The sequence below is a fragment of the Notolepis coatsorum genome (assembly GCF_963971535.1).
Source record: "Notolepis coatsorum genome assembly, chromosome: 1".
NCBI classification, from domain to species: domain Eukaryota; kingdom Metazoa; phylum Chordata; class Actinopteri; order Aulopiformes; family Paralepididae; genus Notolepis; species Notolepis coatsorum.
The window spans coordinates 79,518,399-79,764,855 of NC_140165.1; the positions used below are offsets into that span (position 1 = coordinate 79,518,399).

Here is a 246,457-nt window from a genome sequence, read left to right on the forward strand (position 1 = left end):
GCCTGGAATTCCTTAAACAGCCAATTTATTTGGGGTGTTTAGTTGCTCTTTAGAGGAATAGTTCACTTTGTTTAAGGAGCCTTTCTGATTTGTCTCAAACTGGGAGTCATTCCAGTCCGTCCCAGAAGCCCTGGACCTGAAGTAGGAAGTCATGTTCCGTCACTTGCCTGATCCACTGTGAGAAATCATACCTTGTGAATGTGTTAACATTAAAGGGGCTGTAAGCGATATCAGCATTTTGGCTAACTTCCTGTCAAGCTAGGCGTTTCAGATCAAATATGAATTAAGATCTAGCAATTACATAATCTTGCCTACGTTTTTTTTTTTTTTTTTTTTTTATTAACCATTTGGGTGGACAGAGTTTGAGCACAAGCCGCCACCATGTTTTTCCTATTACCCACGCACCACTTTGTGGCATTCTCTCTCCTGATGGAATGAAGTGGGAACGGCTTTACTGCAGAGCGGAGGGACTGGGAGACCTGTGTTACTCACCAAACACTATCAGTAGTGGCTGTCGAGCTACTTAACACTTAGGGGGGGGGGGGGGGGAAGGGGAAAAAACTGCAGCACCTTTAAATACATATATAGTATTTATCTTTTCTCAACATACGCCCCAGGTCCAATCATGCAACACTCCATTCATAGTATTCCGCTACATCGTCAAAGCGGACATCTTGGTAGGCAAATGACCGTGGCTACTGTCGACATGTCCCACATCGGGGGGAAATCCTGGACACAGGAGAACACGGAGAGAAACCGTCCGGATGCTGCTGGTGCTCATAGTTCCACCTGCAGGATTTAGTTCCTATAATAATAATAATAATAATAATAATAAATAATAACTTTGTTTTATATAGCGCCTTTCAGAAGACCCAAGGTCGCTTTACATAGGGGGGGGAAATAACAAAAGTAACAAACATGGTGGACAGACACAACATATAAAGTGAGAAATTAGGGGTTAACGGCCAAGTTGAAGAGGTCTGCAGGGAGGGAGTTCCAGAGGGTGGGAGCTGCCACACTGAAAGCTCTGTCCCCGAAGGTCTGCAGTCTGGTTCGGGGGATGGAGAGCTGACCAGTGTCCGTGGATCGCAGGGACCGTGACTGAGTGTAGGGGTGGAGGAGGTCTGTGAGGTACTGAGGTGCCAGAGCGTGGAGGGATTTGTAGGTGATGCAGGATTTGATGGGGAGCCGGTGGATTGAGGGTGGGGGTGATGTGCTGCCAGGGTTTGGTATCATATACTACTGAAGATACGAGGCTGTGTGCATGTCTTCATGATGGTGACTGTAACCAGGTAGTAGATTTATAATAAATATGTGTTAGGAAAATACAGATGGTAGGCTTTAACTTTTGTTTTCTCAGTGTTGACTTAATATTGTTGTGTAGATTAGATTCTAGTGTCTGGTGGTGTACTTCAGTCAGAAAGTAGGCCTGTGTGTACTTTAGTCAGACCTACATTAGAACGGTCTACTTTAGTCCAACTACAGTAGGCCTGTGTGTACTTTAGTCAGACCTACATTAGAACAGTCTTGTCTACTTTAGTCCAACTACAGTAGGCCTGTGTGTACTTTAGTCAGACCTACATTAGAACAGTCTTGTCTACTTTAGTCCAACTACAGTAGGCCTGTGTGTACTTTAGTCAGACCTACATTAGAACAGTCTTGTCTACTTTAGTCCAACTACAGTAGGCCTGTGTGTACTTTAGTCAGACCTACATTAGAACGGTCTACTTTAGTCCAACTACAGTAGGCCTGTGTGTACTTTAGTCAGACCTACATTAGAACAGTCTTGTCTACTTTAGTCCAACTACAGTAGGCCTGTGTGTACTTTAGTCAGACCTACATTAGAACGGTCTACTTTAGTCCAACTACAGTAGGCCTGTGTGTACTTTAGTCAGACCTACATTAGAACAGTACTTTAGTCCAACTACAGTAGGCCTGTGTGTACTTTAGTCAGACCTACATTAGAACAGTCTACTTTAGTCCAACTACAGTAGGCATGTGTGTACTTTAGTCAGACCTACATTAGAACGGTCTACTTTAGTCCAACTACAGTAGGCCTGTGTGTACTTTAGTCAGACCTACATTAGAACAGTCTTGTCTACTTTAGTCCAACTACAGTAGGCCTGTGTGTACTTTAGTCAGACCTACATTAGAACAGTCTTGTCTACTTTAGTCCAACTACAGTAGGCCTGTGTGTACTTTAGTCAGACCTACATTAGAACAGTCTTGTCTACTTTAGTCCAACTACAGTAGGCCTGTGTGTACTTTAGTCAGACCTACATTAGAACAGTCTTGTCTACTTTAGTCCAACTACAGTAGGCCTGTGTGTACTTTAGTCAGACCTACATTAGAACAGTTGTCTACTTTAGTCCAACTACAGTAGGCCTGTGTGTACTTTAGTCAGACCTACATTAGAACAGTACTTTAGTCCAACTACAGTAGGCCTGTGTGTACTTTAGTCAGACCTACATTAGAACAGTCTACTTTAGTCCAACTACAGTAGGCCTGTGTGTACTTTACAGACATTAGAGAACTGTGTACTTTCAGACCTACATTAGAACTAGGCCTACTTTGCATTCAGACAGTAGGCCTGTGTACTTTACAGTCGGACTACAGTAGAACTGTGTAGTGTACAGGTTCAGAAAGGCACACCTTAACCCTTTCACTGCCAAATGGTTAACCCTTTCACTGCGACAATACAGAATGTTAACCCTTTCACTGCCACACGACAAAGTGTTAACCCTTTCACAACCACACTGTGGTAGTGAAAGGTTAACCTTCTGTAGTGGTTGTGAAAGGGTTAATGGTAGGGGAGCTCCTGTAGCTCACCGCATATCTCGGGGCTATTTCTGCGTCGGGGAAAACCGTGCTCGTCACGGATCTGGGGTACACGAGTTCGATTCCCGGACCTGCCGTATTTTCTCAGAAGGTCTTCCCCTGCTCTTCATCCCGTTTCAACCTGTTTCTGTCGGTCATGCTTGACCAGAAAAGCGATAAACGCTAAAAAAGAAAGTTTAAAAAAAAGAAAGGGTTAATGGTGACGGCTGTAACACGTCTGAATGTGTGAATCCAGTCTTGTTCTTCCATACAAATAAATCACTGCTCTTTGGTTTCTGTTCTCATCTCTACCAGTGAGCTGTGACCGAGCAGGTTTAGATCAGAGTGACAGTCAGTCAGATGACCATCCTCTAGTCTAGTCTACACCATGTGCAGTGGCAGCAGTTATTCCCAGAGCTGTACCGTTTGTTTTTGCCAGTAGAGTTCATTGTTGCGATGAACACAGTTGTACTTTTTCACAGGCTCTGTGACTCGTTTCAGTTTTTTTTTGACAAAACAATGGGAGTTCTGACTTCTGAATGAGCTATACTCTGGTGTTGGCTACTGGCAAGATGGACCAGACTTGTGTGGGGGAAACAGGAGCTTGTCTCCTCCCTCTGGTCACATAACAGACTTGTCTTCTCATAAGGATGTGTCTTTATCCCCTCCCTTGGGAAGTGATTATGTTATGTTCAGTGATTGTTGTTTTTGGTGTCTTATAATCCCGTAAGGGATGGGTCGTCGGACATGACACGGAAATACTATTTCATTCATTCATTCATTGCAAGCAGAAGAAATGTGTTGGTTGGTTTTGGGTCTTTTACATAATAGGCTGTTGACAAAGAAAATAAATAGAATTACACCGGCCTCATCCTTTAATATGCTTAGGAAATAAACACATTTTCTCAAAATCAATCCAGATATAATTTAAAATGCATCAAAATGGACCAAACAGAATATCACTGTTTGCAACCCTTGCGTTGTGGCCTGTCCCGTGGGCCGTACCTCTGGCAGCCCTGCCTTAGACCAGAGATTTCAGACAAATCATAATTTTCCAGGTGGAACATCAAAGTATTCCAACAGTGTTTGTTGTGAAGGATTAAAAGTTTGACGATGGCAGAGCTGCTCATCTCTAGAAAGAGGTAGAGACGCTGCGGTGGTCCTGAGAAGTGAAGTTTATTATGATCTGAGCCGTTATCATTCATTACATAACACCCCAATCACTCGTTATAATATCAAACAGCTGGTATTCAAGGCCATGATTCACCCAGTTTCTTACTTGTCATGGTGTGTGTGTGTGTCTTTATTCAGGGCCTGGAGTTGTCCAGCGCTATGATGACAAGTCTTCTTCCCAACAATTACTCAACCAGTCGGTCTAGTTTTTCTGTCTGTCGTGGGTTAGCCAGTCAGTCTACTTTTTCCACGGTTCACAGGGCTGACCTTCGAATTCTTTTTTGGAATTCGAAGCTTCGGGGCCGAGATTCGATTTTAATTCGAAATTATATCGAAAAATTATATATATATATTTTTTTAATGTTGTGGGACTTGTACAGCACTTTGTTCACTTTGCTTTCATGAAATATTGTAAGCAGTCATTTGAGGCTTTATAAAAGCAGCACAATGAACACAAATCTGTCCGTGCAGAGTCTGACCTCATCTTAAATAACAAACAGCATTGCTTGTTGTAATTAACAAAGAGGCAGAGTTGATTTTGCACAACAAAAAAATATAGATATATACATATTTCTTTTATATATTCGAATTTTATTTTCATATTCAAATCATATGCCCATCGAACGAAGCTTCGAAGTATTTAAGACAGCCCTGAGACATTGCAAAATGAAATGCAAGGACTTTCAAGTACTTTTCCAAGCACTTTCATTTTAAAAGGGCCATATAAAAGGATTACAATTAACTTTAAAATTATGTGTTATTAAAAAATAAAAATAAGTGTTGCACTTTAAATAAAAAATATTCTATTTCTTGATTCAGAAAAATGGTATCATGGATGAACAAAACTTTCAATGCGAATGGTTGATTTGAATTTCAAGGAATTTTTTTTTTAATCTACTTTTTCTCCCATTTTCTATTTTTCTCCCATCCCAATTTCGTATCGTCCAATTCTACCCTCCCCTGTCTCGAACGCTGTTTCATGCCTCCCACAAGCCGGCTGTAATGTGGACGAAGCCATACATTGCACGAGTCCCCTCCGGTACTCGAGGTAGCAGCCGTCGCATCTTTTCACCTGCACAGCGCGATCTTTCAGCGTCGGGGGTCTGCGCTTTGGAGGGACCCCCGTCGCTTCCTGATTCTACTGCGCAGGCGCACCAACCGACCTGTAGGAGTCGCTGTCCACAACGTCCGATCCCCACCCATCAGCTTCCCACCCCCTAATACTGCCAAATGTATTAGTATGAACGACCAGCAAAGCTGAATGCAATGCGGAGAGCTGGGCTCGAACCCAGCATCTCCTGCATTGGTAGTGAGCGCCTTGCCCACTGCACCACCTAGCCGCCCTAATTTCAATGACTTTTTAAGCACATTGTTAAAAAAAAATTCAAGGAATTCCAGGCATTGGACTTTAAAAAAAATATCAAGCACTTTAAGTACTTCAAGGACCTTGTGCGAACCCTGTTTTTCTGTCGGTCGTGGGTTAGCCAGTCAGTGTACTTTGTCTGTCTGTCGTGGGTTAGCCAGTCAGTCTAGCTTGTCTGTCTGTCGTGGGTTAGCCAGTCAGTCTAGCTTGTCTGTCTGTCGTGGGTTAGCCAGTCAGTCTAGCTTGTCTGTCTGTCGTGGGTTAGCCAGTCAGTCATCCAGGACATCTGGTTAGTCAGCACCATCAGGGCGCAACCAGAAGACCATTGCACCATTGGAATCAAATTCAATATTACAGCACCACACAAAGCTTCCTTAATAGAACATCAGAATGATGACCAGGATGCGTCTATTCGAATCCCAACCGGTTCATGCTTCCGTGTTCGCGTTTTGCGCTCTGATTGGCCACTGACCTACGCTAGTTTTGCCCCCCCCCCCACCCGGTATGAGCGTAGAAATAATGCGTGGACACTTTGAAATGGGTATCACAGTAGTAAGTCCTACTGTAGAACATATTAGCATGACATCTGAATGCGTGGACACTTTGAAATGGGTATCACAGTAGTAAGTCCTACTGTAGAACATGACATATTAGCATGACATCTGATTTATTAATGCCAATACTAAAGATTAGGGACAAACGCAATTGGCACAAGTGTAAATCATGGATTAGTCACTCAGTTTAAACATCAGACTTAGCTCACCTCGTTTGTCTGCTGCCTGTGGATCCTATGGTCACAAGTTCAAATCACTCTTGGTTCAAGTTTAAATTCTTTTTACGTTTAATTAATTTATCCACTCTGGTTGGATGGTGTGTATGTATTGTGCTGTATAATGACAATACATTTTAATCGAATCTCATTTTGAAATCGCTACCTGTTGAGTGGATCACCATGGTGCAATGCAATCACCTCCGAAGCTGGCTGCCACTGTCGTGTCCATAGGCAGCGTAGCGATTTCAAAATGAGATTCGATTAAAATGAATTGTCATTATACAGCACAGTACATACATATACATACACACCATCCAACCAGAGTGGATAAATTAATTAAACGTGAAAAAAAAACTTGAACCAAGAGTGATTTGAACTTTTGACCATAGGATCCACAGGCAGCAGACAAACGAGGTGAGCTAAGTCTGATGTTTAAACTTGGGGGGGGGGGGGGGCAAAACTAGCGTAAGTCAGTGGCCAATCAGAGCGCAAAACGTGAATGCGGAAGCATGAACCGGTTGGGATTCGAATAGACGCGACCAGGATGGGCTCAGCACCATCACAGAACCCTTCTAATGGCTTCCTCTTTACCTGGGAGACAAATCACAGAAGAAGTGTCGTCTCCTAGCTGCTTCTGTGAGATTGTTGGGGTTGTGTCCCATCCTGGTCATCATTCTAGTTTAGAATGTTGGGGTTGTGTTCCATCCTGGTCATATCATTCTAGTTTAGAATGTTGTGTTCCATCCTGGTCATATCATTCTAGTTTAGAATGTTGGGGTTGTGTTCCATCCTGGTCATATCATTCTAGTTTAGAATGTTGGGGTTGTGTTCCATCCTGGTCACATGTATATTTTCCCCAACGGAGTTTCACTTCCGTGTTCGGTTTGCGCGATCTGATTGGCCACTGACGTTTCTCTCAGTGCCAATCGCGTTACTCCTAACAAACTGGTTAAGCTTGGCGACTCTTTCGAAGTTGCTCTCTTTCGAAGTTGGTTAAGGTTAGGGTTAGTTGGTTAAGGTTAAGGTTAGGGTTAGTTGGTTAAGGTTAGGGTTAGTTGGTTAAGGTTAGGGTAACAGCCTGCTGGCGCGATTGTTAAGAGTAACGCGATTGGCGCTGAAAAAAACGTCAGTGGCCAATCAGATCGCGCAAACCGAACGTGGAAGTGAAACTCCGTTGGGGAAAATATACACGCATCCTGGTCATATCATTCTAGTTTAGAATGTTGTGGTTGTGTTCCATCCTGGTCATATCCATCTAGTTTAGAATGTTGTGTTCCATCCTGGTCATATCATTCTAGTTTAGAATGTTCTGTTCCATCCTGGTCATATCCTTCTAGTTTAGAATGTTCATGTTCTGTTCCATCCTGGTCATATCCTTCTAGTTTAGAATGTTCATGTTCTGTTCCATCCTGGTCATATCCTTCTAGTTTAGAATGTTCATGTTCTGTTCCACCCCGGTCATATCATTCTAGTTTAGAATGTTCATGTTCTGTTCCATCCCGGTCATATCATTCTAGTTTAGAATGTTGGGTTCCATCCTGGTCACATCATCCTATACAGAGCGCTCAGAGGAGCTCCTGAAGGTCAAACACGAGTTGCTACAGACTTCAGAATATTCCAGAGACTCAACAGCACAACTCTAGATCCAAAGCTTTGGGATATAAACAAGAGAGCCAAGCAGATAGAAACACGGCATATAGAGCAAACACACACCTCCCTGATGGCACGACAAAATAAGCAGTTCAGCTCTATTGGTTATATTTCTGTATTGAGCAGTGGAGAATGTAGAGTGCTGTGTAGCGCTGTGTTAACACAGCCTTCAACAAGTCCCTGCACATTATGGATATAGACATACATCAAGTAGAACAGACGTCCCTCTGTAGCAGCAAGTGTATTTGTGATTATGGTTATGTCATTACATAATGTTGGCGTTTATCACGTTTTAAAACATTGCTGAACATCGAATGTGGTCCAGTATGTACGGGCTGTTAAATGATGTCACGAGCTGTGTTGAACACTTCACAACCCTACTGGATGTTGAACGCAGCCTGATATGTAGAGTATAGAACATGACGAAGAGTGTTGCAGGTTGCTGAATGCAGCTCCAGGCATGGAGTTAAGATGAGTTACAGAATGAGTGAATCTTTCTTAATGTTCGTGGGCCATTGAATGCAGCGCTGCGCCGTAGCAAGAAGTTGTGATTGGCCCAGACAGGAAGTCCAGTCTAGTCGTCCAGGAAGAAGTAGTTGCCACTCTTCTTCTGCTCCGTGTCCTGCAAGAGAGCAGAGGTCAAAGGTCTACTCAGTGTGTGTGTGTATTTGTATTTTTGTATGAGTGTATGAGTGTGTGTATTGGTGTGTATTTGTATTGTGGAGGAATCCCTTTTGGTTGCCCCAACAATAGCTTAAACGGGTTGGGTACCAGACTTTTAATGGTACCGACCGAATTACGTCGGTACTACAGAGTACCGATTCACGTTAGATCAATCTGTGCCACCTTTCGGTAGCTTAACCCTTTGGGTGCCGTTCACGAGAATCTTCGTTTCTGTGGCCCAGCGGTTGAGTGCCGGAAACAAAGATTCTAGTTTGGTGTCTTTTCCTTTTTTTCGATATTAATATCCTATTCCATGTCACGGAGCTGTATTTTGCCTGGAAAAGGCATATTGGGACTCCGAAGGTGCAGTACCGGCCAGATCCTGGTAGTGGCGCTGTCTCAAGAATGCAGTAACCGCTGTTGCAGGCCTGGTGTCACACTGAAAACGCTCCGGGCAGACTTTTCTGTTAGCCTGAAGCGAGGGCTTCACCAGATCGCATGGAATACTTTTTGGGACGCCGGATTCATTATGCTGTATAGGGTTATGGCGTGTGCCAAATGGAGTTATGATCTACCAGATGGCGATCAAATAATTGGAAAATTCTTTTTAGAATCCAACCGGCCAAAGGTAAGAGCAATTTTACGTCAATTTCAGCTTGATCGTGCAAGGATTTCATAGCCATACACCAGATCAGTGTATGTTGTGGTAATAACGAATGCCGTTATTGGCAATCAATTAATCACAAACGACCCCCCCCCACCCCCCCTTTCACACATTCATGATGGAACATAATACCGATCATATACATTTGTATTTTTAACTGTAGCGTGTGTAGAGACAAAACACCAATGGATTTAACGTTATTAGCGTTGCGCCTTATAAATAGCCTCATAGGAATGATCCCAGATCATAAACGGGAACATATCGATGAGAAATTTGTTTCTTTATGGCATATTGAACGGTTCATACTGTCAATTGACAATGATATTGGATCCATAGCTATAATATAAAATATAGGTTTAGCTCTACAAACAATGTGACGCACAGTGAACGTTTTTTTTTTTGGATCCACTTTTTCTCCCATTTTCAATTTTTCTCCCATCCCAATTTCGTATCCAATTCAACCCTCCCCTGTCTCGAACGCTGTTTCTTGCCTCCCACAAGCCGGCTGCAATGTGGACTAAGTCATACATAGCACGAGTCCCCTCCGATACTCGAGGTAACAGCAGTCGCATCTCTTCACCTGCGCGGCGCGATCTTTCAGCGTCAGGGGTCTGCGCTTTGATTCTACTGCGCAGGCGCACCAACCGACCTGTAGGAGTCGCTGTCCACAACGCCCGATCCCCACCCATCAGTTTCCCACCCCCTAATACTGCCAATGTGTATTAGTACGGACGACCAGCTAAACTGAAAGCAACGTGGAGCGCTGGGCTCGAACAGGCGAACCCAGCGTCTCCAGTATTCGTGGTGAGCCACAGTGAACGTTTGTAATGGAAAGCAGGCCTGACAACAGTGGGCCCTGGATGTGTTAAGACCTGCCCAGTTAGAAAATAATCAGAATTCCAATGACGCGCAATTGTCATTTCATAATAGACCTGTTTGCCGTATACGCCAGACTCAGTGTGCGCGTGCATCACCGGGGCAGAAAGGAGCGTAATCCTGGTCAGAACAACGGGGCAGACTACAATATATTTGCGTTTGTTAGCCATGCTAGCGATCTAAACAATCAATCCATGCCAAAGCTAGATATTTAATAGGTGAAAGACTCACACTCACAGCCATGCTGATTTGGCAAAATTACATCCAGCCGTTTTAGTTTGAAACTACTTTTAGTCAGGGGAGTGTCATGGTTTCTCCATAGAGCCCTGTTGTACTTCTTTTGACGCAGCAGCTCGCGCAGGTAGGGGTAACTTATAGGGGTGGGGGAAAAAATCGATACGTAGTAGTATCACGATACTTTGTGTGGCGATACTGTATCGATATTTAATTATTCATTATTATTATTATTTTTGTATAAGGAAGTTGCATTGTTCATTTCAATACCTGTAATAGTACAGTAGTCCACACACACATGTGCATTCAGTTAAGTTGGAATATGACTGTAATACAAACAGTTCAGTTTGTCAGGTACATGCAACACAGATTACAGTGTTGACATCTGTCTGCTTGAGAAAATACCATGTTCTGCAATAAAAATGATTGAAGTGAGATGACAGACTGAACTTTATTTTATTAGATAAAACATGTTGACAAAGTTTTACTTTGCAGTTGAATAAAAGGTAATAAATCAAACTTGATAAAAAAAAAAAATTTGTATCGTGACGCAAGTATCGCGATACTATCGTATCGTGAGGTCTCTGGCGATTCCCACCCCTAGTAATTTATGCCTCTTTTCCACTGCATGGTACCTACTCGACTACTCAATGGCACTTAGTTCGTTTTCCACTGCAGATAGTACCCCCCCCCCCCCCCCCCGTCAGTGTAGCTGGTCGTCATAGGGAGGGCGCCGTGACGTCATCTTCAACGCGACACACACAGACAATAGAGGATTTCGAAGCTAGCTATTAGCTAATAAGGCACTGGTATCATAGAATAGAATAGACACAGCCCTGCATTCAACAGCCCTGCGACAACTCCTCTCGCGAGTCGCGCTGTTTCTATGTGCAGTGAAAACTCTCAACTCAAAAATTATTTGAAGTTGCCAAACGTTACACTATAAAAACTAACTAAATTGTTGATAATAAACATTTAACTTCATTAGCTGAAATATTCTAAAATCATTAAGTCTGCTATAAGCCATTCTCCATAGGAACGGGTTGGGAGAGGGATGTAGGGAGGGGTTTTAGTTTGTGTGGTGTGGTAACAATGTTGAAATTGAGAAGTTCAGACTTTAGTTTAGTTTTACAACTGAAATAAAACGTTTGTTATTATGAAAGTACCGAAAAAGCTACCGTCAGGTATCGATTCCAAGGTACTTGTTAAAATGTGAACGGTACCCAACCCTAGCTTAAACCCCCTCTGCTTTTAAGCACAGTGTCCCCATCTCTCCCTCAGTGTTCTCCAGGTGGCCAGGATGAGAGCACTCCTCCCAGCCAAGCTCATTTAACCTACATGTACTTCGTATCACTTCGTTTCACTATTAAACCTATATTGATCATGAAGATCCATCTACGATCATAATTGATGAGGTTGGTTCCACCACAGTATGTATGTATGTGTGTGTGTGTATGCGTGTGTGTATATGTGCGAGCGTGTGTGTGTATATGTGTGTATGTATGCGTGTGTGTATATGTGCACGTGTGTGTGTGTGTGTATATGTGTGTGTGTATGCGTCTGTGTGTGTATGTGTGCGTGTCGTGTGTGTGTATATATGTGTGTATATGTGCGTGTGTGTGTATATGTGTGTGTGCGCACCTTGATAGAGTTGAGTTTGTTGATTCGGGGTCTGAAGTTGTTGGGGTCTCGTCTGAATGTGATCCCCAACAGAGCAAGGAACCGGTTCATACCGGCTAAGAGACTCTGAGGACTAGAGAGAGAGAGATAATTAATCACATCACTATAGACCTTTTATAAATTGACAAGATAAACATTGTAAGGCTACATTGATCCGTCACTGAATGGATATTACTGTATTGGTTTATTTTTAACTGAAGCTGGAGACTTCTGGTGACCTGAGCTGCAATGCTAAGCTAGTTTTGGCTAGCATTATTATTATAATAATAATAATAATAATAAAGACCATGTCAAGGTAAAGAGCCTGTATGAAGCACAGATGAAGCTAGTTTAATAAAGACCTTGTTCAAGGTAAAGAGCCTGTATGAACCAAAGATGTAGCTAGTTTAACTCAATGGGGGCCATTCACGTAATATTACGTGATTTCCCGACAACCGTTGGGTGCCAGACCACGTAATATTACGTGTTTGGTTCATTTTTCTTTTTTTCCGATTTTAATATCCTATTTAATGCCAGGGACCCGTATGTTGCCGTTAGAAGCCCTACTGCGATGCCGAGGGTGCAGTACCAGCCAGATTCGACCATGTGGCGGTATCGAGCTGCAGTAAACCTTGTTCCAGACCCTTGTGTTACACTGTAAGGTCTCCGGGTGCAGATTTTTACTACACAGCAAGGCTATAGGTTCAATCGGTCGCATCCAAACGTCTACGGGACATCCGATGCATATGCTGTGATTGATTATGCTGTGGCCCTAATCGACATTGGATGTACCAGATTGCGATCAAACAATTGGAATATTATTTTTGGAATACTCCCGGCCACAGGTAAGGACTATCTGACGTAAATTCTGGCTTGATTGTGCAATGTTTTCATACCGATCCAGCTGATTAGCGTTTTTAGCATTCAATACTAATTCAGTTACTTTACTAGTTACTTCATTTAATTTCTTTGTTGACGTTCACAGAGCTATACAACAAACACTGTCCTATTAGAAAGAGCTGGGTGAAGGATAAATATAAAGGAAAGCCATGGATGACTAAAGCTATGCAAAGGGCGTGCAAAAAGAAAAACTTACTTTACAAGAAATATTTACAACTGAGAACCAGTTGAATAAGCTGTATAAGAACAAACTGACTTCCATTATGAGAGTACAGAAGAAGGAATACTACAATAAAATATTAGAGGACAGTGCAAATAATATACAAAAGACCTGGAAAATAATCAATCATATTATTCGGAATAGAGGTTATAAATCTGAATATCAAAGTTATTTTCTAAATAGCTCAGATGCTAAAGTGGACAATGTAAAAGCATTAGGGATGTCCGATATTATCGGCCGATATCGGCAGTAAAATGTGATATCGGAAAATATCGGTATCGAAAAAAAAAAAAAAAAAAAACAATAACAATTTTTTATTATTTTTTTTTTTTTTTTTAACATTTATTTAACCTTTATTTACCCAGGCAAGCAAGTAAGAACCAATTCTTATTTTATTTATTGTCAAAAGTATGCATGTTGGTTTAAAATGTTCATTTTTACTTTTTTAATGATCATATTTTGCACAGATAATGCTTACATTTAGAAAGCCTTTTGAATGCATCCAGTGAAATTATTAGTTACCTGAAATTATTCCGTTTTTTGGGGGGGAAACCCTGCATATATCGGTATCGGTTGATATCGGTATCGGTATCGGAAATTGGAGTTGGACAATATCGGAATATCGGTATCGGTAAAAAAGCCAATATCGAGCATCCCTAAAAAGCATCGTTGAAGATTTCAATGACTACTTTGTGGGTGTTGGAACTACTTTGGCGGGCAAAATTGTTGTGCCTGAGGATACAAAATATATGTTTAATAATCTTATTAATGGTAATATCAGTTCTATGTTCCTTTGTGGGGTAAATGAACTTGATATAATTGAAATTGTAAGTAAATTCAAAAACAAAACATCAACTGATATAAACTCCATTGACATGGTAATTATTAAAGAAGTAATTGAGTCTATTGTAAAACCTTTGACCTATATTTGCAATCTGTCTTTTCAAAGAGGTGTTTTTCCTAATAATATGAAATCAGCAAAGGTAATACCAATATTTAAAAATGGAGATACACATCAAACGGACAATTATAGACCAGTGTCTCTACTTCCTCAACTTTCAAAAATATTAGAGAAATTATTTGTGAAACAACTGGATCTTTTCATTGGCAAATACAAAATACTGAGTGAACACCAGTATGGGTTTAGGGGAAATAGAACTACTACATATGCAGTGATGGAGATGGTAGAAGAAATAACTAAAGCAGGCGACAATGACAAGTGTTCTATTGGTATTTATATTGACCTACAGAAGGCTTTTGATACAATAGATCACAGCATATTAGTGAGAAAACTGGAGAAATATGGGATACGAGGTATAGCTAAGTCTTGGCTGAAGAGCTACTTGGAAAACAGACAGCAATGTGTGCAAATTAATTACACTGTGTCAGGATTTAGGAAGGACACCTGTGGAGTACCCCAGGGATCTGTGATAGGTCCAAAAATTGTTATACTTTATATTAGTTTCAAGTTTCAAGTTTCTTTATTAGTTGTCATACAGAAGTACAGAATACTTTTATACAAAATGCTTCTTTCTGTTACGCTCCAGAGACTGTGCTAGACAAAAAAGATAAGTATAAAATAAAATAAGTATAGCAAGTAAAAATAGAAGTCACGTACGTAGACACAAGTGTTCAGTATGTACAATGTTCAATGCAGAGTAGAAGTAACTGAGTTACCATACAATATACTATACAATATACTAATATACAATCTACTATATAGTGCAAAGCAGAAATGGGATGAGGTACAATTTAGGTACAATTTACAGTAAGGTGTACTGAGGTATGGGTTGTAGTGCAAATTCTTTGCCAATAAATATAAAGTGTGTTTAGGTGTTCTAAAGTGTGGAGAGTGGGTGCTGCAGTGAGTTGTTTGTTTAAAGTGAGTGTGTGCGTGTGGATAAGCAATAAATCGATTAATTGCAGCGATAATTAAAATGAATGCAATGATTTTGACGGGCGCGATTAATTGCTATTTGCGCGTTTGTTTTAATGAGGCGGACCCAGTGCCCCTTGTCAGTCACTGTCCGTGTTGGGAGGCGGGCCGCCTTTTGCTTTTTCCAAATCCAACAGTGCAAAAATGCTTCCGCATTCGTCACCGGAGGTACCGTAGTGGCGTGCGGTAATGCGCCTTTCATTTTCCTTCACGCAGCGCCCAGCGGCGGCGTGCTCGCTCAGGTGCGTGCGTGCGCCGGCGTGCTCGCGAGGTGCTCGCGCATGCGCATGAGATCCCGCCTTAACAATATATATAAGTCACCGCCCCAAATTCAGTATCCAGAAATAGCTCAATTGGCAAGACGCCATGGCTGTGGATCCTACAGCTAGTTGCTGGTGAGTTCGAATCCCGTCAAATATATTTTTTTTAACGTGATTTTTTTTTAACGTGTATTCTTTCGCCGGTTAAGGTTAGGCATGGTTAAGGTTAAGGTTAAGGTTAGGCATTGTTTCGGAGTTGGTTAAGGTTAGAACGGTTAAGTTTAGGCGCTGTTAAGGAGCTGGTTAAGGTTAGAGTTTGTCAAAGAGAATGGCAATATTCTTTCTATGGTTAAGGTTAGGCATGGTTAAGGTTAAGGTTAAGGTTAGGCATTGTTTCGGAGTTGGTTAAGGTTAGAACGGTTAAGTTTAGGCGCTGTTAAGGAGCTGGTTAAGGTTAGAGTTTGTCAAAGAGAATGGCAATAGACAGCCTATTTCCGCGCGACAGCTCCCAAAGCGGGCCTGAAAAGAAAGGCGCTTTACCGTAGTGGCGTGCGGTGACGAATGCTTCCGCATTTTTGCACTGTTGGATTGGGAAAAAGCCACACGCAGGCGGGCCGCTGGCTTTACTACAGAGCACAGCACAGGAGCTCCGTGGGGCTAACGTTACCCCTCATTGTGTCTATTCTACTAGCAACGTTACTCATACAAACAGAGTAAACACAGTTTTCAATCAATCAATCAATAACAACATTAACGAGACCCTCGTTGTGTCTATTCTGCTAACGCTAACGTTACCTCTCATTGTGTCTATTCTACAAGCGTTAACGTTAGCTAGGCTGTCTATGCTAACGTTAACATTAGGCTAACAAGCTGTAACGTTACCAGTCGCGTCTATTTGCTAACGTTAGCATTAGGTAATAACCGGTTTAAAATGGATGGTGATTACCTCACGTTGTGTCTATTCTACTAGCATTAACGTTACTCATACAAACAATCAATAGCAAGTTATATTGATCACGCTATGTACGATAGCCATGCTAAAACGCTAGCACAACATTAGCACCTAACCTAACAACAAGCCTTAACAAGTCAGCGATCTTTTTGCGAGACTAAACTCTCCGCTCGGTGGCAAATTGTGTTGATGTCGGTTTTGTTTAATCAATAAATGAGGCAGAATACACAGTGACTGTATCCTTTGTTTATTGCACTTGTGCCTGCTGCAAACATAATGATTATGAAATCCTAGAGACTCGTCTCTATTCTGACCAATCAGTGGTCTGCAGTGTTTCACGTGACTTTTCTGGTACCCAAAGTACCTGATAATCACAACAATACTTCCGGTCCGGTCGGTGGGCTTCAAAATAAAAGTCTAAAACACAGGAAAAGACGGAGCGGTGGGCTTCAAAATAAAAGTTTTGGGAAATAAATTTCTCCAAAAAAAAAATTCTCTAACCGGTCGCAATAATATCGCTTATCGCGATATTTTCGGGGGCAATTAATCGCCCAGCAAAATGTGTTATCGTGGCAGGCCTAGCTGTGAGTGAATTTGATGGTTGTTGCATAGTGTTATTGTTCGTTGAGCAGCCTGATGGCCTGGGGATAGAAGCTTCTTCTGAGTCTTTCTGTGCTTGCCATGAGACTCCGGTATCGCTTGCCTGACCGCAGCAGTTAATGATATGTGCAATGTTGCTGAACTGTTAAAGTTTGTTATTTTTGCAGATGATACAAATTTATATTGCTCAGGAAGTAATTTAAAGGAACTTTTGTTTGATATTGAAAGAGAGCTTGAAATTCTCAAAACTTGGTTTGATGTTAATAAATTGTCTCTCAATATTAAGAAAACTAAATGTATGGTTTTTGGTAATCGAAAATAAATAGAGGGGGATATCGAGTTAAAAATATGTGATGTAAAAATAGAAAGACTTTGAGATAAAATTTCTAGGGGTAGTTATTGACCAGAAATTAACATGGAAACAACATGTTAAAGGGGAACTATCTTATAAATGACCTTTTCCTGTGTTTAGGGTTATTTTCTAGCTATGTGGACTTATAGTAATAGAATCTATGTCTCTAATTCTCGATTTGGCGCATTCTTCCAATTCTCCCCTCACAATAATGTCCCTCCCTCAAGTGAGTCATCTGAAAATTTGCCTATATGGGACGTCATATGGTGCATTTGCATAATAACACCCGCCCCCTCTAGCTGCCCGCCGAGCGAGAGAAGCAGAGAACTGTAAACGCTCTGCGTCTCCCTCTCCCTCTCGAGGAAGTCCACCACCGCGCTGCGCCACAGACAGCTCATGCTCCCGAACCGAGAGAGAGAGAACTGTAAACACTCTGCGTGTCCTCCCGGCTCAAGTCCACCACCGCGCTGCGCCACAGACAGCTCATGCTCCCGAACCGAGAGAGAGAGAACTGTAAACACTCTGCGTGTCCTCCCGGCTCCCTCTCCCGGGAGGACACGCAGAGTGTTTACACTTTTCTCTCTCTCTCTCTCTCTCTCTCTCTCTCTCTCTCTCTCTCTCTCTCTCTCTCTCTCTCTCTCTCTCTCTCTCTCTCTCTCTCTCTCTCTCTCTCTCTCTCTCTCTCTCTCTCTCTCTCTCTCTCTCATAGCAGCAGCAAACTAACACAACGTATAGACATAGGGTGTCTGTCTGTCTGTCTACACCCCCTCTCTCTCTCTCTCGACTGACTGTCACTCAAAGTGCTTATGGGCGGAGCCAGGCCATAACAGCCTGATTTCTTGTGGCTGAAAAATGATGGGTTTGAGTACTTGATTAGAAATATAAACCAATGCATTTTTTTTTTTTAAACGTACAGATGTCTTCAATAGACTGACAGGAATTGTTTAAAGTTGCCCAAATAGTGCTAGGAATAGTAAAATAGTTCCCCTTTAACTATATTCAAGGAAAAATATCTAAGTCAGTAGCAATATTGTATAAATGTAAGGATATATTAAACTACAAAGCCTTGCACATCATTTACTGCTCACTTATACTTCCTTACATATCTTACTGTGTGGAAGTATGGGGGTCGACATTTAAAAATACAGTAAATCCAATAGTCTTACTGCAAAAGCGGGCCATTCGGAACCTTTTCAAGGCTGGTTACTATGAACACACAATCCATTGTTTATAAAGTCTCATATTATGAAATTGAATGATTTGGTTTATTATAAAACTATGCAAATAATGTACAGAGCTAAAGCAAAGTTACTCCCAGATGGGGTGCAAAGGTTTTTTTCAATACATGAAAGAAAATATGATTTGAGAGATATTTGTAAATTTACTGTTCAAAAAGCTAAGAAAGGGATTAAAAGGAGGTGTATTTCTATTATTGGGGTTAACTTGTGGAACAATGCTGATATACAGTTAAGAATGAGTAATTCGCTTTTGGTTTTTAAGAAAATGGTTTGTAAAGCTATTTTTGAAAACTACAAGGGTGAATAATACTGTTTTTTTTGCTATTTTCTTTTAGAATACTGTTTGAGTCTTAATTTTTGTAATTTTTGTTAAGAATATAGGACAGGCATATATAAGCATTATGCTTCAGTCTGTACCTTTTCAGTCACTGTAAAATCAAATATTGTTAAATGATGGTGTATATTGTATTGTGTGAGATGATGACTGAATAAACTACTACTACTAGTTACTTCATTTAAAAAGTAACTCAGTTACTTTACTAGTTACTTACACCCAAAAGTAATGCGTTACTGTGAAAAGTAACTATTTAGTTACTTTAAAATAAATAAAAAGATTGCTCTCATTAATGCCCTTACAGATACTCAAAATCTGTTGATCAACTTGACAGTTTCCATTTACATCACTGAACTCTGCTAAGCAATGTGGTCTATACAAACACAAATTTGACACAAACACAATGTTGTCCCGAGTCCCGACATAATAAGAAATGCGCCGTGCCTAATTGTATCGCCGCTTAGGTTGAAGCCTTGATGTCGCCGGAGCATTTCATTATAACCGATTTGCAACGTTGTTTAAGATATCAATCGTGCATTGCAACGTTAGAATAGTTACGATATCAATAATTGTGCATGAAAGGACTATATTTATATTGTTTGATTAGTATTGATGAGATTCCCTTGCAGATTCTTACAGTCAAAATCTGTTGATCAACTTTGCATTCACATCACTGAACTCACCAAAGTCTGCCGTGGTCGAAATGTAACGTTAGTCCAGCCCCTCAAACATTTTCTTTATCTCATTTGATTTCCATTTAGTATATTCTCTCTCCAAGTAGTTGGAAAAAGTGTTCCGTCCCATTTACCGTGTGCCGCCTGGTGATGCTAACTAGATGCCCGAAAGCGAGTGGCTTCGGATGAGTCCTGTTAACGTTAGACTCAGCTACTAGCTTCGTTGAAGCATGGGCAGTAGATAAGATCTTTGAGCCAAAACACAAATGACATTTAACTAAAACGTTATTTTCTTTGTGCTCGACAAAACAGAAATAGTGAGAATATCCATGTGTACAAACGCAAGTAGTAGGCGCCGACATGACAGTCAAGTCTATAGTAAACAAAACACGCCCACAGCACAGCGTGTCCCCGCAGGTGAGTGACACAGACAGGAGTCAGGAGGACTGCGCTGGATCACTACAGCTCGCTACCAATCTACATAAAAATAACTCAGTAACAAACCATTCAGTAACGGTAACTGCGTTACTGAATTTAAAAAAGTAATGCGTTAGAGTACTAGTTACCGCCAAAAGTAACAGCGTTACTCTAACATTAGTCCCAACACATTAGCATTAGCATTAGTCCCAACACTGGTAATCAATAATCAGAAACGACTTCCCCTGCCCCCCTTTCATGCATTCATGATGGAACATGATACAGATCAAATGCATTTGGATTTTTAACTCTAGCTTGTGTAGGGCCGAAACGCCAATCGATTTAACGTTATTAGCTTAGCGCCTTGCAGGAATGATCCCAGACCATTCCAATATAACGCTCATATTCATCACGGTATAAAACGGGAACGTATTGATGAAAAAAATATTTCTTTATGGCATATTGAAGGGAAGGTTCATACTGTCAATTGACAATGACATTGGACACATAGCTATAAAATATAGATTTAGCTCTACAAACAAGGTGACACACTCCTATCTTTTAAAGCGTGGCCTAGCTAGGACAGGATGAGGCCAATAGCTGGCACTGATTGAGTTAATAAAGACCCTGTGTTGAAAGGTATATTACGTGTTAGCTGCTGTGTTATTGAAAGGTATATTACGTGTTAACTGCTGTGTTATTGAAAGGTATATTACGTGTTAGCTGCTGTGTTGAGAACTAGAGACTCACATCATCGTACTGACTATCTTGTATTTTGCACTAGAGACTAGTATCACTGGACTCTCATCACTGGACTATCTTGTGTTTGTACTTTTTATATTATTATATTGTATTTGTATCTATACTTTAAGTGTATCTATATATAGATACTGGACTGTATAGGACTGTGAAGCTATGCATCCCCCACCCTGTACCCCCCCCCCCATGCTGCTTTGACACCCGAATTTCCCCAAGGGGATCAATAAAGGATCATCTTATCTTATCTTATATTACTGTTAGCTGCTGTGTTATTGAAAGGTATATTACGTGTTAGCTGCTGTGTTATTGAGAGGTATATTACGTGTTAGCAGCTGTGTTATTGAGAGGTATATTACGTGTTAGCTGCTGTTATTGAAAGGTATATTACGTGTTAGCTTAGAGTAGACGACAGAGTACAGCAACTTGCAATGGGCCTGGTCTACAAGATACACTACACGACCAAGGTACCCATGTACATGTCAAAATACTTCCCAAAGGTCAGTGAATACCACGATCACAACACCAGAGGGAGCTCCACAAATCATGTTAAACCCAGATTCGGCTCAAATAAGGGACTAAACATGTTTCGCAATTATGCCACATCAATGTGGAACGCCCTACCCAAAGCTGTAAAGGAATGTGGATCACTACCCACTTTCAAAACCTCTCTCAAGGGACACCTACGGGAGACTGCAATTCAAAACTGGCCCCTGTAAATATCCTAACCCAACCCCCTCCAATGTACAGTAATTTACCTAGTATGGTTGTTAATAGTCCAATGTACAATTTTGCTTGTTTGTACAGTGTCTCCCCCCCCCCCCTCAATTGTACAGTTTTGCTTGTTTATACAGTGTTTCCCCCCCCCCCCCCCCCAACCACCTCCAATGTAAATTACCCAGTATGGTTGTCAATATCCCAATGTACCCCACCCCCCCCCCACCCAACCTCCTCCAATGTACAGTTTCTACGTCAAATGTATATACTCCCTTTTCTTGACTCCTTCTGTATCACAAACAGTACTGTATTTGCAAATCTGGTATGTCATAAATGTATAGATGTAGCAGTACTGACTATCTGTATGTCAAGTATGTCATATATGTCCTGATGAATTGAAAATGGGGGACCCTGATGTAAACAAGACAAAAGTCTTTCTCTGGTCTGCATCCCCTTAACAATTGTGTGTATTGAGCTGTACTGTATTGTACCCATTCTGCAATCTGTTAATAAAGTTTTCAATCAATCAATCAATCAGCTGCTGTGTTATTGAAAGGTATATTACGTGTTAGCTGCTGTTATTGAAAGGTATATTACGTGTTAGCTGCTGTTATTGAAAGGTATATTACGTGTTAGCTGTTGTGTTATTGAAAGGTATATTACGTGTTAGCAGCTGTGTTATTGAGAGGTATATTACGTGTTAGCTGCTGTGTTATTGAAAGGTATATTACATGTTAGCTGTTGTGTTATTGAACGGTATATTACGTGTTAGCTGCTGTTATTGAAAGGTATATTACGTGTTAGCTGCTGTGTTATTGAAAGGTATATTACGTGTTAGCCACTGTGTTATTGAAAGGTATATTACGTGTTAGCTGCTGTAACAGGTCCACGGAGGACGCCATAGCCCATGTGCTGCACACAGCAGCATCACACCTGGACAAGAGGCAGGGGAACTATGTGAGAATGCTGTTCGACTACAGCTCAGCATTCAATACCATAGTCCCCTCCAAACTCATAGCCAAGCTCAGGGACCTGGGCTTGCACTATGACCTTTGCCAGTGGGTCTTGGACTTCCTGACGGGTAGACCCCAGGTGGTGAGAGCAGGCAACTGCACCTCCTCATCCATCACGCTAAACATAGGGGCCCCCCAGGGCTGTGTTCTGAGTCCCCTCCTCTACTCCCTGTACACACATGACTGTGTGGCACAGCGGAACAACAACACAATCATCAAATTTTCTGATGACACAGTAGTGGTGGGCCTGATCTCTGTCAACGATGAGAGGGCCTACCTGGAAGAGGTAGAGAATCTGTCGCAGTGGTGTCAGAACTGCCTCTCCCTGAACGTCAGCAAAACAAAAGAGATGATTGTGGACTTCAGGAGGTCGGGGGTCAACTACAGCCCCCTCAGCATCGACGGGGCACCGGTTGAGAGAGTGAACAGTTTCAAGTACCTCGGAGTCCACATATCCGAGGACTTGACATGGACCACACACATTGACAGTGTTGTGAAGAAGGCACGGCAACGCCTCTACTTCCTCAGGCGCCTAAGGAAGTTCCAAGTCAGTCAGAAGATCCTTAAAGGCCCACTTGCAGGTTAAACCCTACTCTTCAATTATGGGTAGTTTACATCATTGGTATCTATTTATTATTTATTTTTTCCATTTGACGCCGGAAATTCCACTCAGAAAGGGTTAGAAAGGGGGAGCAAATGAATGAATGTGGATGAGAGCCGTGATGTAAGTGGTTGCAGCTACGGCTGTGGGGGCGCTAGAGACATGATCGAATAGACTTTTATGCCTGAGTTTCCTGAACACGGCGCAACCCATTCCTAATCGATCAGAAGTAAATCGGCCGAGATCAAGTCCCTTTTCCAGCACCTACTCCCCATACACATGCGCAGATTGTCAACGGAGTCTGGACGACGCGAGATGACGCACGAATGAATGAGGACTGTTCCATCAGAGGCGGGAGCTTCGGTGGCCAGTGTCCTTTCAGCCGAACAGGATAATGAAAAAATTATCCCACTAAATGGCCAGACGTGTCTTATGGCAACATCTACAATTACCTCATTGAGTCTCCAGGTAGACTAATGTTTATATTTAAGTGCAGTGGTCTGTAGCCACTCACACTACCACCGAAGCTCCCCCCTCTGATGGAACAGTCCACATTCATTCGTGCGTCATCTCACGTCGTCCAGACTCCGTTGACAATCTGCGCATGTGTATGGGGAGTAGGTGCTGGACTTGATCTCGGCCGATTTAGTTATGATCGATTAGGAATGGGTTGCGCCGTGTTCAGGAGACTCAGGCACATACAAGTCTATTTGTTAATGTCTCTAGCGCCCCCCACAGCCGTATCTGCAACCACTTACATCACGGCTCTCATCCACATTCATTCATATGCTCCCCCCGCTATCTCCTCCGCGATTTCAGAATCCCGGAAGTGTTGCGGTGGTCTATTGGTCTGGTTAGGCTGTCGCCTTATGCCTGATCCCCGTCCGGGTCATAGTACCAAGCTGGCTATATGACTCTGGCTAACGTTAACGGTACCCCGCTAACGTTAGCATTATGTCTACTGTCGTGAACCATTTTAAATCGGGGCATGTAAAAGAGTTTGGGGAACGAGTAAAATGTGCAGGTCCTCTTCTCAGACCTGTGGGGCAAAGCACTGCACACGCATCATGCCGGCTAGCAAGCTACATGTCACGGCATGTTGATACGATAGTAGCCCCTCGGATAGCACTCGGTGCATCACAGTCACGGAAGGGGCTACCACGATAGCTAACTAACGTTAACATTACAAGCTCAAACACCTTATAACTACTACTACTGTCGTGTCCATAAGTTCCCTGGCAGAATACTTTGTTTGTGAGGACAAAGGTATACAAAGAGGAGAGAACCATTTTAAATCTGGGCATGTTAGGAGTTTCGAGAATGCTGGCTAGCAAGCTAACGTTAGCTAACTTAGCTACTAATGTTATATACACAATATGTACAACGACACAATGATTTACATGAGTATTTACAAATATGGTAACGTGGTTGTGGCTTTTACAAATAGTAGTTAGCTTTAGAGATAAATGGCTATGATCACGGAGCAATAGTGTTAGGTGAAACAGATACTAGCTCCTCGGCTAGCCTAGTAGTAACAACAGCTTCTGCCACTACCTGCGTGTGATTCTCAGCGCCCCCTGCTGCCCTGTACCTTGTGTGACGTCATCATTAAGATGACACGCGCACATTATGAACCATGGATTAAAATATCCACGCGCGTGGTGGTTGTGGTTGGGCGGACAAAATGTTTGATAAAAACGCTAAAACTGGGTCAATTTCGATAAATTTTTTCCCCCTCTTCATGAAAGTCACCGTTGGCCTAGTCACATTGTTTATTGAACAAAAATACAACATGCAAGTGGGCCTTTAAGAACTTCTACTCATGCACAATAGAGAGCATCCTAACTGGCAATATCACCTCCTGGTTTGGGAATAGCACCGCACAAGACCGTAGCAGACTACAGAGAGTGGCCCGTTCAGCCGAATGCACAATTGGAGGGGGGCTTCCCACTCTCCAGGACATTTACAACAAGCGGTGCATGGGTAAGACTAAGAGAATTATCAAAGACTCCAGCCACCCAAACAACTGCCTCTTTGAACTGCTGCGGTCAGGCAAACGATACCGAAGAAGAAGAAGCTTCTATCCTCAGGCCATCAGAATGCTAAATGACAATAACACTATGTAACAACCATCAAATGCACACACAGCACACACATCCACACACTCACTTTAAACAAACAACTCACTGCAGCACCCACTTTACACACTTTAGAACACCTAAACACACTTTATATTTATTGGTAAAGAATTTGCACTACAACCCATACCTCATTACACCTTACTGTAAATTGTACCTAAATTGTACCTCATCCCATTTCTGCTTTGCACTGTATAGTATATTGTATTGTAACTCAGTTACTTCTACTCTGCATTGTACATTGTATATATGTATATACTGAACACTTTTGTCCACGTACTTGACTTCTATTTTATACTTGCCTAGACAAAAATGCACAGTCTCTGGAGCGTAACAGAAAGAAGCATTTTGTATAAAAGTATTCTGTACTTCTGTATGACAACTAATAAAGAAACTTGAACTTGAAACTTGTTATTGAAAGGTATATTACATGTTAGCTGCTGTTATTTAAAGGTATATTACGTGTTAGCTGCTGTGTTATTGAAGGGTATATTACGTGTTAGCTGCTGTGTTATTGAAAGGTATATTACGCGTTAGCTGCCGTGTCCCTGGACGGGATTCCGTCAAAGACGATGACTCTGTCAGCCAGGTAAGTTGCCATGATGAAGTCGTGCTCCACCACGAATGCCGTCTTCTTCGCATGGAGGATGTACCTACACACACACAGATAATTTCACACACATATATGGGAAAACACAAGCATGCACACACATACACAAAAACAAGACAGGCAACACACACACACATAAACAGACAGGCAACACACACACAGAAACAGACACGTAGCACACACACAAATTGTCAGAAAGACCTGCTAAACTTAGCGGCTGATCAGAAGAACATAGAGCTACCATGTTTTTAAAGATCACAGTAGATCTGCCTCACAGAGAGAGGGAGGATGCGGGCAAGGGTTGTGTGTGTGTGTGTGTGTGTACCTACCTCTTAATGACCCTAGCAACAGTCAGACGCTGTTCAGAGTCGAGGTAGGCAGAGGGTTCGTCTATCAGGTAGACGTCAGCTGGTTTACCCAAACACAGAGTCATGGCCACTCTCTGAAGCTCTCCTCCAGACAGGTTCTGGACCTGAGAGAGAGAGAGAGAGCGAGATGAAGTGTGTCTGTAGTTCACTAGAGCAGTGAACTGTATACACAGGGGAGAGCAAACCTCTAGTGAAATACAGACACAGAGGAGAGCAGACCTCTAGTGAACTACAGACACAGAGGAGAGCAGACCTCTAGTGAACTACAGACACAGAGGAGAGCAGACCTCTAGTGAACTACTGACACAGAGGAGAGCAGACCTCTAGTAAACTACAGACACAGAGGAGAGCAGACCTCTAGTGAACTACTGACACAGAGGAGAGCAAACCTCTAGTGAAATACAGACACAGAGGAGAGCAGACCTCTAGTGAACTACAGACACAGAGGAGAGCAGACCTCTAGTGAACTACAGACACAGAGGAGAGCAGACCTCTAGTGAACTACAGACACAGAGGAGAGCAGACCTCTAGTGAACTACAGACACAGAGGAGAGCAGACCTCTAGTGAACTACTGACACAGAATAGAGCAAACCTCTAGTGAACTACAGACACAGAGCAGACCTCTAGTGAACTACAGACAGAGGAGAGCAGACCTCTAGTGAACTACTGACACAGAAGAGAGCAAACCTCTAGTGAACTACAGACACAGAGCAGACCTCTAGTGAACTACAGACACAGAGGAGAGCAGACCTCTAGTGAACTACAGACACAGAGGAGAGCAGACCTCTAGTGAACTACAGACAGAGGAGAGCAGACCTCTAGTGAACTACAGACACAGAGAGCAGACCTCTAGTGAACATCAGACACAGAGGAGAGCAGACCTCTAGTGAACATCAGACAGAGGAGAGCAGACCTCTAGTGAACTACAGACACAGAGGAGAGCAGACCTCTAGTGAACATCAGACACAGAGGAGAGCAGACCTCTAGTGAACTACAGACACAGAGGAGAGCAGACATCTAGTGAACTACAGACACAAAGGAGAGCAGACCTCTAGTGAACTACAGACACAGAGGAGAGCAGACATCTAGTGAACTACAGACAGAGAGGAGAGCAGACCTCTAGTGAACTACAGACACAGAGCAGACCTCTAGTGAACATCAGACACAGAGGAGAGCAGACCTCTAGTGAACTACAGACACAGAGGAGAGCAGACCTCTAGTGAACTACTGACACAGAGGAGAGCAGACCTCTAGTGAACTACAGACACAGAAGAGAGCAGACCTCTAGTGAACTACAGACACAGAAGAGAGAAGACCTCTAGTGAACTACAGACACAGAGGAGAGCAGACCTCTAGTGAACTACAGACACAGAGGAGAGCAGACCTCTAGTGAACTACAGACACAGAGGAGAGCAGACCTCTAGTGAACTACTGACACAGAGGAGAGCAGACCTCTAGTGAACATCAGATACAGAGGAGAGCAGACCTCTAGTGAACTACAGACACAGAGGAGAGCAGACCTCTAGTGAACTACAGACACAGAGGAGAGCAGACCTCTAGTGAACTACTGACACAGAGGAGAGCAGACATCTAGTGAACTACAGACACAGAGGAGAGCAGACCTCTAGTGAACTACAGACACAGAGGAGAGCAGACCTCTAGTGAACTACAGACACAGAAGAGAGCAGACCTCTAGTGAACTACAGACACAGAAGAGAGCAGACCTCTAGTGAACTACAGACACAGAGGAGAGCAGACCTCTAGTGAACTACAGACACAGAGGAGAGCAGACCTCTAGTGAACTACAGACACAGAGGAGAGCAGACCTCTAGTGAACTACTGACACAGAGGAGAGCAGACCTCTAGTGAACTACAGACACAGAGGAGAGCAGACCTCTAGTGAACTACAGACACAGAGGAGAGCAGACCTCTAGTGAACTACAGGCAGAGAGGAGAGCAGACCTCTAGTGAACTACAGACACAGAGGAGAGCAGACATCTAGTGAACATCAGACACAGAGGAGAGCAGACCTCTAGTGAACTACAGACACAGAGGAGAGCAGACCTCGACCTCTAATGAACTACAGACACAGAGAAGAGCAGACCTTTAGTGAACTACAGACACAGAGAAGAGCAGACCTCTAGTGAACTACAGACACAGAGGAGAGCAGACCTGGTGGAACGTTGAAGAAATAGTTGAGGAAATAGTGTCCGATATGATGCAATGTACAATAATACTGTATATACCGAGTGTGTATATATATTAGTGCTGTCAATCGATTAAAATATTAAACTCAATTAATCGCATGATTGTCCATAGTTAACTCACGATTAATCGCAAATTAATCGATTTTTTTTTCTACCTTAAACGGATCTTTTTCAAGTTCCAAGTTTTAATACTCTTATCAACATGCAAGTCAACAAATGCTTGCTTTATGCAGCCATTTAACACAAAAGGATGACCCTCATGCATTGCAAATTTGCATCAAATTCAAAACAAAGTGATGCACAAAATAACTTAAAAGAAAATAATAATTTTATATATATATTTTTTTTATCTACTTTTTCCTCCCATTTTCAATTTTTCTCCCATCCCAATTTCGTATCGTCCAATTCTACCCTCCCCTGTCTCGAACGCTGTTAGGCCATGCCTCCCACAAGCCGGCTGCAATGTGGACGAAGCCTTACATCACGTGTCCCCTCCGGTACTCGAGGAAGCAGCCGTCGCATCTTTTCACCTGCACAGCGCAATCTCTCAGCGGCGGGGGTCTGCGTGGGAGGGACACGCCGCCCCCGTCGCTTCCTGATTCTGCTGCGCAGGCGCACCAACCGACCTGTAGGAGTCGCTGTCCACAACGTCCAATCCCCACCCATCAGCTTTCCCACCCCTAACACTGCCAATTGTGTTAGTATGAACGACCAGCCAAGCTGATAGCAATGCGGAGAGCTGGGCTCGAACCCAGCATCTCCTGCATTGGTGGCGAGCGCCTTGCCCACTACACCACCTAGCCGCCGATAATAATTCCTCATCTCTCTCACCCCCCTCTCTCTCTCTATATCTCACATGCGTGATATTTTTCCGTAGCCGCATTTCTGGCAGACGCTCTCTGATTGGCCGACGTCAGTTTCTACACTGGTTAAGTTTAGGCAATCTTCGAAGTTGGTTAAGGTTAGGCAAGTTCTTTCGACGGTTAAGCTTAGGCACTCTTTCGAAGTTGGTTAAGGTTAGTTTGTCTTAGAGCATGGCGATAGAACGCCAGGCAGTTTGCAGGCTGTTTGACGTGGAAATGGGCAAAGACACAGCTCGTCACGCTATTGGGCGCACATGTCACATGACCAGAAACGTCTGCCAGAAATGCGGCTACGGAAAGTATAGACGCATCTCACTCACACACACACACACACACACACACACACACACACACACACACACACACACACACACACACACACACACACACTTCAGAAACAAACATAGTATCAATGAGAGCATCAATAATACACCTAGTCAAGTAAAAAGTCAAGTAAAAATAAAAAAATAAAAAAAAAGTTATTTCTTTTCTTTTCTTAACACTTTCAGTGCCCATGACGTCATATCTAGTTTTATCAGCCCAATGCCTGAATGCCCACGACGTTTATTAGCGTTTAATCTTTTTATTAGCGATCTGAATTCATATTTCATCAACCGAGTCTCCCGTTGGTACAGCAGCCCCTGTAGCTCAGATGTGAAAAAACCGCCCTCTATCGTCTCCCAGATGGTAATGCACCCTTTTGGAATGGACTCAATGAAAATGGATGAGAAAATAAAAATCCGGAATCCACATTTTACTTCTCGGGCATGTAACCCGAGCCGATCGGATTCATTGTGGACCCTCAGAACAGTGTGGAATACATTATGTAGCGTTGGATCAATAAAAGCGATCGATATTTGGAATGGCGATCAGGAATTGGAATAATCTTTTTGGATAACATCTGATCTCAGGTAAGGAATCTATTTTACCAGTCTTAGGATAATCAGACCTGTTTTCACGGAGATATAAGCTTTTCCCCTATGTGTGTGTGTGGCTGTGTGGCTGTGCGAGCGATCAGGAAATAAGAGAATCGATTTTTCAGATCGCCTATATAGCGTGCATACGTACACATATACTATCGATAATCTAGCGTTTATTTGAAAAGATTCATAAATAGGCCGAAAAATGACAACGTTTTTGTGTATTCTAGAATATTCCAGTAAAGGGCGATTATCATGGAATCTTTATATTTTCCTTGAAAACGAGGATTTTTTTTTTTTTTTTTTTTGCGTTTTATCGCTTTATTTCTACTGGGCAGTCCAGTAGGGAGAGACAGAGGAGGAATGGGAGACAGAGTGGGGGGAAGACATTCGGCAAATAACGACGGGTTCGGGAGTCGAACCCGGGTCGGCCGTGTCGCGGCTGAGCGCGCTATGTGGTTCGCCACTGGGGCGCCCCGAAAACGAGGGCTTTTCAAAATGCTATAAAACGAAAATGAACCGATAAAAAAACAATCCGTTTCGACAATGTTGACTGCAAACAAGTCATTGATAAGCGACGGGCAGATTAGACACATAGCCATAATTGAAAACATAGATTAGGCGTTTTAACGCTATCATTGAAGTGGGTGGTGGCACTCAAGCACTAAATCGTGCGCCCCCTGCTGGCACTGAAAGTGTTAAAAGTTAATCGTGAGTTAAAAAAAATTGTGGCGTTAATAGAATCGGGCGATAACGCGTTAATACCGCGTTAACTTTGACAGCCTTAATATATATATAGTATATATATCCCTTACCTACTCTTACTAGTTATACCACTGGTGAGTATGGCTTACTACCATAGTGTATTTATATGTGTATCACTCACTGTACATAATAATACTGTAACACTGTACATACATCAGATTAGCATTATTATTCAGTAGTACTCATTTATACATATTCCAGTTTAATCAACTGTATATTGTATATTGCGAGAGAGAGAGAGAGAGAGAGAGAGAGAGTGTGTGTGTGTGTGTGTGTGTGTGTGTGTGTGTGTGTGTGCGTGCGTGCGTGTGTCATGGCTGGCACGCACTGCTCACATACACCTGTTGTAACTGCCATCGTTATTGCAGTTGGGACATAAGATGCACTGGACGCTCTTGGTAAACACGTGCCTCGTTACCATACTAAGCCACTGTGGAGAAGGAGGTGCTATGTGTACCCTTAAGTGTTCAGTGCTGCTTGGCCCGATACATTTGATTCCCTGTTTATGTAATATAATTTGTGGAACCAAGTGTGTGTGTGTGTGTGTGTGTGTGTGTGTGTGTGTGTGTGTGTGTGTGTGTGTGTGTGTGTGTGTGTGTGTGTGTGTGTGTGTGTGTGTGTGTGTGTGTGTGTGTGTGTGTGTGTGTGTGTGTGTGTGTGTGTACACGTACGTCTTGGTCGATGATGCTCTCTATCTGCATGGGCTTCATGACGTCCGTGATGAACTGAGGGTGTGTGTAGGCGTCTCTGATCTTGTCGTGGAGCAAAGCTCTCACACTGCCCTGGGGATAGGAACACACAACTTTAAACAACACCTTCTGGGGTTTGAACCCAGGACATCCTTGCTGTGAGGCAACAGTGCTAAACCAATCAGATCGTGCAAACCGAAACCAACGGATTTCCAGTTCCGGGTTCACGTTCTGCAATCTGATTGGCCACTGACGTACGCTAGTTCTGCCCCCCGGTAAGTTATCTATGCCAGTGCCAACTCCGCGGTAAACAGCTGTTTCCGTGTTTCCGCCTATGAATTTACCTGCGCTAAAGTGCGGTAAGTTTAAAGTGCTTAGAAATGCCGGTTCATTCATGCTTTGAGGCACAATTCCTGACATGATTTTATAATATTGTATTTTATAATATTGTAGCTTGACAATTTTAAGAAACGACGCTCTCAGCTGAGTCAAGAAACGACGCTCTCAGCTGAGTCGGTCAGTAGTGTGAAGCACCTCTGTATTCATTAGAGATGTTCCGATACCATTTTTCCCTTTCCGATCCGATTCCGATACCTAAGCTTTGGGTATCGGCCGATACCGATATGTATCCGATACCAGTGCATTAAAAAAAATTAAAAAAATTATATAAATTATAATTTTTTTTTTTTTTTTTAACAGATACTGTTATACTGTTTTTTAGTAATAACTAGAAAGTAATGGTATTTATTCAACAACAGGTGATTGTATAGATTTGTATTAGTATCATTAATCAATGAGTATGGGCTGCAGCACTGCAGATATACCCTACTCCAATTATCCACACGGACATTAAACGGTGTTGCACTCGGTACTCAGTGGCTCTGCAGATATACCCTATTCAGTCTGTAAGCTAGTGGCAGATAGAACGTTCATGTTGTGATTTTTGATGCACAATAAATATTCAACATTCTCTTTTGAAACTCCGCCTCAGACTCTTATCCTTTGGCACTTGCTGTACTTTGCTTGCAGGTCTGCAGCCATTATTGCTGGATTATAAATAGCACCAACTTTAGACACGGTAACGTTATCAAGCTAAGCTAACTGACCTAGCTCGTCTTCCCGCATTGACATTTGATAACGTTAGTAATAGTCAGCTAACGCTAGTCAGTAGCTACTTAACTTAAATACAATTCACCGTGGGTGCATTATTGTTGATAGACGGTCACGGACAGTGTTAGGTCCTGGAGAAAGGACAGGCGATCATCTGATTTGATGTAACGTTAAAGCGGATGTTGTTCCAACTAGCTATCTTTCCAGCTAATGCTATCATAACACCAGCAAAACACATCCCGTCCGAGCTCCCCGTCACACCGCACTGTCGGGGACAATGGAATTTAAGAAAGTGTATCTGCTGTTAAAATGACACAGCATCACACTTTAAAACATGTTCATTTTATAATCCTCACTCTCCGCAGGACTCGGCAGGAGATAAATTACATCATGGGATCGGAGGCTAGAATTTACGTGTACTCGCCGATACCGATACCAGCATTTTAGGCAGTATCGGCGGCATTTCCGATACTGGTATCGGTATCGGAACAACTCTAGTATTCATGGGTTTCATCTGTAGGCCTAGTCTAAGTGGCATTTCACATACAGTTAAAGAATGACATAGGAGTATAGCCATGCATAAGACTCCCATGGCCAATGCGGTTGTTGTGTTTGTTGATGATTGTCTGTTCTTTCATGTTCTGCATGTATGTTTTTTAAATAAATGCCCAGTCACGTGCTTTGTCGCCACCTGTCAATCTGTTCTGTTATTAGCCTACACCAAGGTCCTTGATGGAAATAAGTTGATATAGACTTTATTCTGTCAACCTTGACAATGTATAGTTAATGCTATTGATGTAGACTAATCAAAGTATTTTTAAATGCTTTATGTCTAATAAACTAGACTAAATAAATATAGCCTATAGCACAGATTTTTACAGCCTAATCTAAAACAGATTTTTTACACATTGGTTCAAACATGATCACGGAAGCGTGACAACCCTAACATGTCATGTTGTGCCACAACATAATGAGTAGGTGAGTGTTAGGCCTACAGAAAGTGTAATCTATTGATTGACTTGCATGACCTAGTCAATTCGGTAGAAGAGTCTGGTGGGCGAGATTATGCATGACCAGCCTGTGATCTAAAGAGCATATTACCTACAAATAGAATGCTCATGCGGTTTTTAGGCTATTCTTATGCCATGCTCACTCCGGCGTTAGAAGGTAGCCTAATAACTGGCATGTTTCAACACCAGTCGTCTGTCGTCTGATGTGGCTGCCGTTCGCGCAATAATGAGGTCGTGTTTTGAACATTTGAGCAGGCTGCATGCTGTTAGTAGAGTTGTGTGGAATCACGTTAATATAGAGAGATGAAAACAATACGTTATTTCGATTGATATGAATTGGATAATGCAGGCGCGAGCAGGCAGCGTCTATTCTTTTACCAACGGATTTATTAGCGCACATAAAGTCATAGGCGGAAACACGGAAACAGCTGTTTACCGCGGAGTTGGCACTGGCGTAGATAACTTACCGGGGGGCAGAACTAGCGTACGTCAGTGGCCAATCAGATCGCAGAACGCGAACCCGGAACTGGAAATCCGTTGGTAAAAGAATAGACGCGACCAGGACATCAGCTACAGATGATGGTCGTAACACAGACCTTGAATTTGGGGCTGATCTTCTGGGGCTTATAGCTGACGTTCAACACAGGAATGTCTCCTGAAACACAGACAAAGAGAGAGGATGAGAGAGAGGAGGGAGGATGAGAGAGAGGAGGGAGGATGAGAGACAGAGATATGATGAGAGGATGAAAGGGAGACAGAGACGATGAGAGAGCGAGAAGACAGAGGGAGAGAAGAGGATGAGACCGAAGAGAGGATGAGAGAGAAGAGCGAGAGGATGAGGGAGAAGAGAGAGAGGATGAGGGAGAAGAGAGGATGAGCATTAACTATATTCAAATTAACTATATTAAAATTGTACTTAATATTTTATTGATGGGGCGGCTACGTGGCGTAGTGGGCAAGGCGCTCGCCACGAAATCTGGAGATGCTGGGCTTGCCTGTTCGAGCCCAGCGCTCCACATTTGCTTTCAGTTTAGCTGGTCGTCCGTACTAATACACATTGGCCGTATTAGGGGGTGGGAAACTGATGGGTGGGGATCGGGCGTTGTGGACAGCGACTCCTACAGGTCGGTTGGTGCGCCTGCGCAGTAGAATCAGGAAGTGTCGGGGGCAGCGTGAGCCTCCCACGCGTTACTCCTCGCCACTGAGAGATCGAGCTGCGCAGGTGAAAAGATGCGACTGCTGTTACCTCAAGTACCGGAGGGGACTTGTGCTATGTATGACTTAGTCCACATTGCAGCCGGCTTGTGGGAGGCAAGAAACAGCGTTCGTGACAGGGGAGGGTTGAATTGGATGATATGAAATTGGGATGGGAGAAAATATAGAAAATGGGAGAAAAAGTGGATAAAAAAAATAAAAAATTATTGATGGGTGTGCGTTACCTCCACCGTCAGGTTTGAGTCCCCCAGCCAACATTCTGATGAATGTGGTCTTCCCTGTACCTGGAGGAGATAGATAGTACACACTACTTAATACAACTGACACATAGATAATGCACACTACTTAGTACAGCTGACAGAGATGGTGCATACTACTTCATCATCACCATTACCTACCTCACTGGTTCCTACCTATTTCATCATTATTTGTATTGTTACCTACCTCACTAGTTCCTAGCTACTTCCTCATTGTTATTATTGTTACCTACCGCACTAGTTCCTAGCTACTTCCTCATTGTTATTATTGTTACCTACCGCACTAGTTCCTAGCTACTTCCTCATTGTTATTATTGTTACCTACCTCACTAGTTCCTAGCTACTTCCTCATTGTTATTATTGTTACCTACCGCACTAGTTCCTAGCTACTTCCTCATTGTTATTATTGTCACCTACCTCACTAGTTCCTACTTCCTAGCAGTTTCATCATTATTATTGTTACATACCTCACCAGTGCCTAGCTACTTCCGCATTATTGCTACCTACCTCACTAATTCCTAGCTACTTCATCATTATTATTGTTACCTACCATTCTCTCCCAGCATGACCATGATTTCTGAATCGCTGAAATCTCCTTCGTGGATCTCCAGGGAGAAATCTCCCATGGTCTTCTTCATGCTTGGGTACTGAAACACAAAGTTTCATATTATCTATATAAACTGAACTCTCCCATGAAACACAAAGCAAGTGCTAAGTAGGTGAGTGCTTAGACATCTACACTACCCAGCCACTCCTAGTGCTTAGACCTCTACACTACCCATCCACCCCTAGTGCTTAACCTTTGAACTACCCAGTCACCCCTAGTGCTTAACCTCTAAACTACAGAGTCAGTCACCCTTAGTGCTTAGACCTCTAAACTACCCAGACACCCCTAGTGCTTAGACCTCTACACTACCCAGCCACGCCTAGTGCTTGGACCTCTACACTACCCAGCTACACCTAGTGCTTAGACCTCTACACTACCCAGCCACACCTAGTGCTTAGACCTCTACACTACCCAGCCACACCTAGTGCTTAGACCTCTACACTACCCAGCCACACCTAGTGCTTACTTAGACCTCTACACTACCCAGCCACGCCTAGTGCTTGGACCTCTACACTACCCAGCCACCCCTAGTGCTTAGACCTCTACACTACCCAGCCACGCCTAGTGCTTGGACCTCTACACTACCCAGTCACCGCTAGTGCTTAGACCTCTTAAGCACTAGCCATATTTTCAGAAAATTCACCTAAAAGTACATACCCAAGTAAATGGAAGATTGCTCCACTTCTACAAGGTCCATTTGCATGTCCCTGGTATCTAGGGACATCTATGTGTCTGTTACTAGGCTTGAGTAAATTGTAATGAACCAAAAGGAGAATATCAATTATTATTATTTGCATTTCTTTTTTCATCTTTGACGGTGAATAACACCATGCTAACATTGACCAGATGTGAAACATTTTGCTCACTGAGCTCATTCAGCACCTTCTTGAGATCAAGTGTACAAAAAAATCTAAGCAAATGAATAAAGGGCAGATGATTTACAGGGTTTTTTCTAGATACAGTACTGAATTTTGCCATCCGGACACATGCTATTTTAAATATGAATATAGAATATCAGGCCTATAAATTACCTTATTATTGCCAAGTCATACATCTATGGATCGGGCAGAGTTCAATCTGGATTTAGTACCATCAGGCGCACGTAACAGGGCAGCAAAGACCGTGAATGAAATCTACTGTAAGTAGTTACTTTTTTGTAAGGAAACATTTTCTGCCATTTTTCATCTAATTGAGACACGGTTTTTTCCTAGACGTTCACAGAAAGGTAAAGAAACAAACTACGTTCTATTTTATGGCAACAACATTCAGGTTTGTTCGACCCGTGAGACGTAATTATGAAAATGAGCTGGGTAGTGTAGTTTTATGAAATGTACTGTCTGTACCTGGTAGTGTCTGAGTCTCTTAACCTCCTCCTCATTGGCCGTCTCTGCCACCTTGAATACCAATGATGTCTCTCTGAACCTCAAGTTCTCAGTGGGAACATAGCCATCCAGGAAGATATTGATACCTAGAGAGAGGGTTAAGAAAGACAAGAGAGGGAGGGAGAGAGAGAGAGATGAGGAGAGAAAAGGAGGTGAAGAAAACACACAGTTGAGAACTTGGCCCATAGTGACCTACTGCACAGTCTCCATAGTGACCTACTGTCTCCATAGTGACCTACTGTCTCCATAGTGACCTACTCTCTACTGTCTCCATAGTGACCTACTGTCTCCATAGTGACTTACTCTCTACTGTCTCCATAGTGACCTACTGTCTCCATAGCGACCTACCTTCTCGGACGCTGAAAGGCATAGTGACCACTCCGTAGGCACTGGGAACTCCGTACAGACAGCAGATGAAGTCAGAGAGGTAGTCCAACACACTCAGGTCATGTTCTACCACGATGATATACCTGGTGAGAGCAGAACAAGCTAGAGGTTAAATACCACAACCACAGCTTAAAAGGAACATGCCAACATTATGGGAAATGTCTTTACCGGGAGAGTTCTTTTAGGCCAACAGCTAAGCTAGCTGGTCCGTACCCGCTTTCATTAATTGGTGCTAAGCTAGCTGGTCCGTACCCGCTTTCATTAATTGGTGCTAAGCTAGCGTGCAGCCGGATAGCTTTCTACTGAGCGCACAGATAGGCCTTTCACACGGGCCGGGCTCCGGTTCCTGAACGTAATCTTGCACCGGCCAGCGCGTTCACACCGGGATTAATTGGTTCAGAACATGACAAATCGGTGCTCAGCTGGCACAGAAATTAGGGATGTTCGATATTGGCTTTTTTACCAATACCGATATACCGATATTGTCCAACTCTTAATTTCCGATACCGATATCAACCGATACCGATATATGCAGGGTTTCCCGCCCCAAAAAACGGAATAATTTCAGGTAATTAACATTACATATATCTTGTCATGGAATTAACACATTATGCATACTTTTGACAATAAATAAAATCAGAATTTGTTCTTACTTGCTTGCCTGGGTAAATAAAGGTTAAATAAATGTAAAAAAATAAATTGAAAACCGATACCGATCATTTCCGATATCACATTTTAATGCCAATATCGGCCGATAATATCTGACATCCCTACACTCAATCGATCCATTCAACAGGAAGCGATTTGCGACTGATCTCAAAACGAGATTCAAATGTATTGTTATGATACAGCAGAAGTACAATACACCATCCAACCAGAGTGGATAAAGAAATGCTCCAGAAATGAATATGCGTAGGGAAAGGCTTAGCGAGTCAGCGCGCGAGCCCACACACAAACACATACACGCACACACACGCTGTATACGTTTGAAATTAATCGTTCCAGCAAAGTAGGCTTCTATTATTCGAATTACTTGTTTTAATGGGTATCATAGTAGTAAGTCCTACTGTAGAACATGACATATTAGCATGACATCTGATTTATTAATGCCAATACTGGACGACAAGCGCAATTGCCTCTTGACAAGTGTAAATTATGGATTAGTCGGTCACAGTTAACGTCGACCCTTATCTCAACTGGTTAGTGCCGCTGCCTCTGGAGCCAATGGTCCCCGGTTCAAACCTCTTGGTTACACAACTCTTTTATTTTATTTAACGTTAATTAATTTATCCACTCTGGTTGGATGGTGTATTGTGCTGTATAATGACAATACACGACAGTGGAGAAATGTGCCCTATATAAAACAGCTTTGGAGGTAGGCATTGCACCATGCTGATCCACTCAACAGGTAGCGATCTCAAGCCGAGATCCAATTAAAATGTATTGTCATTATACAGCACAAGTACAATACACCATCCAACCAGAGTGGATAAATGAATTAACGTTACAAAAAAATAAAAATTGTAACCGAGAGATTTGATCTCTTTACAGATAAACTTAACGTCGCCCTTCGTAGCACGCTCAACATTGTCGCTCCCCCTTAAGCCTAAAATTAAACGTGCTCAGCAAAAACAAACTCCCTGGTTTACGGAGGAAACTCGCTCCTTTAAAAAGGCATGTTGCAAACTTGAACATAAATGGCGTTCGACCAAACTCGAAGTCTTCCGCCTTGCCTGGAATGATAGTTTACGTAACTACAAAAAGGCACTCTCACTTGCCAAAACCACGCTCATTTTTCCAGGCTCATTAACACTTTGATTGCCAGCATGGGGTGGGCAATTTATCGCTTGAGTGCCAGCGCTGAAGTCAATGAGAGGGCGAGCACATTTGTGAACGCATAAACTATATATATATTTTTTTTTATCCACTTTTCTCCCCATTTTCTATTTTTCTCCCATCCCAATTTCGTATGATCCAATTATTTCCTCCCCTGTCTTGAACGTTGCTAGACTATGCCTCCCACTGGTCGGCTGTAGTGAGGATAGAAGCCTTGCATCACGTGTCCCCTCCGGTACACGAGGAGGCAGCCTGTCGCATCTTTTCACCACAGCAGCTTGAACTCTGTGGTGAGGAGTAACGCGTGGGAGGCTCACGCTGCCCCCGATACTTCCTGTTTCCGCCGCACCGGCGTCACCCAACCGACCTGTAGGAGTCGCTGTCCACAACGTCCAATCCCCACCCACCGGCTTTCCCACCCTCTAACACTGCCAATTGTGTTAGTATGACAGCCGGCCAAGCCGGTAGCAACGCAGAGAGCTGGGCTCGATACCAGCGTCTCCTGCGTTAGTGGCGAGCGCCTTGCCCACTGCGCCACTCAGCCGCCCGCATAAACTATATCTTAAATTATGGCTATGTGTCTAATACGCCCGTCGCTTATCAATGACTTGCTTGCAGTCAACATGTACGAAACGGATTGTTTTTTCATCGGTACATTTCCGTTTTATACCGTTTTGAATACGAGTATAGTTTGGAAAATTTCCGCAGGAATCACCCTTTACTGGAATACACACAACACTAGGGCTGACCTTAGATTTTTTTTGGAATTCGAAGCTTCGGGGCCGAGATTTGATTTTAATTGAAGCTTCGAAATTTTTAAAGAATTAAAAAAAAAGTATTATTATTATTTTTTGGGGGGGGGGCTTGTACAGCACTTTGTTCAACTTTGTCAGTGCTGTAAAGTTTAAACCTTTTTAAATCTTAGACAAATGAAACACTTTGCTTTCATGAAATATTGTAAGCCGTCATTTGAGGCTTTATAAAAGCAGCACAATGAACACAAGTCAGTGCCGAGTCCGACCTCATCTTAAATAACAAACAGCATTGCTTGTTGTAATTAACAAAGAGAGGCAGAGTTGATTTTGCACAAAAAAAAAAAAAAAAAATAATTCACCCTCTAATCTTGAAATATTACAGACCAATCTCCAATCTTCCGTTCCTATCCAAAATATTAGAACGGATTGTCGCAATGCAATTTACTGACCATCTATCAAATAATAATCTTAATGAATCTTTTCAATCTGGCTTTAGAGCCTTACACTCCACCGAAACGGCGGTTACCAAAGTCACAAATGACTTACTGCTCTCTCTTGACTCAAACCTAACTTCTGTGCTCTTATTGCTTGATCTCAGTGCAGCCTTTGACACTATCGATCATTCGATTCTTCTAGGTCGGCTTGAGAATCATGTTGGCATCCGGGGTCACGCACTTGCTTGGTTTAATCTTATTTAACTGATAGAACACACTGCATGGTCTATAATGATTTACCATCTGAGACCCTCCCAGTGCAATGCGGTGTCCCACAAAGCTCTGTTCTGGGCCCTTTACTATTTTCGATTTACATGCTACCCCTCGTCAATATCATATGCAAATTTGGCATAAACTTTCATTTTTATGCTGATGACACCCAATTATATATACCTATTAAGCCAAATTATTCCTCCCAATTACAGAATCTTGAGGCTTGCCTGCTTGCCGTCAAAAAGTGGATGTCGCAAAACTTTCTACTCCTTAATGCAGATAAAACTGAGATGTTAATTGTTGGCCCCCCAAACCACAGAGGCCTGTTTGAGGACATCTCCCTCAACTTTGATACTTGTCATGTATCCCAGAGCTCCACCATAAAAAACCTCAGTTATTTTTTATTCCTCCCTCTCATTTAATGCACATATAAAAAAAATCAACAAAATCGCCCCATTTTAACTCTGGCTGATGCTGAAACCCTAATTCATGCTTTTGTCTAATCACGTCTAGACTACTGTAATGCACTTTTTTCAGGCCTACCTAATTCAAGCATCAAAAATCTTCAACTCGTGCAAAATGCGGCTGCACGGATACTAACTAAAACTAGAAAATTTGATCACATCACACCAGTTTTGTCCGCTTCCTATTCAAGCCCGATCTGACTTTAAAGTACTACTCCTCACCTACAAAATTTTATCCTATCCGCGGTGAGCAGGCGCCCCGACCGAACTGTAGGAGTCGCTGTTTACAACGACCCACCCCGCCAGCTTTCCCACCCTCTAATACAGCCAATTGTATTAGTGTGAACGGCCAGCCAAGCTGGTGACAACGCCGGAGCTGTGAGCTGGATTCGAACAGGCGAATCCAGCGTCTCCGGTGTTGGTGACGAACGCAATCTCCACTACGCCACCTGACCGCCCACTCTGTTGAAGCTTTTAAATCCCTGCTTAAGACCCATCTTTTCTCCATCTCCTTCAACCTACCCTGATCTCACCTGGTCGGGGACTGACCCTTAGATTAATCTGTCTAGTTTAGTTAGGATGTCTATTTCCTCCCATGTCTGCTTTTCTGCAGACATGGGAGAACCTTTTTAACCTCTGTCTCTGTCTCAACCGGTCCCATGGAACAGCATCATATCGCCTTCTGTCTGGCCTGCAGTGCTGAACCTTCTGAGTGGCTTCTCCTGCCCCCCGGGGGATACGGCCCTGAGCTATTGTCTTGTATTTTTCCATATGCTTGTAGTAGTTCTATCTATTACTCAATTTCACAATTTTCTTATATACTATGATTCTACTGTCACCATGTATGCATATGCTCACTACATGTATTTATTGCTCCATATCCGCCCACTACAAACATGGGAACTCTCTACCCCCCCCCCATCTCTCTGAGTTGTTGTCTCGTAGTGCTGACCAAGGTGGTGGATGTCTCGGGGTCTCGGCCAAGATTGCAGTGACTGTTCTACGTGCACCACCGAGGCCATGGATCAGCTTCTTACCGTCTTCTGTCCATGGTCTGTCAACGTGGTTTAGACGTGGAGTTCATTGCTGGGTTAAGTACTTTTTTTCTATTCACATATATGCTTACCACTTGTATCTATCACAATCACGCAAACTGTCTAACGCCTGTCCCGTCTCCCTGTGAGTGGCTGTCTCGGAGTGATGACCGGAGTGTTGGACGTCCCGTGATGAAGACCGGGAGGATGCGACCCTCTCTGCGCCGCCCCTTTGCCTCAAATAGATCTGCTATCAGATCTATCTTTAATCTCTCAAAATGTTCAGTTGCTATCGCATACACTTATCTGTGTTTCACTACATATATGTGAGTGCATGCTTACCAACTGTTCGCCTGTTTTACTGCAACACTACTATCACCGACATCTAAGAAGGGAGATCCCCCCTTGAATGGCCCTTCTAAGGTTTCTCTCCTCCACATTGCCTGTGGTGCATTTTTTCCTATTGCTAGGTTTTAGTGAGTTTTTCCTTACCTTCGCGTGGGGTATGTCTGGGAGTGTTGCATTTATTTTTCATTTATTTTAAATTTTTTGGACTTTATGGTGTTCTTGTTTTGTTCTTGACTTATTGTGATGTTTCTTCTTGACTTGTTTAAAGAAGACGTGTCCAGCACATGGGGACATTAACGTGTGTTGTCGGGCCTTACAAATAAATTAGATTTGATTTGATTTGATTTGAACCTGGGACAATAGGATTCACAGGCATCCGCACTAACCCGTTGAGCTAAACGTTATGTTATCATATCACTCTATATCGATAATTATCGAAATTGTTATAAGTAAAAAAAATGTAAATAAAAAAATATATATAATTTTTTTTTTTAGACAACAGATGTATGTTTATTTTGCAGCAATTCTTTGTCGTTGCCGCCATCTTTAGTGTTACATCCCCTCACACTCCAGTTCTCAGGCTGCAGCTGGTTTAAAAGCGAAAGTAAACCGGCTTCTCTGCTGGCTGTAGCTCCAGGGGAGTTGAACAGTTCTGGCTCTGCTAGTTTCTTTTCTATCTTTTGGTGCTTTTTTGGTGGACAAACCACCGCACATGTGCACCGTGACTCGTGACTGGAGTCTAGCTCTGCTAGCACACATAGCCTACTGTGTACAGACGGTTTCAAACTGTATTTTAAATTAGAAAGCAAACAAAATAAATGGACAAGAGAAAAAGAAATCTCAATTTGGTCAGTATTGTCATTTGGACAAGCAAAGCCATTACTTTAAGTTGCAGGCAAGAAAGACAAGTCTGTCCACTGTCTGTTTTAAAACTGCCCTGTTGCAGGTAAAAAAAGAGAACCTATATATATTTTTTTCCGATTTTTCCCCCCCGATATCGATTATTAAAATATATCGCAATATTTATCGTTATCATTATATCGCCCAGCCCTACTTGTCGTCCAGTATTGGCATTAATAAAACAGATGGCATGCTAATATGTCATGTGCTACAGTAGGACTTACTACTATGATACCCATTAAAACAAGTAATTTGAATAATAGAAGCCTACTTTGCTGGAACGATTCATTTCAAACATATACAGTGTGTGCGCTCGCTCGCTAAGCCTTTCTCCATGCATTATGTTTACCTCCGCCTGAGTAACGCCCCCCGTTGATGCCGGAGACGGTGGAACATTGGTTCTGCTTAAATAGGTGTAAACGGGGGCTGGTTCGACAGAGAGCACCAAGGTTCAGAGGCTCCAGTACGGAGCTGGAGCTAGAACCGGAGCCCTGGCGGTGTGAAAGGGCCCAGAGAGGAAACTAGTATCTATCCATCTTCTCGTCTGCCTCTGGAGAAGACGGTAAGCGCATTTCCCGTAATGTTGGCGTGTTACTTTAAGATGAGCATGAAAAGCATCCGCAAACTAACATAATACATACAGGCCAGGTAGCGTTATAGACGGCTCTGAATAGATGAGTCTTACCTGTCGGGAGTGATCAGGGATCGGATGGTGATGGCAGCCTTCAATCTTTGCTTGACATCCAGGTAACTAGAGGGCTCATCAAACATAAAACTATAGCAGAGAGAAAGAGAGAAACATACACACACACATAAAGAGACATAAATGGAGAGAGACAGAGACAGAAAGACAGAGAAAGGGGGGAGCGAGAGAGATACAGATAGAGAAAGAGAGAAACACAGACCGAGAGAGAGAGACACAGATAGAGAACATTTAATTAATTAATTTAGAATTTAGCATTGGATTAGAGCACGCCTTTCAGAACAGAATAACAGTCTATCTTGGGGTATGTCTGGGAGTGTTGCATTTATTTATTTTACATTTTATTTTGGATTTCATGGTGTTTTTGTTTTGTTCTTGATTTATTGTGATGTTTCTTCTTGACTTGTTTAACACATTGAGTGCCACGCCCCTTCCGGGAAGTGCATCTGGCCTTGCCGCCCATTAACCCCATGTAAACGCTCACCTTGTTTGTAGAGCTAAACCTATATTTTATATTATAGCTATGGGTCTAATAACACCGTCGATTGTCAGTGAGTTGCTTCCAGTCAACGTGCAAAAAAACTGATTATTTTTTCATCCGTACATTTCCGTTTTATACCGTTTCGAATATGAATATAGTTTGGGTGCTTCTGAGTAATTCCAGGAAAAAGTCGCAAAAATAGCGTTTTAGTGGAATCCACTTATCACGTTGTAATTTTTCGCCTGATTATCGAATCTTCCTGAAATCAACGCTTTATCATTATTATTATTATTTTTTTTTTTAAACTTTATTTTTTAGCGTTTATCGCTTTTCTGGTCAAGCATGTGGAACCTTTGTGATGTCATCCTATGATGTCATATAGAACGTTCCGGAACATCTTGGTTTCCTATAAAAACAGCTAGCTCTCCGCCTCGACCTCCGAACCAGCAACATCGCCCAGACGGACCGGACTAACCAACCGACTAAAGCCGCAAGTCTCAACCAGCATCCCGGAGCAGTCCAGACCACCCATCACTAAGTGTGCCTAGCTGGATCGATACCCGATGGCGAGCCAACCCCGGAACATTTGATATACCTCCAGAATGCCAACTATTGCTCAACTAACAGTCCGGTAGGATTGAACTGAACGAGACTACAAGGACTTCCAAGGGAGTCGATCCCGTTCATCTTGTGTTATTTTGATATTGTATTTTGTATTTGATTTGATATAACTTAAGAATAAGAATTAGAGGGTAAATGCTACCACTGTATGATGTTATAATAGAACCTTCTAGAACAGTGATTCCCAACCTGGGGTCCGCGGACCCCTGGGGGTCCGCCAGGGGGCGCAGGGGGTCCGCCAGACCACAGATGATTTGAGGTCCTTTTTTTTTTTTTTTTTATCATCAGAAGCATGAATAGTCTCTCCACTACAATACAAAAATAAAGATAAATAAATAAACATCTAGACATGATTTTTGAATGTTAACAGTAGGCTACCGGGTAGCCGCTAAAACGCGAATCAGTTGACTGTATCACTTTCTGTAGCTAGCCTAGCACGCTAGTTAACTTTCTCGGCTCGTCTGCAGTCAGCCGCCAGAGGCGAAAATGTGTGACAAACGAAAAGGAGATGATGGCAGCTCATCTGCAAAAAAAGTTAGGACCTACAGCAATCGCGAAAATTACATCACCATGGGCTTCACTGAGGGACCAGACAAACGACCTGAGTGTGTGATTTGTGGAGAAAAGTTGGCAAACTCGAGCCTGAAGCCCAGCAAGCTGAAGAGACATCAGGCGTCTAAGCACCCAGAAACCGTTGGGAAGGATCCAGACTTTTTTCGGAGGAAAGAACAGTCTCTCAAGGCGAACAAGCCTGTTGATGTTAGAGTAGCGTGGAGCAGGGGTGGCAGTGATTTACAGAAGGCTACCGAAGCCTCCTTTGAGTGTTCGCTTTTAATTGCAAAAGCAAAGAAACCGCACAATATTGGCGAGCAGCTCATCAAACCAGCCTGCATCAAAATGGTTTAGAAACTGTGCAGCCCACAGGTGGCGGATAAACTAAAATCAGTACCACTCTCGAACAATGTAGTGAAATACCGAATTGATAAGATGTCAAGTGATTGCGAGCAGCAGCTGTCAGAAAAGCTTAGAAAGGGTCCATTTGCCATACAACTTGATGAAACTACAACTGTCGCAGACGAGGCTGTGCTCATCGTTTATGTGCAATATATTGAAAATGAGGATCTGAAGCAGGACATTCTCATGTCAGTCAACCTTACTACCACCACTCGAGGTGAGGATATTTTTACTGCAGTGGATTCTTACTTCATTCAACATAAATGCAAACCGTTCACCATTAGGGCCTGATTTGAGAGGATGAATACAGGATTTGAATATTGGCCAAAATTTTGAAATACATAAGGTGCAAGATTAGATTTGTTGATTGAAGGCACAAGTCAAAGAAGCATAGTGGGTCTAATTATGATGCATATGCCTGTGTATAAGCAGTTTGTTATTAAAATGACAAAAAAAAGGTATTAAACCCAGCTAGGACAGATTCTCTCTGCTACTGATTGGAATTTCCTGTCTCATATTTAGTTTAATTTGTTGCATTGATTTGTTCCATAAATGCAAACCGTTCACCATTAGGGACTGATTTGAGAGGATGAATACAGGATTTGAATATTGGCCAAACATTTTGAAATGCATATGGTGCAAGATGAGATTTGTTGATTGAAGGCACAAGTTAAAGAAGCATAGTGGGTCTAATTGTGATGCATATGCCTGTGTATAAGCAGTTTGTTATTAAAATGACAAAACAAGGTATTAAACCCAGCTAGGACAGATTCTCTCTGCTACTGATTGGAATTTCCTGTCTCATATTTAGTTTAATTTGTTGCATTGATTTGTTCCATAAATGCAAACCGTTCACCATTAGGGCCTGATTTGAGAGGATGAATACAGCATTTGAATATTGGCCAAACATTTTGAAATGCATATGGTGCAAGATGAGATTTGTTGATTGAAGGCACAAGTCAAAGAAGCATAGTGGGTCTAATTGTGATGCATATGCCTGTGTATAAGCAGTTTGTTATTAAAATGAAAAAAAAAATATTTTATGGTATCTTATTAGGAGGGGGTCCGCGAATTTCATCAGAGATGTTTGGGGGTCCCTGGGGGGAAAAAGGTTGGGAACCACTGTTCTAGAACATAGAACCTTCTACACCGTTTGTGGTGATGTCATAATAGAACATTCTAGATGACATATCGATTATAGCCGAATCACTTCCTGGTTGTGGTGATGTCATAATAGAACATTCTAGATGACATATCGATTATAGCCGAATCACTTCCTGTAAAGAAAAAGGGTTTAAAGGGCCAATTCACCTAATAAGGTATTTGCATTCCCTGATAAACTAATATAGAGTTACCGATGATAACCTCAGAGACGTCTGAACGAACCCCAATCTGTTGATCCAATCGACCTAGGCCTTGATATCGACCTAACCCTCCCGCAAGGAGAGGTTACTGACCTAATCTAAAAGGGATACTTCAAAGCATAACTTGTACTTTACGTATGTATGTATTATTACTCTTTATCTAGCGCGCTTTTAATTAAAACACCGGTTATTGTTATAACTCTGCCTCTGGTCTACTATTCTTTTAATTGTGCATATTACTCCTCGTCGCATTCGAACCTAGAACTGTGCCCGTGGCAAACAGCTGTTACTGTTATTAACACAAGTAAATTCACATAAATGCACGCATTCAGAATGGACCCCCCACCGGGTCCGGGGCCTGCAACACAAGCAAGCCCCTCACCCGGGCCAAGCCGAGCGGAGCCAGTACCCGAGCTCCGCTGGCCCCCAGCAGAAGTGCGCCCGCAAGAGAATGCACAACCTGTTCTGACACAAGCTGATGTCAACCCACCTGGGCTGCAAAGGATAATTGTGGAGCACCTAATGAGAAACGAAGACGCTCAGTCAAGCATCCCTGAGGCTCCGACCCTTCTCTGGGCGAAGCCCTCAGCCCGACAGAGAAGTAGACTACGAGACATGGCGTAACAATGCGGTCCTTCTCCTCAACAACCCAAGAGTGCCTGATGTAAACAAATCCCGGAGACTCCTGGATAGCCTCATGGTACCCGCCAGTGGCATCGTAAGACACCTGGAACCTGACTGTCCTCCAGGGAGGTACCTGGAGAGCCTCGACGCCGCCTTTGGAGCCATTGAAGATGGAGCTGATCTTTTTGCAAAGTACCTGAGTACAGTGCAATCCGTTGGAGAGAAATCATCAGTTTACCTTCCGCGACTACAGGAGATCCTGACTACCACCTATAGGAGGGGGGGGCATAGCGGCCACCGCCCTCGATCAGCAACTGCTAAGCCAATTCATCAGAGGCTGCAGGGACACCGCCATGCTAACCGAGCTGCAGCTAGCACAGAGAAAGAACAACCCACCTACCTTTACCGAATTCCTCCTGTTAATCCGCACCGTAGAAGACCAGCGCTCTTCCAAAGAATACCGCATGAGACAGAGCCTGAACGTTTCGAGGCCAAGGGTATCGAGTAACGCCCAGGGCAGCTGGACCCAAAGGGAAGAGGAATACGCTCCAAAGTCGATTCCGGACACCAGCTCCAACTTCCAACGGTTAGAGGGCCTAATTGCAGACCTACAGACACAGATCCTGGGAATGAGGGACAACCAGAACAGACAAGCGAGGCCAGCTTCCAAGCAAGAAGCCAAGGCATCAGTTAAACCGACGACTAACCGAGGTACTCCCAAGGCCCAAAAGTCAGAGACTCAAAACCCAAAGACCTACACAAGCCATAGACCCAGACCCTGGTATTGTTTCAGCTGTGGAGAAGATGGACACATGAGACACCACTGCGAGAGCGAGCCGAACCCCTCTCTGGTGGTCTTGAAACATAAGTTACTAGCTGAAAAACAGCAGGACTGGGACCTGAATTTAAACTAAAGACAGTTGCTGCAGAGGGACGAGCAGGAACTGGGGTACGAGAGAGATGTCCCAGACGGCAGTGGCGCGCCTCAGCCACTTATGCCAAATTGGCAGCCATACCTAAAGGACTGGTTGGAGCTAAATGCACTGCACAAGTAATCCTGGAAGGTAAAGAATGCAGCTGCTTACTCGATACAGGCTCCCAAGTAACAACAATCCCGAATTCCTTCTATCAAGAGAACATGTCCCACCTACCCCTTAACTCCTTATACGACCTGCTTGAAGTGGAAGGAGCCAATGGGCAGGAGATCCCCTACCTCGGCTACGTCGAAACTACAATCACGTTTCCACGGAGCATGTTCGGCGTAGACATCGACATCGCCACCCTGGCGCTGATTGTGCCTGATATGAGCGCTTCCCTGTCAACAGTGCTGGTAGGCACAAACGCCCTAGATAGCCTGTACCAGCAGTGCGCAGATACCACATCTAAGAACTACCAATCCCGGCCCTACGGCTACCAGGTAGTCTTGAGAACCCTTGAAGCCAGACATAAACAGTCTGCGGAGTCCAGCCTGGGCGAAGTGAAACTACATAGCAAAGACCCTGAAACTATCGCTCCAGGTCAGACCAAAGTCCTCAAGGGATTAGTGAGTTACAGAGCAACCAACGCAGGAAGATGGGTGATGATAGAGTCCCCAAGGTCAACGGCCTTGCCAGGGGGAATCCTGGTATCAGATGGCTTAGCAGAGCTACCACGAAAACTGCCACATTGTATACCAGTCCTCCTTAAGAACGAGTCCGACCACGATATCACCCTGTCCCCGAAGGTTGTGATAGCCGAGATACATGCAGTCATGAGTGTCCGGCCGCTCAAGACACTTGACGCAGAACTATCGACAGACCCTAACCAAACATCAAAGCTCAAGTTTGACTTTGGAGACTCTCCAGTACCTCAAGAGTGGAAAGAGAAGATAACGGAAAGGCTGAACTCCATGCAAGAAGTTTTCGCCCACCACGATCTCGACTTCGGATGCACTGACAAGATAAAGCATCACATAAAGCTCAATGACAAGACACCATTCAAACAACGGGCGAGACCTATACACCCTCAAGATATAGAAGCTGTGCGCGCCCACATTCAACAGCTCCTCGACACTGGAGTCATCCGAGAATCTGAATCACCATTCTCGTCGCCAATTGTGGTCGTCAGGAAGAAGAACGACGATGTCAGGCTATGCATAGACTACAGGAAACTGAACCTCCAAACAGTAAAGGACTCATACGCCCTGCCCAACCTGGAGGATTCCTTTTCAGCACTGACTGGGTCCAAATGGTTCTCAGTGCTAGATCTCAAATCGGGTTATTACCAGATCGAAATGGAAGAAAAGGACAAGCACAAGACAGCATTTGTCTGCCCGCTGGGATTCTTTGAGTTCAATAGAATGCCTCAAGGAATAACAAATGCGCCAGGCACGTTCCAGCGGCTTATGGAGCGGTGCGTGGGAGAGTTGAACTTGAAGCAAACCCTCGTCTTCCTGGACGATCTGATCGTTTTCTCTTCAACGCTAGAGGAACACGAGGCGCGACTCATGCGAGTCCTGAGCAAGCTGAAAGAGTATGGGCTAAAACTATCACCCGAAAAGTGCAAATTCTTCCAGACCTCCGTAAGGTATCTAGGCCACATAGTGTCTGAGAAAGGAGTCGAAACGGACCCAGAAAAGACAACCGCACTCACCACCTGGCCAAAGCCAACCAAGCTGAAAGAACTGAGAGCATTTCTAGGATTCTGCGGGTACTACCGTAAATTCGTCAAAGACTATTCCAAGATAGTGAAACCCCTCAACGCACTTACTGCCGGATACCCTCCAATGAAGAAGCATGGAAAAGCTACAGTGACCACCGAGAAGTATTACGACCCTAAAGCTCCCTTCAATGACAGATGGACCCCCGCTTGCCAGACAGCTTTCGACGCTATCATAGAAAAGCTGACAACTACCCCTGTTCTCGGTTTCGCCGACCCCGAAAAGCCCTACATATTGCACACAGATGCAAGCGCACTAGGTCTCGGCGCCGCCCTTTACCAGGAGCAGCAAGGACAGAAGCGTGTCATCGCGTATGCAAGCCGCGGATTGTCAAGATGTGAAACCAGATATCCTGCCCATAAATTGGAGTTCCTTGCCTTAAAATGGTCGGTAACTGAAGTTCCAGGATTACCTCTACGGACGACCATTTCTTGCTGTCACTGATAGCAACCCACTGACGTATGTCCTTACCACGGCTAAGCTTGATGCCGCAAGCTACAGATGGTTATCCGATCTATCTACCTTCGACTTCCAGCTGCAATACAGAGCTGGGAACCAGAATCAAGACGCTGATGGGCTGTCCCGGCGACCACACAGCAGACCAGCGGATGACGCAAAATCGATAAAAGAGATGGAAAGAATACAACAGTTTGCGAAAAGACACCTCCCGGAACCAGAGCACACAAACATGAGTGAAGACATCATTATAGCCATCTGCGACACACTTAGTTCGCGAAGTGATCGACAACGGCTCTACAGAGACACCATCGAGCCGTGCATCGGTGGTATCACTTGCCCTCCACCCAAGTGCAATCCCAGACAGCTTCCAAGGAGAAGATCAGCTGGGTGGCCTACCCGTCGTTCCGCTGATAACTCCTGCCGAAATGAGAGAAAAGCAAAGAGCCGACACCTGTATCAGTCAAGTACTACAGCTAGTGGAGGCAGGGGAGAAACCTCCTCCACCGACACTCAGAAAGGAAATCCCCGAACTTTACCTTCTACTAAGAGAGTGGAATCGGTTAGAAGTATTGGACGGAGTCCTGTACAGGACGAGGCAAGAAGGCGCACAGACCCACCATCAACTTGTGCTGCCGGAAGACCTGAGACCTATGGTCTTAAAAAGCCTTCACGATGACATGGGCCACATGGGCGTGGACCGAACCCTAGACCTCATCCGAAAGCGATTCTATTGGCCCAGAATGTCAGCTGAAGTAGAGACAAAGATCAGGACCTGCAACCGATGTGTACGGCGTAAGGTTCCACAAGAGAGAGCTGCCCCGTTGGTGAACATCACAGCCACACGACCACTAGAGTTGCTGTGCATGGACTTTCTCAGCCTGGAACCAGACTCCAGTAACACAAAGGACATCTTGGTCATTACGGACCACTTTACGAAATACGCAGTAGCGATCCCTACCGCAAATCAAAAAGCGCGGACAGTCGCTAAATGCCTGTGGGACAACTTCATTGTCCACTATGGTATCCCGGAGAAGCTCCACAGCGACCAAGGTGCGGATTTCCAATCCCGCACAATTAGAGAGCTGTGTGAGCTAGCCGGCATCAAAAAGATACGAACTACCCCGTACCATCCAAGGGGAAACCCAGTAGAACGCTTCAACAGGACCCTGCTTAATATGCTGGGCACCCTGGAGAATCAGAAGAAGAGCCATTGGCGAGACTACGTCAAACCCCTAGTACACGCCTACAACTGTACTAAGAACGACACTACTGGATGAACTGATGTTCGGGCGACAGCCAAGATTGCCTGTGGACATAGCCTTCAACTTACCTGTCAACTACAAGCCAGGCTCACACTCGCAGTACGTCCGCAGTCTGAGATCGCACCTTGAAGCAAGTTACAGAGTAGCTACAGAAAATGCACAGAAGACGACGGACCGCAACAAAGCCAGATTCGACAAACGAGTTGTTGAGTCTACCCTGCAGGAAGGTGACAGGGTTCTCGTCAAGAACGTCCGCCTCAGAGGAAAGCACAAGCTAGCAGACCGGTGGGAAGCAGATATCTATATTGTAGTGAAACACACTGGAAATGTCCCAGTCTATGTAGTGCGACCTGAAACCAGAGATGGTCCACTACGAACGCTCCACCGAGACCTACTGCTACCTTGCAGCTTCCTTCCTACTACCCCTGTGGAAGATGGACCTACTGTAAAGGACAAAGCTAAGCGACCAAGAACTCGACAGAGCCCAAGAGAAGAAAGCTTGAATGAATCGGAGGGAGAAGACCCAGATGATGACTATCTTGATCTCCCTTATCACTATGACCAGGGAGGTCTAGTGGTGGAAACACGACTCTTTCCAGTGTCCACTGTCGAGCAAGACCCCTCAGACGGAGTCATTATTCCGGAGGGAGCTCCAGATACAGCGGATCTGGAAAATCACTTACCTGACATGGATCCGGAAGAGGACAACCTACCCGACAAGACCTTACCAGTTATGAGTTCAGAGGAGAACAATACTAACATGAATGAACTGGAGACCGAACCCGATGGACCGGAGAATGTCCACAACGATGTGGAAAGAGAAACCGAAAGAGAGGTCATAGATGAACAGCCAAGAAGGTCGACAAGACATAGGGAACCTCCAAAAACCCTGACTTATCACCGACTAGGAAACCCACTAGTGACGATATTCAATATTACAGAGTCTAAGCTCAGTAATCGCAGACTCGTTAGGTGACTCTGACTCCCCAGAACCCCATAGGATTGTGATAATGTAGTCCTGGGATAATATGCACAGGGACGTGCATTAGGATAGAAGGGGAGAATGTAACCCAGGGTCCAGATTCATAACTAGCATAGGAACATAAATAGTTAATGTTAGTAGGTAAGAACTTTCTAGAAAGTAAAACATTCTAGGACCAGACTCCCCAGAACCCCATAGGATTGTGATAATGTAGTCCTGGGATAATATGCACAGGGACGTGCATTAGGATAGAAGGGGAGAATGTAACCCAGGGTTCAGATTCATAATTATCAAAGGAACATAAATAGTTCCTGGTTATCTGTGAGCTACCACTTCCTGTTTTACCATGAGATCCCACTTCCTGTATATAGAATGTAAACCAGCGTATGATGTCATGATAGAAGGTTCTGGAACCTTTGTGATGTCATCCTATGATGAACCAGCAACATCGACCAGACGGACCGGACTAACCAACTAAAGCCGCAAGTCTCAAGCAGCATCCCGGAGCAGTCCAGACCACCCATCACTAAGTGTGCCTAGCTGGATCGATACCCGATGGCGAGCCAACCCCGGAACATTTGATATACCTCCAGACTAATGCCAACTATTGCTCAACTAACAGTCCGGTAGGATTGAACTGAACGAAACTACAAGGACTTCCAAGGGAGTCGATCCCGTTCATCTTGTGTTATTTTGATATTGTATTTTGTATTTGATTTGATATAACTTAAGAATAAGAATTAGAGGGTAAATGCTACCACTGTATGATGTTATAATAGAACCTTCTAGAACATAGAACCTTCTACACCGTTTGTGGTGATGTCATAATAGAACATTCTAGATGACATATCGATTATAGCCGAATCACTTCCTGGTTGTGGTGATGTCATAATAGAACATTCTAGATGACATATCGATTATAGCCGAATCACTTCCTGTAAAGAAAAAGGGTTTAAAGGGCCAATTCACCTAATAAGGTATTTGCATTCCCTGATAAACTAATATAGAGTTACCAATGATAACCTCAGAGACGTCTGAACGAACCCCAATGTGTTGATCCAATCGACCTAGGCCTTGATATCGACCTAACCCTCCCGCAAGGAGAGGTTACTGACCTAATCTAAAAGGGATACTTCAAAGCATAACTTGTACTTTACGTATGTATGTATTATTACTGTTTATCTAGCGCGCTTTTAATTAAAACACCGGTTATTGTTATAACTCTGCCTCTGGTCTACTATTCTTTTAATTGTGCATATTACTCCTCGTCGCATTCGAACCTAGAACTGTGCCCGTGGCAAACAGCTGTTACTGTTATTAACACAAGTGCTACACATGACCGACAGAAACAGGTTGAAATGGGATGTAGAGCAGGGGAAGACATTCTGAGAAATGACGGCGGGTCCGGGAATCGAACTCGTGTCCCCCAGATCCGTGACAAGCACGGTTTTCCCCGACGCAGAAATAGCGCCGAGATATGCGGTGAGCTACGGGAGCTCCCCACGCTTTATCATTATTATGTCTCCTCGTGCATACATGAAATGGGCCCTGGAGCGTGCACCCAACGGTAAACAGCCACACACAGACAGCTTCAATCACGGGAGAAAGAAATATCAGATCAACGCAAGATTGGATATATAGAGTCCTTACCTGGTCTCTGATGTAATGCAAAAAAAATAATCCAATTATCTGATCGCCATTCCAGTTATCCACAGCGTTCCTGTCTCCGACGTTATTGGGCATTGCACATGAACGGGCGGGCGGGGTCAGTTGTCCAAGCCATCCCTACAGGCGCATGTTTTGCCGGAGTGTTTAGGACCCGCCCCCACGCCGCAGCTCGGTAGAGAAAATAAACTACATCGTTTCTAATGGAGTGCAATAGCGGCCGAAGGCGTTGGAGGGCGGTATAATACCGTCTGCCAGCTCAGACACATTCAGTACAGCATGCACAAGGTGCCCCGCTGAATTATGAATGGCAATAGCGAATAAAATAAATACCGTGAGAAAAACATAGATCTACGTTTCCGGCATTCAACCGTCGGGCGACAGAAACGTAGTTCTACGTTAACGGCACCCAGAGGGTTAAAGAAGACGTGGGGACATTAACTAATTCGGGGCCAAACCCGAGATAAGTCGGGTTAACTCGCCATGCGCTGGGCACCAGACCCGAGATTTCTCAGGTTTTGGTCGTTATTTTTTTTTTCGATATTTCCCTTCATAATTCATCCATCCAGCCTGATGTTATCATTGGGAATGGATCTGAGATCGCAAACGTCCAATACCGCCGCCTTGCGGCCGCTATTGCACTCCATTTGAAACTATGTGGCTTGTTGTTTGATTGATTGATTGATAACTTTTTTTTGATCAAATTTGATTGATTGAAAACTTTATTAACAGATTGCAGAATGGGTACAATACAGTACAGCTCAATACACAAAATTGTTAAGGGGATGCAGACCAGAGAAAGACTTTCGTCTTGTTTACATCAGGGTCCCCCATTTTCAATTCATCAGGACATATATGACATACATGACATACAGATACAGTACTGCTACATCTATACATTTATGACATACCAGATTTTCAAATACAGTACTGTTTGTGATACAAAAAGAGTCCAGAAAAGGGAGTATATACATTTGACGTAAAAACTGTACATTGGAGGAGGTTGGGTGGGGTTGGGTGGGGGGGGGGGGGGGGGGGGGGTTGGGTGTCTGGGCCAAGCTGCGGCGTGCAGGATTTAAATACTCCGGCAAGACAAGCGGTTATAACTGATGTTCAATGCTGGATTACGTTGGAAACACGATCGCGATCAGTATTTGGAATGGCGATCAGATAATTAGATTATTCTTTTTGCAGTACATCATAGACAAGGTAAGGACTATATGTTATCAATCTTGCGTTGATCCGATCATTCTTTCCCTGCGATCGGAGCGTGTGTCTGTAATGTACTGTGTAGCGTATTCTGTTGGTGGCGATCGAAGCATAGAAAAACGACCTCCCCCCCACCCTTTCATGCATGCATGATGAAACATAATACCGATAATCTAGCGTTGATTTCAGATTGATTATTGATCCAGGCGAGGAATGGCACGATTTATAATGAAATGCAGTAAAACGCTGTTTGACGGCGTTTCCTGGGATTACACAGAATCACTCTAAAACTATACTCATATTCACCACGGTATAAAACGGAAATGTATGGATGAAAAAATTATCTGTTTTTTGCATCTTGACCAGAAGAAACTCAATGACAATCGACTATGTTATTAGATCCATAGCTATAATATTTAATATAATTTTAGCACTGCAAACACCGGCATTTATCCCCATTGTACAAAGCGCTGGCACACACGGCCATACGCCCACAGCGACCTCTGGTGTCCAACAGTGCATGTGAGCGGCGCGGCGCGTGAGCGGCGCAGGGAGCGGGCGGTTTTGACGTGAGCGAGGAGTGGGTTTTAAAATGGGTCGGCGCGACGTCCGGAGCGAGAGTTCTCCTCCGCTTCAATCCACTCCGGGCCGCTCACAGTGGTTTAACACTGATGTAATATACATGTAGTACAATGCCAAAGCAACAGATGGCGATGTACAAACATGAAGGCCATTTTCAACCAATGAGAAGGGTGAACCGTCACTCCCATCCTGTTAGAAAAAGTATATGACGCCATTGTTGTTGTTGTCGTTAGCTTACATGCTAACGTTAATGGCAGCGACATTGTGGCTAGGCTAGCTATCATCGCTTAGTAGAGCTAGTGAATGGATAAACAACGTTATTTAACATTGCAGAATGGGTACAATTACAATACGGCTCAATACAAACAATTGTTAAGGGGCCCAGGGGGTGTAGACTGTTGTAGTTTGAGCTCATTTACACCATGCTCCAAAAAAAAAAAAAAAACTGCCGAGCGATGTGGAGCGGGGAGCGCTCGATTCAAGGTGAGCGGTGAGCTAGCGGTGAGCGAGCGGTGAGCGAGCGGAGAGCGACTTGGGGGCGGGCTCAACATGAGCGATTAGCGGAGCGGAACAAGCCGTCTAGAGCGAAGAGCGGATTTCACGCCTGCACCGATCCGCTCACATGGCCTGGTGTCCAATGAGTTAATGTGTGTTGTCGGGCCTTACAAATAAATTTGAAATGTAATTTGACTTACATGTCTGCTCTCTGTATGCAGACCACAGCAATGGCGAACCTCTGCAGCTCCCCTCCTGATAGGTCCTCTACGTTCCTGTCCTGCAGGTGGGTCAGATCTGCCCGGCAACACAAACACACCTTAAATCTTTATCACGTTCACTTCAAGTAAACATGGTAAATAATAACTATACAACCTAACGTAGATGCTTGTAAATGTTTGATGACTTGGGGACTCTCTAAAAACATAGTATGTAGGGCTGCAACGATTAGGCGACATAATCGCAGACGTCGATCATAAAAAAATCGTCAACGGGGAATTTTTGCGTCGATGCGTTGTATAAAACAATCAGAGACGCAAATGTTCATTTTTAACTGCAATGCACTACAGGAAGTGCTGGGGGCAGTATCGTTTCCATTGTCTGACTGCATTCTGTAGTAACGGCCCGGGTAAGAAGAAGAAAGAATGCACCCGGAGTAAGTTTTAGATAGTTGGCCATAGTATTGTATTTTTTATGTTAGCTTACATGTTGGAAAACAGAACGTCTCATGGATATGGATAATCGGATCTATCGACCCCTAGGGTTAAAAAGAAATCCGCCGGCCACAGAGCCTTTGTCTACCGCGCTCCCTACCTGTGGAACAAATTACCTGCCGTCATCAGGGGCGCCTGCTCTGTCGAAGCTTTTAAATCCCTGCTTAAGACTCATCTTTTCTCTCTCTCCTTCAACCTACCCTGATCTCACCTGGTCGGGGACTGACCTTTAGATTAATCTGTGTAGTTTAGTTATGGTACAGGGTACTACATGGTACCACTGGGTAGTTTACTACAGGGTAGTTTAGTTAGGGTACAGGGTACTACATGGTACCACGGAGTACTACATGGTACTACATGGCACTACAGGGTACTACATGGCTCTACATGGCACTACATGGAACTACATGGCACTACATGGCACTACAGGGTACTACATGGTACCACAGGGCACTACAGGGTACTACATGGCACTACAGGGTACTACAGGGTACTACGGGGTACTACATGGCACTACAGGGTACTATAGGGTACTACATGGCACTACGGGGTACTACATGGTACTACAGGGTACTACATGTCTGCTCCTTTGCAGCACCACAAACATGGGAACTCTCTAACTCTTCCCCCCCCCCCTCCCCCCCCCCCCCCCCCCCTCCCCCTTCTCTCTGAGTGCCCGTCTCCTGGCGCTGACTAAGGTGATGGATGCCTCGGGGTCTTGGCCAAGATTGTAGTGACTGCTCTACATGCACCTCCGAGGCCTTGGATCAGTTATTCACCGTCTGTCCGTGGTCCTGTCAACTGATTAACAGTATTAACAGACTGTTAACAGATTAACAGTCAACGCGGTTTCATTGCTGGGTTAAGTACTTCTATTCTATTCACATAATACGCTTACTTCATATATCTACTCCATTCACATATATGCCTACCACTTGTATCTATTGCTATGTCCGCCTACTACAATCTCATGAGCTGTCTAACGCCTGTCCCGTCTCCCTGTCCCCCTATGACTTGCTGTCCTGGAGTGTTGACCGGAGTGTTGGATGTCCCGTGATGAAGGCCGGGAGGTTGCGACCCCCTCTGCGTGCCCCCCTGTCTCCGGAGGTCTCGTAGTGGTGACCGGAGTGCCGGATGTCCCGCGATGGTGTCGGGGAGTTCGCGACCCTCTCTGCGCCGCCCCCTATCTCCCTGTCTCCGGCTGTCCCTGAGCAATGACCGGAGTGTTGAATGTCCTGTGACTAAGACGGGGAGGACGTGACCCTCTTTGCGTCGCCCCTGTGCCTCAAATAGATCCGCTATCAACTCTATCTTTAATCTTTCAAAATGTTCAGTTGCTATCGCTATTAGCTCTATCTTTAATCTTTCAAAATGTACAGTTGCTATTGCATGCACTCATCTGTGTTTCACTACACACATGAGTGCATGCTTACCAACTGTCCGTCTGCAACACTACTATCACCAACATCTAAGAAGGGAGATCCCCCCTTGAATGGCCCTTCTAAGGTTTCTCTCCTCCACACTGCCTGTGGAGCTTTTTTCCCTATTGTTAGGTTTTAGTGAGTTTTTCCTTACCTTCGCGTGGGGTATGTCTGGGAGTGCTTGCATTCTTTCATTTATTTGCATTCATCTAAAAATGTTTGGACCTTATGGTGTTCTTGTTCTGTTCTTGACTTATTGTTATGTTTTCTTCTTGACTTGTTTAAAGAAGACCTGTACGGCCCATGGGGACATTAACGTGTGTTGTCGGGCCCTATAAATAAATTTGATTTGATTTGATTTGGATAATGCTTGCTAAGCAAACTCTATTGCTGGGGCTTATAGAGGCTGCGGTATGTTGTATGTTGTATGTAACGTTAAACAGCGCCAACCAAGCTTACAGCGTTGCTGCACGCTATTTCAGTTATGCCGAGGCTGCGGTGGTATGTTGTATGTAACGTAACGTTAGCTAAACAACAGCGCCAAGCTTACAGCGTTGCTGCTTTTATATACACATATACTCAATGTGGCAGTGTGTGTCACAATCTTACTTAGCTAGTCAGTCTGCAAAAACACGACACTCTGTGCTAACGTGAGCTGTCTGTAGCCTAGCCAGCCAAGTTCCAACTGGATTTCCCATGGTTTAACGTTAATGGCATTATGCAGTACATCATCTAAAATAAAGTTTCACACATACACACACTCCTCTCACACACAGCAAACAAAAGACCTAGAAGTCTGGCTGATCTGTCATCCTCCTCTCCTCTCCCCCTACAGCTGTTCCAAGTCACCCTCCTGGACCAAGTTACAGCCCCATCAGCCGCGGTGCTGGGGGCAGATGCTGCTACTTATTTTCTTTCTTTGTTTACATTTAAACACTTGCACTTTAATTTGTATTATTTAATTTATTTATTTTGTTATGATTGATTGTTGTATTGTATTTACGTTATTCAAATACATTTTGATTTAAGCAAGTTGCTTAAGATCCAAATTCAAATGTTTCATGAGTCATTATTTTAATTTGCTATGGGATCATGTTATGTTAAGTTAACCATTAAGGCAGAGGGACTGGACAACAGGGTGACATTCACAGGTGTGCAGACTTGAGCATGTGAGGTAAAACATGCACTGGAGCCAGGAAAAGGAGCCGCGCCCACAGGAAACAGAGATGGAGGGTGTGACAAAAATAATCGTTAGATTAGTCGACTAATCGAAAAAATAAATCGACAGATTAGTCGACTACCAACATAATCGTTAGTTGCAGCCCTAATGGTATGTATAACCCACACGCGCCCCACCTTAACCTCATTGGCCCTCACGCCCCACCTTAACCTCATTGGTCCTCACGCCCCACCTTAACCTCATTGGCCCGGCTCACGCCCCACCTTAACCTCATTGGCCCTCACGCCCCACCTTAACCTCATTGGTCCTCACGCCCCACCTTAACCTCATTGGTCCTCACGCCCCACCTCACCTTAACCTCATTGGTCCTCACGCCCCACCTTAACCTCATTGGCCCTCACGCCCCACCTTAACCTCATTGGTCCTCACGCCCCACCTTAACCTCATTGGCCCTCACGCCCCACCTTAACCTCATTGGCCCGGCTCACGCCGCACCTTAACCTCATTGGTCCTCACGCCCCACCTTAACCTCATTGGCCCTCACGCCCCACCTTAACCTCATTGGCCCTCACGCCCCACCTTAACCTCATTGGTCCTCACGCCCCACCTTAACCTCATTGGTCCTCACGCCCCACCTTAACCTCATTGGTCCTCACGCCCCACCTTAACCTCATTGGTCCTCACGCCCCACCTTAACCTCATTGGCCCTCACGCCCCACCTTAACCTCATTGGTCCTCACGCCCCACCTTAACCTCATTGGCCCTCACGCCCCACCTTAACCTCATTGGCCCTCACGCCCCACCTTAACCTCATTGGTCCTCACGCCCCACCTTAACCTCATTGGCCCCTCACGCCCCACCTTAACCTCATTGGCCCTCACGCCCCACCTTAACCTCATTGGTCCTCACGCCCCACCTTAACCTCATTGGTCCTCACGCCCCACCTTAACCTCATTGGTCCTCACGCCCCACCTTAACCTCATTGGCCCTCACGCCCCACCTTAACCTCATTGGTCCTCACGCCCCACCTTAACCTCATTGGTCCTCACGCCCCACCTTAACCTCATTGGCCCTCACGCCCCACCTTAACCTCATTGGCCCTCACGCCCCACCTTAACCTCATTGGTCCTCACGCCCCACCTTAACCTCATTGGCCCTCACGCCCCACCTTAACCTCATTGGTCCTCACGCCCCACCTTAACCTCATTGGCCCTCACGCCCCACCTTAACCTCATTGGTCCTCACGCCCCACCTTAACCTCATTGGTCCTCACGCCCCACCTTAACCTCATTGGCCCTCACGCCCCACCTTAACCTCATTGGCCCTCACGCCCCACCTTAACCTCATTGGCCCTCACGCCCCACCTTAACCTCATTGGCCCTCACGCCCCACCTTAACCTCATTGGCCCATTGGACGCAGTCCATGTAGAGGAGATACCAATATTTAAGTGAGGCCCAATAACTTCAGCTGCAATTGTGAGCCTGTAATTGGAACAATACAAACAGGCAGTAAATGTGTTATTAATGTGAATGTAAGTGTTTGAGTGAGTGTGTGTGTGTGTATGTGTGTGTGTGTGTGTCTCCAGTTACCTAGCTGAGCACAGACGATTCTTGCCGTGTCTGTGTCGTCCTTCCGGCCAAGAATTTGCCCTACTGACCCCTGGTGGTGGAGACAGGGAATTACAGACACTATGACATGACACCATCAGATAACTGGTGAGAACCATAAACACAAAATATTACATTAAAATGCAATGACCTCTAACCTTTATGACTGTGACCCCACAATGACCTCTAACCTTTATGACTGTGACCCCACAATGACCTCTAACCTTTATGACTGACCACCACAATGACCTCTAACCTTTATGACTGACCACCACAATGACCTCTAACCTGTATGTCTGTGGTCCCTACAATGACCTCTAACCTTCATGTCTGTGGTCCCCACAATGACCTCTAACCTTTATGACTGTGGTCCCTACAATGACCTCTAACCTTTATGTCTGTGGTCCCTACAATGACCTCTAACCTTTATGTCTGTGGTCCCTACAATGACCTCTAACCTTTATGTCTGTGGTCCCTACAATGACCTCTAACCTTTATGTCTGTGGTCCCTACAATGACCTCTAACCTTCATGTCTGTGGTCCCCACAATGACCTCTAACCTTTATGACTGTGGTCCCTACAATGACCTCTAACCTTTATGTCTGTGGTCCCTACAATGACCTCTAACCTTTATGTCTGTGGTCCCTACAATGACCTCTAACCTTTATGTCTGTGGTCCCTACAATGACCTCTAACCTTTATGACTGTGGTCCCTACAATGACCTCTAACCTTTATGACTGTGACCCTACAATGACCCCTAACCTTTATGACTGACCCCCACAATGACCTCTAACCTTTATGACTGTGACCCCACAATGACCTCTAACCTTTATGACTGTAGTCCCTACAATGACCTCTAACCTTTATGACTGTGGTCCCTACAATGACCTCTAACCTTTATGTCTGTGGTCCCTACAATGACCTCTAACCTTTATGACTGTGGTCCCTACAATGACCTCTAACCTTTATGTCTGTGGTCCCTACAATGACCTCTAACCTTTATGACTGTGGTCCCTACAATGACCTCTAACCTTTATGACTGTGACCCCACAATGACCTCTAACCTTTATGACTGTGGTCCCTACAATGACCTCTAACCTTTATGACTGTGGTCCCTACAATGACCTCTAACCTTTATGACTGTGGTCCCTACAATGACCTCTAACCTTTATGACTGACCACCACAATGACCTCTAACCTTTATGACTGTGGTCCCTACAATGACCTCTAACCTTTATGACTGACCACCACAATGACCTCTAACCTTTATGTCTGACCACCACAATGACCTCTAACCTTTATGACTGTGGTCCCTACAATGACCTCTAACCTTTATGACTGACCACCACAATGACCTCTAACCTTTATGACTGTGGTCCCTACAATGACCCCTAACCTTTATGACTGACCACCACAATGACCTCTAACCTTTATGTCTGACCACCACAATGACCTCTAACCTTTATGACTGTGGTCCCTACAATGACCTCTAACCTTTATGACTGACCACCACAATGACCTCTAACCTTTATGTCTGACCACCACAATGACCTCTAACCTTTATGACTGTGGTCCCTACAATGACCTCTAACCTTTATGACTGACCACCACAATGACCTCTAACCTTTATGACTGTGGTCCCTACAATGACCTCTAACCTTTATGACTGACCACCACAATGACCTCTAACCTTTATGACTGTGGTCCCTACAATGACCCCTAACCTTTATGACTGACCACCACAATGACCTCTAACCTTTATGACTGTGACCCCACAATGACCTCTAACCTTTATGACTGTGACCCCACAATGACCTCTAACCTTTATGTCTGTGGTCCCTACAATGACCTCTAACCTTTATGAATGTGACCCCACAATGACCTCTAACCTTTATGACTGTGGTCCCTACAATGACCTCTAACCTTTATGAATGTGACCCCACAATGACCTCTAACCTTTATGACAATGACCTCTAACCTTTATGACTGTGACCCCACAATGACCTCTAACATTTATGACAATGACCTCTAACCTTTATGACTGTGGTCCCTACAATGACCTCTAACCTTTATGACTGTGGTCCCTACAATGACCTCTAACCTTTATGACTGTGGTCCCTACAATGACCTCTAACCTTTATGACTGACCACCACAATGACCTCTAACCTTTATGACTGTGACCCTACAATGACCTCTAACCTTTATGACTGTGACCCCACAATGACCTCTAACCTTTATGACAATGACCTCTAACCTTTATGACTGTGGTCCCTACAATGACCTCTAACCTTTATGACAATGACCTCTAACCTTTATGTCTGTGGTCCCTACAATGACCTCTAACCTTTATAATAATAATGGATTGGATTTATATAGCGCTCTTCATGACACCCCAGTGACCCCAGAGCGCGTACAGAGTCCATTATTCGTTCATACACAGTCATCCCGGTGGTGGTAAGCTACAATTGCAGCCAGAGCTGCCCTGAGGCAGACTCACGGAAGCGTGGCGAATAATCATCGCCTACGGCCCCTCCGACCACCACCAACATTCATTCACATGCATACACATTCATACGAGGCAAGTAGGTTAAGTGTATACTTGCCTCGTATGAATGTGTATGCATGTGTCTGCCTCAGGGCAGCTCTGGCTGCAATTGTAGCTTACCACCACCGGGATGACTGTGTATGAACGAATAATGGACTCTGTACGCGCTCTGGGGTCACTGGGGTGTCATGAAGAGCGCTATATAAATCCAATCCATTATTATTATTATTAGGTTAAGTGTCTTGCCCAAGGACACAAAGGCAGTGGGATGGACATGGGCTTGAGCGGGATTCGAACCACCAACCCTTCGATCATTGGACGACCCGCTCTACCCCTGAGCCACGCCTAGGGATGGGAATTGATAGGATTTTATCGATACGATTCCATTATCGATTCTGCTTATCGATTCGATTCTTTATCGATACCCTTATCGATACCTGATCACTTTATAGTTTACATAAATAAATTGGAAATGCAACAGAACTACATTTACATTTACATTTAGCTGACGCTTTTATCCAAAGCGACTTACAAGTTCTGTACGACAAGCCATCAGGAAGGGCACAACTCTATCAGCTGAGCAACAATGTTCATCAAAGTGTTGAGTGCTACAGTGTAGGTTAGTTTATTAGGACAAGTGCATGACAGTACGGTTAGTTAGGGTTAGATATATTTTTTTTTATTCAGATAATGGTTGAAGAAGTGCGTCTTTAGTCGACGGCGAAAGATTGGACGTGATTCGGCTGTCCTAACTGGGGTGGGTAGTTCATTCCACCATTGTGGGGCAAGGACTGAGAATAGGCGACTTCTCTTTGATGACCCTCCCGGAGCTTGGATAGGAGTAGGTCTGAGGCGGCCAGAAGATGCAGAGCGTAGGGGTCTAAGCTGGTTAGAATAACAACATGCAACTTGACATTTCTGATTGTCATTTATTGTTGAGCCCCCATGTCAGAAAAATACAAAAACTGTAAAAAATAAAACATTAACTATAGCCTACACTTAAATAAAATAATGTATTTGAGATTCTCTTAAAATGTATTTATTTTTTTATTCTTAAACTAATTTAATCTATTGAATAACAGGTCGTTATTCCTCCGACTTCTATCTCACACACACACACACACACACACACACACACACACACACACACACACACACACACACACACACACACACACACACACACACACACACACACACACACACACACACACACACACACACACACACACACACACACACACACACACACACACACACACACACACACACACACACACACACACACACACACACACACACACGGACACACGGACACGGACACGGACACGGACAGAGACAGAGCTCCCTCCCCGGGCCCCTGTCCTATAAGGTATTGGCTTGTGTTGCTACACGGACACATTTGTATGTTGCACCACCATGGTACTTCCTGGCTTACAGTGTAAACTTGTAAACAAACACTCCAGCTCTTATTATATGTGAACTAAAGAGTACAAGGTTTACACAACAGCCCCCACCTGCTGTTTTATTGTATTTGTACCTGTACTATCCGCTGTCAGCTGTTTATCTCTCTTTGTGAGCTTGATTAAATAGCGTTAGCTCACGTTAGATAGCGTTAGCGCCGCGGCTAATTTTAGCTCACCCTGACCTAAATCAATGACTAGGTTCTAAAGCATTCAAGTAGTTTTCACTGCACATAGAAGTAGCCAAACAGCGGGAGCATTTCAGGAGCATATTACCAAAACCCAGGCAATTTCGAGCCCTTAAGGAATCAAATAAGTCTGCCATGGCTACATGCTAACGCTAACGTTGTTTTGAAAACCTGGCAGCGATAAGGGAATCGAAAGTCACGGGAGGCACACGGTTCCAGGCATCGGCCAATTAGGAACCGGTTCCCAACGGGAACCGGTTTTCGATTCCCATCCCTAGCCACGCCGCCCCACAAACTGTGACTGTGGCCCCTACAATGACATCTAAACCCAAAGGGATAGTTCTGATGTTTGGAAGCCTAGTCCTACTTCCTACTTACCAATGATGTTGTGGGTAGAGTCCTTTCTCAGCACAATTTCTATTGTACTATATTCTATTCTGCTATATTTAATTTATATCCCATTTAATATTATTCAACCTCTTTATTTACAGTTGTACAGCCCTAGCCTATATTTTATTCCCTAATTCTATTCTATTCTATTGTGCTTAACTTAGTTCATATTTCATTTTATCTTACTCCACCTCTTTATTGTATTATCTGTCTGTTAATGTCGAAAACGACCAAAGCAAATTCCTTGTATGTGAAAACTACTTTGCAATAAAGACCTTTCTGATTCCGATTCTGATGCTGTTCCTCACATGATTAGTTCTCCACAAGCCGAGCCGACTGAAGAACTACTGTGTGTTCACTGCAGTTTAGCATCAGTGAGCCACAGTCTGTACAGACAGGAGTTTGACCCCATTGACTTTGCATTGGTTTGTAGCAAACTACACGGAGCTAGTATGAGGAACAGCATGGACTGTGCTGAGAAATAACTCTACTGATTGGCAAGTAGGAAATAGGGCTAGGGTTCTATTGAACCTGGACCTCTAGGTGACCTGTAACCCTTGACCTTTACCTTGACGGTCTTGGGGATCTGGTCGACGTATTGTGGCTTGACGATGGCTCGGAGGTCGTCCTCCAGAATCTTAGTGAAATAGTTCTGAAGCTCTGAACCTCTGAAGTAGGTCAGGATCTCCTGCCAATCTGGAGGGTTCTGGATACATAGACAGGCAGAGAGACAGACAGACAGACAGAGAGACAGACAGATAGACAGGCAGACAGGCAGACAGACAGATAGATAAGACAGGCAGAGAGACAGGCAGACAGACAGATAGACAGACAGATAGATAGACAGGCAGAGATACAGACAGACAGACAGACAGGCAGACAGACAGATCGATAGACAGGCAGACAGACAGGCAGACAGACAGATATGCAGACAGATAGACAGACATTTGGTAGTGAGTATTTCTTTTATTTTTATTTTTTGTTCTCACTTTTTCTGTATTTTTGCTCCCATCCCAATTTAGTCGTTATGCCAATTCCCTTCCTGGTCGTTGCGCGCATTGCCCCACTGTCGGCCTAGGGAGGGTGTAGAACTACCACATGCCTCCTCCGATACATGTGGAGTCAGCCAGCCGATTCTTTTCACCTGACAGCGAGGACTCTCACTGGGGGAATGTAACGCATGCAGAGGTTCACGCTATTTCCCCCCGATCCCCTCCCTGCTGAACAGGCGCCCCGACCGACCAGTAGGAACCGCAGTTTACAATGACCAGGACACATACCCCGCCGGCTTCCCACCCGCTAACACTGCCAATTGTGTTAGTAGGGACGACTGACCATGCCGGAGGTACCGCTGACAGCTGGATTCGATCCCAGAGTCTCTGCGGTGGTAGGCGAGTGCATTCTCCACTGCGCTACCCAGCCACCCGGGATGTGAGTATTTCAGTGATTATTTGATGGCGAGTATTTAATATTGAACTTGTCATCTGCTCATTAACATGCGTTAATCTAAGTCAATAAAACATTGCCTGTCTGGGCTGCTCACTCACATCGAATTTGCCCAGGTTGGGTTTCTGTTTGCCAGCCAGGATCTTCAGAGCCGTGGACTTCCCAATACCATTGGTCCCCACCAGACCTAGGACCTCCCCTGGCCGAGGGATGGGGAGGCTGGAGACACACACACACAATGATCAGAGTGTCACACAAATTAGGATATAAGCCAAATCTGCCATTTATTTGGTGTTTTGAAGGGAAGGCTGAGGATGACGACACCTTCTCATATTAAATCAGAAGCTTTTTCTGACAGTGGCTTCATCTTTGAGGAATTCACAACAGCCTCCGGTTAGCAGGGCTAGTGCAAGTCAATGGGGCTAGTGCAAGTCAATGGGGCAGTTCACCAAAAATTGTAATAAAAATAAAAATAGCATATTTTCAGTGTTGGTGTGATTCGCCTAGTTTTGGAGATACCTGCTGTATGTCTGCAGATGTCTGAATGATTTGATTTGATTTTATTAGGGATCCCCATTAGCTGGTGCGATAGCAACCAGCTACCGTACTTTTCGGACTATAAGCCGCGGCTTTTTTCCCCATTTTTCGACCCTGCGGCTTATATAACGGTGCGGCTTATATGTGACTCGACGTGACCAAACTCGAAAATGTAAACATCTAAATATTGCTTTTTTGACTGCATTGAAATTTTATTTATCTGTTCCCTTATTTGCTAAACTTAATACAACTTGTAAATGAGTTAATGCTTGTTATTTGTCCGACAGTATTGTGTCCCAATGCTAATTACATATGGTAATTAAACATTAAAACACCTGCGGCTTATAGTCCAGTGCGGCTTATATATGTACACATCATTCAATTTAGCTGCTGCGGCTTATAGTCAGGTGCGGCTTATAGTGCGAAAAGTACGGTAGTCTTCCTGGGGTCCACTGTCCACACACAAAAAACAATCACTATTGCAAAAAACAAAATTATTAAAAGTCAGTACACACAATGCATAATGAACCTACTGAATGAATGAATGAATGAATGAATGAATGAATGAAAACTTTATTTAACAGATTGCAGAATGGGTACAATACAGTATGGCTCAATACATACAATTGTTAAGGGGACGCAGACCTGAGAAAGACGTTTGTCTTGTTTCCATCAGGGTCCCCCATTTTCAATTCATATGTCTGCCGTCACTCCAGTACAATGAAGCTGAATGGCACTCAACGCACTAAAAATAAATATAGAACATAAAATAAAATGTATCTATTGAGTTAATAAAATAATCCACAGATCTTGTTGTGAGCAGTTTTCTGTAGGAACTATTTTCTAGTGAACTACACCCAGTCATAATGAATGGCAGGTGTACCTTGGTAGTAAGTAGTTCCTACATGAAACTGTTGACAAAAAGGTCTGTGGATCATCTTGAGTAACCGGATCATGATTTCTGGAAATAATTATTGCCATTGAGCTTTTAAAATGTATTTAGTTTGAAATGTATTTTGAGCGCAATAAGCAGAGTGCCATTCAGCTCCATTGTACTGGAGTGACGGCAGACATCTCTAAAGGCAGACATCTCTCTCAGGCAGACATCTCTCTCAGGCAGACATATCTAAGGCAGACATCTCTCTCAGGCAGACATCTCTAAGGCAGACATCTCTCTCAGGCAGACATCTCTAAAGGCAGACATCTCTAAGGCAGATCTCTAAAGGCAGACATCTCTAAGGCAGACATCTCTTTTTTTTTTATCCACTTTTTCTCCCATTTTCTATATTTTCTCCCATCCCAATTTCGTATCATCCAATTCAACCCTCCCCTGTCACGGACGCTGTTTCTTGCCTCCCACAAGCCGGCTGCAATGTGGACTAAGTCATACATAGCACAAGTCCCCTCCGGTACTTGAGGTAACAGCAGTCGCATCTTTTCACCTGCGCAGCTCGATCTATCAGTGGCGAGGAGCTGCCCCCGACACTTCCTGATTCCACTGCGCAGGCGCACCAACCGACCTGTAGGAGTCGCTGTCCACAATGCCCGATCCCCACCCTTCAGTTTCCCTCCCCGTAATACGGCCAATGTGTATTACTGTAGACGACCAGCTAAACTGAAAGCAAATGTGGAGCGCTGGGCTCGAACTGACGAGCCCAGCGTCTCCAGCATTTCGTGGCGAGTGCCTTGCCCACTACGCCACGTAGCCGCCCTTAAGGCAGACATCTCTAAGGCAGATCTTTCTCAGGCAGACATCTCTAAAGGCAGACATCTCTAAAGGCAGACATCTCTAAGGCAGACATCTCTAAAGGCAGACAGACATCTCTAAGGCAGACATCTCTAAGGCAGATCTTTCTCAGGCAGACATCTCTAAAGGCAGACATCTCTAAAGGCAGACATCTCTAAGGCAGACATCTCTAAAGGCAGACATCTCTAAGGCAGACATATCTAAAGGCAGACAGATCTCTCTAAGGCAGACATCTCTATGGCAGACATCTCTAAAGGCAGACATCTCTAAGGCAGACATCTCTAAAGGCAGACAGACATCTCTAAGGCAGACATCTCTAAGGCAGATCTCTCTAAGGCAGATCTCTCTAAAGGCAGACATCTCTAAGGCAGACATCTCTAAGGCAGACATCTCAGGCAGACATCTCTAAAGGTAGACATCTCTAAAGGCAGACATCTCTAAAGGCAGACATCTCTAAAGGCAGACATCTCTCAGGCAGACATCTCTAAAGGCAGACATCTCTAAAGGCAGACATCTCTAAAGGCAGACATCTCTAAGGCAGACATCTCTAAGGCAGACATCTCTAAAGGCAGACATCTCTCAGGCAGACATCTCTAAGGCAGACATCTCTAAATGCAGACATCTCTAAAGGCAGACATCTCTAAGGCAGACATCTCTAAAGGCAGACATCTCTAAAGGCAGACATCTCTAAAGGCAGACATCTCTAAAGGCAGATCTTTCTCAGGCAGACATCTCTAAGGCAGATCTTTCTCAGGCAGACATCTCTAAGGCAGACATCTCTAAGGCAGACATCTCTAAGGCAGATCTTTCTCAGGCAGACATCTCTAAAGGCAGACATCTCTAAGGCAGACATCTCTAAAGGCAGACATCTCTAAAGGCAGACATCTCTAAGGCAGACATCTCTAAGGCAGATCTCTCTAAATGCAGACATCTCTAAAGGCAGACATCTCTCAGGCAGACATCTCTAAAGGCAGACATCTCTAAAGGCAGACATCTCTAAGGCAGACATCTCTAAAGGCAGACATCTCTAAAGGCAGACAGACATCTCTAAGGCAGACATCTCTAAAGGCAGACATCTCTAAAGGCAGACAGACATCTCTAAGGCAGACATCTCTAAAGGCAGACAGACATATCTAAGGCAGACAGACATCTCTAAAGGCAGACAGACATCTCTAAGGCAGACATCTCTAAAGGCAGACATCTCTCAGGCAGACATCTCTAAAGGCAGACATCTCTAAAGGCAGACATCTCTAAAGGCAGACAGACATATCTAAGGCAGACATCTCTAAAGGCAGACATCTCTAAAGGCAGACAGACATCTCTAAGGCAGACATCTCTAAAGGCAGACAGACATCTCTAAGGCAGACATCTCTAAAGGCAGACATCTCTAAAGGCAGACAGACATCTCTAAGGCAGACATCTCTAAAGGCAGACATCTCTAAAGGCAGACAGACATCTCTAAGGCAGACATCTCTAAAGGCAGACAGACATCTCTAAGGCAGACAGACATCTCTAAAGGCAGACAGACATCTCTAAGGCAGACATCTCTAAAGGCAGACATCTCTAAGGCAGATCTCTCTAAGGCAGATCTCTCTATAAAGCAGATTTGATTTGAAATCTTTATTTCGAACATATACAAATACAAACAATATAAAACAAAAACAAATTGTTGAAAAGAAAGAAAAAGATAACATAACTCAATTTACATTATCTCTCTAAGGCAGACATCTCTAAGGCAGACATCTCTAAAGGCTGACATCTCCAAGGCATCCATCTCTAAGGCAGACATGTATACGGCTGATATCTCTACAGCTGATATCTCTAAGGTGGATATCTCTAAGGTGTCTCCAAAACTAGGTGAATCACACCTCAGCGATCTGGGTGGATAGACAGCACTCCAGGTAAGGGGGAACATTTTATAAAAATGTTGGGGTGAACTGCCACTTTAACAATGCTACTGCAAGTCAATGGGTTATGAAACCATATTGTATATTGTATGGTAACTCAGTTACTTCTATTCTGCATCGAACATTGTACATATGTATATACTGAACACTGTGTCTACGTACGTGACTTCTATTTTTACTTCTATTTTTACATGCTATACTATTTTATTTTATTCCATACTTATCTTTTGTCTAGCACAGTCTCTGGAGTGTAACAGAAAGAAGCATTTTGTATAAAAGTATTCTGTACTTCTGTATGACAACTATTAAAGAAACTTGAAACTTGAAACATTTGTTAACTATGCTAATGCTAGTGCAAATCAATGGGATATGAAACCTTTCTCTCTCAAAATCACATGAAAGTCATTTAAAATAGTTAAATGACTTATTAGTTTATGGAAGTAAATGGAATGACCAGCATACAATTTTGAGAGTAACAGTTAAATATCCCATTGACTTGCACTAGCATTGCTAACAAATGCCAATTTCTTAGCAACAGAAAAACAAGTGGGACACCTTTTTGAACATCCTCAAGGGCTTTATGGGCTCGGTTAGTGATCACTGGGACATAGGGATGGGAATTGATAAGATTTTATCGACACAATTCCATTATCGATTCTGCTTATCGATCCGATTCTTTATCGATTCCCTTATCGATCCCTGATACATTTATAATTTAAATAAATAAATTGGAAATGCAACAGAACTAAGCTGGTTAGAATAACAACATGCAACTTGACATTTCTGATCGTCATTTATTGTTGAGCCCCCATGTCAGAAAAATACAAAAACTGTAAACAAAAAAAATTAACTATAGCCTACACTTAAATAAAATAATGTATTTGAGATTCTCTTAAAAAATTCAAAAAAATAGAATTTTTATTCTTCTTAAACTAATTTAATCTATTGAATAACGACCTGTTGAATGTAACTACAGTTCAATGTCTTAAACTAATTTAATCTATTGAACCACCCACCCACCCACACACACACACACACACACACACACACACACACACACACACACACACACACACACACACGGACACACACACACACACACACACACACACACACACACACACACACACACACACACACACACACACACACACACACACACACACACACACACACACACACACACACACACACACACACACACACACACACACACACACACACACACACACACACACACACACACACACACACACACACACACACAGAGAGAGAGCTCCCTCCCCGGCTACACGGACATGTTTGTATGTTGCACGGTACTTCCTGATTTACCTACTAGTAAACAGTCAACCCTCTGTCTCTTATTATATGTGAACTAAAGAGTACAAGGTTTACACAACAGCCCCCACCCCTTTTTTTGTATTTGTACCTGTACTGCCTGCTGTCAGCTGTTATCTCTCTCTGTGTGTCTGTATGAGCTTGATTAGCTAGCGTTAGCTCCGTGGCTGTTAAGTTGCCCCGAATTAAATGAATGTCTCGGTTCTAAAGCATTCGAGTAGTTTTCAATCACTGCACTTAGAAACAGTCAAACAGCGGGAGCATTTCGGGAGCATATGACCAAAACCCAGGCAATTTCGAGAATCGGACAGGAATCGGACAATTAGGAACCGGCTCCCAACGGGAACCAGTTTTCGATTCCCATCCCTACTGGGACGGGCTCCTCAACTAAATATATTACATATAATTGCATATGTTTTGGATACAGCAGTCTGTGTGTAAAAAGGTGCTAGTCGTTACCGGTGTAGTTTGAAGGAGTTGGCACAGTATCTGTGAGTGGTCTCCTTCACCAGGTTGCTGGGCAGGTTGACGATGGACAACGCCCCAAACGGACATTTCTACACAAACACAAACATCACACAGTCAAATAGCAACTCACACCTGAGGGAGAAGTCACTCAGCCTCGTCAGGCATCACAGTCTCATATGAGAACTAAACATTCTGATGATGAGAACTAAACATTCTGATGAGAACTAAACATTCTGATGATGAGAACGAAGGTTATCCTATAACCCTAGTTCTGTATCGTATAGCTCTCGCTCGGCGTCACTCTCTGCACTGTCCTCGCACACGTGCACGCGCACTGAATAAAGACCACAATGTACCTTTAATCCCAATATTTGTCTGACCACACCCCTATCAGCTTACCCATATAAGCAGGGGTGGGGCCACCCACTCGCCTCCTTCTCGCTTTCACCACAAGGAAGTGCCTCGGTAGATCCCCACTTGAAGTGATGTGATGGTAGGAGAAGAGTTGGAAAACAAGGATACGTTGACATCATATCTTTATTTTCTCTCTCACTATTTTCGAGAAAATACGGCGATATTGTCTTCGTACTGGAGTGTCTGGAAGATGATGATCATTCTAAAAATCCTCCACCGGTTTTCGTATTGGGAGTTCGCGCCGCTACATGCCTTTCCAACTGCAGTCCTTGCTGTGTGCTGGTTGCGGTAAAGACACAACTGGGCTGTAGGACGCGCCGCTGTTGTGAGAAGCGGTGGGTTCCAGGTTTGGTGAGTTATGTTTTGCTGGCAAGCTCCACTTATCTGTTAGTGCTATGGGGGCTAGTTGACAATGTTTATGAAAACCGGCCCCAGACTAGGGTCCTTTGTTCAGCCTCTTAGGCGACAGAAGCCCTTGGTCTGAAGCCCATTATAGTTTAACTAGTGGGCCACGACCATTAACACTGGTGATCCCTGTGTTTTCTGGACGAGTGGATGTCTCTCTGTCACCGTGTTAGGCCCCATCTTTCATATCCAAATGAGAGTATTCCCTCACGAGGAGATATGGGCATAGATGTTCATTAGCGGAAGATCTGTGTTCAAAGTCAGCTACACAGGCCAGTTGGGTATTGTGCTGGCTCCGTCGGGTGTTGGTAAAATCACCGTTGTAAAACTGTGTTGACATCTTGTTTCTCTTTTCTCTTAAAAAGTGAGGAGGGTTTCAGAACGGCGGCCTGTCTGGGTGAGTGTTATATCATTGTGTACAAGTTCAGGTGATAGCTGCTTAGCTTACGTGCTAGTGGTGGCCTACTGTTAGCCAGTCAGCTGTTAGCTGCGGCGCTAGCCTGCTGTGATCACTGGGTGGCCTACCTGGGTTAGGCTAGGAAACGTTAGCTTGCTGCTATCGCTGCTTAGCTTACGTGCTAGTGGTGGCCTACTGTTAGCCAGTCAGCTGTTAGCTGCGGCGCTGGCCTACTGTGATCACTAGGTGGCCTACCTAGGTTAGGCTAGGAAACGTTAGCTTGCTGCTATCGGCCGAGGCCCAGCGCGGGGTGGCTCCGGCCCCTTGCGTGCCGCCGCGGTTCCCAACTCCCCTCTCCCTCACGGGGAGAGGCGGGGGGGGATTCGAAGCTCCCCTCTGGTCGCGTGCGCCGTTCGCTCGGCGTCTCGCGGGCAGGGGCGGTAGCGACCGATGGTTGGAGCGGCCGTTAGTTTAATGCTACTCTGTTGAACGTGCTTTGATTATAACATGTTTTAAACACTCTTGACTACGACATCATCTTTGACAGAGGATGTTCGTCGAACCTGCCCTGGGCCAGGACGGCAAGCACTGCGTCAACAAGAGGGACCGTAGCGACGGGGTGGAGCGGCGACGCTGCCCAGATCGACAACACGGAACGGCTGTGTTTACTACGGTGCCTTGAGACTGCACTTCGCTTGATCTACGCTCCGGGTAGGCAAGGTTTGGCCAGACCTTGTACACTTCTTCTGGCTTTCCCTTCTAAATGTTTTGTAAATAACGATGTTTTCCAAAACGAGTGTTGCTGCACTACATTTAGGATACGACGCGAGTTGTGTGTGAATTGTCTTGTCACTGGTATTTAGCTTCTCCATGCAAATCGGGTTGTTGTTACAGATGTGAAAATGATCTGGTTTGTTGTGTTGAGAAACATCATGTGTGTTTATATGTACCGTGTACTCACAACTAAGGGGGTTAACTAACCTATAAAGCTATGCTTAGTGACAAATGAGTAAAGAATGATTATTTTCTCAGCCTGTAATGACAATGAACAGTGTGTTCACATATTAACAGGTTTTCCTGTTTTAACTGGCCGTATTAAGGGTAAAGTAGGAGGATTGTGTTTCCCCCCGGTTCCCTGGGGACTTCTTCATCCTCCTCTCAGACATGTTGTTGCACTACATTGTGTCACTGTGTGGTAGGGATACGATGTAACCCTTAGCTTGATTGCTGAGGTTGTGCTAAAATAGCTGGAGAAACTTTATTTTCCTAAAAGAAAAGATTGTTTGGTCGCTTTCGTGTGTGCTTAGCAAGGCCTGTGGCCAATACTAATCGAGAATTATGTATTCTCTCATTATGAAAAACGGCGTTCCTCTGTAGAGTGTTTTTGCCATTTTTTGTAGGTGATGATGGGTTGTGTGTGTCATGTGACCTACAACTGGGTTGGACTGGCCACAGAAGCACATGTGTAAGTTTGGTACCGGGGCTCTTGGAGAGCCCTCTCTATTCTGTGTTTTTTCCTTAGTAAAAAGCTGTCAGACGCTTCATAGAGCTGACTATGACTGTGTCATACTCTCTTTTTGTCATTACATCGTATCATGGGTGTGGGGTCGTAAAGGGGTGAACTGGTAACCTTTCCTTCCCCTTTTTTCTGTTGGTCAGGGTTAAACCCACCTGTCCTTCAAGGTTCCTGTCACGTTGCGGTTCGGCACGTTACAGGGTGAGGGGGGGGGGGAGTTTCCTGGTCCCACGGCCTGGAATATTGGGCGTGTGCACCGCAGAAATTCCCCCGCCATAGAGTACGTCACCGTGCGCGTCTCTGTTGGTAGGACTTCCGTGTGCTGTTCAGGTCCATGTGATGGATCTGTTTCGGGGGGTGGTCAGGGCTCCTCCTCACCAAGCTCCTATTCGGGCCTTCTGTGAGTTGGGACTCCTCCTTCCATGTGAGGGAGCCTCCTTCAGAGTACAGAGCCTCCTCCTCAGATTGTCAAGGTGAGTGGACCCTCAAGAAGGAGTCCTACTCTATTGTGTATGTATTCGATTCAATTCGATTATTGAGTGTGTATGGGTTCAGTGCCTCCTCCCCGGAGAGCCCTAAAACCAATTTTTTACATGGCTCAAGGTGCAATATATTCTTTTCAATCTGGACAGCTCGCGTGGGAAGTCTCTCTGGGGATTCCCATCTCCTTCCCATGGGAGGGTGGTGGGATGTAAAAATGTGAAATTTTTTTACCCCCGGCTGTGTAGACTGGGATACATACTGTTGGTGCTTCCTGCTTTTCTATTAAAAATAGTTGGAGTTAGGAAGTGTCACACCCCTCTTGTCGTTCCCCTGGGCGCCTTGGGGATTCAATGACAGGTCTAAATAGCCTGTTCATTGATGTGGGTGTGTCCCAACGCACGTATAGTGCTAGCTCGGGGTGTTCTGTAAACAGGCGACTGACTGGCACGCCTTGGTTGCTTGAGGTTAAAACGGCGTTTTTATAAAGCAACTGGGATGGAGGTTTTTCCTCTTCCGACGACCAAATCCGACAACCTGGTTTGGTTATCGACGGATTCTCGTTCATATCTGGGGGATGATGACGGAATGGATCTGAACATATGTAGAGGGGTCTCACGCCCTGGTGGTGGGCCACCGGGCGCGGTTCGCCCGAACGTCTGGGTGGCGCCTTCTTTTCATGTTTAAGATCAACACGCATATCTGCCCCTTCTCCTGGAGTAGGCATGTCGGCGTGGTTAGGGCACGGGACTGGTTCTGGTCACGCTGATCCGGATCAGTTGAACCCGTTGTCCGCCGGGGATGCAGATCTGCTGTTCTGGTACCCTGAGGGACTTGGGCTTTTTTCAGGGGGAAAAATGCCAGGTCGGTCCAGGTGTCACAGGGTTAAGCGCTATGGAGACCCTGGTTGGGTAAATTTTTTACTCAGCACTGTCGTAATGGCTTACGGCCATGCCAACCTGTACACGCTCGATCTCGTCGGATCTCGGCCGCTACACAGGTTGGTCCTGGTTAGTACTTGGTTGGGAGACCGCCTGGGAATACCAAGTACGGTGTGCTTGGGGCTGGGTCTCCATTCTTTTTCGCTCCTCTCTCACGCATGGCGAAGAGGGGCCTGTTGGGGTGGTCTTTGACCTCCTCTGGTGACCCTGTGCTTCCCGTATCGCCGGGCCCGGTCCGAAGTCATGTTTCGTCGACCCGTAGGCCTGGGTTAACCCTTTTTTGAAAACTGAAACACTTGTACTGCGGTATAGCCGGTGTATACCCGCAGGTGTGTTTTGGAGTTTTTTCTTGAGGGGTTATAGGAACAACCACCGCATTGGGTAACACCAAGGTGGTTGATTCCCTGGTGTGTTGGAGCAGTGTCAACTCCCGGGTTACCCGGTTGAGGGTGCCCCTGCACGTTCATGACGTCTGCCAATCGTGTCAGCCTTCTCTGCCTCAACCCCTCTGGGTGGGTTTTTTTAAATGGAGGCTTGGTCATGCAACAACGCCAGCATACGCCCCTTCCGCCGGGGCGGCTGTGTTCAGCTGTCCCCTCTGGCGCCTGTCTCGTCCGCAGTCTCCAGGCTAGGGTTAACAGCCTGTTGCCTGGTTTTTCCCCGGTGCGCTGCCTGCTTCCGTTGGTTAACCTTTTTTGTGTGCTTACGGCCATGCTGACTACCTGTTCTGCAGGGTCAGTGTGCCAGGTGGTGTACTATTGGGGGGACAGGGCCCGCTCGGCTGAGGGGCCTTTGTCCGAATACGCTGGCGATGTGGGGGGCGGGGTGACTAAGTGCCCACCTGGTGGGGTCTTGATGCTGGCATCATGGACTTCTCCGGGCCCCCGTTCCAGGGGGTCCAGTCCCTTTGGTGGGTCTGGGTCTTCCTTCGCGCTCCGCTGCTACGGCCTTGCCACGGGGTTGGGTTTGCCCTTGACCCCGTGATTCTGGGGGCAGTAACGAGGTTGTTCCCTCCGTTCGTTCCCGGGTGGCATGCGGGTTGTGCGTGTGTGTAGTCGTGGGGTCAAGCCACGGTCTGCTCACCCTGTGCGTTGAGTTGCTTGAGTGCCTCTTCGCACGGTCGGGTCCGTCGCCCTCCCGTGAAGCCCCAATAGGGGGGGTGCCCTCCATTAGGGTGGGTTGGGGGGGCTCGGCCCTCCCTGTTCTGATGGTTGTGGGGGGCTTTCAGCGGGGTGTATTTGTCGGCCGATGGCTCTCGCTCGGCCTCCCTTGTGCAGAGAGTGACGCCGAGCGAGAGCTATACGATACAGAACGTTAGGTTATGACTATAACCAAGTTCTGTTAGTATAGTGACGCTCGGCGTCCGACGCCGCTGCAGCCCTTGATCTCGCCTTGTGGTGAAAGCTTGGGAAGGAGGCGAGTGGGTGGCCCCACCCTTGCTTATATGGGTAAGCTGATAGGGGTGTGGTCAGACAAATATTGGGATTAAAGGTACATTGTGGTCTTTATTCAGTGCGCGTGCACGTGTGCGAGGACAGTGCAGAGAGTGACGCCGAGCGTCACTATACTAACAGAACTTGGTTATAGTCATAACCTAACGTTATATGATTGGCGTAGCTTTTCTGCTTCGCCTATGGTATGGGTCAGCAACCTTTACTATCAAAAGAGCCACTTTTCCCCCCTCCCACAAAATAAAATGCTCAGGTAGCCGCACAACCTATTTACCCTTAAAATGAAGATAACAGTGTATAACGTTTTATATATCCCCAAGCATATCCCACATTTAGCATAAAACGCCTGACAATTGCATACCCAAAGTAATTTGCGATTTATTATACTTTATACTTATAGCACACAGTTTGTTGCATTAATTGAATTATAAAGCAACAAAAAGAAACATTTCGACTTTTTATTGCTGTTTTTACCTGTTATAACAAAGGAAAACCTCAAACTATTATAAAGAGGAGAAAAAAGACTGGCTGTGTAGACCTATTTATAAATAAAACACAGAAGAGGAGACAAAACACTGGTGTCTGTAGACCTACTTTGAAATAAAACCCTGAACTATGCAGCTCTATTTGAGTCCTTCCCTTATTTGTGGAAAATCTATAAAATAAAAAGTAAATTTTTCGTTGTTCGCAAATTTCGCACCACATATCAGGCATACAGGTAAGCCTGCATCATTAGTCGTGAAAGCAAATTAATCTGTCCATGCTGAATTAAATTTTCCTCAGACTTTCCTTTTTTTGGATTTATCCATGGTTAGCTTACTGGGGGGTCGGAAACTCAAGATTAGCCACTTGCAGACGGCAGGGAGTGGCGCGGGGTGTGACTTACTGTATATTTTAGTTGATGAAATATTTTTTCATTTCAGTGTCACAGTATGACATCGATATCCAAAATAAGAGAAAAAAAGAAAAAGAAAAAAAAACATTTATTTTGGGCCAGGGAGCTGCAGCTGATTGGCTAAAGAGCCAAAGAGCCGGAGCTGCAGCCGCATTGGCTAAAGGTGTGCAGTCTACTTCTTCCTTCCGAGACTGAATTTCAGCTAAACCCAGCCAAGGGTCCTCAGGGCTGCGATTAAAGCAGAAAAGCTACGCCAATCATATAACTAGGGTTATAGGATAACCTTCATTATATTTCATTGGCTACGCTTTTCTGCTTCGCCTATGCGACAACGGGCGAAGCATGGCGCGTAGCCCCGACAAATGCACCCCCTGAGGTCCCTTCACGACCATCAGAAAAACATGGGGTGGGGTCCGACCCCCTCGTGCCCCCTAACGAGGAGCGGAGAGAAGGACACCAATCATACGCAGTAGGGCGCAGTTACCCCAAAACGCACAAGGTGAGTAGATCATGCGAAAAACCGCTGTCTACCCCACCATGCACCCGCCAGCCGCCCCCGGCAGCGGGATGCAGAAGGGGTTCCAGCTCTAAGAGCCGCACTCCTCCTTTACAGAGGCGGGGCCCCCGGCCATGGTCGCGAGACAGAACCCCCCCGAAGGTTCCGATGAGGACCAAAAGTCCTCACCCGGATTCATGACAGCCCCCCCCCTCCCCCCCAGGGCCACCGTGCTCCCCATCGAGCCGAGCGCCGAGAGCGGGAGTGCGCACGTTCTTGACCGATGAGCCACAGAGGGTTGACGGCCCGCCCCACCCATTCCCACACAGGAAGCTCCGAGCCAGGCCTGCCGAGGCAGCCGCCAGTGAGCCTCCCGGAATGCTGGGGCCTACAGGTGACCAGTACAGCAGAGCATGGCTGACACCTGGCGGACACTAGGATAAGACCGACCCCGCCCGGCGCGGCCAAGGCGAGTCCTGTGTCCCCTAACGCAGCTGCTCCCGTAAAACAGACAGGGGGTGTGCGTCCTGGCCGTAAGTCACAGAGGCGCTAGAGGGACTGACCGCCAGAGAGCAGCATTCCACTGGCCCACCACAGGTGGGCCCCCCCCCCCTGTGACCACAGGCCTGCCCCGTCACCCTCTCTTGGGGGTCTCTGGCTGCGTCTAACCAGACGAGCCCTCTCACCGAGCCCCCCAGGGGTTACAGGGACCTACAGGCTGACCAATACCTTAGTACTGTCAGCCCGGACGAGGGAAACCTACATAAAAAACCCTCCTCCCCATCTGTACACATAGAAAACGCCGTTTCTATGCTGTTCCAACAGATCCGGGGGCGTGCCCGGTTCCTAACGGCAGTGTTGAAAAACACCCGGAACCCGGGAGCACTGACCTCTAATTACCAATATGTTAGGCCATAAGGAGGCAGAATAGGCCCACTACCTCCCCACCGTATTGGGCCGGCACCCCACGTTAGAGGGAGTCTGCGAAGTCCGCCACGTGAGATGTGACACAGCCCAGTGGCCGAGGTCCCACATCAATGATTGGCCAACCAAAATCCCAAAATCAACCGATCGGGAGACATGCGTGGCATGGGTCTGAATCACTCCCCCCGTTCTCACAGAAAACAGGGGCAGACCCTTCAACCAGTCCCCATTACTGGGACCGGAAAATCAACCTATTTCGCCAACAAAATTCAGAATGAAACCGATTTTGTCTGGCCATCATGGCTGTGACACCTGCTGTATCACAGCAGAGCCAGAAACAGAGCAAGACGAAAAAGGAACCTTGAATAAACAACCCGAACTGGGGAGGTGCGCACGCAACTCCCCTGGTTGCTAACGCCAGAGCCAGTAAGGGTCCCCATATATCCGCCGACGGATAGCGGGGAACCCCTTCTATGCAAAGGACAGATATGTAAATACAGATATGTAAATACCATACGTCACCGCTTACCTTCTCCCAGTGGGAGCGGCAACGCGGCGTGTTGTCCGCGCTCATGGTTGACCAGAGGAGCTGGATGTAAGATATTTATTGAACAAATATAGTATCTCCCGAAGGATAAGACCGAAACGTTATATACACATAAGAATAGATTGTAAAGGACCCCCTTCAGGCATAACGCCGGTCCCAATTTGAAACAACGGGACCAGACACCGCCCGCCTGCCTCCGGGCTGAGTGCCACCGGATACAGTGGCTTCAACATTATTACAAACAACACAGACTGCAGGGTCACTGAAAAATCTAGTATCAGACACAGTCAGAAATCATACCAGGTATATTCTTATGGGGGATAAGACTAAAACGTATATCCAACACACACGATCAAGCACAATGTCCCCACCGAGTGTAACGCCAGTTCCCATTCTTCAAATAAAAAGAGCACCGCTCGCAATTCTCCAGGCTAAACGCCAGGAGGCAGCGGGGTCAAATCATATTACAATAATAATAGAATCGGTGGGGCACTTGACCAAAACCAGTATACCAGACAGTAATTTTACATTACTGAAAAAGGACCTGCTGACGGAAAAGGCATGAGACACGCCACCATTTCACCTCCCCGAGGAGGTAAAATGGCATATTCCATGGGTGATATGACTAAAACGTCATATCACAACACACATGATTAGGTTCAAAGGCCCCCGCCAAGCGTAATGCCAGTTCAAGTTTTCAATAGAAAAGATGGAACCTCAAGCACCGCTCGCAGCTCCCCGGGCTAAACGCCAGGGGGCAGCGGGTTCAAAGCACATTACAATAATAATAGGATGGAGGGCCACTGACCAAATCCAACACATCAGACAGTCACTTTTCTCTACTGAAAAAGGACCTGCCGACAGAAAAGGCCACATCAGACATGGTAACGGAGGAATAATTGCACGTCTGTTGAACAGAACGCACCGGTTTCACTCTGGCTTTTTTATTACAAAAAACCAACGTAAACAACAACAAACATCGTATGTACAGTGCAAAGAATAGAGGAATTATGTACAATGTGGGCGAGAGGGGGGAACGCTTTCCAGCGTCCCACTACCACAACAACAACAACACAACAATACGTACAGAAAACCACCCAGGGCAACGGGGAAACCCGTTACCTCCTTCTATTCACCTCCTTCGTGTCGTGGCCCGTCCACGGTTCCCCCGAAGGGCGAACCTGTAGTCCCGGTCTTCCGGGGGACAACAATTGTATCGACAGATTGCAGAATGGGTACAATGCTGTACGCCTCAATACACACAATTGTTAGGTGGATGTAGCCCAGGGCGAGACATTCCTCTGGGCACCCCATTTTCAATTTACCATATATATATATATATATTAGGGCTGTCTTAAATACTTCGAAGCTTCAAAGCTTCGTTCGATGGCACAAGCTTCGAGTTAAAAAAAGTTAAAAAGTTCGAAAAAAAGTTAAGAAAGTTAAAAAAAAAGTTTTTAAAGTTTTTAAAAAAAAAAGAAAAAAATTACTTCGATTTGTGTGTGTGTGTGTGTGTGTGTGTGTGTGTGTGCGTGCGTGTGTGTGCATGCGTGCATGGGGCCATTGGGTGGGGCCGGGGGACAAATACACTGGAGGAAAGTAACCCAGCTCAGCACTGCCCAAATTATATCATCACTATTGCCTGTTTGAAGGATATCATCCTCAAACACATACACCTACATGCCTTGTAGAATTCCACACATAAGAAAGAAAGATACTGGGTGAATAAACAAAATAGGAAATAAAATGTAGAAATGCATGCAATACATAAATAAATATGAATCTCCATATATGAAATAGAACATTTAGATAAGGTGCTACTGAGATGTTTTGGTGAGTTCTTTGTTTTTTTGTGGAAGTAGCCCTTCTTAAAAATGCATGAACATTCACTGATAATTGGTCTGTAGTGGAGTCTACAAGGTCTACATTGCCGGACCATGTAGAATCCGGACCTTGTAGACTGACATAATTCTGTGCATAGTTTAGTCTACACAGGCCATATTTCAAATAATCTAAATCTTACTTCATTCATCTTAAACATTCTTGATTTGGGGGATTGGTAGTTCCCATGAAATCTGAAGTTGTTCAAACGACAACAGCGATCCACCTTGAATTAAATCACACAGCCGAGTGAAACCTTGTTGGCTGCGTCACAGTCACGATAGGGGCTACTTAATTAATTAATCCAATCCACTTTATTTATAGAGCACATTTAAAAACAACAAAGTTTACCAAAGTGCTGTACAAGTCCCACAACATAAGATAAAAAAAAATAAAAAAAAATAATTATTAAAGATTTTTAATATGTTTTATTTAAAAAAAAATCTCGAAGCTTCGAATTAAAATCGAAGCTCGGCCCGAAGCTTCGATTGCCAAAAAAAGCTTTGAAGGTCAGCCCTAATATATATACATATATATTAGGGCTGTCAGTTTATCGCGTTAATTATATTAATTAATTACACAGCAAATTATTGCGTTATGAAAATTAACTCAAAATTAATTACAAAAAAGTACCTTTTTTTCCCCCATAAGAACGTAGAATGCACATTTACAGACTTTTTTTTTATATGGTCCATTTGCATGTTCTTGGTATCTGATTCTAGGGACATCTATGGATCTCAGGGAATGTATTCCTAGTGTCAGAAATACTGTGTCTGTTACTAGGCTTGAGTAAATTGTAATGAACCAAATGAGAATATCAATTAATTTTCTTTTTATCTTTGACTGTGAATAACACTATGCTCAAATTGACCAGACCTGAAAAATCTAAGCAAATTAATAGATGGAAGATGATTAAACAGAAGGTTTTGTAGATACAGTACTGAATTCTGCCATCCGGACACATGCAATTTGAAATATGATTATAGAATATAGAATAGCAGGCATAAAATGGTTATGCGATTAAAATGCGATTAATTAGATTAATTAATTACAAATCCTGTAATTAATAGGATACATTTTTTTTATCGCCTGACAGCACCAATATATATATACACACACATATATGTCCAAAACCACTACTCCCCATCGTCGTGCTATTACATAACACGAGTGAGGAGTGTGGACATACCGTATGGCCCCGCACGGCACTTCACTCTGTTAAAAACAGGTGATACACGGCGCGAGCCAGCATGACATATAGATTGACATAATACTGATTGAAAATCATATCAACAGATTGCAGAATGGGTACAAAGCAGCACGCCTCAATACAAACAATTGTTAGGGGGATGCAGACCAAGGAAAATACATTAAAGTCTTATTTACCCCAGTGTACCTCATTCATAACATACCATATACATATATACATATATACATCCAAAAACACAATTCCCCGTTGTCGTGCTACGTGGACATACGAGACACATTTCAATATGTATATGTGACAGTGACGGTATATGCCCTAAACGGCCCCTCATACCATTCCCCGTCCTCCTGACAAAACACGAGTGGGGAATGCCACACTGTATGGCGCAGCGCGAGCCAGCATGACATATAGATTGACATAATATCGATTGGAAATCGTATCAAGAAATTGCAGAATGGGTACAATGTAGTACGCCTCAATACACACAATTGTTAGGTGGCTGTAGCCCAGGGCAAGACATAGGGCTAGATCCACAAAGAATGGATTGCACGGAGCAAGTTGCACCCTTACTTACAATTCATTATGAATTGAAAATGGGGGACCCTGATGTAAACAAGACGGAAGTCTTTCTCTGGTCTGCATCCCCTTAAAGGGGAACTATCTTATAAATGGCCTTTTTGAGTGTTTAGCATTGTTTCCTAGCTATGTGAACTTATATTAATATGATCTATGTCTCAAAATTCTCATATTGGCGCATTCTTCCAATTCTCCTCTCACAATATTCACCCTCACTGAACTGAGTCGTTTGAAAATGTGCCTATATGTGATGTCATATAGTCACCGCTGCATGTTAATGTTCAGGCGAACATGACGCGGCGCAGTGGTTTAGGAGCCCAGGCTCAAAACAGCTCGAGATCTTGAGGTAGAAAAATGCTGTTTTTGAGGACTTGATTAGAAATACAAAACAATGAATAAAAAAAATATATATATTACAGAGGTGTTCCATAGACTCACAGGAATTGTGTAAAAGTGCCCAAATAGTGAAAGAAATAGTAAAATAGTTCCCCTTTAACAATTGTGTGTATTGAGCCGTACTGTATTGTACCCATTCTGCAATCTGTTAATAAAATGTTCATTCAATCAATCACTGTGCAGAACACAATTCCCCGTCGTCGTGCTATTACATAACACGAGTGAGGAGTGTGGACATACGAGACACATTTCAATATGTATATGTGACAGTGATGGTATATGGCCTAAACGGCCCCTCATACCATTCCCGTCCTCCTGACAAAACACGAGTGGGGAATGCCACACTGTACGGCGAGGCGCCTCACCTTGTTCAAAAACAGATGATATAATGCGTGAGCCAGCCTGATACATAGATTGAAAACGAGACATAATACCGATTGAAAATCGTATTAACAGATTGCAGAATGGGTACAAAGTAGCACGCCTCAATACCATAATTGGTAGAGGGATGTAGACCAGGGGAAGACATAGTCTTATGTCGCCCAGTGTACCTCATTCACAATACACCATATACATATATATATCTATATATATACATATATAAAAATATGTCTAAACATACAATTCCCCGTTGACGTGATACATAACACGAGGGGAAAAAGCCCAGGCTGTCGCCACTTCTTAGGAAGCGCGGTCACAAGGAAAAAACACACAGCACCAAGCCAGTGAAATATAATGGCTGAGAATACACAGCAGGAAATGACGGGGGGGTCCTATGCACTCGAAAGACAAAGGACACACACCACAAGGTCAAAACAAGCACAGCATGCACCTGTTGATGTACACCTGCCGCTGGTCACGTGCCTCTTTTTCCTTGAATGAAGGCGCAGCTCCCCTGGACGGTTCACAAAACACATCCAAACCGCCAATGTTTACACGCAGAGATGCCCGTCAGACAGACACTGTTTCTGCTATGCCGCATGCTGCTCCCCCGTACCTGGCGAGGGCTGGGGAACCCTCCCGTTTGTCGGGGATCCCCTCTGACGCGCCTCCCCCGGAGACGCGCCTCGCCACGTCAAGCCTGCAATTAACCCTCCGTGCGGAGGTAAAAAGCATGGAAGGCAGCACGCCATGGCTCGAAGCCTTCCACCGACAGCGCCACAGCAGACCAGCAGTCCTCCGACGAGAACTGCCGGTCTGCTAGGAAAACTCCATAACAAGCAGCGGTCCCAAGCACTCCCTTTTCCGAACGCGCCGGGGAAGTCCTGAAAAAGGACATCGGTGGAATAGCCTTACATCTCTCACCTAACTAACTAACCAATTTTCGTTTCAACTGCCAAAGGCATGTGAGCCATTTGTTTAGCTGAAAACAATGAGGAAGGAAGAAGTAGACTGCACACCTGGGCTTTGAGTGGCTGGAGGTGGGCGTGGTCAGGCAAATGGGAGGTACATGCGAGAATTTTTCATTGGACGCGCACATGCGCTGAGTGTATCCCATAGGCGAAGCAGAAAAGCATAGCCAATGAAATATAACTAAACATTCTAATGATGATAACTAAACATTCTAATGATGAGAACTAAACATTCTGATGAGAACTAAACATTCTAATGATGAGAACTAAACATTCTGATGAGAACTAAACATTCTGATGATAAGAACTAAACATTCTAATGATGAGAACTACACATTCTGATGAGAACTAAACATTCTAATGATGATAACTAAACATTCTAATGATGAGAACTAAACATTCTAATGATGAGAACTAAACATTCTGATGATGAGAACTAAACATTCTGATGCTGAGAACTAAACATTCTGATGATGAGAACTAAACATTCTAATGATGATGTCAGCAGTCGTTGACAGCTATAGAGTTCCATATGTTCAATATGTTTCAATTTGGAGATAATGTTAAAAAATATGTACACCTCGAAGGGTCAAAATGGATTAGAATGTAAAAAATTTAAAAAAAATATATATATATATATAAATAATAATACTAAAATAATTATTACCTTGATGCAGATTCCACAGCCTATACAAAGAGACTCTGAGATCCACACTATCTTACTCTGTGCGGTCACTTCAATGCACAGCTTACCTAGAGGGACAAACACACACAGTTAGAAAGAAACAAACAGTGTAAAGGCTGTTATGTGTTGCTGTATCAAACAAGGGTTAACATGCTTCTCATCTCCTGTACCATGTGACTAGTAGGGATGGGACGATATGCAAGATTCAAGAGGTTTATTCATCACATACATACACAAGACATATAGTGAAATGAAGGTCGGTGGCCATGCCCGGTTCGATTGTACAAATACAAATAATAGAATAAAATAGAATAGATAATAAAATAGACAACGTCTCTCATGATACCATTCAATACATGATATGGGGTTCACCATTCAATACAACCATGATATGATTCAATACATGACATGGGGTTCAAATAGGGCTGCAATTAACGATTATTCTGTCGATTATTTGATCGATTAGTCGATTAATCTAAACGATTAATTTACAAGAAAAAACAATTGATTCAATTTGCAATTGAACATTTCAAAATGACTTGTTTTTCCAAGTGCAGTACTACTATCCTCGGGTCACATTGCCTCTCTGACTCCACCTACTGAATACCCAGAGTAGGAGATGAGCCATGACGTTTATTATTTATGTCTGTAAATGCTGTGTAATGTGGATGCTACCTGTACATGAGTAGGGCGAGTAAGCTACTGTCATTACCGCTTTCTATCTATTGACTCATTATAGCTCCTTTACTATCTAATATAACAGCCACCAGTTACTATGACATTGTTGATCATTACATACAATTTATCTATGCCTGTAGCTTAATGTAGAAAAACAGGGAACAAAATTAACCGTTTGGCTTTAGATTTATTTTCTTTAACTACCAGTCAGAGAGATTTTTTTATAAATGGCCTTTTAGTATATCTCCATGTGTTATGTATTTTCTCTCCACTGCACGCTGCGGTAGTGCTTGTGCCAGCACAGGAGATACGATTATAAAAAATATATATATATATATATATATATATATATATATATATATATATATATATATATATATATATACACACACACACATGTAAATCAATATCTTCCTTTTGAATAAAATAGGCTCAGGGATCAGGATTGTTAAAGCTATAATTAGCCTAGTCCATGTAAAAAAGTAGCATATAGTACATTTACACACACGAGAGGGAGAATCGCTTATAGCAGACTTAATGATTTTATTTAATGATATATTTCTGCTAGTGGTTTAAGAAGTTATTTATATTTTGAACGTGATTCATTCATTCATTGCGCACTAGTTAGATGACATGTTGCGCACGTTATGACTTTAAATGTCTGGCATTTCCACAAATCAACATTTTATGGTCGACGTCATCAACGACATCTACTCATCGTTGCAGCCCTAGGTTCACCATTCAGTACAACCACAATATAATTCAATACATGACATGGGGTTCGCCATTCAATACAACCACGGTACCAAGAAAATGTATTGCATACAAAATGGTGATTATGCCCTCTGCTATACAAACTGTGTAACTGGCTACAGAGAGGTTGTAAAAGTGATCGGTAAGTTATACTATTTGTGATTACTACTACGGCAGAAGAAAATGTAGCTGATATTAGGATATGTTATTCTGCCGCGTTGCGTTTTTTCTTAGGGATGGGCGTGCCACATGAGTAATCGATTACTCAAGTGTTCGCCGTTTCAAAAAAAGTTTTAATCCTCTTTTTCTCTGCCTGATTTTTCTATTTTTCTCCCCGTCCCAATTTAGTCGTTATGCCAATTCCCCCCCTCCCCTACCTGGTTGTTGTGCGCATGTTCCTCCTACTGGTCGGTACAAGGGAACCCTGAAGTCTACCACACGCTTCCTCCGACACATGTGGAGACAGCCAGTGGCTCTCTTCTCACCTGGCAGCGAGGACTCTCATTGGTGAAGCGTAACGTGTGGGAGGTCACGCTGCCTTCACAATTTCCTGCCTTTCGCTGAGCAGGCGCCCAGACCTGACCTGTAGGTGTGACACAGTGTGACACTGTCCACAACGCCAGATTACCACCCTCGACTTCCCTCCCGCTAACTCAGCCAAACGCGTTAGTATGACGATTGGCCCAAGCCGCAGGCAATGCTGACTCCGGGAGTCGAGACCGCAGCCTCTTGCATTGGTGACGAGCGCAATCTCCGCTACACCATCCGACCGCCGATTTCAACTGGTTTTTGAGGATGATTTTTATTTACTTCTTTTTACTTGGTTACCACCAAATACGTCCACCAAGAATGCTTCCCCTTGTGAATCAAAATCTTATTGAATCTGGTTAATCGGTGCAGATACCCTGTCCTATAAAACATACACACGCAGAAACACATTACACACACAAAAAAACACACACAAAATGAACACACACATACACAGAAAACACACACACAAAATGAACACACACATACACAGAAAACACACACACAAATAAATACACACACAAAGAAGAAAACACACAGACGTAGAAAGATACACAACCACAGATGGAAAGCTGTACCCACCCATGATACACACACAACCAGACAGAAAGCTGTACCCACCCATGATACACACACAACCAGACGGAAAGCTATAGTGTACCCACCCATGATACACACACACAACCACAGACGGAAAGCTGTACCCACCCATGATACACACAACCACAGATGGAAAGCTGTACCCACCCATGATACACAGTGACACACACAACCAGACGGAAAGCTATAGTGTACCCACCCATGATACACACAACCAGACGGAAAGCTATAGTGTACCCACCCATGATACACACAACCACAGATGAAAAGCTGTACCCACCCATGATACACACAACCACAGATGGAAAGCTGTACCCACCCATGATACATTACACACACACAACCACAGACAGAAAGCTGTACCCACCCATGATACATTACACACACACAACCACAGACAGAAAGCTGTACCCACCCATGATACACACACACAACCACAGACAGAAAGCTGTACCCACCACACACACACAACCACAGACAGAAAGCTGTACCCACCACACACACACAACCACAGACAGAAAGCTGTACCCACCACACACACACAACCACAGACAGAAAGCTGTACCCACCACACACACACAACCACAGACAGAAAGCTGTACCCACCCCTGCGGACGACAGGACAGCTCTTCTTGCACTCCTGACGGCACTTCTTGGGTTTACACTTGTCATGACTGACGATGGCTATCCTGGTGTTTTTATCAGCCATGATGATGTCTGGACCTGGACTGATACACCACTAGACCTCAGGAGCTGGAGAGAGAGACATGTATGTTCACTGAACCTGAGTGAATATAGGTACCATGCAGGGTGAATATAGGTACCATGCAGGGTGAACAGTCCAGTACCATGCAGGGTGAATATAGGTACCATGCAGGCAGGGTGAATATAGGTACCATGCAGGCAGGGTGAATATAGGTACCATGCAGGCAGGGTTAATATAGGTACCATGAGGGTGAATATAGGCTTATACAATGGCATGCACATTTCTTGATTCTGATTGGCTGAAACAGTGAAGTTGCCACTCCACGTGACTCCAGATCCCTCCCACAACCGAATTACTTAATTTTTTCTGTCTGAATCAATCCGCCATAGATAGAAAATGGAAGTATGAATAGCTTTTGAACGAATCCTCCAAAAATGATAGTCAACTGGAATATGTTAGTTTGTTACATACACATGGATTATGTAATAAATTTGTCATGACTCATTGTAGTCAAGTTAGACCGCGCTCACATCTCACAAGTTCTAACACTGGGTGCTGTAATCCCATAAAGTTCAGTATATCAAAAAGCAGGGTAGCCGGACCAGCACTCTCAGGTTCAATGTTTTTAATGGCAGCCTGAATAGATAGCAGACATGTTTCATGACTCATTGTGAAACAAAAGAAAAATCACGAACATTAAAAAAAAAAAAAAAAATGGCCGACGTTTTTTTTTTTTTTTATTGATTGAAAATGTTATTACCAGATTGTAGAATGGGTACAATACAGTACGGCTCAATACACACAATTGTTAAGGGGATGCAGACCAGAGAAAGACTTTCGTCTTGTTTACATCAGGGTCCCCCATTTTCTATACCAAATGTCAAAAATAAACGAAATCCTCAAATAAACGATTATCGATAGTATATGTGTACTTATGCATGCTATAGAAGCGGGCTGAAAAATCGATTATCTTATTTCCTGATCAGCACGCACACACTCACAGCTACACACATATGGGACACGTTGATATATAGGTGAAAACAGCTCTGATTATCCCAAGACTGGTAAAATAGATTCCTTACCTCAGATCAGATGTTCTCCAAAAAGATTATTCCAATTCCTGATCGCCATTCCAAATATCGATCGTGTTTATTGATCCAACGCTGGGTGGTCGAAAGACATATTCCACGCTGTTCTGATGGTGGGCGATGATGACTGCAATAGGCTCGGATTACATGCCTGACAAGTAAAATGTGGAATCCGGACTTTTTTCCCCCATCCATTTCATTAAGTCCAATCCAATGGGGTGCAATACCATCCGGGGAGACGATAGGGGGCGGTATTTTCCCTGTTTGAGCTCAGACAGATCCCCACCCGTAACGTGAGGCTAGATTGATGAAAGATTTATGGAAATCGATAATAAAAAAATAACGATTAAAAGCGAGATTTCTCTTTTTTTTTGGGTATGACAATTGTTTTATGTTTTTTCACTTTATTATTTATGTCTGTGGAATTTTTGCTTAAGTCAGTATTTTTTTGTTTTTGTTTTGGGGTATTAAAATGTTTTCTTTATTGTTTAGGTCTGTTTAACGATGTTGTACATTATGTCTTTGTATTATGTACCTGGAAGACCGACTGATATGTAAATAATATTCAAGGATGATGTTGTTTGTATGCTTGTAAAACAAAAATGCAAATAGAAATTGAGTTTAAAAAAAAAAAAAAAGATCTCGTCGGTTGGCACTCAACGGTTGGCATGAACTAACGAGAATTCTCGTCGCTGGCACTCAAAGTGTTAAGAAGCACAGTGAAGTTACCTAGTAAAATTTTCAATCAATCAAACCGGTTGTTATTTGATTGATTGATTGACACATGACACATGCAATTTGAAATATGATTATAGAATATAAAATATCAGGCCTAAAATGGTTATGCGATTAAAATGCGATTAATTAGATTAATTAATTACAAATCCTGTAATTAATTAGATACAAAAAATGTATCGCCTGACAGCACTAAATATAACTCATCAGTTTCATCAACATAAATAATCGAATAAGGGCACGGTTGGTACAAAAGTGATGGTGACGTCTTGATGGAGCGCCGAATGCCAAGCGGATGCAAATAGGCTACATCATTTATGATAAATGTTTTATTTGAATTTTTATGCCGAGTCATATACTATAATAGTATAATACTATAATATTAGTGTAGCCTAATCTTTATCTGCAACTGTGAAGAAAAACCCCATTAGTTTAAACAGAATGAAAAAAAGATATATTAAAAAAATAAAGAAATTAAAAAGGAAATTGTATTACAAATTAAAAATTCGAATGTTGATTTAGAATTTGAATGTCAACATTATGAACGAAGCTTCGAACTATTCGTTACAGCCCTACCAACAACAGTAAGTTTGCGCAATGCACTAAATAAGGCTGCAGCAACATTGATAAGTCATTGATCCGTCATTGATCCATCATTGACGGAAGGTATTAGTCCATTGGTTTATTTTTAAATTAAAACATGTCAACTCCGTCTGTCCAACAAATGGATACTAGTCATTGAAAATGAATTAACATACATAGATGGATAGAGAGATAGATAGATAGATAGATAGATAGATAGATAGATAGATAGATAGATAGATAGATAGATAGATAGATAGATAGATAGATAGATAGATAGATAGATAGATAGATAGAGATCTTTATTGATAATGAACTATGAACAATATACATAGAGGCCCACCATTATCAAAAGGATAAAAACGCAAGAAATCGTACAGCTTATTTCCATTGCAGTCCTTCAGATGTCTGTGAGTAATATGCACTGGTGGTGGGTGTATGCCTGGATGTGTGTAGGTGTATGAGAGAGTATGAGTCATATGTTGAGTATGTTTAGGAAAACATAGGGAGATAAAATACAGTAAAACATTTTATAAAAGACAATTTTAAATACAATTTAAAAATGCACCCCTCAAAACCTTATAAAATACCTTAAAAATTATGCATTGTGTGTTGAGTACTGACTTTTAATAATTTTGTTTTGCAATAATAATAAAAAAAAAAAAAAAATCAAATCAACTCCGATAAATAAAATAGATTTTTTTTTTTATCCATATTTTCTCCCATCCCAATTTCGTATCATCCAATTCAACCCTCCCCTGTCACGAACGCTGTTTCTTGCCTCCCACAAGCCGGCTGCAATGTGAACTAAGTCATACATAGCACAAGTCCCCTCCGGTACTTGAGGTAACAGCAGTTGCATCTTTTCACCTGCGCAGCTCGATCTCTCAGTGGCGAGGAGTAACGCGTGGGAGGCTCACGCTGCCCCAGACACTTCCTGATTCTACTGCACAGGCGCACCAACCGACCTGTAGGAGTCGCTGTCCACAACGCCCGATCCCCACCCATCAGTTTCCCACCCCCTAATACGGCCAATGTGTATTAGTATGAACGACCAGCTAAACTGAAAGCAATGTGGAGCGCTGGGCTCGAACAGGCGAGCCCAGCGTCTCCGCATTCGTGGCGAGCGCCTTGCCCACTACGTAGCCGCCCGTAAATAAAATAGAATTAAACCCAGGCTTCTGCTTCTCCTGATCCAGCTCTTGACTTTGACTTTAAAATACTGGTGCCATTGGGAGTGGAAATATTCCCCACCATAAGACAAACGGTGAAGCACAATTACACAAAAATCCAAAACAAAATCAAAGACGACCTTGATAGGTGGGCAAAACTTAAAAACTCAGTACAGGCACGGATATCAATAGTTAAGATGGACGTACTACCTAGAATCAACTTCTTCAGCTCAATGCTACCGTTACCCCCTCCAGAGGGTTACTGGAAAAAATTACACTCCTCCACATACAAATTTATTTGGAATAACAAACCACCACGTATAAAAAGATCCACCGCACAGAGAAATAAAGCAGACGGTGGCATGGCATTTCCAGATTTTTTCTACTATTTTAAGGCGTACACTTTAAGACCATTGACAACATGGTTTGATCCCCAAGCATTAGTATCCTGGAGAAAATTAGAAGAAAACATAGTAGCCCCACATAGACTGAAGGACATAGCATACACTAAACTATCAATTAAGCATTGCGAACGGATATTTGGCCCCATAATTACTCATGCGATCCGGATATGGCGTGAAACACAAAAAAAATATCCTAACCCACATAAATGGCACAATCATACTCCCTTATTCAATAACAATGCACTCTTGATTGGAAAACGAACTATAAGATTCCCTATATGGGAAAAGCAAGGCATACACTCATTAGGGGATGTTTTTAACAAACAGGGTTTTTGTAGTTATGAAGAAATACGCAAAAAATTTTATCTCACCAAGTCCACACATCTTTTTTACATACAGTTATTGTTATGTTTGAAGACTCAAGGTGTTCCATTAAAGAAACCAATTGAACACCACAGATACCACAAATTCTTCTATGAAAGAGAGACATCGAGAGGTTTTGTTTCAGATTTTTGTCATCAATTACTAACGTCCTCGTATGAAACCCTCCACCTAGACTCCGTCTGGAGGAGGGATATACCAGACCTGGAAAGTGATTTTGATTGGCAAGAAGCCTGGGCAAATGTTCGACTCACATCAAGGAACCCGGACCATCAACAAATCAATCTTAACTATATTCACAGGACATACTTGACTCCTATAAGACTGAAAAAATGGGTCTTATACAAGACTCCAAATGCTCCTTATGTACAAATGGGGACGAGGGGACATTTATATGTACTGGGACTGCCCACCAGTTAAGATATTCTGGAAAGAGGTGACCCAGCAATTATCAAATCTCTTAACTTGGAATATACCTGTACACCCCTCTGTATTACTGCTGAATGATGTTTTTGAGTGTGCAGTACATCCACAGCTAAAGAGATTGGTTTTATCGGGTATCACAGTGGCTAAAAAGCTGATAGCATCACGATGGTTCCAACCGGAAAAAATTTGCCGAAAGGTCTGGATTATTACATATCTCGATGTGATCTATCAAGAAATATCTACAGCAAGAATTTTGGGTCTCAATGAATCCAAAATGACATTGTGGTTAGAAGTGGTGGAGAAAATAAAAGCTAGCATATAATGGTAATGTCTGGTTAGGAGCGAGGGAAAATGGATGGATTATCCAATGGGGGGTCCGGGAGGGGGGGGGTACGAGCTAGAGCATATGTGTGTAGGTTTTTAGATAACAGGTATTAAGGGTATATCCTATATAAGACAATTAACTAAAATGTGATTTCATTGGATGTGCACTGTCAACTAATGCTTGTATATCTTATCGTGTGTTGTCATGTTTGTTTATGTGTTTGTTTAAAAAAAAAAATACAAAAAAAAAATACAAAAATACTGGTGCCATTAATACCGGTACCGCCACGTAGCCTTGCCGCCACGTAGCCGCCCGTAAATAAAATAGAATTAAACCCAGGCTTCTGCTTCTCCTGATCCAGCTCTTGACTTTAAAATACTGGTGCCATTAATACCGGTACCGATGCAGGACAGGTTTAGAAAGGAAGGAACTCCAGGGAGGGAGGGAGGGAGGGAGGGAGGGAGGGAGGGAGGGAGGGAGGGAGGGAGGGAGGGAGGGAGGGAGGGAGGGAAGGAGGAGGCACATCAGCAGAGATAAGAGACAGTATTCTCGGACACACCCGTCAAACCTAGAGACCATCTGACTCACAGCTCAAATAGAGGCTTTGTGAGGGCATAAAATAGTAGTGGTAGTATTCAGAGTATGTTGAGGCTGAAACTACTGGGGCCGTATAGCAGTGTGGTTCAATAATAATAATAGATAATAGATTTATTTTATATAGCGCCTAACATAAAGTATCTCAAAGCGCTTTACATACATTACATTATGGTATATGGACAAACACAGTACATGGACTTTCACAATGACAACATGGTGGGGATACTACAGAGAAAGGGAGACAGCTTAGATAGCCTACTTTAGCTAAATACACACAACTCCAGGACACTCCTAATTATTATTCTCTTACTGTCTTCTACTATTATGTACTATGCTACTATAACTATACTATCTACTATACTAGTATATTATGTGTACTATGCAACTTGACTATACTACTATCTCTACTATGACTATACTACTATGTTACTATGACTATACTACTATTCTACAATGTCTATACTACCATAGTACCATCTACTATGCTACTATGATGACTATACCACTATATCTATACAACTATGACTATACTACTATGTTACTATGATACTACTATTCTACTCAGTCGTAAAAAAGGCGAAGCAGCGCCTCTACCACCTAAGACAGTTAAGGAAGTTCAGAGTATCTGGGAAGATACTCCAGTCCTTCTACTCCGGAGCTGTAGAGAGCATCTTGACTGGAAACATCACTGCCTGGTATGGCAACAGCACGGCACAGGACAAGAAGGCCCTACAGAGAGTGGTGCGCTCAGCCGAGCGTACCACGGGTATTGCACTACCACCCCTGCAGGTTCTATACAACAAGAGGTGCAAATCCAGAGCCTGCAGAATAATGAAAGACCCACACCACCCCAACAACAGCCTGTTCATGCTGCTGAGGTCAGGCAGACGCCTGCGAACCCCAGCTACTAGGACAGAGAGGCTTCGGCTCAGCTTCTTCCCCCAGGCCATCAGAGCCTTGAACACTGAACTCTCCACACACAAGCACACACACGACACACACACTGTACACGCTCACACACTAGCAGCCACTTTAACATGAGCAAGCACACACTCATGCTGCACACGCCCACACTTATGGCCACTAAGGAAAGGTCACTTTAAAAATAGTATAGTATAACTTGAGATTGTATAAAATAGCAATGTACAGAAAGACCCAGTGCCTCATCCGCAGCTAACAGTGTATGCACTACCACATGACCTAGCATGTCCTCCATGCTCTGTAAATAACTTATGTACAAATACCGATATGCCCTACTATGTTACTTGTTTATTGCACAATGTTGTTTTATTGGATTCTATTATATGTTGTTACTACTGTATTGCACATCGTTCCGGGCAAGACCACCCGGGTCATTCTCATGAAATCAATGATTTACAATGGCCGTGATCTTTTCTAAATAAAGGTTAGCATTTATTCAAGTAAACAAAACATAATATTAAAGATAAAAATGTGCTCTTTCTTGTACAATGAGTTGTTTACTCATAACAATTTATTATTTTAATATTTTAGTACATTTTGTGCTTAAATTCTCATTAGCGCAATACGTCCACATTGATTTCTATGGACCATTGACTTAATTTTATATTTAATAAACTCAAAATATTTCTCTAAAACTTTATTAATATTGTTTATTTATTTGTGTCATCAAGGAAATTCTGATGAATTATACAATTAAATTTACAAATTAATGATTTTTTTGTGGAAAACATAATGTCCATGGATGCAGTTCTCATTATCCACAAGTTTTCACCTTCCTGTTAAGACTACAGTATTTTTTAAATAAAGTTTTATTCTCCCATGATGCATCACAAAGAAGACAAGCTAGAAGATGGCTACAAGGTAAGTTAAGTCACCTCAATGGTTAACACTTAAAAGTTCTAACTTCCCGCGTCAGCCCTTGTACACGACAAAATTGATTCTCATTACTGAAACATGAAGTATTACTTGTTTGAAAAAAGTTTTGATCATCAATATTTGATCAATACAAAGGTTAATACATTCCTAACATGTGCCATGACATTTTTTTGCAGATGTCATCATGGCTTCTCCATTGTTAGCTAAAAATGCTAACTCCTCTCATCCTCTGCAACACACTTCTCATATACCGCAACATTTTAATGGGTGTTTCGGTAATGAGAACTTCTCTTTCGGCAATGACAATTTGGTAACACATCACATAACTTTGTCATTAAATAGTAATAATTGGTAACACTTCAACATTAAGTGTTCATAAGGTTGTAATTACATAGTAATAATAAAATGTGTATCATCAACAGTTCATTTTGATGTAATTTACTAATTTTCCTGTTTCATTGCAGACAGTCAGCCACTGAGAAGAAGAAAGCGTTAGCAAAGGCTAGGCTAGCAAAATTCAGAGAAAAGGTTTACAACAACCCTGACCTGCTAGACGAGTACAGAAGGAAGGAGAGAGAGGTTGGGGGGGGTTGGAAATGGTACAGTCATTAGCAAACATGCTAGTTTATAGGAAGCCTCATACAAGCCATTTAGTTGATAGGATGTCCAGCTTTCTGGCCCTTACTAGAGGATGTGTACACACTCGCACTTTGTAAGCCATTCAGTCCCTACTGTAGGACACACACACACACACACACACACACACACACACACACACACACACACACACACACACACACACAGGGAGAACCCTAGGACACACATATGCACACACACTAGTGTAGGGTCTGTCCATATATGTTTTTCCTAATTTTATGGTATGCTTCCTTTCCATTTCTAGATATCAAAAACGAAAGGAAAATGTTAAGATCAAGAAAATGGAAGATCTTACCTCCAAACAATATGAAAGGAAACAAAAACAATGGAGATAAAATTCGAACAGGCATTATGCTAAAAAGAAAACACTGAATGCCATCTTGGATTTGACCCCTCTCTCCATCAATGAGCCAGATGCCACACAGGTACCGGAGCAAGATGGAGGCCTACCGGTACCACCAAGCCCCCCAGAACTGCCATCAAACTGCCCAACACCAGAGCAGACGTCCACCCCCAAAGCAAGAAGAAAAAGGAAGATGCAGGATGTCCAGGTAGTACCAAGCCCTCCTGAGCCACCTTTGAACTGCCCAACACCAGAGCACACCTCCACCCCCAAAGCAGGAAGATTGGGTTGGCTTTATATGGTCATTTAGGGAGTCGAATGGAATGGGCTTTTGAGGGGGTAGAGGCGCTGCGGCCTTGGACACAAACGCTATCGGCCTGCTCTGAATTTAATGAATGGATATACTGTTTTAACAGTTTTTGAGAGAAGGATAAACATGACTTAACGATCAACCCTGTTGTGGGGCCCCAGAGGATTAAGAATGTGAAATTACACTTCACAAGCCTTACTGAGAAAGAGGTGGCCGTCCACATTGATTACAGTGAGGTGACCACCCACACTATTGTAATCTATACTATTTATTTTTATTTATTTATTATTTATTCCGCCAATTTTTGTCCACTAACTCCTGCCAGAGCTTTCACACCACAAACAAGTGTAAGGTATCAAAACGACCGGCTTGAGGGCGGCTAAGTGGCGCAGTGGGCAAGGCGCTCGCCACTAACGCAGGAGATGCTGGGTTCGAGCCCAGCTCTCTGCGTTGCTTCCAGCTTGGCTGGTCGTTCATACTAATACAATTGGCAGTATTAGGGGGTGGGAAAGCCGGTGGGGATCGGATGTTGTGGACAGCGACTCCTACAGGTCGGTTGGTGCGCCTGTACAGCAGAATCAGGAAGTAACGGGGGCAGCGTGAGCCTCCCACGCGTTACCCCTCGCCACTGAGAGATTGCGCTGTACAGGTGAAAAGATGCGACGGCTGCCTCCTCGTGTACCGGAGGGGACACGTGATGCAAGGCGTCGTCATCACTGCAGCCGACCAGTGGGAGGCATGGTCTGGCAACGTTCGAGACAGGGGAGGGGAGAATTGAAGGGAGAATTGGCGAGGCGAAATTGGGATGGGAGAAAAATAGAAAAGAAATGGGAGAAAAAGTGGATAAAAAACTAAAAACGACCGGCTTGGTCCAACTCGAGTTGCTATTACTTTTTGGAAAGTTTCACCGCACCGTTTGGCTACAAATCGACTTTAAACGGGAAATGTTGGTCATAAGGAATGAATGGCAGAACATTCTAGAACATTTGTGATGTTACAGTATGTCATAATAGAACATTCTAAAACATTTGTGATGTTACAGTATGATGTCATAATAGAACATTAGACCATTTGTGATGTCACAGTATGATGTCATAATAGTTCATTCTAGAACATTTGTGATGTCACAGTATGATGTCATAATATAATTCTAGAACATTTGTGATGTCACAGTATGATGTCATAATATAATTCTAGAACATTTGTGATGTCACAGTATGTCATATTATATAATTCTAGAACATCTGTGATGTCACAGTATGATGTCATAATAGAACATTCTAGAACATTTGTGGTGTCACAGTATGATGTCATAATAGAACATTCTAGAACATTTGTGATGTCACAGTATGATGTCACAATAGAACATTCTAAAACATTTGTGATGTCACAGTATGATGTCATAATTAGGGATGGGTATCGTTAGGATTTTATCGATACTACTACTCTTATCGATACTGCTTAACGGTTCGGTACTTTATCGATACTCTTATCGGTTCTTTTTGGTTCTTTTTTTGCAAGAAAAAAAGACAATTAATTAAGAACAGAATCAACATTGCTTTATTATTTATAAATACAACTTTATAAATAAGTATTATAAATAAATATAATTTCTTCAGCAACAGCAGCAGCAATGTTCTTTTATATAACTTTATAAATAAATATAATAAATTAATATAATTTCTTCAGCAACAGCAGCAACAATGTTTTAAATGTGTCTGACTATGAATTATAGACTTTTTATAATAAACAACAAATGCAAAAGGCTAACAGAACTGTGACACTGGTTCACCCTATCCTCTGTCATCCTTCCTCTAGCTGCTAGGGATAAAGGACTTTGGGTGGTGGAGGGAGGTAGAGGGAGGATGTTGGGCTCACTGGCCTGGGACATAGTGGCTGACGCCTCAGCTTGACGATCTATAAAAAGTTTAGATTGTAGTATTTGTAGCTAAACAATTGTTTTGTTTATTAGCCTATTTGTAATAATTCGTTATTAGCCTAGGCAACTCCGTATCTTGGCTTACGGTTACGGCTGCAGTGGATGCAGATGGAACACTGCGCGCAAGGCAGTCGAATACGCGCATTTCTGCACACTAATATCATGTTTTGCCAACAGATGTTTTGATAAATTGATTTGCTCGTATTGCCACCCTTACTGGCAAATGTTTTGTTGCACTTGTGGCAACGTGCATTGTCGGCATTGACCCTTGTAAAGTATATCCATACTTTAGAACGCTTCGCTCTATCCGCCATGATCACGACTCAGTGCATGCAGAGCTGCTGTCTGTGTGCAGAGCGCTATAGCACGGGGCGTCGGGGACTTTCATTAAGGAGTACCCGTATGTAGTACCCGGATGTCTATGTGTAGCACTAGCGAGCGACTCGCGAGGAGTGTGTGTAATAATTGACTCGCTGGCTGCGGCTCGCTTCTCGTGCAGAGACAGAGAGGATCGTTCGCAACTTTTAAATAATAATAATAATAATAATAATTTCTCTAGAGTATCGATAGCAGTACCGAGGACGTCAGAGCTTATAAATACTCCGGTATTTTCTAATATAGTACCGGTTCCCGTTTAAAACCGGGGTCCGGGGGGCATCCCTAGTCATAATAGAACATTCTAGAACATTTGTGATGTCACAGTATGATGTCATAATAGAACATTCTAGAACATTTGTGATGTCACAGTATGATGTCATAATAGATATTTCTAGAACATTTGTGATGTCACAGTATGATGTCATAATATAACATTCTAGAACATTTGTGATGTCACAGTATGTCATAATATATCATTCTAGAACATTTGTGATGTCACAGTATGATGTCATAATAGAACATTCTAGAACATTTATGATGTCACAGTATGATGTCATAATAGAACATTCTAGAACATTTGTGTATCTATTCAACAATTCATAGACCCTCTCCCGTTGGCCAGCGGTGCACAGGCATCACCCACACTTTCACAATTTCCCCACGCGGACAGCTAGCTAGCCGTTGTGGACACTCACCTTAGGCGTCTTGTTTGAGCAATGCAGGCTTCAGTCTGTGTCAGTCGTGATTCTTCTTCAGAATGAGAGCTTCTGAGAGAATTGTTAGAATTGTTCTATATATATAGAACACAGATGTTCTAGAATGTTCTATTATGACATCATAATCAGTAGGGATATCCTCTTTCATTGGTCTATGTTGACCACGCCCCCATGGTTCGGCCCCTCCCCTTCAGGGGATTCATCTTGATCCTTAGGCCGTGGGTGACACTAATGTTCTAGAATGTTCTATTATGACATCATCACTAATGTTCTAGAATGTTCTATTATGACATCATAACTGTGACATCAGTAATGTTCTAGAATGTTCTATTATGACATCATACTGTGACATCACTAATGTTCTAGAATGTGCTATTATGACATCATACTGTGACATCACCAATGTTCTAGAATGTTCTAATATGACTCATACTGTGACATCACAAATGTTCTAGAATGGTCTGCCATTCATTCCTTATGGACCAAAAGTTTCTGTTTAAAGTCGATTTGTAGCCAAACGGTGCAGTGAAACTTTCCAAAAAGTAATAGCAACTCGAGTTGGACCAAAAAAAGCTCTGGCAGGAGTTACTGGACAAAAATCGGCGGAATAAATAATTTCAGATGGACCCACCTCACAGTACCGCAACAAGACAGCGTTCTATCCGGCCTTGACAGTGCCTTTCATGAGGGTTTGAATATGTCACCTGGAACTTCTCAGAGGCATCTCATGGCAAGGGTGCCCCTGATGGGGTAGGGGGTGCACTCAAGAACCTAGCAGACCGGCTTGTTGCTTATGGAACTAGCATCCCAGACACCAACACACTGCATGAGCAACTGGCAACACACTCATCTGTAAGGCTATATACATGGTAACAGAGGATGAGATCATTTCGGCCCAGGATTTGATTCCTCCATCCCTGAATACAGTGCCCGGGACTATGAAGATTCACCAGGTAAGTCAATGTGACATGAGGTTGAACAAGTTTGTTTGATTGATTGATTGATTGATTGATTGATTGATTGATTGATTGATTGATTGATTGATTGATTGAACACAATAGATTGTAGAATGGGTACAATACAGTACGGCTCAATACACACAATTGTTAAGGGGATGCAGACCAGAGAAAGACTTTCGTCTTGTTTACATCAGGGTCCCTCATTTTCAATTCATAATGACATTTATGACATACACAACATACAGATATACAGATATATCATGGCATTTATGACATACATGACATACAGATTTACAGTACTGTTACAATTGTGACATACACAATATGCAAATATACAGTACTGTTAAACAAAGATCCTAACAGAAAATATATACATACGAGGGGGAGGAGACTGTACATTGGGAAGTGGTGGGTGGGGGGGAGGGGATGGGATGGGAGGGTTTGGACATTTACGGGGGCCAGTTTCAAATTGCAGTCTCCTGTAGGTGCTTTTGAGAACGGTTTTGAAGGTGGGTAGGGATTCAAATTTTTTTCAGGGCGTTCCACATTGATGTGGCATAATTGCGAAACGTGTTTAGACCCTTGTTTGTGCCGAATCTGGGTTGAACATGATTTGTGGAACTCACTCTGGTGTTGTGTTCGTGGTATTCACTGACTAGGGATGTCCCGATCCGATCACGTGATCGGGATCGGGAAAAGAAATTAAATAAAAATCGGCAGTCAATAAAAGATTTTTTTTCTTTTTTTATTCAACAAACATGACCATGTTCACGTCTTAAACTCATAGGGAGGCCTTAGTTTTGGTTTTAAATTACATATAATATATCATTAATGTATTTATTGTCACACAGAGCAGAATAATTGTCCACAACAAACACATTCCCTTTAATTTACACCGTTGCAACAAACACATCCCCTTTAATTTAGACCGGTGTTCTGGCTACACGCTCACATCACAACAGTACAACACGTCGCTCCCGAAACACTGTTATCCACTCACTTGAGCAGCTAGAGGTTTGGACGTTGGAACTAAGCATTTTAAAATAGAAAGTGAAGCCAGTCCAACAGCAATTGCAATGTTTGCAAGGACGACATTCCGTGTGGAGGAAAAACTCAGCAGGCTGGAGCCTGGAGGCGGACTTTTCAGACTAACTTTTCACCTGGATAACGTCAATTATTTGCTGTGACTAAAAGCAGCTAGAGGTTTGGAAGTTGGAACTAAGCATTTTAAAATAGAAAGTCAAGCCAGTCCAGCAATTGCAATGTTTGCAAGGACGACATTCCGTGTGGAGGAAAAACTCAGCAGGCTGGAGCCTGGAGGCAGACTTTTCAGACGAACTTTTCACCTGGATAACGTCAATTATTTGCTGTGACCAATGTTCCCTCTAATAATTTTTTGGTCTGAGCAAACACTCAAACCTCCTGAGCAGACATCAGCAACTACTGAGCAACATACGTCACCTGCCGATTAACCGGTTAGTTGATATGCGGCGGTTTGTAAAAAATCTGAGAATCTTAATTTCCCTTAATGTCTAACATAAAAATATATACATTTTGCTGATACACAGAGAAATAATACAAAAAGGCATATTATATTCCTTAATCAAATATTTATTTGACCATTGATTGACGATACAGAGCATAGTCCTTACTTTGGCTGGGTTGGTGGCGGCGGTGTGAGTCGTGTCACTAACCTAACCTTTGTCTTTTTAGGAGGCTGACTCGTCATTATTTTATTAAGTGAATTATAATGCGACTTCAAGGGTGACCATATTGTGATTTTTTTTAAAGAGGACACTCTGCCCTCAGCCTCAAGATACTTAATCAAAGTTTACTCAAAGATGCCTTATCATTATAATATATTTAAAGTATACCTCCTCTGTATGGATATAAAATTATTGTTTATATTATTTTATATAACAAAATAATATCTCTCTATAACCAAAGTTACTCAACATGCTGTATTATGCCTAAAGTAATCTGACAAATCGCAAGAAAATAACTAAATCAACCTATGACAAAATAATATATATTTTCAAGTCTTACTGGACAAAATAAATAACAAGAAAAATATGATGTAATGTTCTAAATAATACCTCTTCTGTATTAGAAAATCCAGCTTTAAAAAATATATCTTTATCTTTTCAATGTAAATTATAAAACAGTAACCTCACAAAGATACTAATTTAAAAGTGCACTATGCAGTTTCAGATTTGTTGCAATTAGTGTACTAAACTAATTTATTACACACATAATCCTTAGAATGATTGTATCATAAGCATCTTATCAAACCAAAACATAATTTTGAGGCATCAAAATAGTTTTAAATTATTTTCTTTCTCTCTCTGTATAGCTGCATTCTTCAATAAATTCGGTCAACTTTGCCATCAAACTCTCGCCTCGCACTGCTTTGTTTGTAATGTTTTGCTGTGTCCATGTGAGCTTTGAGATCGCCACATCAACATATGGTCAAGCTTTGCACGCGTTGCACTCCGCTTCCAATTAGTCTCGACCGGGATGATAAATTGGAAGTTTTCTCTGAAGTTCATCTGTAATGTACATTTTCGCGTTTGCATTGTGAGGAGCCAGCAATGCTGGTCGGATCTGTCAACTTCCTCATCTGTTGTGTGTGTCTGTGTGAGCGTGCAGTAGCACTGCCCACAAAGCACTGAAAGCGGGGCTTCTCTTGGTAACGTCACACGCAACAGGGTTAGGGATGGTTAGGGATGTCCCGATCCAAATTTTTTGCTCCCGATCCGATCCCGATCATGTGATTTTGAGTATCTACCGATACCGATCTTTCCCGATCCGATCAAAAAAAATAAAAAAAATATATATATATATATTTTTTTGTATCCCAATTTCTCACATTACATTCACCCTGAATGTTGACGTTATCCAGGTGAAAAGTTAACTTCATTCAAGCGAGGCATTGCAATCCTTGCATAAATCATTTGATGTATAATTAAATCAAAGGAAATGCGTTTGGGGCTGGTCTGCCGTTCTGATACTATTGGTTTGTTTTGGCAAAATTCTTCTGCTCTGTGTGACAATAAATAAATGATGATATGCAATTTAAAACCAAAACTAAAGCCTCAGTATGAGTTTAAGACGTGAACATGGTCATGTTTGTTGAATAAAAAAAAAAAAGTAAAAAAAAAAAAGAATATAAAAAAAAGAATAAAAAATAAATCATTTTCCTTTTTTTCTTTTTTTTTGCGCGACCGATTTCAGATGTGCGCAGGAGCGTTTTGCCATGTGCGCGCGCGCGCACGGGCGCACCTTAGGGGGAACATTGGCTGTGACTAAGGATTATCGTCGGCGTTTCAGACCGTAAGTCGAACACTGAATGTATACTAATGTTTTAAACAGAATGTTGTTAAACAGAATAAAGTTGTGAGTTGAGCTGAACAAATGCATTTTTTTCTTAATTTGATTGAGAGGATATGCAAATGCCTTAGTTGCAATTTTATGAAAGCATCCAGTCACTGCAGTCAGTGAGCGTTGGCAAGCCCTGAAATAATCTATCATTAAAAAGGTTAACTTGACAAATAGACAGTAAATTAGAGGTTTTCATAATTATGTAATTTGTTGTGTTACCAACATTTTGTGATGCAAGTAAAATGACACAAATGTAATTGACTGCTTTGGTGTTTGTGGCTAATCAGACACACCAAGTGGTTTGCTTTGAATAACCAACAAGCTTGCTCTTAAGCCTCGAGTTGTGTCTGGCAACACTTAGCATACTTATTATCATTACTGAAATCATTAATCTCATTTCCGAAACCCATGTATCATTACCACAACTGTCACGATGGGGTTAGGTAGAATGCAATAATACAGAAAGGGAAAGAATGGAGGAGGCAGAGGCGAGGAGTGAAGCTTGGAGAAGGGTGTTTACTGTAGAATCCAGTGCAATACAGGGAAAATACAGAAACTAAATAACAAACTTCACAATACAAAACAACAAACACTAAGACTTACTAGAGGGAGAACGATGCGACACGACGTGGAGGAACAGGGGGTAACTGGAGGAATGTCGCCACAACGAAGGGGAGACAGACAGACACCTAAATACCCAGACTAATTAACAATTAAGAACACCTGGCCAACACCGAATCACAACCAACACCTAGACAATAAGCAAAGAATAACTAAACACAACTAAACACATAAGCAACTCCTAACAACCCAAAACAGTGCATGACATCACACCAGGGAAGGGAAAGACAACAACAGTACACACCATGACACCACATTAATCATACTATTAATTATAGTTATCACAGTAGTCAGGATGTCCAGAGTACTGGAGCGCACCGATTGTTTGTCACCACTAGAGGGTGGTAGGGCGCCAATGTCAGGCCGAGGGCCAATGTCAGATGTAGGGCATTGCCCAAAGTTAGGTGGAGGGTACTGCCCACTGTCAGGTGGAGAGCACTGCTCAAAGTTACCATCCTGACCCGTCCAACCATGACCGGGCCTAGGATCCTGACAGTACCTCCCCCTCAACGGGGGGCTTCCAGACCACCGAAGACAACGTCCATAGCCAGGCGAGGGAGGAAGCTGGAACCCCGGAGAGGATCCAGGGAGGAGACCCGAAGACCAGGGGCCGGGAGGCCGAGCGAAAACCCCAGGAGGGGCATAGCAGCCAGAGGGGTAGAAAACGGGCGCAGATGCCCGGAGAGGGGGGGTGGGGACGGGAACAGAGGCCCGGGGAGGAGGACTGGACCTGGGAACAGAGGTCCGACGAGGGGGGGTGGGGATGGGCACCGAGACCCGGGGAGGGGGGCAGAACCTGAGAACCGAGGCCCGGCGAGGGGGAGTGGGGACGGGCACCGAGGCCCGACGAGGGGGGGTGGGTACAGGTGTAGAAGCCCGGGAAGGGGAGCTGGACCCTGGAGCAGGATCCCGGGCGAGAGACCCTCCAGCCGCCGGACTCGGGGCCGGTTCAGGAGAGCCGGACCGGAGGTGCGGCGGCGACGACCCCTGGAGCAGGATCCCACGCAGACCACGGCGAAGACCCCGGCGAGGACCCCGGCGAGGACCAGGACGCTGATCACGGCGCAGAGCTGGACCAGACGGGGAGCCAGGATCCGTCGAAGAGCCGGGAGCCGGCACGGCAGCCGGACCAGGTGTAGGGGGCCGGGCATGGCGTGGAGACCGGATCGGTCTCGGCGGCGAGGCGTGGTGTAGGATCCAGAGATGAGGAGCCAGGATCCGTCGAGGAGCCGGGAGCCGGCACGGCAGCCGGACCAGGTGGAGAGGCCGGGCAGGGCATGGAGACCGGATCGGTCGCGGCGGCGAGGCGTGGTGTAGGATCCGGGGATGAGGAGCCAGGACCCAGAGCAGAGGCTGGACTGGGCGTGGAAGCTGGACCAGCTGTGGAGGCCTTACTAGCCATACTAGCCTCGGGGGCTAGGCTAACTGTGGGCCCTGGACTCACTGTGGGAACTGTGCTAGCTGAGAATGCCTGGCTAGCTGCCGAGGCTAAGCTAACAGTCGGGGAGAGCCTAGCAGCTCCTGTCCTAATAGCCCTCCTAGGCCTGCTAGCTGCAGAGACCTGACTAGCTTGGGATATCTGGTCCTTCTCAGCTACCAGGCTCACCCTGAACCTGGAGCCTAGGGTGGCAGTGGGCGTCTGGTTAGCTACTGTAGCGGGGCTAACAGGCGGAGCTAGGTTAGCTGGGAGTGGCTGGTTAGCTATTGACACGAAGCTAACGGGCGGAGCTAGGTTAGCTGGGAGTGGCTGGTTAGCTATTGACACGAAGCTAACGGGCGGAGCTAGGTTAGCTGGGAGTGGCTGGTTAGCTATTGACACAAAGCTAACGGGCGGAGCTAGGTTAGCTGGGAGTGGCTGGTTAGCTATTGACACGAAGCTAACGGGCGGAGCTAGGTTAGCTGGGAGTGCCTGGCTAGCTTGGGACATCTGGTCCGTCTCCGGTACTAGGCTCACCCTGAACCTGGAGCCTAGTCTGGCAGTGGAGACTGTGCTAGCTGGAGACATCTGGTCTGTCTCAGATACTAGGCTCACCCTGAACCTGGAGCCTAGTCTGGCAGTGGAGACTGTGCTAGCTGGAAACGGCCGGTTAGCTATTGACACGAAGCTAACGGGCGGAGCTAGGTTAGCTGGGAGTGGCTGGTTAGCCCTTGACACAAGGCTAACCGGCGGAGCTATGCTAGCTGTGGACGTCTGGTTAGCTGTATGAGCGGAGCTAACGGGTAGAGCTGTACCAACTGGGGACGTCTGGCCATCTATAGTGGCGGAGCTAACAGGCGGAGCTGTGCTAACTGGAGACGACCGGTTAGCTATTGGCACGAAGCTAACGGTCGGAGCTATGTTGGCTGTAGACGACAGATCGGCGATGGACATCCGAGCAGCCTCAGCGGCTGTGGGAGGATCTAGGCTGACCGTAAGCCTGAGAACAGTCGGCAGGCTAGCTACCCTAGCCTCCGACTTGTGCTTCTCCATGAGGCCAGCAACATGTTCAGCCATCTCCCACATCGCTGGCTCCAGTGTCGGATTCTCCATGGCGACCTGGTCGATCTCCCGGAGCAGGAACCCCCACTTGGCCGGTGAGTAATGCTTCATGTCAGTCTCACCGGCCATCAGGCTCAGGACGACCCGAATGGTATCGCTTGCCCTTTCTGCTGTATTCATTATTGGTGGCGACATTCTGTCACGATGGGGTTAGGTAGAATGCAATAATACAGAAAGGGAAAGAATGGAGGAGGCAGAGGCAAGGAGTGAAGCTTGGAGAAGGGTGTACTGTTTACTGTAGAATCCAGTGCAATACAGGGAAAATACAGAAACTAAATAACAAACTTCACAATACAAAACAACAAACACTAAGACTTACTAGAGGGAGAACGATGCGACACGACGTGGAGGAACAGGGGGTAACTGGAGGAATGTCGCCACAACGAAGGGGAGACAGACAGACACCTAAATACTAGGGGTGGGAATCACCAGTTTCATCATGATACGATACGATATCGATTCTTTGGACAACGATACGATATTTGCCGATATCACAAAGTCTCTCACGATACAATACGATTAGATTAGATTCAGGTGCCTGCAATCGATATGAGATGATATCATATGCCCATTTAACACAATCAGTAACATTTAGATCAAGTAAAAAGGGTAACGAAAATATCATTTGACATTTGTATTTTTGAGCTCTTCCAGACATTTAAAGGAAAATCAATCTATTGTTTTTAATACAAATAGACCTCCTGTTCACTGTAAAGTGCCACGTTTTGATATATTGAGCTTTAAACTTTAAGCTCCATTTTTTGGAACTCAAAACTCAACCTAAAACCCCTCCCTACCTCCCTCTCCCAAACCGTTCCTACAACAATTTGTTGATGTTGCATGATCATGTATAGGCCTACATTTATTATGTATTATATTGTTTATGTTTAAATAACATTTAAACATCAAACTCCTCTGACCTCATCTGGTCTTTCCAAAGACGCACGCACACACACACACAGAAAGGGAGAATGCTATGCTGTAACGTCTACACACACGGAGCTACTGCTGTTGTTCTTGGGCGGATATGAGACTCGCCACAGGATTTTCAAAATAAGAGTATCGATACGAATCGATCTTATTACATTGCATCGATCCGATTCGATCGTTGATAATTACATCGATGTATCGATCTGGATCGATGTATCGTCCCACCCCTACTAAATACCCCGACTAATTAACAATTAAGAACACCTGGCCAACACCGAATCACAACCAACACCTAGACAATAAGCAAAGAATAACTAAACACAACTAAACACAAAAGCAACTCCTAACAACCCAAAACAGTGCATGACATCACACCAGGGAAGGGAAAGACAACAACAGTACACACCATGACACCACATTAATCATACTATTAATTATAGTTATCACAGTAGTCAGGATGTCCAGAGTACTGGAGCGCACCGATTGTTTGTCACCACTAGAGGGTGGTAGGGCGCCAATGTCAGGCCGAGGGCCAATGTCAGATGTAGGGCATTGCCCAAAGTTAGGTGGAGGGTACTGCCCACTGTCAGGTGGAGAGCACTGCTCAAAGTTACCATCCTGACCCGTCCAACCATGACCGGGCCTAGGATCCTGACACACAACAGCTGTTAATTTAAAGGTTATTTAATTTTGTGAACAATTATAATTTGATTCTAAAAGCATGTCCATGATCTATTTGTTATGTGCTTTCAGGTTTACAATGACATTTTAAGACAAATTCAGGTTTCCATGAAATATCACAAAAATTTGGTTGACGACTGCAGAAGGTGTTGCGGTAATGAGTAATATGACAAACTATTCTAAAAATGATTATTTAAAGATATATATTATTTCATAGTTTCAGGTATGTGTCTATGACTGTTAATAATCAATTCTTAAAACTGTGAAAATGTATACGCTTTTCTTATTGTCTTGAAGTTTTAAGACTGTTGCGGTAATGAGAATTTGAAGGACTTATTTTGGAAAATGTGTTCAAAAAGGTGTTAAATTGTAAAAGAATATTTTCTAATTATTATTCACATATACTCCAGACCTGGCTTATAGTGCTTGGAAAGGAAATTTGTTGATGCAAGTTTGTTAAAAAAAAAATTATCTTTGAAATTTTGAAATCAAGATTTCATGAGAATCACCGACCCGCATTTCATTGTATACTTGTATGCCGTGACAAATAAAACTCTTGACTTGACTTCTACAATGTCTATACTACCATCTACTATGCTACTATGATGACTGATTGATTGATTGATTGAAAAGTTTATTAACAGATTGCAGAATGGGTACAGTACAGTACAGCTCAATACATACAATTGTTAAGAGGATGCAGACCTGAGAAAGACTTTCGTCTTGTTTCCATCAGGGTCCCCCATTTTCAATTCATCATATGACACACATGACATACAGATAGACAGTACTGCTACATCTATACATTTATGACATACCAGATTTTCAAATACAGTACTGTTTGTGATACTAAAAAAATCCAGAAGAAGAGTATATACATTTGACATAGAAACTGTGCATTGGGGGAGGTTGGGTAGGTGGGGTGGGGCTGTACATTGGAGGTGGGGGGGGGGGGTTGGGTAGGGGGGGGGGGGACACTGTACATTGGAATACTGACATACATTTGACATGGAAACTGTACATTGGAGGAGGTTGGGTAGGTGGGGTGGGGTTGGGGCTGTACATTGGAATACTGACAAAGCCATGCTTGGTCTTTATTGTACAACTGGGTTAGGACATTTGTAGGGGCCAGTTTTGAACTAGTATGACTATACTACTATATCTATACAACTATGCTACTATGACTATACTACTATGTTACTATGACTATACTACTATTCTACAATGTCTACTACCATCTACTATGATGACTATACTACTATATCTATACAACTATGCTACTATGACTATACACTGCTATGCTACTATGACTACTATGTACTACTATGTTACTATGCCTATACTACTATTCTACTATGTCTGTCTATACTACTATCTACTATGTGTACTATGCTACTATGACTACACTACTATATACTACTATGTTGCTATGCCTATACTACTATTCTACAATGTCTGTCTATACTACTATCTACTATGTGTACTATGCTACTATGACTACACTACTATATACACTATGTTACTATGCGTATACTACTATTCTACTATGTCTGTCTATACTACTATCTACTATGTGTACTATGCTACTATGACTACACTACTATATACACTATGTTACTATGCCTATACTACTATTCTACAATGTCTATACATTACTATCTATGTACTATCCTACTATGATGACTATTACTACTATCAACTATGTACTGTCTACACTACTACCTAATGCTAATATTTCTATACGACTATGAAGTCAGAGTGTATCACTCAAGTTAGTCACAGCTAGATGTACAATACCACTTACCCTTAGCTGCCAGAGGTGTGCCCCTCCTACTGACTTGGATACATGACTAAATGTAAATGTAAGTATTTGATTAAAAAGCCTTTTATGGTGGAATGAGACAGGCCAGCCAACATAATGACTTGCTGGACTTGTTCTAACGTAGGCTACACACACGTAATAACTTGATAACTAGAAACAGTGTTTCTCATACATAGAATCATGTGTGGCAGGCCCACAGCAATATCAAGAGACGACCCGTCCCAAAGAGTTCTCCCAAGGGAGATACACCAACACACTGAGAGCCCTACCCAAAGCTGTAAAGGAATGTGAATCACTACCCACTTTCAAAAACACTCTCAAAGAACACCTACGGGAGACTGCAATTCGAAACTGGCCCCTACAAATGTCCTAACCCAGTTGTACAGTAAATTACCAAGTATGGCTTTGTCAGTATTCCAATGTACAGTGTACAGTGTAAACAAGACAAAAGTCTTTCTCTGGTCTGCATCCCCTTAACAATTGTATGTATTGAGCTGTACTGTACTGTACCCATTCTGCAATCTGTTAATAAAGTTTTCAATCAATCAATCAATCAATCAAACCACTGTATCCATCTACACGGTTCTTTCTTCTGTTAGATTATGTATATCCTACCCTCCTAGCACTAGAAACAAGCCGTTCGATTCCAAACCTTATACATTGAGCTCCACCACACCATTAACGTTGTGCCTCTGATTGATTGATTGATTGATTGAAAACTTTATTTAACAGATTGCATAATGGGTACATTCCAGTAAGGCTCAATACACACAATTGTTAAGGGGTGGCAGACCAGAGAAAGACGTTCGTCTTGTTTACATCAGGGTTAATGAATGAATGAATGAACGAATGAAAACTTTATTTAACAGATTGCAGAATGGGTACAAATTACAGTACGGCACAATACACACAATTGTTAAGGGGATGCAGACCAGAGAAAGACGTTTGTCTTGTTTACATCAGGGTCCCCCATTTTCAATTCATATAGACATTTATGACATACACAACATACATGACATTTATGGCATAGGGACATACATGTATTTAGTGTTACATTTGTGACATAAACGGTATTCAAATATACAGTACTGAATACCGTTTATGTCACAAATGTGTATCAGTACTAAATACCTGTATGTCCCTATGCCAGCTGGGTCCCCCCAGCTATTATTATTACACCAAAAACTGGGGGAAACGTAGAGAAATAAACTCGAAAACCTAGGGAATAAAAACCGTTAACCTCGGTTATCGGTAACGGCCCCCTTTCATAGTGAGAGAGATGACGCTTCAGCACATTCACGACAGAAGCCACCACCCCAGTGTTTGACAGCTGCCTGTTTTTAAGAGAAATAAACTCTAAAATATATTTAAATATAATATATAAAATATATTCACGTGTCGACATCAACTTACCCGGTTTGGCTCCCTGTTAATCGGCCCCAAAAACACGGACGGGTCGGCAAGGTTAACGTATTAAATTGCCTTCTGATGAATCAAACTTCTATTTTCAGCAACGTGTTCCTAAAAACGCCGGCTGGAAAGATGGCGCGAGATGCGCGCGCATCAGCCCGCGCGGCGGCGTGTATACTTTCGACAACAAATGTTTGTTTCCGCGTTTGAGTTTTGCGCTCATTGGCCAGGTCATGTGACATGTGCGCCAATCGTGGGACAGCAAGTTCTGCGCCTATTTCCGGGTCTAACAGCCTGCAAACTACCTGATTGATTGATTGATTGATTGATTGATTGATTGATTGATTGATTGATTGATTGAAAAGTTTATTAACAGATTGCAGAATGGGTACAGTACAGTACAGCTCAATACATACAATTGTTAAGGGGATGCAGACCAGAGAAAGACTTTCGTCTTGTTTACATCAGGGTCCCCCATTTTCAATTCATCATAACATATATGACATACATGACATACAGATAGACAGTACTGCTACATCTATACATTTATGACATATCAGATTTGCAAATACAGTACTGTTTGTGATACAAAAGTGTCCAGAAAAGGAGTGTATATACATTTGGCGTAGAAACTGTACATTGGAGGAGGTTGGATGGGTGGGGTGGGGTTGGGTGGCAGGGTTCCCACACTTGCCTTGACATTTTTTTCCATGCTACCTCCTGATTTTCCAGGTACCATATTGAGTGATGATCTATAGGCCCCTGAAGCTTTCCGCCCCCATCCGTGCCCCCCTCCCCCCCCCCACACACAACCCCCTAGGACACCTGACTACTTACTTGATTTAAAAGATGTGCCAGTCAAGGCTACATTGTAAATGCTTAGAGATTATGTCTTATTGATAATATCAATGCATGAAATAATGCAACAAGCTGTAGATGAAAAACTATTTATTGAACTGGAACTTTGAAACACATGAGCACTGGGATTGATATATGTTCTCTCTTCCACTCCTCTCCTATCTCATCCTGTCCTCTTCTCTCCACACCTCCCCTCTTGTGTCTGCTCCCGTCTTCTCTTCCTACTCTTCTCAACTCATCTCCACTCCCTTTTCCTGTCATCCTCTACTCTCTTCTCCTCCTCTTTCATCTTCACCCCTCTTCTCTTCCTCCTCCCTCTTTCCTTTATTTATTAGTCTTATTAGATTATGAGTCTTACGTAGAAGGGGTAGTATGCCTACTCTTCTTTTGTAAATCAAACTAATGAACCTAAAAGGGAAAACATAAGGCTGGTTCCCCTGTGGTTCCTCAGTACAGCAACCCCACTAGTAAGCTTAGCTTAACAGTATAGATGTATAGAATCAGTCTAGGCATGATCAATGATTTTTCAAAAATGTCTCACCCCAAATGTTCCTATTTAGTAGTATAATCTTTTTTAAGAAGAAAAACGAAAAATCACAAAATAGCTAAAAGTAGATATAAGAATGAATGTTACAAAATGTATCAAGACTAGACTATTCATGTCAACTAGTATAGAAGTAATGTCACAGCCTAATGTGAAAATGTATTGGTAGTTAGCTAGCAATGCAAGCTAGCCAACACTAGCTAGTAGCTAGTTAGTTAGCAAACTGAATGTTGGCTAGCAAGATTGCGCTCCATGTCATACCTGTGTCAACGGTCCCGTTTTTCCGGGATTCTCCCGTATTTCAAACTTCTCTCCCGCCGTCCTCCCGTTAAAATATTTTTCCGTATTTCCCCCCCATTTCTTTTTATTTATACAAAGTGGCTGCAATTCCCCTCTGTGACGATAGGTGGCAGCAGTGTAGATTAGACTGTTAGCAGAGGATGTCAGACCGGAAGACGGTTCCCAAGAAAATGTCGGGCAAAGTGGGGTTGTTCCCGGAGAGCTCACTCTCGGCCATGGTTTCTCAGTGTATAATGAATGGTGCTCTCCCTCAACATGCGAGTAGGGTGAGACAACACCATTCTTTAGTCCAAATAATACCCTACTTTATACTATATTATTGTCATTTGTTTAATGTAAAGTCAGTCTTACATTGGCACTGCTTTAACGTTGCATTTACCCATAATCCATTGCTGTATCAGTGGCGTCGCGTGGGTAAAATAACAGGGGAAGCCAAAAAAAAATTATAAAAAAAAAAATATTAAATTTTTTTATTAAATTTTTTTTTTTTTTTTTTTTTTAAAGTCAAGCAGTCACCATGTACACTACAGTATGGCTCGGCGGCCAGTCAAACTTTCTTTTTATTTATTTAACAGATTGCAGAATGGGTACAATACAGTACGGCTCAATACACACAATTGTATAAGGGGATGCAGACCAGAGAAAGACGTTTGTCTTGTTTACATCAGGGTCATTAATACTGCTGGAGCATTGGTTAATTTTTGGTCCGATTTTTCCTTGCACGATTTTGCGCGCCGCGTGGGAGCAAATTCGAGACACATATTCGGTTGCAAAAAGGTGTCCCACGGTCTCATCTATGGCCGTGAATATTTTCACGCGGATCGGAATCACGGCGCGCCCGTGGGACACTTTTCCGTTTCGGCGAGTTTATTCCACGCTTTCTGTTTTCCTTTTCTAAGCATTTTAGGGGCTACATGTGATTGAGTAAAAGTTGCGGGACGCCCAGATGTTTCCACGATAGAAAGCTCGCGTGGATCCCATAATAGGCTCACTTAATACAGCGTTTTTTAAATCACGCGACATTTCCAGGGTCGCGAGCCGACCTTTTCCCCTCGTTTTCGATGATGGAAGTTATTTAGGAAAAGCTTCGGCACGCCGAGAGGTCCCCGTGGATTTAATCTCGGGAGGATCGGGGCAATATTCGGCCCGTGGGAACAGTTACGGGTTAATACAATGTTCAGAGTGCAGAGGGGAAAATATGCTGAGTGTTTTCCTCTGGCAGTCAGCTGTGGCAGTCAGCTCGAATCTGATTGGCTAGGATCGGATTTGGACTCTATAATGCTGGAAGCCTGGAGAAAGAGACCTACCATCTGCCTCCTCTCCTGCTGCAGTGAGCATAGTGAGGCTGACAGTGTGTTAGAGGGAGTGAGAAGGAGAAGAGGGAGACATTAAAAAAATATATATATATATAACACAGATGAAAAAGAATGTAAACTATTTTTTTTTTTTTTTTTTTTTTATATTTCATATTTGATATTAATTCATATTTTAATATTAGGGAGGCATGGCTTCCGTTGGCTTCCATAAGGATTCGCCACTGTGCTGTATTAGACCCATGTGCCAGTATAACTTTTGTAAAGTAATGAAGCGCAAATGTAAAGTTAATCAATACACAATGAAACAATATCTTTATCTATATCACATGTCAAAACTACTTTAATAAAACAAGATTTCCGTTTTTCATTTCTACTCATTCATCCAAAACAAGACAGACTGTAGATGTCAAGGCTCCCGTGTTGGCTGGGAAATGCATGTATTTGAGCCTTCTATTGAGATCGCGAGTAACGTTATTATTCCTGAAGTCCACCAATCCGAAACTATATCACCAAGTTGCCTGCATAAAATTCCAACATACCATATAGGATGCCAAGAGGGTTTTTATAAACTCATCTTAATTTTGTGCTCAATAGTTTCATTTTATTACTATTTTACACATCATACAATACAATTGTCCAGGACAACTGTTTCTATTTCCATGTAAGTGTTCACTTTTGCTCAGTTTCCATGACTTTTCCATACCTGGAAAATGAAAAAATTTATTCCATGTTTTCCATGTTTTCCAGGTACCGTGGGAACCCTGGGTGGGTTGGGTGAGGGCTGTACATTGGAGGTGGGGGGGGGGGGGGGGGGGGGTTGGGTGGGGGACACACACATTTTATACTGTACATTGGAATACTGACAAAGCCTTACTTGGTCATTTACTGTACAACTAGGTATGGCGTTCTATCGCCATGCTCTAAGACAAACTCTAACTTTAACCAACTTCGAAAGAGTGCCTAAGCTTAACCATCGAAAGAAGGGCAGGCGTTCTATCGCCATGCTCTAAGACAAACTCTAACCTTAACCAACTTCGAACGAGCGCCTAAGCTTAACTAGTGTAGAAACTTGCGGTCCCACGATTGGCGCACATGTCACATGACCAGAAACGTGCGTGGCCAATCAGAGATGCGGAAACAAACATTTGTTGTCAGCGATGCGTGATTTTTTCCCGTAGCCTATGTTTGCGAAGACGCTCTCTGATTGGCTAGCCACGTTTTGATTGATTGATTGAAAACTTTATTAACATATTGCAGAATTTGTACAGTACAGGGTGGGGGACACTGTACAACTGTACAAGCAAAACTGTACATTGGAATATTGACAAAACCATACTTGGTCATTTACTGTACATTGGAGGGGGTTGTGTTAGGGCATTTACAGGGGCCAGTTTCGAATTGCAGTCTCCCGTAGGTGTTCTTTGAGAGTGTTTTTGAAAGTGGGTAGTGATTCACATTCCTTTACAGCTTTGGGTAGGGCGTTCCACATTGATGTGGCATAATTGCGAAACGTGTTTAGTCCCTTGTTTGAGCCGAATCTAGGTTTAACATGATTTGTGGAGCTCCCTCTGGTGTTGTGATCGTGGTATTCACTGACCTTTGGGAAGTATTTTGACATGTACATGGGTACCTTGGTCGTGTAGTGTATCTTGTAGACCAGGCCCATTGCAAGTTGCTGTACTCTGTCGTCTACTCTAAGCCATCCTAGGTTGTCAAAGTGGGCAGGGGTGAGTCAAGTCAAGAGTTTTAATTGTCACGGCATACAGGTATACAATGAAATGCGGGTGGTCTCGCCCGCAACGATGTGCAATACAGTGGTACAACATATAATAGAATAAAAAAATTAAAAAACAACATTGTGCAGTGAACAGGTAACAGGGAGTGACATCTCGGTATCTGTACATAGTTATTTACAGAGCATATGGGACATGCTAGTTAGCTTTGGTAGTGCAATACACTGTTCCTGTTATTCTAATTTAAAGTGTCCTTTCCTTTTGGCCATAAGTGTGCGTGTGTGCGACATGAGTGTGTGCCCGCTCATGTTAAAGTGTTAAGTGGCTGCTCGTGTGTGAGCGTGCACAGCGTGCGTGTCGTGTGTGTGTTCATGTGTGCTTGTGTGTGGATAGTTCAATGTTCTGAGCACTCAATGTTCATTGTTCAGGGCTCTGATGGCCTGGGGGAAGAAGCTGAGCCTAAGCCGCTCTGTCCTAGTAGCTGGGGTTCGCAGGCGTCTGCCTGACCTCAGCAGAGTGAGGTGGGTTCTAGGAGTAAGGTCAAGCAGTAGTCTGACCAGTTTGTTTTGAGATGTTTGTAATTTTGTTTTTAGCGCCTTTGAGGTGCTTTGGTACCATGAGGTGCAAGCATAGTCGTAGTACCCTTGAATGAGTGCTCCTGCCAGAGTCTTCAGGGTATTCTTGTTTACCAGTGAGGAGACCCGGTACAAGAATCGAGTTCGTACAGCAGAGACCCTCTCTGATTGGTTTAGCGCCGAAGGGTCTCTTCCACATATTCAACAACAATTAACCCTAACCTCAACCTTAACACTAACCCTAACCTTAACCCTAACCTTAACCTTAACCTTAACCCTAACCCTAACCCTAACTCTAATCTTGTCTGATGTATCGCACATTTTATTGCTGTCTGATATATTGCAAATGTTATTGCTGTCATCTTGGCCAGGTCTCCCTTGCAAAAATGTATCTCAATGGGACTTCCTGGTTAAATAAAGGTTAAAATAAATAACCCACTTCGAAAGAGGGCCAAAGCATAACCACTTTGAAGCAAAATCTGCATATGGCTCGCTGATAACAAACTATCATTACACATGGGCAAAACAGAGTCCATTCTCTTCGGTTCAAATAACAAACTCAGCAAGACCGACGGCTTCTCAGTTACAGTGGGTGACAATATTGTCACAAGGAAAGAAGATATTACCTACCTGGGTTCCATCCTAGAGGCAAATCTTTCCTGTGACAAAATGGCATCCAATGTAATAAAAAAAGTCAACCAACGAACTCGATTCTTGTACCGGATCTCTTCACTGGTAAACAAGAATACCCTGAAGACTCTGGCAGGAGCACTCATTCAAGGGTACTACGACTATGCTTGCACCTCATGGTACCAAAGCATCTCAAAGGCGCTAAAAACAAAATTACAAACATCTCAAAACAAACTGGTCAGACTACTGCTTGACCTTACTCCTAGAACCCACCTCACCCCTGCCCACTTTGACAACCTAGGATGGCTTAGAGTAGACGACAGAGTACAGCAACTTGCAATGGGCCTGGTCTACAAGATACACTACACGACCAAGGTACCCATGTACATGTCAAAATACTTCCCAAAGGTCAGTGAATACCACGATCACAACACCAGAGGGAGCTCCACAAATCATGTTAAACCCAGACTCAAACAAGGGACTAAACACGTTTCGCAATTATGCCATATTAATGTGGAACGCCCTACCCAAAGCTGTAAAGGAATGTGAATCACTACCCACTTTCAAAAACACTCTAAAAAAACACCTACGGGAGACTGCAATTCGAAACTAGCCCCTGTAAATGTCCTAACACAACCCCCTCCAATGTACAGTAAATTACCAAGTATGGTCTTGTCAATATTCCAATGTACAGTTTTGTTTGTACAGTTGTACAGTGTCCCCCACCCCTCCTACCCAACCTCCCCCCCCCACTCCTACCCAACCCCCCCCCCCCCCCACCCAACCACCTCCAATGTACAGTCCCCCCCCCCCCCCCCACCCAACCTCCTCCAATGTACAGTTTCTACGTCAAATGTATATACTTTTTTTTTCGGGACTCTTTTTGTATCACAAACAGTACTGTATTTGCAAATCTGGTATGTCATAATAAATGTATAGATGTAGCAGTACTGTCTATCTGTATGTCATGTATGTCATATATGTTACGATGAATTGAAAATGGGGGACCCTGATAAACAAGACGAAAGTCTTTCTCTGGTCTGCATCCCCATAACAATTGTATGTATTGAGCTGTACTGTACTGTACCCATTCTGCAATCTGTTAATAAAGTTTTCAATCAATCAATCAATCAATCAAAGAGAATATTATGTACAAGGCGGAAGAGACCCTTCGGCGCTAAACCAATCAGAGAAGGTATTCGCTGTACGCAGCTAGCCAATCAGAGAGCGTCTCCGCAAACATAGGTTACGGAAAAAAATAACGCGCGCGTGACGTCACTATTCCGCGACCCGAACACTTGGTGGACGCGTCACTATTCCGCGACCCGAACACTTGGTGGAAGTGGGATATTCGAAGTTAGCAGCGGCGGAAAAAAAATTTAAACTCTCACAACAACAACACCGTTACAGTTTCTCCCCCCGAAACGATGTACTACTACGACACGTTGAAATAACTAAAAGTCCCCGCGTTTACTACGTGAGTATCCCAGCGTGCCATGCGAATTAGCGAGCAGTTGTTTTAAACGTGTGTACACCTGCCAGCTAACGTTAACGTTACTGCAACTTAGCTAGCTAAAGTCAAGCTAGGGAGCTAACATAAAACATGTAAACGAACGTTAACTAACTGTCTAACTAACCCTCTGCAATGTTGAGAACCTGGTAACATTACTTGTTTAGAGTAACATTTGTATATATGTATTTTCCCCCCCTCCAGGGACACACGCCTTCAAAAGCGTCAGGATCTGGCTACTAGTCAGCTTGCTGGCCCATTGACATAGACGTTATCTCAATTTACCTTGTAACGTTACTACTTAACCTACACGCCTAACTGTGTTTTGGTCTATTTATTTCACATTGTATCCGTTCATGTTTAGTCCTGGTCTGACCTGTATATGATTATTAGTTATGGCGAGATGAAGCTTCATGAAGCATTGAGGCGGGCAAATACTGCGGCATGGTCATGCTGGACCTACAAAAGGCCTTCGACACTGTCAATCACTCCATTCTAATGGACAAGCTAAAAGCAATTGGTTTTGATAGCCTATCAGTGAGCTGGATGCAATCCTACCTAGAGGGGAGATAACAGATGGTAGAGGTAAACGGTACTCTATCCCCCCCCCTCACAGTGATCTGTGGTGTTCCACAAGGAAGCATACTAGGACCGCTACTCTTCCTAATTTATGCAAATGACATGTCGTCAGCCTGTGACTGCAATTTGTTCCTGTTTGCGGACGACTCAGCCCTGCTGGTCTCTGACAAGAACAAATTGCAGGTTGAAAAAACCCTCAGCACGGAACTAGGCAAAATCTGCATATGGCTCGCTGATAACAAACTATCATTACACTGTTACACATGGGCAAAACAGAGTCCATTCTCTTCGGTTCAAATAACAAACTCAGCAAGACCGACGGATTCTCAGTTACAGTGGGTGACAATATTGTCACAAGGAAAGACGAAATTACCTACCTGGGTTCCATCCTAGAGGCAAATCTTTCCTGTGACAAAATGGCATCCAATGTAATAAAAAAAGTCAACCAACGAACTAGATTCTTGTACCGGATCTCCTCTCTGGTAAACAAGAATACCCTGAAGACTCTGGCAGGAGCACTCATTCAAGGGTACTATGACTATGCGTGCACCTCATGGTACCAAAGCACCTCAAAGGCGCTTAAAACAAAATTACAAACATCACAAAACAAACTGGTCAGACTACTGCTTGACCTGAACCCCAGAACCCACCTCACCCCTGCCCACTTTGCCAACCTAGGATGGCTTAGAGTAGACGACAGAGTACAGCAACTTGCAATGGGCCTGGTCTACAAGATACACTATACGACCGGGGTGCCCATGTACATGTCAAAATACTTCCCAAAGGTCAGTGAATACCACAACCACTACACCAGAGGAAGCTCAACAAATCATGTGAAACCCAGATTCGGCTCAAACAAGGGACTAAACACGTTTCGCAATTATGCCACAACAATGTGGAACGCCCTACCCAAAGCTGTAAAGGAATGTGAATCCCTGCCCACATTCAAAACCGCTCTTAAAGAGCACCTACGGGAGGCTGCAATTCGAAACTGGCCACCGTAAATGCCCAAAACCCCCACCACCTCCTAATAGACAGTCTCCTCCCCACCGCATGTATATATTCCCTCCCCGCCGTATGTATATTTCCCTCCCACCCACCCACCCCCTCCTAATGTACAGTCCCCTCCCCATCATATGTATATACTCTGTCAGGATCTAGGGGTAACAGTACTGTATATTTGAATACCGCCTATGTCACAAATGTATCAGTACTAAATACCTATATGTCCCTATGCCATAAATGTCATGTATGTTGTGTATGTCATAAATGTCTATATGAATTGAAAATGGGGGACCCTGATGGAAACAAGACAAACGTCTTTCTCAGGTCTACATCCCCTTAACAATTGTATGTATTGAGCCGTACTGTATTGTACCCATTCTGCAATCTGTTAAATAAAGTTTTCATTCATTCATTCATTCCATCCAATAGTACCACACATGTGTTGAAGCTTCATGGTGTATTTGCTCTACTGTTCCATCAAGTGGACAATAAATGTAGAACAGGCAGAGTGATGATGATGCCAATAAACAAATAATAATGTGTCTGTTTTTCTAACAGAATGATGGCAGGGACAGAGGAGAAAGTGCTTGTGTTACTACAACATTCTATAATTTAATATAGTGTGTTTTTCTAACAGAATGATGGCAGGGACAAGTGCTTGCTTCATTCATTTTTATTCAGAAAAAGCAACTCAAAATCGACATGCCATCCTGCATTTGGATCATACAGATGTGATCAGATTAGGCACAGCAAGTTAGACATTACAGCAAGTTTATATGTAACGGAGATGATATCATATGGTCACCTTTTTTGCGTTGTGTTTAACTTTCTTTGATGCCCCGAGGGAGTTTAGAACCCGGGTCTGCCGTGACACGGGCGACAGGTGACAGCACAGACCGCTACACCAAGGTGAATTCACTCTTCATGACGTGTAAAGTGTGTCTTTTTAAGTGGAGTGAGTTTAACTCGCAGTACCGCTACTCGCCAGTCACTTCACAACGCTTGAAGTCCATCGTGACTGACAGTGCCTCGCGCTACCATCTGTTATATATATGTTGGGATTATTTATTAGGATACACATTTATTTGTCTTTCCCAGTACTCCACTGGATTCTCCAACGCAAAGAAACTCGTAATGAATTCCTATGTCGACACTTGTGTTGCGTGGATGTTCCGGGGAACATAGGGATGATCCCGTGTTGGGAACCAACCCCGAAGCCATTTCCTGAATCAGTGACGCGGAGTGAGGCTTCGGGGGCGGTACACCCCCGACCGAGGCTTCGGACGTCATCAGTACGTCACCTGATACGCGCTTCGATACAGGCTCCACATAAAAAAAGCTGGATTGCTCGACACAAGCTCCGAAGCCTCGCTTCAAACGTCACATCACTAATGATTATAACACAACCAGTCGTGAATAATTACTACAATTTCTGTAGAATAATTCGGGGAGCCCTCTACCCAGAACCCGGGTCCAGAGGATGGCTACGCCAAGCAAGACCCCGCCCGGCGCTGACCCCAAACAGCTGGAACGCACTGGGACGGTGAGGGAGATCGGCTCCCAGGCAGTGTGGTCTCTATCTTCGTGTAAACCTGGTGAGTTAGTTAATGACCTGCCAACACTACAGCGCCACACACTGGCTTCACTCTCCCCCTTTCTGTCTGTCTGTCTCTCTCCCACACACACTCTGTCTCTGTCTGTCTGTCTCTCTCCCACACACACTCTGTCTCTGTCTGTCTCTCTCCCACACACGCTGTCTCTCTCTGTCTGTCTGTCTCTCTCCCTCCCACACACACTCTGTCTCTCTCTGTCTGTCTGTCTCTCTCCCACACTCTCCCCCTTCTGTCTGTCTCTCTCCCACACACACTCTGTCTGTCTCTCTCCCACACACACTCTGTCTCTCTATCTGTCTCTCCCACACACACTCTGTCTCTCTCTGTCTGTCTGTCTCCCTCCCACACACACTCTGTCTCTCTCTGTCTGTCTGTCTCCCACACTCTCCCCCTTCTGTCTGTCTCTCTGTCTGTCTGTCTGTCTGTCTGTCTCTCTCCCACACACACTCTGTCTCTCTCTGTCTGTCTGTCTCTCTCCCACACTCCCCCTTCTGTCTGTCTCTCTCCCACACACACTCTGTCTGTCTCTCTCCCACACACACTCTGTCTCTCTCTGTCTGTCTCTCTCCCACACTCTGTCTCTCTCTGTCTGTCTCTCTCCCACACACACTCTGTCTCTCTCTGTCTGTCTGTCTCTCTCCCACACTCTCCCCCTTCTGTCTGTCTCTCTCCCACACACACTCTCTGTCTCTCTCTCTGGCTGTCTCTCTCCCACACTCTCCCCCTTCTATAATAAATAATAATGGATTGGATTTTTATATAGCGCTCTTCTCTGACTCAGAGCGCTTCACAGAGTCCATTATTCGTTCATACACAGTCATACCGGTGGTGGTAAGCTACAATTGCAGCCAGAGCTGCCCTGAGGCAGACTCACGGAAGCGTGGCGAATAATCATCGCCTACGGCCCCTCCGACCACCACCAACATTCATTCACATGCATACACAGATTCATACGAGGCCGTTGCCCAAGGACACAACGGCAATGGGATGGACATGGGCTTGAGCGGGATTCGAACCACCAACCCTTCGATCATTGGACGCCCCGCTCTACCCCTGAGCCATAGACGCCCTTCTGTCTGTCTCTCTCCCACACACTCTGTCTCTCTCTGTCTGTCTGTCTCTCTCTGTCTCAGTCTGTCTGTCTCTCTCCCACACACACTCTGTCTGTCTCTCTCCCACACTCCCCCTTCTGTCTGTTTCTCTCTCTCACACTCTGTCTCTTTCTGTTTCTTTCTCTCTCCCACACTCTGTCTCTTTCTGTTTCTCTCTCCCACACACACTCTGTCTCTTTCTGTTTCTCTCTCCCACACACTCTCTTTCTGTTTCTCTCTCCCACACACTTTGTCTCTTTCTGTTTCTCTCTCCCACACACTTTGTCTCTTTCTGTTTCTCTCTCCCACACACTGTCTCTTTCTGTTTCTCTCTCCCACACACTTTGTCTCTTTCTGTTTCTCTCTCCCACACACTGTCTCTTTCTGATTCTCTCTCCCACACACTGTCTCTTTCTGTTTCTCTCTCCCACACACTTTGTCTCTTTCTGTTTCTCTCTCCCACACACACTGTCTCTTTCTGTTTCTCTCTCCCACACAGTCTCTTTCTGTTTCTCTCTCTCACATACTCTGTCTCTTTCTGTTTCTCTCTCTCACATACTCTCTCTTTCTGTTTCTCTCTCCCACACACTGTCTCTTTCTGTTTCTCTCTCCCACACACTGTCTCTTTCTGTTTCTCTCTCTCACATACTCTGTCTCTTTCTGTTTCTCTCTCCCACACACTCTTTCTGTTTCTCTCTCCCACACACTTTCTGTTTCTCTCTCCCACACACTGTCTCTTTCTGTTTCTCTCTCTCACATACACTCTGTTTCTCTCTTCCACACACTCTTTCTGTTTCTCTCTCTTACATACACTCTGTCTCTTTCTGTTTCTCTCTCACACACACTTTCTGTTTCTCTCTCTCACATACACTCTGTCTCTTTCTGTTTCTCTCTCACACACACACTATCTCTTTCTGTTTCTCTCTCTCTCCCACACACACTCTGTCTCTTTCTGTTTCTCTCTCTCACACACACTCTTTCTGTTTCTCTCTCTCACACACACACTTTCTGTTTCTCTCTCTCACATACACTCTGTCTCTTTCTGTTTCTCTCTCACACACACACTCTCTCTGTTTCTCTCTCTCTCACACACTGTCTCTTTCTGTTTCTCTCTCTCTCACACACTTTCTCTTTCTGTTTCTCTCTCACACACACACTTTCTGTTTCTCTCTCTCACATACACTCTGTCTCTTTCTGTTTCTCTCTCACACACACTCTCTCTTTCTGTTTCTCTCTCTCTCCCACACACACTCTGTCTCTTTCTGTTTCTCTCTCACACACACTCTTTCTGTTTCTCTCTCTCACACACACTCTTTCTGTTTCTCTCTCCCACACACACTCTGTCTCTTTCTGTTTCTCTCTCACACACACACTCTCTTTCTGTTTCTCTCTCTCACACACACTCTTTCTGTTTCTCTCTCCCACACACACTTTCTGTTTCTCTCCCACACACACTCTGTCTCTCTCTCTGTCTGTCTCTCTCCCACACTCTCCCCCTTCTGTCTGTTTCTCTCTCTCACATACACTATGTCTCTTTCTGTTTCTCTCTCCCACACACACTGTCTCTTTCTGTTTCTCTCTCCCACACACTTGCTGTTTCTCTCTCCCACACACTCTATTTCTGTTTCTCTCTCTCTCACATACACTCTGTCTCTTTCTGTTTCTCTCTCTCTCACATACACTCTGTCTCTTTCTGTTTCTCTCTCCCACACACACTTTCTGTTTCTCTCTCCCACACACACTCTCTCTTTCTGTTTCTCTCTCCCACACACACTCTGTCTCTTTCTGTTTCTCTCTCTTACATACACTCTGTCTCTTTCTGTTTCTCTCTCCCACACACGCTCTCTTTCTGTTTCTCTCTCCCACACACACACTCTCTTTCTGTTTCTCTCTCCCACACACACTCTGTCTTTCTGTTTCTCTCTCCCACACACACTCTCTTTCTGTTTGTCTCTCTCCCACACACACTCTGTCTCTTTCTGTTTCTCTCTCACACACACACTCTTTCTGTTTCTCTCTCTCTCTCACACACACTCTTTCTGTTTCTCTCTCTCACACACACTCTGTCTGTCTCTCTCCCACACTCTCCCCCTTCTGTCTGTTTCTCTCTCACATACACTGTCTCTTTCTGTTTCTCTCTCTCACACACTCTCTTTCTGTTTCTCTCTCCCACACACACTCTGTCTTTCTGTTTCTCTCTCTCTCCCACACTCTGTCTGTCTCTCTCCCACACGCTCCCCCTTCTGTCTGTTTCTCTCTCACATACACTGTCTCTTTCTGTTTCTCTCTCTCACACACTCTGTCTCTTTCTGTTTCCTACACACACTCTGTCTCTTTCTGTTTCTCTCTCTCTCCCACACTCTTTGTCTCTTTCTGTTTATCTCTCCCACACACTTTGTCTCTTTCTGTTTCTCTCTCCCACACACTTTGTCTCTTTCTGTTTCTCTCTCCCACACACACTGTCTCTTTCTGTTTCTCTCTCCCACACAGTCTCTTTCTGTTTCTCTCTCTCACATACTCTGTCTCTTTCTGTTTCTCTCTCTCACATACTCTGTCTCTTTCTGTTTCTCTCTCCCACACACTGTCTCTTTCTGTTTCTCTCTCCCACACACTGTCTCTTTCTGTTTCTCTCTCTCACATACTCTGTCTCTTTCTGTTTCTCTCCCCCACACACTCTTTCTCTCTCCCACACACTTTCTGTTTCTCTCTCCCACACACTCTTTCTGTTTCTCTCTCTCACATACACTCTGTTTTTCTCTCCCACACACTCTCTTTCTGTTTCTCTCTCTTACATACACTGTCTCTTTCTGTTTCTCTCTCACACACACTTTCTGTTTCTCTCTCTCACATACACTCTGTCTCTTTCTGTTTCTCTCTCACACACTCTCTCTTTCTGTTTCTCTCTCTCTCCCACACACACTCTGTCTCTTTCTGTTTCTCTCTCTCACACACTCTTTCTGTTTCTCTCTCTCACACACACACTTTCTGTTTCTCTCTCTCACATACACTCTCTCTCTGTTTCTCTCTCTCTCACACACTGTCTCTTTCTGTTTCTCTCTCTCACACACTTTCTCTTTCTGTTTCTCTCTCTTACATACACTCTGTCTCTTTCTGTTTCTCTCTCACACACACACTCTCTCTGTTTCTCTCTCTCTCACACACTGTCTCTTTCTGTTTCTCTCTCTCACACACTTTCTCTTTCTGTTTCTCTCTCTTACATACACTCTGTCTCTTTCTGTTTCTCTCTCACACACACACTCTCTCTCTGTTTCTCTCTCTCTCACACACTGTCTCTTTCTGTTTCTCTCTCTCACACACTTTCTCTTTCTGTTTCTCTCTCTCACATACACTCTGTCTCTTTCTGTTTCTCTCTCACACACACACTCTCTTTCTGTTTCTCTCTCTCTCTCCCACACACACTCTGTCTCTTTCTGTTTCTCTCTCACACACACACTTTCTGTTTCTCTCTCTCACACACACTTTCTGTTTCTCTCTCCCACACACACTCTGTCTCTTTCTGTTTCTCTCTCACACACACACTCTCTTTCTGTTTCTCTCTCTCACACACACTCTTTCTGTTTCTCTCTCCCACACACACTCTTTCTGTTTCTCTCCCACACACACTCTGTCTCTCTCTCTGTCTGTCTCTCTCCCACACTCCCCCTTCTGTCTGTTTCTCTCTCTCACATACACTCTGTCTCTTTCTGTTTCTCTCTCCCACACACACTGTCTCTTTCTGTTTCTCTCTCCCACACACGTTCTGTTTCTCTCTCCCACACACTATTTCTGTTTCTCTCTCTCTCACATACACTCTGTCTCTTTCTGTTTCTCTCTCTCTCACATACACTCTGTCTCTTTCTGTTTCTCTCTCCCACACACACTTTCTATTTCTGTTTCTCTCTCCCACACACACTCTCTCTTTCTGTTTCTCTCTCCCACACACACTCTGTCTCTTTCTGTTTCTCTCTCTTACATACACTCCGTCTCTTTCTGTTTCTCTCTCCCACACACGCTCTCTTTCTGTTTCTCTCTCCCACACACACTCTGTCTCTTTCTGTTTCTCTCTCTTACATACACTCTGTCTCTTTCTGTTTCTCTCTCCCACACACACTCTCTTTCTGTTTGTCTCTCTCCCACACACACTCTTTCTGTTTCTCTCTCTCACACACACTCTGTCTGTCTCTCTCCCACACTCTCCCCCTTCTGTCTGTTTCTCTCTCACATACACTGTCTCTTTCTGTTTCTCTCTCCCACACACACTCTGTCTCTTTCTGTTTCTCTCTCTCTCCCACACTCTGTCTGTCTCTCTCCCACACTCTCCCCCTTCTGTCTGTTTCTCTCTCACATACACTGTCTCTTTCTGTTTCTCTCTCTCACACACTGTCTCTTTATGTTTCTCTCTCCCACACACACTGTCTCTTTCTGTTTCTCTCTCTCTCACATACTCTGTCTCTTTCGGTTTCTCTCTCACACACACACTCTCTTTTTCTGTTTCTCTCTCTCTCCCACACACACTGTCTCTTTCTGTTTCTCTCTCACACGCACACTCTCTTTCTGTTTCTCTCTCACACACACACTCTCTTTTTCTGTTTCTCTCTCTCTCCCACACACACTCTGTCTCTTTCTGTTTCTCTCTCACACACACACTCTTCTTTCTGTTTCTCTCTCACATACACTTGGTCTCTTTCTGTTTCTCTCTCTCTCACACACACTCTTTCTGTTTCTCTCTCCCACACACTTTCTGTTTCTCTCTCCCACACACTCTCTTTCTGTTTCTCTCTCCCACACACACTCTCTTTCTGTTTCTCTCTCCCACACACACTCTGTCTGTCTCTCTCCCACACACACTCCCTTCTGTCTGTTTCTCTCTCTCTCACACACTCTGTCTCTTTCTGTTTCTCTCTCCCACACACTTTGTCTCTTTCTGTTTCTCTCTCCCACACACTGTCTCTTTCTGTTTCTCTCTCTCTCACACACTCTTTCTGTTTCTCTCCCACACACTGTCTCTTTCTGTTTCTCTCTCACACACACACTCTCTTTCTGTTTCTCTCTCTCACACACACTCTTTCTGTTTCTCTCTCCCACACACACTCTGTCTCTTTCTGTTTCTCTCTCTCTCACACACACTCTTTCTGTTTCTCTCTCTCACACACACTCTTTCTGTTTCTCTCTCCCACACACACTCTCTCTTTCTGTTTCTCTCTCCCACACACGCTCTCTACGACTATGCTTGCACCTCATGGTACCAAAGCACCTCAAAGGCGCTAAAAACAAAATTACAAACATCTCAAAACAAACTGGTCAGACTACTGCTTGACCTTACTCCTAGAACCCACCTCACCCCTGCCCACTTTGACAACCTAGGATGGCTTAGAGTAGACGACAGAGTACAGCAACTTGCAATGGGCCTGGTCTACAAGATACACTACACGACCAAGGTACCCATGTACATGACTAAATACTTCCCAAAGGTCAGTGAATACCACGATCACAACACCAGAGGGAGCTCCACAAATCATGTTAAACCCAGATTCGGCTCAAACAAGGGACTAAACACGTTTCGCAATTATGCCACATCAATGTGGAACGCCCTACCCAAAGCTGTAAAGGAATGTGAATCACTACCCACTTTCAAAAACACTCTCAAAAAACACCTAAGGGAGACTGCAACTCGAAACTGGCCCCTGTAAATGTCCGAACACAACCCCCTCCAATGTACAGTAAATTACCAAGTATGGTCTTGTCAATAATCCAATGTACAGTGTTGTTTGTACAGTTGTACAGTGTCCCCCACCCACCCCTCCTACCCACCCCCCCCCCCCCCCCCCACCCACCCAACCACCTCCAATGTACAGTCCCCACCCACCCCTCCTACCCAACCCCCCCCCCCCCACTCCTACCCAACCCCCCCCCCCCCCCCCCCCACTCCTACCCCCCCCCCCCCCCCCCCACCTCCAATGTACAGTCCCACCCCCACCTACCCAATCCAATGTACAGTTTCTACGCCTAATGTATATACTCTTTTCTTTCTGGACTCTTTTTGTATCACAAATACAGTACTGTAATTGCAAATCTGGTATGTCATAAATGTATAGATGTAGCAGTACTGTCTATCTGTATGTCATGTATGTCATATATGTTACGATGAATTGGAAATGGGGGACCCTGGTGTAAACAAGACGAAAGTCTTTCTCTGGTCTGCATCCCCTTAACAATTGTATGTATTGAGCTGTACTGCACTGTACCCATTCTGCAATCTGTTAATAAAGTTTTCATTCATTCATTCATTCATTCACTCTTTCTGTTTCTCTCTCTCACATACACTCTGTCTCTTTCTGTTTCTCTCTCCCACACACTCTCTTTCTGTTTCTCTCTCCCACACACGCTCTCTTTCTGTTTCTCTCTCACACACACACTCTCTTTCTGTTTGTCTCTCTCCCACACACACTCTGTCTCTTTCTGTTTCTCTCTCACACACACACTCTCTTTCTGTTTCTCTCTCTCTCACACACACTCTTTCTGTTTCTCTCTCCCACACACACTCTGTCTCTTTCTGTCTGTTTCTCTCTCTCTCACATACACTGTCTCTTTCTGTTTCTCTCTCTCTCCCACACACTGTCTCTTTCTGTTTCTCTCTCTCTCACATACTCTGTCTCTTTCGGTTTCTCTCCCACACACACTCTCTTTCTGTTTCTCTCTCACACACACACTCTCTTTTTCTGTTTCTCTCTCTCTCTCACACACACTCTGTCTGTCTCTCTCCCACACACACGCCCCCTTCTGTCTGTTTCTCTCTCTCTCACACACTCTGTCTCTTTCTGTTTCTCTCTCTCACACACACACTCTCTCTTTCTGTTTCTCTCCCACACACACTCTCTCTCTTTCTGTTTCTCTCTCTCTCCCACACGCACTCTCTCTTTCTGTTTCTCTCTCACACACACACACTCTTTCTGTTTCTCTCTCTTTCTCACACACACTCTTTCTGTTTCTCTCTCTTTCTCACACACACTCTTTCTGTTTCTCTCTCCCACACACACTCTTTCTGTTTCTCTCCCACACACACTCTCTTTCTGTTTCTCTCTCTCTCTCACACACACTCTGTCTCTCTCTCTCTGTCTCTCTCCCACACTCTCCCCCTTCTGTCCGTTTCTCTCTCTCACATACACTCTGTCTCTTTCTGTTTCTCTCTCTCACACACTCTTTCTGTTTCTCTCTCTCTCCCACACTCTGTCTATTTCTGTTTCTCTCTCTCTCACATACACACTTTCTCTTTCTGTTTCTCTCTCCCACACACACGCTCTCTTTCTGTTTCTCTCTCACATACACTGTCTCTTTCTGTTTCTCTCTCTTACATACACTCTTTCTGTTTCTCTCTCCCACACACACTCTGTCTCTCTCTCTGTCTGTCTCTCTTCCACACTCTCCCCCTTCTGTCTGTTTCTCTCTCTCACATACACTGTCTCTTTCTGTTTCTCTCTCTCACACACTCTGTCTCTTTCTGTTTCTCTCTCTCTCACACACACTCTTTCTGTTTCTCTCTCTCACACACACTCTTTCTGTTTCTCTCTCCCACACACACACTCTGTCTGTCTCTCTCCCACACACACTCTGTCTCTCTCTCTGTCTGTCTCTCTCCCACACTCTCCCCCTTCTGTCTGTTTCTCTCTCCCACACTCTGTCACATTCTGTTTCTCTCTCTCTCACATACTCTGTCTCTTTCGGTTTCTCTCTCACACACTCTTTTTCTGTTTCTCTCTCTCTCCCACACACACTCTGTCTCTTTCTGTTTCTCTCTCACACACACACTCTCTTTCTGTTTCTCTCTCACACGCACACTCTCTCTTTCTGTTTCTCTCTCCCACACACACACTCTCTTTCTGTTTCTCTCTCACACACACTCTTTCTGTTTCTCTCTCACACACACTCTTTCTGTTTCTCTCTCTCACACACACTCTTTCTGTTTCTCTCTCCCACACACACTCCCCCTTCTGTCTGTTTCTCTCTCTCTCACACACCCTGTCTCTTTCTGTTTCTCTCTCCCACACACACTCTGTCTCTTTCTGTTTCTCTCTCCCACACACCCTGTCTCTTTCTGTTTCTCTCTCCCACACACACTGTCTCTTTCTGTTTCTCTCTCTCTCCCACACACTGTCTCTTTCTGTTTCTCTCTCTCACATACTCTGTCTCTTTCTGTTTCTCTCTCCCACACACACTCTCTTTCTGTTTCTCTCTCCCACACACACTCTCTTTCTGTTTCTCTCTCTCACATACACTCTGTCTCTTTCTGTTTCTCTCTCACACACACACACTCTCTTTCTGTTTCTCTCTCTCTCCCACACACACTCTCTCTTTCTGTTTCTCTCTCTCTCCCACACACACTCTCTCTCTCTTTCTGTTTCTCTCTCTCTCTCACACACACTCTTTCTGTTTCTCTCTCCCACACGCTCCCCCTTCTGTCTGTTTCTCTCTCACATACATACTCTCTCTTTCTGTTTCTCTCTCCCACACACACTCTGTCTCTTTCTGTTTCTCTCTCCCACACACACTCTGTCTCTTTCTGTTTCTCTCTCCCACACACACTCTGTCTCTTTCTGTTTCTCTCTCCCACACACACTCTGTCTCTTTCTGTTTCTCTCTCCCACACTCTGTCTCTTTCTGTTTCTCTCTCCCACACACTGTCTCTTTCTGTTTCTCTCTCCCACACGCTGTCTCTTTCTGTTTCTCTCTCTCTCCCACACACTGTCTCTTTCTGTTTCTCTCTCCCACACGCTGTCTCTTTCTGTTTCTCTCTCTCTCCCACACACTGTCTCTTTCTGTTTCTCTCTCTCTCCCACACACTCTGTCTCTTTCTGTTTCTCTCTCCCACACACTCTGTCTCTTTCTGTTTCTATCTCTCTCCCACACACTGTCTCTTTCTGTTTCTCTCTCCCACACACTCTGTCTCTTTCTGTTTCTCTCTCTTACATACACTCTTTCTGTTTCTCTCTCCCACACACACACTCTGTCTCTCTCTCTGTCTGTCTCTCTCCCACAGTCTCCCCCTTCTGTCTGTTTCTCTCTCTCTTTCTGTTTCTCTCTCTCACACACTGTCTCTTTCTGTTTCTCTCTCACACACACTTTCTGTTTCTCTCTCTCTCACACACACTCTTTCTGTTTCTCTCTCTCACACACACTCTTTCTGTTTCTCTCTCCCACACACACACTCTGTCTGTCTCTCTCCCACACACACTCTGTCTCTCTCTCTGTCTGTCTCTCTCCCACACTCTCCCCCTTCTGTCTGTTTCTCTCTCACATACACTCTGTCTCTTTCTGTTTCTCTCTCCCACACTCTGTCACTTTCTGTTTCTCTCTCTCTCACATACTCTGTCTCTTTCGGTTTCTCTCTCACACACTCTTTTTCTGTTTCTCTCTCTCTCCCACACACACTCCGTCTCTTTCTGTTTCTCTCTCACACACACACTCTCTTTCTGTTTCTCTCTCACACGCACACTCTCTCTTTCTGTTTCTCTCTCCCACACACACACTCTCTTTCTGTTTCTCTCTCACACACACTCTTTCTGTTTCTCTCTCTCACACACACTCTTTCTGTTTCTCTCTCCCACACACACTCCCCTTCCCCTTGTTTCTCTCTCTCTCCCACACACTGTCTCTTTCTGTTTCTCTCTCCCACACACTCTGTCTCTTTCTGTTTATCTCTCCCACACACACTCTGTCTGTCTCTCTCCCACACACACTCTGTCTCTCTCTCTGTCTGTCTCTCTCCCACACTCTCCCCTTCTGTCTGTTTCTCTCTCTCACACACTCTTTCTGTTTCTCTCTCCCACACACACTCTCTCTTTCTGTTTCTCTCTCCCACACTCTCTCTTTCTGTTTTTCTCTCTCACATACACTCTGTCTCTTTCTGTTTCTCTCTCACACACACACTCTCTCTTTCTGTTTCTCTCTCTCTCTCACACACACACTCTCTCTTTCTGTTTCTCTCTCTCTCACACACACTCTTTCTGTTTCTCTCTCTCACACTCCCCCTTCTGTCTGTTTCTCTCTCACTCACACACCCTGTCTATTTCTGTTTCTCTCTCTCTCCCACACTCTGTCTCTTTCTGTTTCTCTCTCCCACACACACTCTCTTTCTGTTTCTCTCTCTCTCTCTCTCTCTCTCTCACACACTCTTTCTGTCTCTCTCCCACACACACTCTGTCTCTCTCTCTGTCTGTCTCTCTCCCACACTCCCCCTTCTGTCTGTTTCTCTCTCTCTCACACACTCTTTCTGTTTCTCTCTCACACACACACACTCTCTTTCTGTTTCTCTCTCTCTCCCACACTCTGTCTCTTTCTGTTTCTCTCTCCCACACACCCTCTCTTTCTGTTTCTCTCTCTCACATACACTGTCTCTTTCTGTTTCTCTCTCCCACACACACTCTGTCTTTCTGTTTCTCTCTCCCACACACACTCTGTCTTTCTGTTTCTCTCTCTCACATACACTCTCTTTTTCTGTTTCTCTCTCTCTCCCACACACACTCTGTCTCTTTCTGTTTCTCTCTCACACACACACTCTCTTTCTGTTTCTCTCTCTCTCTCTCACACACACTTTCTGTTTCTCTCTCTCTCTCACACTCCCCCTTCTGTCTGTTTCTCTCTCTCACACACTCTGTCTCTTTCTGTTTATCTCTCTCTCTCACACTCTCTCTTTCTGTTTCTCTCTCTCACACACACTCTCTCTTTCTGTTTCTCTCTCACACACTCTGTCTCTTTCTGTTTCTCTCTCTCTCACACACTCTGTCTCTTTCTGTTTCTCTCTCTCTCACACACTCTTTCTGTTTCTCTCTCCCACACACACTCTCTCTCTTTCTGTTTCTCTCTCCCACACACACTCTTTCTGTTTCTCTCTCCCACACACACTCTGTCTCTGTTTCTCTCTCACACACACACACTCTCTCCTTCTGTTTCTCTCTCCCACACGCACTCTGTCTCTTTCTGTTTCTCACACACACACTCTCTCCTTCTGTTTCTCTCTCTCCCACACACACTCTGTCTCTTTCTGTTTCTCTCTCTCTCACACTAGGGCTGGGCGATATGGCCTAAATATGATATCACGATATTTTCTGACCTTTCGGCGATACACGATACACATCACGATGTTTTTCTTTTTTTCCCCAAACAATTCATTATGAGGCTTACCAAGACAGTATTTGAGTTTGCAAGCTAACATTAAAGACTAAATAAAATACCCATGCATTTAGCATTTTTATATTATATATTAGATTTAGATTATTGGATTATTAGATTATATATTGCATATATTTAGCAATGAGATATTATATGATTTAGATATGAAATATGATTAATTGAAAATGGGGGACCCTGATGTAAACAAGACGAAATACTTTCTCTGGTCTGCATCCCCTTAACAATTGTATGTATTGAGCTGTACTGTACCCATTCTGCAATATGTTAATAAAGTTTTAAATCAATCAATCAATCAATAAATAAATAAATAGCATTTTAGCATTTTTATGAAACTACTGTATATTTGTATGTCTCTAAATGTTTTGATGAATTGAAAATGGAGGACCCTTATGTAAAAAAGCCGAAAGTCTTTTTCTGGTCTTCATCCCCCAGTCCACTGTTGTTGTATTGAGCTGTACTGTATTGTACCCATTCTGCAATCGTTAATAACGTTTTCATTCATTCGATCATTCAGCCGGCAACATAATCATTTTGATTGACAGTCGAGTCTGCCAATTACGTCACACCGATTGAACCCGCCCTGCTGTTCTTAGCACCAATCGGCAAGCTCTATGCGTTTTTTACTTCCGCAATTGATTTTGACGAGAGCTGAGCTCAGCTCAACGACAACAACAGCTCCCTGCGGCAGACGAGTGATTACCAGCGCACCGCAGCATGACTAAACAAGCCATAATGATTTTATTGCAACGAATGTTATAATAAAAGCCTTTCCATACATCTGTCTGATTGAAAACGTTATTAACAGACCGCAGAATGGGCATGCACAACTCCGCACGGGCTGAGATATGAACAGTAACGCTTGCTATCTATGTCGTCATCGGACATTGCTATGTTTGGGTAAATACGCTAATGTTATTGAACGTGTAACTATATAACGTTAATGCCACAAAACGAATGCCTTTGTTAATAATAATTAGTAACTTTGATGCAGTAGTGTGTGTGGGGGCGGTGTTGTTCAAAAGCTTGAACGGGTGTGGACCAGATTGACGCGACACAATCCTCTTGGGCAAAACATCACGATATCCACAATACGTTAAAAAAGTGTATCGTTAATGAACTGTACCCGATATTTATATAATATCGTCATATCGCCCAGCCCTATCTCACACACACTCTTTCTGTTTCTCTCTCTCACACACTCTTTCTGTTTCTCTCTCCCACACACACTCTGTCTCTTTCTGTTTCTCTCTCTCACACACACACTCTTTCTATTTCTCTCTCATACACTCGGTCTCTTTCTGTTTCTCTCTCCCACACACACACTCTTTCTATTTCTCTCTCATACACTCAGTCTCTTTCTGTTTCTCTCTCTCTCACACACACTTTCTGTTTCTCTCTCTCTCACACACACTCTTTCTGTTTCTCTCTCTTTCTCACACACACTCTTTCTGTTTCTCTCTCCCACACACGCTCTCTTTCTGTTTCTCTCTCCCACACACACTCTCTCTTTCTGTTTCTCTCTCCCACACACACTCTCTCTGTTTCTCTCTCTCACACACACTGTCCCTTTCTGTTTTTCTGTTTCTCTCTCTCTCTCTCTCTCTCTCTCTCTCTCTCTCTCTCTCTCTCTCTCTCTCTCTCTCTCTCTCTCTCTCTCTCTCTCTCTCTCTCTCTCTCCCCCACACACTCTTTCTGTTTCTCTCTCTCTCCCACACACACTCTTTCTGTTTCTCTCTCTCTCCCACACACACTCTTTCTGTTTCTCTCTCTCTCCCACACACACTCTTTCTGTTTCTCTCTCTCTCCCACACACACTCTGTCCCTTTCTGTTTCTCTCTCCCACATTCTGTCCCTTTCTGTTTCTCACATACACACCCCCTCTCATCTCTCAGTCTCCCCCTCTTTCCCTCCCTAATTTCTCTGTCTCTGTCTCTGTCTCTCTCTCTAGGTTTTGGAGTGGACCAGTTGAGAGATGACAATCTGGAGACCTACTGGCAGTCGGATGGTTCCCAACCCCACCTGGTTAACATCCAGTTCAGGTGATGCTGCTCAGGAGTGTGTGTGTGTCCGATATATAATATGACGATCTTAAAATCATCACTGATTTGAACCCTTTCACTGCCACACGACAGCCGGTTAACCCTTTCAACTGTGACAATACAGAAGGTTAGCCCTTTACTATCACACAACCGACGGCGATGCTCCATCATTAGCATCATTAGCTCCGCAAATAAAGGGCTAACCTTCTGTCGTGTGGCAGTGAAAGGGTTAATGTCTATTCATAACATTCAGAAGTCAACTATATCCCATAATGTGTTTTGAGTATTCTGACGGAGAGTCTACTGTACACATAGAATCACATTCAGATGTATTGATGGGTTTTGGTCTCTCTGCTTTGTTAGCACAAAATACAACATATTGTCACAGGGTTGCAGACTTCAAGCAGTCATTGATTGCGAAGGATTTCCAACAAAATATTAAATATGGCAACCTTATTTAACACTTTGATCGCCATGGGTTAAATTCATAATTTACCATCCCTCGCCAGCTCTATTTGTCTATGGAGAAGTTCCCCTTCTTTGCAGGGCTATAACTTTTTAAATTCTATTGCTACATTGCCATTATTATGGCCCATTCAATGTCCTATATGTATTGTTCAGGGTGTAGCAACGTTAAACTTTTTCATTCACATATTCATACTAAAATATGGTCTAAAGTATAAGTATGTTTTTATCGTTTTCTGCAGCTTTCTTCAGAACGTGATTTATAGCCCTAAATGCATTATATTGATGATGAAATACAGTTTGGTAGCGATCGGCGCGAGATGAAAAATTTCAACTGGACGTACTTCTAGAATGATCTACGTATGATCTGATGATGACCGGATGGGCGGGGGATCGTTTATAATTCCGTGGGCAACGTTAGATGATTCATCCAGAGTGGGTCATATGTTCATCATAGCAGTTTATATTGAACACGTTAGAATATAACGCTGAATCTTACCGTATGTTCCTCGCGCCGTTGGACGATCAGCGTGGAGTAGACCGTTTTCGATTATGGGATGTAGAAATGCCAGATCCATTTCCAGGTTGTATAATAGTATATACGTCCAAATAACGTTGTTTATTGAGTTAGGGCGAGCGATCTATTATCCAGTGTTTCAAGATGGAGTCGCGGGAGCTATAGAGAGTGGCCGGACCACATTTGCATGAGTACTACTGGTTCAAAGGTTAATATCCGGTTGGCGATCTGCCGATCGGCCACCAGATGGCGCTCTTGAACCGCTAGAGAGTTGAGAGGAGATCACACTCGTGTCTCAGGGCCCCGGAAAGGAAATATGATTTCGATGACAGATTTTTGAAATATTGACATCAAAGACGAGTTAAGGCGTCCTCGGCGGAATGAGCATGGCGGGGAATGACGAGTTCCGGCGTTTTCGGGCGGTTAAAGTGTTAAGTTTATATTCATTTGTTAAATGACATTTGGTTCCCTAAAATGTGGGGAGAATGTATAACCAGTAGGGATATTCGATATTGACTTTTTTTTTTACCGATATTGTCCAACTCTTAATTTTCCGATACCGATATATGCAGGGTCCTCCCCCCCCCCAAAAACGGAATAATTTCAGGTAATTAACATTACATATCTCTTGTCGTGGAATTAACACAACATTATGCATACTTTTGACAATAAATAAAATAAGAATTTCTTCTTACTTGCTTGCCTGGGTAAATAAAGGTTACATTTGTAAACCGATACCGATAATTTCCGATATTACATTTGAACACATTGACCGCCAGCAGCAGGGGGCGCTGATCCCCCCTTCATCGCCAGGTCTTTATTCGATGGATATAGTTTTAGACTGCGACATTTGCGAGTGCTTAAAATATATCTTATATTATATCTATGGGTCTAATAATGCAGTCGACTGTCAGTGAGTTGCTTCCAGTCAACATGCTCAAAACAGATTGTTTTTTCATCCGTACATTTCTGTTTTATACCGTTTTGAATAGAGTATGGTTTGGGTACTTTTGAGTAATTCCAGGAAAAAGACGAGAAAAAGGCATTTTACTGTAATCCAGTCATCACGTTGTAATTTTCCGGCTGATTATCTAATCATCCTGAAATCAACGCTAGATTATCATTATTATATCTCGTCGTGCATACATGAAATTACCGTCGTAGCGGGGCGCTCCCCCCCCCCCCCACCGCAGTCAACGGTAATAGGCACATACACTTACACACAGATAGCTGTGATTGCGGTAGAAATAAATGTCAGATCAACGATCAAATTTATATATAGTGTTCTTACCTTGTATCTGATGTAATGCAAAATAAATAATAATAATCCAAATATCTGATCGCAATTCCAAATACTGCTTGTGGAGGTCCGTACCACACTACCGACCGTTTCACAATGACGGGCGGGCGGGGTTACTGTTCGATCCCATCGTTGTATAGAACTGGCTCGCCTGAATATTTAAACCCCGCCCGCCCGGCTCAGATCGGCTCCTAAAACACACCAGCCCATTTTCAATGAGATGCAATAGCTCCGAATGGCAGTAGAGGGCGGGGTTGACCGTTTCCCAGCTCAGACAGGGTCTGAAGGGTATACCAGAGGCTGCGGCTATGAATTATGAATAGATATAGCGAATAAACGAAATAACGATCCCAAAAACGAATTAACTCGTTTCTGGCACTGAACGCATGGCGGGCAATAACGAGTTAACTCGTTTCCGGCGCAGATTGTGTTAACACATTCGGGGCCATTGGGATTAGACGCGGCCCACGCTATACGGCCAGCATTTCAAAACAACCTTTCATTGTGCGTGAGGCTGTTTGTAGAGCTAAATCTATACTTTATATTATTGCTATCTGTCCATTCTCATTGCAGATTGATAAACCGTCCCTTCAATATGCCTTAAATAAAAAATGTTTTCATCAATACGTTCCCATTTTATAGCATCTTGAATATGAATGTTATAGCAGAATGTTCTGGGGTATTTCCTGGAATGCGAGATATAGGGTGCTAAGTAGGGATGTCCTGATCAAATCTTTTTGCTCCCGATCCGATCCCCATCATGTGATTATGAGTATCTACCGATACCGATCTTTCCCGATCCGAAAAAAAAAAAAAAAAAAAATACACACACATATATATATATATATATATATATATATATATATATATATAAAAGTCTCCCATCCCAATTTCTCACATTACATTCACCCTGAATGTTGACGTTATCCAGGTGAAAAGTTAACTTCATTCAAGCGAGGCATTGCAACCGGAGTAATCTAAAAACTCCGCCTCCAACCTGCTGCTTCATGAGAGCAATGGCGCCATCCAGGGTTTCCGTTAGCCGGTAATTACCGGTATTTGACCGGCAAAATCTGTTGAAGTCCGACATATTTAATCTCTCCGGTCATAATGTCCGGTGAAAATAATTCCCTCTAAGCACAATTTGATTATTTGAATTGTATTAAAATAGGCTAAAATTAAACAGCCTATGCGATGAACGAAACAATCATTACATTTGTTTCATCGTTGCTTCACCAAGCAGGTCTAATAATGACAACAACGTTGTCAGAGAGAGCTTAGTGCTGGGTTTGCGAGTGCATGCAGCTGCAGAGCCACAGAACCCACCAGCTGTGCCGGCACAGTGCAATACTCCAATTCAGCCATTGGCAATTCAGCTGTTGGGTGGGGGGCGCTGCTGAGCGGTCCCCAGATAGGGCCTGAAAACAGCTGAATATGCGGCTCTGCAGCGGCATACTCTCGCAAATAAGTCGTTGGGAGGTGGAGATTCATCACGCAAACCCACGATAATGTTGCCGTCTCTCTCTGCCAAATTTCTCAGTTCTTCGCTTGATATAATTAATACAAATGTCCAATATAACGGAATTCGTTAGCTCATAAAAATGTGATTATAACAGACTGCTGTTTATTAATGTCGGGCCGACTGCCCACAGACACCTATTTGATTTAAAGTCAGCAGCAGCACGGAGTCTCTGGACTTATTTTATTTTGAATATGACTGTATACGCAAAAGTAGCCTAGTTTTAAGTTAAAATATTATAAATCTACATGCCTTGAGGATGTCATTCTTTATATAGCCTGCCTATCAATTGTTTTTAAGCTCAATAAACTCTGACCGGAATTTCTCTCATTTGACCGGTAGATTGAAATCTACCGGACACTGAGGCCGGCAACAATTTTTTCGAACGGAAACCCTGGCGCCATTGTCTGTAAAAATCAGGTGACTGCAAGTTCTGCAACTAGTGGATGTCCCTCATCCTTGACATAAATCATTTGATGTATAATTAAATCAAAGGAAATGCGTTTGTTTTGGCAGAATTCTTCTGCTCTGTGTGACAATAAATAAATGAATGATGATATGCAATTTAAAACCAAAACTAAGGCATCAGTATGAGTTTAAGACGTGAACATGGTCATGTTTGTTGAAAAAAAAAAAGAAAAAAATATATATATATATATATATCCCGATTGTTCCCCCCCCCCCCCCCCCCCCGATCCCGATCTTCTGAAAATCACGTGAACGGCCCCCGATCCCGATCACGTGATCGGAACGGGACATCCCTAGTGCTAAGCTAATAACGTTAAATCGAATGGCGTTTCGGCTATAGACAAGCTAGAGTTAAAACTCAAAATTCATATTGTCTGTATCATGGTCCACCATGAATGCATGAAAGGGGGGGGGCGGGGGACGTCGTTTCTGATTATTGATTACCAATAACGGCATTAGCCTCAGTAGCCTCATTCGCTGACCGGGTGGATGGCTATCAAAGCAAGGCCCGACCAAGCTGAAATTGACGTCAAATCGCTTTTACCTGTGGCCGGTTGGATTGCAAAAAGGATTTCCCAGTTATCGATCGCCATTGGCTGATGCTATATTCCTTTACTGCACACTGAATTCAGCGTCCCAAAAACTATTCTAGGCGATCGGCTACACGCATAGCTTTAGGCGAACAGAAAGTCAATAAAAAAATTAAATAAAAAAAAAACACCGGTCTGTAACAGGGAACACTGCATTATCGAGACAGCGCCCCTACGAGGATCTGGCCGGTAATGCACTTTTCCGAATTCCAAGAGTAGGGTAAATCTGCAGTGCCGCTCGGTCATTGAGTAGGATATTACAATGGAATAAAAGCCAAAACAACCTTGCCACTAGGGCTGGGCGATATGGCCAAAAACGTTATCGCGATAAAATTATAAAATTATTTTCATATAACTATATCGATAATTATCATCGATATAATGTCTGTCAAGTTTAATTAACTTCTTATGCCCGGCGCCGATGGACGGGCTATTAATAGACTTGTTTTGCTGCTGCGAATGTCTCGAGTTGATGTCGTCATCAGTCCACGCACGTTAGCAGTTAGCTAGAGCAAGCGGTGTATCCCATGACAATCTACTAAATATGACCCTAAAATACTCTGTTCCGCCCCAATACATTGCAACGACGTCCACCGTATACCCCACACTACTCTAACCGTTACCCTCAGAATTCACGCCACACACCCACTCGGCACGTAAACTATAAAATAGCGCCGTGCAAGCTAATTATCCTAGCCAGCCTTGTTTCCAAGCGATGTATCCCATGACAATGTACTAAATATGACCATAAAATACTCTGTTCCGCCCCAATACATTGCAACGACGTCCACCGTATACCCCACACTACTATAACCGTTACCCTCAGAATTCAAAACACACACCAACTCGGCAGGTAAACTATAAAATAGCGCCGTGCAAGCTAATTATCCTAGTCAGCCTTGTTTACTACTTGAGTCATACCTCTCTACGTCTCCTTCCGCTGTCGGCCATCTCCTTCACTGATTGGTTGTTAGTGCGTGTGCTCATATCCAAGCTTGGAGAATCGATATATCGAAACTTTGCGACCACGTTTCATGTTTATTTCGAGGAAATAATTTATCGCGATAGTTATCGTTTTATCGCCCAGCCCTACCTCAGATGCTTACGATTTTAAATAAAGGTTGAAATGAAATATATACGTGGTTGGCCCTTTAACACCTTGGGCGCCGGGGGTTGTGCCCATCAAAGTACCCAGTCTGCCACCGTTGAAAGCCTATGGAGATGTTTACCTTCTTTGCAGGGCTATAACTTTTAAAATTGTATTGCTATATTGACATTACTATGGCCCATTCAACATCGATTATCTATCGTTCAGGATGTGAGAACGTTATATTTTTTCATTCATACATTGTTGTGTTAATAGCGTTGAGAATATAAGTGTGTTTTTAATCTTTTCTCCTGTAATTCCAAAACAGTAGTTATAGGCCCTGAAGCATAATGATAGATTATCTATTGGCGTTTCTTTCCTATACACGCTATATTAAAGAATTCAAATGTATATGATCGGTATACATTATGCTTCATCATGCGTGAAGGAAAGGGGGGGGGGGGGTCGTTTATAATTCCTTGATCGTCAGTAACGGCTTTATTTAGTATGGGTTTATATATTGATCAGATGGTTTGCAGTGAAATTAATAAACAATCGGGCTGAAAATAACGTTACTGTCCTCTTACCGTTCGCCGATGAGACTGGAGGAAAAAGATCCCAATTATTTGACGCCGATCTCCTAGATCCATTTCCGGTTTGTATGGCACAATAAACGCCGAAATCATATCGATCCAAATGCACTACAGTGTTTGTCTGGAGCCACGTAACAAGATATCACTGCCGGAGGGATTTCCTCGACGCACCGATCGGCACTTCCGGTTTTGGCGAGAGTGTAACTCGCCCGACCATCCACCAGGCGGCGGTATTGAGGCGTTGCAATCTCATACAGGGTCCCGCTGGAGTCCGGAGGTTGGCTGGATGAATTATGAATGCCATGGTGAAAAAATAAAATATTGATCCCAAAAACGGCATAAGTCGTTCTTGGCGTTCAACGCTTGGCAGGCAAAAACAGCGTAACTCGTTCTTGGCGGACAAAGTGTTAAGCATGGCGCCGAAACACGTATATATATACGTGATTGGCCCCGAATGTGTTAATGCCAATATCGGCCGATAATATCAGTAGGCCGATAATATCAGACATCCCTAATAACCAGTCATAGGCTTTGTTCCATTTCCAATCCGATGGAGTACAGAGCTAAAATAATACTTTTGGACTGCATTGTATGTACTTAGGGGTGGGACGATACATCGATTCAGATCGATATATCGATCTATTATCAATAATCAAATAGGATCGATGCAACGTAAAAAGATCGATTCATATTGCGATACTCTTATTTTGAAAATCCTGCGAGTCATATCCGCCGGCGCCCAGTATTGTGAAACTCCGTGTAGACATTACAGCAGTGTTTGCGTCTGCTGTAAAGCACTACAGAGCTTCTATTTTGCGACCCGATATAAGTCTGTGCAGTTTTTTCCCCCGCAACGGGTCAAATGCATCCAACATGCGTTGCATCGTCGCCATTCCTTTTTGCCCACGTCGCGTTAAATATCTAAATGAACGTCACGTTGGCTGCTTAAGCTAAGCAGCTAACGTGAGAGAGAACAGGAGAGAACAGAGGGGAAGGAGGAGGGGTGTGGGCAGTCTACCTTTCTGTGGGGGACTGGGGGAGGGGTGTGTGTGTTACTGAGGAGGATGGACAGATAATGTTGATATTTAAACATGAATACATAATAAATGTCTTCATGATCATCATGCAACATAAAACAATTGTAGGAAGTTTGGGAGAGGAAGGGGTTTTAGCTTGCGTGTTGTGAGTTCCAAAACATTTTACTTAAAGTTTATAGCTCAATATATAAAAAGTGAACAGGAGGTCTATTTGTATTAAAAACAATCGATTGTTTTTCATTTAAATGTCTGGAAGAGCTAAAAAATAAAAACATCAATTGATATTTCCGTAGCCTTTTTTTAGTTGATCTAAATGTGACTGTGTTAAATGGGCACATAATATCGCCTCATATCGATCGCAGGCACCTGAATCGAATCGTATCGTGGCAGACTTTGTGATAACGGCTGTATGGCGACTGTCCAAACAAACTGTAGTTACCGAGAGACTAAATCGGGGAAATAATGATACCTGCCAGACGCGCCGCTCGTCACATAATCACTGCTCCAGGATACTGTGTTTGGTTAGTTTATTGGAGTTAAAAACAGTTCATATAGTATCAAAAATAAAGTGAATCACGGCTTGATTTATCATAGTGTAGCGTGCGGTCAGCAAAGTGTGACTTTCCTGTTCACCCCCTCATTATTACCGTACCTGAAACCCGCCGGTGAACAGCTGACTTTACTCATACTACAACACCACGTGACCCATTTGTAAATGACGTGACCATAACAACTCGAGTTGTCTATACCTGTCACCAACATACCGGCCCCTAATTATTACATAATCTCATTTCACAGTAATAATTACCAACACTTAATATAAAACACCACATATATATATATTTTTTTTTATATATATTTTTTTAATTATTTTTTACACAAACACAAACATAAACATGACAACATAAAATTACTGATATACAAGCATTAATTAACAGTGCACATCCAATGAAATTACCATTTAAATAAATGTAATATACAAGGTATACACCTAATACTTGCTATCTAATACCCTATACATATATGCTCTCGCTCGCTTCCCCCCCCCCCCAGGCCCCCCCCTTGGATAATCCATCCATAATCATTCGCTCCTAACCAGGCACTACCATTCAAATGCTAGTTTTTATTCTCTCCACCACTTCTAACCACCTTGTAATTTTGGATTCACTGAGACCCAAAATTCTTGCTGTAGATATTTCTAGATAAATCACTTCGAGATATGTAAGAATCTAGACCTTCCGGCACATTTTTCCCGGTTGAAACCATTGTGATGCTATCAGCTTTTTAGCCACTGTGATACCAGATAAAACCAATCTCTTTAGCTGTATAGGGACTGCAAACTCGAAAACATCATTAAACAGTAATACAGAGGGGTGTACAGGTATATTCAGAGTTAAGAGATTTGATAATTGCTGGGTCACTTCTTTCCAGAATATCTTAACTGGTGGGCAATCCCAGTACATGTGCATAAATGTACCCTCATCCCCATTTGTACATAAGGAGCATCTGGAGTCTTGTTTAAGACCCATTCTGTTCAGTCTTATAGGAGTCAGGTATGTCCTATGAATATAGTTAAGATTGATTTGTTGATGGTCCGGGTTACGTGACGCAAGTCGAACATTTGCCCAGGCTTCTTGCCAATCAAAATTTATTTCCAGGTCTGTTATATCCCAACTCCAGACTGAGTCTAGGTGGAGGATTTCATACGAGGACGTTAGTAATTGATGATAAAAATCTGATACAAAACCTCTCGATGTCTCTCTTTCATAGAAGAATTTGTGGTATCTGTGGTGTTCAATTGGTATCCTTAATGGGACACCATGAGCTAGGGCTGGGCGATATGACCAAAAACGTTATCGCGATAAAATTATAAAATTATTTTCATATAATTCGATATCGATAATTATCGTCGATATAATGTCTGTCAAGTTTAATTAACTTCTTATGCTGCTGCGAATGTCTCAAGTCGAGTTGATGTCGTCATCAGTCTGCGCACGTTAGCAGTAGCCGACAAGCGGAGTATCTCATGACAATAAATATGACACTAAAACTCTCTTCCGCCACAATATATTGAAACGACGTCCACTGTATACCCCACACTACTTAAACGTGGCCTCAGAATTCAAAACACACACATACTCGGCACGTAAATATATAAAACAACGCCGTGCAAGCTAATTAGCCTAGCAAGCCTGTTGTTTATAAGTGGTGTATTCCATGACAATGTGCTAAATATTACACTAAAATACTCTCTTCCGCCACAATATATTGAAACGACGTCCACTGTATACCCCACACTACTTAAACGTGGCCTCAGAATTCAAAACACACACAAACTCGGCACGTAAATATATAAAACAACGCCGTGCAAGCTAATTAGCCTAGCAAGCCTTGTTGTTGAGTGAGTCCTAGTACCTCTGGGTCTCCTTCCGGATCTCGTTCGCTCTCAGCCATCTCCTTCACTGATTGGTTGTTAGCTGTTGTGCGTATGCACATCACGTAACGTTGGTTGTTGTTAGTGAGTGTGCTGAGCCGAGGCTGAACGGAGCCAAGCTTGGAAATCGATATATCAAAACTTTGCGACCACGTTTCATGTTTATTTCGAGGAAATAATTTATCGCGATAGTTATCGTTATCGTTTTATCGCCCAGCCCTACCATGAGCCTTCAAACATAACAATAACTGTGCGTAAAAATAATATGTGGAACTGGTGAGATAACATTTTTTGCGTATTTCCTCATAACTACAAAAACCCTGTTTGTTGAAAACATCTCCTAATGTGTGTATGCCCTGCTTTTCCCATCTAGGGAATCTTATAGGTCGTTTTCCAATCAGGAGTGCATTGTTATTGAATAAGGGAGTATGATTGTGCCATTTATGTGGGTTAGAATATTTTTTTTGTGTTTCACGCCATATCCGGATCGCATGAGTAATAATGGGGCCAAATTCCAGTTCGCATTGCTTAATTGATAATTTGGTGTATACTATGTCCTATGTGGTGCTACTATATTTACTTCTAAATTTCTCCAGGATACTGATGCTTGGGGATCAAACCAGGTTGTCAGTGGTCTTAAAGTGTACGCCTTAAAGTAGTGGAAAAAATCTGGAAATGCCATACCTCCGTCGGCTTTGTTTCTCTGTGCGGTGGATCTTTTTATACGTGGTGGTTTGTATGCGGAAGAGTGTAATTTTTTCCAGTAACCATCTGGAGGGGGTAACGGTAGCATTGAGCTGATGAAGTTGATTCTAGGTAAGACATCCATCTTAACTATTGAAACCCGTGCCTGTACTGAGTTTTTAAGTTTTGACCACCTGTCAAAGTCGTATTTGATTTTATTTTGGATTTCTATGTAATTGTGCTTCACCGTTTGGCTTATGGTAGGGAATACTTCAACTCCCAAACATCTAAAGTGTTTAACCATTGGTATTTCTACTGGAAGGAGTATATTTTTTGCAGGGGCGTTAAGTGGAAGGAAAGCCGACTTTGGCCAATTTATCTTAAATCCCGATAGATCGCCAAAGTCATCAATCAACTTGAGAAGATGAGTCATTGCGGTGTTAGGGTTTTGCATGAACAGTATTACGTCGTCCGCATATAAACGAATTTTGTGTTGTGTGCCCTTGATTACGATTGGTTCTATGAATTGGGATTGTCTTATATATTGTGCTAAAGGCTCTAATGATAAATCGAATAGTCCGGGACTAAGAGGGCAACCCTGTCTAGAAGAGCGTGATAACGGAAAGATTTCGGAGGTGATTATACCTGTTGTAATCATGGCCGATGGGTCTTTGTATAATACTTTAATCATATCAATGAATCCTTTTCCTAACCCCATCCTTTCTAATACTGCCCATAGATACGACCATTCCAACCTATCAAAAGCTTTCATCGCATCCAGGGACAGCATCGCCTTAGGTGTGGTGTCGTCCTTGCTGGCATCTAGTACCTGTGGTAATCGTCTTATGTTATCCGTGATCAAGCGGCCTCTTATGAAGCCAGTCTGATAAGCTCAGATGTGCCGATAGCAGTCGCAGATAAATAACCATCAATTAACTCGCGACCTACCTGCACAACGCCCGCCGTCCCCCACACACACACACAAGCTACTGCATCAAAGTTACTACTTATGATTAACAAGGCATTCGTTTTGTGGCATTAACGTTATATAGTTAGTGTTACACGGACAATAACATCAGCATATTATTATTAACATTAGTTAACGCTAGCTTTCGGTTAGCTGTTCAATGCTAATAACACAACCAAGCGAACCCATCAGAGCTCCCCATCAACACCGCTCTGTCGGGAGGATGGCATTTAAGAAAGTATCTGCTGTTAAAATGACACAAACATTCGTTTTGTGGCATTAACGTTATATAGTTAGTTACACGTTCAATTACATCAGCATAGTATTTACCCGAAGATAGCAAGCAAGCCGTTCATAGTTCGGTTCCATTCCGTTGCTCATTCCGTACCCAACTACACATTCTGCAATCTGTTAATAAAGTTTTCAACCAGACAAATGTATAGAAAGGCTTTGTTTTATTATAACATTTGTTGCAGTAAAATCATTGTGTCTCGTTTGGCCATCCTGTGGAGCGCACTGGTCGGCGGGCACTGCCGGGCAGCTAACGTATTAGCTTGTTGTGGTTCTGAGTTTGACTCGCAAGCAGATCAATGGCGGCATGCCCCGAAGTAGAAAATGATTAAACGCTTGCCGATTGGTGGTAAGAACAGCAGGAGGTGGGTGCTAGCGGTGTGGCGTAATTGGCCGAATCGACTGTCAATCAAAATGGTTCCATTGCATTGGTTGAAAGCTCTGGTTGAGAGAATAGTATCCCGCTGCAGGCCGCCAGAATGGTTCCATTGCATTGGTTGAAAGCTCTGGTTGAGAAAATAGTATCCCGCTGCAGGCCGCCAGACGATACTGGGAGAGGGGTAGTGATACCATAAACATATTTCTTGATGTTTCCTTTTTTTTAAGTAAGTAAAGAGGCCTACAAATACAAACATACACATACAAATATACAGTAGTTTCAGTAAAAAAAATTAAAAGAATTAAAAAAAAAATTTAAAAAAATTACAAATACTTATTTTTTGCCACAAGTATCGGTATCGGTATCGGCCGATTGTGTTAGTTGAACAATCGGTATCGGTAGCCAATTTTCATATCGGTGCATCCCTAATTGTCGTTCTTATGGAAGTTCCCCTCCTTGATTGAGTATAAAATCATATTAAGTAGGGATGTCCCGATCGCCTTTTTTTGCTTCCGATCCGATCCCGATCATGTGATTTTAAATATCTATCGATCCGATCGTTTCCGATCCGATCTTTCACATTAGTAATAAATTTTGACGCATTTTTGTCAGAAACTGGCGGAGCGAGACAAGCACGTAAATATACACAAGCTAAGAAATCGCTAAGAAGCATAATATTTATTATAATTTTATTTCATTGTGTTTTTAGCCCTAGTTGCACTTTTGTTACAACCCCAGTTATCCCATTAGTTCCCCCAAACTTAGGTCTGTTATGTTAAGCTAAGAAATCTGCTAAGAAGCATATATTATTTATTATAATTTTATTTCATTGGGTTTTTAGCCATCGTTTTTGTGTTTATTTCATGTTTTTAACAGTGCATGAAAGATTGCGTATTACTGCAATTTTTTTTTTTAAATAAATCATAGTGGTTAAAAAATTTGGGTCGCGACTTAATGACTAAGGAAAATGTTGGTTCCCGAGGCTAGACCAGTTGAGAACCACTGCTGTAGAACATGCCTTGCTATGTCTGCTTGTTTCTTTATTTGAGCTGCCTGGTCTTCAAGAGCATGCTTTTGTTCAAGCAACTTTTGCCGAGCCATTAAGGTGGCCATGTCGGCCTCGGCTCTGAGACGTGTAGATGCATTTGAGGAAACCTTTGATCTAATAGATCTTGAACCATAATTATTGCTACTATGGTTGGATATGCTGTCCTCTGGTTGAACATCCTCTTGAGCATAATGAATACTGTGCGACTGAGGCCCAGTCACTTCCACATTTCCCACACTACCATGCTCTCCATTTTCCTCCTCTGCAACCTTATGCTGCTGCATTTCAGTAGGCCTGTTATGAGCCTCTAACTGAGGTTTGTTTCCTCTGGTTACTGAAAATCGTTAATGAATCCATCTTTGTTTATTGACCTTTGAGAACCAGTCATTTTGTTGTTCTTGTTCATCGTGTGGAATAAGAGGCACCAAATAGTTATGAAGTTCATTAGAATTGTCAGACACTTGCATCAAAACGTCAAGTTGTGCTTTAACCAGTGCAACATTTTGCTCATTTTTCATGAGCTCTTTGACATAGGTTATCAGATGTTTTATTTCCTCCACTTTCCCTTTGCATTTCTTTTGGAGTGATTCGACTTTATTTGCCAGAGCTCTTTTTTTTGTCCTGTTTTCCAACATTTTAACCACTCATTTTGAATGCACAAGAAAGTTATCACCATGAGAATCCAATTCCAATATTCAATGCATTTGCAAAGCCCGCCACATATATCAGCCACAGCAAGAGAGCAGTGCAGTGCAGCGCACGTTAATTGTTTGTTGTCACACACATGATACAAGTTTTGCCCGGCGGGCCGCGCACACACATCCACAGCGTGTTCATCATAATAACAGTTTTCCACTCGGCGGTAGAACCAGCTAAAATTTTTTCCAAACGAACCAACATGGGTCCACAGCAGAACGCAACGGGTCGCGTGAATATTTTCGGCAACCAACTTGTGTTTAGTGTTTCTCTGATTGGCCACTACACCCATGTGACCGCGGTAGCGCGAGAGAGCTGCAGCGCGGAAATAGGCTGTCTATTGCCTCGCGCTGCAGCGCGGAAATAGGCTGTCTATTGCCATTCTCTAAGACAAACTCTAACCTTAACCAGCTCCTTAACAGCGCCTAAACTTAACCCTTCTAACCGTAACCAACTCGGAAACAATGCCTAACCTTAACCAACTCCGAAACAATGCTTAAGGTTAACATGCCTAAACTTAACCGGCGAAAGAATGCACGTTAAAAAAAAAAAAAAAAAAAAAAAATTAAGGGAATCGAACTTGTCACCAACGGACCGCAGGATCCACAGCAAGGCAACGTTACCAATTGAGCTAGTTGTCGATGGTAAAAAAACGGGGGATTACTGCTACATAATGCTGCCGCGACGGAGCTCTGCTGCTGCCGCGTCGCCGCGGGCCGTGGCTAGACGCAAGTTGGGCGTGGCTAGACACAAGTTGGTTGCCTTTAATATTTAGGCCAACGGGTCGGGTTACATTACCGCAAATCCGTTGATATATGCTGGCTCGGTCCGTTTCTTTGTGCGTGTGTTAGGGATGGGTACCGAATTCGGTACTTTTACGGTACTGAACCGAAACACGTCGGTACTACCGAGTATCGATTCAAGTGAGGTACAGAGAAAAAAATATATATATAATTTTTTTAATTTGTTTTACCTTTTTTCTTTTCATGTCAACGTTCACACGCACAATATATGCTTACCTAGGATTTGACTTGATTCAACAACAAAGCAGTCGGAGCAATGGCAAGCTGAAAACGGTCGAAATTGTAGTTATTTGAAGTTTGGATTTTTTTTCACGACTGAGGTAGTTAAATAAAATTGAGACTAAAGTACCGAAAAAAGGTACCGTTGGGTACCGGTATTGATTCACATGTACCGGTACCGTATCGGTTCAAATGTGAAAGGTACCTATCCCTAGCGTGTGTGCATGCGTTGCTCTTTTGCTCCGCGTCCAATAATGTCTGATTTATCGGGACCTTTCGTGGCTCCAATCCTTACCTGACCCCTAGACGATTGCACCTAATGGGTCTCAGACCGGACTCTCGATGCTCCTTGTGTTCAAACGATGCTATTGGAACATATATGCATATGTATTGGGAATGCCCTCCTCCTGTCGAGACTTTCTGGGAAAATGTCACCACTCTTATCAGAATTTTTGTCTCTGACCATACCGACACTGCCTTCTGTATTGTTGTTGAATGATGTTTCTCAGTTATCGACCTCTGTACATGTAAAGAGACTCGTTTTGGCGGGTCTTACGGCTGCCAAAAAGTTGATAGCGTCACGCTGGATTCAACCGGATAAAATGTGCCGGAAGGCATGGGTTCTCACTCGATGTGATTTATCTAGAGATATCCACTGCACAAATTTTAGGTGTTAATGAAGCCAGCATAGCAGTATGGATAGCTGTGGTGGATAAGATAAAGGAACGCATATAAATTTGGAATTTTCTAATGCTGAATGCAGTAGTGGATGTATAGTCCAAGTGGGGGTCCTGAGGGGGGGGGGGGGGGGGGGGGGGGGCGAGCAAGAGCCCATGTATTGTATTTATTATTTGTATGTCTTTTAATTAGAGCTGGGCATAGATTACATTTTTTTTATCTAGATTAATCTACCTGCAATCCTGGAATTAATCTAGATGAACCCATTCTATGCCGGGCATTGTACCCATCATTGTACCCTCTCTGCCAGCGCTATAAGTCTATGGAGATGTTCACCTTTTTTGCAGGGATATAACTTTTTAAATTGTATTGCTAAATTGACATTACTATGGCCCATTCAACATCAATTATCTATCGTTCAGGATGTAGGAACGTTTTACTTTTTCATTCACACATTCATACTAAAATACCGTCTAGAGTATAAATATGTTTTTATCGTTTTCTGCTGTATTTCATAGAACGTGAGATATAGGCATAAATGCATATATTAGATGATCAAATGCAGTTTGATACCGATCAATGTTATATTAAAAATTTCAACTATACATGGTCATCTGCGGGTGAACGGAGGGGGGGGGGTCGTTTATAATTCAATGACCGACGTTAAATGATTCATGTAGTATGGGTGATATATTGATCACAGCAGTTTGTATCGAAAATGGTAAAGAAAAACACTGAAACTCACCCCAGTCTCCTCGTAGCGTTGGGCGATGAGAGTGGAGCAAAAAGATCGCTATTATGGGATGTTGATCGATGCGATCCATTTCCGGTTTGTATATTACTAATACACGTCCAAATCATGTTGATTATTGAGTTATGGCAAAGATCAATATCCACAGTGTCTGTATTGAGCCCCGGGACGATAAGCGAGTGGCCGGACGAAAATAGGGAACGGACCAAGCACTTCCGGGCACTTCCGGTTTGGCAACTCGTCGATCGGCCACGAGGTGGCGGTATTGAAGCGTTGCAGAGTTGTGATGGCCCAGACAGCATCACCCAAGACTCCGTGGGTGAAATATGAATACCATGACGAAAATATGAAATATTGATCTAAAAAACGCCTTACAGAGTTATTGGCAGACAACGCATGGCGGAGAAACCCGCCTTAACACATGAATGGCAGAGAATGGGTTAAAATGGCAAAAAAAAAAAAATTTTAAGTCTGCCGAAGACATTAAAAATATGTGTGTTCTACCCAAATAATGACCAGAGGAGGAGATTTATCCTCTCCTCTTCATCTGAGGAGTCACTAGCTGTTCTATCTCCTTGTTCAACAGCATGAACATGTCTCTTCTTTTTGTAATTTCCAGTGTTTCTTTTTAAACCAGATTTATCGTAATTTTCTGTGCCCTTCCTTTGATGCCATTTCCATTGTTACACTGATATCGACAGCTCTCTCCAGTGTCAAATCACTCTGTCAGTAGTTTCTTCTGTGCACCTTCATTTCTTAATCCACACACAAACTATACTAACGGCCCAGCTCTACTTTTAATCTACTTTCATTCTGATTTAATTACTGGACTGTCATTATTGTTATTATTATTTCTGTTATTGTCCTGTGATTTATCGTTGATTATTACTGTTACTGTACAGTTTGTCTTGTTTCATGTTAAAAAAAGGGAAAATAAAAAACATTTGTAAAAAAAAAAAAATTGATTGTTTTTTTCATTTAAATGTCTGGAAGAGCTCAAAAATTTAAACATCAATTGATATTTTCGTAGCCTTTTTTTAGTTGATCTAAATGTGACTGATTGTGTTAAATGGGCACATAATATCGCCTCATATCAATCGCAGGCACCTGAATCGAATCGTATCGTGGCAGACTTTGTGATATCGGCAAATATCGTATTGTTGTCCAACGAATCGATATCGTATCGTGATGAAACTGGTGATTCCCACCCGTTACTATACAGTATGACACTGTATCTAAGTACTGTTGTTGTTGTTGTTGTTGTACAGGAGGAAGACCACTGTGAAGATGTTGTGTATCTATGCTGATTATAAATCGGATGAGAGTTACACTCCCAGTAAGATATCAGTCAGAGTGGGAAATAACTTCCACAATCTACAAGAGATCAGGGTAAGAATATTTATTATATGATATTGTGTTATATATTACATTATACTATATTATATACAGTTATATTATACTATATTATATTAATATATAATAAAACAGATTAGAGTGGGGAATAACTTTCCTGCAGGAGATCAGGGTAACAAGAGATTATATTGGAATAATGGTGTAATATATTGCATAACTGTAATATATAAATGTTGCATATATAGCGCTTTTAGCCAAAGCGCTTTACAATTTTTCTTCCTCACATTCACCCATTCACAGACCGAAGGTAACCATGCAAGGTGCCAACCTGCTCATCGGGAGCAATTAGGGGTTAAGTGTCTTGCTCAATTGGATTCAAGTCAGGTGATTGACTTGGCCGTTGCATAACTTTGCCTTAAAGGTCACATGCATTATAAATGTATTTTTTCAGTGTCTAGCATTGTATTATAGTAATAGTAGTTAGTATCAATGTGTCTGTGTCTCTAAATACCATATTGGCGGATTGCTCTCATTCAGCTCAGACCATTTCCTGGTCGAAAAAATCAGGTCATTCTGATTTGACTCGCATTGTGACGTCACGTGGCGAGGATGGAGCGGATAGTTTGGATGGCTAGGATGGCTTAGAGTAGATGACAGAGTACAGCAACTTGCAATGGGCCTGGTCTACAAGATACACTACACGACCAAGGTACCCATGTACATGGCAAAATACTTCCCAAAGGTCAGTGAATACCACGATCACAACACCAGAGGGAGCTCCACAAATCATGTTAAACCCAGATTCGGCTCAAATAAGGGACTAAACACGTTTCGCAATTATGCCACATCAATGTGGAACGCCCTACCCAAAGCTGTAAAGGAATGTGGATCACTACCCACTTTCAAAACCTCTCAAGAGACACCTACGGGAGACTGCAATGCAACACTGGCCCCTGTAAATATCCTAACCCAACCCCCTCCAATGTACAGTCATTTACCTAGTATGGTCTTGTCAATAGTCCAATGTACAATTTTGTTTGTTTGTACAGAGTCCCCCCCCCCCCCCCCCCCCCCTCAATGTACAGTTTTGCTTGTTTATACAATGTGCCCCCCCCCCCACCCACCTCCAATGTAAATTACCCAGTATGGTTGTCAATATCCCAGTGTACCCAACCCCCCCCACCCAACCTCCTCCAATGTACAGTTTCTACGTCAAATGTATATACTCCCTTTTCTTGACTCCTTCTGTATCACAAACAGTACTGTATTTGCAAATCTGGTATGTCATAAATGTATAGATGTAGCAGTACTGACTATCTGTATGTCATGTATGTCATATATGTCCTGATGAATTGAAAATGGGGGACCCTGGTGTAAACAAGACGAAAGTCTTTCTCTGGTCTGCATCCCCTTAACAATTGTGTGTATTGAGCTGTACTGTATTGTACCCATTCTGCAATCTGTTAATAAAGTTTTCAATCAATCAATCAATAGTGATCCGATTGGCTCTGTGGTTGTAGCGCGAGAGAGAGGGAGAAATACACCCTCGCGACAGAGCACACACACATACACACGCGCGCGTCGCACTGTCGGGGAGAGAGAGAGAGACAAGGGGACCTGCTAATCTCACACATGCAGCCCTGTTTACACAGTGCTCTCTCTCTCGATTCGGGAGCATAACTAACGCCCCGTCTATAGCGCGCGGCACAGTGCACCACTTTCTGAAACGGGAGAGGGAGAGAGAGACAAGGGGACCTGCTAATCTCACAGACGCAGCCCTGTTTATCTCTCTATCTCTCTATCTCTCTCTCTCTCGTATCACGCTGTGTGGGTGACTGTCACTGAAAGTGCTTATGGGCGGAGCCCAGCCAATAACGGGCTAAAATCCTGAGGCTGGAAAATGATTCTTTTGAGTCCATTAGAAATATAAAACAATGTGTTTTTTTTTTTTTTAAATAAACCTTACAGATGTCTTCCATAGACTCACAGGAATTGTGTAAAGTTGCCCAAATAGTGCTAGGAATAGCAATACATGTCCCCTTTAAAAACTATTTGGCTGCTTTCGCAGTATGCTTCGGGGTCATTGTCCATCTGCACTGTGAAGTGCCATCCAATGAGTTCTAGGCCTTTCCCCAACTAAGGATTTGTATAGTCAACTTTGATTAGCCAAAATGTGCAGATAGTCGACTGGTTTTTGCATTCGACTAAGAAGTTGACAGTCGACTAGGGCTCCTTTCGGTCGATTAGTCAACTATTCGACTAGTCGGGGTCAGCCCTAATGAGTTCTAAAGCATTTGGCTGAATACGAGCAGATAATATTGCCTGAAACATGTCAGAATTCATTCTGCTGCTTTAGTTAGCAGTCACATCGTCAATAAATAAATACAAGGGAACCTGTTCCACTGGCAGCCATACATGTCCAGTGTCCACACCATAACACTACCACTAGGCCTGTCACGATAACACATTTTGCTGGGCGATTAATTGTCCCAGAAATTATTGCGATAAGTGATATTATTGCGGTTTTGAGAGAAATAATTTTTTTGAGAAATGTATTTCCCAAAAGTTTTCAATCAACTTAATATAATGATAATAGCATAATAATGCAAGGAAACCGTTTCAAAGTGCAATAAACCTTTATTTAACATTGGAAGACATTTTAAATATCCTAAATTACTACCTAACCAATCAGATATGAGGTAGCGTCAGAAACAGAGTAACCTCGTTCCCAGTTTTATCTCCGTGAGAGCAATGATAAAACGAGCAGAGCAATGTGTGTGGACAAGAGGCAGGTTGCTACGTTTACTGTAGGAAGGGGCTTTTAGACCCATGTTTTAATTTTTTGCTTCGAAAAGAGGGACGTGGGACATTAGGTAAAATGGCTGTGCAGTATACAACCAAAAGCGGGACACCTGGTCACCCTAATTGTGGCTCGCGTTTGTTTACTGTGGCTCGCGGATTATGTGATGGGCAAGCTACTTGGAAAATGTAGTAAGCTACACTACCAGTTACTCTCGATTAAAATATAGCTCAACAATAATCAAATAAACACAAATATATACTATCTCTATTGGAATGGAGACTTTTCAGCACAGGATAAACTAGGGATGGGCAAAAAAAAACAGATCGATTGATCACATGATGTACTTGAGTACTCGTGGAGGAAAACGCTGTACAAAATAAACGTCTTTTCCGGTGTTTTAGACTTTGCTCTTTTATTTTGAAACCCACCGACCGGAAGTATTGTTGTTATTATCCTAGCAGAACCTATGAGCGGACAACTTGTGTCGTCCGGTTCTGTGTTTTTGAGCTAATGATAAAACAAATGTTGAGATTGTTGGTGAACAACTAACTTTAGGTTAGTTTTAACGTTAGCTACTAACGTTAGATGCAGCTACTACAGGCAATCAACGATGAGGAGGAAGCGTCATAGCATCAACGCTAGATCTTTAATCTTTATTTAGCAGTCCAGTTTCTCCGGGCAGTAGCGTATAGCGTTTGTTCACGCTACATCACTACTTGGGTCTAAAAATAGCTACACTACAAAGAACGCTACTTGGTTCAAAAGGAGCAACGCTACCATCACGCTACTGAGAAATGTAGTTAAGCTATGTAGCGTTGCTACTGCCCAACATACGCATGGTGCTCACAGGAGCTCCCGTGCTGTACTCTGTAGTAACGCCAGCGGCCTGCCTCCCCACACGGAGAGGTACTGGTTCCCGCCTCATTAAAACAAACACGCAAATAGCAATTAATTGCGCCCATCAAAATCATTGCATTCATTTTCATTATTGCGCGATAAATTGATTTATTGCTTATTGCAACAGGCCTAACTACCACCACCATGCTTCAGTGCTTCACTGATGCTTTGGATCATGAGAAGTTTCTTTCCTTCTCTAATTAAAGCTGAAAGTCTGCACTTAAAGCTGTGGCGGTGTAGTGAGCCAAAATGTGGATAATTGTGTTGATGTCCAAATATTTACAATTAGACTGTATATTACATTAGATATTTAATATTATGAATCAAGGTGGGGAATAACTTTATGAATTAGGCATGGGCATTTTTAAGAAATTCAGAACGATTGATCGCATGCTATACTCGAGTGATCGTGTATTACTCAAAAAGGGGGAAAAAACACAAAACAAATATATATACCGGTATATATATTTTGGATTTTTTAAATTATTTTTTTTTAAATTTTTCCCCTTTCATCACGTATATGTTTAAGGAAACCAACAAACAGTTATAATCTTACACATACAAAAAATATTTAATAAAAGATATTAATAATTCAAGATGGATTCTTCTCATAGCTACGAGTACTCGATTAAGCCCATCCCTAATATGAATGTAGAGCAGGGGTCGGCAATAGGCGGCCCGCGGGCCGAAATTGGCCCGCCAGCAATAATTTCTGGCCCGTCAGTTTATTTTGAGAATATGATATTTATTTTATTTTCATCATATTATTTTTATTATATGCATACTTTATGTTTTATCCATGTTGAGAGTGAATAACATGGTATAGAGTGAGGTGCAATGCACCGTATACTAGGCTTGCTCAAAGTGAGGTGGACAGCGCGTGGTGCTGAAATGGGAAACACAGTCCATGAAATAAAAACACCAGTTCAGTAAGACATTCAAGCTTTATCTTTACTCATGACTGACGGCACCACACATGCATGTGAACAGTAATGCAATTAAAAACAATGCAAAAACAATGCAATTAAACTTTAAACAAAAAGAGTGCTTGAAGAAGCTCCTGAAATGACGGCGCTATAGGTATTTGAATTATTTACGAGACATTCGGAAGTCCATTAGCTCCATTTCCAGTGCAGCCTCATCTAACAAGGTTAACTATCATAATCGATCGTCCCACTATATTCCTTTATCCGTAATTGATCAGTCTCCCCAGTTAGTAGCTAGTTAGCGGAAGTGTCAATAATCTATCGCGGGGGATTCCCCAATCTGGATGCGTCAGCCCCAGTCTCCTCCGTAGACCAGACCGTCTCATTTAACAAGACGAGGCTTGTTTAAGATTCAATAAGTATAATAATAAGTAAGACAACGGATAAGTTTAACGAATTCCATATAAATCGATAGTTTTAACATTAAACATTCAACATTAAACTGGTCCGTGGCTGTCAGATAGACGGTTGCGCGCGCGTAATGTAGGATAGACCGATAGAGAGGCGCTTTATAATACAATGGAAAAAAGACAAAGGTATAATGTTCAGTGCATGTATATGTCGTTTACAGTTTATTATGCCACCTATGCAGCTTGTTTATTTTGACAGAGTTAAAAAAAATTCACTATCATTATATTAAATTAGCCATTGTTTTTGGTTCTGGCCCGCCAAACAATGGCTTGGGGAAAAATTGGCCCGCGGCCAAACCTAATTGCCGACCCCTGATGTAGAGTATATATTTGTATCAGTAAAACATCCCACGTTCTGCCCCCCCCCCCCACTCCTCCCTCCCTGCAGCAGTTGGAGATGGTGGAGCCGAGTGGGTGGATCCATATCTCACTATTGGACCAGGTAAATGTTTCTTAAAGGAACACGCCAACATTTTGGGAAATTAGCCTGATGTCTACTCCAGAGAGAGACAAGAAGATAGATTTCCTCTCTGTGCGTTCAGTAGAAAAGCTTTAAAAAAAAATGTACACTCTTTTTTTAGAGCATTTGTGAACAATCTTAGAGCTTCTGAATGAAGTGATTGTTCTCATTCTTTTATATTTCTGTCAGACTAGAAGCTTTTGAAAATTTAACTGACACCAATCAAATGTTTCAAAGCATCGATGTGGTCCAACGCAAGAGACACCGGGTTTGACTCCGGCTGTCGGCGTTGCCTCCGGCTTGGGCCGGCCGTCATACTAACTCAATTGGCAGAGTTAGCGGGTGGAAGTTGATGGGTGGTAATCTGGACGTTGTGGACAGCGACTCCTACAGGTCGGTCAGGGCGCCTGCACAGCAGAGACAGGAAAATGGCGGGGGTAGTAATAACTGTAGTGTGAGCCTCCCACACGTTACACCTTGCCAAATGAGGGGACACGTGATGCAAGGCTTCTGTCCTCCCTACAACCGACCAGTGGGGGGCATATGCGAGCAACGTTCAAGACAGGGGAGGCAGAATTGGCATGGCTAAATTGGGATGGGAGAAAAATAGAAAGAGGAGAAAAAGTGGATAAAAAAAAAGCATTGATGTGGTCATTTTTATAAATATTTTGTAATCAATTTATTCAATTCAGTTGATTAATTGTGACACGCCTACTTCATACGCTCGTTTACGTGTTTTGTGTGCCATCCCTCCAGGTAAACAACCCAATCCGGACCTTTATGATCCAGATTGCGGTTCTGGCCAACCACCAGAACGGCCGGGACACCCACATGAGGCAGATCAAAGTCTACACCCCTGTGGAGGAGAGCTCCATCGGCAAGTTCCCACGATGCACCACGGTGGACTTCATGATGTACAGAACTATCAGATGATTCCGGACTGGAGCCCCGGACTGGACCTCTAGACTGGACCTCTAGACTGGACCTCTAGACCCTCTGGACTAGACCTCTAGACTGAACCTATGGACTGGACCTCTAGACTGAACCTATAGACTGGACCTATAGACTGGACCTCTGGACTGGATCACTGGACTAGAGCCCTGGACTGGAGCCCTGGACTGAACCTCTAGACTGGACCTCTAGACTGGATCACTGGAAGGGCATGATCCAATATCAACCCCTCACTAAACCCTCTCCACCCTGGGTGCGTTTTAGAATATATTGTCTTTGGAAACACCTGTTGTGGAACATCTGAACGCCGCCTTGTGGGATATGAGCCTCTTGAAAGGACTATTCATCGTCTCCAGGACCAGTTGTGTAAATGTGTACTTATTATTATTATTATTATTACTGTATTATTATTATTCCCATCCAGTCACCACTCCTACTGTTTGGTAGTGTCTCGATCCCATAGCCTGGAAGGACGTTTTCATATTTTATCCTCAAAGCACTAACTCGTTATCATAAACCTGTCCCTTACCCTAACCATTTATAAACATGTCCCTTACCGTAACCATTTATAAACCTCCCTAACCATTAATAAACATGTCTCTTACCTTAACCATTTATAAACCTCTCTTACCTTAACCATTTATAAACCGGTCTCTTACCTTAACCATTTATAAACCTGTCTCTTACCATAACCATTTATAAACCTCTCTTACCGTAACCATTTAGAAACCTCCCTTACGCCGGTCCAAGCCCCATTTCATTCTTGCAAGGAAGGATAATAACGATAATCTAGCGTTGATTTCAGGAAGATTCGATAATCGGGGCGAAAAATGACAACGTGATAACTGGATTTCACTAAAGGGCTATTTTCGCGTCTTTTCCTGGGATTACTCAGAATCACCCAAACTATACTCATATTCAAAACGGTATAAAATGGAAATGTACGGATGAAAAAACAATCCGTTTTTTGCATGTTGACCAAAAGCAACTCACTGACAATCGACGGTGTTATTAGATCCATAGCTATAATATAAAATATATTTTAAGCACTCGCAAGTTTGGCAGTCTCCCCATTGACTTTCAGCGATGGCGTTCTACCCAGAAGGTAAACAGCAACCCCTGGCGCTGAATGAGTTAACCATTTATAAACCTGTCCTTTACCTTAACCATTTATAAACCTGTCCCCTAACCATAACCCTAACCGTAATCACTCCCATTATCTACAAATTAAAGATAAATGTTCAAACGTCGTTCCCACCGATGGGATCTAGACACTGCCCTTCTGTTACTGTTTTCTCCTCATCCTCCTGAGACAGTTTCCCACAATGCACCACGTCAGGTTTATAACAGCCTTTGGGTTCATCACCCTAAAACTAAAAGCCAATTTAGCTGGAGTGTCCTACTCGGTAAATATGGTTGATGATGTTGGTAAGTAACCTGATATGTGTCTCTGCTGTCGTACTGTAACTATCAGTCTGTGTTCTGTTAATCATTACCAAGATAACATCTGATGAGAAGAAACCGAAATAACATCAGGGCTGTTCCCTTTGAATCCATTACTCTGTTCATCGGTTTGTTTGGTCTTAGTCCGCCAATAATCTGTTCGTTTTGTTAGTCGTTTTTCAAGGCTTTTCTTTGTTTTTCATGAGTTTACTGAAACATGTTGAGCACATCTCTGGTAAACACTAGATTTATTTAGAGAACTGATCTTCTTGTCTGGCTCTGGGCGAGATGGCAAATAAGTCCTGAGATTTTGGAGTGTTCCTTTAAATCAATCATCGATTAGTCGATCCCAAATTTCCCCAAGGGGAGCAATATTGTAATGTCTTATCTCTTAAGTGCCATGACTATTTTGACACCTTGTGTGTTTTTAGAACATATTGTCTTTGGAAACACACCTGTCGTGGGACATCTGAACCTGTTGTGGGATATGAGCCTCTTGAAAGGACGAGTTGACAAAGTGCCTATTAGTGGACCGAGTGCTTGTTGAAGGGAGGACGGACATTAGTCTCCTGTGCCTAAATATTCTATACGTTAATAAACATCTGTTATTGTTTGCTGTTGAATTTTCTATTTTAAATTTGCTTTTGTTCATTTATGTTTTTGTTTTGTATTCATTATTCTTGGGTTGACCCTAGTTCAATCAAAGCTTCAATCACCACCATAATAATGGGTGAAAAGGTGGGTTTTGAGGGCTGTTTTAACCCTTTCACTGCCATACTACAGACGGTTAACCTTTCACTACCACACTACAGACGGTTAACGTTTCACTACCACACTACAGAATGTTAACCTTTCACTACCACACTACAGAAGGTTAACCTTTCACTACCACACTACAGACGGTTAACCTTTCACTACCACACTACAGACGGTTAACCTTTCACTACCACACTACAGAAGGTTAACCTTTCACTACCACACTACAGAAGGTTAACCTTTCACTACCACACTACAGACTGTTAACCTTTCACTACCACACTACAGATGGTTAATCCTTTCACAACACGTTGGTGAGGACGTACATTATCTATTGTTATACAACGGCATGCAAATTTCTCGATTCTGATTGGCCATTTACACGTCTTTATTGGCAACAATCCACGGTCCTGGGCTCAGGACCCGCCCACAACCGAATCACATATCACTCCCCGGCTCACTCCGGGAGAAAACAAGATCGTGGACAACAAATGGTTATGTTGAAAGCACCATAACGACTAAATATGAAGCGATTCTGTCAAGGGGAATGTGTTAGTCCTTTAAACAATGTTGGATGATGTAATTGATGGGTCTTGAGTCAATCTAGAACAAAAGAAAAATCGCGGATTGATTGATTGATTAATTGATTGATTTAAATTTCTTCCTTCCTACTTTCTACTGACTGCAGCGTTCTCTCTCACACTGTCCGACGCTGGCGTACCCACAAACACACACACACACATACACACACACACACACATACACACACACGCACGCACACACACACAGCATGGTGTTATTCACTGTCAAAGGTGCATGAATGCATTCACTATGAATACATTCACTGAGGTCCAGAGATGTCCCTAGATACCAAGAACATGCAAATGGCCTTGTAGAAGTGGAGCAATCTTCCATTTACTTAGGTATGTATTTTAGGCAGATTTTCAGAAAATAGGGCTCCGGGCTTAACTCATTGGACGCCAGAGGTCGCTGTGTACCGTGTGGTAAGAAGGCCACCGCTTTAAAGTATACGAATACATGGCGGTGTTTGCAGGGCTCAAACTATATTAAATATCATAGCTATGGATATAATACTATTGCCCATTTGACATTGAGTATCTATCGTTTAATTTGTGAAAAAGAAATAATTTTTTCATCAATACATTCCCGTTTTACACCGTGGTGAATATGAGTATAGTTTTTGAGTAATCCTGTCTAATCCCAGAAAACGTTGCTATGCAGCGTTTAGTGCATTTCATGTTCGTTGTTTTTCCATGCTTTGATCGCCACCAACGGAATACATTACACACACACATGACACACATACGTTCGGATCGCAGTGGATCCCACTCAGGGCTTTATGGGGTAGAACACATAGTAGCTTACTACAAAAACCTAGGGGTCCGCAAGGACGACTTCAAGCTGGAAATGGTAACAACAGATGAGGTACTCAATAAACTGAGCGCCCTCCAACCTAACAAGGCCACTGGCCATGACAACATCCCCTCCAAATTCCTCAGAGACTCAGCAGCCGCCATCACCCCAATCATCACACACATAATAAACCTCTCCATAAAACAGGGACACGTCCCCAAGGACTTCAAAATTGCGAGGGTGACCCCTCTGCACAAAAAGGGCAGCAAATTAGACCCAGGCAACTACCGCCCTGTTTCTATTCTCACCTCCATCTCGAAAGTCATGGAAAAAATAGTCTACGAACAGGTCGAAAAGTACCTAGCGGAAAAAAATCTAATCTACGAATTCCAATCTGGCTTCAGAACATCCCACTCCACTGACACATGCCTTCTCTATTTGAATGACCACATCAAACAAGAGGTGGACGCAGGCAAATACTGCGGCATGGTCATGCTGGACCTACAAAAGGCCTTTGACACGGTCAATCACTCCATTCTGATTGACAAGCTAAAAGCAATTGGTTTTGATAGTCTATCAGTGAGCTGGATGCAATCCTACCTTGAGGGGAGGGAACAGATGGTGGAGGTAAACGGTACCCTATCCCCCCCTCTCACAGTGAGCTGTGGTGTTCCACAAGGAAGCATACTAGGACCGCTACTGTTCCTAATTTATGCAAATGACATGTCGTCAGCTTGTGACTGCAACTTGTTCCTGTTTGCGGACGACTCAGCCCTGCTGGTCTCTGACAAGAACAAGTTACAGGTTGAAAAAACCCTCAGCTCGGAACTAGGCAGAATCTGCATATGGCTCGCTGATAACAAACTATCATTACACATGGGCAAAACAGAGTCCATTCTCTTCGGTTCAAATAACAAACTCAGCAAGACCGACGGCTTCTCAGTTACAGTGGGTGACAATATTGTCACAAGGAAAGATGAAATTACCTACCTGGGTTCCATCCTAGAGGCTAATCTCTCCTGTGACAAAATGGCATCCAATGTAATAAAAAAAGTCAACCAACGAACTCGATTCTTGTACCGGATCTCCTCTCTGGTAAACAAGAATACCCTGAAGACTCTGGCAGGAGCACTCATTCAGGGGTACTACGACTATGCTTGCACCTCATGGTACCAAAGCACCTCAAAGGCGCTAAAAACAAAATTACAAACATCTCAAAACAAACTGGTCAGACTACTGCTTGACCTTACTCCTAGAACCCACCTCACCCCTGCCCACTTTGACAACCTAGGATGGCTTAGAGTAGATGACAGAGTACAGCAACTTGCAATGGGCCTGGTCTACAAGATACACTACACGACCAAGGTACCCATGTACATGGCAAAATACTTCCCAAAGGTCAGTGAATACCACGATCACAACACCAGAGGGAGCTCCACAAATCATGTTAAACCCAGATTCGGCTCAAATAAGGGACTAAACACGTTTCGCAATTATGCCACATCAATGTGGAACGCCCTACCCAAAGCTGTAAAGGAATGTGGATCACTACCCACTTTCAAAACCTCTCTCAAGAGACACCTACGGGAGACTGCAATTCAACACTGGCCCCTGTAAATATCCTAACCCAACCCCCTCCAATGTACAGTCATTTACCTAGTATGGTTTTGTCAATAGTCCAATGTACAATTTTGTTTGTTTGTACAGAGTCTCCCCCCCCTCAATGTACAGTTTTGCTTGTTTATACAGTGTGCCCCCCCCCCCCCCCCCCAACCACCTCCAATGTAAATTACCCAGTATGGTTGTCAATATCCCAGTGTACCCAACCCCCCCCACCCAACCTCCTCCAATGTACAGTTTCTACGTCAAATGTATATACTCCCTTTTCTTGACTCCTTCTGTATCACAAACAGTACTGTATTTGCAAATCTGGTATGTCATAAATGTATAGATGTAGCAGTACTGACTATCTGTATGTCATGTATGTCATATATGTCCTGATGAATTGAAAATGGGGGACCCTGGTGTAAACAAGACGAAAGTCTTTCTCTGGTCTGCATCCCCTTAACAATTGTGTGTATTGAGCTGTACTGTATTGTACCCATTCTGCAATCTGTTAATAAAGTTTTCAATCAATCAATCAATCAATCAATCACACACACTGTGACACACACACACACACACACGCACACACACACACACTCCTGTCTGCAACAGCGGGGGAGTCAGACTGAGAGAGAAGCAGCGCTGTTTTAAGTGAGCATGGTCTATTGAATTGATTGATTGGTTGATTGCTAATTTTATTACTGTACCCCTGGTTTCCAACTGGTTAAGTTTAGGCTAAAAGAAATAAATAAAAAAATAGGGCGAAGAAAATGTTTTTTTCCTATAGGGCAAAGAAAACGCTTTAATTTGTTTTACCTACTTTATATAGAAGCATCTAAGAATGAAGTTCTATGGAAAGTAGGTCTGCATTCCCTTAACAATTGTGTGTATTGAGCCGTACTGTATTGTACCCATTCTGCATCTGGTAATAAAATTTTCAATCAATCATTCCAATAATACACAGTTGGATGTGTTAGTTGGTTGGATGCACTTCAAGCTGCTTCCACATGAGGCAACTTCTCTCAATCATTCCAATAATACACAGTTGGATGTGTTAGTTTGGTTGGATGCACTTCAAGCTGCTTCCACATGGAGGCAACTTGTCTTTTTTGTAGTTGTGGGAACTACTTTTTCTGGCGGATGGTTTTTTCAATAAATCTTCGATTAATGTGTGTTTATTGTATAGAAATAAGGTTGGATGAATCTGGCAGTTGTATAAAAGCTTTACACCACTTGTAGTCGTGATTTGTGACCAATAAACCATGCCTAGGGGGGTCTAACGACCCTCGGCTGCGCCTCGGGCCTAACGACCACCCCTAGGCATGGTTTATTGGTCACAAACCACTCCTGCGCGTGATGTAATGCTTAATCACATGTCCTCACAACACATTAGTGAGGTACATTATCTATTGTCACATATCCTCACAACAGGTTGGTGAGGTACATTATTGTCACATATCCTCACAACAGGTTGGTGAGGTACATTATCTATTGTCACATCTACTTGACCTTACCCCTAGAACCCACCTCACCCCTGCCCACTTTGACAACCTAGGATGGCTTAGAGTAGACGACAGAGTACAGCAACTTGCAATGGGCCTGGTCTACAGGATACACTATACGACTAAGGTACCCATGTACATGTCAAAATACTTCCCAAAGGTCAGTGAATACCACGACCACAACACCAGAGGAAGCTCAACAAATCATGTTAAACCCAGATTCGGCTCAAACAAGGGACTAAACACGTTTTGCAATTATGCCACATCAATGTGGAACGCCCTACCCAAAGCTGTAAAGGAATGAATCCCTACCCACATTCAAAACCGCTCTTAAAGAGCACCTACGGGAGGCTGCAATTTGAAACTGGCCACCGTAAATGTCCAAACCCACCACCCCCTCCTAATAGACAGTCTCCTTCCCACCGCATGTATATATTCTCTCCCCGCCGTATGTATATTTCTCTCCCACCCCCTCCAAATGTACAGTCTCCTCCCCACCGTATGTATATACTCTGTCAGGATCTATGGGTAACAGTACTGTATATTTGAATATCATATATGTCACAAATGTATCAGTACTAAATACCTGTATGTCCCTATGCCATAAATGTCATGTATGTTGAGTATGTCATAAATGTCAATATGAATTGAAAATGGGGGACCCTGATGTAAACAAGACAAACGTCTTTCTCTGGTCTGCATCCCCTTAACAATTGTGTGTATTGAGCCGTACTGTATTGTACCCATTCTGCAATCTGTTAAATAAAGTTTTCATTCATTCATCCTCACAACACGTTGATGAGGTACATTATCTATTGTCACATATCCTCACAACAGGTTGGTGAGGTACATTATCTATTGTCACATATCCTCACAACACGTTCAAGTCAAGAGTTTTATTTGTCACGGCATACAAGTATACAATGAAATGCGGGGGGTCTTGCCCGCAACGATTGTGCATAATACAATAGTAATATATAATAAATCCAGTAGAACGACATTGTGCAAAAAACAAGTAACAAAGTAGGGCATATCGGTATATGTACATGAGTTATTTACAGAGCATGGTAGGACATGCTAGGTCCTGTGGTAGTGCAATACACTGTTAGCTACGGATGAGGCACTGGGTCTTTATATACAATGCTATATTATACAATCTCAAGTTATACTATACTATTCTTAAAGTGACCTTTCCTTTTGTAAAGTGACCATAAGTGTGAGCGTGTGCAGCATGAGTGTGTGCTTGCTCATGTTAAAGTGGCTGCTAGTGTATGAGCGTGTACAGTGTGTGTGTGCTTGTGCGTGGAGAGTTCAGTGTTCAAGGCTCTGATGGCCTGGGGGAAGAAGCTGAGCCGAAGTCTCTCTGTCCTAGTTGCTGGTGTTCGCAGGCGTTTGCCTGACCGCAGCAGCTTGAACAGGCTGTTATTGGGGTGGTGAGGGTCTTTCATTATTCTGCAGGCTCTGGATTTGCACCTCTTGTTGTATAGGACCTGCAGGGGTGGTAGTGCAATACCCGTGGTACGCTCGGCTGAGCGCACCACTCTCTGTAGGGCCTTCTTGTCCTGTGCCGTGCTGTTTCCATACCAGGCAGTGATGTTTCCAGTCAAGATGCTCTCTACAGCTCCGGAGTAGAAGGACTGGAGTATCTTCCCAGATACTCTGAACTTCCTTAACTGTTTCAGGTGGTAGAGGTACATTATCTATTGTCACATATCCTCACAACAGAACACGATGGTGAGGTACATTATCTATTGTCACATATCCTCACAACACGTTGATGAGGTACGTTATCTATTGTCACATATCCTCACAACACGTTGATGAGGTACATTATCTATTGTCACATATCCTCACAACAGAACAATAGGATTAAAGTTGGAAGTCGGCTAAATTCCCCTTTAATCTCACACTGGGCTCATTAACCCTTTCACTACCAAATGGTTAACCCTTTCACTGTGACAATACAGAAGGTTAACCCTTTCACTGCCACATAACAAAGGGTTAACCCTTTCACTACAGACGGTAGTGAAAGGTTAACCTTCTGTAGTGTGGTAGTGAAAGGGTTAAAAACATTCTAGTACTCTTGTCACGTGGGGGAACTATAGCAACAGTGTACAAATACAAACACTTAGTGAATATCTGTTCTACAGAATGTACAGCAACTATCTTTCTGTATAGTGATTTATCTGTGTAAGAAAACATTCTGACCACTAAGTGGCAGGCTTTTGTAGCCTATTAGCTATTCAAAGATGTATACAATCTTACAAGATTTACCAAGAATAAAAATGTGTATGTCAAACAAACGGCAGTGAATCTACAAATTCAGAAAACGGTAATCTGATATAGAATAGTAGAAAAACAAAGACCAAATGATCCATAGGGAAAATAATAACTATTTGTATGGCACCTTTCATGCAGGGGATTGCAGTTCAAAGTGCTTTACATAGTCAAGTCAAGTCAAGTCAAGAGTTTTATTTGTCACGGCATACGAGTATACAATGAAATGCGGGTGGTCTTGCCCGCAACATATAATAGAATATATAATAGAATATAACATATAATAGAATCCAATACGATTTTTTTTTTGCAATAACAGGTAACATGGTGTGACATCAAAAACGGTATCTGTACATAGTTATTTACAGAGCATATAGGACATGCTAGGTAGCTTTGGTAGTGCAATACACTGTTACTGTTGCTAATACTGATTTAAAGTGGCTTTTCCTTTTGGCAATAAGTGTGAGTGTGTGCGCATGAGTGTGTGCCCGCTCATGTTGAAGTGTTAAAGTGGCTGCTAGTGTGTGAGCGTGCACAGCGTGCGTGTCGTGTGTGTGCTCATGTGTGCTTATGTGTAGATAGTTCAGTGTTCTGTGGTACTCAATGTTCATTGTTCAGGACTCTGATGGCCTGGGGGAAGAAGCTAAGCCTAAGCCTCTCTGTCCTAGTAGCTGGGGTTCGCAGGCGTCTGCCTGACCTCAGCAGCTGAAACAGGCTGTTATTGGGGTGGTGAGGGTCTTTCATTATTCTGCAGGCTCTGGATTTGCACCTCTTGTTGTATAGAACCTGCAGGGGAGGTAGTGCAATACCCGTGGTACGCTCGGCTGAGCGCACCACTCTCTGTAGGGCCTTCTTGTCCTGTGCCGTGCTGTTTCCATACCAGGCAGTGATGTTTCCGGTCAGGATGCTCTCTACCGCTCCTGAGTAGAAGGACTGGAGTATCTTCCCCGATACTCTGAACTTCCTTAACTGTCTCAGGTGGTAGAGGCGCTGTTTCGCCTTCTTTACTACTGTGTCTATGTGTGTTGACCATGTCAGGTCCTCTGAGATGTGGATTCCCAGGTACTTAAAGCTGCTCACCCTGTCCACGGTAGCCCCGTTAATCATCAGTGGTGTGTGCGTCTCCTGCTGTCCTCTCCTATAATCCACGATCAGCTCCTTGGTTTTACCAATGTTCAGGAGCAGGCTGTTGTCCTGGCACCAGCGTTCCAGTACCTCAACCTCCTCCCGGTAGGCCTTCTCGTCGTTGTCCGAGATCAGCCCCACCACCACCGTGTCGTCTGCGAACTTCACTATGGAGTTGGAGCTGAACTGGGCCACACAATCGTGTGTGTAGAGTGAGTACAGTAGGGGGCTCAGAACACAGCCCTGGGGGGACCCGATGCTCAGGGTGATGGTGTTGGAGGTCTGACCCCCCACCCTGACCGCCTGGGGTCTTTCGCTCAGAAAGTCCAGTACCCAGGCGCTCAGGGCGGAGCTCAGACCTAGCTCGATCAGCTTGTCCACCAGTCTGGTGGGGACTATGGTGTTGAACGCTGAGCTGTAGTCAATGAACAACAGTCTCACATAGCCCCCCTTCTGACGGTCGAGGTGCGAGAGGGTGCTGTGCAGTACCTGGGAGACCGCGTCGTCGGTGGACCTGTTTGTCCTGTATGCAAATTGCATAGGGTCCATATCACTGGGGAGGGAGGCACAAATGTGGTCCTTGACCAGCCTCTCAAAACATTTCATGACCACAGAGGTGAGTGCCACCGGTCTGTAGTCATTTGGACATGTTGGGGAGGGTTTCTTCGGTACAGGGATGATGGTAGACATCTTGAAGCAGGCAGGGACCACTGACTCCGCCAGGGATTGATTAAATATGGCGGTGAACACTGGGGCCAGCTGGTTGGCACAGGACTTGAGTATGCGTCCTGTTATGCCATCTGGGCCAGCAGCCTTCCTGGTGTTCACCTGCATAAATGCTCTTCTCACACTGTGTTCCGACAACGAGAGAGCGTCCCCGCCCCCCCACGGTTGCCCCCCCCCCCCCTCCACAACAGCCGACGCGCCAGTGACGTCACTAGCCGGAGAGCCAGCAGCGCCACTGTCTACACCAAACCGAGCGTAGAAGGTGTTGAGCTTGTCCGCGAGGGAGGCGTCGTCGCTCCCCATTGAGGGGGCGCTGACTTTATAGTCAGTTATTGTCTTCAGTCCCTGCCATAATCCTCTTGTGTCGTTTTGTGCCATTTGTGTCTCCAGTTTGTCAGCATATGTCCTCTTAGCAAGTTTAACAGCCTTGCGTAGAGTATAGACTGAAGCCTTATACTCCTCCATGTTTCCTGACTCTCTACCCAGGTTGTAGGCGGTGGTGCGAGAGTTCAGAGCTGCTCTAATAATACATAAGTAAGAAATAAGACATAACATCAGGGTAAAACAAGCAGCAAGAGCAAAGCATAAAGTGGGATAAAACAATGCAGATATCAAATCATATCAGAACCTCACGTTCCAATAGGCTTCTGTAATCTGTTACAAAACATGATAAAGGTGAGAGGGCTACATCTGCTCCTCCCTCCCCATCAACCTGGACCCCCTGCAATTTGCATACCGCCCCAACAGGTCCACGGAGAACGCCATAGCCCATGTGCTGCACACAGCAGCATCACACCTGGACAAGAGGCAGGGGAACTATGTGAGAATGCTATTCATCGACTACAGCTCAGCATTCAATACCATAGTCCCCTCCAAACTCATAGCCAAGCTCAGGGACCTGGGCCCCGTTCCCCGTACCTGGATAACTGAGTTAGCCGGATAACTTTCGGTTAAGTCTGACTTAAGCCGGACTTTCCCGTTCCCCGTACCTGGATTGTCCAAATCACCATGACAACAGATCCAAAAGTTTGAGCCTGGTCGAGAGCAGGGTTAAGTTCAAGTTAGCCTGATGAAGCACAGCCACGCCCCGCAAAGAAGTGACAGCTCTTTCCTGAAATTATTCCCACAGTCTAGGATCTGCTTTATACCATTCTGAATTACGTTTTTGTGCTCCATTCTTCCAGAGGGGGCTTTTGAAATGTAAAATAGACCCAAAATGCTGATACTAAATTCACTTTGTCCTAAATAATGCACGTTATATATACCGTGGCGCTCGCTCGGTGCGATGTACACATTATGTGGTTATTTTAACAACGCGCAGCATTGCAAATGTGAATCCCGCGGGGATATTTTTAATGATTGAAACCTATCGCTCGTTTGGCTCTGATTCCTTTCATATTCTCCGCTGTGGATGTTTAATGGAGCGCCTGGATTGTGTTTCATTCAAGCATAAAATTGAAGTGTCTATGCGTGGATTGTGGATCTTGTCTCGTTCATTAATGTATAAACAATGAATTTATCCCATCTGGCACAGTGGCGCAGCGGTAGTGCTCAATCCTGGCAACCCAGCGACCGGTGTTCGAAACCCCGTGTTTCCAATATAATTTTTTGGAATATAATATTAATGATTATACGCCAAAGTAGCCTAGTTTTAAGTTAAAATATTATAAATCTACATGCATTGAGGATGTCATTCTTTATATAGCTCTCAACGTGCACCAAATTGAATTATTCCTACATCGCAAAAAGAAGGGAAAGACTAGGTTTCGAACCCCGGTCGTCTGCGTGAAAGTCAAAAGAAGAACCCGTTACACCACAGTGGAGATAAGTAAAAGATCGACCATACATCAATCAATGGGAAGAGAGCCGTATCGTTATTTTGTATAACAGTTTAACTAATTATTTTCGCTAGCAAGATCTCATTTGATTATTCAAACCAGCAGGCATGTTTAAAGAAATATAATCTGATTGATTGAGGTAATGAGGGACTTAAAATTAGCCTATAGATAACGCATTTAACTTGTCGGCGAGGCGATTGAGCCGTACTGCAATATGTTAATAAAGTTTTAAATCAATTAATCAATCAATGCCGCTAGAGAATCAGGATCTCTGCTATCGATACGTGCTGGCTTTTCAACTGGAGTGGCCGCGCGCACTTATCCTGGGTCTCAAGTCTGGCTTGAGTTAACGAGACTGAATCCACCTTCGAGGAACAGGAAAATCCCGGCTTCAAACATCGGGTTAACTGAATCTGGATAATGACATCTTGATCGACTTAGTTGAACCAGGTACGGGGAACGGGGCCCTGGGCTTGAACTATGACCTCTGCCAGTGGGTCTTGGACTTCCTAACGGGCAGACCCCAGGTGGTGAGAGCAGGCAACTGCACCTCCTCATCCATCACCCTCAACATAGGGGCCCCCCAGGGCTGTGTTCTGAGTCCCCTCCTCTACTCCCTGTACACACATGACTGTGTGGCTCAACGGAATAACAACACAATCATAAAATTTGCTGACGACACAGTAGTGGTGGGCCTGATCTCTGCAAACGACGAGAGGGCCTACCTGGAAGAGGTCAAGGTCCTGGCGGGATGGTGCCAGGAGAACAGCCTCTCCCTGAACGTCAGCAAAACAAAGGAGATGATTGTGGACTTCAGGAGGTCGGGGGTCAGAGACTACAGCCCCCTCAGTATCGACGGGGCACCGGTTGAGAGAGTGAACAGTTTTAAGTACCTCGGAGCCCACATATCCGAGGACTTGACATGGACCACACACATTGACAGTGTTGTGAAGAAGGGACGACAACGCCTCTACTTCCTCAGGCGTCTAAGGAAGTTCCAAGTCAGTCAGAAGATCCTTAAGAACTTCTACTCATGTACAATAGAGAGCATCCTGACTGGCAATATCACCTCCTGGTTTGGGAATAGCACCGCACAAGACCGAAGCAGACTACAGAGAGTGACACGTTCAGCCGAACGCACAATTGGAGGGGGGCTTCCCACCCTCCAGAACATTTACAACAAGCGGTGCAGGGGTAAGGCTAAGAGAATCATCAAGGACTCCAGCCACCCAAACAACTGCCTCTTTGAACTGCTGCGGTCAGGCAAGCGATACCGGAGTCTCATGGCAAGCACAGAAAGACTCAGAAGAAGCTTCTATCCCCAGGCCATCAGGCTGCTCAACGAACAATAAACACTATGCAACAACCATCAAATGCACACAGCACACACATCCACACGCACACACTCACTTTAAACAAACAACACACTGCAGCACCCACTCTCCACACTTTAGAACACCTAAACACACTTTATATTGATTGGTAAAGGATTTGCACTACAACCCGTACACCTTACTGTAAATTGTACCTAAATTGTACCTCATCCCATTTCTGCTTTGCACTATATAGTATTGTATATTAGTACATTGCATAGTATATTGTATATTGTATGGTAACTCAGTTACTTCTATTCTGCATCGAACATTGTACATATGTATATACTGAACACTGTGACTTCTATTTTTACTTCTATTTTTACATGCTATACTATTTTATTTCATACTTATCTTGTCTAGCACAGTCTCTGGAGCATAACAGTAAGAAGCATTTTGTATAAAAGTATTCTGTACTTCTGTATGACAACTATTAAAGAAACTTGAAACTCGAAGTATGTACCCAGCGGATAGTGGGCTGTAGAGATAAAAGTAAAAATAAGTAAAATAATATCAATGGTAAAATGAGCAGACATATAAAATCACAGTTTTTGACATTAGGATCTAACATCCCAACACGCCACCTTGTTTGTGCGTTGATTCAGTTTTAGTAGAATAGAAAATACATGAATGATGTTTTTTTTACAGTGCAATAAAATAATTCTCGATTACTGTTTAACAGTTCAAAGTCGTGTTTAACTTCTGTTTGGTATCCACCAAATGTTGTGCTTACTGGGAGAGTTTCTCACTTAGGTATCACTTTGTGCTGAGAAGCCACTGAGCTCTCAGTGTTTTCTCATATAAAGCTGCTAACATTCAGCAACAACAGACAGACAACAATCAGGTTTCTTTGAGATCTCACTTCAACACACTCCAACTTTTAACAATCCTGTAGTTGGAGAGATGTGTCCACGGGCCATTTTGTCACAGTTCTGGTGGTGAGTTTCTGTTTTTTTAATAATGGGGCTATAAGCTGGAGTCAAGGGAGGTATTAGGCTTACTAGGTTTCAGGCAGGGATTCTCATCTACATGTACAGTAGATGTACAACAGGAGGGGTGTTGATGAGAGAAGGTTTCTCTCTGAGTGAGGTGTCAGCATCCTGTGTTGCCAAGCAACTGCCTCTGTGTGGTCTGTGGTGATGACTCGCTTCCTGAACTGCGAGAGAGAGAGAGAGAGAGAGAGAGAGAGAGAGAGAGAGACAGAGAGAGAGAGATAGGAGAGAGGAGAGAGAGAGAGGAGAGAGAGAGAGAGACAGAGACAGAGAGAGAGAGACAGAGAGAGAGAGAGAGAGACAGACAAAGAGAGGATGTAGATAGAGACTGAGAAATAGTACCAACGAGAGAGAGAGAGAGAGACAGAGACAGAGACTTTTGATATTCTTTATTAAAACATCTCAACAAAAAAAATAGCCAGTAGAGACAATAAACCTCACGGCATCTTCATAAAATCAACACACACACACACACACACACACACACACACACACACACACACACACACACACACACACACACACACACACACACACACACACACACACACACACACACACACACACACACACACACACACACACACACACACACACACACACACACACACACACACACACACACACACACACACACACACACACACACACACACACCTGAACGCTCCTGATGTGTGCTAGATTAAAAGCTAGATGACATTTATCTTGAACATTGTATTGTTCATGCTCTGGCTAGCACTCTGGACAAACAGCACTGCGGTGCACACAGCAATCACTCCTTCTAGTGTTTGTATTCATATTTATTACTTTGTTTAGTGCCATTGTCATGTAAGTCGCAACCCACTGTTTTGGTAGCCATTTTATATCCTATTCACCAGAGAATGTGGTCCTCGTCCAGAAGAATTCCATTCTGGAGTCTGACCTTCCTAAGACAAATAAAGCAGCTGTGGGCTCAGGGAGAGGCCATGCGCCCCACACATCTGTATCCAGCCACTGGATCTGTGGCCCAATATGCTCCTGTTTCTAAAATGACAGTCAAATATATTTAAAGCATACTCAATATAGTGTGGGAACGCAAGAAAGGATGAAACGGGAGACGGTAGTCAAGTCTTTCCTTTTACTTCCCAACATAAATTACATACATCCAACAGAGTGCAGAGACGTTAACGTTACTACTCGAAAGTGACAGCAGCCAGCTGACAGGTGACATAATATAGGTTACCAAATACCCACCCCGTTCCCAGAATCCCCAGGCTTAAAGGAGCAGTCACTCCGCTCCTCAAGTCCAGTGAATGTCTGCACCAATTGTGCGTGATAAGTGAGTCACCACACAGGCCCCCCCAGAATTCACAATAACCCCCCAAAAGATCACCCACAGTCAACGAGGCGGGGGGCGGATCAGGCGCCCAAAAAGACTCCGTATCACCCGTGCAGGGGTAGAGGTGGGGATTGGGGCGTGTGGGGGGGATTCAGGAGATATGAGGTGACGAGAGGGAAAAGCAGTTGGCAGGGGCCGGGCATGGGGTCGTCCACGCCGCGGGGGCCGGGCCAGTTCAACTGGCCTGTCTAGGTCCAAATGGGCAGGCTTGAGCCGGTCGACCGATACCCGCTCTGACTTTCCTCCAATGTCCACCATGAAGTTCTTAGGCCCCGCCTCCAGGACGTGAAAAGGGCCGTCGTAAGGGGGCTGCAGAGGAGTACGGTGGCTGTCATGGCGAATGAAAACATACCTGGCTGACTGCATATCCCTAGGCATGTAGGACTGCGGGAGGCAGTGCTGGGAAGTTGGGACTGGGGTGAAAGCACCGGCGCCATCCCTGAGCACAGTCCGAGATGAGGTGACCGACCAGGGAGCCTCGGCATCCGGGAGGAACTCCCCCGGGACTCGCAGCGGCTGTCCGTAGACCAGCTCAGCAGCCGAGGCCTGCAGGTCTTCTTTGGGGGCGGAGCGCAGGCCAAGCATGACCCAGGGAGGCCGGTCGACCCAGTTGCCGTCCGTAAGGCTGGCCCGCAGAGCAGCCTTCATAGATCGGTGAAACCGTTCACACAAGCCGTTGCCCTGTGGGTTGTAGGCTGTGGTGCGGTGGAGCTTCACTCCCAGGCCCTCGGCGACTGCAGTCCAGAGCCCGGACATAAACTGTGGGCCCCGGTGGAGACGTCGCAGAGGAGCGTGGTGTTGGCAATACCAAACTGCACATCCTATGACCTTAGCCCAGTGTCGGCTATTCGGTAGGCCTGCATGTCCTTGTCCGTGGCCTGGTCGGCAGCCATGGCAGCGTAGTCCAGTCCCAAGTGGACGGCCCCCACCACCGTCCAGGAGAGGCAGTCAGCGACGTAGTTGTCCTTGCCTGCGACATGCCGTAAGTCCGTGGTAAACTCGGAGATGGCGGAGAGTTGGTGCTGCTGGCGCCCTGACCACGGCTCGGTGGCCTTGGCCATGGCGAAGGTGAGTGGCTTGTGGTCCACAAAGGCAGTAAACCGTCAGCCCTCCAGCAGGAATCTGAAGTGCCTGATGGTCAGGAAGAGGCCTAGGAGCTCCCGGTCAAAGGTGCTGTACTTTCTTTCATTGTCCCGCAGCTGGCGACTGAAGAAAGCAAGCGGTTGCCAGCCCCCCCCCCCCCACCCACTGTTCGTACACTGCCCCCACTGCGTAGTCTGAGGCGTCAGTTGTGAGGGAAATCGGGCGGTAGGAAATGGGTGTGCCAGTAATGCGGCATTGGCCAGTGCAGTTTTAGCGCCCAAAAAAGCGTCGTCGGTACACGGGGACCAGTCCACCTCGGCCTTGGGGTCCTTACCACGCAGGGCCTCATACAAGGGACGCATGAGGTGAGCAGCGCGGGGAATGAACCTGTTGTAGAAGTTCACCATGCCTAGGAACTCCTGCAGGGACTTCACGGTGCGGGGGCGTGGAAAGCTGGCAACGGCGTGTCAGGTGTGTGTCAGGTGCTCCTCTGCAGACGTGCTGGCTACGAGAATGTCGTCCAAGTATACAAACATGAATGCCATATCCTGCAGCACCGAGTCCATCAGTCGCTGGAAAGTCTGCGCCGCCCCCTTGAGGCCAAAGGGCATCCGCAGAAACTCAAACAGGCCAAAAGGAGTGATGACTGCCGTCTTGGGAACGTCCTGTGGGTGAACTGGTACCTGGTGGTATCCCCGCACCAAGTCCACCTTGGAAAAGATGGTGGTCCCCGCCAGGTGGGCGGAGAAGTCCTGTATATGCGGGACGGGGTACCGGTCCGGGGTCGTGGCGTTGTTTAGGCGTCGGAAATCGCCACAGGGACGCCACCCACCATCAGCCTTAGTGACCATATGCAGTGGGAAGAGGCCCACGGACTGTCAAAACAGCGCACAATTCCAAGGCGTTCCATGGTTGCAAATTCCTCCCTGGCAATGGAGAGCTTAGCTGGGTCAAGGCGCCGAGCGTGTGCATATACCGGGGGACCGACAGTGGCTATATAGTGCTCCACGACCATGCTTAGCGACTGCTGAGGAAAATGTAGGCGTGGTGAGGATAGGGAACTCCGCTAGGAGGCGCTGATATACATCCCCGGCAGCAAGCATGTTGGACAGACCTAGTGTCCCTGGCCCTCCCAGCGTGCACGGGTAGGTAGCAAAGGAGACAGCATCGATTAGGCGACAGTTTGTAATGTCCACTAGCAGCCTGAACGCACACAGGAAGTCCGCGCCCAGGAGAGGAACTGACACAGCGGCCATGACAAACTCCCACCCGAAACGGCGCCCGCCAAAACACACCTCTACATACCGGGTTCCGTAGGTACGTATAGGTGTGCCATTAGCAGCGTCCATGGGGGGACCGTGGCCCCCAGCCATAGTGTCCACAGCTGTAGCAGGCAGGATGCTTCGTTGCGCACCCGAGTTGACTAGTAGTCGCCGGCCAAATAAGGTGTCCTTAATAAATAGCCTGCTGCCTCCGCCAACGCTCATGGCTGTTAATGAGTATTGGCCCTGGCGTTTCCCTGGTCACTGTAATTGCATGGTGGGCGACACTGTTTGGCCCTGGCGCCAAACCAGTTATGGAAATAACACCATCCACTGTTACCCTGGCGACGGGCAGTCACTGCTGCAGCGGCGTCCGCAGCGTCCACTAGGTGGGTAGGTGGGTGGTAGGCTGGAAGCAGCGCATGCACAAACTGCTGCCGGTTGGCGAGATAAATCCTGTCCGCTTCGGCAGCCAGCACGCGGTAGTCCTTGGTGAAGGAGACGGGAGAGCTGGCCAGAGCGGTGAGCACAGGCGCTGGAAGCTGACGCATGAAAACATGTTTAAATAAAAAAGAGGGATCTGTCGAGCCCAAAACGGACAGCATCCTGTCCATCAGTTCGGACGGCTTGCCGTCGCCGAGGCCGCTGAGTGACAATAGGCGATCCGCCTTCTCAATTTCCGACAGTTCAAATAATTGCAAAAGGAATGCCTTGATAGCGTCATATTTGCCGGCAGCTGGCGGAGCTTCCAGCAGCCCCATAGCGCGGGCCGTCGTCTGGGCATCCAACGCTGCTACCACATGATAATACTTAGTAACATCCTGAGATATTCCTCTCAACTCGAACTGAGCTTCAATGTGCTGAAACCAGGGTCGGGGGCTGTGATGCCAGAAGTCGGGTAACTTAATTGCTGCGGCGTAGATAATGTTCACTTCTCCGTCCGTCATGATTGTAATCACTCACGTACTTCAGGTCACCAATGTGGGAACGCAAGAAAGGATGAAACGGGAGACGGTAGTCGAGTCTTTCTTTTTACTTCCCAACATAAATTACATACATCCAACAGAGTGCAGAGACGTTAACGTTACTACTCGAAAGTGACAGCAGCCAGCTGACAGCTGACATAATATAGGTTACCAAATACCCACCCTGTTCCCAGAATCCCCAGGCTTAAAGGAGCACTCACTCCGCTCCTCAAGTCCAGTGAATGTCTGCACCAATTGTGCGTGATAAGTGAGTCACCACAATAGCACAGATAAATTGTACTATATTTGGCAAGTGGGCGTTTAGATTTATATGGATATTTTGGGAGGGCTAAATAGAGTGATCCTCTGGTCCTCCTGTTGAGACTACTAATGTTACCTGTTACCTATCCACTTTGTGCCTAGTGGCACATAAGGCCTTCACAGAGCGTTTCCACTTCTCCCGGTCAGCTGCCATTGTTCTTGCTTCAGGCCATGAGCTCTACCCTGCCTCTTTTCTTTCTTTCTCTACTGTGCGTCTCCAGGTAGTCTTTGGTCTTCCTTTTCTTCTTTTCCCTTCTGGTGCCCAAGTCATTGATATGTTGCAGTCGTTGTTGTGGTCTTGCCTCAGTATGTGTCCTATCATCTTCCATCTTCGCCACTTCACTTCCTTGCTCAACAGCTTCATGTCGGCTCTTTCTAGTAGCTCTACGGTGCTGATGCGGTCTTGCCACTGGATTCTGAGGATTCTTCTGAGGCATCTGTTATGGAACACGTCGACTGATTTGTTGTCTCCCTTGTTCATCTTCCATGTTTCACATCCATACAGTAGGACTGGCACAACCAGTGTTTTGTACAATCTCAGCTTTGTTCTTCTTGAGATGCTGTTGGAGTGCCAGATCTTTTTGAGTTTGATGAATGCACCTCTTGCTTTGGAGAGTCTGTCTTTAGGTCTTTCATACCCCCTCCCTCTTTACAGATGGTGGCTCCCAAGTATGTGAATTGGTCTACATCCTCAATCTCTTGGTCGTTGATGTTGATTTTGTCATGGTTTCTTGCATTAATTCTCATGGTTTTTGTCTTTCCGGTGTTAATCTTGAGTCCCACTCGTGACTACTAATTATACATCTGTTTCATTCACCTTTTTCTTTATGACGCTTATTTTTCTGCTTTGCTGGTGTAGGAAAAAAAGGTATCAGTGATGACATTAATATCTAGATTATTAAGACTATTTGTCGGGTGCTCCAGTAGCACACCATGTTACCGCGCTGCGTCGCGGGACTCCGTGCTGCGTCACGGATCTGGTTGACTCCGAGTTCGATTCCCGGACTCGCCGTCATTTGCCGAATGTCTCCCCCTGCTCTCTCTCCCGTTTCACCCTACAACTGTCGGTCATGCTTGACCAGAAAAGCGATAAACGCTAAAAAAATTAAGTTTAAAAAAAAAAAGACTATTTGTCATGTTCGCTAAAGTTACTGTAAGCCTATTGTTGAGAATGTCCTATTCCTCTTAGAAATAGGAAGGATTATTTGTAAACACATAAACCTTCATTTTGGTTCATATTTTGAATAGCCAAACATTTGTTACAATGTCCAATGCTGTATACAGTTCTATATTTCTACAAGACCATTTTATTTGCTACTAAAGAAAATGTTGTGCTTTTCTTTGCTACTGAAAAAAAGATTTGCTGGAGAATTTTTTTTAAAGTAAATGTTTCTAATTGTCTGGTATTTTCTCTCTCTGACTGTGTGTGTGTGCACGTGTGTGTGTGTGTGTTTGTTTGGATGCTATTACTGTAAAAGGGAGTTTTAGTCGTTGGGTGTGAATTAGGTTCGGGTCCCTTAACCCTTCAGTCAATGTTTGTGGAGGTCGAGATGGAGAAAGAAAGAGAGGGGGGTGAGAGAGTGAGAGAAAGAGAGAGTGGAGTAAATGAGTGTTTGACAGTATACTCCAGTCCAGTCAAAGTGACTGAGAGGGAGAGATAGAGATATTTAATGCTTTGATTATATTTTTGTTGAACCCTCTTCTAAATGAAGCAACTTAATTAAAAAGAGAGGGAGAGGGAAGGAGAGACAGAGAGGGAGATATACTGAGATATAGAGAAAGAGAATAGAGAGGAGGAGAACAGAGAGATATAGACAGAGAACAGACAGAGAGAACAGAGAGGGAGAGACAGAGAGAGAACAGAGAGGGAGAGATACAGAGAGATAGAGAGACAGAGAGACAGAGAGACAGAGAGACAGAGAGACAGAGAGAAAGAGAACAGAGAAGAGGAGAACAGATAGATAAAAGACAGAGAGAACAGAGGGGGAGAGAGAGAGAACAGAGAGGGAGAGACAGAGAGAGAACAGAGAGGGAGAGATACAGAGAGATAGAGAGACAGAGAAACAGAGAGATAGAGAAAGAGAACAGAGAGATTGAGAGATAAAAGACAGAGAGAACAGAGAGAGAGAGAACAGAGAGAACAGAGGGGGAGAGAGACAGAGAGAACAGAGAGGGAGAGAGAGAACAGAGGGGGAGAGAGACAGAGAGATAGAGAAATAGAAGAGAGAGGAGGAGAACAGAGAGATTGAGAGAGAGAAAAGACAGAGAGAGAGAGAAATAGCAGATACTATCTTATATGACCCGCTCCAGTCTTCAGGACACATCCAGCCCCTTGCAGGATGCAGCCGTCCCGACTCCTCTGGGCTTCTCCTAGGTCTGACGGGCTGCTTCAGCCTCCCAGAACCTCCCTTGGGTCTCTGGGTCTCGGACCACTAACTGTCTGGACTCTGCTGCTGGTTCTGTCGTGTGGCGCGGCGAAGGGAACCAACTATGGACCGGCGATACTACACCATCATCATAACCTCCAGCCCTACCAGAACAGGCCCGGGATCAGCCCAGGATCCATTCTACTAGCTAACCCTGGACTCAAGGTATGTAGTGGTTTATTCATTCGGGTCAGAGTTTATATTAACCTGACCCACCAGGTGGTCTGTTCGCTGTTGCACAGAGCCATCTGGGAAGTCATCCTATGAAACTGTTTGGAACCGGGCCGGCACATACATGGCACATACATGGCACATACATGGCACATACACGGCAGAGTATCTTTGTCCATAGCCACCAGTAGTTCCTCAAAGGATGCTGGTTGGTCAGAACCGCTGTCTTGGTTTAGCGGCCAATACTATTGACTATTGTCAACGCTTGATCATTCGCAGACCATACAGCTCCCGAGCTACTGTGTTTACTACTTTTTTGTGTGTCTTTGTAAAGCTCTATAATTATATTGTATTGTTTTATTTTACCGTTTATAATATTGACATTTCAAGCACTCTTCTGGGACACTTCAAGCTCTCCTGTGGGACACTTCAAGCTCTCCTGTGGGACACTTCATTCAAGCTCTCTTGTGGGACACTTCAAGCTCTCTTGTGGGACACTTCAAGCTCTCTTGTGGGACACTTCAAGCTCTCCTGTGGGACACTTCAAGCTCTCCTGTGGGACACTTCAAGCTCTCTTGTGGGACACTTCAAGCTCTCCTGTAGGACACTTCAAGCTCTCCTGTGGGACACTTCAAGCTCTCCTGTGGGACACTTCAAGCTCTCTTGTGGGACACTTCAAGCTCTCTTGTGGGACACTTCAAGCTCTCTTGTGGGACACTTCAAGCTCTCCTGTGGGACACTTCAAGCTCTCCTGTGGGACACTTCAAGCTCTCTTGTGGGACACTTCAAGCTCTCTTGTGGGACACTTCAAGCTCTCTTGTGGGACACTTCAACCTCTCCTGTGGGTCACTTCAAGCTCTCCTGTGGGACACTTCAAGCTCTCCTGTGGGACACTTCCAGCTCTCTTGTGGGACACTTCAAGCTCTCTTGTGGGACACTTCAAGCTCTCCTGTGGGACACTTCAAGCTCTCTTGTGGGACACTTCAAGCTCTCTTGTGGGACACTTCAAGCTCTCCTGTGGGACACTTCAAGCTCTCCTGTGGGACACTTCAAGCTCTCTTGTGGGACACTTCAAGCTCTCCTGTGGGACACTTCAAGCTCTCTTGTGGGACACTTCAAGCTCTCTTGTGGGACACTTCAAGCTCTCTTGTGGGACACTTCAAGCTCTCTTGTGGGACACTTCAACCTCTCCTGTGGGTCACTTCAAGCTCTCCTGTGGGACACTTCAAGCTCTCTTGTGGGACACTTCAAGCTCTCTTGTGGGACACTTCAAGCTCTCTTGTGGGACACTTCAAGCTCTCTTGTGGGACACTTCAAGCTCTCCTGTGGGACACTTCAAGCTCTCTTGTGGGACACTTCAAGCTCTCTTGTGGGACACTTCAAGCTCTCCTGTGGGACACTTCAAGCTCTCTTGTGGGACACTTCAAGCTCTCTTGTGGGACACTTCAAGCTCTCCTGTGGGACACTTCAAGCTCTTTTGTGGGACACTTCAAGCTCTCTTGTGGGACACTTCAAGCTCTCTTGTGGGACACTTCAAGCTCTCCTGTGGGACACTTCATTCAAGCTCTCTTGTGGGACACTTCAAGCTCTCCTGTGGGACACTTCAAGCTCTCCTGTGGGACACTTCATTCAAGCTCTCTTGTGGGACACTTCAAGCTCTCCTGTGGGACACTTCAAGCTCTCCTGTGGGACACTTCAAGCTCTCCTGTGGGACACTTCAAGCTCTCCTGTGGGACACTTCAAGCTCTCCTGTGGGACACTTCAAGCTCTCCTGTGGGACACTTCATTCAAGCTCTCTTGTGGGACACTTCAAGCTCTCTTGTGGGACACTTCAAGCTCTCTTGTGGGACACTTCAAGCTCTCTTGTGGGACACTTCAAGCTCTCTTGTGGGACACTTCAAGCTCTCCTGTGGGACACTTCAAGCTCTCTTGTGGGACACTTCAAGCTCTCCTGTGGGACACTTCAAGCTCTCTTGTGGGACACTTCAAGCTCTCCTGTGGGACACTTCAAGCTCTCCTGTGGGACACTTCAAGCTCTCTTGTGGGACACTTCAAGCTCTCCTGTGGGACACTTCAAGCTCTCCTGTGGGACACTTCAAGCTCTCTTGTGGGACACTTCAAGCTCTCCTGTGGGACACTTCAAGCTCTCTTGTGGGACACTTCAAGCTCTCTTGTGGGCCCGGTGGTGTCCACAGGGGCCCAAAGCAGCCCCTTCTATACACCAGGCCGGCCCTGCCGTGCAAGGTTAAAGGTGCTGTAGATAACATTCAGCCACTAGATGTCAGACTAGAGCACCAGCATGTTATTTATCCAATCAGGTGCATTCAACGTGGGGAAATGGGAAGTAGGGAGGGGATACATGGCTGCAACAAACAACAACATACATTTTGGAACTGCACATATTTTTTTAATTATAAATTCATTAATCAATATTCGAGGAAAAAGCTATACTTTTCTCTCTAAAAGTTCTGTGGATGTATTAAAAATAATTACTACTCTACATACACATTTTATCTATAGCAACTTTAAATGATTACTCAACATAAAATGTTATCTATAGCACCTTTAAAACCCTTATGCCTTCTTATAAATTGCATAGTTATAAGCTTAAGCAGGAAAGTGTTGCGTCAAGTTCAAGGTCATACAATTGTTAATTTTTTATATTTTTTAAACATTTTTCTTTTCACGATTAACACTAAGAACCTCAAGATATCTATAAAAGATTACAAATATTTCCGAATTTTAACCACTTAAATTCCTGTTTGTTTGATAGTAACTGCCTTTTTCAACAAAAAAAAACGCAGAAAACGGCATATTTCTCATATTTATATACGTTTTCGACCCCATAGTCCAGCGTGGGAAACCAGCACAAAGTCCTTGTGAATAAGATAATGTCCTGGTGTAGACAAATGATTGAATCATTCGGTCAGAAATAGCCGAGACGCTAACGTTAGTAAGCACTGGTTATTGGTAATATTTCCAGCGGGGGTACAGTACACTTTTTGCCAGTAGATTCTGAAGACACGAGCGCTGTGTACTCAACCACCAGCCCCTTCCGCGCACAGAGCGAGCTCAGCGAGGAGCCGAGGGGGGGGGCACCAATCAAAGTGATCCGTGTTGCAGCTGGCGAGACACGGTTGAGGAGGAGGAGGGGAGAATTCTTCCACCGCAGCGCTGCTCGCTCTCCTCGCCCCCCCCCCCCCCCCCCACTCTACTGCAGCCTGCAGCCTGCAGCCTGCATTACCTCCGCCTCTTGGGGCCATGTGACGGCTTCCTAGCTGGCAACAACAGCCATAGGGCAATTGCGCCACCGTGTGTAGAAATCCGGTAACAGAATTCCTGGAGTATTGCGTTGGTCTCTACCTTGTGAAAAAAACGTTCATTTTATAATTGCATCGAAAATTAAATTAATGATTGCACATTAAAAAACAGCGTTTTAACATTGGAGTTAATGGGAGGGGAAAAAACCTTATGGTTAATTGGCAAGCTAAAGTGTATAACTTTCTTTTTTTAGAGCCATTCTAATGATGACCATTTAACATATTGTATATATATGGAAAAGAACCAAACGGACCCAATTTCATGACATAGTCATCAACACAGCCACCGTTGTACACAGAAACACACACACAAAAAGGCAAAAAACAGGAAATCATTGCTAAGGGGCCAGAAGGGTTGAGATAATACGCCTCCTCAGTGGACAGTAGCATCATAGGTTTAGTTCGATTTTATTTATTTGTGCAACTGACAAAAAGAAAGAGCAAATATACAATAAATAACAGATAAAAACCCTACAAACATGTATTAAATAAATTCACACACATAATTCAGATATTCATAGTATTCTCATGACCTGTTTTGAAATACAATATGGCGCAATGCCACAGCTCATTGGCTCAATTTAACGATTATCACCATCCATTTGATTACAATCACCTGTTGTTTGCAACCAAGATGTCTGTGACTAAATGCTATGAATAAATCCATGCGTCGTATGCATCTTAAAGGGTGAGTTCAGAGTTTTGGACCCCTATCTGTATTTCCTACTTGTTGATGATGTTGTTTAACACTTTCAGTGCCCAGCAGGGGGCGCACATTTAGTGCTTGAATGCCCACCATCCACTTCAATGTTAGCATTAATATCGCCTAATCTATGTTTTAAATTATGGCTATGTGTCTAATCTGCCCGTCGCTTATCAATGACTCATTTTCCAGTCAACATTGTCGAAGCGGATTGTTTTTTTATCGGTTCATTTCCGTTTTATAGCATTTTGAAAAACCCTCGTTTTCAAGGGGGGAAAAAATTATCTGTGATAAACGCCCTGTACTGTAATATTCTAGAACGTTGTAATTTTTCTGCCTATTTATGAATCGTTTTCAAATAAACGCTAGATTATCGATAGTATATGTGTACGTATGCACGCTGGTGCTGCGAGCTGAAAATCGATTATCTTAGTTCCTGATCGCTCGCACAGTCAAACAGCCATATCACATATAGGGGAAAAGCTTATATCTCCGTGAAAACAGAGACTGGTAAAATAGATTCCTTACCTGAGATCAGATGGTATCCAAATGGATTATTCCAATTCCTGATCGCCATTCCAAAAATCTATCCTTTTATTGATCCAACGCGTATACTGTAAAACACATATTACACGCTGTGCTGAGGGTCCACAATGAATCTGATCGGCTCCGGTTACATGCGTGAGAAGTAAAATGTGGATTCCGGAGTTTTTTTTTCTCATCCATTTTCATTGAGTCCAATCCAAAAGGGTGCATTACCATCTGGGAGAGGATAGGGGGCGCTTTTTTCACATCTGAGCGCCTGGTGGAGCTGGTTTACCAACGGTAGACTTGGTTGATGAAATATGAATTCAGATCGCTAATAAAAAAAAAAATACGAGAATTCTCATGATGGGCATTCAGGGGGCGGGCTGATAACCCAAGAAATCTCGTGATGGGCATTCAAAGTGTTAAGGGTCCTTTCTCAGCACAATCCATGCTGTTCTTTATACTGGATACTCAGTGCCTCCTTAGTTAGACATAAAACGAATTGAGCCACAGTTTTAAGCACTTCAACATACTTGAAAACAAATGTCTTTGCTTTGGCTGCTCTGTGCAACATGTGTTAATGTTTAGCTGCTCTGTGCAACATGTGTTAATGTTTAGCTGCTCTGTGCAACATGTGTTAATGTTTAGCTGCTCTGTGCAACATGTGTTATGTTTGGCTGCTCTGTGGAACATGTGTTAATGTTTGGCTGCTCTGTGGAACATGTTTTAATGTTTGGCTGCTCTGTGGAACATGTGTTAATGTATAGCTGCTCTGTGGAACATGTGTTAATGTTTGGCTGCTCTGTGGAACATGTGTTAATGTTTGGCTGCTCTGTGGGACACGTTTTAATGTTTAGCTGCTCTGTGGAACATGTGTTAATGGTTGGCTGCTCTGTGGAACATGTGTTAATGTTTGGCTGCTCTGTGGAACATGTGTTAATGTTTAGCTGCTCTGTGGAACATATTATGTTAATGTTTGGCTGCTATGTGGAACATGTTTTAATGTTTGGCTGCTCTGTGGAACATGTGTTAATGTTTGGCTTCTCTGTGGAACATGTTTTAATGTTTAGCTGCTCTGTGCAACATGTGTTAATGTTTGGCTGCTCTGTGGAACATGTGTTAATGTTTGGCTTCTCTGTGCAACATGTGTTAATGTTTGGCTGCTCTGTGGAACATATGTTAATGTTTGGCTGCTCTGTGGAACATGTTTTAATGTTTGGCTGCTCTGTGGAACATATGTTAATGTTTGGCTGCTCTGTGGAACATGTGTTAATGGTTGGCTGCTCTGTGGAACATATGTTAATGTTTGGCTGCTCTGTGGAACATGTTTTAATGTTTAGCTGCTCTGTGGAACATATTATGTTAATGTTTGGCTGCTCTGTGGAACATATTTTAATGTTTGGCTGCTCTGTGGAACATGTGTTAATGTTTGGCTGCTCTGTGGAACATGTGTTAATGTATAGCTGCTCTGTGGAACATATTATGTTAATGTTTGGCTGCTCTGTGGAACATGTGTTAATGTTTGGCTGCTCTGTGGAACATGTGTTAATGTTTGGCTTCTCTGTTTACCATGTTTTAGTGTTTAGCTGCTCTGTGGAACATGTTTTAATGTTTAGCTGCTCTGTGGAACATGTTTTAATGTTTGGCTGCTCTGTGGAACATGTGTTAATGTTTAGCTGCTCTGTGGAACATATTATGTTAATGTTTGGCTGCTCTGTGGAACATGTGTTAATGTTTGGCTGCTCTGTGGAACATATGTTAATGTTTGGCTGCTCTGTGGAACATGTGTTAATGTTTAGCTGCTCTGTGGAACATGTTTTAATGTTTAGCTGCTCTGTGGAACATATTATGTTAATGTTTGGCTGCTCTGTGGAACATATTTTAATGTTTGGCTGCTCTGTGGAACATGTGTTAATGTTTGGCTGCTCTGTGGAACATGTGTTAATGTATAGCTGCTCTGTGGAACATATTATGTTAATGTTTGGCTGCTCTGTGGAACATGTGTTAATGTTTGGCTGCTCTGTGGAACATGTGTTAATGTTTGGCTTCTCTGTTTACCATGTTTTAGTGTTTAGCTGCTCTGTGGAACATGTTTTAATGTTTGGCTGCTCTGTGGAACATGTTTTAATGTTTGGCTTCTCTGTTTACCATGTTTTAGTGTTTAGCTGCTCTGTGGAACATGTTTTAATGTTTGGCTGCTCTGTGGAACATGTGTTAATGTTTGGCTTCTCTGTTTACCATGTTTTAGTGTTTAGCTGCTCTGTGGAACATGTTTTAATGTTTGGCTGCTCTGTGGAACATGTGTTAATGTTTGGCTTCTCTGTTTACCATGTGTTAGTGTTTAGCTGCTCTGTGGAACATGTGTTAATGTTTTAGTGTTTATTTAAACATGCACTGTGCTGAGAAAGAACCCAACAACATTACTGGTAAGTATGAAATCGGGCCAACATTTTGTAACCTAGCTTTTAAAGCAGGATTGCTATTCTGAGAACAGATAGTCATAGTGAGCTGCATGGTAGTAAGATGTGTGATAAGTATGGATATATTCTTTTTTGCTATTCTATTCGGTTCTGTTCTAGGTCCCTAGAGGTGGTGTGGTCCTGTTGGACCCCCAGTACCACCTGGTGAGCAGGGTTCTGGCTGGCGACCGCTGTACTATCTCTGTTCTGGACAGACCCAGTCACGGCCCGGGAGAACTCAGCCCCAAGAGGTTCCCCTGCCAATACCAGAGAGGACAGGTTGGTGCTGCGAGAGGACTATAGGACGACTATAGCAGGACCTTAAAGAGACTATAGTACGACTATAACAAGACCTTAAAGAGACTATAGGACGACTATAGCAGGACCTTAAAGAGACTATAGGACGACTATAGCAGGACCTTAAAGAGACTATAGGACGACTATAGCAGGACCTTAAAGAGACTATAGGACGACTATAGCAGGACCTTAAAGAGACTATAGTATAGGACGACTATAGCAGGACCTTAAAGAGACTATAGGACGAATATAGCAGGACCTTAAAGAGACTATAGGACGACTATAGCAAGACCTTAAAGAGACTATAGGACGACTATAGCAGGACCTTAAAGAGACTATAGGACGACTATAGCAAGACCTTAAAGAGACTATAGGACGACTATAGCAGGACCTTAAAGAGACTATAGTATAGGACGACTATAGCAGGACCTTAAAGAGACTATAGGACGACTATAGCAGGACCTTAAAGAGACTATAGGACGACTATAGCAGGACCTTAAAGAGACTATAGGACGACTATAGCAGGACCTTAAAGAGACTATAGGACGACTATAGCAGGACATTAAAGAGACTATAGTACGACTATAACAGGACCTTAAAGAGACTATAGGACGACTATAGCAGGACCTTAAAGAGACTATAGGACGACTATAGCAGGACCTTAAAGAGACTATAGGACGACTATAGCAGGACCTTAAAGAGACTATAGGACGACTATAGCAAGACCTTAAAGAGACTATAGGACGACTATAGCAAGACCTTAAAGAGACTATAGGACGACTATAGTAGGACCTTAAAGAGACTATAGGACGACTATAGTAGGACCTTAAAGAGACTATAGGACGACTATAGCAGGACCTTAAAGAGACTATAGGACGACTATAGTAGGACCTTAAAGAGACTATAGGACGACTATAGCAGGACCTTAAAGAGACTATAGGACGACTATAGCAAGACCTTAAAGAGACTATAGGATGACTATAGCAGGACCTTAAAGAGACTATAGGACGACTATAGCAAGACCTTAAAGAGACTATAGGACGACTATAACAGGACCTTAAAGAGACTATAGGACGACTATAGCAGGACCTTAAAGAGACTATAGGACGACTATAGCAGGACCTTAAAGAGACTATAGGACGACTATAGCAGGACCTTAAAGAGACTATAGGACGACTATAGCAAGACCTTAAAGAGACTATAGGACGACTATAACAGGACCTTAAAGAGACTATAGGACGACTATAGCAGGACCTTAAAGAGACTATAGGACGACTATAGCAGGACCTTAAAGAGACTATAGGACGACTATAGCAGGACCTTAAAGAGACTATAGGACGACTATAGTAGGACCTTAAAGAGACTATAGGACGACTATAGCAGGACCTTAAAGAGACTATAGGACATAGGTGTCAAACTCACGGCCCGCGGGCCAAATCCGGCCCGCCACGTCATTTGATGTGGCCCCCCAAGAGCGCAGGTATAAAAAATAAAAATATATATATATATATATTTTTTTACATTAATATTGGGTTAAAAAATAGCAGTGTTAAAATAATTGTGGGTTAATGCGTTAATAAAGCTTTAACTTTGACAGCCTTAGTTATTACACATTCTTACACATACATGTATGTTGAACATCTGAGGTAACAAAGGAAAAAAGCCAAAAGCACTTACTCCTCAGACATTCTTTGACAATTTTACAGCCCAAAATACAAAAAAGATCCAGGCGGAATAGGTAACAAAGGGTTGAAGAAATATTGTCTGAACTGTCAGATGCAAACTGGCTGTGTGACATAACCGAGCATCTCGCTCAATTGAATAAGAAGCTGTAGGGACGCAAACAAGTCCCACCCAAAACTTGACCAATATAGTTGTGAACTGAGACAACCCTTATTTTGTTATTTTTGAGTACAGTTACAGTTGTGTGTTCATGCAGACACATAATAGCAATTTCATTATGAATTGAAAATGGGGGACCCTGATGTAAACAAGTCGAAAGTCTTTCTCTGGTCTGCATCCCCTTAACAATTGTGTGTATTGAGCTGTACTGTACTGTACTCATTCTGCAATCTGTTAATTAAAGTTAATTAAACTATCTTCCATTAGTTGGATGTATGGCCTCTGCAAGGTTGTGTGCAGCCATTTGTTTTTGTAACATCTGCTACATCTGTCCCACATGTTCTTTGCAGCTCACAGTTGTTAGTTCTGCCCCTCTTGACTGTGACAAAAAGGTTTTGAACAAACTTAATGTCATAGCTTGTATTTGATGATATTCTTCTTTGTTATTTACTTGAATGGTTTGATCATTGATTGGTGGAGTAATATGGGGTTCTGATAAACTAAAATTATTTGTTAAAATAACATAAGCTAACATATATTTTTACATTTATGCAAATTAATATGCAATATGTATAACTTGAATAAGTAATAAATACAGAAACACCATGTTTAACAATATGTAAATGTGTAGCTACATTTATTTTACATTACATTAACATTTATACGGTCTTTGGCCCTTTGAGGGCAACCATAATGCTGATGTGGCCCTCTGTGAAAATGAGTTTGACACCCCTGCTATAGGACGACTATAGCAGGACCTTAAAGAGACTATAGGACGACTATAGCAGGACCTTAAAGAGACGATAGGACGACTATAGCAGGACCTTAAAGAGACTATAGGACGACTATAGCAGGACCTTAAAGAGACGATAGGACGACTATAGCAGGACCTTAAAGAGACTATAGTATAGGACGACTATAGCAAGACCTTAAAGAGACTATAGGACGACTATAGCAAGACCTTAAAGAGACTATAGGACGACTATAGCAGGACCTTAAAGAGACTATAGGACGACTATAGCAGGACCTTAAAGAGACGATAGGACGACTATAGCAGGACCTTAAAGAGACTATAGGACGACTATAGCAGGACCTTAAAGAGACTATAGGACGACTATAGCAAGACCTTAAAGAGACTATAGGACGACTATAGCAGGACCTTAAAGAGACTATAGGACGACTATAGCAGGACCTTAAAGAGACTATAGGACGACTATAGCAGGACCTTAAAGAGACTATAGGACGACTATAGCAGGACCTTAAAGAGACTATAGGACGACTATAGCAGGACCTTAAAGAGACTATAGGACGACTATAGCAGGACCTTAAAGAGACTATAGGACGACTATAGCAGGACCTTAAAGAGACTATAGGACGACTATAGCAAGACATTAAAGAGACTATAGTATAGGACGACTATAGCAGGACCTTAAAGAGACTATAGTATAGGACGACTATAGCAGGACCTTAAAGAGACTATAGGACGACTATAGCAAGACCTTAAAGAGACTATAGGACGACTATAGCAGGACCTTAAAGAGACTATAGGACGACTATAGCAAGACCTTAAAGAGACTATAGGACGACTATAGCAGGACCTTAAAGAGACTATAGGACGACTATAGCAAGACCTTAAAGAGACTATAGAACAACTATAGCAGGACCTTAAAGAGACTATAGGACGACTATAGCAGGACCTTAAAGAGACTATAGGACGACTATAGCAGGACCTTAAAGAGACTATAGGACGACTATAGCAAGACCTTAATGAGACTATAGGACGACTATAGCAAGACCTTAAAGAGACTATAGGACGACTATAGCAGGACCTTAAAGAGACTATAGGACGACTATAGCAGGACCTTAAAGAGACTATAGGACGACTATAGCAAGACCTTAATGAGACTATAGGACGACTATAGCAAGACCTTAAAGAGACTATAGGACGACTATAGTAGGACCTTAAAGAGACTATAGGACGACTATAGCAGGACCTTAAAGAGACGATAGGACGACTATAGCAGGACCTTAAAGAGACTATAGTATAGGACGACTATAGCAAGACCTTAAAGAGACTATAGGACGACTATAGCAAGACCTTAAAGAGACTATAGGACGACTATAGCAGGACCTTAAAGAGACTATAGGACGACTATAGCAGGACCTTAAAGAGACTATAGGACGACTATAGCAGGACCTTAAAGAGACTATAGGACGACTATAGCAGGACCTTAAAGAGACTATAGGACGACTATAGCAAGACCTTAAAGAGACTATAGGACGACTATAGCAGGACCTTAAAGAGACTATAGGACGACTATAGCAGGACCTTAAAGAGACTATAGGACGACTATAGCAGGACCTTAAAGAGACTATAGGACGACTATAGCAGGACCTTAAAGAGACTATAGGACGACTATAGCAGGACCTTAAAGAGACTATAGGACGACTATAGCAGGACCTTAAAGAGACTATAGGACGACTATAGCAGGACCTTAAAGAGACTATAGGACGACTATAGCAAGACCTTAAAGAGACTATAGGACGACTATAGCAGGACCTTAAAGAGACTATAGGACGACTATAGCAGGACCTTAAAGAGACTATAGGACGACTATAGCAGGACCTTAAAGAGACTATAGGACGACTATAGCAGGACCTTAAAGAGACTATAGGACGACTATAGCAAGACCTTAAAGAGACTATAGGACGACTATAGCAGGACCTTAAAGAGACTATAGGACGACTATAGCAAGACCTTAAAGAGACTATAGGACGACTATAGCAGGACCTTAAAGAGACTATAGGACGACTATAGCAGGACCTTAAAGAGACTATAGGACGACTATAGCAGGACCTTAAAGAGACTATAGGACGACTATAGCAGGACCTTAAAGAGACTATAGGACGACTATAGCAGGACCTTAAAGAGACTATAGGACGACTATAGCAGGACCTTAAATAGACTATAGTATAGGACGACTATAGCAGGACCTTAAAGAGACTATAGAGAGACTATAGACTCTATAGAGAGACTATAGAGAGACTATAGAGAGACTATAAAGAGACTATAGACTCTATAGAGAGACTATAGAGAGACTATAAAGAGACTATAAAGAGACTATAGAGAGACTATAAAGAGACTATAAAGCCCTGACACACGAGGGAATACAAGGGGGGGACAAATATTTAATAAAGATAATGTTGATAGCGGCCAGAAAAGCAATAACGAGACTGTGGTACAAGGAAGACCCACCGACAATAGCAAAATGGGTAGGAATAGTGGAAGAAATACAGGATATGGAAAGGATAACACACATGCTGAGGTTACAGGAAGAGAAATTTGGGGAAAGATGGGGAAAGTGGGAGGATTATAAAAGGAACGAGAACGACATCACAGAGGAAGAACCAAATGCAACACAAGAGAGCGAAGGGTAAAGGAGGAAAGATGTTCAAGCAGGGTCTATGAACCCATGTCACACACCTGTACTTTAGTTAATATTTTCTATTTTGTTTTTGGGATATTACAATTGCTGAATGCTTTTATACCTTATTATTTATGTCTGTTTAACGGTGTGATATTAAATATTCAGGGATGATGTGGTTTGTGTATGGGTGAACCAAAAGGCAAAGTGAAAGTTAATAAACAAGAAAAAAAAAAAAAAAAGGACGAAGGAGAAGGGAAGAAAGAAGCTCAAGGAGGGTCTCTGGACCCAGATCACACATACAAACCTTAGTCAGCATTTATTGTCTTTGAGTAGGAATTACCTGTTTATGCCTGTTTAAGGGAGATACACAATCAGCCTTTGTATCAAATACCTAGAAAACAACAGTAGGGGAACCAGACAACTAACCATGTGATACCCATGTAAATATTTATGTGCACTGTTTTTTCTTTTTGTTTTTATTGTGATGCTAGTCTCTTCATTTTTTATTATTTATTTTTTGTAAGTGCTGTCTGTCTAAATAACTGTTAAAAAAAAAAAAAAAAAAAAAAAAAAAAAGACTATAAAGAGACTATAGACTCTATAGAGAGACTATAGAGAGACTATAAAGAGACTATAGAGAGACTATAAAGAGACTATAAAGAGACTATAAAGAGACCATAAAGAGACTATAAAGAGACTATAAAGAGACTATAAAGAGACCATAAAGAGACTATAAAGAGACTATAAAGAGACTATAGAGAGACTATAAAGAGACTATAAAGAGACCATAAAGAGACTATAAAGAGACTATAAAGAGACCATAAAGAGACTATAAAGAGACCATAAAGAGACTATAAAGAGACTATATAGAGACTATAAAGAGACTATAAAGAGACGATAAAGAGACTATAAAGAGACTATAAAGAGACTATAAAGATACCATAAAGAGACTATAAAGACACTATAAAGAGACTATAAATAGACCATAAAGAGACTATAAAGAGACTATAAAGAGACTATAAAGAGACCATAGAGAGACTATAGAGAGACTATAACAGGACTATAAAGAGACCATAAAGAGACTATAAAGAGACTATAGAGAGACTATAAAGAGACTATAGAGAGACTATAAAGAGACTATAAAGAGACTATAGACTCTATAGAGAGACTATAGAGAGACTATAGAGAGACTATAAAGAGACTATAGAGAGACTATAAAGAGACTATAAAGAGACTATAAAGAGACTATAGAGAGACTATAAAGAGACTATAAAGAGACTATAAAGAGACTATAAAGAGACTATAGACTCTATAAAGATACTATAAAGAGACTATAAAGAGACTATAAAGATACTCTAAAGAGACCATAAAGAGACTATAAAGAGACTATAAAGAGACTATAAAGAGACTATAAAGAGACTATAGAGAGACTATAAAGAGACTATAAAGAAACTATAGAGAGACCATAAAGACACTATAAAGAGACTATAGAGAGACTATAAAGAGACTATAGATAGACTATAAAGAGACTATAAAGAGACTATAAAGATACCATAAAGAGACTATAAAGAGACTATAGAGAGACTATAAAGAGACTATAAAGAGACTATAAAGAGACTATAAAGATACTCTAAAGAGACCATAAAGAGACTATAAAGAGACGATAAAGATACTATAAAGAGACTATAAAGAGACTATAAAGAGACTATAAAGAGAGTATAAAGAGACTATAAAGAGACTATAAAGATACCATAAAGAGACTATAAAGAGACTATAAAGAGACGATAAAGAGACTATAGAGAGACTATAAAGATACTCTAAAAAGACCATAAAGAGACTATAAAGAGACTATAAAGAGACGATAAAGAGACTATAGAGAGACTATAAAGATACTCTAAAGAGACCATAAAGAGACTATAAAGAGATGATAAAGAGACTATAAAGAGACTATAAAGAGACTATAAAGAGACGATAAAGAGACGATAAAGAGACTATAAAGAGACGATAAAGAGACGATAAAGAGACTATAAAGAGACTATAAAGAGACTATAAAGATACCATAAAGAGACTATAAAGAGACTATAGAGAGACTATAAAGAGACGATAAAGAGACTATAAAGAGACGATAAAGAGACTATAAAGAGACTATAAAGAGACTATAAAGATACCATAAAGAGACTATAATGAGACTATAAAGAGACTATAAAGAGACTATAGAGAGACTATAAAGAGACTATAACAGGACTATAAAGAGACCATAAAGAGACTATAGAGAGACTATAGAGAGACTATAAAGAGACTATAGAGAGACTATAAAGAGACTATAAAGAGGCTATAAAGAGACTATAGACTCTATAGAGAGACTATAGTGAGACTATAGAGAGACTATAAAGAGACTATAAAGAGACTATAAAGAGACTATAGAGAGACTATAAAGAGACTATAACAGGACTATAAAGAGACTATAAAGAGACTATAAATAGACCATAAAGAGACTATAAAGAGACTATAAAGAGACTATAAAGAGACTATAACAGGACCATAAAGAGACTATAAAGAGACTATAAAGAGACTATAAAGAGACTATAAAGAGACGATAAAGAGACTATAACGAGACTATAAAGAGACCATAAAGAGACTATAGAGAGACTATAAAGAGACTATAAAGATACTATAGACTCTATAGAGAGACTATAGAGAGACTATAAAGAGACTATAAAGAGACTATAGAGAGACTATAAAGAGACTATAAAGAGACTATAGACTCTATAGAGAGACTATAGAGAGACTATAAAGAGACTATAGAGAGACTATAAAGAGACTACAAAGAGACTATAAAGAGACCATAAAGAGACTATAAAGAGACTATAAAGAGACTATAAAGAGACTATAAAGAGACTATAGAGAGACTATAAAGAGACTATAAAGAGACCATAAAGAGACTATAAAGAGACTATAAAGAGACCATAAAGAGACTATAAAGAGACCATAAAGAGACTATAAAGAGACTATATAGAGACTATAAAGAGACTATAAAGAGAGACTATAAAGATACCATAAAGAGACTATAAAGACACTATAAAGAGACTATAAATAGACCATAAAGAGACTATAAAGAGACTATAAAGAGACTATAAAGAGACCATAGAGAGACTATAGAGAGACTATAACAGGACTATAAAGAGACCATAAAGAGACTATAAAGAGACTATAGAGAGACTATAAAGAGACTATAGACTCTATAGAGAGACTATAGAGAGACTATAAAGAGACTATAAAGAGACTATAGAGAGACTATAAAGAGACTATAAAGAGACTATAAAGAGACTATAGAGAGACTATAAAGAGACTATAAAGAGACTATAGACTCTATAAAGAGACTATAAAGAGACTATAAAGAGACTATAAAGATACTCTAAAGAGACCATAAAGAGACTATAAAGAGACTATAAAGAGACTATAAAGAGACTATAGAGAGACTATAAAGAGACTATAAAGAGACTATAGACTCTATAGAGAGACTATAAAGAGACTATAAAGAGACTATAGACTCTATAGAGAGACTATAGAGAGACTATAAAGAGACTATAAAGAGACTATAGAGAGACTATAAAGAGACTATAAAGAGACTATAAAGAGACTATAGAGAGACTATAAAGAGACTATAAAGAGACTATAAAGAGAATATAAAGAGACTATAGACTCTATAAAGAGACTATAAAGAGACTATAAAGAGACTATAAAGATACTCTAAAGAGACCATAAAGAGACTATAAAGAGACTATAAAGAGACTATAAAGAGACTATAAAGAGACTATAGAGAGACTATAAAGAGACTATAAAGAAACTATAGAGAGACCATAAAGACACTATAAAGAGACTATAGAGAGACTATAAAGAGACTATAGATAGACTATAAAGAGACTATAAAGAGACTATAAAGATACCATAAAGAGACTATAAAGAGACTATAGAGAGACTATAAAGAGACTATAAAGAGACTATAAAGAGACTATAAAGATACTCTAAAGAGACCATAAAGAGACTATAAAGAGACGATAAAGATACTATAAAGAGACTATAAAGAGACTATAAAGAGACTATAAAGAGAGTATAAAGAGACTATAAAGAGACTATAAAGATACCATAAAGAGACTATAAAGAGACTATAAAGAGACTATAAAGAGACGATAAAGAGACTATAGAGAGACTATAAAGATACTCTAAAAAGACCATAAAGAGACTATAAAGAGACTATAAAGAGACGATAAAGAGACTATAGAGAGACTATAAAGATACTCTAAAGAGACCATAAAGAGACTATAAAGAGATGATAAAGAGACTATAAAGAGACTATAAAGAGACTATAAAGAGACGATAAAGAGACGATAAAGAGACTATAAAGAGACTATAAAGAGACGATAAAGAGACGATAAAGAGACTATAAAGAGACTATAAAGAGACTATAAAGAGACTATAGCAGGACTATAAAGAGACTATAGAGAGACTATAAAGAGACTATAAAGAGACTATAAAGATACCATAAAGAGACTATAAAGAGACTATAGAGAGACTATAAAGAGACGATAAAGAGATTATAAAGAGACGATAAAGAGACTATAAAGAGACTATAAAGAGACTATAAAGATACCATAAAGAGACTATAATGAGACTATAAAGAGACTATAAAGAGACTATAGAGAGACTATAAAGAGACTATAACAGGACTATAAAGAGACCATAAAGAGACTATAGAGAGACTATAGAGAGACTATAAAGAGACTATAGAGAGACTATAAAGAGACTATAAAGAGGCTATAAAGAGACTATAGACTCTATAGAGAGACTATAGTGAGACTATAGAGAGACTATAAAGAGACTATAGAGAGACTATAAAGAGACTATAAAGAGGCTATAAAGAGACTATAGACTCTATAGAGAGACTATAGTGAGACTATAGAGAGACTATAAAGAGACTATAAAGAGACTATAGAGAGACTATAAAGAGACTATAACAGGACTATAAAGAGACTATAAAGAGACTATAAAGAGACCATAAAGAGACTATAAAGAGACTATAAAGAGACTATAAAGAGACTATAACAGGACCATAAAGAGACTATAAAGAGACTATAAAGAGACTATAAAGAGACTATAAAGAGACGATAAAGAGACTATAACGAGACTATAAAGAGACCATAAAGAGACTATAGAGAGACTATAAAGAGACTATAAAGAGACCATCTCAAAAACCAAATCAATTATCTTGGGTTCGAGTCATAAATTGTCATCAATACCAAAAATGAGTTTGAATGTGTCTGATGAACCCATAGAACAGGTAAATAAAGTAAAATTACTGGGCATAATAATTGATAGCCAGCTGTCATGGGCAGAACACATTGATACCATAGTGAAGAAGATGGGGAGTGGTATCTCCATGGTGAGGAAATGTCTTTCTTATGTCCCTACATATATTGTGGGACAGGTGGCGAAATCTTTAATTTTATGTCACCTAGATTATTGTGCACCAGTATGGTCCTCTGCATCCAAAGGTCAACTAAAGAAATTGCAAACTGCCCAGAACAGAGCTGCAAGGTTAGTTTTACATTGTTCCATGAGAACAAACACCATCACTATGCACCGGCAACTCTCATGGTTAACGGTAGAGAATAGGCTGGTTTTCAACACAGTTAAATTTTTCAGGAACACTGTCTTTTCGTCTCAACCTGTTTTCTTATACAAACAAATTGTCAGATGCAGTCAGGTTCATTCTTATTTTACTAGGTCAGCTGATGATGGACAGATTATGTTACCACGTCCAAAATCAAATGCTTTAAAGAGGACTGTTGTTTATCGTGCCATCAATCATTGGAATAACTGCCCACTGAACATAAGTAAATTGAATAGTAAAGTGTCTTTCAAATACCACCTGAGAATGCACTACTTAAATATGTGAGCAAAATATTATGATGTTGATAATGATGTCTACAATGTTTTACTGTTTTTAGACAATGTTACAATGTTTTTAGATAATGATGTCTACAATGTTTTACTGTTTTTAGATTATCATTGTTAATTGTGATTGTCATATGTATCTTATGTTGTTATGTTTTGTGTTTTGTGTTGTCTTTCTATGTGGACCCCAGGAAGACTAGCTCGCCACTTAGGTGACAGCTAATGGGGATCCTTTTTAAACAATAAACAATAAACTATAACAGGACTATAAAGAGACTATAGAGAGACTATAAAGAGACTATAGCAGGACTATAAAGAGACTATAGCTGTTATGGTTTGTAACCGACCCCAATCGCACAACACAAGACAGGTATGATGGTTTGCCAAGAAACAGATATTTATTGAGAGACAGGGAAAAAGGGCACTGTCCCTTTAAGGGAGAACACAAATACAGGAATATAACAAGAGGGGAAAAACTAGGTGCCTTTAAGAGGCGGGCAGGAAAAGGGAACACTAAGGGAAGGTTAATGAACGCTAGGGGAAACATTAAAGGAACGCTAGGGGAAGGTTAAAGGAACACAGGAACTAGAGACTAGGAGAAGATCGGGACAAGGAGAGCTAGGGAACAGGAGAAACGGGGACTAGGAGAACTAGGGACAAGGAACTAGGTGGAACTAGAAGGGGAGAACTTGGGACCAGGAACTAGGTGGAACTAGAAAGGGGAGAACTAGGGACAGAGGGGACTGAGGCCCGCGGAGGCGGGCTGGGGAACAGGGAGGAACTGGGGACAGAGACCCGCGGAGGCGGGCTGGGGACAGGGAGGAACTGGGGACTGGTGGGAAAACATCTGGGCCGCTCTGCAGAACAGAGGAGAGGGTTAATATTCAAAAGGGAACAAACAGAGCAGATGCAGAACAGTCCAAATAAACAAAGAAAACAAAGTAATAATATCTTCGTGTGACAAACACACAGGGGGAGATGTAATGTCCAAAAATACTATCTAAGTGAGAACAAAAACAGAGTGGGAGATGAAATGTCCAAACTACTAACTAAGTGAGAACTAACGGAGGCAATACGCTGGGTGAGTGACAACACAATCAAAACTCACCCAGGCGTATGCGTAATGGTACAGGAACAGCAGCGGGAACGGGGGCAAGAAGCATTACGCTGGGTGAGTGACATCACAATCAAAACTCACCCAGGCGTATGCGTAATGGTACAGGAAACAGCAGCGGGAACGGGGGCAAGAAGCATTACGCTGGGTGAGTGACATCACAATCAAAACTCACCCAGGCGTATGCGTAATGGTACAGGGACAGCAGCGGGAACGGGGGCAAGAAGCATTACGCTGGGTGAGTGACATCACAATCAAAACTCACCCAGGCGTATGCGTAATGGTACAGGAAACAGCAGCGGGAACGGGGGCAAGAAGCATTACGCTGGGTGAGTGACATCACAATCAAAACTCACCCAGGCGTATGCGTAATGGTACAGGGACAGCAGCGGGGCGAGGGCATCGCCACCGGGTGGCTGGCTGTCCGAGCCGAGGAACAGAGTGCTGGAACAGTGGCGGTGGCGAGGGTGTCGTCCACCGGGTAGCCGCTGTCGGAGCCGAGGAACAGAGTGCTGGAACAGCGGCGGTGGCGAGGGTGTCGTCCACCGGGTAGCCGCTGTCGGAGCCGAGGAACAGAGTGCTGGAACAGTGGCGGTGGCGAGGGTGTCGTCCACCGGGTAGCCGCTGTCGGAGCCGAGGAACAGAGTGCTGGAACAGTGGCGGTGGCGAGGGTGTCGTCCACCGGGTAGCCGCTGTCGGAGCCGAGGAACAGAGTGCTGGAACAGTGGCGGTGGCGAGGGTGTCGTCCACCGGGTAGCCGCTGTCGGAGCCGAGGAACAGAGTGCTGGAACAGCGGCGGTGGCGAGGGTGTCGTCCACCGGGTAGCCGCTGTCGGAGCCGAGGAACAGAGTGGCGCGCCACACCTTGGTGTGCGCGTCGGAACCGAGAGACGCATCGGGGTGCGTCTGCGAGGAGGAGTGTGCCAAGCACAAGGATCTTTGGAAGATGCGCGTTGCGCGCTGGAGACTGGAGAGCGTGCCAAGCCCTTGAAGATGCGCGTTGCGCGCTGGAGACTGGAGAGCGTGCCAAGCCCTTGAAGATGCGCGTTGCGCGCTGGAGACTGGAGAGCGTGCCAAGCCCTTGAAGATGCGCGTTGCGCGCTGGTGACTGGAGAGCGTGCCAAGCCCTTGCAGATGCGCGTTGCGCGCTGGTGACTGGAGAGCGTGCCAAGCCTGAGGGTCCGGAAGATGCGCGTTGGTCTAGATGTGCGTCAGGACGAACAGCTGCGCTGGGGTCTGCAGTGGAACGCTGGGGTGCCTCCCGTGGAAGTTACAGGGAGCGCAGAACAGTCTCCTCCACAGGCTACGGCGACAGCAGACGAAGGCTGGAGCAAAACATCTCAAGGCTGGAGAAATCCATATACAGCATTGGTAGACCAGAGGATCTCCCGAAAGAGTCTAGATGTTAGAGAATATGACTCAGCATGAATACAACACGACCCCACGCCGAAACGAGGGGAAGAGCCCTGGTATTTAAAGCCCACAGGGGAACTAATTAGCCTGCCACCACAGGTGCGAGAGGTAATTGATAATAGTCCAGGTGTGGCCACTGAGAGTAAACGAGAGTAAAGAACGAGAGGGTGGGGGCTAGAGAGAGTGAGTAGGGAATTCCTAACAGTAGGCTTAAAGAAGACAGAGAAAGTTGGTGAGCAGCGGACAAAACCTCACAATAGCAGGACTATAAAGAGACTATAAAGAGATTATAAAGAGACCATAAAGAGACTATAACAGGACTATAAAGAGACTATAGAGAGACTATAAAGAGACTATAAAGAGACTATAAATAGACCATAAAGAGACTATAAAGAGACTATAAAGACACTATAAAGAGACTATAAAGAGACTATGACAGGACTATAAAGAGACTATAAAGAGACTATAATAGGACTATAAAGAGATTATAAAGAGACTATAAAGAGACTATAACAGGACTATAAAGAGACTATAACAGGACTATAAAGAGACTATAAAGAGACTATGGCAGGACTATAAAGAGACTATAAAGAGACTATAACAGGACCATAAAGAGACCATAACAGGACTATAAAGAGACCATAAAGAGACTATAGAGAGACTATAAAGAGACTATAAAGAGACTATAACAGGACTATAAAGAGACTATAAAGAGACCATAAAGAGACTATAAAGAGACTATAAAGAGACCATAAAGAGACTATAAAGAGACCATAAAGAGACTATAAAGAGACTATAAAGAGACTATAAAGAAACTATAAAGAGACTATAGAGAGACTATAGAGAGACTATAAAGAGACTATAAAAAGACTATAAAGAGACTATAGAATCTATAGAGTGACTATAGAGAGACTATACAGAGACTATAAAGAGACTATAAAGAGACCATAAAGAGATTATAAAGAGACGATAAAGAGATTATAAAGAGACTATAGCAGGACTATAAAGAGACTATAGAGAGACTATAAAGAGACTATAACGAGACTATAAAGAGACCATAAAGAGACTATAAAGAGACTATAACAGGACTATAAAGAGACTATAGAGAGACTATAAAGAGACTATAAAGAGACTATAACGAGACTATACAGAGACCATAAAGAGACTATAAAGAGACTATAGCAGGACTATAAAGAGACTATAAAGAGGCTATAAAGAGACTATAAAGAGACTATAGAGAGACCATAAAGAGACTATAAAGGGACTATAGAGAGACTATAAAGAGACTATAAAGAGACTATAAAGAGACCATAAAGAGACTATAAAGAGACTATAAAGAGACTATAAAGAGACTATAAAGAGACTATGACAGGACTATAAAGAGACTATAAAGAGACTATGACAGGACTATAAAGAGACTATAAAGAGACTATAATAGGACTATAAAGAGATTATAAAGAGACTATAAAGAGACTATAACAGGACTATAAAGAGACTATAAAGAGACTATGACAGGACTATAAAGAGACTATAAAGAGACTATAACAGGACCATAAAGAGACTATAAAGAGACTATAACAGGACTATAAAGAGACTATAAAGAGGCTATAAAGAGACTATAACATGACTATAAAGAGACCATAAAGAGACTATAAAGGGACTATAGAGAGACTATAAAGAGACTATAAAGATACTATAAAGAGACCATAAAGAGACTATAAAGAGACTATAAAGAGACTATAAAGAGACTATAAAGAGACTATGACAGGACTATAAAGAGACTATAAAGAGACTATAATAGGACTATAAAGAGATTATAAAGAGACTATAAAGAGACTATAACAGGACTATAAAGAGACTATAAAGAGACTATGACAGGACTATAAAGAGACTATAAAGAGACTATAACAGGACCATAAAGAGACTATAAAGAGACTATAAAGAGACTATAAAGAGACTATAGCAGGACTATAAAGAGACTATAAAGAGGACGACTATAGCAGGACCATAGAAATACTATGATGGGACTAATAGGACAACTAAGAGGACTATTTTAGGACCATAATGGGACTAGGGCGGTACCTTCTCTTTTTCGTTTTCTATAATATCTATATTTAGGGTTTCAAGCACGAAGTGCTTTTGTGTGAAATTATTTTTTTTTTTTCTTGAAGAAAATTCCTGTGAGATGGGAAATGGTAGCAACATTAAATTTGACCCATATATTGGAAGTTGTGTGTAAATGCTCTCCAAGAAAGATGACCCCCGTTGGCTGGATGGGGGTGCTATCATGGAAGATAAAATTACTTCTATGCCATGTGTCCGATTTACACAAAACTTGGTAGAGACATCCACCTGTGTGTCCTCTACAAATTGCCTCAAGGACCCATAACATCTAATATTGGATTTTTCAACCACTAGGGGGAACTACAAATGTACAAAATGTATGTAGCATAACACAAATCGGACTATAAATCAAAAGTGTTTTTTTTGTCCAAACATTACAAAACCTGCAGGACATGTTTCACATCCGTCTCTATGCCCTCTACGGATTTGCCTCAAGGACTCATAAAGTCCACCATATTCGATTTTCCACCATCTTGTATTTTATGTAGAACACATTTTATATGTCTGCTCCTAAACCGTAAATCCAATTGTGACCAGATTTGCTATGGATGATTATTGGATCAAGCTCATCAAAAGTGTGCTTATAGCTTTTTTAGTTCTGAAGATATTAACCAATGAACTTCAAGAAGGCGTGGCTCAGCACATAAATAGATGTAAGTCAACAACCCTTTGGCCAATCATCACCAGATTTGCAGTGCATGTCCACATAACTACCAGCCCAGGAACACAACAAATCGAGGTGCTACAAATGCTAAAAGTGGGCGTGGCACAACACAAATTGGACTACAAATCTTTTTATCTAGTTTTCCATAATATTTATATAACTTTTTATCTAGTTTTCTATAATATCTATATATCTTTTTATCTCGTTTTCTATATTTCCATATATTTTTATCTCATTTTCAATATTTCTATATATTTTTATCTCATTTTCTATATGTCTATATATGTATCTAGTTTTCTTGTATTTTATTTTTTTATTCTTTTTTAAAACAAACATATAAACAAACATGACAACACACGATAAGATATACAAGCATTAATTGTCAGGGCACATCCAATGGGATCACCTTTTGGTTAGTTGTTTTATATAAGATATACCCATAATACCTGTTATCTAAAAAAAAAACCCTACATACATATGCTCAGCTCGAACCCCCCCCTCCCGGACCCCACCTTGAGAAGTACCTCCACTATCCCTCGCACCTAACCAGACACTACCATTATAAGCTAGCTTTTATTCTCTCCACCACTTCTAACCACATTGACATTTTGGATTCATTGAGACCCAGAATTCTTGCTGTAGATATTTCATGGTAAATTACATCGAGATATGTAAGAAACCAAACTTTACGGCACATTTTTTCCGGTTGAAACCAGCGTGATGCGATCAGCTTTTTGGCTACTGTGATACCCGATAAAACCAATCTCTTTAGCTGTGGATTCACTGCAAACTCAAAAACATCATTCAACAGCAATACCGAGGGGTGTACAGGTATATTCCAAGATACGAGTTTTGATATTTGTTGGGTCACATCTTTCCAGAATGCCTTAACTGGTGAGCAGTCCCAATACATGTGCATAAATGTCCCTTCGTCCCCATTTGTACATTGGGTGCATTTGGAATCTTGTTTGAGCCCCATTCGGCACAGTCTTATAGGAGTCAAGTATGTCCTGTGAATATAGTTAAGATTGATTTGTTGATGATCCGGGTTCCTTGATGTAAGTCGGACATTTGCCCAGGCTCCTTGCCAATCAAAGTCATTTTCCAGGTCTGGTATATCCCTCCTCCAGACAGAGTCAAGTTGGAGGGTTTCATACGAGGACGTTAGTAATTGATGATAAAATTCTGAAACAAAACCTCTCGATGTCTCTCTTGAGTAGAAGAATTTGTGGTATCTGTGGTGTTCAATTGGTCTGTCTAATGGAACACCGTGAGACTTCAAACATAGCTCTAACTGTTTGTGAAAAAGCCATGTGGACTTGGTGAGATTAAATTTTTTGCGTATTTCTTTATCACTACAAAAACCCTGTTTGTTAAAAATATCCCCTAATGAGTGTATGCCTTGCTCTTCCCATATAGGGAATCTTATAGGTCGTTTTCCAATTAAGAGAGCATTGTTATTGAATAAGGGAGTATGGTTGTGCCATTCTTGTGGGTTAGGATTTTTTTTTTGTGATTCACGCCATATCCGGATCGCATGAGTAATTATGGGGCCAAATTTTCGTTCACAGTGCTTGATTGGTAGTTTTGTGTATGCTATGTCCTTCAGTCTATGTGGGGCTACTATGTTTTCTTCTATTTTCCTCCAAGATGCTAATGCTTGGGAGTCAAACCATGTTGTCAATGGACTTAATGAGTACGCCTTAAAATATAGGAAAAAATCTGGAAATGCCATGCCACCATCTGCTTTATTTCTCTGTGCGGTGGATCTTTTTATACGTGGTGGTTTGTTATTCCAAATAAATTTGTATGTGGAGGAGTGTAATCTTTTCCAGTAACCCTCTGGAGGGGGTAACGGTAGCATTGAACAGAAGAAGTTGATTTTAGGTAGTACATCCATCTTAACTATTGATATCCGTGCTTGTACTGTGTTCTTAAGTTTTGCCCATCTATCAAGGTCGTCTTTGATTTTGTTTTGGATTTTTGTGTAGTTGTGCTTCACCGTTTGTCTTATGGTAGGGAATATTTCCACTCCCAAGCATCTGAAATGTTTTACCATCGGTATCTGTCCTGGGAGGGTTGTATCTTTTTTTGCAGGGGTGTTAAGTGGAAGGAAAGCCGACTTCGGCCAATTTATCTTAAATCCCGATAAATCACCAAAGTCCTCAATCAACTTGAGCAGATGAGGCAATGTGGTGTTGGGGTTTTTCATGAACAATATTACATCGTCCGCATATAAACAAATTTTTTGTTGTGTGTCCTTGATTACGATAGGTTCTATGGATTGGGATTGTCTTATATATTGTGCTAACGGCTCTAATGATAGATTGAACAGACCGGGACTAAGAGGACAACCCTGTCTGGCAGAGCGTGATACCGGAAATATTTCAGAGATGATTGTGCCTGTTATAATCATGGCCGATGGGTCTTTGTATAATACTTTAATCATATCGATGAATCCTTTTCCTAACCCCATCCTTTCTAGCACTGCCCACAGATACGACCATTCCAGCCTGTCAAAGGCCTTCATAGCATCCAGGGACAGTATCGCCTTAGGTATGGTGTCCTCTTTGTCGGCATCAAGTACGTGCAGTATACGTCTTATGTTCTCAGTGATCAGGCGGCCTCCTATGAAGCCAGTTTGGTCCGGGTGAACTAAAGACGTCATATGCTTTTGTAATCTGATGGCTAATACCTTAGAGTACAGTTTGATATCTGTTCCGAGGAGGCTTACAGGTCTATAACTACCGCACTCGTTGGGGTCTTTGTCTTTTTTAAGGAGGACTGTTATGAGTGCAATATTGTCGGTTTTATGGAAGTTCCCCTCCTTGACTGAGTATAAGATCATATTTAGTAATAAGGGGCCAATTATGTCCCAACAAGAAAGGTACATTTCTGATGGGAAACCGTCTCTTCCTGGAGCCTTACCACTTTTCATTGCGGTTATGGCCATCTTGAGTTCCTCTAGTGTGATCGGTATTTCTAACTGTTTAGCGTCATCCTCTGAAAGTTTAGGGAGAATAATTTGATTAAGAAATGTGTCCATTTTGTTTTGATGTGTATATGATATGTATCTAGTTTTCTATGTCTATATATTTTTTCTATAATATTTCTATATATTTTTATCTAGTTTTTCTATAATATTTTTATTGATTGATTGAATTGATTGAAAAGTTTATTAACAGATTGCAGAATGGGTACAGTACAGTACAGCTCGATACATACAATTGTTAAGAGGATGCAGACCTGAGAAAGACTTTCGTCTTGTTTCCATCAGGGTCCCCCATTTTCAATTCATCATATGACACACATGACATACAGATAGACAGTACTGCTACATCTATACATTTATGACATACCAGATTTTCAAATGCAGTACTGTTTGTGATACTAAAAAAATCCAGAAGAATAGTATATACATTTGACATAGAAACTGTGCATTGGGGGAGGTTGGGTAGGTGGGGTGGGGCTGTACATTGGAGGTGGGGGGGGGGGACACTGTACATTGGAATACTGACATACATTTGACATGGAAACTGTACATTGGAGGAGGTTGGGTAGGTGGGGTGGGGTTGGGTGGGGCTGTACATTGGAATACTGACAAAGCCATGCTTGGTCTTTATTGTACAACTGGGTTAGGTTATATCTTTTTATCTAGTTTTCTATACGTCTATATATTTATCTTGTTTTCTATAATATTTCTATATCTTTTTATCTAGTTTTTCTATAATATTTCTATATCTTTTTATCTAGTTTTCTATACGTCTATATATTTTTATCTCATTTTCCATGTCTATATATTTATCTCGTTTTCTATGTCTATATATTTATCTAGTTTTCTATGTCTATATATTTATCTAGTCTTCTATAATATTTCTATATATTTATCTAGTTTTCTATAATATTTCTATATCTTTTTATCTAGTCTTCTATAATATTTCCATATATTTGTATCTAGTTTTCTATAATATTTCCATATATTTTTTATCTAGTTTTCTATAATATTTCTATATATTTATCTAGTTTTCTATAATATTTCTATATCTTTTTATCTAGTTTTCTATATTTCCATGTATTTTTTATCTAGTTTTCTATAATATTTCCATATATTTTTATCTAGTCTTCTATAATATTTCCATATTGTATCTAGTTTTCTATAATATTTCTATATCTTTTTATCTAGTTTTCTATAATATTTCTATATATTTATCTAGTTTTCTATAATATTTCTATATCTTTTTATCTAGTCTTCTATAATATTTCCATATATTTGTATCTAGTTTTCTATAATATTTCTATATCTTTTTATCTAGTTTTCTATAATATTTACATATATTTGTATCTAGTTTTCTATAATATTTCTATATCTTTTTATCTAGTCTTCTATAATATTTCCATATATTTGTATCTAGTTTTCTATAATATTTCTATATCTTTTTATCTAGTTTTCTATAATATTTACATATCTTTTTATCTAGTTTTCTATAATATTTCCATATCTTTTTATCTAGTTTTCTATAATATTTCCATATCTTCTTCTCCTTCCGCAGGTGCGTTACATCCACTATGGCTCCCAGTGGGGTTCAGGAGACAGGGTACGGCTCCAGCTGAGATACGACTCTCAGACCGACACCCTGGTTCTCCCTCTGACCCTCGACATCCAGGTCACGCAGAACCCCCACAGGGTCCTCACCTCCTCCAACACTCCGCTGGTCGTCAACGAGGCCGACGGCCTCAGCAACGCCATCGATGGGCGGAGTCTGGGGATTCCGTTTGTGGCTGCGGGCCGGTGTAAGATCACACTGTTGGTCGGGGTGGGAGGCCTGCCAAGGTAGGGGATCCATCCACCCACCCATCACCCATCCATCCATCCATCCATCCACCCATCCATCATCCATCCATCCATCCATCCACCCATCCATCCATCCATCCATCCATCCATCCATCATCCATCCATCCATCCATCCATCCACCCACCCACCCATCATCCACCCATCCATCCATCCATCCATCCTTCCATCCATCCTTCCATCCTTCCATCCTTCCATCCATCCATCCATCATCCACCCATCCATCCATCCATCCTTCCATCCATCCATCCATCCATCCATCCATCCATCCATCCATCATCCATCCATCCATCATCCATCCATCCATCCATCCATCCACCCATCCATCCATCCATCCATCCATCCATCATCCACCCATCCATCCATCCATCCATCCTTCCATCCATCCATCCATCCATCCATCCTTCCATCCATCCATCCATCCACCCACCCATCATCCATCCATCCACCCATCCATCATCCATCCATCCATCCATCCATCCATCCATCATCCATCCATCCATCCACCCATCATCCACCCATCCATCCTTCCATCCTTCCATCCACCCATCCATCCATCCATCATCCATCATCCATCCATCCATCCACCCATCATCCACCCATCCATCCATCCATCCATCCACCCATCATCCACCCATCCATCCATCCATCCATCCATCATCCATCCATCCATCCATCCACCCATCCTTCCATCCATCCATCCACCCACCCTCCATCCATCCATCCATCATCCATCCATCCATTCACCCATCATCCATCCATCCATCCTTCCATCCATCCATCCATCCATCCTTCCATCCATCCAGCCATCCATCCTTCCATCCTTCCTTCCATCCATCCATCCATCCATCCATCCATCATCCACCCATCCATCCATCCATCCATCCATCCATCCATCATCCATCCATCCATCCATCCATCTGATTTATTTAGCCTTTATTTAACAAGGTTTGTCCCAATTGAGATCCAGGATCTCTTTTAGAAGGGACACCTGGGCCCCGTTCCCCGTACCTGGATAACTGAGTTAGCCGGATAACTTTCGGTTAAGTCTGACTTAAGCCGGACTTTCCGGTTCCCCGTACCTGGATTGTCCAAATCACCATGACAACAGATCCAAAAGTTTGAGCCTGGTCGAAAGCAGGGTTTAAGTTCAAGTTAGCCGGATGAAGCACAGCCACGCCCCCGCAAAGAAAGTGACAGCGCGTTTCCTGAAATTATTCCCACAGTCTAGGATCTGCTTTATACCATTCTGAATTACGTTTTTGTGCTCCATTCTTCCAGAGGGGGCTTTTGAAATGTAAAATAGACCCAAAATGCTGATACTAAATTCACTTTGTCCTAAATAATGCACGTTATATATACCGTGGCGCTCGCTCGTTGCGATGTACACATTATGTGGTTATTTTAACAACGCGCAGCATTGCAAATGTGAATCCCGCAGGGATATTTTTAATGATTGAAAGTAACCTATCGCTCGTTTGGCTCTGATTCCTTTCATATTCTCCGCTGTGGATGTTTAATGGAGCGCCTGGATTGTGTTTCATTCAAGCATAAAATTGAAGTGTCTATGCGTGGATTGTGGATCTTGTCTCGTTCATTAATGTATAAACAATGAATTTATCCCATCTGGCACAGTGGCGCAGCGGTAGTGCTCAATCCTGCCAACCCAGCGACCGGTGTTCGAAACCCCCGTGTTTCCAATATAATTTTTTGGAATATAATATTAATGATTATACGCCAAAGTAGCCTAGTTTCAAGTTAAAATATTATAAATCTACATGCATTGAGGATGTCATTCTTTATATAGCTCTCAACGTGCACCAAATTGAATTATTCCTACATCGCAAAAAGAAGGGAAAGACTAGGTTTCGAACCCCGGTCGTCTGCGTGAAAGTCAATAGAAGAACACGTTACACCACAGTGGAGATAAGTAAAAGATCGACCATACATCAATCAATGGGAAGAGAGCCGTATCGTTATTTTGTATAACAGTTTAACTAATTATTTTCGCTAGCAAGATCTCATTTGATTATTCAAACCAGCAGGCAAGTTTAAAGAAATATAATCTGATTGATTGAGGTAATGAGGGACTTAAAATTAGCCTATAGATAACGCATTTAACTTGTCGGCGAGGCGATTGAGCCGTACTGCAATATGTTAATAAAGTTTTAAATCAATTAATCAATCAATGCCGCTAGAGAATCAGGATCTCTGCTATCGATACGTGATGGCTTTTCAACTGGAGCGGCCGCGCGCACTTATCCTGGGTCTCAAGTCTGGCTTGAGTTAACGAGACTGAATCCACCTTCGAGGAACAGGAAAATCCCGGCTTCAAACATCGGGTTAACTGAATCTGGATAATGACATCTTGATCGACTTAGTTGAACCAGGTACGGGAAACGGGGCCCTGGCCAAGAATAGCAGCAACACAAAGTTTCACAAAATAAACACATAGACATTATAGATAAAAGTAATGTTACAAAATGATCAGATAAAACATCTGCACACAGAAAACGTGGTTACAATAGGCTTCACCATAGCCTTAAATTAGGGATGTCCGATATTATCAGCCGATATTGGCATTAAAATGTGATATCGGAAAATATCGGTATCGGTTTTCAATTTAAAAAAAAATTATATATATATATATTTTTTCTTTTTACATTTCTATAACCTTTATTTGCCCAGGAAAGCAAGTAAGAACAAATTCTGATTTTATTTATTGTCAAAAGTATGCATAATGTTGTGTTAATTCCACAACAAGAGATATGTAATGTTAATTACCTGAAATTATTCCGTTTTTGGGGGGGGGGGGGGGGGGGGGGGGACCCTGCATATATCGCTATCGGTTGATATCGGTATCGGAAATTAAGAGTTGGACAATATCGGTATATCGGTATCGGTAAAAAAGCCAATATCGAGCATCCCTACCTTAAATGCATTCAGGGTTATCAAGCTTTGAATCTTCAGATCAGACTGGAGATTGTTCCATGCAGTAGGTGCGGAAAATCCATCCTTCCAGCCATCCTTCCATCCATCCATCCTTCCATCCATCCATCCTTCCATCCATCCATCCATCCATCCATCCATCCATCCATCCATCCATCCATGTATCCATCCATCCATCCATCCACCATCCATCCATCCATCCATCCATCCATCCATCCATCCATCCATCCATCCGTCCATCCTTCCACGTTCCACCCACCCATCCTTTCATCTATCCATCCCTCTCTCTCTCTCTTTAGATATGGCAGCCTATTGAACTCGGAGGCCGCTGGCCTCCACAGGTCAGACTGTGGAGACTTGGTTGCCATGGGGATCAAGTATAAACTGTTCTCCACGTCAGGACCTGTCTACACAGACTACATTCCCATGATGGTGGAGATACTGGACCCACAGGGCAGGGGACTGCAACAGGAGTACTTCCAGGTAGCTCACTCTAAGACATGGTGGAGTGAGTGCTCTATGAGTTATGACTTATGTTGTACATGCAGCCATGTAATGTGTGGCATGTGTGTTTGTGTGGACACTTGATTTGTTCACTCACTTACTCTCTCTCTCTCACCCGCTTGCTCACTCACTCACTCACTCACTCACTCACTCACTCACTCACTCACTCACTCACTCACTCACTCACTCACTCACTCACACTCACTCACTCACTCACTCACTCACTCACTCACTCACTCACTCACTCACTCACTCACTCACTCACTCACTCACTCATTTGTGTAGAGACCTACTGTACATACAATCTAATCTTCTCATCCCATCATAATGACAGGTGCTAGTCCAGGTGAGAGGCGGGGCTTCTAACTCCGCCCCCAGACCCAGCTTCCTGTCGCTGATGATGATGGAGGTCCATCAGTTCGTCATGACACGTATGTTACCGTCTGTCATACAGGAGATTTAGCTCTGATATAGTTAATATAGTTATTATAGGTCTTTGAGGTCCCCTAGCATGTCTTTGAAGATTTCTGCTGAAGAAACCACTCAGATGATTCATTGTAGCAGCCTCTATACCTCTCTGTCTCAGTCCTGTTCTCATTCTAGCACCCTCTATACCTCTCTGTCTCAGTCCTGTTCTCATTCTAGTAGCCTCTACACCTCTCTGGCTCAGTCCTGTTCTCATTCTAGCAGCCTCTATACCTCTGTTTCAGTCCTGTTCTCATTCTAGTAGCCTCTATACACCTCTGTTTCAGCCCTGTTATCATTCTAGCAGCCTCTCTACCTCTCTGCTTCAGTCCTGTTCTCATTCTAGCAGTCTATACCTCTCTGTTTCAGCCCTGTTCTCATTCTAGCAGCCTATATACCTCTGTTTCAGTCCTGTTCTCATTCTAGCAGCCTCTATACCTCTCTGTTTAAGTCCTGTTTTCATTCTAGTAGCCTATATACCTCTGCTTCAGTCCTGTTCTCATTCTAGCAGTCTATACCTCTCTGTTTGAGTCCTGTTCTCATTCTAGCAGTCTATACCTCTCTGTCTCAGTCCTGTTATCATTCTAGCAGCCTCTATACCTCTCTGTTTCAGTCCTGTTCTCATTCTAGCAGCCTCTATACCTCTGTTTCAGTCCTGTTATCATTCTAGCAGCCTCTACACCTCTCTGGCTCAGTTCTGTTCTCATTCTAGCAGCCTCTATACCTCTGTTTCAGTCCTGTTCTCATTCTAGTAGCCTCTATACACCTCTGTTTCAGCCCTGTTATCATTCTAGCAGCCTCTATACCTCTCTGTTTCAGTCCTGTTCTCATTCTAGCAGCCTCTCTACCTCTGTTTCAGTCCTGTTATCATTCTAGTAGCCTCTACACCTCTGTTTCAGTCCTGTTTTCATTCTAGTAGCCTATATACCTCTGTTTCAGTCCTGTTCTCATTCTAGCAGCCTCTATACCTCTCTGTTTCAGTCCTGTTCTCATTCTAGTAGCCTCTATACCTCTGTTTCAGTCCTGTTTTCATTCTAGTAGCCTATATACCTCTGTTTCAGTCCTGTTCTCATTCTAGTAGCCTCTATACCTCTCTGTTTCAGTCCTGTTCTTATTCTAGCAGCCTCTATACCTGTTTCAGCCCTGTTATCATTCTAGTAGCCTCTACCCCTCTCTGTTCCAGCCCTGTTATCATTCTAGTAGCCTCTACACCTCTCTGTTTCAGTCCTGTTATCATTCTAGTAGCCTCTACACCTCTCTGTTTCAGCCCTGTTCTCATTCTAGCAGCCTCTATACCTCTCTGTTTCAGTCCTGTTCTCACCAGGCTCTGTAACAAGGGAGCCATCTGTGCAGCATCTAGCAGTTGTGCCCGAGCCTGTACCGCTGAATGAAATTCAGATGAATGAATGAATGAAAACTGTTATGATGTACGTACATAGTATTTTGTAATGGTGTAGAGGTGTAGTAATAAGACTCCGGATACAGGGTTACTCTTTAGCCTTTAGCATATTTAGTAAAGCATAGCAGGGTACAAGCATCGTCTATCATCATACAGCATTGTGTACTCTTCTTCTGCTCTTCACCTGTATGCATAACAGGGCATTGTATTAACTGCGCCCCATAGTGGAGACTCTTGGGAGTACAGCTTCAACATGTAATGTTAGAGAACACAACATCTCCCTTCTCTGTGAAAGAAGGTTACTTGCTACTCAGCATTATGCAAATTTAGAACTTTTGCTTTTTCACTTTCTTAAGTAAACTGAACCAACAGTCAGTATCATAAAACGTGTAACTCAAGGTAATCATTAAACAAAGGGAGCACAGGTTATTCAATCATTATCAAGATATAATTATATATGCTCAACCAATATTACTCTTAGTTCTCACTCAGTGTGCAACAAAGTCCTGATGTCAACTAGGCTTGTTTCTTGCACGCGACTGTGCTGGAGTGTGACCGCTGAGTGCTGTCAGGGCAGGGCGGATCCCTACTGTAAGTCATGCTCATCTGGAGTGTTAGAAGTGTGAGCCAGACGGTATGCGTTCCATTTCTTTCCATCACTGAGCAGAAAGGTGCTTTTGCCAATATTTTTTTTCACTGTCATTGGTGCACTGTATCTCGGGTGTGCTTTGGGGACGTGATGTGGTGTTCTAATCCTGACTCTCTCCCCCTCCTGAAAAACAGGTGCACAAGCGCCACGCTTAGCATCTGTGTAGCGCTTCATTTTGGCTTGCTTGTTTTGGACCGTTTCTCTCACAGTCTCGTCCTGTGAACTCACAGTAGGCTGCAAGGGCAGTACGTCCAGTTTGGTGCGCATTTTATGACCGTAAAGCAGTCCATGTGGTGACGTGGGGAGTGGCTCTGTATATTTGCAGACAACCCAACACAGCCTCTTTCCACGGTTGAGACTGCTGGATCGCTGTCTGAATGCAACTCCTCAGAACACGATGGAAGCGTTCGACAGCACCATTAGCCGCCGGATAGTAAACTGAAATCCGATTGTGAGCAATGTCTCTTTCCTTGAGGTACTCGGCGAAGGCTGCTGATGTGAATTGAGGTCCATTGTCTGTGACGACGCTCTCTGGGTTACCATGGCGACCGAACACAGAGCTTAGGAACTTGGTTACATCCATAGTTGTAGCGTTGTGAGAAAAGGCTACCTCTGGCCACTTAGAATAGTAGTCCGTCAGTGTGATCGCGTAACGGCAGGCTGGCACAGCTGACTCGAAGGGCCCGACTATGTCGAGGCCTAGCTTCTTCCACGGGCCGTCTGGCAGTGGAACTGGCTGTAGAGGTGCAAAATAAATCTTGGCCGTCTTGTCATTAGACTGACAAGAGACACATTTGGATATGTCGGCCTGAACCTGAGAATCCATCTTCGGCCACCAATAGAGATCCCGCAGACGCTGCTTAGTGCGTACGACCCCCTGGTGGCTCTCGTGTGCCAGTGTGAGCAATGTATGGCGTAAGGACACGGTTGCCTCTGAGGACGTAATTGTCCTTGACTGACAGTTCCTCTCTGATCTTGAAGTATGCGATCAGATCTTGGCTCACTGATTTCGCTGAGTGAGGCCAACCCCTGTTAATCTGACCATGCAGTGCAGTCACTTCATGGCAGGTAGAGCAAGCAGCCCCAAACTCAGTCACCGACAGGGCACTGAGTGTAGCAGAGATGTGTGCTACTATCTCGGGCTCCACATCCATAGCAGAGTCAGTAGAAGCAGTAATAGTAGCAGCAGTATAGTAGCAGCAGTAGTAATAACAGCAGCAGTAGTAGCAGTAGTAGTAGTAGTATCAGTAGTAGCAGTAGTATCCGCAGCAGCAGTAGTAGCAGTAGTAGTAGTAGTATCAGTAGAGACGGCGTCCCTGACCGTGAAAGGTAAGCGGCGTAACTTCTGGTTGACTGGCTTAACAGTAGGGTACATTTTTACACAATGCACAAAGCCTTTTGCACAGTAGTAGCCATCACAGGGGCAGGTGTAGACGGCGTAGGAGCGGAGGAGGGGAGGACAGTAGTTCCACTAATGCAGAGGTGGAGTGCAGTCAACAGGTCCATTCCCAGCAGGGGAGTTCCTTTATCCACGACGTAAAATGTAGCAGGGACCGTGACATTGTCTCTCCTCACCTGAGCCTGTAGGCACCCCATGACAGGTATGCTAGCCTTGGTGTACGACACCAGCCGAACAGTAGGTGCAGATAGGGTAGTTTCACTGAAGTATTTCTCATAAGTAGACAGTGGCATTATGGATACTGCTGAATCTGTGTCCACAACCAGTCTCAATTCTTGAGCCTGGGTAGTAGGTGTGTGTACATGCACATTGCATACAATCCTTTTTGTAATGTCAGAAGCTTCCAAGCATAGCACTGTAGTTTCAGGAATTTCCACTGTACTCACCGACTGTGTTTTAGCACGGCAGACACGAGCAAAATGTCCTGTTTTCTGGCATAATTTGCAAGTCACTTTTACTGCTGGACAAGAGTTTGCCACATCGGTAGCAAGAGCGAGTGGAGGCAGAATCAGTAGCAGCAGCAGGTTTAGCTGGACGGGAGCGCTGCCAGTCCCGTTTCTTGAAAGTATTCTGAGACCGCGGCATCACGGCATGTACTGGAGCAGCACGCTCGGTACTTATAGCTTTAGCGTGCAGTGCAGCTGCTTCAAATTGTGTAGCTAGATTGATAGCCTTGTCCAGCATCAAACTTGGTTCAAGCAGCAGACGTTCCCTTATCTGTGGGCTAGCTACATGTTCAATCAACTGATCCCGGAGATTTTCCTCAGTTTTATTATCAAAGTCACATCTGGTAGCTAGGTCACGCAAAGCAACAACGTATTGTGCAATGCTTTCATGCGGTGCTTGTGCACGCTTTCTGAACGTGTGTCGCTCGACTACTACGTTGATTCTTGGAGTAAAATGTGCATCCAACGCTGCCACAGCGTCAGCCACAGAATCACCTGTATCTGGCAATGTGTAGAAAATCCGCTGACCCTCTGTACCAAGGCAATGTAGAAGGGTAGCTCTCTTCCGAGCTTCGGACCAACCATTTCCAGTCGCATGTATTACCAGCATGTAATTCTTGAACATCTGGTGCCAAGTCTTGAACGGCATAGTAGGTTATCCGGGGCATGGTAAAAACGACGTTGGAGAAGGCACATACATGTTAGCCATTTTCTCCTGCAGTAAAAACGTCTGTTAAAAAATTCCCCGGTTCAACTTCACTTGTCGCCAATTGTTATGATGTACGTACGTAGTATTTTGTAATGGTGTAGAGGTGTAGTAATAAGACTCCGGATACAGGATTACTCTTTAGCCTTTAGCATATTTAGTAAAGCATAGCAGGGTACAAGCATCGTCTATCATCATACAGCATCGTGTACTCTTCTTCTGCTCTTCACCTGTATGCATTACAGGGCATTGTATTAACTGCGCCCCATAGTGGAGACTCTTGGGAGTACAGCTTCAACATATAATGTTAGAGAACACAACAAAAACTTTATTAACAGATTGCAGAATGGGTACAATACAGTACGGCTCAATACACACAATTGTTAAGGGGATGCAGACCAGAGAAATACTTTCGTCTTGTTTACATCAGGGTCCCCCATTTTCAATTCATAGTGAACTTCAAGCTTCAAGCTAAAAACTTCAAAGACATGTTTGGGGGGAACCTCAAGCCAAGGATGTACCTCAGTCAAAATATAGACTTAGTTAACACAGATTTATTTAACTCAAACAGAGTATCGAAATACAAGTAATCAAGAGTTATGGCGGATGACTCCACAAAGATACAGGCCTAGTATCCTCCATAGAGCTCCTAGAATCATGTCTAACGTAGACCTTTATACCAGGACAAAAGGGTGTGTGGCGAGATAGGAGGATTTGGGGTTGGTGAGGGGTTGGAAAGGGGTGAAGGAGGGAGGAGGGGTGAGCTAGGAGGGGGGATAGTTTAGGTGTTGGAGGTGAGTTGGGGAGGGCTGGAGAGGGGTGAAGGGGGGAGGAGGGGTGAGCTAGGAGGGGGGATAGTTTAGGTGTTGGAGGTGAGTTGGGGAGGGCTGGAGAGGGGTGAAGGGGGGAGAAGGGGTGAGACAAAGGGTGGTGACTGATTGATCAAAGGGATTGACTGGAAGACAGGACATTTGGGTATTGGGGATTAATCAGGGGAATCTGGGATGGGGATATGTTTTGGGAGGGGGGCATATAATTCCACACTATATTAACTATATTAAAAAAGTACTACAATATGGGACCTTTAATTGATGTGTATTATTGACAGCCATCACCACGGAGACGCTGGCTGCTGAGGATGCTGAGTCGTCGCCTGGCAACCTGGTCTTCACCCTGCTGTCTCCTCTGGCACCTAGCAATGGTTACATCATCAGCACCGACGACCAGAACCAGCCAATCACATCATTCTGTCAGCGTGATGTCATGGATCTGAAGGTTAGAAAGGAAAATATATTGGACTTTATTTATATCCTATGGTGAGCCGTTTGAACATTTATTACCCAGGGTTTACAGGTGGCACCATGCTGCCACCTAGAGGCATCTCTAGGGTACTGTCACAGCTCAACACCTGTTCTACAGAACCAGCGTTGCGTTGTTATTATGGGCTGAGCCGCCACGCAGGATAATGACGCCGCGCGCACGCGCGCGCGCACACGCACGCGCAGCCCCGCGCGCATGCGCATATGTTCCCTCGCGCACAATAATACACTTTGTTTGTATAGCCTTTCATACAGAAACTGCAGCTCAAAGTGCTTCACAACAGAATTAAGACAGGCATAAAATGAGCACATAAAGTGCAGACATATAAAATCAGTTTTTCACATTAGGATCTAACATCCCAACAGGCAACCTTGTTTATGGTTTGATTCAGTTTTAATATAAATAATAAAAATAAAGAGAAGATTAATTAATTATCTACTCAGTCCCGAAGTTTGTGATGTAGATATGGAATGTCCCGGGTTGCTGCTGTTTGCAGAGTGTGTTGTTGTCCGGGGGTGAGTGGTGGTGGGTGGGGGGTTGAATCAAAACAGTTGTCAATTCGGAATTGACGGCTGTTTTGATTTGGCCCTTCGTTCGCCGTCGTTCACCTTTGGACGGCGGTGCACTCTGTGGGCAGCGGCAACTTGGGACGTTCCATATTTACATCACAAAGAGTCCCAGACTGGTTGAAGACACCAGCCTATAGCGGCTATTGTTATGATAATGCGAGGTAGCGCCGCAGGTAAACACAACGATCCGAGCCGAGCGCAGCGCGTTCTCGCGAGCGCGTGCATGTGCGTGCACGCGCTTCTGCTCAAATCTTTAATACTCAGTGAGGTACCACTGAGTGGTACCCCGTGCCATGAACAACGCATGCCTGTACAGAACACCTCCACCTGTCAACCCACACTCCAGAATGCGCGCCTGCCGCGGGGCATGGCGCAGCCAATCAGGGAAAACGCGGAAGCAAAAGCAGCACTACTGACCTGTCATTAAGGAATAGGCCTCCAGCATACCACTCTTAGCTATTTATTCATTTATTTGGTTGTGTATATTTCCGGATGGCCTATGTGCTTCTATTATTTATTTATGTATTTCTAGATTGCCTATGTGCTTCTATTATTTATCTATACATTTATTTATGTATTTCCAGATAGCATAATGTGCTTCTAATATTTATTTATTAATTAATTTATGTATGTATTTTACAGATAGCCTATGTGCTTCTATTATAATAATAATAATAATAATAATAATAATAATAATAATAATAATAATTATTATTATTATTATTATTATATATATTTTTTACATTTATTGTAAGTTGTAAAGTTGGTGAAAGCATACTTCCAAGATGGCAGAGACTAGCGATAGGCATTATGGCAGGGTGTACTATCTCCCCACTAGCGTTCACAATGGTGATGGAAGTAATTATTAGAGCCTCAATACGGGTGTTAGGTGGGGAGAGACGGCAGGGCAGGCTGCACCTCCCACCTATTAGGGCTTACATGGATGACATGACATTAGTGACCAGGACGCGTCTATTCTTTTACTAACGGATTTCCACTTCCGCGTTCGCGTTCTGCGATCTGATTGGCCACTGACGTTTCTGGTGCGATCTGATTGGCCACTGACGTTTTTGGTCATGTGACATGTGCGCCCAATCGCGTGACGCGCCCATTTCCGCCTCGAACAGCAGCAAACTACCTAACGCCTAGTTTATCACTGGTTAAGCTTAGGCAACTCTTTCGAAGTTGGTTAAGATTAGAGTTTGGAATCAGGGCTGGTGTTCTATCGCCCTGCTCTAAGACAAACTCTAACCTTAACCAACTTCGAAAGAGTGCCTAAGCTTAACCGGTGGCAGAACTTGCCGTCACACGATTGGCGCGACCAGAAACGTCAGTGGCCAATCAGAGCGCAGAACGCGAACGCGGAAGTGGAAATCCGTTAGTAAAAGAATTCAGGCGACCAGGACAGTGCCTTGTACAAAAAGGTTACTATATAGAGAAGTTAAATGATAATAATAATAACTTTATTTGTATAGCACTTTTCATACAGAGGTTGCAGTTCAAAGTGCTTCACAACAGTAAAAATACAGGCATGGGTGAGCATAGCAGGGTATGGTAAATCACAGTGTTTCACATTAGGATCTAGCATCCTAATAGGCTCTCTATTCAGTAATACAAATAATAAAGTAGTTTAAAATGATTAAGTTTAAAAATAGTCAAAACATTATAAAATAGAACGGACATACAACAACAGTAAAAAATGTAAATAGCAAGGTTACAGTAAAAAGTGTGAAAAATAATTTAAAATGATAAAGTTAGCATATTCAGTTTAAAAATAGTCATCAGTAAGAAGTAAAAGGTGTGATAACCGACACATGAATTTGATAGGCAGTGTAAAATAAGAGAAAAGTAGGCAGGGTAAGAATAGTGCAGGTAAGTCATTGAAATGCCTGAGCAAAGAGATTTTTTTTAAGCTGTCTTTTGAAGATGTCTAGCGAGTTGGCTTCCCTGATGTTTTGGGGTAGTTTGTTCCACAGTTTTGGGGCATAGTTGATAAAGGCTGCATTACCGATCCTCTTTTGACTGTTTCTGGGAGCCTCTAGTAGTCCAGCAGCTGATGATCGCAGTGTTCTTGCTGGTGTGTAATTTATTAGAGTGTTGGTGATGTAGCTAGGTCCCTGTCCATTTAGAGCTTTGTATGTAAGGAGAAGGACATTAAAGTCAATTCTAAATGTTACAGGAAGCCAGTGTAAAGCAGCTAAGACTGGACTAATGTGCTCTCTCCTTTTGGTTCTAGTTAGCAGTCGGGCTGCAGAGTTTTGGATTAGCTGAAGCCTCTCTGTGGTTTTCTTAGGGAGACCTGTGAAAAGTGCATTACAGTAGTCTAACCGGCTAGATATGAATGCATGAATTAGCTTCTCAGCATCGTTCTGATTAATAAATGGTCGTACTTTTGCTATATTTCTGAGATGGAAGAACGATGTTTTCGTTACTTTGCTAATATGAGAATTGAAGTTCAGTTCTGAATCTATGACAACCCCGAGACTAGTGACCTCAGATTTGATCCAAGGGGTTAGTCCTCCTAGGTTCTTTATTATTAACGTTTCTTTTTTAGTTTTGGGGCCGATAATTAGAATTTCAGTTTTGTTCTCATTTAGTTTCAGGAAGTTCTTACTCATCCATTTATTTATTGCCAGTAAGCAGTCTGTAATGGAGCTAATCGCTGTATCATTTGGTTCAGCAGATATGTACAGTTGTGTATCATCCGCATAGCTATGGAAATCTACATTATGTTCTCTGATGATATCACCCAGCGGTAACATGTAAAGGGAGAAGAGTAAAGGACCTAAGCAACTCCCTTGTGCAACTCCATAGTTGTTGTCGTATATATCAGACATGTGCTCTCCTAGTCTAACATAGAATTTCCTCCCTCTGATGTATGTTTTGAACCAGCTTAGCACATGTTCTGAGAAACCGACAAGGTTTTCAAGACGATCGATTAGAATATCGTGATCAATTGTATCAAATGCTGCACTGAGATCTAGCAGGACAAGGATGGAGATCTTATTCTCGTCAGAGTTTAGCCTGAGGTCACTGATTATTTTGGTGAGGGCAGTTTCAGTGCTATGATATTTTCCGAATCCCGACTGAAATTCTTCTAAGATGTTGTTTTCTTCAAGAAAGGAATTTATTTGAACTGAAACTATCTTTTCAAGTACTTTGCTAATGAATGGTAGGTTGGATATTGGACGTTATTTGCCATTTCATTACTATCCAAGTTAGTTTTTTTTAGTAATGGCTTTACAACTGCTGTTTTAAAGGCATCTGGGAAAATACCAGTTCTAAGGGAAGTGTTTATGATATCTAGCACAGGGCTTGAAACACTATTAAACACCCGTTTGAAGAAAGCTGTAGGTATAGGGTCAATGTCTGAGGTGGAGGAGTTACATTCTGAGACAGTTTTGCAGAGTACATCTAATGTGATGCATGTGAAACTTCTCATGGTTACATTGCACGGTTTGCTGCAATCAGCTTTATTTCCATCATGAGTAATGCTGGCCCTGATCAAGGTTATTTTGTTGTTAAAGAATAGTGCAAGTTCTTCACACTTAACCGTTGATGACTGAGGAGGTGTAGGGGCAGTGTTGAGTAGTAGATTAATAGTGGAAAAAAGGATTCTGGAGTTTCCAGCATTTTCTGTAATGATTTTAGAGAAGTACTCTTTCCTTGCTAAGCGGATGTTTTTATTATAAGCAGTTAAAGCATCTTTGTATATATCACAGCATATGGTGGTTTTTGTTTTTCTCCATTTTTGCTCTGCTGCACGACATTTCCTTTTTTCTTTGTTGACAGCATTATAGTTCAGCCAGGGCGAGGCTCTGGTTTTTTTCTTTTTCATTTTTAGTGGGGCGACAGAATCTAATACAGATGACAGTGCATCATTGAGATTTTCTACCATTTCATTTAGAGAGCTGTCATGATTGTGTGGTTCATGTAATCTGATAAGATTAATGAACTTTGATTCAGCCTTGTCGTTTAGGAGCCTCTTTTTAACTATGATTTATTTTTTTGTTTTAGTAAGGGTTATTTGAGTATCAAAAAATATACAGTGATGGTCGGAGACAGGTAATCTCAAGTGTGCTGAAGGTCAAGGATGAAGATGAAGATTAAACCTAGTAAATCGAGAAGGATTTCATTGACCAGAAGGAAGGTAGTAGAGAATTGTTTTTTTACATAGATGAGGAGGAAATGCCATCAATAAGGGACAAGCCAGTGAAAGGTTTGGGTAGGTAGTAAAATGAGGAGTTGAATGATAGTGAACAGATAGAGCAACTTAGGAAGGATGTTGTAGAGGGGATAGGAAGTTGAAGTTATGGTGTTTGCAGTTTGGTTTATTCCCTAAATTGATGTGGCCATTGTCAAAAATATTGAACTGCTAATATCAAAGGTAGGCTTGATGGAATTTGAATTCTAGAATTTGAATTAATCTATCAGGAAAAACGTTCATTGGTGTATTAGTAGTGTGGCATTGTATGGGAAATGTATTATCCAGCTACCAGTAACTAGTCTAACAGAGGCTTTTAACCCTGCAAGACCAGGATATATTTCTACTTGCAAAGAAATATGGTGTTGTAGGAGTACTTATTTGTTTTTGTAAAGTTTTATTGAAATGTTGTAATATTACAACTGTGGTTCTATCAGGTAGCAGCATTTCCTATAGGCCATTTTTACTCACTGTCAGAATAACATGGCAAATGTCTATATACTTCACTAAAACAACTTTGTGTGTGGAGGAGAGTTGCTGCTATTAGGGAGAAAAGATACAGTAGTTAGTAACTTGGTCCTAAAATTAAACTAGAAGGGAGGAAATGGAATCCAAGACAGTACAGGAAGCAGATGCAGCTCTTGGGCAACCAGACATTGTAGGTAAGGTGCAACAAGGCAGGGGGGGCCTAGGGCACAGCTCAGGTAAACCAGTATGGAGTAAAGCAGGTCCCACAGAAAGGAGGAAGCTGGTAGTGGAGCAGGTACGATGACAAGAGGATGAAGTGAGGTGTATAAAGGCTGTGGCCCAGGCTAAGCAGGGACAGTGGAAGAACTAGGAAAGTGTAGTGAAGAGGAAGATTAGCTAGAAGGACCTGTGGAGTATGGAGGGAAAATAAAAAAAAAATCCTAATAGGAGCTACTTTATTTATTATTATTATTATTATTATTATTATTATTATTATTATTATTATTATTATTATTATTATTATTATTATTATTATTATTATTATTATTATTATTATTATTATTATTATTATTATTATTATTATTATTATTATTATTATTATTATTATTATTATTATTATTATTATTATTATTATTATTATTATTATTATTATTATTATTATTATTATTTATTTATTTATTTATTTATTTATTTATTTATCTAACTATGTATTTATTTATGTATGTATTTATGTATTTCCAGATAGCCTACGTGCCTCCCGCAGAGGACTCTGACCGTGAGAGGGTGTTCCATCTGGAGATGGAGGTCTCAGACCCAGAAGGTGCCTCCTCAGACCACTTCTCCTACATGGTTCTGGTCCGGCCCATGAACACTCTGGCACCGGTGGTGACCCACAACACCGGACTCACTCTGTTTGAAGGTCTGCAATATATTGCAATATATCACACTATCGTGATATTACAATATTGTGATGTTAGTATCGTGATCATATTGTATCATGGGTCCTCTGGTGATCCCCCCCCCCTAATGAACCCTTTCACTACCACACTACCAAATGGTTAACCCTTTCACAACCACACTACAGAAGGTTAACCCTTTCAGTACCACACTACAGATGGTTAACCTTCTGTTGTGTGGTAGTGAAAGGGTTAACACCAGGTACTGTTGTCACGTGGTGACTCCAGATATACTCCAGTGAGTCATAGCTTAGGAATTTTGATCTACAGGAATATTTTGCTCATAAGGATCATTTATACAAGAACACTTCAACAAGGATAATTTACAAGAAAGGGGTTAAGGGTTAACTCAATGGACGCCAACAACGATTTAATACGTGTTAGCCCGCCAATCGCTGAACGCCAACCACGTGATCGTTATTTCTTTTATTAGCTATTTCCATTCATAATTCATCCTGCTGTGCTGTGGAAATGTGTGGCACTGTGTCTGAGATCGCAACGGTCCGATACCGCCGCCTAGTGGTATGTGGCCGGTGTTGCACTTACTTTCTGAAGGAAGTATGACTCTGTGCGTAATTGAATGTCTTCTGGGAGGAGTTATCTCGTAACGTGGATCAAGATATACACTCGATCGCATTGAATCGCCTTCGGGACGCCAGAATCATTATGCTTTTGGGGGTTATGGCATGGGCCAAATGGACATACGATCTAGCAGATGGCAATCAAATAATTGGAATATTCTTTTTGCAGTCTCATCGGCCACAGGTAAGAGCAATCTAACGTTAATTTCAGCTTGGTTGTCCATTGTTCTCATAGCCATCGCTCTGATCAAGGTATGCTCTTGTACTAACGAATGCCGTTATTGATTAATTATCAATTAATCATAAACAACCCCCCCCCCTTCATGCATGCATGATGGAACATAATATACCGATCATATGCATTTGAATTTTTTATTGTAGCATGTATAGGGCTGAAATGCCAATGGATTAAGTATAATATGCGTCGCTGCCTATTACTAGCGTTCCAGGAATTATCCTAGACCACTCTAAAACTATACTTATATTCACCACGGTATAAAACGACAATGTATGGATGGAAAATATATTCCTTTTTCACATCTTGAACGATAGATACTCGATGTCAAATGGGCCATAGTATTGCATATAGCTATAATATAGCCCTGCAAACAAGGTGAGCGACTCCAACCGTTTACAGTGCTGGTGTCAGCTGCTAAGGATGAGGCTATTGCGTGGCAGAGAAAGAGTTAAGCTAAGGGCTAGGTTTATAAACAACTGCCCCTGGGGCAGAATGGTGTGAAAATAGGGACTCTAACATATACTGGTGTTGATCAAATAGCTCAACTGCCTCCAGTCATTGGCCAATAATAATTGAACATACTAATAAGTAATTATTGATATTTTACTCAGTTAGTATTTTTTCTGTTAGTATTTCATACATTATTGTGATTGACAAATTTTTAATTTTTTTTTGCTTTAGGCCAATCCAGACCTCTTGGAGGCGGGACCAATCTACGCATCAGCGATGAGGACAACCTGTCAGACGTCAGGATTTGGGTAGCCCAGGGCTTAAAACATGGCCGCCTCACCCTCCATGGACCATCGCCCGGCAACAGCAACAAGAAATACTTCACCGTGTCTGAGCTCGATGCGGGATTGGTTGTTTACGAGCACGACGGCAGCGAGTCGACCAGTGACAACATCCTGTTCACGATGACGGACGGGATCAACAAAATCCACTTCCTGTTCCCCATTACTATCATCCCGTTGGATGACCAGCCGCCTGTCATAAACGTCAATATGGGATTGGTTGTCAGGCGCAAGGAGATGGTGAAGATCACGCCCCTGGTTCTGAGCACAACAGATGTCGACTCTGAGGACTTGAACCTGTGTTTTACACTCGTACCGCCTCTTCCCAAGTTAGGAGTGGTGGTGCTCAGACAGACGGAGAGACCTGTAGACTACAGAGAGACAGACATGCAGACAGGATGGGTGTTCAACCCCACAGACCGTGTTTATGAACACGTGGTGACAGAGTGGACTCAGAGACATCTCGTCACGGGCCACGTCTTCTATCGACACACTGGCCCCCACCTCACCTCCGCCGCAATTGACCAATTACTGTTCACCGTGAGCGACGACAACACGCCTCCCAACCAATCGGGACCGACCGTCTTCCTGGTCAGAATCCACCCGGTCGACGACAGCCCACCCGCTCCCTATCCCGGCGCCACCCTGAACTTAACCGTCAAGGAATACCAACTGACGCCTCTTGGGAAAGCCTGCCTGTATTACACCGACTTAGACACTGATGATCGAGAGTTAAAATACGCCGTCACTTCTCCCCCCACGGATACACACAACCACTCTCCCCTCGGCCACATCGTGCTCACTGACAGCCCTGATGTGGCGATAACTCAGTTCACCCAGTCTCAAGTCAACCACCTGAAGGTCTCGTACAAACCTCCAGACGCAGAGTTGGGTTTGTCCCCTGTATCGGTTCAGTTCACGTACACGGTCACAGACCGGGCAGGGAACTCCGTCGATGGTGTGTTCACGGTCCATCTGCATCCCGTAGATAACAAACCCCCGCGGGTCACCAGTACGGGTCTTCGGGTACACGTTAAGAACACGTACGTGCTCACCAAGGATGTCTTGGATGCGAGGGATGAAGATACGAGGAGGGAGAATATAACGTTCATTGTGACTCGGGTTCCAAAGTTTGGAGTCTTGAAGTGTTTCGGAGTGGATTTGACTGTCGGAAAGACGTTTAGTCCGTTGGATGTCGACAGGGGTGTTGTTGTTTACGTTCACCATGGCAACAAGGACCGCAACAGGTTGGCGTCACCCGTCGATGACATCATTAAAGTCGATGTGAGCGACGGGTTCCACAGGGTTCCAGTGACAATCAGGGTTAATGTTGTCTCTGTTGCCGTAGAAATTCCGCCCATCACTTCAACCCCTCCCCCTCCAGGTGAGATTGACGTCACCCTACAGGTGAACGAGACAGGTGATGCCCACTTTCATTTAAATTTGTCACATGCTGGTGACCTCACAGTTACCTTTCTCATTGACCAACCACCTCGCTTTGGGGTCGTCTGGGTGCGAGGCCAACCGTCTGATAGGCTGACAGCTTATGACATCATCAACAGAGCGGTGACATACGTCCACACTGCCGGTGAGGGCGGGCAGAGGAAGAGAAACGACACTTTCAGCCTCACCGTGATAGATGGGTGGGTGGTTGTCGGGGGAAAAAAAATTCAAAAGGTCAAAGTCCAGATCTCCGTGCTTCCCGTTGACAATATTCCGCCCATCCTCCATTTTGGAACTGAGCTAAGAGTTTTGGAGGGAAATAAGAGCGTCATAACAACAGAGAACATCAGGGTAGAAGATGGTGATACTGAAGTGGACAGTATTCTCTGCACCATCATAATCCAGCCTATATCTGGCTACATAGAAATCACATCTCCAGGCCCCGGGTCTGAGAAATCTAGAGCAGGTGTTCCTGTTTTGGCATTCCTGTTCCGGGAAGTCAGACTTGGGAATGTCGTCTACGTCCAGAGTATCCACAAAGGAACCGAGCCTGTCGAGGATAGGCTGACCCTGCAGTGTTCCGACGGCCACAACCAATCGGATCGCCTCATTTTCCCTATCGTCATCATCCCGGCCAATGACGAGGAACCTCGGGTGTTCTCTCGGGAGTTTGTCGTCGTGGAAGGCATGGGTCTCACCGTCGACGTTCCCATCCTGAACGCCGTCGACCTGGACGTCCCGAACGACCGCTTGGAGTTCACCGTCCTGGTCGCGCCCAAACACGGACGTCTGGTCCAGCACAACGCCGCGGACAGTTCCGTCGCCGTGGTTACCTTCACCCTGGAACAGATCCAGACGGGTTCTTCTAGAATCGTGTACGAACACGATGGGTCAGAGATACGGCGGGATAACTTTACCGTCCGTCTGACCGACGGGAAGTACACGGTTGAAAAAAACATCCTGGTTCTGGTCGTTCCCGTCGACGACGAGACTCCCAGAATGACGGTCAACACGGGGTTAGAGATAGCGACGGGGGAAACTAAGATCATTACCAATAAGATACTCAAAGCAACAGATTTGGACTCTGAAGATCAGGACTTGGTGTACATAGTCAGACACAGTCCTGGACGAGGCTGGTTGCAGAGACTGGATTCAGAGAGAGGGAGGCTGGTGAATTTAACAGTAGGAATGAACTTCACACAAAGACAGATTGACGTGGGTTTGATTAGATACACGCACACAGGTCTTACGTACACACACACACTCCGTGGAGGACAGGTAGACCTGCACCACAGTGGAGGAGGTGGCGGCGATCGTGACCTTATCAAATTTGACGTCACCGACGGTCTCAACTCGCTGATCGACCGGTACTTCTACATCACTCTTCCCGGTGAGGATACGGTGTTCCCCGTGGTGATAAACCGGGACGTGACGTTACCGGAAGGCGGTCGCATCCTCCTCACCACCGACATCATCAGCGTGTCGGACCTCAACAGCCCCGATGAACTTCTGACCTTTCAACTCACCCGCAAACCCGTCCGGGGCCGGCTGGAGTGCACGGACCGGCCCGGCATCGCCGTGACAACGTTCACTCAACTCCAATTGGCCGGAAGTAAAATATTCTACGTGCACACGCCCGATGGAGACGAGGGACAGGCGCGCACGGACGGGTTTGAGTACCGGGTCACGGACGGTAGGAACGCTGTGTCCCGCACGTTCCGGGTGTTGATCGAGGGGGTGGATAACAGGAGGCCGACGGTAAGCGTCGATTGGCTGTCGCTAGGAGGCGGGGAGAGGAAGCTGATTACACCATTCGAGCTGAATGTGGAGGACAAGGACACTCCTGATTGGCTGCTGATTGTCAAGGTAATAAAGGACAAAGGGAAAATTCAACCAAGATTACAAGATTGCAAGATTATAAAATGTCCGAGATTAAACAATACAATACTGTTTAAAAATGATTTTGATTCGCATTTAAGGGAAGAGCCTTAAATGTTATAGATCAATATAACCTAGGTTCTTAAAGGGGCACTTCACCAAAAAACAATGCTGATTACTTTGCACATAATCTCACACACATCCAAAAACTCTAAAAAAATGTGCACCCTTGTGTTAATTACAACTCAATGAAACGATGTAGATGAAAAAATAGCAGCAATACTTTGTTTTATAGGGACAGGCTACTTTATAATCTCTTTGAGCTGTAATTAACACAACACAAGGATTCAACGTCCCAGATGACATCATTGGTGGTTATATTCAAACTCTGTTTAGAGTTTTTGGATGTGTGTGAGATTATGTGCAAAATAAATCAGCGTTGTTTTCAGATGAAGTGGCCCTTTCCCTTTTTTAGCCGAATGAGAAATGTAAGTCTTTCACTCTATAGAACCTAGTCTCATTAAACATACACACTACATGCTAATACTCCTGTCATGTGGGGACCCACACATGGTCCTTAAAGTTCTTCAATCATAGTTTAAGGCACCAGGCTATATATACTGTGTGTTTAATGACTGTACCGCAGGGGTGTAAAAAGTACCCAGAAATGATACTTAAGTGAAAGTATGGGTACTGTCTCAAAATCGTACTCTAGTCAAAGTCAGAGTATCTGGCTAAAAACACACTTGAGTAAAAGTAAAAAAGTTTCTACTTTTAAATGTACGTACTAACTACTGACTGTCTATTCTTCTGATAGCAGGTGTTTAATCAAAGATCCCCGCTTTCTAGTCTTGCACAAGGACCAATCAGCATGGGTATGGGCGGGTTCATTTTCCATTGATGGGGATTTGATTGGCTGTCTTTAAATAAAGTGCGGCCGCAGGATTAATAACGTTTAACGCCAGAGAGACAAATATACTAATTCAAATAGTTGGACCTGCGAGATTTGTACTTTGTACTTTGTAGGTGTGCATTTTAAATGTAAGGAGTAAAACGTACAAGTATACAAACCTAATAATACTTGAATAAAGTACAAATCTCCAAAAACAGTACTTTTGTAACGAAGTACAATTACTCAAGTACTTTACACCCCTGCTGTACAGTGAGACAAACTATAATATTTTTTAAGGTCATTCGTCCCCCAAGATGTGGCCACCTGCTCTACAACGGAACGAGACGACGGGTGAAAACCTTCACTAAAGAGGACCTGATGCGGAACATGCTGACCTACGAACACGATGGCTCGACCGGCGCCACTGAAGACGACTTCCTGTTCGTGGTGACGGACGGGACACACGCCGGGTTTTACGTTTACCCGGAGGTCGCCAGGGAAACGGTCCAACCCCAGAGGTTCCGTATCAGGATCAACATTCCAGAACTGTCCATTCCTACAATAATGGTTAACAAGGTACAGAGACATTCCTTCCTTACATACAATGCTGCTATAATATAATATTATGTGATCTACTGTATGTGTGATCAAGATGTGATTATATGTGTGATCTATGCAGGGCCGCCTCAGGGGGTGTGCGAGCAGTGCGGTCGCACAGGGCCTCGCGGGAAGGGGGGCCTCGCACAAATTATAATTTAATTTTTTTAAATTTTTTTTTCGAGGCCCCCCTTCCCGCAAGGCCCTTTTTCATCACAGACCTAAAATCTAGTTTTGCTTATATGCTTATATATTTCACATTAGACACGTTTGTAGAATGTTCCTGGCTCTGCGGCTCTGCACTATTCTCTATTGGAGCTCTGGGGCTCTGCAGATTGGTTTCAAGAAGGGAGGGGTTACATCATGTGTATGCCGGCGTGCGTCAGCTGCGTTTGACTATTTCGCGCGTGCAGCTTTGGAGGTTATGCTTAGTTATGCCAGCCAAAACGAAGAGGACGGTCATTCGGCAGATGGACTGAAGATGAAAGTTGTTGCATGTTAGACAGTTCAGTCAGGCTAGCCATCCAGGCTAAAGGCAGGGACAGCTAGTTAGCTTTAGCTACGTTATAATATTGAGTGCTAACGTGTGGTTCAGTCGGGATAGCCATGATGATGTCGGCTAGTAGCTAGCTTAGCTAAAGGCTAACTAGCGTTAGCTAACCTAGAGAGAGCGCGTGCAGCATTGTTATGCCAAGATGAAGAGGACGGTCATTCGGCAGATGAACTTCGTCAACTCCACGTGGTTGTCTCCATCCTCTTGGACGTTTGGTGAGTTTTTAATGCACTCTATTCTATTCCCGCCGTGGATATATCTCTCTCTCTCTCTCGGGAGCCAAACGGGCCGGCTAGCTGTTGTAGTAGCTAACGGTGTGTGGCCTGGTGTCAGCACCTGGTGCGAGGGAGGTGAGCTTGGTGTTTCATTATGAGAATATCTCCATGCTCAAGTCGGCTATAGTCCGCGAGGGACTTGTTGCCGGCACCGCTATGGTAAACACCACTCTGTAGTGGGACGTGTATTGCCTTCTTTTTCCCTTCCCTCTTCGGATGAGAAGAGGAAAACACAGCGGCTGTCTGAAGTGTTGGCCTGTATTGCTTTTCTCACGTTGTACAGTTTTTCAGTGGTAGCCGCATAGCTTGCTTCTGCGTTAGCTAATGGTTAGCGATAGCCGGGTTGAGCTAACTGTTAGCCAGTTAGCTGTTTAGCTACGACGTTAGCTGCTCGTTTTCGCTCGGCTGGGAACGTTAGCTTGATGCTATCAGTTAGCCTAGAGTTAGCTGTTAGCTTGTGCTACGACCATTGACATTAGCCGTGAGAATAGCAGGCCCTGGCACTCTGACTACGACATCATCTTTGACAGAAGATGTAGTCGGGCCTGCACCATGACAAGGCTCCGGCCATAGCTTCTTTTTTTCCCGCCAGCGAGAGGCCTTTCGTCAACGTGGAGACCTGTGTTGCGGCCTTTCGCCCTGCGTTCCTTGGTGCAGGTAAGATGTCCATTGGACATTACCCCACTCTTCCTTCCTTCCCCTCCCGAATGTTTTGTTAATAACGATGTTTTTTTCCAGGCAAAACATATGTTACTTCACAACATTTGGAGATACGACATGTGCTGTGTGTGAATTGTCTTGGTAGTTTGTGTAGCTTGGGTAGCGTTGGCCAAAGCTGTGTGTGGCCTGGTGTCAGTACCTGGCTACTCTATTTGCAGTTAGCCTATTTAGCTGATGTCGGCCATTGGCTCCTTGCTACTTTGTTTTCTCTGGTATAGACCCTCTTCTCTTTGGATTTAAGTGTTGATCTTTGTCCTTTTGGATCTATGTATATTCATGTTGCCTTTGTGAAGTTATCTTTTCCTTCTGTTTTGTTCTTCCATTAAAAGTTGAATATCCTTTAGGGGCTCATCTTTGCTTATCTCTCTCATACATGCTCTCTCTCTAACACACACACACACAGACATGCTCTCTCTCTCTAACACACAAACACACATGCTCTCTCTCTCTCTCTCTCTCTCTCTCTTTCTAACACACAGACATGCTCTATATCTCTCTCTAACACACATATACATGCTCTCTCTAACACACACACAAACAGACATGCTCTCTCTCTATCTCTCTCTCTCTGGCCTTGCTCTGGTGGAGGGTCAGGGGCATTGCTGGGTCTGTGCAGCGATAACACTGTATATTGACTGTAGAACGGGAGCTCTCTCTCGCTCTCTCTCTTGCTATATGTTGACTGTATCATGCCCAGCCTCGGGCAGCGCTATTATTTAAGAATAAATTTAAATCTCGTACAGGGCCTCGCATTTCTCCCAGGCGGCCCTGGATCTATGTGTGATCCATGTATGATCTAGATGTGGTCTAAGCGTGGTCTAAGTGTGATCTATGTGTGGTCTACAGTATGTGATCTATATGTGATCTATGTGTGATCTACATGTAATCTATGTGTGATCTAGGTGTGATTATATTTGTGATCTATGTATGATCCATGTATGATCTAGATGTGGTCTATGTGAGATCTATGTGTGGTCTACAGTATGTGATCTATATGTGATCTATGTGTGAACTATATGTGATCTATGTGTGGTCTATGTGTGGTCTATGTGTGATCTATGTGTGATCTATGTGTGGTCTATGTGTGATCTATGTGTGATCTATGTGTGAACTATGTGTGGTCTAAGTGTGATCTAAGTGTGATCTATGTGTGGTCTATGTGTGATCTATGTGTGATCTAAGTGTGATCTATGTGTGGTCTACAGTGTGATCTATGTGTTGTCTATGTGTGATCTATGTGTGGTCTATGTGTGATCTATGTGTGGTCTATGTGTGGTCTACAGTGTGATCTATGTGTGCACTAAGTGTGGTCTAAGTGTGGTCTATGTGTGATCTATGTGTGATCTATGTGTGATCTATGTGTGGTCTATGTGTGGTCTATGTGTGGTCTATGTGTGGTCTATGTGTGATCTATGTGTGGTCTATGTGTGGTCTATGTGTGATCTATGTGTGATCTATGTGTGGTCTATGTGTGCACTAAGTGTGGTCTAAGTGTGGTCTAAGTGTGGTCTATGTGTGGTCTATATGTGATCTATGTGTGGTCTATGTGTGGTCTATGTGTGATCTATGTGTGGTCTATATGTGATCTATGTGTGGTCTATGTGTGCACTAAGTGTGGTCTAAGTGTGGTCTAAGTGTGGTCTATGTGTGGTCTATGTGTGATCTATGTGTGGTCTAAGTGTGGTAAAAGTGTGGTCTATGTGTGGTCTATGTGTGATCTATGTGTGGTCTATGTGTGGTCTATGTGTGATCTATGTGTGGTCTACAGTGTGATCTATGTGTGGTCTATGTGTGGTCTAAGTGTGGTCTATGTGTGGTCTATGTGTGGTCTATGTGTGGTCTATGTGTGGTCTACAGTGTGATCTATGTGTGGTCTACAGTATAATTGTATCCGTTGTATGATATAGTTGATTACTCCTATTGTATTCTATAAAAAAGCCAAGGTAGTGAAATATTCTCTCCTCTCCTCTCCTCTCCTCTCCTCTCCTCTCCTCTCCTCTCCTCTCCTCTCCTCTCCTCTCCTCTCCTCTCCTCTCCCCTCCCCTCCCCTCCCCTCCTCTCCTCTCCTCTCTCCACTCCTCTCCTCTCCTCTCCTCTCCTCTCCTCTCCTCTCCTCTCCTCTCCTCTCTCTCCTCTCCTCTCTCTTCTCCTCTCTCCTCTCCTCTCCTTTCCCTCTCCCTCTCCCTCTCCCTCTCCCTCTCCCTCTCCCTCTCCCTCTCCTCTCCTCTCCCTCTCCTCTTCTAATCCAAGGTGGTGACATCGCTCAGGGTTCTGAGTCCTAGTCAGACTGGGGTGGTTCTGACCAGTAAGGTTCTGAGGGCCGAGGTCCAGGGGAACCAGGGGACTGGGTGGAGAGCCAAGCCCAGGGGGAGTGTGAGGTTCTGGGTGCACCAGCAGCCCAGGTGGGGGGTCCTGGTCAACTCGTCCCTGGGGAACCACAGCATCAACTCCTTCTGTCAGGGTGAGAAACACATACAGGCAGGAAGACATGGAGACATTCTTTATTCTGACTGACTCTAGCTCTTGACACAAGGACTAACACTTGATAGTCTTGCATAACCATTACCTCTCTCCACACTACGTTAGCGCTGTGCCAGCACCGGAGAGAGGTTTGCCAGAACCTATTATCATTCTACTGTAGGGGGAAAAAACACTCAGGCTTGTTTGTATTTCTTTAAACCAATCACAATCATCCTGGGCGGCGCTAAGCAGCGATGGTGCCCTTGCAAAATAGTGTCACAGATAGCGGAAGGGGAGGATAATTCTGACTGAAATAGTCGGTCAATGGCAACTTATACCCACAGTATCATGGCACAGATCAAAACAACAGACAGTGTTTTTATTTTATTTGAATTCTTTTTACATTCATGTTGCTGTAAAAGGTTTGTTTACGTTGGTAATGTTTGTAAAACAGATCTATATTCTGATTTATAATGTGTTAAGAAAGTTCCAAAAAGCTTCTTTTCATCTTTCAAAATCTAAATCTATGTAATATATGTAAATTGATATGGTCCAAAGAAATCACAGAATGAGGCTTTTATCTATACTTTAACAATGATGTAGTTCCTCATCAGTTCCCATGGTGGTTATTGTGCCCCATAAGATAAAGTGTGATGGATATATATCTCTCTATTTCAGACGACATTGAGCAGATGAGGATCTGTTATATTCTGAACCAAGGAGTCAACTCTACTGATGATGTGTTCTACTTCACCATACAAAACAACGGTAAGCTACGGTACATATCTGGTCATATCTGGTCATATCTGATTACATCTGGTCATATCTGATTACATCTGGTTATATCTAGACAATAACCAGGTTGACTGGATATAATCAGATATGACCAGATATGACCAGATGTGACAAGATATAGCCAGGCATGACAAGATATGACCGGATATGACAGATATGACCGGATATGACCGGATATGATCATCTTGTCATATCTAGTCATATCTGGTTATATCTGGTTATATATCTGGGTATAGGCCCCCACTCTGCAGGTGTTTAAATCACACCTTAAAACATATTTATTTTCTTTGTTTTTTGGTTTTGACACAGCTTGAGAGACCTGCCTTTTTATGTGACATATTGTATGCTTTATTGTGTTGCTTTTTATCTCTGTGTAAATAATTGTTGTGTGACTTGTACAGCCCTTTTGTCAACTTTGCTTTGCTTATATCTGGTCATATCCTCATGCCAAGGGAGGTCTCGTGAAAATTCACATGATAATAAGTAAACATTTACTGGTAGCTATGTATATTATAGCTATGTACTGTACTCAGTACGTATGCAATGCCAATACATAATAATATATATGTAACGGTTGTGATATCGTCTGTCGTATATTTCTAAATGAAAACATGAACATAGCCAACTGAAATGTACAAGGTAATGATTAGAAAGACAAAATGCTGATTGATAGAAGGGCCATTTAGATATCCCCTTGTGAGTTATTTCTGTGACCCTAGGCTTGAGAGGGAGATAGGGCAAAAGACTGTTTATGACGTTAATGCACATTCCACTGGTTGGTTAGCAGCTGTGGTTTAGGCCACCTCCAACTGACAAGAGAGGAGATCATTATCTTTGAAGGAAGGAACTAAAACAAAACGGAAATAACAGTTGAGATACACGGCAGCTGCTGACGAAGACCCAGAGGTCAGAAAGGTGACACAGACTATTTGGAAATCTCCCCTTACACAGTAGAATGCCACCAGTTACATCGTTTGTTAATTAATGTTAATACTGAACAAAATACTTAGTGATCAAAATAGAGCTACAACCTAGATTACAGATTACTTTAGAATAGGAAAAACAAACAGTAAGATAAATAGTTCAATCAAATAAAGTAAAAAGTGGACCCAACTAAAGACAAGACAGTGAGTCACTGGCTAGACAATAAAGAATTATCTTAGTATTCTAAAATGCAATTACAGAATGGTAAAGAGTTTGTAGATGGAAATAGCTCATGTTTTATTATCTATGCATCAAGAGCCAGTCTGTCTCCCCATAGACTATGAAAACTGTTGTCACAAGAAGCATGAAGAGATGGCACGCATTAAACTAATCAATGATTAAACAGCCCGGCAAGATTCTATGGTGAAACGGTTGTGTCAGCAGAATAAGTGTAACATGTTGAGACAAGCCAGCTACAAGGAATATGGCCAAATAAGGAAAGGCAGATTATAGACGTGAATAGGCAGGCAGGGACGCTCTCTCTCTCCCCCTCCCCCTCTCTCTCTCTCTCTCTCTCTCTCTCTCTCTCTCTCTCTCTCTCTCTCTCTCCCCCTGATAAAAAGGGCTGATGGACACACACAAAAAAGAAGACACACACACCAGAAAGGACCTGGAGAGACACACCGAACTCGAGAGCCGAGCCTGAGACACAGCGAGAAGGATCCTGAGAGCATGGAGACACAGAGCCATGGACACAGACGATGACAGAGATCGCATCGCAGCTGGAGCGCTGAAAACCTCCACCGACAGAGGGAGACTCGCCAAGCCGGCTACTGAAGAGCCGATGACACAGAGAGCCATTTGAGACCAGATGACCGAGCCGAGGTTCATAGCAGACTCCGCCGATACGAAATCGAGCGCTCCCTGCCTGATCGGCGAGGAGACCAGGTTGCCTTGACAACCAGACCAGCGAACCACGAGAGAGAAGGC

The 246,457-nt window shown here is 43.3% G+C and overlaps 3 protein-coding genes across 4 annotated transcripts in view; 2 read left to right on the forward strand and 1 right to left on the reverse strand.

The window, feature by feature from the left end:
- Positions 1-7,328: 7,328 nt before the first annotated feature.
- LOC311237650 (ATP-binding cassette sub-family E member 1-like) lies at positions 7,329-116,659 on the reverse strand. Its single transcript, XM_084325603.1, has 19 exons — positions 116,551-116,659; positions 92,195-92,341; positions 89,012-89,097; positions 74,458-74,555; positions 68,571-68,688; positions 67,592-67,729; positions 62,418-62,487; positions 57,714-57,810; positions 44,100-44,189; positions 37,332-37,453; positions 36,945-37,069; positions 35,545-35,641; positions 34,962-35,021; positions 34,119-34,177; positions 31,385-31,495; positions 25,919-26,061; positions 25,510-25,632; positions 11,854-11,965; positions 7,329-8,397 (listed from the first exon to the last, which is right to left on the reverse strand). Exons 2-19 carry the CDS (start codon positions 92,295-92,297, stop codon positions 8,350-8,352), a joined length of 1,800 nt encoding a protein of 599 aa, XP_084181729.1. The 5' UTR covers positions 92,298-92,341; positions 116,551-116,659; the 3' UTR covers positions 7,329-8,349.
- A 7,176-nt stretch (positions 116,660-123,835) lies between these two features.
- anapc10 (anaphase promoting complex subunit 10) lies at positions 123,836-168,011 on the forward strand. 2 transcript variants are annotated; one of them, XM_084325871.1, is made up of 6 exons: positions 123,836-123,980; positions 127,036-127,192; positions 141,437-141,527; positions 159,322-159,442; positions 164,891-164,944; positions 165,719-168,011. In XM_084325871.1, exons 2-6 carry the CDS (start codon positions 127,078-127,080, stop codon positions 165,893-165,895), a joined length of 558 nt encoding a protein of 185 aa, XP_084181997.1. In that variant the 5' UTR covers positions 123,836-123,980; positions 127,036-127,077; the 3' UTR covers positions 165,896-168,011. The 2 variants fall into 2 exon arrangements, with proteins under 2 accessions (XP_084181997.1, XP_084181998.1); XM_084325872.1 differs by having other exon boundaries at positions 164,894-164,944.
- A 20,261-nt stretch (positions 168,012-188,272) lies between these two features.
- Positions 188,273-246,457, forward strand: part of LOC311239054 (FRAS1-related extracellular matrix protein 3-like) — a gene marked incomplete at both ends in the record, with an annotated part of 63,464 nt that continues 5,279 nt past the window's right edge. The window contains 12 exons of the mRNA XM_084327281.1: positions 188,273-188,524; positions 189,057-190,781; positions 195,661-195,819; positions 216,927-217,207; positions 220,475-220,658; positions 221,014-221,110; positions 226,912-227,078; positions 233,106-233,283; positions 234,821-238,239; positions 239,441-239,719; positions 243,539-243,749; positions 244,427-244,516. Of these exons, the coding sequence (XP_084183407.1) occupies positions 188,273-188,524; positions 189,057-190,781; positions 195,661-195,819; positions 216,927-217,207; positions 220,475-220,658; positions 221,014-221,110; positions 226,912-227,078; positions 233,106-233,283; positions 234,821-238,239; positions 239,441-239,719; positions 243,539-243,749; positions 244,427-244,516 (7,042 nt within the window). The remainder of the gene's footprint in view (positions 188,525-189,056; positions 190,782-195,660; positions 195,820-216,926; positions 217,208-220,474; positions 220,659-221,013; positions 221,111-226,911; positions 227,079-233,105; positions 233,284-234,820; positions 238,240-239,440; positions 239,720-243,538; positions 243,750-244,426; positions 244,517-246,457) is intronic.

Coding starts and splice junctions, on each gene's coding strand:
- LOC311237650 (XM_084325603.1), bottom strand. CDS start 92,297: ATGGCTGATAAAAACACCAGGATAGCCATCGTCAGTCATGACAAGTGT. Junction 89,098..92,194: donor CTGTCCTGTCGTCCGCAGGG/GTGGGTACAGCT, acceptor TTGTCCCTCTAG/GTAAGCTGTGCATTGAAGTG. Junction 37,454..44,099: donor TCCCTGATCACTCCCGACAG/GTAAGACTCATC, acceptor TGCTCTCACCAG/GTATATCATCGTGGTAGAAC.
- anapc10 (XM_084325871.1), top strand. CDS start 127,078: ATGGCTACGCCAAGCAAGACCCCGCCCGGCGCTGACCCCAAACAGCTG. Junction 141,528..159,321: donor CTGGTTAACATCCAGTTCAG/GTGATGCTGCTC, acceptor GTTGTTGTACAG/GAGGAAGACCACTGTGAAGA. Junction 164,945..165,718: donor ATATCTCACTATTGGACCAG/GTAAATGTTTCT, acceptor CCATCCCTCCAG/GTAAACAACCCAATCCGGAC.